This window comes from Mytilus edulis, chromosome 6 (genome assembly GCF_963676685.1).
Source record: "Mytilus edulis chromosome 6, xbMytEdul2.2, whole genome shotgun sequence".
NCBI classification, from domain to species: domain Eukaryota; kingdom Metazoa; phylum Mollusca; class Bivalvia; order Mytilida; family Mytilidae; genus Mytilus; species Mytilus edulis.
In genome coordinates, this window is record NC_092349.1 from 65,698,170 (window position 1) to 65,986,527 (window position 288,358).

At 31.3% G+C, this 288,358-nt stretch overlaps 4 protein-coding genes and 4 long non-coding RNA genes across 24 annotated transcripts; 3 read left to right on the top strand and 5 right to left on the bottom strand.

Moving 5' to 3' along the window:
* Positions 1–30,780: 30,780 nt before the first annotated feature.
* LOC139528171 (uncharacterized) lies at positions 30,781–38,816 on the bottom strand. Its single transcript, XR_011665536.1, has 2 exons — positions 31,977–38,816; positions 30,781–30,936 (listed from the first exon to the last, which is right to left on the bottom strand). It is a non-coding gene; the product is annotated as an uncharacterized lncRNA (long non-coding RNA).
* A 25,255-nt stretch (positions 38,817–64,071) lies between these two features.
* On the top strand, positions 64,072–119,578 carry LOC139528172 (putative leucine-rich repeat-containing protein DDB_G0290503). 15 transcript variants are annotated; one of them, XM_071324040.1, is made up of 11 exons: positions 64,072–64,571; positions 82,056–82,088; positions 86,175–86,245; positions 93,143–95,371; positions 102,203–102,617; positions 103,785–103,939; positions 104,428–106,728; positions 107,564–107,700; positions 113,858–113,932; positions 114,769–115,041; positions 116,133–119,578. In XM_071324040.1, exons 4-11 carry the CDS (start codon positions 93,217–93,219, stop codon positions 116,184–116,186), a joined length of 5,565 nt encoding a protein of 1,854 aa, XP_071180141.1. In that variant the 5' UTR covers positions 64,072–64,571; positions 82,056–82,088; positions 86,175–86,245; positions 93,143–93,216; the 3' UTR covers positions 116,187–119,578. The 15 variants fall into 15 exon arrangements, with proteins under 15 accessions (XP_071180141.1, XP_071180143.1, XP_071180134.1 ...); XM_071324045.1 differs by having other exon boundaries at positions 64,564–64,651; XM_071324042.1 differs by lacking the exon at positions 113,858–113,932.
* Positions 113,764–158,912, bottom strand: LOC139528175 (uncharacterized). The gene is made up of 2 exons (XR_011665538.1): positions 158,829–158,912; positions 113,764–115,807 (listed from the first exon to the last, which is right to left on the bottom strand). It is a non-coding gene; the product is annotated as an uncharacterized lncRNA (long non-coding RNA).
* Positions 158,913–174,696: 15,784 nt separating this feature from the next.
* Positions 174,697–185,933, top strand: LOC139528176 (uncharacterized). Of its 2 annotated transcripts, none has more exons than XM_071324050.1 (7): positions 174,697–174,929; positions 178,189–178,397; positions 179,291–179,728; positions 180,281–180,344; positions 182,228–182,386; positions 183,664–183,827; positions 185,722–185,933. In XM_071324050.1, exons 2-7 carry the CDS (start codon positions 178,197–178,199, stop codon positions 185,830–185,832), a joined length of 1,137 nt encoding a protein of 378 aa, XP_071180151.1. In that variant the 5' UTR covers positions 174,697–174,929; positions 178,189–178,196; the 3' UTR covers positions 185,833–185,933. The 2 variants fall into 2 exon arrangements, with proteins under 2 accessions (XP_071180151.1, XP_071180150.1); XM_071324049.1 differs by having other exon boundaries at positions 174,726–174,929; positions 184,434–185,933.
* Positions 185,934–198,438: 12,505 nt separating this feature from the next.
* Positions 198,439–200,387, bottom strand: LOC139526782 (uncharacterized). Its single transcript, XR_011665169.1, has 3 exons — positions 200,259–200,387; positions 199,887–199,932; positions 198,439–198,494 (listed from the first exon to the last, which is right to left on the bottom strand). It is a non-coding gene; the product is annotated as an uncharacterized lncRNA (long non-coding RNA).
* An 11,403-nt stretch (positions 200,388–211,790) lies between these two features.
* LOC139526784 (uncharacterized) lies at positions 211,791–279,662 on the bottom strand. Of its 2 annotated transcripts, XR_011665171.1 has the most exons (10): positions 279,560–279,662; positions 277,160–277,474; positions 271,504–271,833; positions 218,740–219,018; positions 218,165–218,302; positions 216,698–216,742; positions 214,965–215,038; positions 212,872–212,905; positions 212,530–212,612; positions 211,791–212,173 (listed from the first exon to the last, which is right to left on the bottom strand). XR_011665171.1 is itself a non-coding variant. In XM_071321947.1 (7 exons), exons 1-7 carry the CDS (start codon positions 228,880–228,882, stop codon positions 214,998–215,000), a joined length of 1,206 nt encoding a protein of 401 aa, XP_071178048.1. In that variant the 5' UTR covers positions 228,883–228,949; the 3' UTR covers positions 214,920–214,997. The 2 variants fall into 2 exon arrangements, 1 of the variants encoding a protein (XP_071178048.1); XM_071321947.1 differs by lacking the exons at positions 211,791–212,173; positions 212,530–212,612; positions 212,872–212,905; ... (1 more) ...; positions 277,160–277,474; positions 279,560–279,662 and adding exons at positions 219,926–220,255; positions 222,095–222,397; positions 228,813–228,949 and having other exon boundaries at positions 214,920–215,038.
* On the bottom strand, positions 232,600–247,756 carry LOC139528177 (hemicentin-1-like). Its single transcript, XM_071324051.1, has 11 exons — positions 247,239–247,756; positions 245,859–246,161; positions 244,566–244,895; positions 243,399–243,677; positions 240,534–240,812; positions 238,900–239,034; positions 237,921–237,966; positions 236,218–236,273; positions 235,684–235,717; positions 235,105–235,187; positions 232,600–233,845 (listed from the first exon to the last, which is right to left on the bottom strand). The coding sequence occupies exons 1-11, from the start codon at positions 247,297–247,299 to the stop codon at positions 233,775–233,777; spliced, it is 1,677 nt and encodes a 558-aa protein (XP_071180152.1). The 5' UTR covers positions 247,300–247,756; the 3' UTR covers positions 232,600–233,774.
* On the top strand, positions 255,666–261,659 carry LOC139526783 (uncharacterized). The gene is made up of 4 exons (XR_011665170.1): positions 255,666–255,844; positions 257,125–257,209; positions 257,542–257,637; positions 261,493–261,659. It is a non-coding gene; the product is annotated as an uncharacterized lncRNA (long non-coding RNA).
* Positions 279,663–288,358: the final 8,696 nt, after the last annotated feature.

Below are 288,358 nucleotides of genomic sequence, written 5' to 3' on the forward strand. Positions count from 1 at the left end.
TCATAACTACTGTTTCTTCTTTGCTTAAGGTTCTGCTTCTTGTATGAAAAAAAGTTTAATAATAAAAATACCGATCTCCGAGTAAAATTCTAAACAGAAAGTCCCGAATCGTTGGCAAATTCAAACGCGCAAACATATTAAACAAATGGCTTTGTACAGAAATTGTAAATGTAGGAAATGGTGGATTAAACCTGGTTTTATATCTTACTTAATCTCTCGTGTGTATGATAGTCACATTCCATCATATTGATAACGTTGAGTGTACAAAACATACTCACATACTAGGTAAAAAGTACTCATCCAGCAACAAAAGTTTGAATATGAACGCTCGATATCAAGTAAAAGCAAAACGCTCGCAGCATATTAGCACATTTTAGTTGACCAAATAGCATTATAAAATCATTTATTTTTAACATTTTGTCAGGTATGAAACAATGATATTCAAATTTTGATATTTTCAAAAATCAAAATATGGACGTGGCGTTGTTCGTTTTTCGATTACAAGTATGCGTTTTACCATGTGGTCCATCACATCGAAATGTATTGCTCATTAGCAGACAGTATTGTTGGTGTTACTCGTTTGCCGGCTTATGTCTGTCAAAAACACTATTTATTTACCTGAACACCGGCTTGGCCACATATTAACAGATTGGGTACGCTTATATATTTCAACTTAATCGATTTTTTCGATACCATCCTTTTGGAAAATACCTATTAGCTATAGAATGCATAAACACAGTGTTGAATGATTTATTAACTGGAAAGGAGTTAAAATTTTAAATGAAAACAGTCTTTCACCATTAAATTGAAGATCAAAACGCGCAGAATAGGTTTCAATTGAACATATATGAATAAATATATTTTAAAGTAGATTATAATGGATGGTAGAATAATATGAACAAAGGGAAATCACAAAAATACTGAACGCTGAGGAAAATTCAAAACGAAAAGACCTTGATAAAATGGCAAACTCAAACGCTCAAACATATCAAACGAATGGATAACAACAGTAATTTTCCTGACTTGGTACATGCATTTACTTATGGCGAAAATGGTGGATTAAATCTGCCTTTACAGAAAGCTAGAGCTTTCACTTGAATGACAGTCGCATCAAATTTCCGTTATATTGACAACGATGTGTGAACAAAACAAACAGACGTAATAGGTAAGAATTTAAAAAAAAAGAAGTCCAGCAGTCAACATTGTGTTATAATCATAATCACTATAAATAAACCAAATATGTATCAAAGAAGCACAAAACATGCTTCTCATTCTTATTTCAAGCATTGGTGATATGTTTTAGATTTGGACTCTTTACGATTCGTGTAACCAACATGAATGATTTAAAGGAATGCTGGCAAAAATTTTGAAAATCGAATTTTGATGACTGTAAACCGAAGAATGAATAGAAAATCGAACATTGACTATTGAAGTGTTGAGTATGAGCATCGATATTGAATTATTGAACGTAAGAAATCATATCTTAAATGTTGATATTGCATACTAAATACTTGTTGATTTTTCAAAAAAGAATACTCAAAGCTGAATGTTGAAAATAAACTGCCAACTCCCACAGTCAAAGAAATCATAGTAATTTCGTACCCTAACCATTTCGTACCCCCCCCATTTCGTACCTTAGCAAAAACATTTCGTACCCTGCATTCCGTACCCAGGCAAAAACGTATTCGTACCCTGACCATCATTTCGTACCTTGACCATTTCGTACCTCCTTGAATACGATTTTCCTAAGATTTTTTGCATTTGATAATAAATCAGAGTTTAAATGATTGAGTTTGATCGTTCTTTATGAAGGTAAAACGGGAATTGAGCTCCGGACGCACTAAATGTATAAAGAGTTATTTCCTGTCATTAAAAGGTTCAATGGATATTGAATATTACATGTATAAATGTTGAAAGTTGAACTTTGACAAGCAAATGTCCAATTTTGAAAGATGAAATCGAATCATTTTTAAAACGAATGCTGAATGATGACTTATAATGTTGCATACATGAATATTGAATTCTTGAATCGAATGTTGAATATATACATGTTAAATGTTGAACATTTGATTAGTGAAATATACGTAGAAGGTGACTGTTGCGAATCAAATGTTAAATATTGAATTTTAATTTCAAATGAAGAAATTGATCTTAAATTCATAATTGAATTTCATGTTGGAAATCGAATGTTTAATTTTGATATCGGATCTCGTATAAAGAATTTGAAATGTTTAGAACATCGATATGATTAAGAAAATTATCTTACACAAGGTTTTGAATGTTGAATATTGAAACAACTTGATTTCAATTAATCTAATTCTTAATATGGTTCTATGTGTTAATTTTTGTTTATATTTACGGAATGTCTGATCAATGCGAATAATGTTTGCACTAAAAAATAAATACAGTGCCAAATTTATAAAAAGGACTAGTCAAATGTACAACGCCCTCAAAACATCGATACATTGTTGACACAATACTGGATATATCGTGATAGAATTACATTAGATGTCATTAAAAAAGTGACAATCTTTGTGAAGAAGTGTATATGACAACGCATTTTTTTTTTCAAGCGGCACGTTTATGATTTATAAAACACAAATCGATATTAGGTATGAAATATTATGATGTAAAGTCTAGATTTAAATTCGGTCTATTTTATATTAAAACCTACAGCTTTTATCTGTTCTTCCTGTTAAAAAGGGTAATTGCATTTACTCCGCAAATCACCCAGCATATAGATGTCACAGCAGAATCTGGTCGGTTTGAACCTAAAACTATATGTCATTGTCAATTATAACACCGTCATGTGTTACCATGTGCATAAAATACTAAGTACGTTAGAAATCCCTCCCAGCTTCTCAATCAAATACCATGTAGTGTTTTTATACCACATGGTAATACTGCATGAATTATTTAACGTTTAATGTTAGGCAACCATTAAATAAGCAACAATACAAGTTGATTCATGTAATGTTTGCAATTTTAGAGTGCACTAGTAGTTTCTGTCAAAAGCACAACTCTTCGTTCATTGCTGAAGGTGTGACATCCTACTTCATACAGTCAGAAGTAAATGTTGTTTTTTAAATGAGTTGTAAATAAAATTATTTACACACAAAGTACAACTTAAACTCCAAGGAAGAAATTCCAAATTTGAATATTGACTCTTTTGTTTAAGCTTTGAAAGAAGCTGCCATTTGAGCATAAAGGCGGTTGGCATTTTAATTTCTTCATTTTTCTTAATTTTATCAACGGAATTCTAGAATATTTTCTATAGTAATGTCAGTACCAATTCACTGACAATGAAGCTAATGATACCCTCGGTAGATAAACTCTTGATAGATACCAGGATTGAAATTTTATATTTTATAACACGGTGTTATACTTAATTTGTAACAACAAAATTACCATGAGTGCAAATTTATTAATTGTTAATTATTGATAAAGTAAAATTTACTTTATCAATTTTGTTTTACATTTGGTGAACGATTAACAGTGTATTACTGCCTTAATTTGCCTTTTGTGAATGGCCTATGCGATGCTCAATTAAACGGTTTGCATTCATCGTCCTGTAACCCAAATTTTAAAGTAAATCTCAAACGCCCGTAACAACTGCAGGGTATCAGCGCATTGTAGTTGAATGACTATCATTATGAAATCTTTTCTAACTTTTGCTCGGATATGTAACAATGATGTCCAAAATGAAGGAAAAAAAAACATGCATGTGGTTATTTTTTTTGCGTTTTTGCTGCGTAATATATTGTTGATAGCATCAAAATGTATTATTCATTAGCAGAAGGTAGGTGGTTACCATTATTCATTTGTTGGCTAATATCTGTCAATGATCATTACTTATTTATCTAAACTACAGGGTTGACACATATTAATATGAATAATAGATTGGTTATGCATACATATTACAAATTAATAGATTTTGTCGATACAAAGTCTTTTAAAAAATATCAATTAGCAATTGAATGCATTAACACAGTAACTAATAATCTATGAATCTACGAAGGAGTTAAAATATTAATGATAACAGTCATGCATTATAAAAATTATTAAAATAAAAGAAGAACATCAATAGAATAGGTTTCACTGAACAAAAATAGATACATTTTACTTAAAAGTTGAATATAAATTGTAGGATTCTGAAGAATTACAACAACAAAAAAACAACAAAAAAAAACCGCAAAATGCTAGTAATTTTTATTTCAAGTACTGATGAAAGGTTTGGTTTGGATTTTGTATGATTAGATTCATACAATCGAAATAATTGATTTAAAGGAATGCTGGCATTTTGGAAATTAACCAAATACAGAACGCTTCTGACTTGCTCAAAAGTCCAATTATTAAATGTTTGAAGCCAAATCATAAAAAAAAATCATATTGAATGCTGAATATCTGAATGATGAATTTTGAAACGGAATGGAATTGAAAGGGCCGGAATTAAGGTTCCAACAAAATAAAGACACCAGTAGTATACCACTCTTCGAAAGTCAAATATCGATTGAGAGAAAACACATCCAGATTGCAAGCCAAAACTGAGGTAAACACATCAACTATAAGAGGGAAACAACAGAAACAATGAAGTTTACCTTGGATTAATGGTTTTATGTAATTTTTGGTCACAACACTCCTGACGGTGCTACTTATTTACACATTCCTGGCTGTAATTATTTTGGGTTTGAGCGTTCATTATGAAGGTAACATCAGACAAGTGCTGCGAATTCAATAAATGCATATATTGTAATGTTCAGTCATTGAAAGTTTTATTGGAAATTGAATGTTGAATGCTGAAATAAATGTTGATATATAAATGAACGAATACAATCATATTTTCAATGTTGAAAGAAGAATTCGAGTTTTGAATGCTGAAATCGTATGTTGAATATATACATATTAAATATTGAGCATTTAATACAGAAAGTTAATATCTAATATTGACTGTGGAAATCAAATGTAAAATATTGAATTTTAAACAAACAATAAAAGAATTAAAGGTTGACTATTGAATTCACCGACCGTGCAAGGGCTGTATAGCCAGTAAAAGGTCGTTAAAAACTTTCATTTGTTGTATTGAATTCATGTTGCGAATGTTGAATTTCAATGATGAAATCAATTGTTGAAAAGGAATGTTGAATTTTGAAAACGAATCTCCTATAATGTACATGTATATGTTTATTTTTCACTTATGGTAGATGGGTCTTTAAATAAAAAAAACAAGGCATATTTTTAAAAATTTGTCAAAATGCTGTTTACATCATGTTTTTTTCAAATATTATAAAAAGTTTGTATCACCGCGATTTTTGCTCACGAAACAGGTTGTGCATATATTTGTCTGATTTTGTATCAAACTGCATTGGAGCCCAATTTTGTGAGACCAATAGTAAACAACACCACAGAATTTAAGGATCAAATATTTCATGATAACTATACTAAAATGCTTTCTGATAAGAAAAATAATGAAGTCATCCGACTCGATTTCTCGTTACATAATACAATAGGTAAATTAACTACACATTGTATAATGAAAGTTACTTTATCTGAGTTATCTCCCCTTATCTGGCAAAGTTGAAAAAATCAATGTAGAACGATTTTATCTGCTATTTCAAAATCAAAACTGGATTCTGTTTTTTTCGGGAAGATTGTTCCATTCTTTTTTTTATATACAGGACGGTCATAACCTATTACGAAAGTGAAAGTCGCGGTAAATACGCACCGAGAAGTAGATGCACATTTTATACCATTTACAGTTATCTGATTAAATCAATGTGTTATGCAATGAATCCATGAGATCTATTTTTTAACTTTCTGACTTTCCTTTTTTTTGTAATTTAGAAACCATGTCGTAAGTGAAAAATACGGGTTAGGTTATTAATGTGTATAATTTTAAAGTTCAAATGTATAAATACTGGTACTCTGTATCTATACTATTAAATGAGAAGACCTCATTTTGTGTGTCGCGTCTCTTCCTTCCAAAATAAATTTATCATTATGGCTATGTATGCTATAGGTACCATGCATGGTCCCATTTGTCATCCATTCTTATGATTATTCAGTTTGGGTAATTTTGGAGAAAAACGAAATGGTGTTTGACCAGGTGCCAATTACTCCCTCCAATTTAGTACGTATGCAAAAGTAGGTCTACTCGGACAAAAGATAGTGCATTTGATGTCATTGTTTACTTAAACTAACCAACAAATTGGCAGGTATGAAACTTTTTTCTTGCTTATGGGATTTTAAAGGTATGTTAAAATTGGCATGTAAAAATCTGATACATGTATACTTCAGGAGATACTTGGATTCCATGAGGTTAAACTTAAGGTAAAATATTTAGAAAGCTGTCAAAATTGCAAAATTTGGTTGAACAGACAGGGATTTTTAATTGGTGGTCTAACACCTAAAGAAGTCCGGTTATTGTTTCCGTTATCGGACTGACTTTTAAATTACAGACTAAGCTGGTTCTGGTATACTATGATTACACTACTATAATATATAGAGACTCTCCTATAATATATATTCAGTGAGTGTTGCGGATAAAAAACTTTGCTAATATATAGTAAATTGCAAATACACTTTATTTATAGTATGCAATAATGTATGTTCATCATGAGTATATACAGAAAACGCGATAATAATTGAAATTATCAGAAAACAAAAAATAACAACTTCGGAAATAAGGGAGAGGGCTTAAAAATATGTTGCTGTCTCAAATAAAGGACGTTTATATGTTAGTTATACGTCCTTGCTTTCCCAAAATTCATCAGTTATAAAATATTTTAGAAAAATTCATCCTACAACAGCTGACATACTTTCAACTACGCTCTAAATGCCCGCGATTTCGCGGGTGTGTTCTAGTAATAATTTAATGTTAAACACCTGTCATGCTCAAGTCATTTTTACTATAGTGCGAACAGGTATATTAATATGATATACGCCGTCTGACACACTTTTATATACTTTGTCAAATCCTTTTTATTGGTCCCTTTAAATCATGTGACTTCTATTTCTCAGTTAAACCACTCCAATTTTTATTCTAATAAGGGTTATTTCCCTTTGATTTAGTATCTATATTTATACATGTTCAGACATGTATTTTAATTATTTTAGCATGTTAAAACCTTTTGTTTTTTTATTTGTTTTAGGATTTTTCTTCCATCCTTATTTTTATGTTTTGTTTTGTTTATGTTTTGCTTCTGACTGTTCATTAGGCTGAAATTTTCAGAACATCTACAGGGTTCAAACTATGTTCTGAAACATGTTTTGGAAATTTGAATCTAGGTGAATCCTGAAGCAACATAATACTTTCAAATCTGCATCCAATTTAATTGTATGTGTTAGATAATTATTATATATACGGAATGACTGATAGATGAGAATGATGCTTACACTAAAAACCTTCTTGTACTGGTGAATATACAAAGAATGGTCAACGCTATATCACATGTTTTATACAACATGTACAACACTAAACAGAAATTTCAAGTCAGCAAAATGATAGTTTTTTTCCATTTACTGATGTGCATATTACTTTATATAAGCTTTGGATTTCAATTATTTTGTCAACGAGCATCACTGAAGAGACATGTATTGTCGAAATGCGCATCTGGTGCAGGAAAATTGGTACCGTTAATGTTATTCCTACGATATGTGTTAATTTGATAAACATCGTGTTTTTTTTTCTGATGGAATTGAACACGTTACTGTATTACTAACTACAAATAGTGACTGTATTGAAATATGACACGCCAACTGACGTAATATTAAATGTAAATAGTTACCGCGTGATCACTGTTTGGAAGAGGGTCTTCGGAAATACTGTGCAACTGTTTACTCGCGTATTTGTATTAACACCATATGTGGATTCCTAAAAATTCTAAGGAACTTATGGATAATTATAAATCTCGGTCTTTTTCAAAAATGAGTTCAAACAAAACTTTAGATTTTTAAACCCTGTATACCACCATTCCCCTTGTAAAATTATATTTTTTTTAAAAACTTTGAGCGACAAAATATTATGTGTTTCTCGCTGTATGACGTTTGTATTTTCTGACGTCAGACGCGCGAAGCAATGCATGTGTTTGTTGGGTTTGATGGAATCTTTTTGTGCTTCTAGGTTAAATATTTATTTGCTTTGATATTGTAACACAGTGATGACTGTTGTACCCATATTGTGACAATTTGACCTAGTATGTCTGTTTTGTTCAGGCATCGTTGTAAATTTAATTGAATTGGATGCAACTGTCATACAAGTAAGGGGTTTAGCGCAATCAACATAAGACAATGCCTGTACCAAGTCATGAATATGACTGTTATGGTCCATTCGTTTAATGTGTTTTGTGATTTGATTTTGTCATTTGATTAATGGACTTTTTTCGTTTTGAATTTTTTTTAAAGTTCAGTATTTTTGTGATATAATTTTTTACGTTACTAATTACTACTCACAAAGAGTTCTAGTTACCTTATTCCATTTTTTTTATGTTTAATTCAACTCGTATATATCGAACAGGCCACTAACACACTATGTAACTAATTGATCTTGACGACTATCTTAATATGGCGATGTATGACGCAGTTACAATGTATAAACCTTCAGACCACAATTTCAACACAATATTAAAAAGAATATACATGTATTTCCAGTGAGAAAGTCAATTCTATTATACAAGTTTTGTTCAAAAGCATAACAACATTTTAAGTATATAAATAAGGAGATGTAGAGATATGCAAATGAGACAACTATCAACCAAAGTTCAAATGAAGTGGACATGGAGGTAGGCAATTGGAGGCAACCGTACGGTGATGTATACTGAAGGACACCTACGGGTGCGGGAGTTTCTCGCTACATTGAAGACCCATTGTGGCCTTCGGCTGTTGTCTGCGCTATGGTCAGGTTGTTGTCGCTTTGAAGCATTCCCCATTTCCTTTCTCAATTTTTCAATGTTTGTATATTAAAAACAACACCCTTTTTTAAGATCATAACTCTACAACTAACCGTGTACTCTACATAAGCCGCGCCCACTGCACTTATATAAAATATGGAGGATTCTAGCTTTTCATAAATTATAATGTATTATATGAGGTAAGAAAATATTACCACACAGACACTGTCAGACAGAGAACGAGAGTTGAAATTTGATTGGTATAATATTTGTCGACATTTTATGGCTGGTACTTGATGTGAAATGTCAAATCACATATTACGGAAGTTGTGATAGGATTAAACGCGCATTTTTAAAGGAATTTATCGGTGCATAAACTCGACCGATTCACTCACAAAGACATAATAAGCCCAATGAATGTTATGATATGTTTGTGAGTGACTTGGTCCAGTTTATACACCAATAAATTCCTTTAAAAAGATCCTTATAATTCTTTAAAAGGAGAAAAGGAATATATTTGTCCACACTCATACCATCTATCACACGTAAATTGTGTATTTGTGTCATTGAAAACTAGGTCTTGCGCAAGAATATATTTGTCGGTTAACGCAAAAAAAAAAAATGTACTCAATAAAATGTGCTATCTGATAAAGAATAAACTACAAAAACACTTATTCTCATTCAAACGAATGTTTATGTGTTTATTATTTAATTTAACGATTAACGTGCAGTGAAAATAAATTTTGTTAACGTCAGTGTTATTATCGCCGCCACTTTGTTTACATTGGTTACGAAAAGAAGTTCGGTTAACGTCGTCTATCGAAAATAAACTACGTCAAGATCAACTACCGGAAGTCCTCTAAACCCACCATGTCCACCTATTCCCTAATATGCAAATCATATAGCATACCGAACTCTGTGAGGTCATACATTTTTCTTATCCAAATTCGGAAAAGAATCGTCATAGCATACCAAACTCTGTGAGGTCATACATTTTTCTTATCCGAATTTGGAAAAGGATCGTCATAGCATACCAAACTCTGTGAGGTCATACATTTTTCTTATCCGAATTCGGATAAGGATTGTCATAGCATACCAAACTCTATGAGGTCATACATTTTTCTTATCCGAATTCGGATAAGGATCTTCATAGCATACCAAACTCTGTGAGGTCATACATTTTTCTTATCCGAAATCGGATAAGAACAGTTATAAGTCCTTGATAATGAGTATTATGGATTCTATACAAATTCGGATTACATTAGTTTCTGTCCGATTCCCGATCTAAACTGTGATAATTCGAATATTAATTCTTCTTGTCTTCTTGTCCTAACTCAGATAACACAATGACTACTGCAATTTTACTGTTGAGTCCAAAATATACAAGTGTCGCCTACCATTATTCTTATTTCAGAAATCTCGCTTATCCGAAACACCTATTGACTTGAGCATATGGAAATGCTCAAAAGCAATTGGAAGCTGTTAATTATATTTTAATATTGTAAAGATCTGATAATCCTTAAATCATATTAATAAATCAAATTTCATAATATCACTTATCATATAACATGTTTGGCAACATGTATTCCAAGTGTAAAACTAGAACGCAGTATATATACGTTGTGAAGGTTATATATATTTTGATCGAGTGATTTTTTTCAAAAACCAAGGTCAAAATAAATCATTCATATATATAATTTTGATTAAAAATAAAAAGTTTAACCGAGTTTTTTTTTATTCATAACAACAACAAATTATTTTCTATAATACTATATATAACTTTAATATATATTTAAATGGTAATAGATACTTGCTTGTGACAACAAGTTTACATTAATTAATATTCTTTAGAATTTGAATCAAGCTAAGCGTATCACTTCTGACTATAAATATTTAAATACTTTACAATGGTGGTTATACCTTATTTATAAATATCTAAAAGAAATGTTGTGCATGTTTAACGTTCTGTTTGATCTTTAAAAGAAGGTCATGGTAGTTAGTGTTAAAGGTGATCTTTGACATTTCTATGGGTATATCGTGAGATTGCAATAATTTACATAAATGTTAATCTTCATTGATGTGCATGTGAATCTTTCCCTCTTTTGTTTACTAAAACGCCTTGACGACATCACATTCTGTACACGTATATATACCCCAAAACTTTTCGTATATAGACAATGTATAATTGATAAAGTCGTCATTTCGCAATGGTTTTGTGACTCTCTTTTAATAAAATATTTTACTTTTACATATTTGTCACAAGAAATATACTGGTTGCCATGGTTAGTTACAAATTCTGTGAACGAAATAAATCATAAGTCATAAATCGATTGAGAGAAAACAACTTCGGTTACATTACAAACTAAAAACGAGAGCAACACATCAACTTTAAGAGAAAAACAACGCAACAACAGTAACACTAAAGTACAACAAAAACCAAACGAAAATGTAACACACACAGAAACTGACTATAAGATAACAACTGCCATTTTCCTGAAAAAATGGTGGGTTGAACCTGGTTTTGTAGCTAGCCAAACCTCGTGCTTTATGGTAATGTTAAATATAACACTAAAAGAACAACATTACATGAGAGGACTACTGTACAGTTAAATAAATGAAAGTGTATTTAAGACAGCGAAATACACAAATAAACAATAATATATTTTGACATGCTAATAGATATCAAAGGTACCTTCTCAGTACTAGTATGTTAGTTTTAGTAAAACTTAGATATAAGTCAGCATAACATAGCACTATGTTGCAGTAAGTAAAGTCTAGTAAAATTTCATATAGATTACAAACTCATCATAGGTACCAGGCTTAAATCGTTTGAAAAGCCAGCGTGTTTGTCTACAAAAGACTCATTGGTGACGCTCAAATCAACGAGTAAAAAGGGCCATTGATTTGTTTTGAGGTCTTTGCTCAGCATGTGTTCCATAGAATATGTGATGAGGAATGAATGTCATCCTGGGTCTGGAGAGTTTTGATTATGTGATTTTTTTAATATTTGATAAAGATTTGATTTCAAAACAAATATTTCTACAAGTTGATTAACTAGAATATTTCAATTATTGAATACTTTTTTCTTATATAAATTAATTCATTTCAGTCTTGGATTGTATAGAGTTCCTATAATGAATATCTTTATTATCTATATTTTCTTTATCAGACGTTAAGAATTTTAATATTTTGTTAACAAAGAAAAGTTGGCATATTGTCAATTTCCGATTTAGATTATCCAAGGTCAATTAATCTGTCCTTTAAACTATTATTATGAATATTTAAGAGAATATCATAACGAGCACGGAAGTGTTTTGTAGTTAAACTTTAAATGAACCCGTGACAGATTTTACCATGTAATAACTATCTGATAAAAAATGTATGTTTTGAAATGGGAAAAAAAGTCAAGGATATTACTGTCGGCAAATCCATTTTGTTCAAAATATGTAGATATAAGAAACCAAATTCTTTCTAAGAGGAAGAAAATTTTAATTTATTTAATTTATTTATGATTATTATCTTTGACAAAATATAATTTAAATTGTAATGGGGTCCAACAATTAATAGAGATGTGCGAATAATTTCGTCTCAATACTTACGTAAATGCAGACACTATTGAGGCCAAACAAAAATGTATGTGTGTTTTATAAATACTGTCACATGCTGAAAAAAACCAGGGTAGGTATGGATTTATCTTTTTTTTTTTTTTTTTTTTTTTTAACATTGAGTCTTTAGGGTAGGGGATAAAAATAAGGGTAGGTAGGGGTACAGTAAACACATATACTTTTTTTTTGGCCTAGGAACATTGACTTTGAAAAGGCAGTCAAACTAGATTTGATCAATGAATGTAACAATAACAGAGACGTCATATAAAACATGAAAATACAAAATGAAAACCGAAATGCATACGCCGATCTAATCATACTAGATTAAACCATGTCTTCAATAGAACAAGCAACGATCTTTTTTAAATGTTTAGTACTTGTTGCACGTTCGAAAAAAAAACACCATTGCCAAATGTTCTATAGTGTTAATAGAATGGATTTTTTTTCTCTGTTGTATTTCAAAATGTAAATAGCATTTTCTTTTTAATCTGGAAAACCTAAATATTAGCTGACGCTGAAATGTATTTACTTTACATTAGACACACGTTCATTATAACACACGAGGGGCCAAATGGGGTCACAAAAAAGAGAAAAGGGATGAATAATTTAAAGAATAAATAAAAAATTTGGGAAAATAAAGTATGGAGGGTAACGGAAAAATCTTTAAAAATAAAAGTAAATGGAGAGATTCAAAAGATACCAGAGGGGACATTCAAACTCATAAATAAAAAATAAATAAACTGGCAAAACAATGACTAAAAATCAACAAAAAGACAAACAGACAAACAATAGAATACAATACACAACATAGAAAACTAAAGACCAAGCAAAACGAACCTGACCAAAAACTGGGGTTAATCTCATGTGCTCCGGAAGGGTTAAGCAGATCCTAATGCACATCTGGCACCCGTCGTGTTACTCATGTTATTACAAACCCAGTAAATAGTCTAATTCGGTAGGTCACATTCGTAAAATACATTACTGATTTAAGACATAAACAATGTATAGAGCAAAGATAATTTTATTACAGAAAAAAATAGTAAAAAAAAATGTCATATTCATTTTTATGGAATAAGCCTTATTTTTAAGGATGAAGAAATATGCCATACACATTATAGAATATACAGAAACAGTATAACCCCATTCAGATCCTCATGTACACAGTATATTACACAGGAAACCTTCGAAACGAACCACTTTGTAATATAGGAAGTATTATTAGATAGTTTTAACCAAAGGCGACATGGGTTATATCCGATGGATTAATATATATTTAGTACCTATCTGTGTTAAACTATCTTGATTGAGTGATAAACATTTTTCATCTGACAAGAACATATTAATTTGTTACATATGATTTAAATAAATAGAATAACACATTTTATCTGAATGCATGTTTTTCCATTTCTGACATTATTCAGATATTCGGTTAAATGTTTGATAGGAAAAGCTTAGTTCCCATGTCTGCAATGAATTTGTATACGTCTTATTCATAATCTTATTTTCTTATGATAAAAATTTGCATTAATTTTTAAATTCACGTTATTTCAAATCCATTAACTTTTCAACCAAAAATCTTGATGAAGTTCAGATATTTTGGCCACGAGCATCACTGAAGAGACATGTATTGTCGAAATGCGCATCTGGTGCAGGAATATTGGTACCGTTAATGTTATTACTACCACTGGGTCGATGCCTCTGCTGGTGGACTGTTAGTCCCCGAGGGTATCACCAGCCCAGTAGCCAGTACTTCGGTACTGGCATGAAAATACGGATTTTTTTGTGTTATTAAAATTTGCTGTAACAAAATGTTAGAAATTGTTATAAATTAATGAATGTATCTCCCTCATGCAAAGCTCTGATTCCTTTCACGGATTTGTTTGGCTATATTTTTTTGACCTTTTTGATTATAGCTCTTCATCTTTTATATAAGATTTGGATTTCAAATATTTTGGCCACGGGCATCACTGAAGAGACATGTATTGTCGAAATGCGCATCTGGTGCAGGAAAATTGGTACCGTTAATGTTTTCAGATTAAGGACTGCAAATTCACATTAAGACAGGTACGGTGTATCAAGCTAAACTTTTCTAAAAAGCTTGCTGTCTATAGTAATTGATCATTTTGCTTTTATAGTTGTTCGTTATTTAGTAATTATTTGCAAATAAAATGTACATGGGTTACCCAAACTTGGACTAGAAAAGAGCTAATCGGTTATATAGGTTTTACATTTTCTCTTTTCGAGATAAAATAAAAAAAGGGGTTCAATTGTCAGTCACGTGGATTTTTACCTTTAAAAAAGGTTTTGAATGTAGAGCCTTGGGAGTTCTGGTTACCTGACGTTGTATTTTTTTAGCACTTATTTAAATTATTAAATTTCTGGGATTTGTTTGTATAATTGTGTGTTTGGAAGTATCGTTGTTTTATTACGTATCTGTCTCATTCATAGGGCCTATCCTATATCAGAAAATTGATTGGAATTGAATATTTCCGAATTAAATAACATATTTCAAATTCAACAAATAATACTTATTAATAAATAGAGTTAACTTACCATGAAAGTGTTTTTCTTTTTCTTTTTTTTTAGTTTTAGGTGTGTAGTTTCCCTCTATTTAATTTTTGAGAAACAAAAAATCGTCGCAAAGGGAAGGTTATATATGCTCTGAGTATATGCTAACTTAAAGGTACATTTTGTTTTAATTCCTGACTTTTTTCATTGTACTTATGGTCGACCTATATTTCATGTGCCTTTTGTTATACAACTGGAAATATGGGAAGGGATCTAAAAACAACTAGCTTAACCGATTTTTATAGCCCAATTCAACGTCTGCACTTCAAGGTAAAGACACTCATGAATTACCTAAAATTTGTTAATGTATATTGTTATCTTATTAAACAGCTGTAATTTAAGATTTACTAAATAGAAAGACTATAAATAAATGGTAATTATCTTGTCACATGTTTATCACTCCTATCAAGCAAACTTTAAGTGAAGATTTATTTATTAAATATGATAACCTATAATTACTGTAATCGTATAAGATTTGAGTGTTTACTGCACCTTGTACTTTAAATTTAATAGGTATTTATCATAAATTATATGGTTATTTTTGTTGTTTAAATATTCACTGAGGTCGTTTGATCATAGATAGATATGAGAAAGATAAAATTTTAATAGATTTGAAATTAAAATTTGAAAATGACTTCAAAATTAGTGGGTTAATTGTCTTAAATTGCACCTTTAGAGCTAAAAAAAAAACCGCGCACTGACTGCATTTTTATTTCGCAATTATTTACATTCTATTATTGATATTTTTCAGATTTTGTTGGGTATGACTTTTGGCTTAATTTACTGACAACATTTTCATTTGAACTCTGGTCAGGTTGATACATGTAGTTATCTCATTCATATTGCAACTTATTTTAATGTTTAAGGTGAACCATTTTTAAAAATTTCGAAATGAGTATGAATTAGTTGTAACTATATATTGACATTTCTTCACTAAATTCATATTATAAAAATAACTTCGGCATTATTTTGATTTTGAATTTTGATTTTTATTTTTTTAAATTTTATTTCAGTTTTTCTTCCAACATTCAACCAGACACCTGTATAAAATTTAAATAATACAAATTCACGTATAGGACATACCGAAGTCGGAGAGCCGTTGTAATGGTTAGCGCATCGGACTACTAACATAAAGGTTCCAGTTTCGATCCCTGTTTCGTGGAGAAAATTTCAGGGACTGCATTTTTGGCTCTCCCTCGACACCATTTGGGAGTAAGGTCTTGAGAAATTGACTGACCCGTCTTAAGAAAGGGCCATATCTCTTGCAAGTAAAAGACACCCTTGTAGATTTCGAAAAAGAGCAGGCTAATGTCGCTACAAGACAGCACGCACACCCGCAAAGTGGAATGGGATTAATATAAGTTACAATAACTTGTTTCCAATCTACTATAATACATAAATATTTTTAACTTAAAATTAAATTAACGAAGTCGTATATCACACAGATTTTACTAAACTGATCCGTACATTATATATACATATGTTAATTTTCTTTTCAGATAAAAGATGTTTATTGCACTCTTAGCCATTTGTTTAGATTAAGTATGTCTGCCAGTTAATACTCTCTTTGTCACAAACTCTGTTGCTAGGTTACTGCATATGTGTGATCCTTGGTCGAAATAATAGTGTAGCGTAACTGTTAAAATGGATCTCATTGCATTATATTGTTAACTATCATATTTTTGCTTTATTTGTACTTGTACTTGTAAAAATAAATTCTCCTGTTACCCGTTCTATGTTTAACAAGTGGTAATGTGGATATTTCTTTTTCCTTACCAATTGAATTTGGGGTCCTCTTCGCTGTCCGCGTTTAAACTATGTCGATTTCTTTCAACAACAAATAAATAGAGACCATGATTTTGATTTTAATAACTAAAATTGCTAGTGTATGTTCATTGTCGGGGAAATATAAAACTTACTTGTACTCGCTGCGAAACAGAAGAAAAGCTCGGAGAGCCTCGCTTTTCGTCCTGTTGCTAAAGCTCATACAAATTAATTTTATATCTTCCGACAATGTACATATATTGTATATTTAGGTGACAGGCTTAAAATACTTTATTTTATTTTATGGTCAAGTGTTAATAGTCTTTCCCTTATTAGAGTCAAGTATAAATATTCTGTCCCTAATGAAGGCAATAAAATTTGCCAAACCAACATCATCATTGACTTATTCGATCTACTCTCGTCCTGCATATGAATAAAACATCTGCCAATGGATGTAATGCTATAAACAATCAACTATATTAAATTCCTAACTTATAATGTAACTATTTGTATTTGTTTTAAATCAGCACGTGTAGCGCAATTATCATAAGAGACAAGTTAGACAACGATGTTTATTATGTTTTTTTTTTTTTTACCAACACGCGTTTTTTTTTAACGAAATTAAATGGTGTCTATAAAATCAATTTCATCACGGTATTGTTTTAATTGGTTTCAAAAAAGAGAATGGACAAAAACTAACAATCCTTTTGTATTGATGATAATTACAAACATGACTGCATTTTAAATTACAAAGTAATTGCTTCCATTTCAAAAATATATCGGAAAATATGATTAACTTGTTTTAAAAGCGTGACATTAGTGCTTTTTTTTACTTTGATGTGTCAAATACAAACCATTTCAGTGTTATAAAATGAAAGCCATAATTCATAAATAATTAAATACTTTGCAATTAATTTACTATCTATTTTATCGTTAAAAACGCTGATATTTCAAACCGATACACAACCCCGACAAAACTATTAGCCAATAGAAACGCTACACATCAAGTAAATTGTGCTTTCTTCCAGTTTTAATTTCATATATTAATATTTTATTGTATGACTCACCTTTAGATTGTAATTTACACTGAAAATAACACGTATTAATTTTTTTCTTATCTGTTAACTTAATATTTCCGAGAAATTGTTGTTATAGTCATATGTTCATGAGATACAAATAGAAATTAAAATTAACAAATTTAAAACACATTTCATAATTAAAATAATTGTTTAAAGTATGAAAGGGCTAGTTGTAGGTTGACCGTATTGCACATATCACAAGAAGCGATTCCAAATGAAAACGTTCGAATGGCAAAAATAAATTTACGATTTAATGGCAGTTAGCCGATTTATTTATTGTCCGTTATATAAATAAAACAAAACAGAAAGATTTGGTATGAAAGTCATGCAATGAGACAAGTCTCCACTAGACCAAAAAGGACGGAGAAATTAGCAACCATTGGTTACACTCGTCCTCCCAAAGACGAGCAATACCAACACCGCATAAAGATGTCAAACAATTTCAACCTGAAGACAATAACCGAAAATGGAAGAAAAAAATAACCGTTAACACCAAACACTACTATACAAACAAAAACAAACACATTTACGGCAAACACTGAACCACAGGCGTCTGTCCAGATATGCACGTACAGAATGTGAAGGGTTTAGATCTGTTTGCGTGCACCCAACCCTCTTTTTAAAGACAGTACGTGAGGTAACACATTATAGTTTAGACCAAACATAGCAATCAGCCAAAAAGGCTCAACTCATCAGATCTATACAGAGCTAAATCAAACAACCAACAAACAGAAGATGAATCATATGTATAATGCCTTATTTCTAATGATAATACAAATTAAATATTAAACAAAGTATCTAAAAGTACAGAATAAAAGCAATATAAAATATAGAAATTGATACAGAAAAAAGTACAAAAATACACAGTAGATAATAACGGATTGCTTGAATGAATAAAGGATAGAGAGAAATGGACAGCAATAATAAATAATTAAGAAAAACAGCCTTGAAAAATTAAAAACAATAAATAAATAAAAGGAATGGAGACCCCAACCAGACCCTCATACTTCGAAAACATGTTTAAACAGAAACATTTCCATTCGCAATAACTATTCACACTCTGCTCTCGCATTTCAGAACATAATTCTCATACATTAATGTTCACGTGTGGAAGTCAAATACTTAAATTTTTCTCACAGCAAACGAAACATCATGCAGCTCGAGACCATACAATAATAGGGACATGATATAAACAAACGAAGACATAAAGTATACGGCTGGTAATGAAAAGTGATTAAAGTCATAACACAGCTGCATCATACATAAAATGTAACGGTCGTTCAAGACTGTCTGCTACAGTTTATCATAGCAAATTAACCTAGAATGTATCAACAACGATGACTGTATCAAGATAGTATCGCCAAGTACGTACTGATTACGGATGAGAGAAAATGTAAGTAGTGACAGTTCCATGGTAATTTCTCTGCGTATGCATGTCAAGATATTTTTGATATTACTTATAATTTATCTCGATCGAACTGAACATGTATGTAATATTTGCCACTGGACGTTAAAACAAAAAGCAAACTTTGTCTCGATATGATATATCGTCAAATTTCTTAAACGTTGTTACGTTAATACAATTTATGAAAATAGTTGCGCGACACAACAAGAATAATCCGTAAAGTTGGTTTTTATTTTGATTTTAACTTCTAATTAACTGGTAATAATTAGCAGTGATGAACTAAGTAGTGTATAATTTGTGTAAAAAAGTTTGTAGCCAATAAACTAATAAATAACGATTTACAGCTTCCAGTCATTTGAAAGGAAAAATGAAATATAAATGATAAAAAACCAACAAGAATTAGATAGGCGATAGTTGAGAAAATTGCAGGATTTACTCATTATGTATACATATTTTCAGACAATGTGTACTTGTATTTTTAGCGTCATAAATCATACAACCCTATTTACGCTTATGCGAAACTGAACCGGTCTGTATATGAATCCATCTAGAACGATCAGTTCGCGTTTTTTTTAACAGGCGAGTTCGATCACGATATTTCTTATTTTAATCTAGGGCGTTTACACTGCAATATAATAAGAACCAGCATGACTCTTATAAGTTGCAAAATGTGGAAGATGTATTTGCATGACAAAATGAAATGTAGTGTGTAATATACCGTTAACATGAGACATGCGTAAACATATGCCGATGTCAGTTTTGCATAAGCGTAATTTTAGCTGAGTCACGATCATGACGATTGGAATACCATCTTATAACCTCCTTGGAATACATTTTGTATCTTAGTATTTATAATATTAATTCCATGCATCATATAACCTCCTTGGAATACATTTTGTACCTTAGTATATATAATATTAATTCCGTGTAAGAATGCATGTTTTTCTTTGTAAATGGAATTTCGTAATTAATTTCAATTATGTTTCAGACCATATGGCAGAAAATAATCAAGAGTAAGCTTGACTGTAGTGAAAAGTTTTTTTTTTCTTTCACAATGATTTCTTGCAGCTAATCAATCACTTCCCCCACGTTATTTTGAAGTCGCCATTTACAATATTGAGCTATCCTTTATCGCTACTCTCCCCAGCCTCTTAGCGAATTTTGACATTTGCTTTCTAGTAGAAAGAATACGGAATCCCGATACAAGTATTCTATGTTCCATCAATATCAAACGTTTGATTATTTACCATAGGGTCGGTACCTCAATTAATGGACTACGTGTAGAGGTCAGTTTCAGCATAGTCGCCAGTCAAAGATTCAAAAAGTTAAAGCAACAATGTAAGGTGGTAAACATGCGATTTTGTGTCCATACCATATATATATATATATATTGAACACAACGTACATTGCCATAAATCTAAACACGTTTTAAATGAATTTTTAGATTGCATAATGTCTGCCACAAACACGTATTTATTGTCGTCAATTATCGACTGTTTATAACAGATAGATCATAAATAAAACGCCTTTTTCAATTTAATATTTCGTTGGAAATGGTTTAATAACTTTTATTATGATTCGGGTGTAACCGTTCAGAATAATAATTAAAAACGTAACCATTAGAGCGTCAAATTACTTAATTTTGGTCAGGTATATAATTATGTTTACATTTAGAATCAAATTATATTTACATCAAAAGAAATAGAAATTACAATACACAATAAAATTCAAATACTTCACTTCAACATTAACCTCATACCTTTTACAATTTAAGACTCTCTAGTTTAATACAATTTAGATACATGATTACAGTATACTGTATTTTGAATGTTTTATGGTGTGTGATTTCTCTCTTTATACAATGTACCTATTCGTGGTCCATGAGCACAATTGCGTGCCTAAACATGTTTAATGACTCATTGTCACGCGTCAGTGTCGTTTGCATAACTTTGTATGATCATTTTAAAACCCTTTTGAAAATTATTTTGATTTATGGAACAAACATATTGATCCCATAACCTTTCTTTAAAACACCCATTTGATTTTAATGACTGAATTATGTTACGTAACCAGACTAAACCATGGAGATTAACCGATATCTGATGTATTAAAATAAATATAAAAATTCATCAGAACATAGACAACTAGGTTATGTCATCAAGTACCCGTTTGAAATTACCGTAACAAATATATTCATAGGTCATTTAGGTATCATTTTGATAAAATTAAGGACACAATAACTTACAACTATGATTATTTTAATCCACAGTTTCATTATTTTCCGATATATAGACCTGCATTTAAGCTTTTTTTTTTATCCTTTTCCTTGCTATTTACATCTATCATAATTATGCAAGTGCTCATATTCAATTCCTATTAAAGTCAAATTTATCGACGAAGTGAATAAGAAAATTGAAACAGTGAGTATTCATTTCTTTACTCGGTCCGATTTTCTTCATATTTGCAAACACTAATCTCAGCTTTGACAATTAACATTTGCTTTTCTATCATATTTGAATGTTTCTTTTTTTTTGTTTTGCATCAGCTGCTTCCATATGGATACATGTCTATTTCAACAGCCCGGTACCTGAAAAAGATAAATAGTATATTATATCACTTTGCTGAAACTCTTATTTTGGGTCGGCTAGATGGTTGTAACAAAGACATGGGAGCAAATGGGGTACATTTTTGTAGATACGAAAGTCATGTCGATAATGTTTCTTCCTTAATCTACAATTTATGGCTTTCTATGGATATAAGAAAGAAAGAACAAAAAAAAAACACATCTAGAAAGTCATATACATGTATTGAATATAAGTACGAAATAATAATGACATGACTATTTATGTGTGTTCTTTTTACCTTTCCTATCCCTTACTTTCAGCATTTGTTCATTCGTTTTCAGTTCAATTTCCTCCAATCAATGCAGGTTAATCTTATAGTCCACGATGAACAAATTCTTGAAATGCAAATGCATGAAATCATGAAAGAACATACAATACTTAATATCTGTATTGCAATCATTGTGGACTTCAAGCTGATAACTCTTGTATTTTGTATAGATTAAAGCTATATAAGTGTTTAGACATCGTCAATTTTGTTAATTTAAAAAAAACGAATCGAATTTTGATATTTATTATTTAATTGTTTCGTTTGGGTGGGTCGACACTTTCTATCCATATTTTTCATGTTTATGTGTCAATATCAGTGTTCTCTATTTCTATATAACTAGAACTAATAAAATAAAACGTCTAAAAGTGGTTAAAATATTGAATGTCTTATTTTGAAATGTGTGTTCTGAAAAACAATCATTGTCAAATTTCAAGATGTCGTGCACATTGTCACGTTTTAAAGTATTATCACTTTACTAACTAACAAACATTTGTGCATAATCAACAAATGAACCATAAATTAGGAGACGCACATTAATTGGACTTTAAAAGATTGATAATTATATAAGTGATGTGTAATCTTTTTATACGAGAGTTATAACATTACCGGTACCTATTTTATTGATGCGTGTTACGACAATTAAGCAAAAAATATTGGAAAGCACAAAACCTATTCAAAACACTGAAGAGGTATCAAAATAGAAAAAGAGAGAAAACATGAACTAAACTTAAATTCAACATAGACAAGAAATACATAAGAGAGATAACATTTTTAATCAGAGTTATTTTTAAATTTCAAATAAAACAATATTGAAATTTTCAAACAGTTCATTAGTGCTGTCATATGGGCCTATCATACTTTAAAGGATTTATATTTACTGTACGTGTGGCAGTGAAAATTCCACGTGGAATGATGTACAAATAAAAGGAATAGAATGGCGTTAGACAGGGTTGAATATTGTCTCCTACGATGTTTTCAATGTCCATAAACCTTTTGCCGACAAACCTGACACCATAGCAATGAACATTTTTAATCGTAGTATTTAATTATATTTTGACGACTTAGTGTTGGTATTACCTTAAGGAATAAGTTTGTAATAAAAGATGGATACTTATACCGAATTAGTTTGAAAATTGGCGAAAAAACTTGTAACAATAGTAATAATACCAGCGTAATAAGCTATAAAATCAGTGTACAGAAAAGTAATATCAGCCACCGGTTTTACCCACAGTGTTTTGGCAAACTTTATTCTACGATGGTGGAGCCTATGCTCTTCTATGGAAGTGGAATCAGGGGCTTAACTTATATTGTGAACTACAGTAAACAAAACCGCCTAAATATTTTCATTGATATAGGTAAACGTGCATACGTCAAAAGTATCGTCACTTATTGACATGGACTGGATTTTGACTAAAACGTTATTTAGCATATCTTGTATCCGCTTACTTTGTAAACTCTATAGACTTGATGCGAATCTTCCCTTTAACCGGATATAGAGACGACCATGCAGAAAACGGAAAAGCTGGACATTTCGGGTCAACAAGATGTGGATAAAAGTGAGAGTACTTTTCTGGTACAGAATTCTCGTAGATATCGATTGTTTAAGACTATGTTCACGTTAAAACATATGTACACATACACATTTAGAATACGACATACGCTGAATGGCATTGTTTGCAATAAAGACAAGGCAGTTTGTCAAGCTCCCTATTTGAGACTATGTCGTTATAACAAACTTTGAAATAAAACCATTTCAATGCTGTCTTTTTTAACTCTTATAAAAAATTTGACTAATTGATTGAATATTGAAAATATATTACAAGTATAACTAAGTAAAGTAAGATTACAAATTTGTAAAAATTTGAACTCTGTAGAAACGATAGAATCTAAATAAAGTCTATTTACTAGTACGTTAGAACCATTTCACATTTGACTCGTGCTATTTTAATTGTTATCTTAAAAAGTGATTTTGATTTCTTAATAAGCAATATACTGTACAAAATATAAAAACCATTCGTGTTTTGCTTGAAAAAGAGGCATAAGATACGAAATGGACATTCAAACTCAAAAGTCGAAAATAAACTGAAAACGAAAAGCCAAAAAAGGAAAAAAAAGCAAACTGACAGACAGACAGTTAAACAACAATACACAACTCACAACATCGAAAACTGAAGACTGACCAACACGAAGCCAGTTAAAAACTGCTCATGTAGTTACAAACCTGGTGATAAATCTACACTTGTAGGTCAGATTCGTTGAAAAGGGGGCGGGATTTATAGTTCCAATAATAACAACATGTTTGGCACCTTGAAACTAGTCTAATCCCACCACGTTCTGTATGTGTCCGTTCCAAGTCTTGAGACTGTGATTCAGTTGATTTATTTAGTTGCTGTTTATCGTATTTGTTTTTCTTTTATGGTGTACATAAATCAGGCCGTTTGATATTTTACAATTGTTATTTTGGGGGCTTTTGTAGCTGATTATGTGGTATGGACTTTGTGCATTGTTGTGAACGTAAAGTGGCATATAGGTGTTAATTTCTGTGTCATATGGAGAGTTGTAATGTTGGCAATTGTACCACGTGTTATTATTTTTTATGTATCCGTCGTCATCTGTGAATCATTCCTATCTCTCTAACAAATGTCTAATCAATTCATAGTGTACTAGCTACAGATGCACGAGTGTACTTAAATATGTACGTCATGTTGACTTGGAAAACAGAGTTTGCGATTGTTGAAAAATAACTTGTGTCGAATTTTGGACCATAAAAGATCTGGTCTCACATAAACGCAATGAACAAACCAGACAATTAAAACGCGATTGCAAACTGTTGATATCGATATGGTTTTCATTACAATGAATCTGTAAGTAGATCATGTAGTTGTCCGGAATGTTCCTGGTTGTAGTTAAATGTTCCACAGAAAATTTCCTTGAGTCTGAAATAAGCAAATTAACAACAATACCGAATTCCGAGGAAAATCTAAACAGAAAGTCCCTAAGTAAATGACAAAGTCAAAATAAATACCATTTTGATATCTTTCGTCTCCCTTTTACTAATCCGCGATTTTTACTCATATGATTTGTTACAACAAGAATATATTACCTTATATGTAATGGTAAAACAAACCGGAAAATTTGGTCTTTAATGCTCTTCAACTACATTTGTTATGCACTTTTATCTCTGTTTATTCAAGCGTCACTAATGAGACTTTTTAAAGACATAAACAGCGTCTGGCGTACAACATTTCGATCTTGGTTAGAATTATGAGTTTATCGTAGACAATACCAAATTTCAGTATGTAGCCGTAAACATTTTTGGAAATATGACCGCCAACATTTATACGTATTATACATTTATTGTTTTAAAGAAATTTTAACAATTTCTATAGATTCTAGTTTCTTGATATCAGAACTCAGATGAGTTTTGCTCTTTTTTTGACGGGGGATTTTTAGTCATTCATCTAAAGTTTCCCAGAATTTCTTCATCCTTGGTTTTTAGATTGTTCTCTAATAGCGTTCCTAATTAAGGTTATCTCCGAGGTTATCATCAGTTCAGTTGTCAATGCTTCGATACTGACATTATCTAATGAGATACTTTTCTAAAAATATTTGTTAATAAATGTATAAATTGTCAAGAAACTCAAATGCCCCATTGACAACCATTTTTCTTTTACTAATAATGAAGTTGATACAAATTTATTTTCATTCCAATGCATATTCAATATTAGAATGTAATATTATTTTCTATGCACTTCATTTTTGACTTTCAACAATCAAAACTACAATTTAAATTAGATTTTAATATTGACATCATAGTTATGTAATACAATTTATTTTGTTATATAAGGTAATTTATATTGAGTGTAAATTCTGTAATGCACGTCAATTAATATAAAGGAATAGTTCTCGATCAGTTTGGTAATCGGTATGATATGTGTGAATCAATCAAATGGAACGTGACAAATATTTTCTTAACAACAACTTAAAACTGCAAATACATTTTGTATAATGAAGCTCATGTTTAATCAGGAAAATCTAAAGTATCCACTTAAACTATACATGCATGAACATGATACAAAATAAACGATGTTAATGTTTTTCTGTTGGGTATTGGATTATGTGAAAACACCATGAACGAATTCCTGCTCAAATTTTTGATGACTATTTACTGGTCAAATATTTTGATATAAGGTATTCGTCTTAAATCATGTCGAATGTTTATACAGGAACTTCTTAGGAAGAAAGATAAGAAGTTAGCAATATGCTTTAACTCTACTTTCCGCTATACAGATGATGTTCTTTCACTAAATAATTCAAAATTTGGTGACTATGTTGAACGCAAATATCCCATCGAACTAGAGATTTATAATACTACAGATAATTAGGTCGGCCTCATATCTTGATTTACATCTAGAAATTGACAATTAGGGTCGGTTGAAAACAAAACTTTACGACAAAAGCTTTTCAATAGTGAACTTTCCATTTCTAAGTAGCAACATTCCAGCAGCACCTACATACGGGGTATATATATCTCCCAATTGATACGATATTCCCGTGCTTGCATTTCCTAACATGATTTTCTTGATAGAGGGATGCTGCTCACAAGGAAGCTATTAAACCAAGAGTTCCAAATGGAGAAGTTGAAATCATCCCTTCGTAATTTTTACGGACGTTATCACGAGTTGGTTGATCGTTATGGAATATTCATTTCACAAATGATATCGAATATGTTCCTTACGTCGTAACTACAATCCCCTTCCCTTTCATAAATGTGACCTACCGAATACGACTTTTTACCGGATTTGTTTTCACATAAGCAACACGACGGGTGCCACATGTGGAGCAGGTTCTGCTTACCCTTCCGGATGACCTGAGATCACCCCTAGTTTTTGGTTGGGTTCGTGTTGTTTATTCTTTAGTTTTCTATGTTGTGTCATGTGTACTATTGTTTTTCTGTTTGTTCTTTTCATTTTTAGCCATGGCGTTGTCAGTTTGTTTTAGATTTATGAGTTTGACTGTCCCTTTGGTATCTTTCGTCCCTCTTTTAAATATTTATTTACTTTGATATTGTAACACAGTGATGACTGTTGTACCCATATTTTGACAATTTGACATAGTATGTCTGTTTTGTTCACCCATAGTTGTAAATTTAATGGAATTTGATGTACCTCTCATACAAGTGAGAGGTTTAGCGCAATCAAACCAGGTTCAATCACCATTTTCTACATTAGACAATGCCTGTACCAAGTCAGGAATATGACAGTTCTTGTCCATTCGTTTGATGTGTTTTGTGATTTGATTTTGCCATTTGATTAATGGACTTTCCGTTTTTATTTTTTTATTTTGGTGATCTAATTTTTTACGTTATACTAATTACTTCTTATAAAGAGTTCTAGATACCTTATTCTATTTTTTTTATATGTAATTTTACCAGTATATATCGAACAGGCCACTAACACACTATGTAACTAATTGATCTTTACGACTATCTAAATATGGAGAATTATGACGTAGTTACAATGTATAAACCTTCAGACCACAATTTCAACACAATATTAAAAAGAATATACATGTATTTCCAGTGAGAAAGTCAGTTCTATTATACATGTTTTGTTCAAAAGCATAACAGCATTTTAAGTATATAAATAAGGAGATGTTGAGATATGCAAATGAGACAACTATCCGCTAAAGTTCAAATGAAGTGGACATGGAGGTAGGCAATTGGAGGCAACCGTACGGTGATGTATACTAAAAATGATTGTATATTAAAAACAACACCCTTTTTCAAGATCATAACTCTTCAACTAACCGTGTACTTTACATGAACCGCGCCCACTGCACTTATATAAAATATGGAGGATTCTTGCTTTTAATAAATTATAATGTATGATATGAGGTAAGAAAATATTACCAAACAGACAGAGAACGAGTCAGAGTTGAGATTTAATTTGTATAATATTTTATGGCTGGTACTTGATGTGAAATGTCAAATCACATATTACAGATGTTGTTATAAGATTTAGATTTAACGCATTTTTAAAGGAATTTATCGGTGCATAAACTCGACCGATTCACTCACAAAGAAATAATAAACCCAATGCATTTTATGATATGTTTGTTAGTGACTTGGTCCAGTTTATACACCAATAAATTCCTTTAAAAAGGTGTTAATCCTTATTATTCTTGAAAAGGAGGAAAGAAATATAATTGTCCACACTCATACCATCTATCACACGTAAACTGTGTGTTTGTGGCATTGCATACTAGGTCTGGCGCAAACGTATATTTGTGGGTTAACGCAAAAAAAAAATGTACTCAATAACATGTGCTATCTGATCAAGAATAAACTACAAAAACTCTTATTCTCATTCGAACGAATGTTTATGTGTTTATTATTTAATTTAACGATTAACGTGCATCGAAAACTACCGGAAGTCCTCTAGACCAACCATATCCACCTATTCCCTAATATGCACATCATATAAGAATTATATTTTAATATTGTAAAGATCTGATAATCTTTAAATCATATTAATGAATCAAATTTCATAATATCACTTATCATATAACATATTTGGCAACGTGTATTCCAAGTGTAAAACTAGAACGCAGTATATATACGTTGTGAGGTTATATATATTTCTGATCGAGCGATTTTTTTTCAAAAACCAAGGTCAAAATAAATCATTCATATATAGAATTTTGATTTAAAATAGAAAGTTTAAACGAGTTTTTTTTTATATTCATCAACAACAAATTATTTTCTATAATACTATATATAACTTTAATATATATTTAAATGGTAATGCATACTTGCTTGTGACAACAAGTTTACATTAATTAATATTCTTTAGAATTTGAATCAAGCTAAGCGTACCATTTCTGACTATAAATATTTAAATACTTTACAATGGAGGTTATACCTTATTTATAAATATGTAAAAGATAGTAGATGGCAGTGAAAAAACTATATGATTTTTTTTTATCCTACATTGAACTTTTGATGTCGTCCCTTAAATGATATTGAAATAATTTATTCATTGTATAGTGACTGCGTATTGTACGTTCGTCGTTAGATATGCATGTATGCAATAAAACAAGAAGATCTGATATGAGTGTTAATAAGAGAACTCTCCACCCAAGTCACAATTTGTAAAAGTAAACAATAATAAGTAGGCCTTAAACACGGAGCCTTGGCTCACATCGAACAGCAAACTCTAAAGGGCTCCACTAAAGACTAGTGTAAAACCATTTAAACAGGTAAACCAACAGTCTTTTCAGTATAATCAAACGGGAAAGGAGACGCACTTGAACCACATAAAAAAAACGACAACCATAGAACATCAGATAATTGACTTAGATATACATTTGAATATGAATAAAAACATGCCAACCATTAAATATAAGATTAACCCAGCGGACCTTCACATTTTGGTCATGGAACCTATTGTTAAATATTTTTGATACAATATTACACTGAATTTGATTTTGAAAATTGCATTATGAAGATATTTCAGATTACTGACCTACCACATGATACTATCGTCTAATTACAATTTGTCAAACTTTCTGAAAGATGCAATTTGGCCTGTTAAGTGTTTAAATAATTTGAAAATGGAAATAGGTAATTTGTCATAGACAAACGATAGAGACAACAATCCGACCAAAGTGCAGAACACAGCCCAAAGCCACCATTAAGTCCTCACCATAGCGAATGAATCTCGTACCGGAGTCGAGCTTCAGGTATGCCTTATACAAAGTTCACAAGTTCAGTGAAATAGACTTCGAGACGTAGAAATGGAATAAGAACTTATTTGGGATCTTTTGAAGATTATTATGTGGAATGGTATTTGCTGCTCATTTTTGAAGGCCGCACGGTGGCATATAGTTGTTAATTTCTGTGTCATTTTGTCTCGTGTGAAGAGTTTTCATATTCGCAATCACACCTTTATTTTCTTTTTTTATAAGACTAACAAACGCCGGTGGCTCCTTTTAACGACAGGCGCAAACATATGGCAGGCTTAAACATGAATTGTGAGATCTTAAAACCCTTCCCTATATCTGTACTCAGTGTAGCATAATCAAACACACTGAAATACGCACAGTTAAACTCAGATTAAAAACATCCGAGTTATATGTCAGAATTTGACATTGATGCATAAATCAACAAAGGACTACTAGCACATCCTGATATGCTTGCTCCAGACTTCAATCAAAGTAATTAAAAAATTGTGTCCTACGAAAATCAGGCACTGGGATATGTTAAACCAAAAGGCATCGGTTCTGTTGATTTACATACCGGGTTTTCTACACAAAGTAGACATAAACAAGCTTGGTATATAGAGATCATTTACAACACGTTCTAGTAAAAGACGGTGTGCTATTGTTTGTTTGTCTTTTTCATTTTTAGCCATGGCGTTGTCAGTTTGTTTTAGATTTATGAGTTTGACTGTTCCTTTGGTATCTTCCGTCCCTCTTTTAAAGGCTTGAAATCTAATTGATGTTTAACATTGAACTTGTCTGAACTGCATGCACATATTTGATGTGAAACGAGTCATGGGCATAGTTCATTTGAAAGTATATTGACATTTTGAAATGTTTTATTGTAATCCATTATATCAGTTTGTATAAAGTTTTTATTTCATCTTCAACATGTCTTTGATGTTCAAAATTAATTCCTGAAAGCGAAACAAACTTTAAACAAAAACAAAAATTCGTCGTGTCGTAACTTCGAGAACCTGTTAAAATAAATAACATATTTGATTAATTCATAACGATTCTAAAAGGAAACATAATTGACATATAATAGTGCTTAGAAGTATTCAAACCATACAAGCACGATATCTTGAATAGAAATTAACAAAAGTATTTATTGGAAACATATGTTGATCACTTGCGATTGCACAATCTGTTACTTTGGATTTATTATTATTCGTTGGATACCAATTTTCGTGGGTTTCATGGATACAGGTGAACCACGAATACAATCTTCTAAGAAAAACATATTTCAATAGGCTTTCTATACAGAGATTGGCAAAACCACGAAATCATATATCCACGAATATGCAAGTTTTTAGCAATTCACGGAAATTGATACCAACGAAAATAAATGAACCCACAGTAATTATGTAAAGGACAAATATTTACAAACGTCGTTTATTTAAAACTTCTACAAATTATTCAATAGACTTACTGAAAGTTAAAGCATCAATGTTAGGTAAAAATAGGTATTTTGTAAAAGGTACATTGAGTGTAAATTATGACATAAATTAAAATTTATCTCAAGGTGTTTTTGTGATTTGACTTTTTATCTGGAACAAGTAGCCATCTGGAAATAAATGCACGACTTTGTTTTACAATAAACACCTTTATCCAGGTTTATATTTAGCTATTAGGTATTTGGTTAAAAAAAAACCACTGAAACAAATTTGTACTCAAATGTTCTTGATCAAGTCTTTCTGGCATAATTGAAGTATATGAAAAAACACGAACATAACGTTAAATAATTTCACGCATGCGAGGCGCTTTTTTCTACTGAATGAGAAATATTTATGACGATAAGTTTCAAATCATGTTCACTATATGCTTTTCGATTAATATTTTTTTATAATTTTCACACATTCATTCGAAGAACAATGTTAATCCCTAATCTTGTGCTTTATAAATAGTCTTTCGTATAAAAACCAAACGTCAATTGCATTAAATGATATTGTTCAAATTTTATCCAAATAAAGGCAACAGTAGTATACCGCTAACCGCAACCTGCATAAGATCTTACCTATGAGCGCCTACCCGTACATTAACAATGGCATGATGTCTGTATCTGTCCAAAACATAACTTATATCATCACCGCAGGCAACATTAATTATGTTAGCCATCTTAAACATGTACTATATATTATTAGTAAAATATATATACTCATTTGAGCCAAAAAGGAGCTACATAATACCTATTTTGGAAATTTTGAATACATCGTTAAGTTGAAGCCTATTATGAAAAATGTCATTTGCGAATTGTTTTGAATTTCATTTTTCTCATCTACCACAAAGACGTAGTGTCCAATCTCAGTTATTCACCGGAATCAATTCCGGATATGCGAAAAAGGCCTATTTAGTGGTTAAAGCATGTGTGATACTGGTTTGGATCACATACCGTGAATTATAGATCGTGTGAAAATAGTTATCAAAGGTACCAGGATTATAATTAAGTACGCTAGACGCGCGTTTCGTCTACATTGAACTCATCAGTGACGGTCAGATAAAAATAGTTCAACACTTCCTACTAATAGATGGCTAATTGCGTGCAACCTATTTGATGTTTACCATTGCATTTGTTTAAACTACATGTATATATTTGACATGAAACGAGCCCAAGGCATAATTTAATAGAGAGAATATTGACATTTTGAAACTTAATTTTATATCATATTTTAATGAATGTTATATCAGTTTGATATTCAATTTTAATTTCTATTTTATCCATATGCAGTTTATCAAAATAATCCTGAAAATGCAAACATTCATTACAAATAAGAATCTGTCGTGTCGGAACCTGGACAACCTGTTGATAAAAGAGTTATCCAAGGTATCAGGATTATAATTTAGTACGCCAGACGCGCGTTTCGCCTTCATAAGACTCATCAGTGACGCTCATATCAAAATAGTTATAAAGCCAAACAAGTACAAAGTTGAAGAGCATTGAGGATCCGAAATTTCAAAAAGTTGTGCCAAATACGGGCTACGGTAATCTATTCCTGAGATAAGTAAATCCTTAGTTTTTTGAAAAATTCAAAGTTTTAAAAATAAGTAATTTATAAAAATGATACATAATTGATATTCATGTCAACATTATCAATCAATTCATATCTATGTGAACAGGAAATAATAATTACATATAACAGTGCTGAAAATTTTGAAAATCATCTTAACACGATATTATTTTGCAAAAAGTCTAAATGAAAATAGGGACAATATTAAAACGTATATATTAGAAAAATTGGTTGGCCAATTGCAACTGCTCCATCTGCTGTTTAGGGAAGATGACAAATATTTCGAAACGGAATGTGAAAATTTGATAAAATTGATTCTTACCGTTAATGAACATGAATGTGTCATAGTTATGTAATAAAAGTTTATAATGCGGTAGTCTATCAAGTGTAACATGACTAAAACATATATTGATTTATCAATTTCGTAATGCATCTATCAAATAAAACATATTAAGAGTTATTTCGTACACAAAATTTTATTTATAGTTGGCATCAGGAAATGGTTGAATAGTTTCGTATTTCTATCTGAAACATCTGCGATATCCATCCATTTGTAATATTAATGCATTTTAGAATATTCCAAAAAGGTGTATATAATCCATGTACCTATATAGCTATCAGGTATTTGGTTATATGTAAACCGCAGAAACCAATTTTGACGCATCATGGTCAAGTCTTCCTGGTCAAACTGAAGCGCTTTTCGTAACTAACTGAGACATATTTATTACAATTATAGTTTCAAATCAAATTTATGTTTTTGATCAAATAAAAATTTCACAGTTTTAATAATTCATACAATAATTCAATCATTCGATGTGCATTTTAGAATCCCTTATTGCCTGTTCGATACAAAGTCTTAGGTATAAAAATCTAACGTGATACACGTTGAATGATATTGTTATAATACATTTTCCAATGTATTGATGATTCACACTACATTAGTCGATTCTTGTGTAGGTATAGTTTTTTTTGTGTGCAACTTGTGTGTATCATTGATAATATACATTTATATATACACAAGTATGGTCACCAAAAAAAACAATAAAAACCAAGAGGACATTTGTAGATTCAAAGTGGACATAACATGAGCGCTTAGCTGTACCTTCACAATGACAAGAAGTTTATTCTTATGTCCAAAACATAACTGAATAATTGCATGCTACACTAATTGGTTTTCATACAGATAGTTGGTCGATTAGCCATTCTAAACAATCGCTATATATTAAGTGTAAAATTCTATTTGTAAAGTCGAAAGGCAGATATCATGAAACCTATTTTGAAAAGCTTTGGATACAACGTTGAATTCAACTTTATTCTAAAAAATGCCTGTTTGGATTACCTACCACAAAGTATTAACGTCCATTCACAATTATTCACCCGAACCACTTCATAATAGGTAAAAAGGACAGATGTAATAGTTATACACCGAGGGAAAGGTGTGTCTGGATAAAAAGAAACCGTCGGCTGGAGGTCGGAGGGGTTTCTTATCCAGACACGCCGTATCCCGAGGTGTATAACTAACATACACCCCATTCTAAACTAATGAAAGAAGAAAAAAAACGATAGCATATATTTTATTGACAATATCAAACCATGATTTATAAGATTGTTTTTATTACACGAAACCCCAATAGTAACTTTTTTTGGTTATCTTCGTTCCAACTTTGACAAGTGAGTATATTTTACGAATGTTAAGGTTGTTTTGCATATTCCAATTAAATCCTTGGGTTAATATGGACCAGCAGGTCAAGGTTGACCGTATCGTGTATTCATATATTACAAACAAAAAATACGTTATGCTTCTTGTATACAGTTGTCAATATGGAAGCGTATGACACGGATGGCCTTTTTTTTGCAAGCGTTGGATTTGGTAGAAGAGACTATAGATAAAGGCATTATTATAACCCAAAGTACTTACCTGTATCAGTTTAATAAAGGTAATCATAACTATATTTTTTATCTTACGGTTTTATAGAGAAAAAAAGCCCCACTCTTCTCGAGAATAAATAAACATTTATTTTTGACCTACAAAGGTATAAGTGTGTCTGCAATAGAGACCCGACTACCGGACACGCTCAGGATACAAAGATACAGATTTACTATGTCGTAACTCTCTCTTTTGTGGAGAGTGGCTGATCCAGCTGGGGGTTCCCAACTCAACAGAAAGAGGACGGGGTTCCAATCAGTCAAATGCATTGATGTTTAAAATCGGGTCCAACCCACAGAACCCCCTTTTCTTTAAATAAAAAAATATGACTGGGAGAAAAAAATATTACTTTCAGCAAAGGAGTAATTAAAGGATTTGTTTGTATTCAAAATAGATGCTTGAATTTTTTTCGCTATTGGAATTTCCTAAAATATATTTTGTTTAATATCCTGAAACAATTTGTAGTGATTTCTTATGTTGTTGCTATTTAAAGAATAATCAAGTTATATTGTTACGAATAACAATGGACTTTGTTTGCGGGATGTAGTAGCAGGGGTTTCTAGAAATCCCGCTTGTCACAGCCTGTGGTCAAAATCCATTGTTATTCGTAACAAAAGATCTATTCAATTTACACGTGTTTCCGAAATAGAAACTATAACAATAGAACTGGGGTGTTATATATATATAGTGGTTTTAACATTTGTGAGTCGGTTTTGGAGTACATATATAGTTTATTACATACGAAATAGACATCAGCACATACAGATCGTGTGCAACACTTCCCACTTACATGTATAGACTGTTGATGGTTAGTCATCTAATTGATGTTTAACATTGAACTAATCATCTGTATGTTCTTATTTGACGAGAAGCGAGTCGAGTGCATAATTTTAACTACTGAAAGAATATTAACATTTTGATATTTTATATAATAACATATATTTTGTATCTATTAATTCAGGTTGACATTCTATTTTGTTGTTATGACATCTATTAGCAGTTTATATAATCGTTTTTGAAAATAAATAGTCACACTTATAAAAACAAAGAATCCCTCATGTCGTAAATTGAACAACCTGTTGATAAAAAATAACAGAATAAAGAAAAAATAACAGAATAAAGAAAAAATAACAGAATAAAGAAAACATAACAGAAGAAACTAATTAGTGTAAATAACAATGCTAAATATTTTGTTTTCACGAATGATTATATCATTCTGAAAGTCTTAATGAAAATAGTGACGAAATTTAAATTTTGTATTCGGAACACAAATATTTGGGTAGTATTAATATTAATTCACTCGTAGTGTCCTTGTATTGGACATACACACAGGTATTCTTAAATCAGTTGTTGCCATAACACTGATTATGTTCATATATATTTATAGATAGTAAGATACTTAACCCATAACTGGAGGGATAGTGTTTGATTTTGATATGAGTTTCGGTTGTTACCCTTTCTGACATCGGACTTGGTTTTACTGTGTGTATTACTGTACATTTGCTAGAGGTACAGGTGAGTGGGAGTTGAGATCTTGCTCAAAATATTTAAACCCGCCGCATTTTTGCGCTTGTCATAATGTCTTGTATGATTTGTAATCTTAGCTCATTTATTTGTTTAAGAGTTTAGTATGACGTCCATGTTTACTAAACTAGTACACATTTTGTTAAGTACCAATCAAAGCTAGCCTTGAGGTGCGGGATTGTCTAGCTGTGTTGATGGCCAATTGCTGTCAATCGGCTGTTTTCTGCACTTTGGTCGGGCTGTTGTCTCTTCGACATATTTCCCATTTCCATTCTCAATTAAATCTTAATCAATTGCAACAGCACTGTCAGTTGTTAAGTAAATGACAACTATTTACATACTAAATTTCAAACTTTATTAAAATAACCAACATCCGTATATAACTGAAATGGTTACTGTCTATCTAAAACAAACCTGTGATAGGTTTCCTACAAACAAAACATTTGCCGGATGCCCAGGATAACAAGTGTGTATTGCAACTACTGAAGTTGACAAAGATTAAAAGCGTATGTTTAGTAGCTTGACTTTTTTTTTGAAAAAAGATAAGGCAATTCCATTTGATGTAAAACGAGCAAAGAAAATGATTTAAACTAGAATGTAAAATTCCCCTACTCTTTGATTGTCATTTATCACTGCGACATGAGTTTGATATTGGATTATCGTTTTTAGTTTATATATTTGTAGTTAGCTGTTATGGAAACAGCCATAAAAAAACCTTCATGGTTATGTAATATACTTATTATGTAATTTAACTTCAAGAACATTAAATGTAAATTTTAGCACGAATTCGTTTAAAGTGCAGTTGTTTGATAAGTTTCGTGATCGGTATTTTGTGTTCAGCTGTCAAATAATAATACGAATTATTTTTCTGAACGAAAATTCTAACAACATCAAAATCTGTATTTAAAGAAATTATGTTTCGTGGTATGGTTTACATGACAGCCGAAAACGGGTAAATATTGTCTGATATTGTTTCTTGAATATTTTTGATAGCCAATTAGAATATGAATGCATGGTTTTGTTTTATAATATAACGCTGTAAATAACCCATGTTGCTATAAAACGGTCATGTAATTAGTTTTATTAAAACCCACGCAACCATGTACTTTTCAAAACTTCCTTCATGGTCAAATCTTCCTGTCAAACTCAGGTATTCGGATGACTGAGACATATTCATTATTATAATTTTTCAAATTCTGTAATTTGGATTCATAAATTTTCGTTAACTAACATTTTCGTGGACTTCGTGAGAACAATTTAAACACGAAATTAAGTGTTCAACGAATGACATATTCTTAATAGTCTTGTACACAAATTTCGACAAAACATCCATATTAAAAAAAAAAACGCCTACACGAAGGTTTCCCTTAATCGACGAAAATTGGAACCCACGTAAACAAAATGGATACGTAGTAAATAGTTTAGTTTCAATTGAAATACATGTTTATAAAATTCGCCCAATTATCCCAAATCTATTTTCGAATGGTTGATTGTTTGCAATATAAGTACATTCTAATATCTAGACAGCCCCTATAAAACGGATTTATGATCTGAGCGTCACTGACGAGTCTGATGTAGACAAAATGTGCGTTTGATGTATAAAATTTTAAGCCAGCTGGTACTTTTGATAACACATTACACCACTTGGTCATTTTTATAAATTTACTGTTTGCAAAAGTTTGAATTATTTGCAATAATAAGGATTTTTTTATCCAAGGCATAAAATACCGTATTTGACACAGCTTTTTGGAATTTTGGGTTATCAATGCTCGTCAGCTTGTTTTGTTTTTTAAACTATTTTGACCAGAGCGTCACTGATGAGTCTTATGTAGATGAAACGCAGGTCTAGCGTATCAAATTACAAGGATGGTACCTTTGATAACTGTATTTGATATTGTAATTATGTTCTACAATGTATTGAAGACGCGTGTGGTGTATGTTTGTCAAGTGTTGTGTATGTTTTGTACTTGTGCGCACCTAATATGTATCATCGATACTATAAATTTATATCTACACCAGCATGGTCACCAAAAATGTAAGGATTAACCCAAGGAACTTGCGTTGTTTGAACTCGAAGGTTACATGTTTTAACTGTTATTCTGAATAAGAGCGTACCAATGATCACCTACGCATACCTTAACAATCAGTTGATGACTATTTCGGAATCCAAAATATAACTGATCTTCTTTAATATGGGTTTTGACTTGTATTTCATTGTCCTTGAACAATAAGCCATCTTAAACATTGGATACATATTATATATAAAATAATCTTTTCATACAAAAATAATTGGATGAATTGAACGTTTAGTAGAAAGTTTTGGACCCAATGTTAACATGGTTAAATTTTAAACGGATTCTGAAAAATGCATTTCGCAAATATTTTCTGATATTACTATGCTTACCTACAACAAAGTACTAGTGTCCAATCAAAATTATTAACCCGAAGCACTTCCGGTAAGATGAAAAAGCCTGAACATATTCAAATCATATTCGAACCAAAAATGCCTCTGTTCTGGTAAACATGGCGAGAAATCTATACGCAAAAGATGTCAACATATAGAGATCGTGTACAACACTTCCTTCTAAAAGATGGTTGATGGCTTCTACTGTAATGGATGTTCGACATTGAACTTGTCTGAACTTCATGTACATGTTTGACGTGAAACGAGTCAGTTACATAACTTGTTTACTGAAAGTTGAATGACATTTTAAACATTTTATAAAGGTCTTAATCTATTTCAGTTTTGTTATAGATTTTCATTGTTATGTTATCAATTATAAATTTATAAAAACTGTTCTTGCAACAGCACTACACGCACACACAAAAAAAAGTAATCCGTCGTGTCGTAACCCGGACGACCTGCTGATTAGATAACATGCTGAATTATTCTTAACGATAAGAGTAGACATACATTATGATTAATGTTTCATTACAGTTTTCAAGTCATCTATCCTTAACACAATACTATCATTTGCATACTTTGAATTGATAAAGTGACCAAAATAAAAGTGTTTAATTCATATATTACAAGAATTGTGTGATTAGCTTCAATTGCACAATCATCATTTATAAAATGAGAATGAAACATTGTTCTAATTATAATCCCAAACTTCATCAACATTAACACTACCATTATGGAACTGAAATATTTGCTGTTTATTTGCAGCAGTCCTTTAAACAGCCTTGCTGCAAACATAACATTTGCAGGAACCCAAACAAACAAGTTATTGTGGCAGTTACTTAAGTTGATCAAGTCAGTACTTTTACTTATATGTGTGCCTTTTTCGATTGCAAGAATTAATTTTTGTCGACGTAATTTTGTATCATCATTGTCGTATATTACCATCTCATATTAGTGTCGTTTGGCATATCTTTACACTCTTATATGTGTTTACTTTTTTGCACATTACCGACCCGATACAAATAAAACAAAACCATTTTTTGTATAATATATATGTATATATATATATACAGCTTTAATCACAAAAAGCAAATTGCAAAGGTATGAATATAAATATACATTTTTCAATATAGGTAAATTAATAATGTACTATTAGATTGTACTATTCCGATTTTATTTACTTGTAATTTATGACTGAGACATGACAGGTATTTAATAATTGATTTTTATAACATGTATTTGTACTTTTCGGTAGGGCAACAGTCAATAAATGCATCATAGTTATGTGAAAATGCAGATTTGTTGAAATAACTTCAGGAATAGTATACATGGAGTGTAAATGACAGGTGTTTGATAATAGATTTTCTTTATATTTATTTGTACATTTTTTGGTTGGGAAACAGTCCATAAATGCATCATAGTTATGTAAAAAAAATTATATGGTTGAATAACGTCAGGAATAGTATTCATAGAATGTAAATGACAGGTGTTTGATAATGTGTTTTTTTTTTACTTTTATTTGTACTTTTCGGTGGGGTAACAGTCCTTAAATGCATCATAGTTATGTACAAAAACAGATTTTTTTAATAACTTCAGGAATAGTATACATAGAGCGTAAATGTGGGGTTCAGTGTAAATTTATAATATGCAAATGATATTTTTTTCTCATTTACGTAATTGGTATGACGTTTCCATCAAATCAAATTGGATATGACAATTATTTCCGAAGCAACAACTCAAAATTGCATCAAAATATGTAATAAGAATATCTCTTGTTTCTTTTATTAGCAAAACTGATAGAAGGAAACGGGAAAATATTTTCTGATATTGTTTCTTGGAAATCCACAGTTGTCATTTACAATATAGATACGTGATTATTTTACATAAATTATTTTAGAAAATTTACAAATCGATTCATATAATCCATGACGATATTTTGTTTTTGGTATTTGATAATGTGAAACCAAGGTAACAAGTTCTGGTCGAATCTTCCCAGTGAAATATTTTGCTACCAAAACTTTGTTTATGTCAAAACCCTAGACAGGACCTTCCTCGTCAAATTGAAGAACATCGATGACTGCAACTTATCTACTATGATAGTCGTCCAAAATTTTGTCGGCGTTTCAGGTAAATTTGAATTGTATATTTGCAAGTTTCATGCCATAATTCGAAATGCATTTTTGAATTTAAAATTTTTGGCACTGTCAATACTGTTTAATATCTACAATTCTAGACTGGAATACATTTACTTTTTTTTGAAAAACTTAACATGAAACAATGTATCGGTAACTAGTGCAGTCTTCTTGTATGCATCAACGACAATGAGATTTTTTGTTATTTAGTATTGAATAATTAAATAATCAATACATTCCATAATTTGAAAATCTGAAAAAGGTATTTTTTGCGCTTTTTGCAATCAAATCATAACTATAGCTACCATATAATTGAATTATAATTATCTGTTTACACACATGCTCACTTTATAATATAACAATAAACATAGAGGACCTTCGTAGTTTGGACGAGAACCTAGACGTATATAAACCATATTTTGAGTATGTCCATCCATAAGCCCCTAGCTGTTTCTTAAGGATGTTCGCTGCTCAGTTTCAAAATAAATAACTTTAAATAAAACTAGTATGTATTGATAGGTAATAAATTCAGGAATCAAAAAAGCAAAAAAAACCAAAATATAGGGGTCAATGTGCTCGTTTTCGAGATATTAGCCATTGGAATTTTGGTGGGAAAAAGTTCTCTCTTTATTTCTTATAGCTTTATCATTGACCAGTTAAAAATCTCAAATACTATTAAAAAATAAATAAAATTTTATAAGACTTGTACAAACGACTAATAATTATACATGTAAAAGATTTATAAAAAGAAAAATGGGGGTTCATAAGGATTTTTTTAAGGCATTCACATGGATAAAATCAGAGGATGCCGAAAATCTGACAAAAATTCCAAAACATGACAAGCAGACATCCTTAACTGGAAACAGGAGAGAAAAAATGTATTGGTTCTGGAAAATCTTTCCTAAACACAATACTATTTGTGAAGTTGATATTATCCCTTTTACAAATTATAAGTACACAATCAAGAGTTTGTTGACTGAAATGGAGTAAATGTAACAGTTTCACGGATACGGTCTTATTAACGTGGCTACAATCCAGTCATCTTTTTCCGACACTACACCATTTGAATAAGAATTATTAACGGATTTGTACTTACATGTGGGCCAGGATCTGAACCCCTTCGGACCAAATCAGATGAACTCCGGTTTTTGGTTGAGTATTGTTGCTCAGTGTTTTTTTTTCCTTATGATTGTGAATATTTTGTCGTTTCGTTGTTGTTTTAAATGTCATGACATTAACATTTACGAGTTCTAATACGATTTTTTGTATCTTTTGCTTCTTTTCTTAAAACAGCTGACCCCAAAAAGTGACCATATTTAAAAATTATTCATAAGAAACTATGGTTGATCAACTATAATTGCACAATCAGTAGCTTATATAGGCCAGCATAACAAATATTTCAAAATCAAAATGTAATGTCAAACTTATTCTTACAGATCTGTAAGGGTTGCTGCTTTTCTGCAATACTATTGCAAGCTTGTTGTAAACAAAAGTTTTCAGAAAGGCTATGACAATTTTTGTTTTTGGCAACAATTTCTATTAATTTGTCAAGGAATATCAATTGCGAGTCAAATTAAAATTGCAAATTAATTGCCATTCTCTGCTATTTTACATTACAACGAGTCAAAAAAGTAATTTAAATTAGATTGTAATTGTCCAATTTATTTGATTGTAATCTATAACAGTTTATAGTACCTGAGTTTGAAATTTCATTTCGATTTTCATTCAACATGTTCAGTTATTTCTAAGTTTTGCAATATAACGTGGTAATTACGGCATAACATTTCATTTATTTCTAATTGATATTGTTTAATCAGTTATGTAATCAGTATGATGTGTCACACAATTCAGTGGACCATGAGGAAAATTTCAAATTAAATTAAATATAATTGACAGCAGGACACAGTATATCTTTCTGATTCGGTTTCTCGAAAATTTTAAGTAAAATCTTTCAGAAATGAATGAGCGATGATGTTTCAAAAACCCGTGTTTATATTTTGCTTTGAGGTATTTGATTACATAACCACCCAAGAATCTACGTTTGTCGGAAAACTTTCGGGCCAAGTTTACCTGGTCAAATTGGAGTACATGGACGACATGGACATTTTAGTAATGATAATCGCCAAAATCAGATGATGTTTTAGATCATATACAAATCCTTATTTAGAACTTCCACGACATAATCATGATAATTCGAAGTACATGTCTGACAACTTATTTGAAGGACAGTGGAGGACCATCATTCAGTATAGATGCAACCTTATATAAATGTCCGTATAAGTATACCCTTGATTTTGCAAAACCACACGCTGTTATAATATAGCAATGACATTTAAACAATGCACGTAAGTATGTTTATTTTCTGATCTGTAAGGAACATCTCTACATTTAAAGTTTTCATATGTATAAAAAGATGATGTTCGTTATTTGTATAATTTGGTTGTTATGGTGTTTCATTCATTGTTTCGTTTTATTTGTTCACATTTTGTATAGACTAAAGAAGATTTAAGAATTTACACTTTGAATTATTTAGATACCTATGCGTTATTGTAGACTATTTGTTTATAGCTTTAAGAGCTTTCCTTCAGATTTTGTCTCAATGATATACATCTCAAATTCTTTTGACAAACACATTATGTTTTAATGCACGTTGTTTAACCAAACATAAAGTATTTATGTGCTAAAATGCTCCATCTATTTTGAACATATGTGTAAATAACTGAGCACATCCAATTATTTACACTTCAACATTAGCCTTTACTTTCTAAAATCAATAAAACAAACACAAGTTGGGATACTGAATGGCGCAGTGACCACCTCGATCACTTCTTTAGGAAATTTGCTGTAAGCCATGTATGACAATAATTGAAGACTTGAGGAAAATGCGTTGAAGCATTATAAAATTAACATGGTTATTCGTATGATTGGTGACATATTATGAGTAGTAATTTAAACCAAAATCGCCGCGTCAAATTATGGACTAGTTACATGTTTATTTTATGGTAATAACCGCATATGTTACTAGAATTCAAACTGTTGGTGGACAAAATAAAGCCGAAGTTGTAGTAATCTTATCGAGACCAGATTTTCTTATAAAAAAAACCCGCTTTGGTGTTTTGAGTTATATAAAGGGTCACTAGCAACAATTTTGACACGCTATTAGAATATGAACTTTTCATTCATTTTTGATATATCTGGATAATATATTTCCTTATCGTAACCAAATCGAACACATCACAGGTGTATTATAGGTTTGCAATATATAATCATTAAACTTCATTCAAATCAGTGTGCATGCGATATTTGATATAAATTGGATATGAAACATGCATGTTGCAAGCATGTTCAGGGATTGAAATAAAAAGATCGCCAACCTCTAAAAGTGAAACAAACTTCGCACAGGAATAAAACTATATTTTACGTATGGTTTGATTTTTTTTCTTTTTTTAATTAGTTTTTTTGGTCACTGTTTTTTTAAATATATTTGTTTTTTCTCTCTCGCTATTTTGACTTAATAACTCGACGCTACATGTACTATTTTATGTTATGATATTGACCTAATTTTACTAAAAAAAGTCAATATCTAGTCAATATAGTTAATTTAATTGCCAAAAATAGTAGCATCGAGTCAATTTCAGTTTCAACCTTACGATCGTTACAGATACTAAAATAAAAAAAAAATACCAAACGATAAAAACTCAGAAACAGCAGAATGATTTAGGAAATTTGAGGCCCCAGGGGCAAAAAACATAGAAAATTGCCCCCCCCCCCCCTTTGGGTCATAAAACAAATAATTTAACTTGTAAATGCTATGAGTTTATCATTGTTTATGATTTAAAAGTTCTTGATATAGAAAACAATAACTGCTTGGAAGTTATGCAAAAATCAGAAGTTAGCAGTCATCTTTACAACATTTTAAGTGAATTTATATCTCAGACTGGTATCTGCATACATACAATTATTGCAAATATGGCTTTGTTTGAACACTTCTAGTATATATATTAACTAAATTGTGTCCGATATATGGTTACAGATGATACGTTTGTGACAAGAATTCTAAATTGACCATTTGAGGCAGAAAATGTGTTCTTTAATTGACAAATAGGCATACAGTAAGATGTGGACTGGAGACAGAGGCTGGATTGGATACTTTATATAATCTTATATGTTGTAATGATTGACTGCTAAACATTACATTCATAGTATGCTGATATGCTTTCAATATGTTATCAAAACAGTTTTAAACAGGTTCTAGGCATTTTTTTTATCAGAAAATATGCAAATAGTTGCACTTTGTAAATACAGCTGTTTCTCAAAACACGCCTCTTTTGGGGAGATCTTGAATATTCATAGAATTATTTTTTTTACATACTGGTTCCCAGTTATGCTCTCTGTGTTCCATCTCACAGAGACATAACTTGGGAATGTTACCAGTAAATAAACATGGTCATATTGTTTACATTGAAATCTGTGGTAACCTTTCATTCGAGGAAGGGGTAGTTAAGAAAATTAGTGTTAGTTTAAACTCTGAGAAGTTCAGGGCATATAAACGTTGAAAGTATACCACACAGCCCTATAGTTGGACCTTTGAAACATATTAAGGTGCATATGAACTTTCAATTCTAGGATAAGATTTTTTTCAAAACTTCATAGTAAAAGTGGTACAGTTTTAGCCGTAAAAGGAGTTCCTATGGGAAATTGCATTGTCAATATTTACAGAAATGCAACCTGTAGATAGAGTTAAATCATGCCTGTAACATGTGTAAAGAGTAAATCATGCATGTAAGGAGTAAAATCATGCCTGTAAAAAGACTTTTTGCTGTTTTCTACTTTATATGATCTGTTAAATGTACCAGACAGCCATCGGTAGAAAATGACGCTAATTGTAAGTTCACAGCCTTTTCTAATATCTATGAAACAATACTTAATAAACTGACAGGACGATAATTTCAGGCTTTAATCGATCCTCTTTCTTGAAACGAGGTTTTACTTCAGCAAGCTTAAAATCATCAGGCACGATTGCTTCTGATATAAACATTTTTAATAAAAAAGTAATAGGAATCTTAAATATAGGAGCTGCGTCTCTTAAACATTTATATTATATATGGACCTGTAAGTTTGTATTGAACCTCGGACCAATATAATCCGAACGGGTTTATAGACGAAGTAGTAATATCGTCCAAAGTCCATTATTTATAAATGTTACCTAACAATATGCACAAAATGCTGATACAATATAATTACCGTACATTAATATTGTTTGTTTTGTAATTTCAAAATTTGGATACACGCCTTTATATTTTATGAATGAAAAAAGAAAGAAATTCAATTAGTGAACATAAACACTTAATGCATTACTTAAATCATGACCACGGTAATAAATTTAAAGTCACCTTAGGAGTGCAGCCTACCAGGAGGATGATACGAATGATACCATCGGGATGATCAGTAGTTGTAGAAAGGTATAAACGATACTAAACGGATAATTTCATTACTTAAGAAAAGCACTCTATCTGCAATAAACTCTCTAGGATGCACTATTTAAATACCGATGTCTCATAAACCTAGCCTATTGTGGGGAGATATGTAATATTTATAGATATTTTGATCTATTTTTGTACTAGGACCTTTATTTGATTTCATATCATATAGACATAACTTGGGAATGTCACCAGTAAAAAAGCATACGATGGCGATGAAATTGAATTTTAAAGTTGGCCCGAAGTAAAGGTAGGGATAGTAGAAAATTTAAATTTAATTTTTAAGGAATATTTTTTCTGTCTATGAAGAAATAACATCAGAAATGTGGTGCAAACTCAATAACCCACGTAGCAAGTTATTTTAAGTGTGCAACACATTTTTAATGTAAATTCGAATAGGCAGGGGAAAGAAATATTACAGTCATTTCTTATAATTTAATCTTAAATCCATTTGAAACCGGAGTAAATCAGGGGAAAAACGTTGATGACGTCACAGCCCTATGTTTTGACTTTTGAATAAGATAATACTGCTCAACAACTTTCCATTCTAGGATATCATATTTTACGTACTCCTCAGTAAATTTGGCACAGTAAATGTTAAGCCATCTCAAATCTATATTCCTCTTCCATAATTTTTAATTTATTGTAGTTCACAAATGGTTGAAGTTTCCTTAAATACAAAAGAGCTAATCTCATCTTGTATCTAAATATGCAATATCTTTGGTCTTAAAAGACTTTGTTGTTAACTCACCATATCAATTCGGTACATAATTGCAAATGTTTTAATTACTTTATATTGTTTGTTGTTATCGTTTCGTATGACGTAATGCATATTTTATTAAATATGATAATTGAATGCCAGCGTCTACGTCTAGTCTAAAATATATAAAGAGAAATATAATATTTTGATTATCAATAGTAAGACAGACAGATATGATCAAACACTTGATATATTTAACATAGTCTTGCACATGGGAATGAAATAAAAAAAACAAAGAGATAACTTTGTTTACATTTTAAATATATTTCATTTGAAAAATTACCAGGTTGCAATAAATGATTAAATCTTTATTATTTTCTTTTTTAATATCTGTCGGACATAATACTTAATTATTAGATACTAACACGTAGGTATAAAGAATACTGTATGGTGTTGACGTGGACAATATATTCTGCAATAACAATCACATGGATTGTACAGTCGGTGCTGAGAAATATATGTGTTCACTTTCAGATATACATTGAAATACTTTTATCACTATCCTACCCATAATTTGTAAAAGTTATTCTCCTCATTAACAGAGATTCCTGAAAAATGACAAACACTTAATACCAGAGTGTCATCTTTTCGGATGTGCAGCATATCTGAAACGAATCACAGTGCCAAAGAATTTCCTTTTTTATTTTTGTTTCAGTATAATTTTTTATTTTAACTTTTGTTAATATAATTTTATATATGTTTGTCATACCACCCATTGTCAATTTAGTACAGTAGTAGTTTAAAGAATGTCTTACCAAAATAAACATTTTTCTCAACCGGATAACGCATACACATTGTTGATTTGTATACCATTTCGTTGAATGAAAGACGTATAGGCTCAACCATTTAACGAGTAAAATGCAATTTCTCGTTCTTTGTGTCTTTGTCATATATTTTTGATGTCACTTTTTCTTAACTAATGGATCTAAGTAGATTATCCCAATCATTGAAAAATGAAATATATTGATTTCCAGCGATAAAGATATTGTACTTTTGTTCATAGATACATGGACAACCAACGGCTCTGATCATATCCTAATTTTTTGTTCAAGCGTTTTCGTGGATTCAAATCCACGTTCTAACAGGGTGTTCATCTTTGAGCTCACATTTTGACTGTTAACATATTGTTCTTGAAACAGTAAATTAAGTTAGATTTTCCTATGTCGAACCATGCATTTCCTGATGGACAGGTCTACTTTTCAGTGATCAATTAGCTCAACATTTATATTTTAGAATAGACTCTGTTTATTGGCGGTAATCATATTAATCTATTCTGTTTGTTAAAATTTAAAAAATGTAAATAATACAGTATACGTGGGGTGTGTTCTTAGATGTTTTTTACTTTCCTCAGTAACATTTAAACCTAATATGCTAATTAAAGCAAGGAAGTATTAAAATACTTAAGTGACGAAAAGCTTTAAGAAATTTTGATTGCCACTGACAAATATCTTTCGAAATTTTAGTTTTGATTTCCTGATTGAACATGTTTTATGAAATAATGATTATTAATTTTAAGGATGTGCTAAGGGGAAGTTAAAGTTTAAACTATAACGCAGAATAGCATCAGTGAAGGAAATAACACAAGATACCTATATTAGATAATTGAGCTCCGTTTCGAGATAGTTTTTTTAGTAATGGCCAAAAAAAGGATTACTCGAACTATTACCTTATATGTGCATTGGTCATATTTGGGTCTCATATCGAAAGAAATTGAATCTATGTTCTGCTTAAATTTTGGTAAATAACCTATTATGAACTATTGAAGTATCATATGAAAAGAAATATGGGTGATAAGGGGCAATATATTTTAACCTGTATCGTAGTAGAAAAACAACAACAAAGGAGTACGAAAATTTGACGATCAATTCCTACACCTCACCTGAGTACATCCGTAACAAAAACAATAATAAATAAACTCATCATAGATACCAGGATCAAATTCTATAATTACGCCAGACGTGCGCCCCGCCCACAAAAGATTCACCAGCGACGTTCGAATCTAAAATAGTCAAAAAATCCAAATAAAGTAAGTAGAAGAAGAGCATCGAGACCAAAATTCCGAAAAGCCCTGCCAAACACAACCAAAGCAATCTATCCCTGAGGCAGAAAAGCCCATAGAAATAAAAAAGGAACACATTGAATTGGGAAAATGTATCAATATAAAATACGAGTTCCCAATAGGAAGAATTAAATTTCTACGAAAGAACATTTAAAACATTTTTAAATTATTTTCTTCCACTATCAATCCCCCCCTAGATGTCATATGTTAGAGCGTATTAACTCAATGTCCGCTTTTTGATCGCGATTAATAATGTTGACATAGACTTTACAGTTAATATATGTGGCTACAGGCGATCTAAAAAATTGAATTATTTCCTTGAATACTACCTGTTAGTTACCTACACGAATACACATTAAGGTAATGACAGAAGTTAAGAATTTTTTCATCACAAATGTGAACATTGTTTTGATAAAGGATAGATATTTTGTTATTGGATACACCTATAAGATGAGTGTGTTCACTGCTGCATTTATATGTAAATATCATGTATGTTACCGAGTGTTGAAAATAATCAACTATTATCTAAATATTATTCTTAACAATAATATTTCTTCCTAAATATTCGATCTTTGCACATGTGTTACTAACAGCTGGATTATCTTTTTACTTATTATTTTCTTATTTGTTGTAATACTAGCATAAGAATGATATATTGAATCGATATAAAACAATATGCTGTGATATATTGGTTTGGTTATTTGAAATATAATCTTAAATAAAAATAAATATATTTCTAATAGCTAAACAGAATCAGATAACTTGCTGAAGAATGTAATTGTTTATAGAGAATATCATATGGCTTTTGCAATATCGCATCCGTATCAACCATTGGTTGAGGGTGTGATATTGAAAAAGCCATATCATATGCACTTTATTATATACATATACCTCAAGTAGATGTTTTTTATGTGACATGACGTCATACAGATAAGAAGTTTTAAAATGACGTCATGCAGATTATAGGTTTGACATGGCGTCATACAGATTAGGAATTTGATAAAGCCTTTGCTACAGTGACTGCAATCGATGACGTGACGTCATACAGATTAAAGGTGTAATAAAGCTTTCGCAACCGTGCTGATATCGATATCATCACGGGTGGCTGATACAGCACGCTTGCCATTGATTGTATTACACATACAATTTATCTGTATTTACTACTTAGTATATAATCAACCATTTTATATGAAATATGAGATATTGATTCGATACAAACATTATGCTTTAATATATTGGTTTGGTTATTTGAAATACCATCTAAAATTAATAAATATATATTGCTAATAGCTAAACAGAATCAGATAACTAGCTTATGAATGTGATTGTATACAATTTTATATACAATATGGGTTTAACTAAAGAAATTGTATGTTTGAGTAGCATCCGTTTGTGAGTTTAAATGATCGTCCCGACTTATTTACTGCCTGTGAGTGCAATACCGTATTGAGTAAAACAAAATATAATCATATAAATTTAAGTTGGAGTGTGCTCGTTTACATAATTCCAAGTTGTAGAAGCGTCAGCTTGTAATTTTAAATGATCAATCCTACATCTTAATGATATATATATATTTATATATATACTAGTGCTGAAAGTATTTCGCAATATAAACATTATTTTTAAGATAATATAAGAATGAAACGTTCGTTGATAAACACATATAAGTTAATGAAGAAAGACGGAATAATAGTAATCAGGGGGAATTAAAACTTCAGGTTAATTAAACAAAAACGAAGAAGGAGAAAAAAGACACCACTACGGATATAAAGCATAGATTTCAATAATGGCAGAGTAACTAATCGAGTACGTTATTTTTGCGAGACTCCATCTAATTTGAACTACTACATGTGCAAATTAAGGCAAAGTATTAATTGAATATCAATTATCTACTCAACACATACATAATATCAATAAAGGTGACAAGATCACACAAGATCAACAGTTGTACTGTAATCGTAATGAATACATATTTGCTGATAAAATTATAGATAAAAACTTTGCTAAAGGTAATTAAAGGGTAGAAAGATCTGTTGACATAACGCAATATTATATATTGACTCATGCTTTGAAAGTAAATTCGAATTAAGAATAATGACCGTTTCTGTTGGATCTTAATAAAAGAAAAGTCACGGTAGAATTCTTACCAAAATGTGTTAAGAAAGGAACGATTTTTCTTTTTTTAATGTATCTTGTCGGTGTCATTACTGTTGTATTAAGGCGTAATCTGAATAATTGATAAAATGCGTGATGTTCATCTGTTACCGACTTTTACAAACAGCAATACATATGAATTGTTTTCTTTGGACAAGTCTCCATACTATACAGATTCAAGTTTTTTCTGAAAATGTTGCGTTTTGAAGCATTGCTGGTAATGTTTTTGATTAATAAATTCAGTATCGTAGTTTAAACTAAACAATAAATTGTGACTAATTGTAACAGACACACGAGAAAGACAAAGAAAAGCATGATTGATTTAGAAGAGAGACTAGAGGTACTAAACTAGCATAGCAATTTATAGTCGAAACTAAACTGACAACGACATGACAAACAAATACGTCAAACACAAGTACATAAAACACAGCATAGAAAACCTAAAGACTGAGCAACACCGATTCCACCACAAATACAGGGGAAGGGGAGTGGGTGTTTGGTGAAGTGCACTTGGAGGATGAGCAGATTCTGCTCCACATTTGGCATCCCTGGAGTTTTATCACCATTATTACTTTCTTTTTAAATTCAATGCCAGAAAAGACACCTGTTTTCGTTTGTAAAGACATGGATTTCATATCAGACATGTTAACCTGTATATTCAGATCTACTTATAATGGTTAAACATGTAACGAACTGAATTGCCTGTAAAAAAAAACACACAATCAACAGTTTTCATTTTATTAATTTTGAAGATCCTTAAACTCGATAATGTATAACAATACAATATGGAAGAAAGTAAAATAAATTTGGTACTCAATTTATTTGTGAAGAATGCACCACATATGAATATACTAAAATTTCTACAAGTGTAATTAACAATTTTGATTGACATACTAGATAAAAGTACCGTGATATACTAAATTATACATGCGCATTATGATGTATAATTTTGATTATATTCCCTTTTTCCCTCATCAGTTTAAATGTTTTGAAATTCATTATAATTTCATAGTTCATCCTTTTCCATCGATTATCCAATTACAACTCGAGTAATCAAACGTTTGTTCATTATTTATATGTTGGCTGAACACTTGTTTCACACGTGTTTTTGAAACGGAGTTCATTAACTAACTTTTATGTTATGTAAAATTACTCACTAGTATCATATCCTTCATGTTCGATCATTTGAAACGATGTTTTACCAGACCTTGATCTGATACATTCTGCAATAACGAATTTGGATTTTGGCGGTTTTAACAAATAGTGTTATTAAAGTTTCATGGACTCCAGAAAGCTAAGATGATAGTTGCACTTGTAAGTCTGCATATTTAGATAGATAGGTATTTTAATTCTTTATTTTAAAGGTGTCAACAACAAAACTGCTTACAAAAAAATAGACGTATAGTTAAGTTGCAGTGAACATTTTACATATTTTAAAGACATTTTTCAATTTCATATTCAAGCCAAAACTATGTTGATTCATCACACAACATATATATATATATAGTGAAACCTGTTTAAGAGACCACTAAAAGGAGAACCAAAGTGGTCTCATAAGACAGGTGGTCTTTAAATACAGGTTTAATCTGTATGATATGCACTACAGAGGAACCTTGAATTGATAATCTTTTGACACAGGTTTTTGCTAAATACAGGTGGTCTCTTTAGCAGGTTTGACTGAATGTGTAACCCAAATATGTTTTAACGTATAAGCATTATAAAAATCAAAATACAATTAGTAGATTAATTATGAGATTACGTTCATTTTATTTGGATTTTTTTTTTAACTTAAGCTATGTCAAAATATGGATGGAATTTTTTTTTCAGTTCATTATGAAAGGTATAAACGTCTTTAAAAACGGTTAAACAAATGATCGGTTTCATCATTTATAAAACATAATCATGTTTTTTTTAATGTCTTAATTAAAAACAAACTCGTTTTAAGAAGTTTATAGAATTTCCTTTCACAAGGATGTGTAGATCAAATTGAGTTTTGTACTAATAACTGCTTTAGCGGTGAAAAGTCAGAACTGTAAGATTGTTTATTCTTGTTAAGGTTTTTCAAAAATACTGTAAACCAACTTACTTTTGCAAGCGAGTAGAAAAATAACGCGAGTATAAATCGTTCCGAATATTGAACTTGGATCATCCTTATCAAATTACAATATTTTTTTTTTTTTTTTTTTTTAAAGTAGCGCAATTACATAGCCGCAAAGTGAACTCAATGGGTTAAAACGCGAATTAAAGTATCCGGAAAAATGAATAAGTTGCTTGACAGTAACAATCTGGTCTGGCCTTAAATTAAATGATAACATTTAATATTCGTCTTTCTTAAAACATTTTTGTTAAAACAAGTATTTTAATAGTAGGATATGTAAATTATATACACTTCTTAAACTTGGAACACAAAATGTTGTTTCCTACCTAGCAGTGACAAAATTTCTTCCTAGCATTACCAATACAATGACCATATGGTCATTCATAAAATTGAGAATGGAAATGGGGAATGTGTCAAAGAGACAACAACCCGACCAAATAAAAAACAACAGCAGAAGGTCACCAACAGGTCTTCAATGTAGCGAGAAATTCCGGCACCCGGAGGCATCCTTCAGCTGGCCCCTAAACAAATTTATACTAGTCCAGTGACTATGAACTCCATACTAATTTCCAAATTGTACACAAGAAACTAAAATTAAAATAATACAAGACTAACAAAGGCCAGAGGCTTCTGACTTGGGACAGGCGCAAAAATGCGGCGGGGTTAAACATGTTTGTGAGATTTCAACCCTCCCCCTATACCTCTAACCAATGTAGAAAAGTAAACGCATAACAATAAGCATATTAAAATTCAGTTCAAGAGAAGTCCGAGTCTGATGTCAGAAGATGTAAACAAAGAAAATAAACAAAATGACAATAATACATAAATAACAACAGACTACTAGCAGTTAACTGACATGCCAGCTCCAGACTTCAGTTAAACTGACTGAAAGATTATGATTTCATCATATGAACATCAGAACACAATCCTTCCCGTACATAGTTATTTGAACAAGAAAAGGGTATGTACTATGAAAGTTAGTAAATAAATCAAGCAATTCGATTGGTCAGTAATTTGTAACTGTATTCTAAGTATAAATGTATACCGAGAACAAGGAAGTGTCAGATGAATAGGGATGTTTTTCTATCTTTCTATTTCCCTGTATTCATTTCAAGTAACAACTCAATTAACTATGTACGTGTTGAAGTGACGTGTTGATATACACAAACCACACAAAGACGACTTAATATTGATTTGGATATACTTTTAATAAGATCTAAGGTAGAAATAATATTTCAATTCTACCATTACCCATGACCTAGGTACTTTTGTAATGCACTACTCAGATTTGAAACCCAAAATTTTATTCCAGAATAGCCAAAGGTATCTTTGTTCTTAGTATTACAATACTAAATCTTTTTTATTTTTTAACTTTCATGAAGTTTTTCTTCCCCGTATGCATGTTTGACATCTTTTTAAAACACATATGTATGGAGGCGTGTTGCATCTAAATACCTCGTTGTAAATGAAATGCAACTGTTTTTACCTATATCTATTTTTTTAATTTATTTTAAAATCATATGCCATAATTACAAATACCCCCCCCCCCCCCCCCCGCAAAAAAAACAAACAAAAAAAAACAACAATACATAAATCAACTTAGAGAAAAAAAGTTGGTTTGTCAACAAACCAATCGTTTTCTGTTTTGCATTCCTGTAAGAAATTTTGAATGATTAGGAACCATTTAATTGCACTTAATATTATCCGAATCACAAATTAGTCATTTGATTCCAAACATTCTACTATTTCTAAACAATTCTATTTATATAAATATCCATACATGATATACAGTCTTGCCAAAGCTTAATATAATTATATTCATTTTGGGTCAGATGGTGCAAAACAAGCAACGTTCCGCACGGTAAAACTATCAGTACTGTTATAAATATATGTATAGCAAAAGAGCCAAGACATTCTGTTTGTCTTAAGTTAGATACGGCCTTTGTTGTAAAGAGGTTTTCACATAGTCCTTACATTTAGAAATTTATGGAATATACCATGTCTTACTGTCGTATATTTAAAAGCCGTCATTTTGAGACCAATACATAAATGATGAAAAGCTCTTGGCGGAAGCGAACCAGTATTTTACATGTTTACTCATCAACAACAGAAAGAGTTCGTATACATGTAGCAAAGTGATCGTTAATCCAGATTCCGTCTTTCTGAAGTGAATTTTTAGTAAGACCATTACTTTAAGACAAGATTTGTAGATTGGAGTTATTGATAGCTTTGTTTTGCTTATTTTGCATGGTCCTTGCGTAGAATAAAAGTCAAATTGAATTGTGTTTACATGTCAAAAATCCATTTGCAATGTGCAACGCTCTTAAAAGTGACTATTCCCCCAAACGTGTCCAATTCCCCCAAACGTGTCCATATGACTTGAATGGACTGCAAAAACATGCCTATTTACCAAAGGGAACCAAAACGAGTTCTGTAAATGAATGCCCAATCGTCTCTAATCCCCTCACGTGTCCAGTCCTTATAAGCAAAAAGATCAGAAACCAATTCTACAGGAAGACGGTCGACATAGTAAAATAGTGTAGTTAGTTGCACAATTACTAAAACAATTCTATTTTATTATGCTTGTAGTAAATATAAAATACATCAAATAACATTATAACAAACTTAATCTCGATTTATATCATTTTTTTTTAAATTGACATGTGACGTTAATTTTTGTGGCTTCAATTCATTTGTGTTTGTTTATTATGCTGTTTTTTGTGTACTATCCTAAATTAATTTTAGATATGCGTTGTTTTTCGGTGGTTAAAATGTCGAAATGTACTATCATATTATTTATTTATGTATTTCTCTGTCCTAGGTGTTCTTACATTTATTTGGACTGCATTCCTATCATGTAATGTTGTCATTTCAGCGTTATATTTGATATCGAATCAAAGCACGAAGTTTGGCTAGTCATAAAACCAGATTCAACTCACCATTGCGTTCTTAAAATGTACTGTACCAAGTCAGGTCTATGGCAGTTGTTTTCTCATAGTTCTTTTTTAAGTATGTTGCTGTGTCGTTTGCCTTTCGTTGCACCTCAGTGTTTTTTTTTTCTCGTTTTTTTCCCCTCTAATAGTTGGTGTGCATACCTCGGTTTTGTTTTCTCTTAATCGATTTATGACTTTTGAACAGCGATATACTACTGTTGCTTTTACGTATTCGTGTAAAACCTTCATACATTTTAAAGATATGTAGGCATCATCGGAGTATATTAGAATATAAGAATTGACTTTGAAACAAGAATTCAAACTGTACATAACTATCGACAATTGCAATTACTATGGGGTTTTTTCTAAATGTGCATGAGATAATCGACATTAGACATTAAATATTCAAAAGTCAATTTGTTGATAATGTATTTTAATCAAGCTTGCGATTATGCTTAATATAAACAACCGACGTTGAACAAACTATTGCTAATTTAAATGATCACTTTATAAACATGCAAGCATTGAGTAAACTTGCAATCTTATTGTGAAGTACCTTATTGTTTTGTCAATAAATGGATGTTACTCTGTTCTGTTTTAAGACATTAGAGCAGTATTATTACATGTAAATCTTGACTTGTTCGAAGAAAGAGATTATTGTCATGCATGTATGTTTTTTCTTCTTCAATAGGAACTCAATTTTCAATTGCCTATGCTAGACCCTCATGAATTGACGCTTTTGTTCAAAAACTCATGGTAGTCGTTTAAATAAAAAATATCTCGAATTATTTTCTAACTCAAAAAATTACTATTGTAATTATGTCTGCAAAAGTAAAATTTACTATTACATATTAATGTGAATATAAATTGTAAAACATGACGTGTTTGAAGACACAGATGTTAACAACAAGCTATTTGTATTTGCATTAATTAATTTTAAGGTCAATAACTTGCATAGTTATATTATAGATATTAAACCAGTCGCAGATGCAGAGCTCGATAATTCACTGAGGATATGTTTTTTTTCATATCGCATTTCAGTTTTCTATTACCACCCTTCGGTATAATCGCCATCAAATTGAAAGAGAGCATGCTATTTTATGAAGCACTTGATAGCAAATGCTTTTGTATTTTTATGTTTATTTTCGAAATAATTGATGTCTACAAGAGTTCAATTTGGTTTTACCGTTTCGTGCCCTACACATATCCACTACTGACATAATCAACAACGCATTTCTAAATTTACACACGATGCATGCATATATGGTATTTACATCAGCATTTAAAGTTATGTAATTTCAAAATTAATTTGTGATAATAACAGTGCGCAGGATTTTATTGACTTTCAGCAACGATTTTCGACCGGAAATAAAGAACACCAATTTAAAAATACTTACAAATAAAGTGTTGTCCATCCATTTTTGGTGCTAATAATGCATTCTGAGACTAAACATGAACTCAACGGTGGTCAGTTTCAGGATATATCAAGAATGAGTTGTGGCTGATTAGTGCAAAAAAGAACAAAGTTAGAGTAAACATGTTTTGAAAATGTCATGAATTAATGCTGCAAAGATAAACTACAACAAAATTATTTCAAATCTTATTATTAACGCCATTAATATTATTGTTTGATTTGAATGAAACAGATTGCATATAATCATTAACGTTTAAGAATAACCAGTTACTCTTACCCACATAAATAGAGAGACCTTTCGTCTTTGGCAAAATGCTTGAGGACTGAACAATAAATAAACAGTCTAAGCAGTGGCGGATCCAGAAACTATCATATTTTTGGGCCCACTGATGCCTATGAGGAGGCCGCTCCAGTCATGCTTCAGTGATTCCCTATATAATTAACAAAACATTTCCCCCAAAAAGGGGGGCGGGACCCCTGGGCCCTCATAATCCACCTCTTCTAAGCAAATTGTCATCGAAACAAAATGTATTTCTAGCATATTGTTTTATTGACAAAGTAAACAAATAATGGTCCCGTTGTTTAAATTTATGACCTCGTTTTCGTTGTCAATGACAAAACATTACCTGTTGAATTCAATATTTTTCCTATACTTTTTTTTCTAGAACTTGCTTTAACTTTGTATTTTAAAAAGGGTAAGACTAGTTTTATAAGATAAACAAACAGAAAAAGTTTATTAAACATATTTAAACATTCCGAAGACTCAAAGCTCATGACCAGCTAAACATCAGATATCAAATATATCAGACGTGCTAAATGCGCTCATTTTTAGAAAAACTGACAGAACTAAGTTGAATATTTATCTGATACTTGATTCGATTTATCGGAAGAAAAACCCCTTTTAACAGGGAAACGGTATAAACTTGATGTGAATATCCCATCACGCTACTGTGTCTTCAATCATAATACTTAAAGGCCAGTAGACATACGAATAAGCTAGCAATAAATTCATCATAGATACCAGGACTAAATTTTGTATATACGCCAGACGCGCGTTTCGTCTACAAAAGACTCATCAGTGTCGCTCGAATCCAAAAAATTTAAAAGGCCAAATAATGTACGAAGTTGTAGAGCATTTGAACCAAATTATTAAAAGTTTTGCCAAATACAGCTTAGGTAATCTATGCCCGAGGTAGAAAAGCCTTGGTAATTGTATACTTCTTTATTGAGCAATCCTATACATATTTGCTGGAGGTCGTTTGGACTTTATGATGTATAAGAATAAGCACAGAAAACAATTTAAAACTGGAATAAAATTTTGCAGAAATGCATAAACAAACTATAAATATAAAAAAAGAAGATGTGGTTTGATTGCCAATGAAACAACTCTCCACAAGAGACCAACATGACACAGGAACAACTATAGGTCACCGTACGGCCTTCAACACTGAGCAGTACCTATACCTTATAGTCAACTATAAAAGGTCCCGAAATGACAATGTAAAAAATTTTCAAACTAGAAAACTAACGGCCTTATTTATATAAAAAAATGAACCCATAAACAAACGACCAGCGCTGAATTACAGGCTCCTTACTTGGGACTGGCATATACATACATAATATGGCGGAGTTAAACATGTTAGCGGGATCCCAACACTCCCCTAACCTTGGACAGTGGTATAACAGTACAACTTCAGAACGAACTATACAAATCAGTTGAAAAAGGCTTAACTCATCAGATGGACAAAAATACAAGTGGACGTGGCCGGGTACAGATCTGAGAGTATTTGCAGTTAAATGACAGCTAGTTCAAAGCCTCTAACAATTAATATAAAAATAATCATGCATCTCAGACTAATTTATCAATCCGTACACATCCAACATCCAATGGATTTAGTGAAAAGACGTCATAAACAGTCAGAAAAAAACATGACCTTGTGCAATGCCAAGATACAGGTATCGACATATTGTAGATCCATGAATGTGTATATGTATATAACATACTAGTAATGTTTAGTTTGCTTTTAATTTACTGATAACAAAATCAATATTATACCAATAAAAACTATATTCAATGATCATATAACAGTGCTAAATTGGTAACCCTTTAGAATAAGATTATTTAAAGGAGACATTAGTTAACCAGGATCATTTCTTAATTTCCGAGCACGGTTAACAACATTTCCGTAAAAATGAGGATGTGCCATTCCTTATAAAACTTGTTTAAGGTAGCACAATACAAAGATTTTTCATCCCCAATCAGACATCTTTAAACTGATGTAATTCCACTCATCTTTCTTCAAATTTTATAAATGAGGTAACAAATGAAAGAAGAAGGATTAATCTTTCAAATTGTGATAATTTCATTATGACATAAATATTACATAATTAATTGTTATGTAATTAGTTGCCATTCTGTGATGTCCATACTTGAATGAATTTAGCTTCTTTGTTCGTCATAGAATCCTAAATTTTTTTTTATAGATTCTTGCACAACACAGTTTGACCTCCAAAACTGTGTCTCAGATTTTTCCTATTGTATTTCATTCTCTCAAAAATCTTCAATGAAGTTTGCAACATCATTTCATTAGAGACCACTAAGTTCAATTGGGTATAAAATTTGTTCTATTGATGTTTTTGGAAATCTGAGACACAGTTTTGGAGGTCAAGCTGTGTTGTACAAGAATCTATTAAATATTTTGGGATGCTATGAAAAACAAAGATGCTAAATTCATTCAAGTGTGGACATCACAATATAGCGACTAATTACATAATAATTAATTATGTTATAGTTATGTCATAATGAAATTATCACAATTTGAAAGACTAATCTTTCTTCTTTCTTTTGGTACTTCATTTATAAAATATAAAGAAGGATGAAATGAATAACATCAGTTTAAAGTTGTCTGATTGGGAGTGAAAAAATCTTTGTATTGTGCTACCTTAAACAGAATTTATAGTATATTGATTTTGTTCTCAATTTGTTATTTAATCTTATTTTTTACTGTTACAATGTATGGGGCATCTTTCCTGATTTTGTCGAACATAAAACGGAATACGAAGAATACGATATACCATGAGTGAACATTTTAATGTTCTATGACATTCATTTCTCAGTCAAACCGATGGTTCACAAGTGATAGAAAAATCAATTTAAACTCCAATGATGTCCTATATAAGTGTATGTGTTGTTAAGACGTTATCAACAAAGTTGTATTTGACATTACAAAAATACAAAATGAAGATATATTTCCTTGCATTCCTCACGGAATTATTATTTGACTTTCGATGTTTTATTGATAAGATATGCAAGAAATAGGCCACTTCCATTCTGTGTTTTTGTTAAATGTATTTCTATTTGTATCAATCTGATGAGTCAAGCCTTTTTCAACTGATTTTTATGGTTCGTTCTTATGTTATAATAATACACCCCTGTCCTTAGTAAAGGTGATATCCCATTTACATGTTTAAACCCGCCATATTCTGCATGTATGTGCCTGTCCCGAGCCAGGAGCCAGTAATGCAGTGGTTGTCGTTTGTTGATGTGTTACATATTATTTTTTTCCGTTCATTTTTTACTTAAATTATGCCGTTAGTTTTCTCATTTGAATTGGGTTTTTTATTTTTCAATTCGGGGCCTTTTAAAGATTACTTTACGGTATGTGTTTTGCTCTTTGTTGAATGCCTTACGATGTGCTATAGTTGATAATTTCTGTGTCATTTTGTCTCTTGTGAAGAGATTGATTGAATTTCCAAACTGTGTCTAATCAGCTGTTTTTTCGGTAAGTCTTTTTGTAAATGTTGGTTTTAATGTATTTAGATACCTTTATAAATACATAGTATTATTGCTCTGAGTAAACACTCATTCTTTAAAAAATTGAATTCCTCTCATATGCACATAAGTATGATGAGTTTAGAGTCGGAAAAATACAGTAAGTAAACAATAAATTGTAAAAATTGCTTACAAAGGGATTAGTATCTTAAATTTAATAGCTGTTTTGCATTTATTTTCCGGCTTGGTATGATTTCAATAATTTTCAAATTACTATAAGCAATACATATAAAACAACTGTCTGTGCCATCAAGTTAAAACAGGATATTTGTTACATTGATCTTAATTGTGCTTACTGGTTGTAGAAACAATAACAGTTTTCGGAAATTACTTTACACTAATACGTAAAATATAAATTTGAAATTAATAATTTGAGAAACATATTTAACATTGTTTAAACTTTAATGAGTTTTAACAGGTAACACCAACATTATCAAGCCATTTTGAAATATAAAATTGGTACGCGAAATACTCCTAGCGAACATTGTATATTTAATGTTCCCATTATTGAACATTATACTATTCAATTTAACAAATGTTTGATAATGGCTGATTAAAAATGAATGTGTTTCTAAATTAAGGTAGTATAAAGATCATGGAAGTAATTCATTTCTAATCTGTATTATTGCCATATCACTACACAGTCAGGATTGCTTTTTTCGTAAAAATTTTCTTCCCATTACGCCAGTTCATTTTCACAATCGTAGAAATGGAAGCCATTGTAGGGAGGAAGCGCTGCCAATTTTGCTCTTGAAAACCGATAAATTTATCCACTTAGCACCATTACGTTCTTTATAAGTCAGTTGTATTTTGATAGACAAACATATCTACTAGCTAACGAGCATCAGTTAATGATCTGGTCTGCATTGATTCAACTTAAAGCTATTGTCTGATCGGTTGTCAGGTGAATTTTTCGAAAATTCATAAACATTTAAAAAAATTCTAATTAAATATTTCGTGGAAGGGCAGACTAGAATTTTTTTAGTGATTGAGGACTATAAACCCAAGTTTTTACACACACAAAAAAAGATATACATCTTCATCATCCAACTTGAAAGACTGTCTTCAAGTACTTTTAGTAACAATAGCTATTCGAACACACCTACTCTGTTTTCGTGATTCATTAGATAGGTATGTCACTTGACCCATATATTTCATCTTTTCGTACCGTGATTTTTTACGTTGATATTTAAAAATGATAGAATCTGAAGCGAGATGATGTATCAAATATTCTTGCTTTGTACGATTTCAAGACAACATATTCAACTAAAACACGCTCTAACATAAAAAGGTGCACTCGATTCTTTCATTTCCAATCTGTATTATTGCCATATCACTACATTACTGACTTTTGTCGGACTTTATACTTAATCGGCTATCAAAACATTTTCCCTTTGATCTCACTGCTTAATATTTTCTTTATCATTGACAGAACTTGATACTCGAAAATATTAGGTAATGACGTCATGTATCAGTGCAGTAACGTCACATGTTCTTGTCCATCCACTTCGATTTGGCAATGAAATGCACGCGACTTCATTTATACAACCGAACAATGAACCAAACATTTTGAACGCGTAAAAGAAGTTTAACTTATAATTTCATTTGACTGCATATTCTTTACAAAAAGTTAAGACAGACTGATGATAAAAAGAACAATGGAATTTTATTTTATTATATTGACTTCATCAGCTCAAATATCAGCTTCTCCTAGCGGGCTCGATTGGTATTCTTGCCGATAAAGTCAGTATCAAAAACAAAAATGCGAGTATTCTATATATATATCGGATGCACAACAGATGTTGTTTACGAAATCATCATTTTAAAAAATGTCCAGAAAGTACACAAATTGTAAACACCTTTGAAAGTAATATACTGTCCGCGATTATTGTATAGTTGCAGTTGTTTATTCTTTTGAATCTTCTTCATAGCTTGTTAAAGTATAAAGTCAGATCCCTGGTTGAATAACAATAAGGATTTAACAATTGGTTCTCTGCCATTCATATGTTGAAATAAAAGACATAATATCGATGTTTGTGTTTAATTCGAAAATATTTTTTTGTGTTATTGAACAATACGTCAGTAACACATATTATATAATCGAGTTCTGAGTTTTGTTCGATGAATCATTGCCAAAATTCTACTTAATATACGTTTTACTGTGCGTTATCTGGCGCCATCTGTTTCCTATACGACAAATATAACAATGAAACAAAGAAAATGACCTGCATTGTTTTCTAATTTTTATTTAACGTTCATATCCAGGTCGTGACTAGGAATTCAATAATCACAATCAGTATGGTACAGTTTGATTAACATAATACACATCATTTTAAAGTACAGTTTTCAGTTTTATAGAATCACCATGGTGTTTCCAATACATTTCTGTCCGTCTAGTAGATTTAAAGCAATATTGTATTATCTGGGAACATATGCTACATATCTATATATATATATTATAACACGATACAAGTCAATTAGCATAATGTTATTTTATACTTCAACGATAACATAGGTCGTGACTACGCAACGGGCGTATCCAATCACCGCTGAAGAAAAGGCGATATTTAAAATGCAAAATGCAACAAAGCGTTAACATATGTAAAAATTTAATAATGACTAATGTAAAATCATCAATATCCGTCCTTGATGGATCTCGAGCATTCAATGATTGTTTTCCTGCCTGGCCAATATATAATCATCGAGGATTTACAAAATACCAAATCACCATGTCGTCTGCTATATTGAAATTTGAAAATGAAAGGAGACTTTATTGAATCAGACTATACATTAATTCATGTATTAATGACATAGCAACCCGTACTTATCTTTTAATAAAAATAAACTACAGGACAAAGAGGTTTGGGTTTGGCTATCGTCCATCCAGGTAATGATATTTTATAGTAGTTATTTAAATTGAATTCAAGGTGAAACTATATCTGCATATAACGATCAATGCGAACACAGGTAAGGTATATATAACTTGTCGTCTATTTAACAATTTAAATGGAATCAGCGATTGATTTATATCACGTTAGAACAGGCATGTCAACATTGAGATGTCGTTAGAAGAGGTTGTGTATACACATAATTAATGCAATAACACGTATGTATATATATCCCTTGTGTGATAAAAACACCACGGAAGTAAATTTTAGTTTGTACATTAGAGAATGACGTGTCTGATAAATAATTGTGTGTAGATAAATATTGGATTAGATTACAGATAACAGTAAGTGAATATTTTGTTACGTACATGTAATGTCAGATATATAACTGTATTTGTAATTACGCATCTAAATATAACTACTAATAAACTGGTATCCAAGGATAAAGGGAATGTGTTAGTTTGTGTAATATATTAACAAAGATTTGTCATACATTTTACTTGTATGATTTCAAATTATTTAATATTGTAATATGTTCCAATTTGCATTGCATCAGATGCCATGCATACATTTGAGGTTCAACATTACTTCTTTTGTCAACCGGGTCGTGTTAACAACTCTAATTAATTTAAATGCAACTACTAGAACTTTAAAGTATGGCCTGACTAAAACATACTAACATTGGATTTATTTGGTATTTCATTACGGTATTTCATCACGAAAACATGTTCATGACGATAATATGTCGAAATACATTATGTTGTGTCGAATTTTCGAGATGTTCTTCTCAGATAATAAACTTAGTGTATTGTGTAAACGAATGCAGACAATGGAGTGTAAATAGATATCGGTATAACAATCAGCGATTTAAACTGTGTGACTAAGTAAACAGAAACGTATAAATGCAGGTGGTTTTTTAATGTTACGTGTCGTCTTTTACTGGGACTAAACAAACAAATATCGGTTCAGGTTTTCTGTTTAAATGGTTATTTATCTAAGTCATGCTGAATCTTAAATCAATTTCTCAAAATTTATTTTCATAGACTTAGAATGAAATTTGAAATATAAACACGGTCATTTTCGGAACAATAAATTTGATGAACCATAATCAATTAAATTGTGTTAGACAAAAATGGTGACACGACGTTAGAAGTTAATACCAGGAAAGCTACTTGAATATGGTAAGATCATACAGTTTATTTTACATGTAACATTTAAATAACTGGTCATCGGAAAAAAGTCTTACTGTGAGTATTGCGTACACTTTGATTTTCATTGACAAACTAAACTATCCACCAATCATTAGAATAATCCAAGCATAACACGTTGCTTTCGTTCCCAAAGCTTAACATACCGACGATTTGTTTACGGGCAATACGGGCGGTACTTAACCACAGTAAACCGTTGACAGATAATTTGCCCTATTATGCACTAAAATAATTCGTTTTATCGGCTGTTTCTATTTTTAGCATTGCCCTTTCCTATTTTGTCAAAATTGTAAATTTACAATCGTCGTTGCTTGTCGTTGATAATTAGAAATTTAGGATTTGCGGGATTTCATGGGTGTCGCTTATTTGGCTTAAGTGTCAATAGGAGCATTTTTATTAGTTTTGACTCTTCCAAAAACGTTCATACAAATTTGCAAAACTATTTAAAGGTGTGAGTACCTTTTTTTGACTTCACCAGGCTAATAAAAATCCTCAAAGATTTAACAAAAGTATAGTTTGTACGCCTTTTATTTTGGTCGCATAAAAAATGACGGGAACAAAACTTCATATACTTTGCTCAAAATAAGACTATATATTAAACCACATGGGTGTCAAATATGGCTTCTAGATTTAATAGTAATTAATGGATTCCTACCTAAGACGTATGGTTCTCTAACTGCACTGCGGCTTCCTCCACCAATAATAAATGGCCGCCGCGAAAACCCCAATAGTGATGAAAGTGGGGTTAAAACGTAAAACAATCAGTCTATCAATGGAATTACTTTTCTGTTATGAAAACATAAGTTGTTGTTAGAAAAAGATACCACACCAGTGTTCAAGACCGTCATTCGTCAAATTTGGTCCGAAAATTCATTTCACAATTGTTTGTAACATGAATATTTTATCTCAATGTATATAGAATTATAAAGAAAAATATTTTGAGGATATGTTTTCATCAGGGAAATAGTAAAGTAAAATCTATTATAACTTTTGAAAATAAATAGATTTGATCTGTTTGGTGATACTTTTGCATATCATGCTACTCGAGTGATGGGATTTACTCAGTCAAGTAGAAAGAGAATAAATGACGTTACGAGACTTTGTCATTGATGTTGCAGTTATATACAGATTATCAGTGGTATTTCAAACTTGATGATGTTAATCGGCTCCAATGTCATCTCAATGTTGTCGCCTCGAAGACGTTGGAGCTGAGAAACTCCCTGTCGATTGAAAACCAAGACAGTTTTTTAATTTGATTATAGGGACAACTGATCTCAATTTCATTTTTTTTCACTTAAAAAAAACACATTGCGGACATTTAAAAAAGAAACACATTGCGGACATTTTGGAATACTTTGATATATCTGTTTTGTGTTATGATAACAGAAGTTTTGTTTCTATTTGAAAATGTAACCTCACATGTTGAATTAATGTCTTTTACACTATCAGACATAACGTGTCGTCCGACTTATATTTTTGAAAAGAGTAAGAAATAATGAGTTTGTTAGTGTACACACACTGTCAAAATATTGTCTGTTGCAGGGGTTTGAAGTTCATAACCAAGTGTGGATATTAAATTACCATTTAGTCTTCACCACTTATCCAATTTAGTTCAGAGAACCATCAAGTTATGTTACAAAACTTAAATTTCACACGAATCCACTTTATCACTTTAATAGAACAAGTTCAAAAGGCCAAATAAAGTTCAATAGCATTGTCGCTAACATCTCAACCAAATTAAAGCTTCTCTCTTTAGGCAGTGACCACATAGCGATACCATGTATATGTCGTTGGTAAATTCAAAGAATCAGGATAATAATTTCGTACGTCAGAAGCGGGTGTCATTTACATTAGACTTATAAGATTTTAATTTAATCAGAGATACAGAAAAAAGGTACATAAACAAAACACGATTTTTATTAAAATCATTAACTTTTTTTATAGCCAAATTTATTAATCCTTTGGAAACAAACTTATTCTTACAGGTTATTGTTAAAGCAAGTGGCCATTTTGTTCAATATAATGTAACTATACACAAATGTCATAAACAAAGTTAGAGGTTCAGCTAGCAATGTAACCAAGCTTAATTAATATATTTCTCGGAAAATGAATGTTACAAGTTGGACATATGACAGTTATTTATCACTCCTTCGATTGATTGATACCTTTTGATTTCGTCTGTCTTCAAGGTCGTCCCTTCTTTAATTTCACCATGGATTTTTGATGTACTTGCATTAAAATGCTACGATCTTTGCATATTATCTTTATTGATACTAGCATGTTTTTTTCCTATTTTATATTGTTATGCATAACTCAACATGTTGTGCTATAAGGTTATTAGCATTTATGGCGTTACATCCTGTCTAGACTTGTATTATGTCATAGCACAATGTCACGTGTTTCTTAAATTAATTACTACGCCTAAACTAAATCCACTTAACCTGATTTGAATGATAAGTGGTTATTCAGTGAGGTTATATCGAAAAGATAGAAAAATAATACAATCATTCATGATTTTTAAAATCTAAAATAACTATCTAATGAGTAAATCATTGCAAAACGTTCATGACGTCACGGTCACATTGCAAAAAAGTATGTCCATTAGCTGATAAACAAAAACAAAAGTCGGCAAATCAGAAGACGCGTAACATCAAAGATTTAACTATTTGTTGAAATTAAATTTTCTGTTTAAGTTTTAGTGATGATGTCACGAGTCTAGTCCTCTTTAGCTGCTTAAATTATCTGTTTATACGATATGTTGTAAAACCACTGTCCAACGTACCAGAAATCGTTTAAATCGTTCATTGTTGTTGTAAATGTCCGGCCGTTTTTGTTTTCTTTTTTTATTCGTTTAACAGTTTGTTATCAATTTTGTTGGCTCTGTATAAGGTGCAGATGTTGTTTAAAACTTGCATTGGGTTTGACCATTTGCCTCGATGTGACCATTTATATCGATCTTTACTGTCAGTTTTATTTTAAAGTCATTACATTTACAAGTAAAACTTTTCATCCAATTTCGAAATTCCAGAGAAAACATTTGGAAATAATACCATATAAGCATTTCTGAGCATTTCCGATTATATCTAAGCCAAATCTTTACGGCTACCTTTCTGTGTAAAATTTATGATTCCGTTCTTAATGTTAAAACAGAGAGATTAATTTGAATCGGAGGTGAATGTGTGTACTGTGTTCTGGTAGTCTACCTTGAGAATGATACAATCGTCGTTTGGAACGATAATTGCTTTCTTAACATTCAAATAATTTCGAACTAATCTTTAATTCAAAACCTAAAAATATTCAAATCGTTTTTTAGTTCATGATAGATTTAAAAGGATAATAGGGAGATATGACATGATTGCCAATGTGGAAACTTTCCTTCAAAGATGGGAACAGGATTTAAAAAACTTCATAAAAAAAGCACTTGCAGTAAGGTAAACTATAAAATGTGAAAGCCTAGATTTATTAAAACAAAATCCACGACGGACAGTTACCAACTACCAAGTTTATGGTTTTAGGCTTATAATGTAGATAATGTGTTCGGGTTAAACATTTGTGTACGCTTAAGTCTCCAGTATCTGGGAAGGTGATGTAACAATTCAAAAACATGCCATATCAAATTCTGACCATTTCCTTTTTTAAAGTGTTTGCCATTTGAATCATTATCGTTCCTCTATTGTGTATGGTAATAAACAGAAATCTTACTTTGTTACTCTCCCATGACTGTAAATGAAGATATTTTAAAGAATAGTCTGGAACCACAACAACATAATTGGTAACGTGTTTTTCACGATACCTATGGAAATTTCATTTTACTTAAATGGAAATTTATGGACACCGCGGAAAGATAGCTTGTGGTACCGTGCTATATAACGATTTCTGTGTTGACATCTACACAATTTGTGGATTTATTGTTTGAACAATAGTCAACCAAAAGATTATATTCTATGTTCATTTTTTTTGCTGTACACGCACATTGCGGTTGAGTCAATATTTGAGAAGATCCATCATTTGTGAAACTTGAAGTATCATTGATAGTGTACCTCATTTCACTGTATTTAAATTGTGACAATACACAAGATCATTCTGCTACTTTTAATTCATTATTCATGTCTGTTTATTTAACGCATCAATGTAAAAATATCGGAAATTGATGAGACTGTCATTAAAGTGAGAGGGTTAGCGCTATAGAACCAGGTTTAATCCACCATTTTCCACATTTGAAAATGCCTGTACCAAGTCAGGAATATGACATGTCTTGTTCATTCGTTTTTGGTGCGTTTTGTTATTTGATTTTGCCATGTGATTATGGACTTTCCCAATTGATCTTCTCTAGGTTCAGTATTTTTGTGATTTTACTTTTTATTCCGAAAAAGATATGAATGTTTACTACCCAAACATGTAAAAATGTAAAAGTAGACAGAATGTAGGACTATGAATGTTCATAGGTGTTGAGAGCCATAATATAAATTGGAATACCTCAATTTGAAATATTTTACAGTAAGTTTATTAAATGATCAATGAGTAAAATGCATTTCAACAAGTATGTCATGATTCGGAATGGGGCGTTGGTAATAAAATAGAGAATCAGCCACATGAACTGCTATCTTATGATATAAGACTGTGAAAATATGTCACTAATGAAAAGAGACACCAAATCATCGTATTGGTCAACAAGTTCGTGATGGTGGCCGTACATGTTAACCTCATGTAGTGTCGATCTTAGTCGTTTTCACTGGGACATGTGAATGAAATACGATTCAGCAGAACTGCAGAAGGTAATTTACTATAATTGAAATATGAGAGATTACACTTGTTCAAATTTAAATAAATAAATAAAATATGATGCAGCCTATCTACTCGGTAGTATCTGGAATCGGAAAATTGACATGATTTAAAACAAATCTTTCAAAAAATAATCCATGACTTTTCATTATTCGACTTTGAGCTTTTTTGTGGTAAAGGATGAAGATGATGATTTGGAATGTAAATGTTTTTCTTTACTTTTTTTTTAAACTTAACATTTTTTAACGTATGCAGAATTGCAATTGATTTTGCCTTTTTGAAAATTATTTTTCGATTTACTTGTAGTTTCCTTGTATATTTTTGACATGGGAACACAGGATATGATTAAGGCGGAAATTCATCATAATGGATTTGAACGCGATATGTATATTACATTTCCTGTGATAATATAAGCTCGCAATTATATTTTCCTGCTTTTGATTCATAATGTGGAAAGTTGAGTAGTTATAAGTTTTATAATTCCTGGGATATTTTGTAAGTAGATTTAAATTCTTATCATTAAATATAAAAAATAAAATGTTAATTTCTTTTTTGAAACACTTATTCGATACCACTGCACAAAAACTGCTCAGCCCCAGGTCGACACGGCTTAAAAGTCAGATTTTTCCTGTACTGGACCGATTTGATAAAATCATAATCTTAAATTCACCTGTCAGTTATTATCAAAATATAATAGAAATTCGTTCCCACCTTCATCATTCCAAATTGAACTCTGATGGAATTGGATATATTAAATGTCCCTTTAGACACAATTTTATTAACATACTCAAGTACTTACGCGTCCGTACTGACACGTTTTGCTTGCTTGTTCTTGATTAAGGTTCTTTAAGAAGAGCGCGTCAGACCAACTTAATCAATAATGTGCAATTGTCATTTTATGAACATATACAATGCAGTGGTTTGGTTGATAAGTTTAACAATGTTTTGTTTAATTTAGTTTTAAGATTTATCAAATGCATACGATGACTCAGATTATATATATTGAAAGTACTTATTAGCACAACAAATTCAAAATTTGGGAGTTGCTCGCAACACTTTTTCAACTAATTAATTTGGTTTAATAATACAAATGTTTGGAGTATCGAAATTGTTTTCAACGAAAAGATAATATTATACAACATTCGTTGTTGACCTGACCTTGATTTTAGTGTTTATTTTGTGATACCGCGCAGTTATTGAAATTATCTAAAAAGTCGACGAAGTAACGATAATTCACGTCTTACCCAAAATGAAAACAATAAAAGGAACAATAGTCTAAAAAGCGTTACAGTTGAAAACTAAAAACTGAGCAATATGAAACAAATAATGGATTTAATTCGGGTATTAAAGATGATTGTTAAATTTTAAACACATGATTTTAAGCTGCGACTGCCCCCCCCCTCAACCCCACACAAGCATCTACAACAAATAATACCGCTGATGTTAAAGAGTGAACAATCATTTCAGTTTGAGCGCACACTGATATTCATTTGTTCAAAACACCGTTATTCATAGACCTGCAGTATATCTTTCTTGTAGTGTTTCCGAGTATTATATTTTAAGAGAGTAATATACTCAATGCAGCTCTCTACAAATGTATCATATTATCATATTCGTATTCTGAAACAAGAAGAACTAAATGTACTGCAATGATAAAGTAAATAACAAAACTGGTCAATATATTGTTTTTGTTATTGGGGTTTGGGGAAGACATATGGCTTAAAAGCTCAATACAAAACATACTACGAGTAAACTCAATTTGTTCATGTTTTCAATAAAAATGTAATTTATTCCCATCATAAATACCTTCTCCGCTCTTTTCAAATTATTTTTGAGACAAGCTCTTATCCCTTTATGATAAAAAATAGTTCGTATTCGCCAACCAATATAAAAAAGAAGATATGGTATGATTGCCAATGAGACAACTATCCACAAAAGATCAAAATGACACAGACATTAACAACTATAGGTCACCGTACGGCCTTCAACAATGAACAAAGCCCATACCGCATAGTCAGCTATAATAGGCCCAGATAAGACAATGTAAAACAATTCAAGTGAGAAAACTAACGGCCTCATTTATGTGAAAAAAAATAGTTTTTTTTCTCTTTTGTACGATAATTATAGAATATCCCTCGGTTGCCTTACGTGTATCCTATCTGTAACAATATCTATATTTAGATATGGGGAACTTTATTTTCTGATTGAAATTTTCAATAATTATATCTATATTTAAATCAGGGGATTTCCATACTTCAGTTGAAAATTTCCACTTACATTTCAACATTTAATATGATCTTTAACTTATGATACACATGTTTCACGAAATTCAATACTTTTCGTTAGAATACGGTACAAGAAAAACTAACAAAAACAATTACCAGTGTTTTGCACGAATGAATAAAGCTACTGATTTTACGTTTAAATAAATTATATTGTTAATCATTTTCTGGGTTTAAATAAAAATTATTTACTCAAACAAAATCTCCTGAATTTCTGTGAGTATACAATTCTTTACATACGTTCCATAAAGTATTACTTCAAATATTTGTATATGCAACTTACTTTACATTTTATAGAATTGCTGTTTTTATCAAAAAGACAGAAAGAAGGAGAAATAACACATAAGCTGAATTTTCATTAAATTTACTCCAATCAAAACTCTGATGATAATGACAAACCATCCGTTGGTTCAACTTTTTTAAAACTCAGAATAGGAACGCACAGTGTAACATGTAATATCTAAGTATTAGCAACACAACTCTCATCAAATATTTTGAATCATATTTGCCTCAAAGTTTTCAAAAATCGTCCGGTATTAGGGTATAGACTTCACATGTCCTAAATCGGGGTTATATCAAAGAACGTCTTTTCCTTTTTCTAAAGAAGATCATCGGAAAATATCAAAACCTTGTGGACATCTATTCAGTACCAACTTCACAAATGATACATGGTTGTCTTGAAGCATAGACTATAGGTGCTGAAGTTGATTCTCATATTACACACGTGTTATAGTGTTCTTTATTGTGCGCTGTCAATTATTTACATTAGTCCTTTTTGTAATATTTTTTGGTGTTGCTTGTACTTATGCAGCCCGCCGGTATTAAGTCAGGAATATGACAGTTGATTCGTTTGAAGTGTTCGAGATTTTCATTTGCTGTTGAAAAAGTCTTGTCCGATTTGAATTTTCCTTGGAGTTCGGTATTTTCTTTATTTGACTTTTTGCAAATTTATTAAAATTTTGTATCATTTAACAGAATCATTCACACATTTCATGATGCCTTATTACCGGAAATTAAGATAATTTACAGTTGGATGAAAGTATCTTCCAATGGATCAGGGTTACTACAAATTTATCTTCAGATTTTGTCTTCAGAAATTTGTTGAAGTCGCTTCGATATATTTCATTTTTCAAAGCAATTAAAATTTTCATTTATTACTGATTCATGCACCTTAGACATGTTAGATATTGTTGATAAAAACATGTAAAAAAAAATAGTAGAAAGGGTAAACACTAAATTGAAACATATTTATATATATATATCGTTGGAAAACATTTACTGGGTTCTCTGTGTTCACTTTTTTTTTTAAAAGTTATATGATTATTATAACTTACGTCTCACAAATGAAGACAGATTGCCAAATTCATTGACACATAACAACTATGAACAAAGCTGTTAGTTGACTACATGAGAATCGTATTTCTAAAAAGACCTTGAGTCGATTCGTCAAAGTTGTCACAAGGTTTGCAACAGGCGTAATGTAATCCAAACGATATGAGTTCAGTCTAGGAATAACTTAATCAGCAACAAATTCAATTTTATTTTATATAATAAGCATATATCATGCAGCCAAGAAAATCAACCGTTCCTTTGTTTCCGATTCTGGCTTATTGCTATATTCATAAATAGTAGTTAATATACACTATGTTCATGAATATTCGGGTTGAATTCATGAACTATATATTCACATTGAATGATTGATGTCGACGTGCAGACTCAACCATACAGGAGGAAGATTCTAAATCCATATTTGACTAGTGTAGTCGCATAAGTCAAACAGTTATTAAAGCATTTGACAACAATTATGTAAACACTGAAGTATGTTATTGAATCATATTTCAATATTGTTAACAAGACATCAAAACTAAACATTTGGTTGTCCGATACAATGTGTCAGTGTCTCATTTTACGTGCGATATATTTTAGCGCGATCTTTAATTTTTTGATACCAGTTTATCCAATTTTGAGAGCCAAATACTGGCCTTACCATATCTTTCACATTGATGCTACTTGACAACTACAATAACCAACTCGACGTTTGAAATGTGCGTACAATTACATATTTTAGAACACTTATTTGGATATCATACCGCGATGAGTCATGTATCGGATGCAGGTTTTCCTATAGTTGTCACTTGGTATCTTTGGTTGATGTGTTCGTTCTTATATTTCACGAGTATTGCATTAAAATGCAAATGCTAGTACGGTATGCAAGTATTCAATTTACTGTCTCCGTTACGCCTTTGCGATCGTCAAATACTCAATTGACGTTTGCAACACATACCATACTGTACTTTATTTTCTCTTTTAAATTAAATAGCATACCATCTGTTCTAATCTTTGACTTTATGTGTCTCAGTTGAAATATATTACTGGATTTCTTTTTCTAGATTTTTCTAGGGGGATGGACATTAGATTCAAAATCTAAAAATCTTTACAATCTAGCTGTGCTGTACGAGGCGTTATATTGTTATTATCTTACACAAATCGTAATGTTTACGACATGAACTGATTGAGCGGTACTGTGTATTTTTATCTAGCTTCTCAAGACGTAACATGTCGATCTTTCACATCTAGTCACGTTTTAAAAATTTGATAACTGCACGATCATTTCGGCAAACCAGAGTATTCTTCGTAAAACTTTCTTTATATTGACCCCGATATTTATTTTTAGATAAGAAGTAAAATCACAAAAATACTGAACTTCGGGGAATTCAAAACAGAAAGTCCCTAATCAAATGGCAAAATCAAATGATAAAGCACATCAAACGAATGGACAATAACTGTCATATTCCTGAATGGACACAGGCATTTTCAAATGTAGAAAATAGTGGATAGAACCTGGGTTTATAGAGCTCAACGTCTAACTTGCACGACAGTTGCATCCTCGGGGGGCCACTTCAAACTTTTTTGAGGTAGGGTGAGCAGCTGAGACACCAAGTGCCCCACCCTTTTCATATATTTTGTTTATCAAAAATATATACCTTGTCATATATCAATTAACAAAAAACAGACCCATAGATATATTTGAATATTTTTCATCTACTGGTACATTATAATTGATTAGTATAGATTTTTTTTCATCATCACGTTCTTGTTAAGAAGCAAAATAGACGCAATAATATCACCTTTTTTCCAATAGATTTGTCACATCTTTAACACTTTCTTCTTATTGACCATTTTATATCTTTCATGATGAAGATATTTCAATTCCAAAATACAATACATATAAAAGACGTTTGGTCAGATCATAGATGGCATTACATTTATGGTCAGATAAATGTAATATCACACCAGAAAGTAGAACCTTCACTGAATTTAACATGTTTTTAAATATTAATTAAAAACTGATAAAAAGTTGCATTGCCGTTCCTTCTTAAAGGACGCTGTCACAATGGAATTTCTTTAAATAATTGTTATCATGATTTATGTATACAAACCCTTGAATGCTAACTAGATGGAAATGTCAAAATGGTCGGATTTATTGCATCTATCACTGGCATCAGTGGAAATATCACATCAGAATAAATAGAGTTTAATTGATTTGACAATAAACTGATGCATTTACGACTGTGGTTTAACCGTATCAAAAAACAAAACAAAAAAATACAGACATCTGATTAGTTTCGGATACTTATCATATAATCAAGCAAGTGATAATATCAACCAATTGATATATTTTATTTAAATTTCTCACCCTTTTCATATATCATAGAGCATGAAAAAGTGACCTATTCCTGCGGCTCATCCCTACCACTAATTATATAGCTATCCCCCCCCCCCCCCCGAGGTCGCATCACATTCCATTATATTTACAACGATGCGTGAACAAAACAGACATAATAGGTTAAATAAAATTGTCAAAAAATGATAAGCTCGTTGACGATAAAACGTGTTTCCGGAGAAAATTATGTATAGTCGTAATACAGTGCATAAGCGAAAAGTAATATAACCTGAATGCATGTGTCACACTTTTTAAGCAAGTTACACGGTTTAGGAAAACAGATCTTTCAAACTATTTTCTCGACATATAATCATTTCGCTGTATTCTTTTTTATTTATTTTAAACGCGTGTGTAGTGTAATATATTATAAGCCTGGTGATATTTTCATTCTTTTATTTCAATATGGTACTTTGTCTTTTACCGTCTGACTTTATTATTCGTGCACTGAACTTATTTATGTTCAAGACAAATATTTAAATCAGATGAAACCGTCTGTCGAGCATAGTGCATACACACAAATTGCTGTATCGCTTTGAATACTCACAATGTACACGTGTACATTTGAGAAAATGTCATAATGCGTCTATGAGCAAACATAATACGTGATCAATCAATAGCGGGATTTAAATATGATAACGCATTTAAAGTTCAGAAAAGATGTAATTTATATTATCTTACAAACAATCTCATTATACAAAGACCATGAATTATTTTCTCAAATGAATACAATTGGGCAGATCGGTTACGCGTCGTAAGTACTAGCTCTGCTTATTATTTTAAAAATAGTTTATATGACAAACTGAAGTATTTCTTTTTTACAATTCAACGGTTTTAATTTCAATTTATAATAACTGAATGAATATTTCATCATCGCTTTGGTTTTATTTTTGATGAAACAATAAACTATTACCGGTTAAAATGCTAGTATAAAAATCAATAGACACATGTCGTTGAAATTAGAAATATATACATTCTTTTGATTAACGGTCAAAGAAAGATAATCTATTTTACAAATTTCAAAAAAGGTACTATCAGAGTTTAAATATTATGAAATATTAGATCGGAGTTCATTTACATGATAAGTTTGATTTTAAGCAATTTCATGTATAATAATATAAGACAATAAAACAAATCCTAGCTGACATTTTGAAGAGAGATATATAAAAACACATCTGACGAAATAATCTTTAAATATGACTGCCTTAGATTCTGTTGGATGCGTTCACCTTAATTATTTTAATTTAGTCGACAAAAGATTGTTAAAACAACTTTCTTGATTTGATGTGTTACCGAGGAATACGCCTTTTCTTCAGACGCGTGTCATAAATTCGTTGCGTTGTATTTATCATTTATCAAGTAAAGATGGCGTATCTTTTCCAAACTATCGTATCTTTATATACGCATCTGACGTACCAGTCGGTCATCGTATTATCTTTTAATGTTTGTATGTATAGTTGTGAACATTGAACTAACCACATTTCAGTTTGATCTAACACAGTTGTATGATTTGGATTGTGGATCATATCTATATGAAATTTTGATTTCGTAAACCTATCAAAGAGTACCTAGATTGTTTCAACAAGTCAATTAAAATAGTCCCTCTGACTTTTCAGTTAGTTAACTTTTTAAATTTTTAACATTACGCTTTATTGGTACCACCTTATCTTCAATTTATTCATACTGAATTATTGTAAACATAATAGTGTGATGGACTTTGTATGCATACATAATTTAATTTTGGATGTAAAGCGTCTTCTGATTGGCTGACGTTGTTTATTTTATTAGCCCATAGACATAATTTAGTCATGTGACCGAGACGTCATCATGTCTTTAATCTATTCATACTAAGTCATTGAAAATATAATATTGTGATGGGCTTTATATACATAAATAAATATTTGGCTTTCGTTCTTACTTGTGAGCGAGTTGATTTAAACCCCACTGATGTAGACCTAACGCGCGTCAGACGTACTTTATTTAAAGCCTGGTATTTGTTCCCAAATTGAATAGCATTGATACAACTTCATAAAATACATGTATTTATATTCAATATACATGTCGATAGACGCGAGCTAGTCATGTAATAACGAGATGAATGGCGATTTACACTTAAACTATGTCACTTTTAACAAGCCGGAACACGTAGCAAAGTTATTTGATTATACATGATATATTTTACCAACCAAAAATATGGCATTTAAATCTTAAACAATTCATTCAATCTCTTGTTTATTGAAATCAGTCGCCCGTTTTTAAGGTTGACCAAACATGTATTAAATATCTTATACTTTAAATAACACGCAGTAAGGATATGTTCTGTACAAGGTATGTTTTAATTTTGTTGGATTTTCTATATACTTTGCAAACAAATTTATAAAACAGAGTTAACTCAAAGGAAGCGAGATTATAATCCAATCGTATAACATGTTTCTCGAATTAGATTCAGGATGCATATTTGTCACGGAGTAGTTTAAAAAGCAAAACATTTAAACTGTCTAAAAAAAGGAACGCCGGAAGCGTCTGAATAGAACAATTAAAACCGTTTGAAATTGATCTTTCCCACACTGAGAGAGAGTTGTTATCTTGTATTATACATAAGTGCTGTCAATGTAAAAACTATAATAACAAAGTAACGAAATTTGAAATATTCATCTTATGCAACTTTTGTATGGCACTGTCTTGGCTGGCGGATGAGGCATTCAGTTTTATCCTTGTTCGTCTGTCTTTATGTCAACAATAGTTTCCGTTTTCTGTGCACGTTATTGTGCTACACACAAAAATGTAAACATAATGCTTATTTCTTTCAAACACCGATCACTCTTGAATGTTGCTGGCGTTGCTATTATCGTTCTTACGTTTTATACCTTTTTAAATCGAAAATTGTTGAATTATACATTAAGAAGCAGGGGCTTTTGTTACCCAAAGACAAATTGTTCTTTTATTTTTATTGCTTTAGATAAAAAAAATCCAGTAGGATTTTTTTTATTAGAACTTGTAATTAGGGTAAATTCAAATGTCGTCCCAAAAAATTATAAACTGACACATGGGAATATGTTTCACAATACTTTCTGTAATTCTTTGTTTCATATATATATATATAGTTTAGATTTGGTATTGCTTTCAGATGTCATTATTTTGGTCAAGAAAGTATAATTATTTCTTATGTTAAATGTAATTCCGAAGCCATCATGCAAAATTAAAACGGGTTCTCCAATTGTAACTAATTCTATCTTTCAAACTAGTTCATTTATCCTACTCCGCTCCCATATGAAAATATGTCGCCAACATCACTCAAATTCAAAACTTGCAGATTGTATAGTCTTAACACAGCCAATTTTGACGATTTATGTAGGGTTTTTCTGTTATTGAGAAAGCTTCTAAAGATTGAGAAATATAGATAAAAGCAAAACATTATAAGTAAGACAAGATCGACAAAAATTTAAATGACTGAAACCATGTACTATCTCCTTAATCATAATAGATGTTATTGTCCTAGTAAGACAATTTTTCACAAATGTTATGGCGTTTTCCTAATCTGGAAGGCTGCAAACAATTAACTGAAACAAAAAAACAACTACATTGTAAATGGTTTTATTTTCCATTTCTGAAACACTCCTGCAACTCTTCGTTAACTTTGCGGTGGTCTCATTTCTTTGTGAAGACTCATCTGATCAATTGTTTTGAATTTTTAAATGGCTAAAATAATTTTACGAAATAACCTCACCAAATTCCAACCAAAGTTGACATAAAAAACTGATAGTTCTTTGTTTCACCTAGTTTGAAAATAACATTTTTTCAACATAAAATTGAGAATGGAAATGGGGAATGTGTCAAAGAGACAACAACCCGACCATGTTGATATTTCCATAGAATATTTAGGTCGACAGATGGTTTAAATGACTGATCATCTGATTATTAATAATTAATAGATAGTAAAAATAAAGGAGTAGGTTCAGTAAGACCCCTTTTTGGCCCTAAACTATAGCAGTTTTAAAAAATTGTTAAAATGTAAACCTTTAGTTATTTATTGGACAGTAGAATGCTTCTGCTACATAAATATGGGCTGTTTTTGACAATACAATGCACATATATCCGGTACTAGCACCATTAAGTCATGCTAAATTACTGAAATCCTCATAATTCTAGCATTTTAGTTAAATTTTAGACGGTTTTCGTGTAAAACGAAAGTGGCCGCATTCGTGTTCATCCTTAATATTGAAATGTAAGTTGTATTTTATGATGATACATAACATATATAAAGGTTGAGGATGAACACGGATGCGGCCACTTTCATTTTTACCAAAAACCATCTGAAAAGTGACATTTTTCGGCATATAAGGTAGATTTTTCATATTTGAGCTTGAATCGGATCGTTTTTAATGACTAAATCTGTTAAAATCTTTCACATAAACTAATTAATTCAAATAAAATAGACACTTAAGTGTTTAAAAAGTGGTCAAAATCTTTCGCCAGATGAACCTGAAATTTGAGGCCAAAATCGGTCCTTACCAGACCTACTCCTTTATTGAACATGCGAATTGAATTCCCCATAATGATTACTTTTAATCATTTATATATAAAATTTCGATGTGACTGTTGAGAAAAGGATTTGTTTTTAGTATAAAACATGTTTCAGGGAATGGTATCGTTTTCTGGTTTGTTTTCTCGTCTTATTATTTGCTACTTGTCTTGTTGTTTAATCCATTGCGATAGATTTTCATTGAAACATTTATCAAAGTCTTTGATAATCTTGAAAACCTTGAATTATTTTTTCTATACTTTTGAACAAAAATGAAATGTTATATTGTGCGCATCTTGGTCATATCTGCATGTTTTCTGTAAATATATTTTAAATTTGACATATGTTCACGATTAACAAATTGCATCGACAGATGAAGAACTGTACATTCGTGTGTATTGTGATATTGTTTTTAACAGTTGTAGGTTAAGTACATTTTCGCGTGTGAACAATAATATTACATAGGTTAATACACTGATTACATAGATAAAGAAAACATTCTTTTAATCTGCAAATATATTACGTTAACGTTGATAATTGTCAAAATGTCTGCTCAAATTTACCTTTGTACCAATTATGACCGCGCCCACAACTCTATCGTATTTCTATATGTATCAAAAGGTTTTCAAAATTAGGTAAACATTTTTTTTTTAAATGACATAGACTAGTTTTAGTGAATAGGTCAACTGTTTCAAATGTTGATAAATGTTTTTAGATTCAGTCGAGCATAACACATATATTATCCTTCTTGATGTCATTTTTTTATACGATACAGCATGGTCATAAGTTCATAGCAATTGAGATTGCTTCCTGTCTTTTGATGTTTGTAGTTTTACAACCTTAATATTTGTGAGACTTGAATTCTATCAAAACAAAGAAAAAGTCACTATTATAATAAATAGTAAGCTTAGTCTGCAATCAGTTTGAATAAAAAATAATTGTTTATTGTATTTACTTTATATCTTCAGAATTAATATGGAATTAACAGACTGAACAGAAAGGTACGTATTGAAAACAACAACAAAAAAGCACATGCAAAGTCGATGGAACGTTAGACCATCAACAAGAAAGGTTGGCTTTAACATCATTGTAGTAAAAGATTTGTTTAAACCAAAGTTTAGAAAAATTGGTTCAGAAATATAAATCACATAAATGCGTTTCGTGCATTTATTAACACTGGGTCGATACCACTACTCATTGACTATGAGAAACCAAGCGTATCATAAACTCAGTGCTTCGGTATTGAATTGAATATTTCAAACTTTTCTTAAATTCTCAGACGATCAATTAATAAGTTGCTGACAAAAACGAGTTCCGACTATCTCTATTAGAGGTACTGTTTTTTTGTGTATCGTAGTGTTGTGATTTTTGTGGATAGCTATTAAACAAGGTTCAATCCACTTTTTTTCTTAAAATGTCCTGTACGAAGTCAGGAATATGGCAGGTATTGTCAATTTGTCCTTTTCTATGTATATAAATAGACTCATCATAGATACCAGGATCAAATTTTGTATTTACGCTCGTTTCGTCTACAAAAGACTCATCAGTGACGCTCGAATCTACTAAAAAAAGTTAAAAATGCCAAATAAAGTACGAAATTGACTTTTGTTTTTTGTTGCAGTTCAGTGTTTATGTTATTCTATTGTTAACCTCCAACAGTTAACATGTTTCCAACGATTATAGTATTTAACCCGGATATTTTTTCTTTTAAACGATTTTTGACTTTTGGACAGCGGTATACTACTATAGCCTTTGTTTATATCTTCACAATCTTTTGCTTTCGGAACATGCGCGAACATTTCACTATTGTTTTTTTTTCTTTTGCCCTTAAAACTTGGACTTTATAACGTAAAATGAGTAATGTCTGGATCACTCAAAACCGTTGTCGGTACGTTATTTGTATGTTTGTTTGTTCACTATTTATAAGTTAAATAATTTTCGACATTTTCTTATTCATTTAGGTCAGTTTACAGCCTTTAAGTCAGAATGTTATCTTTTCCTATATATTTCAATTTATCACCCCATTTTATCTTTTGATTGCACACCATGTTTAAACCTAACTGTGCATTTAGATAAAGTAATCTAGATCAGTAAATATCACGAGTGTTAACCAAAGGCCATTTATTATCTGACAAATACCGTTATACGAAAAGTTTTAAGATACCAAACTATCAAATCTACATCGCATTGCATGTAAGTAATTTATTACCATTTATCTTTGTTGCTAAAAGTGATTAATATGAGCGCTATTAAAAAACTCATCGACGAGTCTGACAAAAATGATAAGTAAAATAATTTGAAATTGTCTTTTATTTTTAACGAAATAAAAACAAATGAGATTCAAACATTGTGTGATCACAAATCAACGCTAGATATACAAGTTTAATCAAATGTTTGTTTCTAAATTAAAATCAAACAATGTGTCAAAATTGTTATAAAAAAAGAAAACATTGCGATCAGACTTCTAGTAACTGGAATGTTAATATGCCTATAGTGGATTTCTTTCCCTATTTTTACTTGCTTTGCACATAAAAATTGGTGAATAATCAACACTCGTCGGACAGGTTTGACCATAAATGTGGGTTTAGGCAAACACAAATCAATTCTCTCAAATATTATAGATATTTGAATATTATAAGTCGAAAATCTTTCGCAATCTTAATTTGAGCTTTATACTTCACTCGAACTCGAATTAGTACGTGTGTTTTTACTTTTAAAGTATTTGAAATGATAACAAGGTTAACAGAAACAAAATCCGAAAATATGTATAATGAAATTCATACTGATCTGTTAATAGACTGGTGTCCGAATCATACAACTGATTCATTTTACAATCAATGTACTCAACAATTCAACTCTACAAGGCATAATCTAGAAAAACGTGTTCAACAGTTGAAATGAGTGTAATATTAGCGAAACGTGCGTGCAAACAACAAAATGAAAATTATATGCCTGGTATCTTCCTTCAATTGATTGTCGACGTTGTTGACGCTACCGCCTACATGTGGAAGTTTTGTGTTCAAGGGCATCTACACTAGGCAGGTTTGGAACGCTGTTATGGAATAGATAGATTGCAATGCTCTGAAAAATTGTATTTCAATATGGTTTTCTTCTTTGTTTTTTAAACACCATTGATCGGTTTATTTTTTTTATACTGGGATATAAGCTTGTTTTTTTATGAGCTTGTGTTATAGAAAATGAGTTTGTATTATAGAACATGAGTTTGTATTATAGAACATGATTCCAAAAGTAAGTATAACTAAACAAAAAGATGACAGAAGTGCAATGTCTGTTAAAGTATCAACTTATTATCGCAATCAGCTGTATTCATTCTGACATCTGACAATAGATAGATGTTTTGGGGAAAATATAAATTTGAGTAATTTTGTTTGTACACACAATTCATTCATATATACTGTACAATAGATATAACTTATCATCGGGACGATGTTAAGTTATCAATAAAATAAGAACACACAAAACATGGCAAAAAGATGTCCTTGAACGTGCTCAAGAAGTTTGTGTAAAACTTTACACGTAGTAAATGTTTGACAAGATTGTTGCAATTCCAACATTTGGTTATGAAAAATCAGACCGAGAAAAGTGCAAAGATTTTTCGTAATAAGTTTGCCATATGTCGTAAGGATTAACCAAAAAAATGGTGTTATTCTTTTAAACTATTTTAACTTGACTTATAAGGGAAATATGATTTCTTATCCGATGATGAACAAATAAAAAGATGCATGTCTGTTTATCATTTTCCCTTTTGAGGGACGATTCCCAATAAAAAAAATGTTAAAAACATACGTATGATGGACAAGAATACCGCTTGTAACTAAACACATACATTATGCATTCAATATATTTCAACTTGGTTTCTTTGCACCTTTTTGACATAACTAACCTCTTCCAGTTTACCAAATGGTCTAAGTGTAAATCAGAGCATAGCTACTGTACACTTTTAACGAAATTGCGTGAAAGTTTGACCTTTTATAAATTAAAAAACAAATACTCTGAACTGTTAGAAAGTCACTTCATGTGGTTGTTCACACGAACATCTCCTTCCAATCATCATGAAGTTGACCTCTTGGTTTATCATTTATTTGTAATCTAAACCTTTCATGAGCTATAATTCATATAGAAACTCATCAACAATATAAGGTTTTCTATTTTCTATGACAGACTCTCAAGTTGTTTTCAAATCATAAGGTTAAAGGATCGTGTTGCACATATGCATATCAATACTGATGCAGCAGTTTTTGTTGATATAAGTTGACCTTGACCTCAATTTTCAAATTATTATACAAGGATCTCATATCAAAAGACTTCAGATCTTTCGTGCGTTTTACGATCAGGAAAAATACAGCACAGTTACAGGATTCAATGGAAAGGTTCATTTTATAAGATGTTACTAGATCATTTTGAATAAACATTATCCTATTGTAACTAAAACTTGTGTTCGTTACCAAGACGATACAATATCAACATGGATAGTGTTTGTGAGATGATATTGTCAAATGCTTCGCGTAGTATCTATATTTTTTATGTGGTTTGTTTGGTTCCCTTTTGCTCCAGCTGTCGGCTATATTTATGAATCATGTCGATTGTTTTACAACATTAACAAAATCATTTGACTTTTATCGGTGTTCTCTGCATGTACATCTCTTTTATATATTCTTGATACGTTTGAATAAAGATTTTTAACATGCTACTTTTACAAAGGCTATATTTTAATTGTAAAGAACAAACTCATGCACCATGACTAATCCAAAAATATTATATTTCTGTAACACCTGCATAGTGGGATCAATCGGCGATGAACCCTATTGTTAAAAGGATCGTGATTAAAATCATTTACAACAAATGTATGATAATCATATCTTTACTGTGAATTGTCAGTAATAAACAATCCGTAAAATTACAAACATTCTGAGATGATGGTAGTTGTATTTTACACATAAAAGTTTGAATATAGTTTGGAGGCACAAAAGATATTTTACACGCATTCTTTAACTATACATTACAAGCGTATCATATCTTTCGTTGATCAAATAAACTTTACACAGGTATATTTTTGTTTCTTCTAGAAAGAAAGAGCATACATCAAACATATTGTGCAGAAGGAAACTAGTGTAAATAATGCTGTAGTTCACAACAGGTATAGTATTTTCAATTTCGAGGTTAAGCAAACTATATAGTAAAATCGAGTATGACAACATCAACAAACGACGATCAATGAAAAACATTGGCCATCCATGTACAGAATGGGGTTTGGTTAAATATGTTTGCTGTTGCCTAACCGTCTCATAACCTGTGACAGTGATGCTACATGTACAGCACAAAATGAAAGCCAACTATAAATATCAGTTGAAAAGACTAAACTCGTCAGATCAACCAAAAAAAGCACATAAACAACTAAAAAAACGTTAAATACACACGTTACAGATCAAAGAGTTCTCAAAGTCCCTGAAAGCAGTTTACAACAACTATAAAATCCCTGCTCTTAATCTTAAAATCGGATAAGTTCAACCCAAAAGTCACTATGAATCTGAAATAATTTACAAATTGGATATACAATTTGTTCAATCAATCGTTTTACACTCCTTTTCACAATTTTTATAAAGGTTTTCCTCTAGTATATATTTATGATCATGCTTTAATTTATAAATAGGAATCTTTTTTTGTTTACGTAGACAAGTGATATGTAGCTACATGTCTGAGCATGATAAGAAACATAGCCAATGATTAAACATAAGTGAAAAAGAGGATAATCCGATTGTACATATGAACGTTACCAGATCTGCAGTAACTGAACAATGATAACAGTGTCAGATGACAATTTGTTCTATCATTCTTAGAATTCATTTCCTTTTTATCTAAAAATCATTAGTTCCGTTTAAGTCTTAATAGCTAAAATTAACTGTTTACTGTGTTACCTGAATTTAGGAGACTTCTCTGTTTCCTGTTTAAGTATATTTACTAGACATGACTGTTTCCTTCTCAAGTATATTTACTGGAAATGACTTGCTTCCTGTTTAGGTATACTTACTCGAAAATTGTTTCCTGATAAAAACAAATATACTGTTTTTAAATCCAAATGGTCAATTTTGTTATGCATTTTATCTCAAGACAAAACAAATTCAAAAACAACAAAAAGTGGATAAAACAGGAAAAATCAAATCTAACAATCAATAATACAAATGGGGAAAATAATGTTAAGCGCAAATAATAGAGCTAAGGTAAATAACCTGTTTAAGTCATCCAAAAAAGGGATGACATATGAAGATTAAAGCAAGAAGACTAAGACGTATATTCCAAAAATGTTTGCAACTGTCATACAGGTGAGATGTTTGGCTAGCAAAAACATTCTGGTTTAATCTTCCATTTCTACACAAGGTAATGTCTGCACGAAGTCGTTTCATGTGTTTGATCTTTTTTATTTAGTATTTGATTAGGAACTTTCTTTTTTATTATTATTCCTCTGAGTTCGGTATTGTTTTTATTTTACTTTTTTTATTCGAGAAAATAAAAATAATAAACATGTGTTGTGTTTTTTTTTATTAGCATATGCATTTTATTAATAATCTTGTTCACAGACAGAACCACATAAAACAAAATCCACAAAAGTCGAACTTATGGATGCATAACAATGGAAACAACAATGAACAACTAAAGGTCAATGTAGCTCGACTTGGTTAATGCTAATACTGACTTATAGTATCATGTTTTGATATTATCCGTTGGTGAATTACTATATAACTAAGAAACAAACTTCTACTCTCTCTGACAAAGCTTACTTCATATTATTTAATTAGATATTAGTCCCCTAACGACAAAGTAGAATTGGATTTTAGGTTGTCCGTCAGTCTGTCCGTCAGTCCATCCGTCAGCTGGCAAATCAGTTTTCCTGACTCTTTTTTTTTCATGCTTGAAGATATTTATTTGATATTTAGTGTATTGTTTTATTATGGCTAGTTACAGGCCAAGTTCGATTTTCATGGTTTTAGCTTTTCTTCTTCTTCGTTTATTACTTAATTTCTGTTCAAAGGGAAATAACTTATTTTTTAACCTTCTCTAGAATTAAATTTTTGATGAAATACTTATTAATTACTAGATTTCTGTTCAAAGGGATATAAATCTTTTTTTTTAAAGATTTGTGAAAGACATTGTATTAAGATAAATGACATTTAGGATTTTTTTCCTTTTCTTTAGTAAATTGTTTGAAGAAATTACTGATAGGTTTGTTTGTTCATGTTGTTATTGTATGTAGTTTGAACAATGACAAGTTATAGATCAAGTTAGAATTTCGTACCATTACAATGAATTTTTAACCGGTAGGGGACTATTTATTGTCATGCAATACTCACAGAATGCTTGTTTATTTCGGTGTTTTTTGTTTGCCCCATATACAGCTGCCAATGATTGCACGTGTTTAACTATCATTTGAATGATAATGTTTAATTTTTCACTGACTATGAAAGATTCCAAAAAGCGTTTAATTGTGTCATTTTCAAAGTAAGTATATATATGTATATGACATCAATGCAAAAAGTGTGTTACGGTATTCCCCACTCAAGACAGTTGACATTTTAATTTTTTAAGCGCGAGCCTTGCCGACCTATTTGAATAATCAATATGTAACTGTTGAGGGTGGAAAAATATCGTAACACACGAGTTATAGTAATGAAATATGTATCTCTAATGTTAGTGATAGGTTCAACAGTGTCATATATTTACGATATTAGAAAAATAGAATTTGGCGACAGTAAAACCAACGATTGACATAGGTTTACATAAATGTATTGTAGATAGTCTTGTTATGTTTATATCCCCAAAGCACTCTTTTAACCAAATAATCATTAAAGATTCGAAGCTACGGTATATGTAGATGATGAATGTATTTTAGTTTACGAAACTAATGATATAGTTCGAACACTGAATTGCATTTGTCGAATGTGAATTATTTATATTTCTCTATATACATCCTCAAAGATTGTTCCACATCTTACGTCTTTAGATAATGAAATAAAATGAAAATATTGTTATTGATATGTAATTAAACGTTATTAATAATAATATTTAAAACTGTGAAAGAAATTAAGGGCAGGAGAGTATAATTTTGCAGATTTGTCATTTTCTCATCAGTTGTTTAACATTTATCAGCGACTTAGTCGCCCGAAAACTTATTTTCTGTATTGGACAAGCACATCTGCTACCTGCATTTTGTGCTGCCTTACATTTGTGTTCATCCTGTCACTTTTGCAAAGTAATTTGTATTCTGTCCTTTTCATACTAAGTTTTTCATTATGGTTTAACCCAGGCTCATTTTGCTGAAAGTTACCACATTTGCTGGAGTTCTAAATTCAAATACGATTCCAAACTCTTATAATGAGCATCACTATTTAAAATAATGTAGACGACTTACGCGTGCAAGCATATGATGAGAAGTATTATATCTAGTATATTTTTAAACTATTTGTATTGTTATTAGCTAAATTAAAGGAAATTTGCATTTTCCTAAATTCTGAGCGTCCATTTTAACTTAACGACCCTCAATTCTAAACATTTGAAAGCTGTAAATTATATTCATAAGAAAAAACGGAAGACGTTTTTAAACCACAAAAGCTATCAGAAAGACACAATAAACAAAAGTCAACATTTCCTGTTGAGGTTGTAACCTTGGTTTCTAAGAATCTCAATATTTATCAACGTTGATTTAAGAAAAGTTCTGAAAAATCTTTATTGCGCATTTTGGGTTTAAATAACTGTAGCCAATGCAAGTAATTGTCCAATGCAATATGTGTTGCTCTTTCTTATACTAGTATCTGTCCATCAGCCATCATGTTTTGTCCAATTTGGCATTTCACATTGTTGTCAATATGAATGTTTCCTTTCGTGTATGAATTAAAACGTTTATACAACGTTTTTGTATAATCCTGTTGTAATGGCATTCCTTATACGTTTATTAAGTTCTTATTTATTGCATGAAAAACAGAGTAATTATTGGAAAAGAGTCATATTTTAACGTATGAATCGATTGGCTTGTTTGTTTAGGTAACTAAATCCAATGATGCATTTCTACTAACAATATAGTGTTTCGTCCAAGCCTCGTTATCGGAAATGGTTGCTAAGTTACAAGAGTAAACGTCTTCTTATGAACATTAAAAAATATCTTAATAAAAAAAGGAACAATGATATGTGATAACACTATAACACTATAAGTTTCAATCTCGTTTAAGGATGTTCGCTACTCTGTTAAAAAATAACAAGCTTTTTAAAAGACTATTATGAATTGATAGTATATCAATAAAGAAACTCAAAACGTAGAAAAAAATAAAGGGTCCGTGTGCTCATTTTCGAGATATAAGCCATTGAAAATTTGGCGGGAAATAATTCTCTCTAGATTTTTCATATATTTAACATTAGCACCATATTTGTTACAAAAATATGAAAAAATAACAAGATTTTTATAAAATTTTGAAATATGGCTTTTTAAACTTTATGTAATAAAATTATGAAAAGAAAAGTAGGGGTTAGTGGGCAAAATTTTATAATGACAATACATGGATAAAACCAGAGGATTCTGAAAATCTGGCAAAAAATCAAAAAATGGAGGAGCAAACATCCTTAAACCTAAAACATTGTATTATTAAAACCTTCTCTCTCTGATTGTTGTTGAATTTACTTAAGGAATGACTGTAATAGTGTAGCGGGTTATTATAAAGCATGCACCAAATGTTATTTCGAATAGACAGAAAAAACAAATATTACAGTCTTTCCTTTATCATTTCATTCTAAATTCCGTTTTAAACGTGAAAAACGTTGATAACGTCACGATCACATGACAAAATTATGTCGATGAGCTAATAAATAAAAATTTTCAGCCAATCAGAAGATGCAATACATTCAAAATTAAATTATTGCTGTTTGTTATTGTGTTCCCACATTCTTAAATAACTATAAGTGCTAGTCGATTGATAATTACTTAAAAGATTTTTCAAAAGCAATTATTCTTAAAACTAAAAGGAGCTTTAATTTAATGATAGTTATAAACACTTTTGGTCTTTACTTTAAGCAACAACCTTATATTTCCTAAGTATTGAAAGTAAATTGAACATTTTCAGCTGCTGTATTTTTTTTCACTTTGTTCTCCGTTAAAGTAAAATTACTAAACGTTTTTCAGTGTTCATATCATGCTGATTCAAACATTTGAAATTAAAGTATTGAAAGTTAATTGAACAATTTGAAATTCAAATAAATGTTATGTTGTGGAAAAGACAGTATTGTCTACAGGTCACGTGATACGTTTTATTTGGAATGCATGTTGTCATACGTATACTGGCAGAATAGACTGTTACACTTTTTTTTATTGTATAATACTTTAGATTCAGAAATTATGGCATGCATTTATTAATGCAATTTTGTCATTTAAAACTAAAATGCGAATTAAATTTTGCGATATCTGGAAAATCTTGTTTAGTTCCTAAAATGCGAGTTTCAATTATTGCGATTATGACCCTGTCGAATTTTTTGCAAAAAAAAACATCGCAATAAATTCCTAAATCAACAGTAATGTTTGTATCAGCATGATATGAACATTGAAAAACGTTTATTTTTTTTACTTTAACATAGAACAAAGTAAAAAAAAAAAACTACAGCAGCTGTAAATAATGTTAAATTTTACCATTAGCGTCAAATTACATCAATAATATTAAAGCGATTGATATGCAAGCAAGTTAAGAAAACCTTTGTAAGATTCTACTTCCGACATTAATCTTCGACTTTAATTTGTGGCATGCTGTATTCAATGTGAGCATGCCATGCATGTATTTATTTGCAAATGCTGTTGTTTACAAGATTAGAACATTTGTGTGATAAGCTATACCGTAAGAAAACGTATTGTCAAATTTAAATTAACAAATATTGATTTCAAATAAGTTAAGATCTAATAGATAAAGCATAATCCCGCCATATGTGCATGTGATGTTTTTGAAAATTGGTATTGAGGTAAATCTGTGTTTGTTCCTCGATCCGTGTCACGTCGAGTTTCAATTGAAAATAAGGAACTAAATGTGGCATTAATGTTTTTAGAGTAGAAGCACTCGACTATATATCTTAACAATGGTGTGATGAATACTTTGACGACATTTTAGATAGAAAATTTGAAATTGCTTTAAGGAAAATGTTTTTTGCATGTTTCTGTCCTAAATTGGTTCTAGAATATTAGTGATTCAATGTAAAGGTTTCGTGTAACCCAAGTCAAGTTTGGGTCTTGATGGGGTTTACATAATGGAGAATAATGAACAAGACAAATAATGAATACAAAAAAGCCATAAAAAAAGACTAGAGAATAAGGTGGTTAATAAGTAAAAAGAATAAATTTTGACAAAAAATATATGTAATACAATACTTTATAATAGACATAAACAATTCACAGAAATATTTATATAATAACATCAATATTAATTGTAAAATCCGTTTCTAAGTAAACGCTGAATGTTAAAAACAAATTAAAAAATACACAAATTTTAAAAATTAAAGAAAGAAAGTACCCCATCAAGACTCTCAAACCTGTAACTACAAATATTTTTTTTTTCGATTTAGACAGGTAATTGACTCTAATGTTTGACGTCTATGCAGTATAAATTATTGACAGATGCCAACATCTGTTACTCTTGTATTTTATTTCAATAATTTACGAAACAGACCGTAGATGTAGTCGATCGATTGTTATAATGAAAATTACTGACTGAAATTGATATGTTTTATACAAGTAATCAATACTTATTTTCTATTCAAATAAAGGAACAAATATACAGTAATGTGCAATTATCATCATTTACCTGTGGACTATTCATCAGGTTTATAATAACAAAGCAACAATACAAATGTATTGTCGATTTTTTAATTAAAAACCTAAATTAAAGCGTCAAGGCATGATGCGTTTAATTATGAATAGGATATAGCATCTTTTTTTTTAAACCGTTACTTACGAACAATTACCATGGTAACAGTATTATTCTCAGAAGTAATCTAATTTCTTTTTGTTTTTCAGATGATGATATATAAAGATTTGATCAACACACTTATTCAACCTTAAACACATTGTTATTATTTGAAAACTTGAGAATGAATAAAGTGAAGCCAGAAAAGAAAGGGCCAGGCAAAATAAAAAATCTCCCCGGCCGACCTAGGAGTAAGTTAAAGAAAACAAAAGAACTAAATCGTTTTAATTTGGATATATCTGAATTCAAGACACTCAACTTTGTTTCATCAGATTCAGTGCTGCGCAAACGCTGTCCAAACTATTTTGCCAAATGTCCCCGCGTAACATTGAGCCGAATAAACACAAATCATGCGAACAATCAGAGTAGAAACGCTTTTGATATTTTTGATGCGACAATGCAAGGACTTGATAATAACAAATATTCAACTCCTGAAAATATCAAAGGAAACGTCAATGGAGACGTTTCAACGGAAACCGTAAAATCCAACGATACGACACTCAAAACACAGGAAGGAAATGCATCTGAAAATGCACAAATCAGAGAAAATCAGATTGCTCTTTCAAATAATATTGTCACAGAACTAGATGTCACAAACTTAAAATTGACATTTAAGAATTTAATCAATCATAAATCATCGTCTGTATCAGTGGGTGATGAAATATCATCATGTGAGCAGTCAGGTGAATTCATGCAACCTGTATTGAGCTTGGATGAAGTATCTGTCACTGATAAAACTAAAGATATAGACATGATTTACGATGATAATCAAAATAAAAATGCAGGTAAAGAAAATGATTCATGTTTAAATGAAAAACAAAACAACAACAATGCGACACGTGTATCATCAAACGACACGTCCTTAAGTGAAACATATGGGAATTATTCGAAAGACAATATCATTAATCAGTCGGATAAGTTAGCAAATTTACAGGAGGACAAACAAAGTGAAATAAATGAAAACTGCGAACAACCTATACTTTCCGAGATAATAACAAACACGGCGTCTCAAACTGTACATTCCAGTTCCCCACCAGTGTTATTAGCAGTAGAATCGGTTGAAACTCAATCAAACATTGAAGACGTTCCTTATATGTGTACGAACTCTCAAGATGATGAGGAACTTCCAAAAACTATTGAATCAAAACTTCAAAATATTGAGCAAATATCTGAAATCGAATTAAACCAGAAAGAGATCGATAAAGATCTGCAATGCACAACACTCAATATTTACGTAGTTGAAGAAAATATATCCCGAGGTCAAGATACTATCACCGAGGCAATAGCGCCGTTAGAAAAAGATTCTGAAGTAAGAAGCGTTAGAACTAATGATGTGTCTAGTGAAAGAACTGAATGCAGGGTACAGGTTGGTGTAGGAAATCAGCCTGGTAGTACTTCAAATCAAAATCAAGAGATATCAACACCATCAGATTTTCAGTTGGATGAACTACCGCAAAGGTCCTCACCTAAACTATCAAAGAACGAAAAGAAACAACCAATAATAAAGAAAGAACATGAGGATATAATTATAATGAGGAAGCCGCTGTATCAGCACGATGGTTACGATAGCGACGCAACAATGATTTACGATGAGGAAGAAGATAAATGTGCTAGGATTGTATGTAGAAAAGGTTCGGAGTGTAATCCCCTAAAAATCAAACAGACCCAACAACTTTTAAGACTGAAAAGTAAAATAGAACAGTCAGCGGAAAACCGTAATGAAATAGTAAAAACACCAGAGACAATGGAATGTATTGAGAGCCTATACCCACCATTTCGTGGAGAAAACCTCGATAATTCAGATGATTTATCTAATAAGACATCATCAGACATAGATGAAAATCATCTCTTTATTGCTGAACCGTGTGAGACTGTTGATGACGTTAGTCGAGTTTCTAAAATACACAACTCAGAGAAGAAAAAGGACAAACATTTTAAGCCAATAAATAAAATTCGTATTGCCTTGAAGCAAAAAGAGGAAAAACATGAACATTCAAAATACCACATTCAAAATAAAGATAAAAACAATGGTGGTGTTAAACCTGCAGCAAACAAATGGGAAGAAGTAATGACCAGCTGTGATGCTGTAATTTTAACAGATTTGACCATATCCCGTGGCATAGCAAAAAAACATTCTGAGAAGACAAATAAGAAAAATAAATCAACGTCACCAAAAACGAAAAAGACTGAGAGAAAGAGAAAACACGATACTCAGGATGACATGGTTTTGAAAAACATAAATAAAATCTTCCCAAAACCGAGACGGAAAAGGACAAAAGGTATGTAGAATTAATTAATAAAACATATATCAAATTAAAATGATTTTGTGATTCAAGAATTGTTTCAATAATAAGTGGAACAAACGTCAGTTTTATCTTTATAACTTTGAATTCCAATTTAAAAACTTTAAACTGATATTGGTCTTAAAACCAGGTTCAACCCAACATTTTTGTCTTCAACATCAGCAGTGATCTTACCAGTATCGAGAAAATCTGAAACTCAAACAGCTTCTTTTGAAATATTTATTTAGGTGAAATGTGATACTAGTAGTTCAGACAGTTTGAAGCTAACCAAAACAAACCGCTCTTTTAATGTTATCTTTCCATCTACAACTAACAATCTCATCTTAACTCATCTCATCTCAAGTCTCTCGTTATGAATTTGAAATTTCGACCGTCTTAAGAGAATAAATACTGTTTCACTCTCGACGTAGCGGTATGATCTTTAATTTTCTTTCCCATTTATCATTTCGGGACCTATTATAGCTTCCTATGCGGTATGGGTTTTGCTCATTGTTTAAGACCGTACGGCGACATATAGTTATTCATTTCTATGTCGTTTGGTTTTTAGTGAACAGTTGTCTCATTGGCAATCATACCAAAATCTTCTTATCTTTATAAACATTTTGTTATGGAATGTGTTTTCATGGTGGTTTGTACTTTTCACTAAACAGCCGGATGTTAGCAACCATTTGTTCTTTCCAACCACTGAAAATAACGTACTATTTGAACCCACTACCAACTTTGTGTTTTAGAAAACTATTCTGTATATTTTTGATCGGTTTTTTTATTTCAACATGTACATTGATCGTAAATCTTGCTTTTTCTTTATTATTAAAAAGTGCACAATATTCATAGTTTATTGATCGTAAAGTATTTACAAGATGCATATTGGGACAACATACAGAAAATTAATGATAAAATCAATGCCTAACAGGAAGTAATTAATTCAACAATTATAACTCAAATAAGAATTTTATGTTTCAAAAAATTGTTGATCACAAGGCGGCTGTTTCATGGTCTTTTTCGAGAAATTTCCTGTTGACAAAACTTTAAATTTCTCGCAAAACCAAGGATTTTCTTATCCCAGGAATATATTACCTAAGCCGTATTTGGCACAATTTTTTTTGGAATTTTGGGTCCTTAATGGTCTTCAACTTTGAACTTGTTTGGCTTTATAACTATTTTAATCTGAGTGTCGCTGATGAGTGTTATGTAGACGAAACGCGCGTCTGGTGTATTAAATTATAATCTTGTTACCTGTGATAACTTTCATCTTTTCATTTTTCGTGTTGTTGTATTCGATGTATTTTTAGAAATGCAAACGATTTCACCGACATTCCAGTGACTGTATATGCCTTGTGTCAATTTTTTCCACATAACAGAATCATACCTATTGACATACTTTCACTCTCCTATTTTAAGAAATACACGTTTTAACATTTGTTAGCACTGAAACAACATATGTTGTACAATTATTATACTCCATTTAATAAAAAAATCTATCATTTAGAACTAAGATGACGTGTGAAGTTTGAAATTTGAACTTTTTAACCATAAAAGTTTCAGACTGACATACAAAATGTTAATTGTGTATCACATTTTACATTTTTATTTGAATATTATTAAAAGTGAGAATAGAATTTACATTCAAACAACAAAGACAAATAATGAAATTCGTGTAGGGATTCATGTATTTTAAAGTTCGCCAATTGGAAGGACTATTTACGCATACCTATTTAAATTTGTCATGATGACGTATTTTACATGTTCTAATGTCCAACTTTAACATAAATAATTTGTTATGCGTTAGATTTTTATCTCCGGGTAAGTTGATTTGCACATTAACATCGTCTAGGCTTGTACAAAAAAATCAATTTTTCACTTGTTAATATTAATACTAGTGGCGTTAAAGAGTTGCCTCATAGTGTTCCAATACTTTCCTCTACATTGTAACCGTTTCCGTTACTAGCAAAGTAGCAGAACTATAACTAGTTTTATTTTATATTGTTATATGGGGAATATGTCAAAGAGACAACCCGACCAAAAATCTAACAACATCCGAAGCCATCAATAAGTCTTCAACGCAGGGAGAAAATCTCGCACTCGGTAATGGGACTCCGGTGGCCTCTAAATAAAACAACTAAAAAGTATTAGTTTAAACATATTTATTTACAGTGGATTGGGAAACAAGTTTTGCAACTTATATCAATCCCTTTCCACTTTGCGGATGCTAGTGCTACTTTGTAGCGGCATCAGCCTACTCTTTTTCGAAATCTACAAAGGTGTCTTTAACGTGCAAGAGATATGGCTCTCTCTTAACACGGGTCAGCCATTTATCGTCCCCTTCCGACGGACTATCATCGTTTCCTCAAGACCATACTCGCAAATGGTGTCAAGGGAGAGCCGAAAATTGAGTTCCTGAAATTTTCATTCCAAACGGAAATCGAACCAGGAACCTTTGTGTTAGTAGTCCGATGCACTAACCACTACACCACGGCTCTCTTAAAAAGTATTGTCTTAGCTAGATAGGCTCTATCTGTTGGACTCCTCTACTGTAGATGCTTTCCAACTTCGTACTTTAATTAACATTCCATAGAGTTTGCCTCGAGAGCCACAGATGATTCTCTTGGAGACAATTCTTTCTATTCCTCTTATAATTATGCGTTTTAATTTTTTTAAGTTTGAAACACGATTTTTTTTCTCTCTCAATCGATTTACGACTTTTGAACAGCGGTATACTACTGTTGCATTTACTTTCACTTAATTTTTAGTTTTTTTCAAAGTTGTTGTGAATAAAAACCTTATCTTAAACATTTCATGCCTCTCTCGCAATTTACCAGATTTACTGTTTACACATCTCAGAGAGCCAAAGAGATATTAACACATATACTGTAGATGTATTATTAAGTTACCCGTGAACCACTAATTATTATGTAAAACGAATTACTAGTTTACTATAGGCCTGCATGCTGACTTTTGTAAAACCATTAAAATGCAAGGTATCCATAGTACAAAGAAACCTATGTGCTATATTAAAAAAAACGTATAACGTTAAAAGCATTAACCAAATCATTCTATGGTCAACGTTTCAAATTAAGTTGGGACGTTCAGAATCGGTAAAATAATTCAACCTTACAACAAGATAAGGATTGAACCTTTAAATACAATGGAAAACCCTGATAAGACTTGTCTAGTTTTAGTACAGTTCACTTTAAAAATGTATGTTCCTATTTAATATGCTGTGTTGCAAAAACTTGTATCAATTCATTTGTTGAACTAGTCAACCTATAAGTCAAGGTAAAAAAAAAAATGTTTCCTTTTATATTGTAAAAATATGTTTCTAAAGTTTATAAAAGTTTAATTCCGCTGTATGTAGTATTTTTGATATTTTATATCGTTATAAATTCATGAAGTATGTATGATTATAATTTTTGTCAATAGTAACAAACAGCCCGTGATAATTGTGTTCTTGCAGATGAAAGTGAAACAAAAATAAATAAATAAAAAAGGAAGCATAGATCCCATAAAAGCATTAATTTGCAAATCCATTTCCAAGCACATTTTTTTTGAACCCTTGATTTTGGTTTGAATTTTTTTCAATAAGAGAACGTATGTTAACATTCAAGTCCACTGATGTGACCTTAAAACAGACAAACCGGAAAGAAACTTAGGGTATACTACAAGGTCAGAAGTTGTTAAAAATTGGCAACGTCATGGCAAATAACGTAAGATGTTCAGTGTCTCAATCAAGCACGATCGTGTTAACACAATGGGAATAAATGCACAAGTGAGAGGTTTAGCTAGCTATAAAACAAGGTTTAATCCACAATTTTATATAAATAAATACCTTTACTAAGTCAGGAGTATGCCAATTGTTATTGATTCGTTTGGTGTGTTTGAGTTTTTTAACGATAATTAAGAGCTGTGTGTCCAGCTATTCGGCTTTACAATGGCTACTATTTACTTCATTCAAACACATTTATACGTTAAATTGGAAGACAATACGAAATAGAAATCAGTCTGTTTAATATATATCCCAACACGTTTAAGCAAAGTTCCTATAATAGATGTTTTATCTGTTTTTGTTCAAATCCTATTATTTAAGTTATTCGTTCCCTCAACTGTACACTTATACGTGTGTCATTGTTAAAAGATATTTTTATTCTGTTTCAAAATCAATGACAAGGAAATATTTGTGTATTAAGTTTTAAATATGTCACCAATAGAATAAAACAATACTTTATTTTCTACATCGTTTTATTGTTAGTTGATAAACGTTCAGTAGCAGCTTTTACAAACTTGTTAAAATCATGACACATTCATAAAATATTGATCTACAAGCTAAATACACATATGTGTATGTTGGAAAACAGTACTTGTAAATAGCCTTCCGGATAATTAATTGACAAATTAACATGATGAAATTTACATGACGAGATTTACATGTAAAGCGAATATGAAGTGTGATCATTTTCGAGTTAAATTACTGATAAAATGAGACTTGAACATATGTGTGTAGGACAAGGTCTATCTTTGCGAGATAACACACGATAACAGACACATGTTTATCTTTCTGCAGGTAAATATAATAATAATAATACACTCCCGATCTACTAGGCAGTGTGACATAAGCATATGTTATAACAACAAAGCATGCGCATTTTCATAAGTTGACATGGCCGAGGGATTTATGTATACGATATAAATCACGTGATATCAGGAGGTAGGCGATTTAATCAACGTTATTATCATTTAAATTCATTTATTGTGACGTTTATTATTTAAACCAATCACAACTCTATACGTAATGCGTTTGTTATTATTAGAATAAGATAAGTTCAAATAGTGTCATTTAAATCTATCGTAGGTCATTTGTGTATTACCATGTATATGACATGTTTTACGCTCAGTAAACAATATATGTATATACAAAGGCAATCCTCTTTTCATTGATGTTGAAGTTTATTTCATAGTAATCGTAGGAACACTTTGCATAATCATCATGTGGAAATAAAATTGTAAAATTTTAATGGCAAATTTGGTTTATCATCAGCTTCCTGATCATAAAACCCAAATACTCACAGTATTCCAAATAATTGTTTATACATATTTTCATTTCAAATGACATGAATGTATTGTGATCGCAATATGATCAGCTTCATAGTGCCAGTGGCAACGTTTGAGCCGTAGAAGGAGTTACAATGTGAAATTGCATTGTCTATATTTACAAAAAAAATTTGATAATAATAATTCATAACTCATACAGGTACTACTTTCAGAAAGGGGAAATAGCATTAGAAGTATTTTCAATCTTAATGAAAACACTCATTGCAACAACATTTTGTTTGTGTTGCAATCAAAGTTATTTCTGTCCTTCTGTTTAACCTCTAAATAACGATTCAGTTGTCTCGTGGTAGCGTGTTATTCTCAAGCGCTGATAATTTGGGTTTGAACACCAACCCTTTCACACCATAATCTTAAAAAAAAAGTGTTTGCTGCTTCTCTGCTAAGCACGTAACATCAAAAATTAACAGCAAGAACTAGTCGGGCCGCCGTCAGTGAAGTGTGTTTGGGAATGTTGACAAGTTTTGGTTGATTGTTACGATGAGATCCAACACATTAAAATGTTGGACAAGGATGTTGTTCTCTACAAAACAGGATAAATATTTGTGTTGCACAAATATCTTCTCGTCCTGCCTGTTGAGTAATTTGTCGAAATTCGTTAAACAACTATCTGTATTTTTGCGTGAGATGCATGTGTAGGATCTTCAAGTAGTTATATATGTATAATTGTGAATCTTCTTATGATTGTGAACATTTATTGTGAACTTCGAAATGCTAAATTGATTAACCTAAAAATAAATATTCACCATTGAGTAAAGATATTCTTTAAGACAATACTAGTAAAGCTTAGTTGATTTTTGTTTTAAAGAAGCTATTTATCATTATATGAGTTCAATATCATTATCACTATCTGACGTCTTAATTTGCATATATCTATGAGTTTTTCAAAACCACGTTTATAAAACTTCGAGGGTAAATTATTTATCAAACTTTTGACCTACATTAACGATTTTCAATCCTGGCCCAAATTTGATAATATTTAAAAATTTAAAATTTATTGACAGCGATTACTATTCAAATTTTGACCTTAACAGACTGACGATGAAATCATTAGGTCATCATAGGTCTTCGGTCAATTTTAAGTTTTAAGCACTGTGGCAATACTGTAAACACACTAAATTTATTTTCGCGATTTTCGCGAGTAGAAAAATAACGCGAAATTAAATCGTCGCGAAAATGTATAACTTCGATCTTTCCCTATCAAACTACATCAAGTAAATAAGAATATCGCGAAATTAAATCGCCGTGAAATTGACTAGCTGGGGATACACGCGAAGTAAAGTATCCGCGAAAATAAATTGGTTTACAGTATTTGCTTGCAGTCAATTCCTATCCGTTCAGTCTATGTTCTAACTGTCCTGTATTTACCAGCATATACATGTATCAACAGTGCCTGATTTGTCTGAAAAGCTATTGAGTAGAATTGACTGAATGGAAACTGTCTGATCAGTACTTAATTAACGGATATTGCAGTTTAAAAATTGACTGAATCACTGAATGAAACTGAATAACTGATTGTTGAAATTTTTATGTAAAGACCAAAATTACCATTTAAGACTATAATTCATTTATAAGTGGATAGTTTAGTAATGTGTTATTAATCCTTAATTTGTTAATGTACCAAAGGTGTTTTGATTGCCAATTTTCTATAATAATATGTTGTTCAAAAGGGTAAAACATTTCCGAATTCCCCATTTATTTCAGACGAAGATGACCTACCAAAAATTTTGCCTCCAAAGCGACGACGGCAAGAAAAGGGAAACCTAATGGTGGATTCTAAAAGTGATATGGACAGAATAAAACAAGAGTTCCCTCAATTTAATTGGTTGGAAAAGAAATACAAGGACCAAAATACTACTAATGACGACAAAAAAGATAGCAATGTAATAGACATTAGTAATATTGACAAGACATTCGAAGTATGTAACACTAATGATGTAAATCCCTCTGATAATACTCATCAGGATGTTTATAGAAATCCTCAAGAAACTATCCGGCAGACTGAAAATCCCATTCCTCCTGAAACTACCCAGCAGTATCTTCTTAATACAGCAGTTGAAGGAAACGAAGTGCATGTGCTTTCAAATATAGAAGACAATGACCACATTGATAGTTCTAGGTAGGATGACTCTTAATCTTTTTATTCATATTATTGTGTTCATTTCGAAACTTTGCTACATTTGTTATTTATATATTTGATTGACCTTTTAATATTGCAAAATGCTAGAAACAATCATTACAATTCGGCATCTGCAACGTGGATAGCGTTTTCTATAAGTGTAAATGATATATTTAAGAAGGCAGGAGCGCTTAATAATTGATATCTTGTAAACACGTGCATTATGTCTCTCTTCAATATGTCTTGTCCTTGACCTATTTTTTAAAGTTTCATAACCGCAGTCACGTTGTAATGTGTTTACCATCAAGGGATATGTTTTTTAGTAATAATTAGTCTAGAGTCAACTATATTAAGCTTTAAGAATCATGTGATAGCAATAATTTAGTCAAATTATATTCACTTGGTTGTGATATCAGCATTAATTTTGGTTTAAATTTTTGTCATATGTGTTTGATAACATCTTGGGCAATTTATCACAAAATATCCGGTAATTTTTTCTGTTTTTTTCTCAAGCAAACGGCATTAATATTTTCATAATGTAGTAAGATTTATGTAACGGTACGACATTCAAATAAATTTTAATTTCTTTTTGTAAATGTTTTTGTGTAGAATTGTAAGTTAATAAAATCCATGTAGATTTATCAAACAATAAAACCCATACACAAACTTGATGCAAATTGATATATTAATAAAGTACGTACTCACAATTGGTGTAGATAGGTTGATAAATTGAACAATCCGTTCTAATGGTCATGAAGATGTAAAAGTTAATAAATTAGAACTTAATATTTATATTTATAAATCGGTACTTGAAAAGGTAAATCGCGATTGAAAGCTCAACAAAGAACAGACAATACCATTGCATTATATGAAGGCGATAGACTAATGACCATACATGATTCAATGAACTACAAACTAAAACCATTTAAAAATTGGCAACCATGTTTAAAATTTAAGCATGTATGACGGAATCAAATTGACACTTCAAAATCGAAATTAAGGATGTGTTGAAATTATGTTTATGTCCCATTAACGGGAGATGTAAATGTTGGATTTAGTATATTTTAGACGGTGAAATGAGTGCACTTGGAATTTTGTCATTTGTTGTTATTTGATCAATAGAAGGTATCTATTCTTAATTTAAAATAAGCTGTATTTTTATTTAAGGATATCACTTGTAAACAACACTGAGAAATCAGATACCAACTCAACGACAGAGAGTATTCCGAATATTGAGTCGAATGCCGATGTTCAGATGTCGGTTATTGAGAATACAGTCGACGATTCTGAAGTTACACCAGTGGTTATGAATGAAGATTTTGGTATATATAGAATAACCTCTCATTTATAAAGATTTAAATTAAAAGTACAGAAAAAAATATTAGAGAAAGTAATACATAAATCCGTCCAAAAATCTATAACAAAAATTGAAACCAAAAGACATATAATTTACTCTAGAACTTAAGGATGATATATTTATATTCATGTATTATCCAAATCAAATAACTTGCAAATCTTTGTCAATGAATCAAAATCAATGTTATTCCATTGATAAATTTTAATTTCGTTTAGTTCGAATACTTGATAGTAAGTATGTTTTTCTTCAGTGTATGCGTTGTATTTCTAGACGTTAAACATTCATTGCTTGTTGTTTTAACCTTTCAACATTCAACATAAACCTTACGCATTTTTCTAAAGCATACAACCATTTTTACAACATACACAATACACTATTTTACTTTACATGTTTTACAAGGTATTTTATACCATTCAAACAATACTATCTTAAAAATGCTATGATTTTTTACAGAAAATTTTGGAGCAGATATAGAATTAGTTGAAGTAGAGAGCATCACAACATCATCAGTCCCAAATTGCTACATTGAATCTGAAATATGCTTAGACGATGTCATGGATCAGAACACCCATATCATTACTACAGAACCGAGTAATGATGCTGACAAAAATTATGAAAAACCAATCAACATGAATGACGATGCTGTATCTGGTTCTATCAATTTAATTAATATGCAATCAGAAGAAACTCCATCCAACCTCCTAAATCAACAGAACGAAATTGTTTTGAATACAAACGATAATCGTGATAGTTTAAAAGAAGTAGACCAATCGAGTTTTTCGACTAATGAAATCGTTGGAACAGATATTTCAAAAGAGTCCATTAATGCAAATAATTCAAATATTAGAGAATCTATGCAACAACTAGAAGCAACCATTCCAACTACTACTGCCTTAATATCAACAGATGTATTAGGCGTTACTAAAAACACAAATAACACAACTTCAATAGCTACTAGCTGCAATGAAGGATTGACAGAAAATACCAAGAATTTATCAAATGAATCTTCGAGTCATTTACTATTATCTGCTCAAATATCGACAGACCCAAATACAGAATCTGCTTGTATATCAACATGTCAGTCAATGGATACTGTCGCGTCAAAGTATCCACCTTCCATGGAGAGCAATCAAATACAAGAACGCATTCCAGACAATATTGCTTCACAAGAACCTGTTACCAAAAAGCAGCGAACAAATGAAATAACATCTCCAAAAACAAAAGATTATCATAAGAATATTCCTCCACTTGTCCCAGTGTCCTCTGTTTCTAAAACGAATAGACCTTTGTTTAGTAAATCACGCTTATTAGGACCGGAAGTAGAAGCAACATATAATGATATCAAACAGTTGAAACATGAACTTGAAATGAGAAATCGCGAAGCAGGACAAATGATGTTGTTACTGAAGGAAAAAGAAGAAATGTTGCGTAATTTGCTCTTATCATCTCCTCTAGGGCCAAATAAACGCCCAGCACCTGCTACTGGAATGAATCTAACGAACCGTGGTAATGTGTCTAGTAATGATGGACAATTACAAGTAATACAAAACAATTGCAAAGCTGCTGCGTCAAAAGTATTTACATCATCTGGTCAAAAGAATAAAGTTCCCCCTCCTGCGCATTCATGTAAAAGAGAAGACACGAAAGAAATACTAAGGACGCTTGAGATTAATTCGATATCAGTTCCTAATAACATTAGAGCAACCGGCCCTTTTTCTTCCCGACAACGTCCATTGTCACCTCCCACTCGATTTAAGGGAGCTTCTATGCCTGGTCCATTAACAGCTGCTCATGCTCAAAAACCCTTTGAGGTACCTGGCAAATTGATAACTGTAAAGAATGAGAGGTCAAAAAGTCAAGGTAGTGAAGTCATTAGCATATCTGATATCAGTACTTCAAGAGCTTTATCAGCTCCTGCTAGAGATAGTCATCTGGGTTCGCCGATAAATTTGCAACAGCAATTTTGCAAACCTTGTAATTTAACTACGAATACCCCCATACAGACAAGTTTTCAATCAGCTATATCTCCTACACAAGTGCAGCAGCACATAGTTGGCACGCCTAAAACTAGACCACAACATATAAATAGCAGCATACCAGCTACTAAGCAGACCAAACCGATGGCCAAATGTAGTAAAAATACTGAAAATGCCATACAACAAGAATTGGGTGAAGCTATAAGACGTCGTCAAAAACAGGAACGATTAGAACAGGATTATCAGCAGTTTAAAATAGCAAAACCAACAATGCCGAATAATACGCTAAAACCAAATAGCATACCGAAACCTTCTTTTGCAGATACTACTAACTTTGAAATGCACACACACAAACTCATGTTAGAAAATGGCCCAGGAATAGTTCCTGCAGCTCGGCCAAGCATGCACACTCTTTCAAAATCAGGAAATCCTCCGCAATATCCAAGCGGACAATTGTTAACGGTACTACAGAGATCTCCACATCCTGGGGAAGTCAATGCTCCACCTAATAATCCTGTATCATCCACAAGACCTTCTATAAATCCTGCTCACCTACCACATAGTGTTCGGCTGATCGGTGCAGCTACAGTGCCATCAAATCAAGTAATCAGAGGCAATGATCCAAGAAGAACTATTCCAAATGTATATCAAACACCACAGATGCATTATCAGCATTCTCCGGTTGCAGTATCAAATAATGCACCAAGAGCTCAGAATGTCCATATGCAGCATGGAATGATTCCTCCTAATGTGGTTTCCCCACGAGTGTATCACGAAGGTTTGTTAATACACTGAATCATAATACAAATTTTAATTCGGTTTTTACCTAGAATAATCTTCATCATGCAATTGCTCATTTAAAAAGAAACCTGCATAGTACAGAGAACAGTCAAAACTACCAACGATATGTTTTGTTTACGGTAGTAACAACCATTTTTTGAAGACACATCCAATAAAGAAATATGACAAATGATGACAAATAATTGTGTTTGTCTTGATAACATATTTGTAGACTGTAAAACGATCACACATAGCACTATTAAGGGTTTCAGTGGTGATCTAAGCAATAAATTATTCTTTCATGTTCAGACTTTCATGCAATTTTCTGACTTATCCACTGTGGTACAATCCAGAACTGTTTAAACAATTCGTTTACAGTCAATTCAGTACTGTTCAGAAGCGTTTTAGGCGATTCAATATAATGCAAACATGTTCAGGTAAATATAAACCACTGAAAAGTCTGAATATAGACTAAACGAATTATAATTGACTGCAAGCGATATGTCTGAACATTATTGAATATTCATTGGATATGTCTGAAAGTTGACTGGTAGATTACAAATTACTTGTTAACTCTTATTCAGTCTTGTAAGAATCTGAGGTAAGAAGTGTTAAGATAAAAAAAAAAAATCCGATTCAAATTTGTAATAATTTTACTAGTGGAGTTATTTGATAAATAAAATAGCATGCACACATATATACTAGTAGTTAACGTAATGGCTATTTCGCCATTCAATTTAACCATAAATAAAAAAAAAAATGTATAAAATGTGGCTGACTGTTAAAATCAAATAAATAATAACGATATGACATTTATATTATTATTTGTTTAGGTCCAAAATCATTTCATTCGCCGCCAGCACAGTTCCAGGCAGCACAAACTATACAAAACCATCAACTACTAGTTCCTGTTTCTGCACATCAACAAATGATACATCAACCGCCAGGGTCTGCTGCAAGATTTCAACAGGTAGTTGGCACAGATAATTCAGAAGAATCTAATAACAACTTAAACGCACTCGTACATGCAAGCATAGTTCAACATATAACTAAGCATGTCAACTTTAGAGTATAGATAATAATTAAAGTCTCCGATGAAATTTGTTTTGCCATAAATATTTCTTTTAAAACATTTTATATCCCTGCAAATTAATTTTATTTCAATTTTAATGCTTTTTTGTGATTTTCCATCCATTCCTTTACAAAATGCCTTTGTACATATACCATGTTCCTTTTGTCTTTAGTTTGTATTAGCTTCGATATTTTAGTTTAAATTTCAAAATTGTTTTAAACATAGCCTTTTTGGTGTGGATCATTTCATCAAACGTGTATGTATTTTCATTTTTGCATGAGACTGTATTCTTCATTTTTTAATGTATGTGGTGTTTTTGTTGTTGTATCTTTTCCAACTTTTCTTCTTCAGTTTGTTTCCAATCCCTATTATTTAAAAACAACCAGTATCATCATATGAAATTTTGCAGTGTAAACATACTAGTTAAACAGTTTAATTAATTCTATAATACTATTTTTATTTTGTTCTGTTAGAAGTGAAACAAAATAATCAATAAGCAGTTATCTTATAATAATAGTTGATATTTTGGTATAATGATTTTTTTTATATTTTCCCATGTATACATTGTGACATTTGACAAGTATGTGTTTTGATTATAAAAGTTATGGACAACTCGTAAAGGAAGTAAAAATGTTTATTAACATAAGGTACAAAACAGTATTTTTATGTACAAAAAACAGGAAACATTGAACTCTTAATTTGAGTTATCAAGGTTGCAAGTGTTCATCTTAACAGATTCAGAGTAAAACTTCGAAAATCTGGACACGATATTTTCCAAAGAATACAAAACTAAGATAAAAGCGTTTATCGTGATAAAGATTCTAGGGTGTTAATATACATTAGTCTTTTTTTTCTAAATGCATAATTGATAAAGGTATGCCGTCATTGCCTTTGTCAATACAAAGCTAGCTATCTTCATATGAATCTGATCGCTTAAATAATGTCTTATATTGAAATTCAGTCATATTTTGTTTATTTGTGCTGAAATACAACTAACCATATACCAAGTCGCTAAGTTTAATCGGAAATGTTTGACTTACATACGATAGTAGGAAAATACTATGTCATAATAGTGCTGCAATAACATGACTACCCTGTTAAAACTAAAATACATACAGAACCAGTTCATTCTGTGTCAGCGACTATACGTGTCTTCTGCTTTCTCCTCGTAATGAATTCTATTTGCTATTGACATTTCCTTTTAAAAATAATCTTTGGTTTGTAGGTGTTATATGGACTGTTACGTATATTTTTTCGATTTGTTTTTGTTATGGTTTCTATATTTGGATTTTTGATTTTATTTATTTTTGGTGTTTTCGTTGGTGTGGCCTGTATTTCAAACAGTGCTATTTCATATAAAACCATATAGTTATTTCACGTGAGAAAGGCCAATGTTCGCTTTTATAAAGCATGATTAATCGAGGACGATGGGGTTCTCTCCTTAATTTTAAAGTTTAAACTGCATTTTCATTAAAAACAAAATACCAGACATATGGTTCTGAAATTGTTCACATGAACTAAAATCTAACCGTCATGAACAAAATTATTGGTTCGTTTATAAGACATCGAATGCAAGACGTTTTTATGTGAACTATAAACATGTTTTTGAAAAAATTTCTGTGTCAAAGTTCTAATCGATCCCAATCATAAGAAAATGTTCAATTAATTTTCAATAATTTTTTAAAACGAAATAAGATATATGAAAAGGCAATGACATAAATATATAAACAGAAAACAGCCACATAAAGATATAAGCAAAGGACAGTGACCTATAAACATGACGTAGTATTTGAGGTTTTCAGTTTGATTTCGATTGATCGACTGCAAGATATTACAAATGTTTTAATTACGGGTCGTTTATTACGGTAAAGGAACTCTCGCTTGTGGCTAATCAAGGACTGTTAAGTTATCGTTTTAAGCTATCAAGTATTCATTGTGTTGTGCTAATATTAAAATCACTTAAACGTTTTTAAAAAAGAAACACTTGATATCATACGTAGTATTAAAAAATAATTGAAGTTCACGTAGTGAATATTAGTAAGTCAAAACTTATTTATTGGTGAATACAATTTGAAGGCGTTGAGGTGCGAAATGGTAAATGGTAGATACACATGACATGTTAATCAATAAACGCATACCTTGAAAAGAAACTTGGGTTTATTCAAGGTTGGGAATTTATAGACAGACGTTTTGGCCCTTACATTACTTGTTCATTATACCATAAAAACATGGAACAATAAAGATGTCTTTTTATATGTAAAGACCCTGAGAGAATAAAGTCATACGAAAACTGCAGATCACTGGCTAAAATTTTCTGGAAGACTTATTTCATTTAAAGTGTGTTTAACCGCGAAATTGCTAATCATCTTTCATTTATCAAACACAAGTTGGCATAAGTTTTGTTTTTTCTTGTTTTCCCAGTGGCTTTTATGTACCTGTTAGTCTCTGGATTGCGATAAATTTGAAAATTTACAGTAATGTTGTTTGATTGCACTGTTCTTTTATATCCGGCGCTTGTATACATTAGAACCACATTGACATGTCCGCTTGACATTTTTTATATCTTCTGGATATTTTAACTATGCTGCGTTTGTTTTCACTTATAACAATCATTTAGTTTTTTATTCTATATTTTTACTTGCACACATGGCTTACATTGCTTTGAAATATTCTATCACATATATTGTTTATTTAATTATATTGTTGCGATTGAATATTTAGCGAATAGATCGATTTTATTTATTTTCCAAAAAAAAAGTAATATGTAAATCATATAAATCTATTTTGATTTACAAAATGCTTCTGTAGATATACTTGTGGTTACTTTTAACATTTTATTTTGTATTAATACAATTATAGTGTAGTACAGTTTTGGTTCATCGTTTGAAGTTTTATATCACATAGAAGTACTTTGTTGTATTTATTAAGGGATTTTCAATGATGATCAGTGACTTATTAAAATTTACAGTTATTTATGTACTTATAATATTTAAATACCATGGGGCAAATCAAGGTCACTGATATAACAACACAAAACTCAACACGAAATAAACGAAATTAACTGTGACAGAGCGAGGTCTGAACACATTTTTACTCACTATATCACACGGTGCATCATGCTAATAGATTTAATTATTTCGTAAATGAACAAAGGATTAAAATATCTAAGGCAATGTTGACGTGAAACGATTTTGAATATTGTCTTATTGCAATTTTTGATAATAATAATGTTGAAAAAAATAATATCTATGAATGTCTATTTATAAATACACATTCTTGGCTAAACAATTTGAGTTTTGAGATTTTATGAGGAACGTCAATCAAGATAGGCGCTACGGGCTAACCAAATGATAAGTTGTTATACTAATTTGCATTACTGGAACACATATGGGTATCAGCAGTATTAAACAATATCATGATCATTTAAGAGAAAAGGGGAATGAGTAATCGATGGTCAACTGTTAGATATATATTTTATCTCGAGTCAAATAAGGCATTGCAGAGTCTACGACAATATCATTCGTTCAGTATCACCTATATATTTTGATAATTCAAATGGAAAAATTAGGTCTCCAACCTCTGAAACAACAACTGTTAGATATATATTTTATCTTGAGTCAAATAAGGCATCGCAGAGTCTACGACAATATCATTCGTTCAGTATCACCTTAATATTTTGAAAATTCAAATGGAAAAATTAGGTCTCCAACATCTGAATCAACAAGTGTGAGATATGTATGCTCTATGTGCTGGTCCGGTACCATTTTGTTACAGAAAATTGGCGCATTGTTTAATGATGAGTTCATAACAATGTTGATTACTTGATGTAGGCCAAGATAAACAATGGGAAACTCAAACTGCAATGTACAGGATAAGATGATTATAATATGAAAAGTGCGCATACAATTAAATCTTACGTTCTTGTTTTGAATAGTTATTATTTGTCATATCTTGCCATAGTTTCATACTACTCCTGAACTTAAATTAAAACAATAATAAAAACGTCTTACTATTTGGTATAATGTATAAACTAATTATTTTCAAATTTATCTAATGTATTATGTTCGTTGTCCATAATTTGAAAAGCAAAATATCGGAAATAAATATGTATTTCTCTTTTTCCGTCGAAGATCTAGTAATTTTTTAACATATTTAATAAGCGAGCAACTTCCTTTAAAATAAACTAACAACTTCCTTTAAAATAAACAAGCAACTTCTTTTAAAATATACATAAGAATTACACAATTCCTATTGTTCAATAATGTAAAGCATTTGATAAAATATTGGTCTACGATTGCATTTTCTCTCTTTAATCTGAAATGGCATGGGCTAGTAATCAAAACCTTATTAACTTAAGTTTGTAAGAAGAAATTTAATTCGAGTCGTTTGATTGGTTAAGGCGAAGGTATAGAAGACGCACTGCTTTTTACTTAAATTTCTTAATCCTCAATACTTGCAAAATGATATTACGTGCATTCGTCTATAAACATAAAGTAATAGTCTATGCAGTACAGGTATTTCCTATATGATGTCAGAGCGACGTCATTAAGGAAGTTTGCCATTCTTATTTTCGGCTTTTTGTTAGATATTCGGAATCTTCTGGTTGTACCAATGTATTGCCATTAAATGTTTTTTCTACTTACCTTATACGTTTCTGATAATAAGTAATATCAAGTATATAAATGATAATAATCTCCTTCCGAAAATTCAATTTTTATATTTAAAAAATAACTATCAACTATCAACTTATACCAGTTCTTTAAAAAGCTTGTCACTTTGAAAAAGAACATCGTAATGGAACTCTACATGCACGTTTTTTATTTACATTTCTTTAATGGTGTATCTTAAAAATGAGTTTTACATTTTCTAGAACTTTTTCTAATTTATTTTACTATGCGGGAAAGCAAATAACTTAAAAGTATGATCACCGTTGAATAAGTGGAAAGCACGTTTGTCATACCAATAGATTATTGTTAGATAATTCAAGTGAAAGCCAATTGAAAGATCTGGCGATATTTTTGTGATAGATGTATCGGTTTTTTGTAATTAAAATTGGAGGAACAATGTTGTCGTTTAAGGTGGTACCTAACACTACAGGGAGATAACTCTGTAAAATCAGCTTAACGTTTAAATTACGTTGTGATCTTAAGGGAATATTAAGCTTCTCAATGATCAAAATTAGTGTTTGTCAAACTGCTATATAACCTGTGTAGTTTTTCTGATAAAATAGTTGTTTCAAATTTTGAGAAATTTTTATATTTTTGTCATAGGGTTTAAGTAGATACTTTGTAAAAATTTTATGAAAATTAAACGAGCCAAATTAATTTGAGTAAATGTGGTGGGTACCACCTTATACCATATCCTTTGTAAACAATTTGTATTTCAGCAATGAGTTGGCCTTGCTATCTAAAAGCTTGTTTTCCAATACTTAATTTTCTAATTTGAATTTAGATACCAAGATATGCTCTAAATGGTGACTAGACTGTTTTCAAATATGTATTCGTTTAAACTGAATGCCGAAAATGACCACTGTGTTGTTATCAAAATTATCAAAATATCTGGGGTTTTTAGATTATTTATCGGAAAATTGTCTCGTGAAAATTAAAAAAAACTCGTAAATTCGTCAGATAATTAGTAGGGCCAGGATATCTAAAAAAATCAAATGTATATCAAATTCATCTTTCCTAATTATGTTCCATGTTTGTTCGAATAATCTGACTTGTATTAATTCTATTACATTTCATTTATGATGAACTTAATTTCGTATCACAATAACTGTACCCGTGATATTTCACCATATCTACCATGTATTTCTCAATATGACATTTAGTTTTAAACAAAAAAAGAATTGATAACGTATTTCGGTGGAATAAAAATAGTAGTAATTGATAGTGTTTATGTCTTGCGAAAACAAAACACATGGATGTAAAAGATACTGAGTGAAATAAGCTTGATGATACATTGTAATTGCCAATGTGAAATCAAAATGGATTCCTCTTTTATTTCATTTAAACAAATACAAATACATAAGAACAAAATTATTTTAAAATTTCAGGGCGCAATGCAAGAAAATGGATACCCAAAAAGACGACTTGCGCATATCCTACCGAAACCGAATCCATCTACAAAGGTACCAAAGCACCTTTACGATTTTTTGATAGCTTCCGCTTAAATATTTCAAAATCAAAACAGTTGTCACTCTTTTATTTTTTAAATGCGCTATATTTTTCTTCTTTTGGTTTTTAAACGGGTGTTATGATTTTTACGCATGTGATGCATTGATTTTATATCTTTTTATTCGGTACCATGGTTTACATACTGTCGGATATAATCATCGTCTTTGGTAAGGAAGCGGTCATTTTTGTATATAATAAAATGTTTAAAGGGTTAATGTGTATTGAGGTGTATAGTAGGATAACCATAAATGCAGTACGTTTCTTTTATACATTCTTTTATGACTAGCCTCATAATGCGCATGTGTTTGTACGTCATCATGTGTTATCCTATTGTATGTAGTCTGAATAATTTATCTACAGAAATGGTCGAAACAAATTTGCTCATTGTTTGTTTTCACTAAAATTTCATTTGTTTATAAATACTGTCGATATTTTACCTGTTTTCCAGTTACAAACCAGATAGATGAAAGAACTTTACGTTCAACAATTACCTGTCATGTTATTTTTGTCCTCTCTTAAAAAATGTTTTAGAAATATTTCAGCATCTGAATATACCATAACATTAAAATATACAACATGCCTTTCAATCAAATAAATACATTTAGTCTTATAATCTTCTGACAAAACAGTAGTAAAAGTCTAACCATGTGAATATTCCATACAACTATATCTTCTTGTTAACTTCTATCCCTTTCATCAATGCTACATGCAGTTATAACAATATAGAACTCCCATACTGTGTTACACACATTACTGTGTTACATCATTTATTTGATTTATCTTTCAACAGGCAAAAGTACAACAAATAATTCAGCAGCAGCAACAGCAGATACAACAGCAACAACAGCAACAGCAGGAAAATTGCGGTCCAGACATGTTGAATACCAAGGCCCAAGGGATGGTATCCAATTCACAACAAGTAGTCCACGGCAGCGGTATGCCACAACAAGAAGCAGGTTCCAAGGCCCAACATATTTTTGGTAACTGCATAATGTGTGGAAAGTTTAGTTTGTACCTCTGTTCAACATGTCAGAGCATTTGGTATTGCTCCCAACAATGCCAGGTTTGTACAAATTCAATATGTCATGAAAGATTCTATTCATGGATACTCTTTTTAAATAAACTGCTCCATCTCGAAACCTTGTATATAGAACATATTGACTAATATGACTAGATTAACCTTAGATATGCCGGCAACACCATTACGATATCTGACAATACCGTTATATATAAGTTCTATCCGGTCATGTTAGTCCTTGTTTATAATACAAGGTTTGGTAAATTGATGTATGCATGGCTAAATGAGAATGTCACTGAATTTTACACATCAATGAAGCAGCAATTTAACAAAACATAGGACAATAATCATAACATGAAAGTATCACATATTTACGATTTTTTTTTAAATAAATAAGTTTTAATGTCATATAAATATGAATATCTTATTAATCCATCAATTATTCTTACTGGATAATCTTTTTCGTTATGATAAGGTCTATATCATAAGGGTTTACTGCTAGGACCATATGGACGTTAAGCAACTAACAATCAATCAATATTTGACATCTGCTATTATAAAAAAAAGGAAATGTAAACATTGGTTTAGTTGACAGTGCAAATGTATTACACATCAACCAAAATAAAGGCATTCCTTTTTGGAATAAGATGTAAAAGTATAGTTAATAAGAATAGAGAGATTTTGTCTGCATAATTCTGGCATTTTTTTCTGTTCCGAATTGGATGACAGTAATACCAAACTGCAGATTCGTTCATCCGTTTTTACATGCAACTGTCCTGTTACAAATATACCTTATTGGTGTGTCATCAATCTGCAATGAAAAAAGGAATGTTACTTGATATTATGTAAATATCTAGCCATGAATATATAAAGAAAATATAACATTGCGCTTTGGAAAAAACAGTAATTACATAGATTTGCTTTTATTTTTACCCTTGATGATAATACTAGTAACTGTATTTTTAAGTAGTTCAACGTTGTATTAGTTTCCGTTTTTCATGAAATAATTTGAAATTCACTCTGTAATTACTGATATCAATTGTTCCAATCCGAACTTCTCGTGCACTGCAACGAGCTACACATGTTTTTTTTTCTTTCTTTGTGTATACGTAATAAATGAATTCAATTTCTTGCAGCTAAAACACTGGACTACACACCAACATGAATGTAAATACACAACAACGAAATAACATTTAACGTTATAAGTATTCATGTAAATATCCTTCATCGAAATGTGTGCCATTTTTTATAATGTGTGTTCAATTCATATATCTTTTTTACATGTTTTAATTGTACATATATTTTTTCTACAAAATGCGTTTAATACATGCAATTATTATTATGCATATGTTTTTCCAAGAACGTATGATTACATTCCTATACAATGCTAATGTTAGGGATGTTCTTAGGTGAGAAGTTGGAATTTGTGTCAGATTATCAAACTCCTTGGTGTTTTCCTTACGATACAAGGTAAAATATCTTGCCCCAAAACACCTATTTATCTATTTTATAAGCCTAATAGCTCATTAAAGGTAAGACAAAACCTAAGTAGACTCCTGATTTTTTACTTTTGATTTTAAACCAAAATTATACCAATGTAAATATAAGGTAAAAGTCCGAGGTTTAATGCATTATTTTAAAAATCGAATATCTCGAAAAGGAGCTCCATGACTTATCAATATTTTTACCTTATTTTGATCCTTAAAAATACCCTTCCAACTAAAAATATCAATTTTAAATTCTTGATTTACTTAATTTTACTTAAGATCACCTAACTACATCCTTAATGCAGAAATGGTTGTTAAAAATAATTTGTATATAATCTCATTCCTTCATTTTGTGATCATGTTTATCATTTAACATTAATCCTCTGGATATTAACAATTGTAAGATACTATACTTAATCTTCACGAATCACTGCCATGTATATATTAGTATACTTGATTTGCTTTATAGAAGCAACTTACGCTGTGCTAATTGGAATATAAAATATACCAGATAAAAAACGAATATAATTCAAACAAGTAACAGAAAGGAATGTTATGCGTTGAATTCACACATGATTTTTTTTTAAATAAAAATCTTTTATTACTTACATTTACTTAATGATAAAACCAAACCGTTCAGAAGAGTTAATACTAAACAATTTCATAGAAGAGAGAGGTGCATTTGACATTACTTAATATATCAACTAACTTAAAATCGTAACTCCCTTTATGAAACATTAGTATTGAGGGATTTCAAGTTCTGTAAAGATCGTTTTAGTTCTATGTCAAAAAATGTTTTATTCATTAAGCTTCTTCTCGCTTTGATCTTCACATTAGTTTCAAAATGTTTTATTCTCAACGCCTTTATGTGTTTGAGCTCAAGTTTATTTTGAAAGCTGGTAAAGTATGTATTATATTGTATTATAGTTCAAACGAAGAGTTTGTTCGAATTGTGTTTGTGCGTGTAATATTAGAGTGTAATTTTGAAAGGAAAATTGTCTTTTATTCATGTCTTACATTATTGACAATTTGGAAATCAGTATCGCTATGTTTTTTTAACTTAGATTTCAAAACTCTGATTTAGGGGAATAATTATAACCGACTAAATGATTTGCAGATGGCAGGTGTTTTTTTTCTAATTAATAAAAAACAAAGCTGAATTAATATTTAGGAATTTTTCAAATAAAAGATATTCATTGTTAAAAATTAGAGACGGTGTTGATTAGTTTTTCTTAAGGCATAAAACTCCAGTTGGTATTTTGGTTTTGATTTTTAAACTTTTGAACCTTGGACATTTAAAAAAAATACTAAATGTCGAAAAGCACATCTAGTGTTAAAAGATTGTTACCATTTATAAAAATATTATTCGAAAGATAACATGTCTATATCAATCGCAGTCCATTAATAAGTAGTTCTTACTGAACGGTCTACAAATATATAGATTGAAGTACTAAAAGAAGATACAATCTAATCAGCAGACAGTATATTAAACAATGTCTGCAATATTTACTGGAAACCTAAGAAACCTGAAAGTCATTATTTATCAATAATCCATATATAGTTTTTCAACATTAATACTGTCACCAATTGAAATAAGCAGGGTTCCATGTTTTATCGAGTGTATGTCTCTGGCATATGTCCAATGTCTTGTCAATTTCGTATTGCTCTATAGTTGGAAGATAAATTTCAAATTACGTAAATCCAGAACGCCATTAATCATAAAACTATTCGTTTTGAAAGATAAATTGTCCATGCAAGTAAAGTGGGCAAGAAGATCATGTTTAAATGATCTTTGTTTATTGTGTGAAACGTCTATGATTATTGTTTATGTCAGCCTCTTGTTTTGTCCCCATCTTAGGAATTTGTCTATAGTGTGAAAATGTACATATATATTTTGATATTTCATACGATCTAACAACATCAGTGCTTACTACAGTTCATGTCGCACGGTTCCAAAACATGAAATTGACACTTCATTATGGCTTAGAGGATACATCAATATGACCAACTAAACGCAAGATTTACTCTTTCCGTGATCGCTTCAAGGATATTTGTTTCTTTTTAAGCTACCTAGATCCTGTAGCATGCCATTCGAGTTTAAGAAAGTTAAAATTTATGTGAGATGGTTTAACTGTAACCGACATTTACCATGACAAAACGTATGACACAGAAGACATGTTGGTGCATTCATGTATATCACTAAACGTTGAAAAGTGTGGGGTGTTTGTTTTGCTTTTTTTTCTCACTAAATTCACATTTTTTGTAGACTTTTGTTTACATTGCAGTTCAAGATTGATAGTCTGGTAAAATTACTGATACTAGCATTTTTGTAATCAAATTAAATCTGATAAAGGGTTACGTTTTAATTATGATGATTTTCAATATCTACATTGTGTAATTATTTTTTTATTTAGTGTGTTTTTTCAAATGGGTCATACGATGACTGTTCGTACGATTTTAAAATGTAAATTAATCTGTTAACTTGTTATTTCTATACAATATATATGAGAGAGTTTTATAAACCCGGGTAAAGGAACATGGGGTTAAATGGTCAATTAACGTATGCAAAAATAACATATATGCATAAAGTATCTTTATTTTAACTGTGTTTTTTTAATGAAACAAGTGCTGTGAAAACATTTTAATCCAATCGTTTCCATTATTTATTTGTTGAAACACGTGGTTTCATTACATAATTTTGAATTCCATTTATTTTGAAATCAAACAGTTTGTATCCCTCAAACTTTATAAATATCTCTGTAATCTTTAAAAAGTTGTTTGTGTTTTTTATTAATATTTTATTTATTTTAAGCATAGTAAATACCAGAAAATGGTACCAATGTGTTTTCAAGTCCCATTTACATAATAAATAATCATTGACATCTTGTTTCATTCCATGAAAACATTCCTGTTCATTATTGTGCCAAATATCAAAATTCAGTTTATCATGACATGTAGTAAACTTGTGTTTTCTCAGAAAAGGGCATTATTTTTATTTGAATTTTCGAGGTTAACATATTTATTTCGTTTAACGAAATGCTTAATATTTTATGTAGATTTTGTAAATGATACGCAAATAAACCAATTGTATATGATGTGTTCTGTTATTTACGAATAGAAAAAAAAACAACAGCTCATCCTTTCCTTCAACAAAAAACAACAACAAAAACATAAGCCACCGGTATTGAGCATTTCAGGTTTTCCAATATAAATTTGAAAATCAACAGCGTGAAATTAGCAAAAATCTATGATTTTTTAATATATATTATTGCTTCAATTAAGTATGAAACAATCCCAAATGCTGTCATATTATAAAACAAGAAACCGACCAAAATTTGTCGGGTAGAAATAACTCGATAGAAAAAACCATCAATAGAAAATATTAGAATTTCAAACATCAAGTTACAAAATCAGCATACGTCGAAGTAAAATATAAAAGGTGCCGCTCGGTAGCAAAACCTTTAGAGCAAGGTGGATAGGCAGGATTAGCATCTCCTACTTTTAATATAACAAACTTCACTCGTTTTTATGATAAATATATTAAGTTACCTAAAATGCAACATGGTGCTATATTATATGAAAGCGTTGAAGGTCAGACGATTCCAAATAATTTTCAAACTGATAACACGATAACTATCTGTAAACGCCAGGGTAAAAAAAAGCACCTCCGGAATTGTAAGATCATGTTCAACATGTGACACCAATTGTGTCACTAATGTAAGTTTATCCTCCGTTATGACACATTTAAGTAAAAGAGTATTGGATTGAGGAAACGACAATTGAAAAATATTCGTCGTCATTTGGAAACAGATATTTGATAGCGGGCAAACAAATCGGGATAGCTTCTGATCAATTTTCGAAGCATTAATTTAATTTTACGCTTGAAATCGATGGTTTAATGGCTTCCCTGTAAGCTGTAACATTTTATCAAGACAGTCATGATAGGAATCACAAGGTCTTGAATATCGTATTAAGGTGGTACCCAACACCTTAACTAAAACTAATTTGGCTTGTTTAATTTTCTAAAAATTTTGACAAAGTATTTACTTCGACCCTTTGACAAAAATATAAAAATTTCAAAAAATTTAAACCAATCGTTTAATCAGAAAAATTACACTGGTTATATAGCAGTTTGACAAACACTTTTTTTGATCATTGAAAAGCTTAATATTCCCTTAACAACACAACGTAATTAAAACGTTTTGCTGATTTTACAGATTTATCTCCCTGTAGTGTTAGGTACCACCTTAACATAGGGAACTATATTGCTCCTACAGTAGCCGGAATGATGTTACATGGTGATGGAAGTTGAAAAGCTATGGTATCATTTCTTTTGTCGTAAGGGTTTGATTTCAATTGACCCTCAAATTTCTATATATAAGTAAAATTGTGAAAATTACTTACATAAACTGTATCAGTGATATTAACATTTGCAATTTCGATTGAATAGAAGCGTTTTAAATAGTCACAAAAATGAAAGCTGGTCTGAAACTACAATCGGTTCAGAATAATTGCTGTACGAAAAAAAAAGCACTAGCATTAATGTATCTTAAGCGAGATATGTGAGCATATGAGACCGAGGTAGAGAAATTATCACTAATAAACAATATGGTGTTAAAAATATATCATAGTGTTCATATATCAGAATAAGCCAAATGTCTAGATATCGAAAAGACTTCCGTGTCTGAGGTACAATGTGAAGGTTTATTAAAGCATACTGGGATATGTAACAACTTAACATATCAATATCATTTGAAAATGCAATCTACATATAAATACAATGAAATCGGAAATACAGCATTAAAGCAAGATTTAGTTTAGAACGGTTGTTTATGACTTTCGACCTGCATAAATATACAGTATATATATATGATGTATCGAATTACAATATGTAAAATAGCAAAATCAGCAAATATATACTTTTGTATCTCAATTTCGTGTAGTTATTGATAAAATAAAAATGTTCAATTGTTTTCAAATTGTATTACACGATACACACATTAACGAAGATCAAAGAAACAGTCTTAAATTAAAATTAAAATATCAATATCAATCAAAATAATGTCTTTGAAGAAATATGACGTTGACGAAGATTAAACAAACAGTGTAGTATTAAAATATTCACATCAATTAAAATGTTATCTTTCAAGAAATATAACGTCTGCCCTGTTATCAAACACACTTACATTTTCGATATTTGAGTTTTAAATTATCCCAGGCATATATTACCTCAGCCGTATTTTGCACAACATATTAATTGTCTGGCTTTCTAACTGTTTTGATCTGAGCGTCACTGATGATTCTTATGTAGACAACACGCGCGTCAGGCATATCAAATTATAAGCCCGGTACATTTGATAACTATCATCCTGTCGCAAAACCACCCTTGGATTAAAAGATAACTAATTTCTATTTCAATTGGGGTGAGAGAAAAAAAAGTCAGTGTTTCTTTTTCTAATAATTCTGCATTGTGTTTTAATAAAAAAAATAATTTGGGAAATGAAAATGTTGTTTTGGTCGTGATATTGTATTATTCTAATATCTAAATTACAATTACAACAGATAATCTTAGTTATAGTCGACGAAAACAGAGACATTAACATAATCATTGTGGACAATGCAGCTGTAAAAGATGCATGTAACGTACAATTTGTATGAAGAAAGGTACAGTATTCCAAAGGTATAGTCTGGTGTTTATCGTTTGTGTTCAATTGAAATTAATAAGTATACGTAGAAAAACCTACATAGGGATAGCACGAAAAAACATACAACACATATATTATTCTAAAAATATTGTTCATTGCATGTTCACTTAACAACCATATCTTAAAGGCGTTGTATGTGGATATACATATTTTCATATATCTCTCAAAGATTTCATTGGTTAAAGAAGGAAGTAAGCATTCTAAGTAAAGCTATCAATAAAAGAGAACTTTAACTGATTGTGAGTTTTAAAGAACAAATCATGTGATGTCATCATTCATAATACAAAAGGTACCAATATATCAAGCTTTTATGTCAGAAGATCAAACGTTCGTCTTAGATTTTACGTTTTTACTAAATATAGGCTAAAATGGGTGAGGCACAAGTAAATTATACTTATGAGACATTCTCCATAATTCAATATAAATATTATGACCATGCATTTAAAACGAGAAAAAAAAAACAGAAGCAAAATTTTAGTAATTATTACACTTTTTATGAACATAGTAATAATATATCCCAGTATCAATAACTCTTAATGTAGGTACAAGAAAAATATGTCTAACCTTTATTAAAATCATGAACATTTTTGAAAATTAAGATATTGGGTTCATTCGAATGATCAAAGTCTCTGCAAGTTAAAAAAAAAAAAAAAAAAGTATCTAGTAAAAAGTAAAAAAAAAAAAAAAATATTAAAAATACTGAACTCCGAGGAAAATTCAAAACGGAAAGTGCCTAATCTAATGGCAAAACCAATTGATAACACATGAAACGAATGGACAACAACTGTTATATTCCTGACTTGATACAGGCATTTTCAAATGTAGATATGATAGCAACAGGTCCTTCTCTTGACAAGACTTACTGTTAGCACACAAATCAGAAGAACAAAACAGTTCAAATACTTCACAAAGATGGAGCATTAAAAGCCAAATACTTTACCTCTGAATATAAGAACGTTATTTTTTCAAACGATTCCGTTTTGTTCCTTCAAGCAGACTGCTTTATCGGTTTTTGAAGAGATCTTTTTGAAATTTCGTTTATCAATGTTCTTGAACTCCATTTTACTTTTATTTAGTTTTGCAACTGTTCAGAATCGAGCGACATTAAAGAGTCTTAAAAACTCGTGTGCAACGAGAAGTACGTTAAGAGTGCTGGATTATAACCTTCGTGTTTCTTTAATACCATTTATCTTTGTTTTTCTTGTGTTAAATTTTAGTCCTACAGAGAAAACATGTATTCAGTTTTGTCAGCTTAATGATAGTTAGCATATGTCGACATCAAAATCAAAATCTTCCAAGATTCTGTTCATAGACCATTTAAATTTTATGTTTCCATATATTTCCCTGGTTTACCAGTCAATGAATGAGAACAAAAAGAAGAGGAAAAGTAACATATCGTTGTCTTACTCCAGATTGTACTTTGAATCATTTCGATTGGGTCCCATTATGGAGGACACAACATTTATAGTTATAAAATAATCCGATGTTGAAATTTCAGGAATGTCGTTTAATATTATTATTTTCCAAATGCATGCTGTCCTTTTTCAAGCTCTCAAGAGCTTTTTCGATGTCTAGAAAATTTAAGACATTGCTATGTTCCTACTCAATACACGGTTACCTGATGTGTATGAGTGTAAAGATGTGATCAATATACCCTTTATTTGCTCAAAACCCTGATTGTTCCTTCCTCAATATGTCATCTAAAGTATATTTTATTCTCCTTGCTTTAACACATGTTAAGATATAAGAGATATGACTTTCCAATTGTTGCAGTTCTTTAGATCGCCCTTTTCCTAACCACGTAGTTCTTCTTGTGAGTCTCACTGAATAACATATTCCTCCCCAACTCTGTGGAATACTGAGTGTAGTATTTATGTTGTTAATTTAACAACAGACTTCAGGAGTTCTTCTGCAATGGTGTTCTCTATATAGATATAAGAAGATGTTGTATGAGTCATCGTTTGGAAAAGTAAAAATTATAGGTCAAAGTCTACTCTATTTGATTTCTAGTGCTTAATTCTTTATTTATGTAATATCTATTTTGCCTTATTTTATGTCTATTCATTACTCTCTACAGTGTCGTCAAATTGTGTTGTTTTGTCTGGTTGTTCTCAGTTGAATGATACTTACCAAAAGTGTTTATTTATCCATTCGTACTTAAAAGTTGTGTGTCACTGTTAATACTCTTCCCGGATACATGTAGTTGTTTGACGACCTTATAAACAGTATAAAGTTTTGTAGTTGGCATACATATTCTGTTTCCATTACAAGTTCTTAATATACTGCAGTTTGTTCCTTCTCGCATTTTTTCATATCTTTATTTAGCTTTGTATATTCTTTCTGTAAATTTTCATTCAATTTAACTGGTTTGGGGCTTTTCTCACTTGTATATTGTGGAAATCCTCTTTGATAATACAGGCCTGGTTGTATCTGATATCCGTTTCCTTCTCATTTTGTCTCTTATTCCCAGTACTTCAAATGCTGTTTCGTTATTGTTATCACTTTATTCCAATGTTCATTAAAAACTGGTGTCGTTGCTTGTATGACTAGTTTGAAATGTTTGGTATCTATCGTGAGTGGATATCAATTGTTTGTCTAATCTAAGATGATGGATGTTATATGTCTTCCTGTCGTGTTGATGTTGAAAAACTTTCTCAGTTGAAGATTAATTTTTCATTTTAAAAAAGAAGATGAAGGTCATTTCAACAGTTGGTCCCCCTTTTTTTCCATTTTGTCTTCCTTATCTGACTTGTCCGCGCCAATCAATGCATTACGATCATCAATAACAAGCATACATTATTTGCTGGTGTTTTACTGACAAACGATTTGAATGTTTCTTTTTTTTGTTGTTGCTGTTAACTCCAACGAGGTGCTACTTGCCTGTTCGTCCTGAGTTCAATTAGTCGCATCTATGTCAGAAGTAATCGATCGTTATTTGTTTACCTTCGTTCACTGACACTTAGTATACCGATGTAATACCTTTTCTTCTAATTCTATACGTGTGCTGTTTTACTCGTCTCATACAAGTTCCGCAGATTTTTTGCCCCTATGATGAAAACGCTTAGTTGGCCTTAACAGTCACATTTCATACATCTTGCTGCATTTATTCATTCACTAGATACATTCATACCCCTTTGGTGAGAACTTTAAGTTGGTATTACAATTCATCTTTCATACATCTAGCTGCATTTCTTTTTTCACTAGACACATTCATAGTCATTTGTGCTATGTGTGTCCTCGTTCGCGCAATATTGAGATTATTTTTGTTTGATATACGTACAAGTATATTTGTTTACAGATATCCGTACACGTATATTTGTTTACATATTACGGTTTTTTGGCCTCGGGTACTTCACTCCTCCTGTCCAGGCAAACGGTGGATTTGCATAGCTACATTATATGTCCTTATTATCTACGCAGTTTTGTGAAATTATGTTGTGTGGTTTCAGGTGAGGTGTGATGACAAGAACAGAACTGACGCACTGTCTGACAGACGGACAACTGACTTACAGACAGACGGGCTAAATATATAATACCCTATGATGCATTTAAAAGTTGTATGGCTGGTATAAATAAAAGGAATGTAAACAATGAATTGTTCAACTATTCGAAACTTGTATACATTTACTTAAAGTTGCAACGTATATCTTATTAAAATTTCATTTGCAATATTTCAAACGCAACACGTAGTTTCACAGTCTAATTCACATGACACAGGTTTTCACCATTTTCAATTGATCTATTTTTATCCTATAAAGGATATAAAAAGCAGTACATTTCAATTATTATCAATATGACAAGAAATTTTAAATCGAATACGTCTTTTAAAATCCATTAGTTCTAATTTCAATGAATTTACATAAGCAATAAATAAAAAAATGATCTTTAAGTATCATTTTAACCAAAAAAGCATATATACAGTTTGAACCAAACTATAAACCTAGCTTTTTATAATTATTTGTTTTTTGTTATTTTAAACCAATAAACTTAACGGCAATAAATTTTCTGATCAATGTATTTTTAGTGCAAATTACCTAACCTTGAAAACGAATGAAAAGAAGTCGTGGGCAAAGCTAAAAATAAATAGGTCAATAACAATAAACAAACCGAATTTTGAGGTCAGCAAATGATCTTCAACAATTTTCAAGTTTCTTTACAGTACGACATGCTATTAGTTACTGCCAGCTGATCTTTACCCAGTGTTCATACACTAATGCGTACCTAAATTCCCAAGGTCAGAAAGATGGTTTTACCACGTTTTTATATTATATTATATTTATTTGATTCAAAACACCTGTACCATTTAACCCTGTAACAAATACATGTAAATAATAAAAGTGTCCTTAATATAATATGGCAAAAGTAGAGCGGGAAAATAGTAAATAACTGAAACGTTTTTACGTTTTCGTGCAGCCATAATCGAATTTCGACTTATTTTCTGTTCATTTTCGACTAATTAAGTTTTTTAAATTTTTATAAAAAGTCATACATGTAATTCGGGGACTCTAATATGATAGTAGAATATGCTTCAAATGCACAAATATTTTGCAATGCACTTGATAAAACAAATGTATATCGAAAGTCAAAAGGGTCAAAGATTAAAAAAAATTATTTAGATTTTAAATGAAATTTCAGAACGGACACAGTGAGTCTCCTAAAATGATTCGTTCGTCTTCAGTTGACTGGTCAATACACAATTATTGTCCAGTACTGGAGTCGGTTATACTGCTTGACCACTATCAGTGTCGTAGAGTCTATGAGAATTAATCAAAGAGGATCTACAACTATTTAGTTGAAATGTCACATTTTTGTATCTGATAGTCAATTTGGATAACTATTGAAGGAACAACCATTGGCAAACAAAATGCTTCAACGAATGTTACACTGGTGATTTCCTCTAACAAATTGTTTGTATGTACCCTCCAAAATATCAATACAGTACAATATAATATGATAAAAACTAACAATTTTTCCTCAACGATCTCATAAATTGCTTTTATTAGATGATAACATTAACCATTAAAGTGATGTAACTACTTCTTTTTCCGAATATCTTAATTAAGAAATAAGGTGAGAAATCGTTTTTTATCATTCCTTCCACTACAAGCCAAGAGAAACATATTCGTCCATTTTACAATATACTTATAGATTATCGGTGATCATCTCAACGAGACTGATTTTCGCGCTTGAGCCGGGAAAGGCAATCGAGTTGAGATGAACAATGATAATCTTTTTATCGCTATTTTACCTATGACGAGGTTTTCAATTTCATGTCAATTTCGTTATCAACGCCACGTGCATGCTTAGTTTCTAGCAATAATTTTCCATCTCGAGTGGCATGATATGAAAATTATCACAAAAAATTATCAAAGGAAAAATGCTCAAAATAGCGATAAAAAAGAATATGTGACGGATAAGTAAACTCAATATCTGGATAGGTAGTAAACAATGTCTGTTTCGTTTGACTGTGTATTTACAACTCAATGATTAGAGGTAACATATTACATAACAATAGAACAACGAATGAAAACGGCGTAAAAGGTAGCATTAACGTTTGGCGTAAGTTAAACTGCCCTAAATCACCGACAATATATGTTCACTATAGCAAAAACTATATATATCTATGGCCAAATTGGTGAGCATAATTGAAAGACTATCTTAAGAATAAGATAAGAGAACATTCGCCCAATAAAACTCGTAAAGTTAAAGATGTTGAGATCGACATTCAAATATATCAACGAAGTAGGAAACCCGATCATTTAAATCAGAACAAAAGCTACGTTCATACAAGTATGAATTTAAACAACGCGCAACAAGCCAAATAACAGACATACTTTAATCAGAGAAACACAAACTGTAAATCGACCTTTAACAACATCTTTACAGGTAAAGCATATAATTGATTCTTTAGCAAAAAACATTTAAGGGAGTGCCAATTCTATTCTAGTATAAAAGGAAACATTGTTTAATTACATTTCAAAGTTTTCTAATAAAACTACATCTTAAAACGGGGTGGTAACGAACAGTTTGCTTTTTTTATTATTCGGAAATATCTGCCAATATTTACCAAAGGTTAAAGAAAAATGATTTTAGAAACTTATTGTTGACGACTAAACGTTTTATCTATATCTAATTAAAGACGGTTGATATCGCAAACATGTCATTATCGGGTTTGTTTTTCAATAATTCATTAATTATTCATGACGTCGTAATTTTCATTGACCGACAAGGATCGATGTATAAATATGGTAATATATCGGTAGATCTATATAATATAATAGTATATCGGCTGTCAGATGAAAATATAAGCAAACTACATTGAACCATTTGTGTGCCTCTTCTTGTTAACGAAATTTTGGTGTACTTTTTATTAATTTTCATAGCTCTATATAATATGTTTTATATCTTTGCCGTAATCCAAATCATACATACAACACTTTTTTAACTTCAAGCGTTTCTATTTCTTGTTTTAACATGCACACTATCCCTTAATGACTGTTTAAATTCAAACGAAATCACATAGGACAACTTTGTCGAACACCTTTTCAAGTATAAGTACTAAGCGAACGGTTTCATTTGATCTAAATGATTTTATTGTTTGCTGAGATTTATCTTAGAGAGTAAAAAAATTGATGTTAAAATGCTTTGTACAGATTATGAATTCTATATACATGCTTCCAAACATTGTTTACATGATCAAACAATTAGTTAATGAATGACTATTATTTATTTTGAATTTATTGAACCATCAAATTAATTTTATGGTTAATAAATTCAAAATAAATTATTGCCATTTGTTATAAATCAATTTCTATCAAAATTAAGGCTCAAAGAACTTTTTATATTATTTATAATATCAATAACATCGCACACACATGTTGGTGTATGAATACACAACGTCAGAGTGGGCGTATCGCCATTAAAATTAACAACATTGAAAATAACAGTAATACTTTTAACCGATTAGAAGACAGTAAATACACCAAATTTATTTATTAGTTAATAGTTTCTATATCAGTAATTTCCTAGACATTTTATAAAAAGGGAACTGTTACTGTATCGTACAGATATCCGTATCATTTACATAGAAGAATGACCAACATATGAAGCTACTACATAATTTGTGCACATTAACAAATGTATTTTTTGGGGGATTAATCAATTTTAGAAAGTGTTCGCCAAGTGTAAAGAAAGAAAAACATTAGTCATCAATATAAGGCCGTGTTCACATCAAACGCCATGTACAGTAAACTTGTTTACAATTAGTTTAATGTACTGGACATTGGTTTCACATTAAATTTGTTCACATCTATACACCTTGTTTAAATACCTGTACATAAGATTAGTTCACACTTGTAAACTCTTTGTCATTTAAATATGCATTACGTAGAACCGAATGCAAAGTTTTCTAGCAGAAATCGGCGGGGGAGGGGATCGATGGAAATATTCCGAACCCCAATTTGATAAAAAAAAACAAAAGGTCATACAGATGATACAAAAATATTCTAAATAAAGAGTTTCCCCATACAATATAATATTGTTAAATGTTGAATAAAAAATTGATTACCAGCATCGAAAAAAAACTACGGAATAAAACGTTTGCGTGGAAAAATTTCTGGCTCAGATAAATTAACAAAATATCCCCCCCCCCCCCCATTTGTTTTAAGTTAAGTGGTTGCTTCTTTATGAAAGCCATTTTGATGATTTGCAGTAGTTTAAAAATAATAAAGATGTCTCGATTAAGCATTAGAAAACGTAGGCTGCAGCAGCGTGCTTACAGGCGAAGAATATATATTTTTATTCTCATCAAGTCAATGCATTACATCGGTACAGAGATTGAAGGAGAATAAGGAATGATATATCAGGGATAACTATATTCCTATCTTTTCTGTTTGTTTCAAATGGTATTTCTTCTCCAAAGAGTATTTGGCAAAGGGAGGTGGTAATGTTTTTTTATTTTAGTTTTAAGGGTAATGTAACGAATCCGAGATACATGTACTAGACAAACAATACATTTACCTCGCACTTTTTAAGTAATGCATTTATGAGTGAATCGTTGTTTGAGTAAAGACCAGTGGCAAACATGTCTGTGCATGTCAAGTTGATTCGGAAAGACCTTAATTTACAAATGAAGTATGTGTTCGGCAATGATGCTGCTTTGAGTCTTGATAAGGGCTTAACAAAGTTACGTTAAGTTTAAAAAAAAACAAATAAATATATCAAGCTTAGACAAATATTTCTGTAAAGAACTTTATTAATAATTGTTATAAATATCAATTTTATTCAAGAATTGTTTCTTCCTTAAATATACACGGTAAAATTAATGTTTTAAATGCTTAGTTTTGTGTACACTTAATCTATACAAGGCCTACATCGATTGAGTTTTATCAATGGGAACGTAATTTTGTTTAGTTTACGTGTGAGTTACACTTACACAACACCGAGTTTAGGTCAATGTGAACACGGCCTTATATTGATAATAAATTGTTGTTGTTGAACTTGACAACAATGGTGCTATTTCCCTTGAAATGTATTTACTTTAAATAAAGTATGAAGTTTCGGATACAACTAGACGTACTAGTATATCATAACATGTAACAGCAAACTAACCAAAATAATGAACTTTAAGAAAAAATTCAGAACGAAAAGTCCCTAATAAAATGGCAAGGTAAAATGTTATATTCCTGACTTGGCACATGCATGTTCTAATGGAGAATATGGTGGATTAAACCTTGTTTTATAGCTAGCTTTAACTCTCACTTGTAAACTAACATTCTACCCGTTAAGAATTGCTGGAGATAACAATGAACTGAAGGAAGGGAAAGTACGATGATCAAGGTGTAAACATAAACACTGTTTCAGTTCATTAAGTAAAGATCTCCAAAAAAGGTGTCAACTAAGCATATAATTCAAAAATAATCTATAGCGATTCATTGTTGAAATTGTTTTGAAATCGACTACTGTATGTTTGTGTTCCCCTGTCAGTACTAATCAATTGAAACAAAATTAGCTCAACTATACTCTTTACTTCAGTTTTTTATGCATTCATTAAAATTGTGTCTTTCTCTTACCTAGTTGGAAACATTCAAGAACAATGCAAGGACTTCAGACTCTCTATAATCAAATATCACATTACCTATGGACTGTTTAGACACGGGTAACACGGTCACCTTAATTCATCAGTTTATTATTTTTAGTTTTAATATTATCATAAGCGGATTTTTATTATGAGCTGACCACTCCAGATATTATAAAAAAAAATTGTTTAACATTTTATACAAAATCAAATCAAATTATAAGTATTTATTATTTTATTAATATGGAATGCCTCTCCGCTTCAAGATTATAGCATAACACAAGCAGTGTTGTCAAAGTTTAATGAATGTAAAACCAGAAAGGGATTAAAACGCTAAATTTCATAAGTGTTTATTTTGTTTACAAACTGTTGCTGGAAAAAAGGTGCAACTCATCCTTAAAACGTTTGTTTCTCCTTTTGGTGGTGTTTTGTTACGGCGTAACGATAGTTGCAATTATGATCGATCTTTAAATTTTAACTAATCCAATTGCTAATTTTTGTACATATATTAATTATGTTTTACATTTTTGACAATCTTCAATATTCAGGTTCTATTGACTCTAACGGACTGTGTATTATAACACCTTCTTGAAATTAAAAACATGAAAAATGAGGCTTCAATATTCAGATCCAAGTGATGAGCATGAAGTACAGTGGTAGACGTTTATCACTGTGTATCAGATTTAAAAAAAATATATATCTAATTTTGTACACAGAACAGACCGTCGGTTTTCTCATTTGAATAGTTTTACATTTAGTTATGTCGTAAAAGTGGGACGAAAGATACCTGAGGGACAGTAAAACTCATAAATCGAAAATAAACTGACAGCGCCATGTCTAAAAATGAAAACGACAAACAGACAAACAATAGTACACATGACACAACATGAAAGAAAACTAAAGAATAAACAATAGGTGTTGCAAAACTTGTTTCCAATCCACTATCAATAAATATATTTAAATTAAAAACTAGGGGTGATCGTTCCGTTTCATGAGCTCTTATTTGCGGTATGGGTTTTGTTTATTTTTGAAGCCGGTATAGCAACCATCAGTTGCTAACATATATGCATACGATGTATCAGTTGTAATCGTACTATATCTCCTTGTATTTAAAAAGAAAACTGTAACCCATAGGTTTGTATCTCTTATTTTTTTTAAAGATTAATCTATTCAATATCTAAAACGGTTAGTACATATACGGCCTTCAACAATGAGCAAAACTCATATCATACAAAAAGCTATCAAAGTCCCCAAAATGACAAATGTAAAACAATTTAAGCAAGAAAACCTTTTTATGTACAAAACAAACAAAAAATTTGATTTACAGCAAAAAAGGAAAAGCACTGCATAATTGTCTGCTGACTTAAGAATTGAACTTCCGAAATGATGAGGGGCAACACGGCCACCAATTCTCTCTAATCTGGTTAACAGTTCAAAAAAGGAAAAAACAAATGCAACAAATAAACAACAAAGGTGTACACATTATAACCGTTATAGAAACCTCTTTTAAACCAAAACTGATAACTACCAAATTTCAATCAGACATCGGGGTCTGAAAGGTCTTGGATCACAATTAATGTTTGAGTAAATGATTTTGAGAAGCTTTTAAACTCGTATAGTAAAACGGATTTTTATTTTTAATTTGGTTGGATACTAACTTAAAATCAATATGTTTAAGTTTGGGACTATATGGAGCTTAGTCATGATTCATAACAGTAAAGGTACAAATATACGATCAGAAGGACTGAATAATAATATTGTGTACTCTGGATTCATTTATTTTCGTGGGTACCAAATTTTGTGAATTGAGGAAAACTGGCCTTTTCGTGAATTTGATTACGTGGTTTTTCACAAATCTGAATAACATCATACAGTAGATTATAAATTCGTTGAACATTTACTTTAGTGGTTTCGTTTCATCTACGAAAACCACGAAAATTTGTATCTAACGAATGATACTGAATCCACAGTAAATACTTTTGTAACGACTTGTATATAAAATATATCTGTCGTATAACCTCAGTATGAAGGTCAAAATGATACGGTGAAATATTAAAAAAAACACGCTATTGTACTTAAACATTTAGCAAGAATGTATTTCATCGGAGTAATTTGAAATTAAGAAACAGATCTCACATATGAACTGTTAATGAAGACGTATTTCAAAGTTTGTCAAAGTCAAACGCAGACCAGATCTATATGAGACCTATGTAAGGATTGGTGTAGATAGCTGGCCTTACCAGTCCCACTTCAGTAAAGAACATTTTTTATAAATATAGATATATCTATTATATCTGTAATGAAGATCACGATAACAGTAGTGACTACAGTAGTGTACTGCTATCTGATATTCATATATCGAGTACGCAAAACCAAATCCTGGTTACAAAATAAAACCGACGGAAACTAATCAACTATAAGAGAAAACTAACGAACTGCAACACAAACAAACACCAACAAACATAGAAAACAACTTCTTATATTTTATAATATACAAGTTAAATTAATAAACTTGATCGAGTGCTCCTTATATTTCAAGTTAATTTCACAGCAGTCAAAATGTGAATAAACCAATAGTTTCAGATAATGATCCAGTAAGAAGATGGAAGTTAATTCCACCCTTTTCTACATAAGAACATGCTTGTACCGCAGTCAGGAATATGAAGTTGTTATCCTTTCGTTTGATGCGTTGGGCTTTTGATTTAGCAATTTGATTGGAACTTTCCGTATTTACTTTTCTTCGGCGTTCAGTATATTTTTGCGATTTTACTTTTTTCCGAACTGTATAAAATTTACCACATGGAAAATAAAATACTTGATGCGCTTCACCTGATTTGTTATATTATGTAGTGAGATGAAAACTTTGTACATATAATAATTACAGTTTATGTCTACAAATTGCAATAAAGGATTCAATTAACAACATGGTCGGGATTACATTGGTTTGACTCAAAAGTTACTTTTAACTTTTATTTCTAGTTTTACTTAAATATGGAGCCTTTGTGATTTTCTGCCACTAAAAGTTGGACGGCGCAAAAATATAAAATGTTATATAAAATATAAAAAATAATATAATTATATGCATAATGTTCTACTGACATTGGTTAAATTTGTGAAATAACTAGATAACAAAAACCCGTTTACAATATTCAAGGTACTGCATTTTTAAAACGAGTTATATATGCTCTAAAGCATGCTCATTTTACTATATTACTATATACGTGTTGCACTGACAACCAAATACAACAATATTGTCTGTCTTTTACCTAATTCTCTGTGTACATGTACACGAGGGGACAAATACTGGTCCAAATTCGTAATCTTTATTTTCTAGAAAAATATAAAGAAATCTACAAACTGACAAACACTTCAACTTGATAGAAGTTCCGTTAGAATAGATAATGTTACTACCACAGGTTCGTTACCTCCACTAATTGACTGTTAGACCCCGAGTGGTATCTAGAGCCCAGTAGTCAATATTGTGGTATTGTAAAATAAGGAAATTGCGTTATAAAAGTTTGATGTTAATAACTTATGGAAATTGTTCATTAGAAATATATTTCTGTCATGCAATGCTCATAATCCTTTCTCAGCTTTGTTACAATTTGGGTTCTTTTTTGTTGATAAGCTCTTGTTTTAAATAAGCTTTTGGTTTTCAAATAAGGTGGCATCGACTATCACTGAAGTAACATTTACTATCGAAATTTTCAATGTTGTGCACAGAAATTGCATCGTTAAATTCATTTCCTAATTACTCTCCTAGTGATCTGTAAGTCCCCGAGGGTATCACCAGCCCAGTAGCTACAAATGGAATACTTCGGTACTAGCACGAAATATGGATATAGTGTAATTGAAATTTGCAAATATTATTTACAACTCCGAATATGTCTCCATCGTGTAATGCTATGATTCCATGTCCGGCATTGTCTGTAATTTTTTTAGTATTTTTTGTTTGTAGGCTATTCATTTGTTAATATAAAATTAACATTTTTATTTATGTTGGTGTCGAGCATCACTGAAGTCATATTTATATTCGAAATGCACATATGGTGCGGAAAAAATGTTTTCGTTCTAAGGTTGCACAAATCATTTTTCTTAATTTCTATGAAGGGTATATGCGTGGCTCGTCCACTCCTCTGCTTAGATTACTCATATACAATGTTACGGAGCACTTGAGCTCATCGCCGGTTTTAAATAGGGTTCGTTTTCTCCGATTTTTTGTTTTGTTAGAAGCTTTTTATAAATCCGTTGTTTTTATCCTTTTGACCTCGTTTTTTTTCTACTAGTGAGTTTCGTGTCTTTTTTCAAGACTCAAAGCTCAAATAGACTTTATTATTACCGGTCATACAAGTCATTTCTACAGTTCTAGTCCAAAAGAAATGTAATAACAAATTAAAGTTACTTGATAACGACTCATTTCTATTTATTCATTTCTTAAAATGAGAAGAAATAAAATAAAACCTGTTTCTCACATTTCTACATATTTTTTAGCGTCATATGTAAATTATATTTAAGGGAGAATATTTCAACGATTCGTTACCTTTCAATTTCAATTTATATTTATACTCCACACGCACTTGTATGCGAATATTGTTTGTTAAGTTTAACAACCTGAATTATGATACCTAAACGGATACTCATATAACGTTCGTTTTATAATTTAAGATCAAGGGTGGCTTTTTTTAAACTAGATTTAAATTTCACAAAGAATGTTTGTCTATTTATCTGTAATTTTATGTTGATAGCGACGCGAAACGACATTTGAAAGAGGTTGGCAACCGCCCAGATCAAATTTCCGTTCTATTATCGTATTTTACAAGTACAATGTTATGATTCATTGTCAAGTGACTTAACTAGTTAAAGTCTGTTTCATATTTATATACAATTTTCTCCTTCGGATATGAAACTGCGATTCATATAAACACATAACCGGAAGAAATATATGAGGATCAATTTACATATAACAATGTATCAGAAACAAAGGATAGTGTTAAATTGTGTATGTTTACCGAGGGAAGAAAATACATAACCTTCTTATGTAAAAAAAAAAAAAAAAAAACTTTACAAAAAGCTCGACTGACGGCAGCATTGTGCACCAATAGTGAGACAACTGTATATTCAGCTACAATTATGAACTTGCAACAGAAATGTATTAAACTTTTGAATAGACAAGACTGGGTCATTTTATTCTACATACCATCATAAGGTTAATAAACCGGAAAAATTGTGCATCAATATCAATGAAATAGAAAAACTTATTACAATTAATATGTATATTTCTTTACGTTCTATTTATAGTGACTATGAACGAAATAAGAATAATAATAAGAAGAAGAAGAATAACTATTGAACCTCTATAGGTAGAAAATTATTTATTCACGTTTCTCTTAATTTTATATATTAGTAATCTAAGTATTTAAAAACATGTGTCAAAATTGGTTCAGCATGAGGTTTTTTTAAATCATAAAACGTTTATATTTTTATTTTTTAACGTTTTAATAACAATGTATAGAAAATTCTGTAGAATGAACCGTGACACAGTCTTTAACAAAAGTTTAACCTGTTATGGCATTAAGTTATTGTTGGGATTTATTCATGATGTTCATATATATTCATATATAATATTGTATTAAGTAATTATTTAAAATATTTTACTTATAAAATTACAACAAAAATGTATTCTTCATAAAGATGTTAGCAAACATTTAAATGTTTGATTAGCAATTAAAATGTTTTTTAAATAAAATTATCTACATTCCAATTAATTAAAAGGAATTATAAATATAACGAGATGTGTAACGAATGCAAAAGAGTCAATTATCAATAAAAAGCTCAATACAAAAGCCAAAGCAATTGTGTTAACACTAACCGGGCTTCAACAAAAACAAAACAATGCCGTAATATAATAGCAAGCAAAAACCAAGTTAATCAGACATTCTATGAGGCCATTTATTAGCTTACTATGTGGAATAGGTTTTGCTAATTGTTAAAGACATATTTATGTGCTCTTAACCCTTTCCAATTCAGAAACAATGGTGTTATAACACAGTACCAATTCAACATGTACAAAATGATAAAACAATGAAATGACTCATTAAATGAGAACTTAAAACAAGGAAATTACAATAACACAAATAGAACAAACATGTTTGTTTAATTTTCATTTTTTGTACATAAACTAGGCCGTTAGTTTTCTCGTTTGAATTGTTTTACATTTTTATTTAGGAGCCTTTTATAGCTTACTATGCGGTATGGACTTTGCTCGTTGTTGAAGGTCGTATGGTGACATATAATTGTTAATTTCTGTGTTATGTGGTCTCTTGTGGACAGTTGTCTCACTGGAAATCATACCACATATTCTTTTTATAATTATCGATCTATAGCTAGTTTGAAGTCGATTGTTTTACTACAATATAAATCTTATTTAATTATAAAATAATAAGATGAGGCATAATTGCAAATGAGACAACTAGCAAACAGAAACGAATAATTTGGAAGTGAGCAACTATGAGCAACTGTACGACTTTCAGCAATGAGCAAAACCCATACCATACAGAAAATTATCGAAGTTTCCGAAATAACAAACGTAGAACAATTCAAACATAAAAAGAAGAATCTGGTTTATGTACAAAACAACGGAAATCATTTAAAAGGTGTACAAATTGTAAACTTTATAGAAACCTTTTTTAAACCCTAAGAACGGAAAAGTATCAAAATGAACTCTTATATTAACATGATTAAGGTCTTAAAGGAATGTGATACTAACTGTTTGAGTCACGACTAATCACAACTTTCAAACTCTTATAACCAAACTGATTTGGATTTTAATTTGGTGAGAAACTAAAATTCGATGTTTTAGTTCGGGACTTTAGGGAGCTTAGTCATGATTCATAACAGTAAAGGAACAAAAATAATACGATCAGAAGGACTGAAATATGTTATGTGTAAATGATCTTGTTAGAACTTCATATACACAATATCGTCCTTATCCTGTTTCTGTCGTAAAACCTCAGTGTGAAGGTCGAATTAATACGGCGAAATAACAACAAAAAAGACCCTGCAAATAATTACTTCATCGGAGTCTTTTGGACATCTGAAACAGATCTCAAATATTTAATCTGAACATCTCCTGAAATACTATTAGTAATTTGTCATTCTTATCCATTGAGGTAAATTTACTACTGCTCAATGAGTTGGCTTTCAGTCAATTCTGAACTGTTCAGTAGGTTTTCAAACAATTTAGTATGATGTTTATATATTCTGGTTAACAACAACTACATTGAACTACGTATTTTACACAGTCTATTCATAGACTGTACAAAATTCAGTCTTTAAAGCTGTTTAGATCAAAATTACCGTTTCGGATCAAAATTGGTTGACTAGTGACATTTATCACTTAATAGTATTCAATTGCAGAGCGATACTAGTATGAGGAAATATTTTATCAGTAACGAGAGGCAATATGTGGTTGAAGATGATATATCTCATGTAGCAAGACTCAATCTTAATTTCAAACAGTCGAATAATGATTTGGGAATTCAGTTGTCATAAAAAATCATGAAGATATATTCGTTAAACAGACAATGGAAGCTGCAAGGTTATTGTTGTGATAGCCATTCAAAATAAGTATAAAAGTCTAAAAGAAAAATTATCTGGTTTGATCAATTTTTGATCTTACATCAGAAACACAGTTTTTGACACCTCAGATTATGTCAATGTGTTCCTCAATGATTTTTTCATTATAAGTTACAGCGAACATCCGTATCTTGATTTCTAAAACAATTGAGATGATTTAAGCATCCCAATTGTGAACTTCCATTTCTTAGTAGCAACATTTCAGCAGCGTAGAGTTTATGTCTCCCAATTGATATGATATTTCAGGGCTTGTATTTCCTACCATGAATTACTTGATAGAGGTTTGCTGCTCAAAAGAAAGCTATTGAACCAAGAGTTCAGTTCCAATTGGTGAAGTTGAAATCCTCCCGTCGTACATCTTACAGACGCCATCACGTTTCACAGTTGATATCGGATATGTTTCTTATGTCGTAACTACAATATGTTTCCTTTTCACGCGCAACACGACAGGTACCACATGTGGAGCAGGATCTGCTTACCCTTCGAGTACCTTAGATCATACCTAATTTGTGGTGGGATTCGTGATGCTAAGTCTTTAATTCTCCATATTGTGTCTTGTGGACTATTATTTGTCTGTTGGTCTTTTTCTGTGTTAGCCATAGCGTTGTCAGTTTATTTTCTATTTATGAGTTTGAATGCTCCTTTGGTATCTCCCCCTCTCTTTTCTATTAATTTCTAAATGATGTGAACTTAAATATAGTTATAACAGTTTTGCGGTGTTGACACTTAGAAGTTCATGTATTTGATTCACATGTTTCTACCAATTTCATATATGTTGAAAAAAAAATTATAATGATATACAATGCAGCATGTGCAGAAAATGATGAGTTTTGTCCCCGTGGGTATCAACAGCCCAGTAGTCAGCACTTCGGTATTGGCATGAATATCAATTATATGGTAATTTTTATAAATTTCCTGTTAATAAAACTTTGAATTTTTCCCAAAGCTAATGATTTTCTTTTCCCAGGAATAGATCACATTAGCCGTATTTTGCATAACTTTTTGGAATTTTGGATCCTCATTTCTCTTCAACTTTGTACTTGTGTGGCTTTATAACTATTTTGATCTGAGCGTCACTGATGAATCTTATGTAGACGAAACGCGCGTCTGGTGTATTAAATTATAATGCTGGTACCTTTGATAACTATTTAGACCGTTGGTTCGATGCCACTGCTGGTGGACGTTTCGTCCTCGAGGGTATTAACAGCAAGTAGTCAGCACTTCCGTGCTGGCATGAATATCAATTATATGGTCATTTTTATAAATTTTCTATTAACAAAACTATGCATTTTCCAAGAACTAAGGATATTTTTATCCCAGGAACAGATTACTTTAGACGTATTTTGGCATACTGTTTAGGAATTTTGGATCCTCAATGCTCTTCAATAAAATCAACGGTACCAATTTTGTTGCACCAGATGCGCATTTCGACAATACATGTCTCTTCAGTGATGCTCGTGGCCAAAATATTTGAAATCCAAAGCATATATAAAAGATGAAGAGCTATAATCCAAAAGGTCCAAAAAGTATAGCCAAATTCGTGAAAGGAATCAGAGCTTTGCATGAGGGAGATACATTCCTTAATTTATAATAATTTCTAATATTTTGTAACAGCAAATTTGAATAACACAAAAAATCCGTATTTTCATGCCAGCACCGAAGTACTGGCTACTGGGCTGGTGATACCCTCGGGGACTAATAGTCCACCAGCAGAGGCATCGACCCAGTGGTAGTAATAAAATCAACGGTACCAATTTTGTTGCACCAGATGCGCATTTCGACAATACATGTCTCTTCAGTGATGCTCGTGGCCAAAATATTTGAAATCCAAAGCATATATAAAAGATGAAGAGCTATAATCCAAAAGGTCCAAAAAGTATAGCCAAATTCGTGAAAGGAATCAGAGCTTTGCATGAGGGAGATACATTCCTTAATTTATAATAATTTCTAATATTTTGTAACAGCAAATTTGAATAACACAAAAAATCCGTATTTTCATGCCAGCACCGAAGTACTGGCTACTGGGCTGGTGATACCCTCGGGGACTAATAGTCCACCAGCAGAGGCATCGACCCAGTGGTAGTAATAAAATCAACGGTACCAATTTTGTTGCACCAGATGCGCATTTCGACAATACATGTCTCTTCAGTGATGCTCGTGGCCAAAATATTTGAAATCCAAAGCATATATAAAAGATGAAGAGCTATAATCCAAAAGGTCCAAAAAGTATAGCCAAATTCGTGAAAGGAATCAGAGCTTTGCATGAGGGAGATACATTCCTTAATTTATAATAATTTCTAATATTTTGTAACAGCAAATTTGAATAACACAAAAAATCCGTATTTTCATGCCAGCACCGAAGTACTGGCTACTGGGCTGGTGATACCCTCGGGGACTAATAGTCCACCAGCAGAGGCATCGACCCAGTGGTAGTAATAAAATCAACGGTACCAATTTTGTTGCACCAGATGCGCATTTCGACAATACATGTCTCTTCAGTGATGCTCGTGGCCAAAATATTTGAAATCCAAAGCATATATAAAAGATGAAGAGCTATAATCCAAAAGGTCCAAAAAGTATAGCCAAATTCGTGAAAGGAATCAGAGCTTTGCATGAGGGAGATACATTCCTTAATTTATAATAATTTCTAATATTTTGTAACAGCAAATTTGAATAACACAAAAAATCCGTATTTTCATGCCAGCACCGAAGTACTGGCTACTGGGCTGGTGATACCCTCGGGGACTAATAGTCCACCAGCAGAGGCATCGACCCAGTGGTAGTAATAAAATCAACGGTACCAATTTTGTTGCACCAGATGCGCATTTCGACAATACATGTCTCTTCAGTGATGCTCGTGGCCAAAATATTTGAAATCCAAAGCATATATAAAAGATGAAGAGCTATAATCCAAAAGGTCCAAAAAGTATAGCCAAATTCGTGAAAGGAATCAGAGCTTTGCATGAGGGAGATACATTCCTTAATTTATAATAATTTCTAATATTTTGTAACAGCAAATTTGAATAACACAAAAAATCCGTATTTTCATGCCAGCACCGAAGTACTGGCTACTGGGCTGGTGATACCCTCGGGGACTAATAGTCCACCAGCAGAGGCATCGACCCAACTTTTTACTTGTTTGGCTTTATAACTATTTTGATCTGAGCGTCACTGATGAGTCTTATGTAGACGAAACGCGCGTCTAGCGTATTAAATCATAATCTTGGTACATTTGATAACTACTTGATAATGATTATTGTTTGAGATATCGGATTTGTATGTACTTTTATAAATTGTCTCTGATACAGTTTTCTTATTTCATATGATTAAAACATTTTCCATGAGCATTAACATTATGATTATCTCAAGATAATGTCAATTAAGTATATAGCCTTGTTTTTACAACTCAAAGTAAGATGGAATGTCGTTGCTTAAGTCTTTTATATCAACTAGTGCTGATATGTATATAGTGATGTATTTGTTAATGAGTCAGAATTCCTATAGGTACTTATTGATCACCATTTATTGTGAATTTGATTTGCTCTACATAAGATTTCACATATAGCATATAACCTTTTATAATAAATGAAAATATGTTACATCAGGCTACCAGGCAAGTACAATGATATATATAATGTTCCTTATATAAACATATAAAACGGTTTACTAGTAGTTATGTACAATTGTTAATGTCAAATGTGGTAGAGACTTTGAACATGACAAGATCAGATAGGTTAATATAAATGGGGAGACGGAATAATGTTGCCTATGGAACAAATATTCATCAGTAACAAAATGACCAAGATAAAAAAAAAAACCAGGGTACATATTGGCGTTTAACAATAAGCAAAGTCCACACCATAAAGAAGTATGATAGGGAACCGATACAATCAGCCTTAATCTGAAACGATCAATTTAATCTGAAAAGCTCTAAAAACTATAAATCATCAGATTAGTGTAAGTATGTCAGTCAATATGTAGTCCTAGCCATTTGGGTAACTTCAGTATTGTTAAGACAATTGTCTTGCACTCAATTAAGAGCTGTTAATTCTGTGTTGAGACGATCCAGTTGTTGTTATGTACCTGTACATATTAACATCATACTAAATTATCTAAAACCTGCTTAACGGGCCTGCATTGACCACAAGCGAATTGTTTGAACTATACTGAATTTGCTGCAGTAGAGAAGCCTGCAAAAAGTACTACATAGAATGTAGAAAAATTAGATGGTGACAATACAAATCCCCATTAAAGACTAAATTCATTTAACTAGTGAAATATGAAAGGATTCGAGGAAGAAAACCAACGATGTGAGTTATGTTCTAAAAAAAAACCATCCAAGCTGATTGATCGGGACGACCACATAAAGAATATTTATCTTCAAATATGTTTGTAAATTATAAATCCTTTCCACACCTGGAACCGTGGTGTGTCGGCACAACACACTTAACAAATCAGTTGGAAAAAAGCTCTTTTCATCCAAATTGACACAAAGGATAGTAAAAATCAGAAACAATATCACAGAAACACAAAAACATCAGCTATAGGTTTGCAAGTGCATGTAGTGTTCAACATGAATTCAAACACAGCTCGAAATGAAACCAGATGTGCCGGATATACTAGTAGTCGAAAATAATTTATCATCATAACGAGTTGGTTATTATCTTGTTTACATTCATTTGCTCAGGTATGATTGTGAACATATTTCCAAATACTAATTTGCCCGTTTTGAACCCTTCTCTCCCATGACAATTCGGTAAAGCTCACTCTATCGAAACATCTTATTCGATTTCCGGTTTTTTAGAAGGTACTTAAATGCGGTGTATATTATACAAATATAACTTTCATTTTACTTTTGTTGACGTCGATACGAAGATATGTCAACCGTTAAGAAGTACATGATATCGACTGAGAACGACGTTAGAGGTCGATAGATCTTGATGTATGTCTATATATACTTTTATTGACCTAAAACAGAGGCTGCCATTTTTATTTCGTTGTTGCCAATGTGCTAGAATTAAAGCATATATTTATCTGATCTGATGGTCTGTTACAACTTTGTCACAAAGTATTGCGCTTTTCTATATTAGATTTTATTGGAGAGGGAGATGCTCAACAGTTAAACATGCTACACTTAAGTGCCATTCTTTGTTTTCGTTATCATTACTTTTCTATACATATTTCACATTTGTATTATACATTGCTTCTTAATTATCTCTCTTTTTAAGAACTTCGATTCCTCCACTAATAATAATTAAAAGTTTGCTAAAGAATGAAACTCTAGCATCAACCTGATAATTATTTTCGTGTTGTAAATAACCAATAAATGTAAATTATTATCCGCTCAATATTTGATTTAAATGTTTATCACATATTTATCAAACTATGTCGGGGTTTTAATCTAAACTAAATATAAATGTAAATTTCATTATCAGTGCATGCGTAGAAAGGAGTGTTTTATCCTAGTGAAAATTAAACGGTCAGTTCAAATTATAGATCGACAGATAAAGATGTTTGAACATGTTGAAGGTACATTTATTTACCTTTTCAAAATTAAACATCACGATTCGAATAAAATTGAATAACATTTTAATAGAAAATACACGAAACGTTACTGTGCGTTTACTAAAAGAAAAAGAATCGACCGGAACCATATTCACAATTATAACATCCAAATAAAACATCTGTTAAATTTGAGGTGATCTTTTTCTTATTTTCACCTTTAATCTTATTGACCGTGTAAATCCGTCAACTTCTTTTCTTACAATTTATGCTTGACAAGAAGTATGTGGAGAAAATAGCGAGTGACGAACGTATCTAATAACTTCCTGTTACTTTGAATCCTTACTAATGCAAAAACAAAATTTAAAGGGGCAATAGCTGTCAAAGTTATCCTCACTGATTTGATTCAAATACTTCAACTATCTTGATTATAAGAAGTCCAAAATAAATAATATACAATGCATAAGCGTGGTAGTATGTATCCGTATTTCGTGCATATTTTAACCATACGCCATCTAATTATCTACCATCGTGGTGACTGCCTAAGACTGCCAACGTTCATATAACCTGATATTAACATAAATAAAGATAGAAAATAGGGACGAAAGATACCAAAGGGACAGTCAAACTCATAAATCGAAAATAAACTGACAATGCCATGGCTAGAAATGAAAAAGACAAACAGAAAAAACAACAGTACACATGACACAACATAGAAAACTAAAGAATAAACAACACAAACCCACCAAAAACTAGGGGTGATCTCAGGTGCTCCGGAAGGGTAAGCAGATCCTGCTCCACATGTGGTACCCGTCGTGTTGCTCATTTGATAACAAATCAGGTAAATAGTCTAATTCGGTAGGTCACATTCATGAAAGGTAAGGGGATTGTAGTTACGACGTAAGGAACATATCCGATATCATTTGTGAAACGGTTATTCCATAACGGTCAACCAACTCGTGATGGCGTCCGTAAAATTTACGAAGGAATGATTTCAATTTCACCATTTGGAACTCTTGGTTTAATAGCTTCCTTGTGAGCAGCAACCCTCTATCAAGAAAATCATGATAGGAAATGCAAGCACGGGAATATCGTATCAATTGGGAGATATATACCCCGTATGTATGTGCTGCTGGAATGTTGCTACTTAGAAATGGAAAGTTCACAATTGGAAAGCTGAAATCATCTCTTTTGTCGTAAAGTTTTGTTTTCAACCGACCATAGAACTTGTGCATTTTGATTTTTCTAGGTCTGCTTGATTTGACATTCCAGACTACAAATATATGTCAATCATTTGTATTACTTGAAAAAAAATTCATTCAATTAAATTGTGTACCCTTGTGTTACTGTCAATGTTGACATTTTTTTCCTTTTGATAACTGAACACGGCTTATTCATGTTTATCCGATATCTAGCTAAGATGTTAAATTGAAGGTCACATGAGTAAAAACTCAGTGAGGTTGGATTATTTACTATCCAAAACTGTTCAAATGAAGAATCGCTGAACATTGTGTCAAACTTTTTGATGTTTCTTACATTTATCTGATTTGAAAGAGGATTTTTTATTACTAGTATTATCATGTATATAATGTTTCTTTTTCCATTACATAACCAAACAGGGTAGAACTGTCAGAATCATTTCCAGTGAAAAGTTGCTAAAACTTTTTCTAATGTAAACTGGTCAAAACCATTTCACGCGTAGAGATGACCGAAATTGTTCTAATGCAGAAGTGTGAGAATCTTTTATTGTATAGAATTGTCCCAAACTGTCCTATGGTAGAACTGTCAATGTAATTTTGTGTAGAAGTGTCATGGTCAGTTGTATGTAGAATTGTCTCAAACTGTTTTAAGATGAAACTACCAGGATCTCTTCTGATGTAGTAGTGTTTGAGATGCTCTATGGTAGAACTATCTGGGCTAATGCTCAAGTAGAACAATTTGTATTTTTTGTAATGTCCAAAATTATTATACGGTAAAACTATATCAAACTTTTCTATTGTGGAACTGTCAGGATAATTTCTAGCGTAGAACTGTTAACATTATTCTGAAGAACTGTCAAACACTGGTATATGCAAGAACTTTCATTATCATTCCTAGTAAAGAACCGTCAAAAACTGAATTGCAGTAGAACTGTTCAAAACTGTAATAAGGAGGAACTGGTAATATCATTTCTAGTGTAGATCTATTCAAAACTGTTATAATGTACATATCTAGAACTGTCAGAATCCTTTTCAGTTGAAATTGTCAAAAACATGTCCAAGGTCAAGATAGTAGTGTTTTGAAATGTTCTAATGTTAAACTGTCCTTATCGTAACTATTGTATAAATAATCAAAAATGTTCTAAATCAGAACTGTTCGGATCATTTTCAGCGAAACACTGTCCACAACTGTTCTAATGTAGAACAGGTAAGATCATTTCTAATATCAAACTGCCCAAACCTTTTCTAATGTAGATTCTAATATGACGTCCTTATTACGCTTTGTAAACAAAGCCGTGTTCTAATGAGCACAAAATATGTTTGACACATGCGCACGGACTTACTGTTTATATTAACGTTATTTCAATCGTTATCCATTAAAATATATACATTTTAAGCAGCTAACATAAACTTTTATTGTATATTTTCATAAAACAACATATAATTTCCCTGTACGTAGTTTTTAAACTTATCAAATTTGAAATGTAATGTACAGACTTCTCGGGGAGGAAACGGGAATAGCCAAAGAATTTTACGGTATTTTCGTACGCTTCAACCTATAAAAATACAGTATTTGTCCTATTAGAATCGAAATAATTCCTTCATGTCATGCTCTATGCTCATTTTAACATGGGTAGGCATTATATTTGACCACATTTTACACCTCGCTAACGCTCAGTGTAAAATATCGACAAATATAATGCCTACCCATGTTAAAATGAGCATAGAGCATGACATGAAGGAATTATTTCTTAAATTGTAGTTTATAAAGCTGTTCTAGTACGTCGAACCATCAGGCTAATTTTTATTATACTATTGTCAAAACTGTTCTACGGCAGAAATATTTTTACTGCAGAAATGTTAACAGATAAAACTAACAGAATCATTTCAAGTGCATATACTGTCTCAAACTGTTCTAATGTAAAACTGTCAATGTTTTATCAAGCGTAGTATTGTTGAAAATCGCTTATAAGTTTAAACTGGTCTTAATTGGGATTATCATGATCATTTCTTGTGCACAACTGTCAAATATAAAATAGACGATGTGGTATGATTGTCAATGAGACAACTCTCCACAAGCATGACAAGAGACCACATAACACAGAAACTAACAGCTTTAGGTCACTGTACGGCCTCCAACAATGACAAATCCCATACAGCTATAAAACGCCCCGAAATAACAAATGTAAAACAATTCAAACGAGAAAACTAACAGTCTAATTAATGTACTAAAACATGAAAGAAAAACAAATATATAAGAAAACTTGTTCAAAGGTAGAACAGAAAATGTCAGTTCGTTCTAGCTATAGTGCAGTACTATCAAAAAATGTTATTGGGCACCTTTAGAAGTGTCATAATATGTTCTATGATACAATTGTTTAAAATTCAGCTGGAATTTCATATGCAACAATTGCTAAATACTAACAAAATTGTACTTTTGAGTATTTTTGTGATGCAATAGAATATGTTTTTTAAACATAAAAAAAAAAACAAGAATGAACAAGGAAACTGTTCAAACATGACAAAATAAGTATCTTGATGTCTATTATAAATTCTCCGAATATAGGAAACCGGAATTTATTTATTTTAAATGAAACTCTTTTTTCAACAAAATTCTCATGATTGTATACGGAAACTGACAAATTAAACGACAAGAACAGATTTTTTTTATCATAAAATCTCCGTAACAGGAAACAGGACGATTTAACAATTCTAATGACAATTAGGATATTTTTTTGTCAATAGTTTCCAAAACACATTGAGATATCTCTCATGAAAAACAATGATTCTGATATATAAAATATAGGCAAAAGCTTTTTTCTTTTATCATCCAAAACTAAAAGTAAATCAAATGTATATTAATCTGTCAAAACCTCTGTTGCCAACATATATACGAAGAAATGGTACGAGTGCCAATAAAACAACTCTCCATGCATGTCAAAATGTGTTAAAAGTAAACAATTATAGGTCAAAGTAAGGCCTTCAACACGGACCATTGTCTCACATCAAACAGTAAGCTATAAGAGGTCAAAAAATGATTAAAGTCAAACAAATCAAACAGGTAAACAAACGGTCTAATATATCATATTAAAAAAAAAACAAGAAACGAGAAACACTTATGAACCACACTAACAAACGACAACCAATGACATACAGGTTTCTGATTTAAAACATCGGCATACAAATGCGGAATTTCCCGCTTTTTGCCGATCTCATTGAGCTCAAGTGTGTAGGCAAAGGTAATATCTTTGGTTAGCTTGCTTGTTAGCTGAACCGTGAAGTCATTATTATATCAGGTATACTACCCTCCTTTCGAAGTAGCCTAGTCCAATAGACAGATAGGTTGATTATCTGTCGGGGTAGTCTACTCTTAAAGGAGGGTAGTTTACCTAGCCTAATAATGACTTCGCGGTGCAGCTACTAAGAAAGCTAACCATTTGAACTTAGATATTACCTTTGACTACACACTCAATGTAATCGACTGTAACAAGCCCGAACCTTCAGACAACTTTAAACACTCTTTACAACATAAAATTAGACACTATAAAACATTAACTGAAACGGCTTAATCCAACCAAACAGCGATATTATAAACAAAAACAATAAAATTGTGAAAGGAAATGGGAATGTGTCAAAGCGACAACAACCCGACCATAGAGCAGACAACAGCCGAAGGCCACCAATGGGTCTTCAATGTAGCGAGAAACTCCCGCACCCGTAGGCGTCCTTCAGCTGGCCCCTTAAAAAATATGTAAACATTGATTGATAGAAATGCATTACAAATTGTTTCAACATGTCAAATTAACACTAAAATGCGATTTGATAGAACCCTAAGTTACTGAAAAGTATTAAAAGCCAAAACAATAAATATTAAAAAAAATATCATGCATCAGAGGCTAAAATCTATTACAACTAATCCCAGAGATTCTGTTTTTTAACGTAATGGAGGACTTTTTAAAGGTATGGATAGTCTTCTTAGAACTTACATATGTTCCGTTGATTGATGGCGTTTGATTTTGTCCCAGGTTTTGTGGACTTTCGGTATTATTTTTATAATTTACAATTGTATAGACATGTTTAAATTGTTCGTCAACCTGATGAGTTTTTGATAATTATTTGATCCAGTTATTAGAACTGCAGATTCAGATACAAAGGGTGGTGTAATATATGTAAGATAATCCGGACACTGTCTAATTATTAATATATGTAGAAATTGAAGAAGTATACTTAACAACACAATTATTTTCATTTACCTGCGTATAATTTGACCTTTTTTTTTCATAGTTGATGTTTTTCTAAAAAAAAATTAACATTTCACGGCGGTTTTATACTTTTACTTTAGTTTATACCTATTTATTTACGTTTTACCTTAATTATTCATCCCTTATTTTTATTAACTATGTATTAGCATTGCATCACAGATCTAATTTATTCGTTCAGTGTGTGTTAATTTGTGCTACTACATTTTTGATTGAGTTTAGCCTTCCAATTGATATTTTATAGTTTGTCTTTTTATGTTGTGATGTTATACTATTGTTTCATAAAAAGAGGAAGGTTTGGTACCATTAAAACGTTTAATCCCACTGCAATTGTTTGTACCTGTCCTAAGGCAGGAATCTGATGTTCAGTGGTTGTAGTCTGTTTATGTGGTTCATAGGTGTTGCTTGGTTTCCGTGTTGGTTTTTTTTAGAGGTTAGACCGTTGGTTTTCCCGATTGAATGGTTTTACACTAGTATTTTTGGGGCCCTTTATAGCTTGCTGTTCGTTGTGAGCCAAGGCTCCGTGTTGAAGGCCGTACCTTGAATTATAATATATAGTTTCTTTTATAAATTGTTACTTGGATGGGGAGTTGTCTCATTAGCACTCATACCACATCTTCCTATATCCATGTTTATGAACAGAAAGAGATGTGGTATATTCGCCAATCAGACAACCATCCAACATGGTCGAAATATTTTCATTACCAAATCTTTGTCCACACCGGCATTGTTTCCTAATTGTTTAACATAAGTACAAGTCACGGAGGCATTTCAAACTTATATAGTAATCGCTGTATATCATATTTGGTTTTCTTGTTTGTTTTGAACTGTTTATATTCGTCTTTTCAGAACTTTTAATAGCTTATTTGTGGTTTGGGTTTTGCTATATGTTAAATGCCGTACCATGGCCATCAACAAAGAGCAAAACCCAAACCCCAAAAACAATAACGATGTGGACAAAGATTTGGTGATGAAAATCCTAAACATATATTATTATTTATTAATGGAGGTTTGATATCTTTACCATTGTCGTTTTCAGAATGCATAGACTTTCTGTATTTGTTTAGAAAAACTTGTTGTTAAGTATTTATAATAACGAAGGTACATGTAATTTGTCGTTTTAAATTGTACCGTTTAGAAACTCTAAAGTTGAAAACAAAAGTATTTTTCTTTTTGATGTCTAGCTTTTCGGTTTTCATTGTTCGTACAGAAAAACCGATGTTATTTTAATGCATGATTTATAAGGAAGATTTGTTGATTCACTTGAAATCAATCTCAAGTATGGGAAGAAATACTTATGTTCATAAGTGGCGTTATTTGTAACGTGGAAATCGTACTTAAGTTTGGAGGTCAATATTTTGTAAAATTTAAAGTTCAATCGGATTTTAAAAACTATAATTATATTATATTCACAATGGGAATTCAGTAAACAAAGCATTGCACAGTCAGTCGAAAATATGTCAATTCTAAAGAAACCCTAATCAATATCAAAGTCTTTTGTGCATTAAATGTTTTGTATTTTTGAAATTCTTTTCAAATGCATAGATACTTTTAAACAGCGTATAGAATATCTTATTTGTCAAACTGAATAGATAGTGTCATTTTAAGCCACATTTAATACAAAATCGTTTTACTTTAACAGATAAAAATGTAGGGCATCTTGATAATAGGGGTCAGTTTAAAGATTTGAAAGATTGACGTCAGCAGATTATTGATAACCTTGTATTTAATTATAGATAGCGTTGTAATTATTTAGGCCTATTCATATATAAACTTTACAGATTTTAACTATTCAATATTGTCGTGTATTCTTTCTTGTTGGAACATACTGGCAACATGTTTTTAAAGTGTTTAATTATTATGGGGTTAAATTGCAATACGTTGTAATTTTGAAAGGTTTCTCTTTAAACCCTCCCCCTTTTTTGTTGACGGAATAAACAAATAATGAATACAAGAAAATAAGGGTTAAAACAAAGTTTTGTAAAAAAAATTAGCAAATTGTAACATATATTTCAAGACCGAAACACATCGCTTATTAAAAAACTTTTGTTCGTACTCCAGCTATATTTTGACATTATTATAAATATGAGCTTTATCGCGATAAGACATTAATTCAAAATCTATAAAAAAAAATCATGCTGGTCGAAGCTCTCGTTACAAAGTTCAATAAATAAAACAAATCTAACATGTATAATGTAAACAAAAGTTATATAATGTGAAAAGTATATCTACATTAATTTTAACCTTTCTTTTTTACCTAGTTTAAATACAAAGGTTTCCCCGATGAAAAGAAGTACACAAAAAACAATGTACGTGTGTGTTTCCTACACAATAAAAAAGAGTCGAGTTCACATCCATCCATTTATTGTTAGGGAATAATAAAACAAACATCATGACATAGTCGATCTCACCTAAACGCGATATTTGATAAAAGAGGGATAACCCAATCGCTTTATTACTATGCATGAAAGAAGATTGTTGATTAAATGTCCGCGAGACAGAACCAAAACGGTACAATCATGTGACTATCATGTGACAACCAACCGACCATTGTTAAGGAAATGTATTGATTTCAACACTACACAATTGTTGATAAAATATGTCCAGCTTTAAATCGTCAGAAGATTTAAAAACATGTGAATAAATAGTTATTAAAGACAAACTATGATCAAAGATATGCCTTCAACACACAACTCTTAACAGGGGTGGATTTAGCCATTCTTTAAGGCATTGTTTCAACTCAGGATAAAGGGGGGTTCCAACCAAATGTTATCAATAAAAAAAAAGCCTGGTTGTAAATAGGGATTTTAAACCCCGGAATCCCTCCTTTTGTTTTCGATACTGCTTTAAAATTAGTCCTTTTATGTCAATACTCTCTAGCTAGTGTACAATGTATACTTCGTAAATTCAATTCTCCAGTTATATAACATAACATTCATTACTAAAAATGTCAATAGTGTTACTAAATAGTGGCATTGGTGTTACCAGCATGCATCAGTTTGTGAAAACTGTGTATATGTAATACATGATATTGTTAAAACATTGTTACAATTGTAAATAAGTATTGTTTTTCATAAATAATATGATGTTTAGCTTGTTAAACATGAAAGAAACACAAAACAATGCTGATTGTCATGATATAATCAGTGGTGTTACTAAACTGGTCAATGGTGTTATTTTATCAAAATGGTCTCACAATTGACAGTAACACCAATGATTTAAGGTGTATTTTAAGATTCAGTTACGAAATAAGTGCTCTGTTCCCCTATTCTATATGTTTTTACTGGTGCATGTTTCTATAATCAATAATTATGTTTTATTATTCAAAGTTAAGGAAAAGTGATAAATCATAATAACAAATAATTTGAATAATAGTCCTATTTCAAGTCTGAAAGGATTTATAGTAAAAAATAACAGTTAATTCTGGCTATCTTCAAGGATTTAAGAAAACATTAAGGATGTTTTTATAACATTTCATACTGTAAACAGTATATTGGGTATCACAAAACATTCATATCTAACATATGCAAGTGTTATTTTGATATATGTTCATGTCTGTGACTTAAAAAGACCCAATAACATAGTTTTGCATGTTTTTTTGATAATGACCCATAAAAGGCACAGAAGCACAAATAAAAAACAATTCAATCGAGAAATTAAACGAAAACGACTGAATTACAGAGGCTCTCAATTCTGTACTTTGTGACTTTTAAGTTGTAGAGATGTATATCTACCCTGTCACGTCCGACCGTTTTTTGTTTAATTTTGTTACGTATTTTTCTGCTGTGTATCGAATTGATGAAATAAGCCCTTTTTAATTTCATAGTTTGTTCATATTTTGTACTGTTATACCACTGTCACATGTTAGGGGAGTGTTGAGCGCCCACTAACATGCTTAACCCCGTCACATTATGTATGTGCCTGTCAGGAGCCTGTAATTCTGTGCTTTCTTTTGTTGCTGTATATGTCATATTTGTATTTCGTTTTTGATTTTTTTTCCCCATAAATCATGACGTTAGTTTTTTCTTGTTTGCATTATTTTGTCAACATTTTAAAGCTGACAATGCGGTATTAGTTTTGCTCACCGTTGAAGGCCGTATGGTTACCTATAGTTGGTAACGTTTATGTCATTTGGTATCTGGTTGAGAGTTTTATCATTGGCAATTAAACCGCATCTTCCTATTTCTACATGATAATTTCTCATCAAATATACAATGCAAGCTCTGTAATATAATACATATAATAATCATTATCGTTGCATCTACATAGGGATGAACCAATTTAGTATTTAAGTATACTGATGGTTCATTTATTTTCATGGGTGTCAAATTTTGAGGAGTGAGGAATACTTAAATGTTCGTGGATAATTAATTTCGTTGTTTTCACCGAGGTCCTCATGAAAACCTGTAGAAAATCTGTTACTTGTTGAAAATTTAATTTCGTGGTTTACCTGTTCCCACAAAATACACGACAAATGGTATCCGAAAAATAATAATGAATCAACATTATTCGTGTTTTGAATATCTTATTTTGGGGGTAAAATTCATTATAAAATTGTTCGAAAACAGAGATATATAACTTTTACAAAGACATGCAAACAGTAAGGAAGGACCATGTAAACTATTTCCACTATCTATTCGGTATAACCAATTATTTTCTTCTACAATACTCTAGATCTTTTAAATATGTGATGAAGTCAAATTATGATCTAACTAATGACGTAAAATATATATATACAATGCTTGTGTCCCTTTCTTTGTATAGGGAGCAACCAAATATTTACCAACAAGGAGATGCTTCTATAACTTAAAAAACGATAATTTCAATATATTTTTACGTAATGCAATTCAGACATATATTAAGATGCAAGTTTTAATTTCGAATCAAAATGTCTTACTTGGGAGATACAAAATCTTTTTCAATTTGTCAAAAGTCTGTTTTGTCTTTGAATGCTCAGTTTTAAGCTCAGCATGTTTATAAGGAGCCATGTCAGATTATGTCATCCCATAGCTGCCTTCCGTCTCGGTTGTCCGTCGTTCGTCGTTGATGTTCGTCGTCCGGTGTCCGTCATTTTTCGTTTCATTTTACAAACAATTTCTTCATGAGAACCATATAGCCCAATTATTAGACACTTTAATGTATGATAATCATGTTGTCGACAAACGATCTTTATTTTGTTCGGAATAGATTCAATACATAGCAACCATGATAGGTAACAAGAGGCACATGTGTGCCTGTAGTGCCCACCTGTTGTAAAAGTCGCCAGTTTGCAATTTTTATATGCGCATTAAAAATTACATGTAGCTCCTATTGTTTTCGGACAAAGACTGCAAACAAAATAAAACCGTAAAAATCAACATTTCAGGGCAATAATCCAAAAAGGGTTCAACTCTTCAGAATTTTTTTTTTCTATGCTATCAGTTTAGCATATCTAGCCCCTATAGTGTCTAGGTTTGCAGTTAAAAATTGGACAGAAAAGTATATTTTAGAGCAAAATCTCTTTTTAATATTTAGGATGGATATACGTTCTCTCATGAAGATCATTTTTGAGCAATTTACACTTTCAGTGTTGCTCGTATATTTTCTGAATTCGAAGAAATAGCAAGGAATTGTTCACACAGACATTTAATTCGAAATGAATTCACTACTCGCGTTCACACACTCTTCTTTTTTAATTCGAATTGATTCGAATTAGAAATACTTTTTTGTTAATACGAATTAAAAGTTAACGTCATTTGGACAGTAAAGCGAATTTGACGCGCATTGCAATTCGAATTTGAATTGACGTTAGGACGTAAAACTTTTCGAATGCGAAGTAAACTAATTCGAATTAGTTACTGCGAATCAAATTCGAATTACGTGTGAACTTCAAGATTTCAGGAGCAATACATACAAATCAGGCGAACATTTTTTTTTTAATATATTGAGGGTTAATAGAACTTTACTAGAACTTTATGCTGGACAGTTTTTCTCTTATTGAGATATTTTTATTTAGATTTAATCAAATTCTAGCTTGCCCGCTTTGTTTATTTTAGACACGACATCCATGTTGATTAACCAACCTTATGGAAAACCACAAACTTTTAGTTAATCTAAATGAAGTAGACAAATCAGCAGTTTCAGAGTAGAAGAATCTTAAAGAATAAATAACGGACGAAGGACGGTAGACGGACTGACCATGGACGCAAAGTATTGGCAAAACCATACATAATACTTTAGGTCAAGCGAGCCAAAATGGAATAGAACACTCTAGGTAAATCTGTAGTTTGTAGCTGATAGGACAAAACCTCCTACTGAAAAGTGTATAAATTATCAGAGGGTTAGATCTATCTACCCTATTTTAAGAATTGTATTACCCCTTTCAAAGTTATGGATCCTGACATGTCAATGTTTTAACAAATTTCTCTGGTTTTTAGCAGTAACTTAGGGACAGGGTAGTTCTTAAGCCCTCCCCCTTTTTTTCTAACATCAATGAGATTTGTTATTTTTTATTTAATTTCAATAATTTCCATTGTTTCTGTGATATATAAATATATATACGCACATATAACATATTTGTGTTTTGATTTGTACATTTACTGAATAGAAGCATAGCACAGGTATGGTTTCTTTTTACGGATGCATGTGTGGCTCCAATATGGAGTTTGTAGGAGTTGGAACCCCTTTCTGCTCTTTTTAAAATTTAATATATATCCTAAACAGCGACGAAAATTAAATTGAAAACATCCACCTTTCCCCCTTTCTCGCCAGAAACCCACTAGACACGTACAGTGAAAATATGATAAAACGGTTTACCAGAGGCCCCTTCACCTTTTGCAAGAAAACAACTTGGTTGATTATTTAGGTAATCACCGAGGCATGACTGGAGCGGGTCCGTCTTAGGCGGTCATCGGTGCCCCCACCCCCCCTTTTTTATGAAAATTTCTGGATCCGTCACTGAATACATCCGGTTTCAGTTTCAAATAAGAAGCAAATAAACAAATACACGATCTAACGGAGTAAAATTTAAACAGAACCAATTGAAGAACAGTTTGGATAGGATATCTCCATTTCTAAATTCCTGAATTTTTATGCCTTTTTAATCAGATCTATTTTTTATATTCTTTGTCAATTATTCTCCATTAGTAATACTTTTTCAAAACATTATATTCTGTTTTGTATCTTTTTTTATTTGTTTTCTCTATTCAATACACATGTCTGTGCTTAATCTCTATTCTGTAAACCACCATCCAGACCCTCATGTTGAGGAAAGATTACTTTGGTATCGCGTTGTCCGGAATTTTATTATATGAACCTTTTGACATGGGCATTTGAAGGAAGTTTTGTTCTAACATTAATAATCATGGTTTGCTAATCACGATAATACAGAAATGAAGCACACATTGTATTTCGTCCTATGTCATGGTTTTACAAACACCTAATGCAAATGAAACACTTATTTTCTTTGCGTATTACGTTCGATTCGCTTGTGTGGTTGTTATTATATGTACTTTTTGGATTTATTGAAAATCTTATTTGTATTAAGCTTTATCATGTCATATGAATACATGTACATTGTACATTTAAACTAAATCTATTTCATTGAAGTTTTTGAAAAGGAATGTATTTACACGTAAACATGTAGACACTTTATCCATTAGTAACGGTTAATCGTGCTGTGTTTTCATAGGTCGTACTTAGGCTGTGATGGTGAATTTGTCGACGAGAAAACAATCCAAAAAAACTTCAAAGCCCCCATTGCTTCTTTAACACAGCGAGAAAATCAGACGCCCTGATGCGGGCTTTAACTGGCATATACATAATAAGGTTGTACTACTTCAGCGAAGTGAATGTCATACTTAACTCCGAAGCATACAAATGAACCATATTAAAACAAAACACACACACACACAGAAGAGGGGGGAGGCAATAGGGGGTCCGTTAACAGAATAACAACACCTCGATTTTGGCAAAAACAGTTAACAAAAAATACAAAAATGCTGTTACAGTTAACAAACAGGGTTGAAGACAGTTAACAGCTTAAATTGATCTCAGATAACAGTTTTAAAACAACACCTTGAAAAGGGCCATAACAGGTTAACACAAAAAGGTATTGCCCCCCCCCCCCCCCCCTTTTTCCCCCAACAGAAGACTAACTTTAGCTAGAGGTTCGATTTCGGACAGGCGCGAAATTGAGGTGTACATATACATTTTGTAAGAGGCTAACATTTCTACAAACTTAATAAGGAATACATAATACATGTAATTTGGAGACCACAAAAAACAATGTATTTGAGGGTTCACCTAGAAGAGACCATTTACAGTCCGTTCGAGGCTACATGTATTCTTATATTATATAATTGCAGCATACATTTGTACGTTAAAGAAAGTTCGAACTTAATAATTGATTATGGAAATAAATTGTAAAGTTCTACATATATCAGGTTTATGCAGGATAAAATTTCTTAATTGTCAGTATGTTGTGTGCAAAGGGAGATAACAACTACGAAAACATAATTTATGAATGACATGAAGATAAAAACCTTTAATATGAAGCTGGTAACCGCTGAACTCGCACCAAACAAACGAAAAAATCATCAAAAAAGATAGAATGTACTTGACTGACTAAGTAAACTAAACTATGACATTTTATATGTATCAACTTTCGTTTTCCATTACATTTAACCTCTCATTCAACAAAACACTTAATATTTTTAACCTATCTCTGTAAAATAACTTTTATATTTAATAATTATTTCGTATATGCCCTCTTGTTCAACATTTATAAACGAAACCATTTCAACACGTTTAATAAGCAAAACGAAAGTAAACTTCCTCTTTTATAGTACAGCGATGAACAAACAAGCTGTGAAATTACCACGAAATCAGAAAAATCTTGCATTTTGTTTTTCTAAAATATGGAAACAATTGTCATATCAGGCATAAACTCATTAACTATTTCGGAAATAGTGAATTAATTGTCTACTTACAAGAGGCGTCTCAGGTCATACTATTTCCGTGTGAACTTGTTTCGTTTTCGCGGAATTTAGATAAGTTATAAATAGCAACTTCCTTGTTGAAATTATCAAAAAGGGGGGTGTACATGAAAAACGATATGAATTGTACTTAGGATAAAATCAATTGGTGATTTATCCTATGATATCAAATGTGATGTCGAAATATTTATTTAAAACCATTAATCTGAAATAGAAATTTAAATTTAAAGACTATCTCGTTATGAAAATACCATTAAGTTCATCAGGAACGATAACTAGATCCTTATTAAATGATTTAAGTTTACAAAATGGGCGCGAATATTTAAATGATTTAACGAAGAAATTATAAAACATGAATGATGAACAACACAAACGGATGAAAATCACTATGTGATAAAAAGGAATATAGTATATGGATATTTGTTCTATATTAACAAAGGTGGCCGAATGGTCTAGGTAGTTACAACAAATGTGCCTCGCTGGCCGAGAGGTCTATATACAGTTGGGTGCAGACCAAGCATTACACGTAGACGGGCCAAAAAAGTTAACGCGGCGTTTACTCGCGTGCACTTCATGTAAACGCCGCGTTAACTGTGCGTTAACTCCGAAATTGCAGTAGACATTAAAAGTAAACGGGCGTTTACTTTCGCGTTTACCTCCGCGTTAACGCAAAAACGGCGAGTCTTCTAATTTTGTAAAGAGTAAACGGGCGTTTACTTTTCCGTTTACCTCCGCGTTAACGTGGAAAAAGGCGCGTCTTCTATTTTTGTAATAAGTAAACGCGCGTTTACTGTTTGTAGTAAACGCCCGTTAACGCAGATTGTCATCGTAACTTGGATACACTGACCTAAAATATGAAATGATAAGGAACATCAAAATGAATTGACCAAGTGGTCATTTCTGCTTGACATATTGACGATTACAGTTATTTAAAAATGTCACACATTTGTATTTAATTGAACAATAATTATAGTAAATTTCTTGTTCTTCGCAAATAATAGTTTAAGTATGTTTATTCAAATACATGTAATTTAATCCTCACCAAAATCAAACAGTTTTCTCATCTTAGACAGACTGACTCGTAAAACAAAACTTTTTGATATCATTCACCACAACTGACAATATTTACCTCTTAACAAGTTATATTATTCTATATAGAAGTAATTCAGTTATATTTTTATGCCATAATTGACCATATAAAACAATTGACAGCAATTTTTGTACCAGCCTGACGGCGATGGCCTCTTTTTATTTAAAATATTGAATAGTAAACAAAATTCAGTAGTTTTCATACATCAGACTAACTCGTAATATATAATTATTATTAGGTAGCAATATTTGAATCTTATGACTAAAAAATTTTGTTCGCATCAATTTAGATTGCCAGCATGTACTTTTTTATTCAAAATATTGAATCGTAAAAAAAATCAGAAGTTTTCATACCTCAGACTTACTCATGTAATAAAATAATTTGTCCGCAACAACAAAAACTGACCAAATAAGCATTTTAATATGTAAATCTATATAGCTGCATAGTAAATTAGTTACATTTTCATGTAAGGATTGATTGAATAAGAAAATATGTAGCAATATTTGAATATTATGACTAAAAATGTTTGTTCGCATCAATTTAGAGTGCCAGCATGTCCTTTTTTATTCAAAATATTGAATCGTAAACCAAATTCAGTAGTTTTCATACCTCAGACTGACTCATATAATAAAATTGTTTGTCTGCAACAACCAAAACTTACCATATAATCATTCTAGTATGTAAATCTATATAGCCGCATAGTAAATGAGTTATATTTTTATGTAAGGATTGATTGTATAATAAAATAGGTAGCAATATTTGAAAATTATGAGTAAAAATTTTTGTTAGCATCAATTTAGAGAGCCAGCATGTATTTTTTTATTCAAAATATTGAATCGTAAACAAAATTCAGTAGTTTTCATACCTCAGACTGACTCATATAATAAAAATATTTGTCCGCAACAACCAAAACTGACCATATAAGCATTTGCTTATGTAAATCTATATAGCCGCATAGTAAATTAGCTATATTTTCATGTAAGGATTGATTGTATAAGAAAATAGGTAGCAATATTTGAATATTATGATTACAAAATTTTGTTCGCATCAATTTAGAGTGCCAGCATGTCCTTTTTTATTCAAAATATTGAAGCGTCAACAAAATTCAGTAGTTTTCATAACTCAGACTGACTCATATAATAAAAATATTTGTCCGCAAAAACCAAAACTGACCATATAAGCATTCTAGTATGTAAATCTATATAGCCGCATAGTAAATGAGTTATATTTTCAAGTAAGGATTGATTGTATAATAAAAAGGTAGTCATATTTGAATATTATGATTAAAAAAAATTTGTTCGCATCAATTTAGAGTGCCAGCATGTCCTTTTTTCATTTAAAATATTGAATCGTAAACAAAATTCAGTAGTTTTCATACCTCAGACTGACTCATATAATAAAATTATTTGTCCGAAACAACCAAAACTGACCATATAAGCATTTTATTATGTAAATCTATATAGCCGCATAGTAAATGAGTTATATTTTCATGTAAGGATTTATTGTATAAGAAAATATGTAGCAATATTTGAATATTATGATTAAAAAAAATTTGTTCGCATCAATTTAGAGTGCCAGCATGTCCTTTTTTCATTTAAAATATTGAATCGTAAACAAAATTCAGTAGTTTTCATACCTCAGACTGACTCATATAATAAAATTATTTGTCCGAAACAACCAAAACTGACCATATAAGCATTTTATTATGTAAATCTATATAGCCGCATAGTAAATGAGTTATATTTTCATGTAAGGATTTATTGTATAAGAAAATAGGTAGCAATATTTGAATATTATGACTAAAAAATTTTGTTCGCATCAATTTAGAGTGCCAGCATGTCCTTTTTTTTATTTAAAATATTGAATCGTAAACAAAATTCAGTAGTTTTCATACCTCAGACTGACTCATATAATAAAATTATTTGTCCGCAACAACCAAAACTTACCATATAAGCATTTTATTATGTAAATCTATATAGCCGCATAGTAAATGAGTTATATTTTCATGTAAGGATTTATTGTATAAGAAAATATGTAGCAATATTTGAATATTATGACTACAAAAGTTTGTTCGCATCAATTTAGAGTGCCAGCATGTACTTTTTTTATTCAAAATATTGAATCGTAAACAAAATTCAGTAGTTTTCATACCTCAGACTGACTCATATAATAAAATTATTTGTCCCCAACAACCAAAACTTACCATATAAGCATTTTATTATGTAAATCTGTATAGCCGCATAGTAAATGAGTTACATTTTCATGTAAGGATTTATTGTATAAGAAAATAGGTAGCAATATTTGAATATTATGACTAAAAAATTTTGTTCGCATCAATTTAGAGTGCCAGCATGTCCTTTTTTATTCAAAATATTGAAGCGTAAACAAAATTCAGTAGTTTTCATACCTCAGACTGACTCATATAATAAAATTATTTGTCCGCAACAACCAAAACTGACCATATAAGCATTCTAGTATGTAAATCTATATAGCCACAGAGTAAATGAGCTATATTTTCATGTAAGGATTGATTGTATAAAAAAATAGGAAGCAATATTTGAACATTATGATTACAAAATTTTATTCGCATCAATTTAGAGTGCCAGCATGTCCTTTTTTATTCAAAATATTGAATCGTAAACAAAATTCAGTAGTTTTCATACCTCAGTCTGACTCATATAATAAAAATATTTGTCCGCAACAACCAAAACTGACCATATAAGCATTCTAGTATGTAAATCTATATAGCTGCATAGTAAATGAGTTATATTTTCAAGTAAGGATTGATTGTATAATAAAAAAGGAAGTTATATTTGAATATTATGATTAAAAAAATTTTGTTCCATCAATTTAGAGTGCCAGCATGTCCTTTTTTATTTAAAATATTGAATCGTAAACAAAATTCAGTAGTTTTCATACCTCAGACTGACTCATATAATAAAAATATTTGTCCGCAACAACCAAAACTGACCATATAAGCATTTGCTTATGTAAATCTATATAGCCGCATAGTAAATTAGCTATATTTTCATGTAAGGATTGATTGTATAAGAAAATAGGTAGCAATATTTGAATATTATGATTACAAAATTTTGTTCGCATCAATTTAGAGTGCCAGCATGTCCTTTTTTATTCAAAATATTGAAGCGTCAACAAAATTCAGTAGTTTTCATAACTCAGACTGACTCATATAATAAAAATATTTGTCCGCAAAAAACAAAACTGACCATATAAGCATTCTAGTATGTAAATCTATATAGCCGCATAGTAAATGAGTTATATTTTCAAGTAAGGATTGATTGTATAATAAAAAGGTAGTAATATTTGAATATTATGATTAAAAAAAATTTGTTCGCATCAATTTAGAGTGCCAGCATGTCCTTTTTTCATTTAAAATATTGAATCGTAAACAAAATTCAGTAGTTTTCATACCTCAGACTGACTCATATAATAAAATTATTTGTCCGAAACAACCAAAACTGACCATATAAGCATTTTATTATGTAAATCTATATAGCCGCATAGTAAATGAGTTATATTTTCATGTAAGGATTTATTGTATAAGAAAATATGTAGCAATATTTGAATATTATGATTAAAAAAAATTTGTTCGCATCAATTTAGAGTGCCAGCATGTCCTTTTTTCATTTAAAATATTGAATCGTAAACAAAATTCAGTAGTTTTCATACCTCAGACTGACTCATATAATAAAATTATTTTTCCGAAACAACCAAAACTGACCATATAAGCATTTTATTATGTAAATCTATATAGCCGCATAGTAAATGAGTTATATTTTCATGTAAGGATTTATTGTATAAGAAAATAGGTAGCAATATTTGAATATTATGACTAAAAAATTTTGTTCGCATCAATTTAGAGTGCCAGCATGTCCTTTTTTTTATTTAAAATATTGAATCGTAAACAAAATTCAGTAGTTTTCATACCTCAGACTGACTCATATAATAAAATTATTTGTCCGCAACAACCAAAACTTACCATATAAGCATTTTATTATGTAAATCTATATAGCCGCATAGTAAATGAGTTATATTTTCATGTAAGGATTTATTGTATAAGAAAATTATGTAGCAATATTTGAATATTATGACTACAAAAGTTTGTTCGCATCAATTTAGAGTGCCAGCATGTACTTTTTTTATTCAAAATATTGAATCGTAAACAAAATTCAGTAGTTTTCATACCTCAGACTGACTCATATAATAAAATTATTTGTCCCCAACAACCAAAACTTACCATATAAGCATTTTATTATGTAAATCTGTATAGCCGCATAGTAAATGAGTTACATTTTCATGTAAGGATTTATTGTATAAGAAAATAGGTAGCAATATTTGAATATTATGACTAAAAAATTTTGTTCGCATCAATTTAGAGTGCCAGCATGTCCTTTTTTATTCAAAATATTGAAGCGTAAACAAAATTCAGTAGTTTTCATACCTCAGACTGACTCATATAATAAAATTATTTGTCCGCAACAACCAAAACTGACCATATAAGCATTCTAGTATGTAAATCTATATAGCCACAGAGTAAATGAGCTATATTTTCATGTAAGGATTGATTGTATAAAAAAATAGGAAGCAATATTTGAACATTATGATTACAAAATTTTATTCGCATCAATTTAGAGTGCCAGCATGTCCTTTTTTATTCAAAATATTGAATCGTAAACAAAATTCAGTAGTTTTCATACCTCAGTCTGACTCATATAATAAAAATATTTGTCCGCAACAACCAAAACTGACCATATAAGCATTCTAGTATGTAAATCTATATAGCTGCATAGTAAATGAGTTATATTTTCAAGTAAGGATTGATTGTATAATAAAAAAGGAAGTTATATTTGAATATTATGATTAAAAAAATTTTGTTCCATCAATTTAGAGTGCCAGCATGTCCTTTTTTATTTAAAATATTGAATCGTAAACAAAATTCAGTAGTTTTCATACCTCAGACTGACTCATATAATAAAATTATTTGTCCGAAACAACCAAAACTGACCATATAAGCATTTTATTATGTAAATCTATATAGCCGCATAGTAAATGAGTTATATTTTCATGTAAGGATTTATTGTATAAGAAAATAGGTAGCAATATTTGAATATTATGACTAAAAAATTTTGTTCGCATCAATTTAGAGTGCCAGCATGTCCTTTTTTTTATTTAAAATATTGAATCGTAAACAAAATTCAGTAGTTTTCATACCTCAGACTGACTCATATAATAAAATTATTTGTCCGCAACAACCAAAACTTACCATATAAGCATTTTATTATGTAAATCTATATAGCCGCATAGTAAATTAGCTATATTTTCATGTAAGGATTGATTGTATAAGAAAATAGGTAGCAATATTTGAATATTATGATTACAAAATTTTGTTCGCATCAATTTAGAGTGCCAGCATGTCCTTTTTTATTCAAAATATTGAAGCGTCAACAAAATTCAGTAGTTTTCATAACTCAGACTGACTCATATAATAAAATTATTTGTCCGCAACAACCAAAACTGACCATATAAGCATTTGCTTATGTAAATCTATATAGCCACAGAGTAAATGAGCTATATTTTCATGTAAGGATTGATTTGTCCACAACAACCAAAACTGACCATATAACAATTCTATTATGTAAATTTATATAGCCGCATAGTAAATGAGTTATATATCAATGTAAAGATAGCAATATTTGAACATTTTAATTGACGAGATGGTACAAATGAACATACTTATATTACACTTTATTGATATCCCTTTCAATATACTGTTCAATTTACTTTTTTTTTTTATCATTTGTCAAAACAGAATCTTATCATGTTAATTCAAGGCAAACAAGGTGAATTTCGATTAAAAATTAATGTATTAAATACACCGAGTTATAGTTAGGAATTCGAAGAGACAATTATAACGGGGAACGAAACAACGTAAACCATGATGTTTATATCCCATCATATAAAAATATTCTCCCGATGTCTCGGATAACCTTTCTTTCCGTATCGATATTTGCACATGTAACTTTTGAAAGGAAAATATAGAAAATCTGCCAGTCAGTAAAGTTAATGGACTTTATGAAAGTGATTTTGTGTAATTTAATATTTCGAATTAAAAGAGTTTTTGAATTGTTCTGGTTTGAAACACATATACGTGAAATATAAAGACTAAAGGTCGCTTTTATAAAATAAATGTGCAAATGAACTTGAAGTTTATTTCTAAATTTACCCAATCAGTTAACGCGAAAAGTAAACGTGCGTTTACTTTCAAGTGCACGTAAAAATACACTTGTAAAATCTGTACAAAACGCCCGTTTACTTTTAAGTGCACGTACAAATAAATTTGAAGAATTCTGAAGTAAACGCCCGTTTACTACTGACTAAACGGACACATAGTAAACGCCCGTTTACTAGGGTAGACATTAGAAATTTCCATTTCGACCACGTTAACGTAATTATAGTAAACGTGCGTTTACTAGTAAACGGGAGATTTGAAGTTAACTAACGAAATATGTGCACGCGGCGTTAACTTGCGTTTACTTTATGTAATGCTTGGTCTGCACCCAACTGTAGTTACTACTGTAATCACTAGCCAGTCAACACTCAGGGGCGGATCCAGCCATTTCAAAAAGGGCGGTTCCTAACCCAGGACAAAAGGGGGGGGTTCCAACTACATGACCCCATTCAAATGCATTGATCGTCCAAAAAAAGGGGGGTTCACCCCCAGACACCCCTGGATCCGCGCCTGGCACTGAGGTTGTGAGTTCGAACCCCGCTAGTGTGGGTGGACTCGACTCCAATCTTATTTGACTAGGATTGTCAATCAATCTCTCCTGGTAGTGTACAGCTGGTTTCACTCGTATGGTAGAAGAAGCTAAAATTTGTCAAAACCTACTTTATATACCCTTTATGTTTAATGGTGAACAGATTATACTCAGTAGTCTCTAAAAACAAATTATTAGCATAATTACAAACAACCATACATATTTCATTAAAACAAATATCTTTTTTGATATTGTTTAGCACTGCATAATGCTATTGACAGGTCATGGCTTAGTTTTGAGGAAAAATATGCATCTAAGCATGTATAACTAACCTCATCTGGTAGTGTGAAGGTTTAACTCCAACACTATTAAATTACTGTCCATTTATTACATTAGATGTATGGTTCATTATAATATTTTATTCTGATTGGCTAACTGTACATCTCGTGTTATTCCGTAAGCAGTTGCATTGCTCAATACAACTTTTCATTCATGATAACACGTGCTCCAACAATAAAGTGCACAGGTGAATTAAATAATAAAATATATAAAATTCGTGTTTTCATAATCATATCTAAAAAATGTAATTATAAGTATTGAATGCTTCTTTTTGTAACTTTATAGGGTTGTAAAAGCGTTGACCGTGCGTACATTTTTAGAATGAAGCGCTTTCGCGCTTCATACAAAATGTACTTCGGTCAACGCTTTTACACCCAAATAAATTTACAAAAAGAAGCATTCAATTCTTAAATTGGTATATAAAAACTCTATTGAACGTTAATGTTTTTATATAAGCACTGCATAGTGTTATATTCCTCCCAATGTACAGGACATATAGTCCAATAGTTCACTATTAGTCATTAAATATAACTGCAATGGTCAATACTGCTTCTCCATTAAAAGTCACATTTATGAGTTTAACCTTCTAGTTAATTATACACACGATATTGTTATCCGAATTCAATAAAAACATACAATTATTACAATGTTCCAATTGTTCTATTTTTTCCAATGGTTATTACAACTGTCGTCCTGCATACAATTTCTGTACCCAGTGTATTCGATAAGTTTTGAAGTTGAAAAGCTTAAGTTGTTAAAACGTTAGTCTTAAATCCTGTTCAGCCATAGTGAGAAAGTAACTTATAAAGAGCAGAAAAACACTTATCTGTTTTGTCAAGAGGGTTATCCAGGAAACGGAACCCATCTCATATGTGTGAGACTCTCGATAAGTCTAGTAAGACAGCACACCAACAAATAAACCAAGGCACAGGTACAAGGCAAACAATGGCTGAATTTGTACAAACGGTTTTAGTTTAATTTCTGAACAATCTGAACTGTCTGTCCGATCCAGATACAAAAATGTAGTTCCTCTTATAGTTCTACAAACGTGACTAAAATTTGGAAGGCATGTTGTTTGTTTCTACCTTTCAAAGATATTTACTTTTAGAAAGATCAAAAGCGGTATATAAAAATGTCATAAACAGTGGTCATTAATTTTGCCTCCATAGCTAAGCATGACGTTCATTTAATACAAAACTATAAATGTCAATTAATTGACACTTCACGATGACCACCTGCCAAAAATATAGGTTTTCCCGAAGGTCATAACATGCACTTACAAAAAATTAAGATACGTTGTAGAACAATAATATATTCTGCAAGTCAAACACCAACACTTATTATGAAACTACTGTCCATTTGTATGTAAAACTATGTTGAACGTTAATGTTATTAATATGAGCACTGCGTGGTGTTACAAATACTGCATGCACGATGAAACAACACAAACCAATGGAAATCATTATGTGATAAATAGAAATATAGTACATGTGTATTGTTTCTATTGACATATGCTAGAAGAATCTAGCTAAAAGTTGTCAAAGCTTACTTTATATACCCTTTAGGTTTAATGGTGAACAGATTATACGAGTCTTTAAAAACAAATTATTAGCATAATTATAAACAGCCATACATAGTTCAATTAAATTTAAAAAAACCGTTTTTTAGCACTGCATAATGCTGTTGACATGTCATGGCATAGTCGTGAGGAAAATATTCATCTAAGAACCTCTATAACCAATGTTTATATTCTTTTGCAGAGTGAAAAGCGAAATCATATAAAGAGAACTGGTGTCAGCTATAGAGTAAAACTGTCACATGTTTCTAGCGCTTGGTCGTACCATTTAAGAAAATCAACCAGACCGAGAAACATCTTTATAAATTATCTAGATTTCAATTTATTTCAAATGTTACAACAGTAAGGATAGTCCCATACAAAATTTTGACAGATCTTATCTTATGTCGACATCGCGATATCTAATAAGTATCACGTCTAACCATGTAACCCGGATCTGACGTAGACAAACAATCGGTTCCGGGTTTGTCACCGTACCTTGGTATTGTAATGGAATTTATGATAGTCTGGAAGAGGGGTCTTAAATTTCTTGATTCTTTATTCTGTTATACTATTTTTCTCTATTTATCTTTTTTGACCATCATTTCTTTTTTCAATACTGTTAAAACATCATTGATCTCTATTTGTTTTTCGCATTGATCTATTTATCCAGCTCTTTACTCTGCCTCTTTTGCCCATTATTCTCTATTCTGCATACTCCTTCAATACCCTCATTATTTTGAATCCTATCAAGTCGTTTAGCTTTTGTTGTGGTAACATAGGGCACCTCGCTAGAGTAACAAAATTCGGCTGAAAAGTTTTATAGAATTTCTTATTCTAATAAATCAAGTTGTTGTTTCTTCTTTTGTTCGACTTTTGAATGGTTTCAAGTATGTCTTAAAGTATTTCCGATGTCCGGAATCGGTTTTATAGTTCATTTGAAATCATCAAATGAAAGTGGATTGACACTAATAATGTCTAACCTGATTCTGTATTTGTATATGTAAATTTTGTATATAAAGTCAATCGATCAAATGTACTATAAAGAGCTAAAAGTATGTTATATAAATATAAAATTTGGTAATAATGTCAAGTCATTGTAATATCGGCGACTGCGCGTATAGATTTTATTTGTCTGTTATTTTCCCCCTTTAATTCATTAAATAATTCAATGTTTGTTTTCTTTCTGTCTTTCAAATTAAATTTAATGGCAGTGTTGTATATATTACTTAAAATTGAGAATGGAAATGGAGAATGTGTCAAAGAGACAACAACCCGACCAAATAAAAAACAACAGCAGAGGGTCACCAACAGGTCTTCAATGTAGCGAGAAATTCTTGACCCGGAGGCGTCCTTCAGCTGGCCCCTAAACAAATATATACTAGTCCAGTGATAATGAACGCCATACTAATTTCCAAATTGTACACAAGAAACTAAAATTAAAAAAATACAAGACTAACAAAGGCCGGAGGCTCCTGACTTGGGACAGGCGCAAAAATGCGGCGGGGTTAAACATGTTTGTGAGATCTCAACCCTCCCCCTATACCTCTAACCAATGTAGAAAAGTAAACGCATAACAATACGCACATTAAAATTCAGTTCAAGAGAAGTCCGAGTCTGATTTATTGAGTCTTGTATTGATACACGACAAAGTCAGAAGAAATGAACGTTGTTAGGAATTATGATTTTAAAACGCTCACATTGACAGTTGAATAATTTAGAAAAACATGCATGCTGTTTGGTGACATAGAAAAAGATTACAAAAACAAGAGGAAAGACACATACATGTTATGAAAAAGATGTTCCTTCACAATATAAGTTCCACGAGGAAATTTGATTTAATATTATTCACATGGGAAAAAAGTAATAGAATCATAAAAAAACGAACTCCGAGGAAAATTCAAAACCGAAAGTCCCTAATCAAATGGCAAAATCAAAATCTCAAACGCATCAAAAGAATGTATAACAACTATCATATTTTTTTTACTTGGTTCAGGCATTTTTTCTGTAGAAAATGGTAGATTGAACCTGGTTTTACATGTATAGCTATATACCATAGCGGATTAAACTATATGGAATATTTGTTCCATCAGGAATATACAGTATGACATATTTCATTGTACAGTTTCCAGGAGAACTTTTGTTTGGTGAAACAAATATCAGTTGACACACAAAAAAGATTTAAGAAAATATTTTGTTTTACATATGAACTATCAATCAAGCAAGACACAGCTTAATTCAAATCTCACATTGAACGTTGACTTTTTAATGTTATCACATACACATGATTAAATGTAATATGTTTTTCACGACAAGATCGGTTTTCGTGTTAAATAGTATTACGCTCTTTGAACAAAGTTAGTATTTACCGTTTTATATATTCGATTTTAGGTATTTTTATAATTATAAACAGCGATGATTGACCATTTATTTCTGGTGTTAAATTAGAGTAACATTTTATTCATTTATTTCGTTTAATAAGCCATTGACTAATTTTCTCACTTTGTTGTTTTCATTTTAGTCATTTAAATCTAATAAAAGTTGTAACTACATGTACATTGTATGTGTTAATTTTACGTTTACGTCACCAATAATAGTACATTGTTTACTTTCAGAGTTAGTAATGAATGAGGAATTCGAAAACGATCTCATTAAAAGTTATAGTAAACAGCTTCCATTACATTTGAAAATTTTACAGGGAAAAGTGCTGAGAGGGTATTATGTTGCCCCAATATCATGTTAATTATTTCAAGACGAAAAGCGGATAACAGTGAAATTCGACGTTTCTTGACGATCTTTGGTAATGAAATGTCGGTATTCATTCATCCAAATTAGTGAAGTTGACAAAATTACCCAATTTTCAATCGGTTAAGCCCAAGGAAAAATAGAACGAAGTATTTAGATTATATTTATTATTTGATATATCACACATAATATTACAAGCCTATTTTAAGAAGGAAATGTTTAATTTGTCGTAACTATAGTTCTATCCTCTTTTCTCCGAATGTAACCCACGGATTAAGACTTATTACCAGGTTTGAACTAATATCACGACTAATGATTCATGTGGTCTGGAGCAGAATCTGCTTACCCTTCCAGAGAACCTGAGAACATCCATAGTATTGGTGGGTGTTTTGTTAAGTCTTAAGAATTCTATGTTTTGTTTTATAAGCCTGTTTACGGCACGGGACATTTTATGGTATAACGATATGGTCCGAGACCACAATTATTTCGTAGTGCATTTCTTTTAGACAATAAATGCAAATTAAAAAAAACCCACCTGCGCTTTCTCAATAAAATTTTTACAGTGTGTTGTACTTTTGGGACAAATTATAACAAAATTATAGAAAACTTCATCGGCTCTAACTCAAAATATGGATAATTTTATGTTAAGGGGGTCTTGAAAAGTTGAAATCTTTTGACAGCTTCCGAAGTGCTGATTTTTAACCATTTTCAACTGGACCAAATCGCTACTTTACTTTAAAATTCATTAACCAAATTTTTTGACAGCTTCATTTCACCCCTTGACTTATTATTTGAGGCATAAAACATGGAGATATACATTTGAAAAGGGTATACAAAAAAATGGCAAGTAACACACTGTCCACACTAGGGACTAAAGTTAAGGGACGACAATTGTGGTCTCGGACCATATCCGGCCGGCCCTATGTCCGTTCGTCGTCAACAAGTCGGACAATATAATTAGTTATACGCATGACACTTTGATGAATTGTTTATATGTCACAAGTTTGATATATGCTCCTTTTCGATTCTAATAAATTTTAGATTTTGCGTATACGAGATTTTTGGTGTCATTAATTAAAAAGTAGGGAATAGCCCATTCTTCAGTTTTTGGGAAATATTAAAAAAATGCTTTGAGTAGTTTTCTCGAAACCTTGGTGAATTGTGTACATATATCTATCGATGTGAGATTTTCGATTTTATAAGGTTCTATCATTAAAAGGAGGATTTTCCAGGTTACGGAAAAGTGCTTTTAGCAGTTATCATGAAACATCTGTGACTGGTTTAATGTATACCGGTATCTATCAAAATAACCTCCCTTGTTCATAAATTTCTGATAGGACATTGAGGAATTATGGAACGTGTTCTTTGAAAAAGTGACGGGCGTATCATGCTTTATTTGTACTGCTGTATGTCTGTTCGTCCTTTTCCTTTTTAACCATGGCGTTGGACAGTTTACTTATGAGTATGCATTTTTCATCGGTATCTTTCGCCTATCTTTTGATATGTAAATTTTGAACATAATATTTTTTATATAAATAAGGCCGTTAGTTTTCTCGTTTGAATTGTTTTACATTGTCATATCGGGGCCTATTGTAGCTGACTATGCGGTATGAGCTTTGCTCATTGTTGAAAGGCCGTACGGTGACCTATAGTTGTTAATGTCTGTGTCATTTGGTCTCTGGTGGACAGTTGTCTCATTGGCAATCATACCACATCTTCTTTTTTATACTTATGCATCGTTTACCTTAAGAGCATCATTCTCTAACTTCATACAACCCTTCTATCAACTTCTTCATGGATTAATATGTGGCTTATATCAAGGACAAATGTCCTAACTTCATAGGGACAATCAAGATTTCTTATACTTATACCGGTGGACCCACTGTGTAGAGTGATAAGTAAATAATCACATTAGATGTATGTATCATTATAATACATTTTGTACGTTATTCTGATTGGCTACCCTGCAATCTCGCGCTATTCATTAAGCAACTTCATTACACAATAAAATTAATCATTCATGATGACACGAAGTCCTACATTAAAGTGCACAGGTAAATTAAATAAAAACTTGATAAAAATCGTGTTTAAAATTAATGATCCTAGCTAAAAAAATGTAATTATAAGTATTGAATGCGTCTTTTTGTAACTTCATAGGGTGTAAAAGCGTTGACCGTGCGCACATTTTCAGAACGAAAATGTACTTCGGTCGACGCTTAAATACACCCAATGAAGTTACAAAAAGAAGCATTCAATTCTTAATTATTCCTACATGTAGTTTGTGATCCTTTTGAATATGCACGAAATATTTGCCACGAGACATGAAACCAAAAAATAATTTGTGAGATGCTGAACTAATGGAATAGACATCTGTGTCTAAACTTCACAGGGTTCTTTTGCATGTTTTATTTGTATTCAATGATAAAACAAAACGCATGCATTAGTGCTCCCAGGAACGCGAGGTTTTAAAACGCAACTATTAGTAAGGAAAACAAAAGCTTTATACAAGGATTTGTATGGTGAGATGTACTATATGGGTTGTTGTCTCTTTGATACATTCCCATTCTCAATTTTATATATATACAAATCCTTGCTTTATATAAGTGTAGAAGAAGACTAAGAACAAAAATCTTCACAATCATTTATGGTAAAGGGCATTCTTTATATTCTATCGCAAACACGGATTTGCCAAGCAACCAAAAAGGATGACTGCGCCAGATTTTGTTTGCATCTCAAAAGTACATGGTTCTCTCTAGACTGACGCAACGCCATTTGATTCATGGGGATTATGCCCTGCCAATTCAGTATTGTATAAATACATTATATGGAAATCTCATAAATCCATTTAGAAGAGAAAAATAAATAAACAAATAAACAGAGGAAATGGCTGTAATTTCCAAAGGAGCCAGACTAGGTGCATAGACAATGTATGTGTCTTCTGCTCTGTCGGTATCACATATCAAACTTAACAATATGCAGAGTACAAATGTAGATGCAACAGTAACCAATTACAAAAACATGAAATAAACAAGAAACCAACTGAGCATGCAGTCTCCGAATGTGTGATGTGGGTTTTTCCTACTGCGTGGATATCCTTTGACGGCCTTTGTATGTTTTCTACTTTTTAGTGGGGATGATTAATCTTTTTAAAATTAAATTAAATTCTTATGGTTTTTGCTGAAGAGATTGAAAAAGGAAAACATATTAACAAGATTAACAAGATGAACATTTCAAAGCTACGTAAGCAGCATAATTTATACAGTGGTTTTTATTTTTAAAACCTGTTTTACATGAAGTCAGTTAATAAAGTGGTTTATACCAGTAAAGAACAACATTATTAAATTTTTGTATCTTAACTACGGTGTATAACGCCATCTGTGGTCGTGAACTCTTTTATTCATTAAGCAGGATAAGTTCGTTTCATGAGGTTGTACGTTCGCTAATGTATTTAATAGTGTTATTATAAAATCTATAGGTTTCAACGAATCAAAGTAAATGAAACATACGTTTTATGTAAATAACATCTGCAAAGCCGACTTCTACAGTAGTACACTTGTTATTGTGTGGATAAGTCATCGTTAAACCTCGTAAGTTATATTTTGTTATAGTATCAGATTTTTCATGTTTTATTTCTAGGGTTCAGAGGGGGGAAATGGGGTGTAAGGGAAGGCCGTAGTTTAATTTGGTGGGTAAATTTAATAATGGATTTAAGATTATATACCTGGTTTTAAGTTTTCACGACTTGCACAGAAATGGTATACATCTATACTATTAAACGAGAAGACCTCATTTTGTGTGTCGCTTCTCTTCTTTCCACCATTAATTAATCATCATGCCTCTGTGTCCTATAGGTATAGTGCATAGTCGCATTTGTCATCCATTCATATGAATATTCAGATTGAGTTATTTTGGGAGAAAAACCAGAAAAAAGGCGTCCGGATATGTTTCCGTCATTGGACGAAATTTTAAGTCAGATTAGAATTCCGGTTTGCGTTTTTTTCTCTATACTTTGAACATACACTAGAACACACCCGCGAAATCGATCGCGGGCATTCAGAGCGTAGTTTAAAGTATGTAAAGTGTTGTTGGAAGAATTTTGTAAAATACAGAATGACTGGAGAATTTCAGCAAAAGTATCATAAGTCATAGGTTATTGGGGACAGGAAAATGTTTTTTACCCTCCACCTTTATTTCCAAAGTTCCCAATTTTTGGTTTTCTATCAATTTCAATACATTTAGTACATGTATGTTATGAACATTTATTTAAGTAAGGAGACTGAAATTCAGTGGTTGTCGTTTGTTTATGTGTTACATATTTGTTTTTCGTTCATTTTTTGTACATAAATAAGGCCGCTAGTTTTCTCGTTTGCATTGTTTTACATTGTCATTTCGGGCCTTTTGAAGCTGAGTATGCGGTATGGGCTTTGCTCTTTGTTGAAGGCCGTACAGTGACCTATAGTTGTTAATATCTGTGTCATTTTGGTCTCTTGTGGAGAGTTGTCTTAACATGGCAATCATACCACATCTTCTTTTTTTTATGTAATCAATGAATTTTGTAAAAGATTTAAAGACTGGAGAATTTCAGAAAAAGTATCAAAAGTTCACATGAATAATTTTAGCGCTTATCTGTATATTATGAACATTCATTACTATATGAATAAAGCGTATTTACTTTCAATTCTAAGTTTACTAATCGATCCATGGTGATCATTGATATACTATACAGACCCTCTCTATTTAATAAACTCTGTGACCGCCGTGGATAGTAAACTTGAAAATGATAGCAGATAAAATTCTGAAAATACACTTTATTCGTAGTATATGTATGTTCAAAGTATACAGAAAAACGCAAACCGGAAGTCTAATCTGACTTAAAATTTCGTACAATGACGGGACAATATCCGGATGCCTTTTTTCTCGTTTTTCTCCTAAAATAACTCAATCTGAATAATCATATGAATGGATGACAAATGCGACTATGCACTGTACCTATAGGACACAGAGGCGTGTTGATTAATTTATTCTGGAAAGAAGAGAAGCGACACCAAAAATGAGGTCTTCTCGTTTAATAGTATAGATATACTACGAATACAGGACCTTTTTCTGAACGTCGGGATCGGGTGTTTTTAAGCTCGGAATTTCGGGATTGACCCTTTCGGGTTCCGGGATTTCTTTTTTCGAATTTCGGGATGTCGGGATATTTAATTTTTATTAAATTCGGGACCTCGGGATTTCATGTTTTTAAGCCCGGAATATCGGGATCAGGACCCCTCCGACACCCCCACCCATCCCCAGCCCCTTTATGAATGTTTATAATATACAGATAAGCGCTAAAATTATTCATGTGTTAGTAAAATTAATAGAGAACAAACAAAAAAATAGGAATTTTTGGGGAAAAAGGATGAGCCGGGCTAGAAAAACAATTATCCTGTCCCAAAGTACCTATGACTTTTTATACCTTTTCTGAAATTCTCCAGTCATTAAATCTTTTACAAAAATTCATTGATTACAAAAAAAAGGAGATGTGGTATGATTGCCAATGAGACAGCTCTCCATAAGAGACCAAAATGACACCGAAATTAACAACTATATGTCACCTTACGGTCTTCAACAATGAACAATGTCAAAGCCCATACCGCATAGTCAGATATAAAAGACCCCGAAATGACAATGTAAAACAATTCAACGAGAAAACTAACGGCCTAATTTATGTATAAAAAATGAACGAAAAAAAAATATGTAACACATAAACAAACGACAACCACTGAATTACAGGCTCCTGACTTGAATGTTCATAATATACTAAATGTATGTTGATAATGAAATTAATAGAAAACAGAAAAATGGGAATTTTGGAAATAAAGGAGGAGGGATAAAAAAAAACATTTTCCTGTTCCCAAGTACCTATGACTTTTGATACTTTCCCTGAAATTCTCAAGTCATTAAAACAAAATTCTTCCTACAATACTTTACATACTTTCAACCACGCTCTGAAAGCCCGCGATTTCGCGGGTGTGTTCTAGTGTATGTAAAAGAAGCAAATTTAGATTTACTTTGTCAATTTTACACGACTGTTGTTACAGCTAATTGTTTATTTGTGTCATTGTTAACAATCATATTGACTGTTTGAATTTTACATTAGATATATTATCTAATCTATTCTTTAGCGAAAAAATATTTTGAAATACTATGTAGGTCTGAAATTATCATTTGTATAATTTAAGATGCAAAATTACATCTTTTGACATCGGACTTCTCTTGAACTGAATTTTAATGTGCGTATTGTTATGCGTTTACTTTTCTACATTGGCTGGAGGTATAGGGGGAGGGTTGAGATCTCATAAAAATGTTTAACCCCGCCGCAATTTTGCCCCTGTCCCAAGTCAGGAGCCTCTGGCCTTTGTTCGTCTTGTATGATTTTTAATTTTAGTTTCTTGTGTATAATTCGGAGTTTAGTATGACGTCCATTATCGCTGTACTAGTATACATATTTAAGGGGCCAGCTGAAGGACACGTACGGGTGCGGGAATTCTCGCTCTATTGAAGACCCATTGGTGACCTTCGGCTGTTGTCTGCTCTATGGTCGGGTTGGTGTCGCTTTGACACATTCCCCATTTCCTTTCTCAATTTAAATTCATTAATTTCGCTCATTTCATAAAATAATGTGTCCTCTTTTCTGCTATCAAACACTGTTAAATAAAGTAATGTATGATCAAATAAATATAAATGAAAATTAGTTAAATTTGAAACTTTTTATTTATTTGTCAGTTTTCATGTAAATCTTTATACTTTTTAGAGGAAAATGACTGGTTTTTTTTTTAATCTAGTACTCTTTGTTATTATCAGCTCAAACCATGCTTGTTCATCATCATCATTTGGTCTTAAGCTGTCTACTCTCACTTGTGTACGGTTCTCAGGATAAGTGTCTTACAAAGAAACTTGTGACCTTTAACACCGGACTACAACCGAGTACTGTTAAGTATTATGATGAGAGACGAGAACTACTGGTTCCCGCCCTTAAAGACTTACGTAGTGATGTCATTTGCTTACAAGAGGTAAGATAGTAGTTTTGTTTTACAAAATACTAAATGTGCTTTTTCTGTTTGAATCATTTAACATGTTAAAAGTGAGTGCTAAAATTGAATTTTCCTAGAAGTGGAGCATAAAAAATATAGTGAGGATTTTATGTGACAATAGTAAAAATGCATGCTTATCAATAGTGTTCGTATTGAAAGAGTAGAAATATAAAAAAAAAAATATTGCAGAACTAGAGCCTTGCGAGCCACAAAGCAGTTGTTACCACGATATAATATTACGACGCATGCGCATGTGTTACATTTATGTATTATAGCGGGCAGTAACTTAAAGCAAACAAGACTGAGGCATAAGATACAATGGGGACACTAAAACAACTCGTTGGTAAAATAGAAACTGACAACTCAATGGTCAAATACGAAAGACGAAGAAAAGACATTGAAGACCTGTTGGTGACCTTCTGCTGTTGTTTTTTCTATGGTCGGGTTGTTGTCTCTTTGACACATTCCCCATTTCCATTCTCAATTTTATACAAGTCAACATAGTGCATAATAGGCAACACGTACCCAATCAAAGTTTGATGTGTGTGTTTTGTGTTGGGTTGGGTTGGGGGGGGGGGGGGGGTAAAATATGACATGAATAAATGAATTATAACATTTTATAAATGTCATGCGTCCACGGCGAATTTTCGTATTTAACTTCACTAGAAAAACTCAAGATCTATTCATTTGGCTTCAATCTTCATCCTTTTTACATTACATATAATGCCTTCTATTTATCCGATTATTCGATTGAAATATATTTAATTTACATATTATTCTTAGTTTTATTATTGTTAGTTATTTAAGAGAGAAATGTAACAATAGTTGACTTGTATTTTTTTTATTCATTGATATTAGTTTTATGATTGTAGGTTTTTTATGGGAGGGATGTTAAAGAAACAGTGCATAGATTAATGTTTACCTATCCATATTCATACAGTTCTCTCCATGACAGTCATGGTAGACTAAACTATAGTATGATGCAGAAAGCTCCTTGCCAAGGTACTAAGAGCATGACGTTTTTAACATGTTTTAGTCAGAAATGCCATCCAACTGGTCAAACATTGCTTGGACTTCTAGATTGTGCTCTCAAACAATGCAAAATGCTTGAGCTGTCTGATTTTTGTATATCTTGCATCTTAGTTAGTGGTCCAGATCATATTTCTAAACATTGCTTAGGACCACAAGCACTCCAGATGAACATTCCAGGATTATTAGTGTTAAGTAAACGGAAGTTATGGACTCCAAAACGTACACCATTCATCCATGGAGTTAGGCCATTCTTCAGAAGGGAATTTATTTCAGCGAGGGTATGTGTTCCATTAATATTTTCTTTTATTCCTAATTATGTTCAATAGTTCAATCAAACATTAAAAAGAGAACATGTACAAATATAGTTAGTTTATAATGCAAAGAAGTACATGTACGTTATTTTTCAATGTATATTGTTTTTTATTTATTTGAAATTATTCTAACTACAGGATACTCGTTCTATTTGCAGTGGCTTTTGTTTGTTTTTGTCTCGTCCTCAAGATTTCCTTATTTTTTAATGTTGTTTTTCTCTCTTAAAGAAGTATTTTTCTTCATTGATATATCAAATACTAGTAGTGCTTTATCGTACAGCTGGTAAAATACCCCTCGTCAAAATGAGGACTACCACGTGCTTGTTACGTCTGGTGTACATCAAACCCAATGGTACAAGTCTTTGATAGCTAGGTCATGTCGATCCTTGTTGATTAATTGTATCAATTGAAAAAAAATCATTTCATTTTTATAATATGGTTTTGTATAATTCAATTTGAAATATTTGCTACTTGAGTGACACAAATAACAATAATTGCAAAATTCCGTTTGTTTTGCAGGTACAAGAGTTAGGAGAAATAATGTGTACTCATCTGACACCTGCAAATGATACAATTGCACAAGGTAAAATGTCATTCAATTTATATTCAGGAAACCTATAGCATAATATAAGTCGAACAAAGAAGCAGACACCTGTAGGGATATATTAATATAAAGTGGATTATATGATTTAGTACTTAACACAAAACATTACGACAATGGATGTTTGGCTGCACTATTTAAAACTATTTCAAACGGGATAGGACATCCTAATTTGTACGTAGATGTTGTTTACAAATCCAGGTAAACTTATCGATCCTTTAAGTATACATGTACATGTACCTATCTATTCTAGTGACGTTTTTGTTATTGGATGTATAAATACCCGTTCACGTCCAGTCTGTGTTCTCAAGTTTCTAATTTTTTTTTGTTAATTGCGTTGACATTTTTTTTAAGACTGTGCAAATTCCAAATTTTAATATAAATTTTACGATAGACCTAATGCAAAGTGTATGCTCTGTATGATTCTTATTGCAATGTTAAGTAAAAGATTATACTTCATATGTTGGTTAACTTTGTATCCAATCCTATTTGTATATTTTAGCAAATAAAGTCGTTATAAACCATTGATCCGATGAGTTAACCATTTTGAACTTACTTTTATAGTTTGTTTTTTTCTTATGCTGTATTGTAACACCACTGTCCCAGGTGTGACTAAAAAAAACTGGTTTAACATCGCCACATAATGTGTCTGACCGTAGTCAGGAGCCTGTAATTCAGTATGTGTCGTTTATTGCTGTATATCATATTTGATTTTTGTTCATTGTATTGTACATAAATCAGGCCGCTATTTTTTTCCTCTGAATTTTTTTACATTTTTCATTTCATGGCCCTTTAATGGCTTGCTATGCGGTATATATGGGGTTTGCTCATTTTTGAATTCCGTATGGTGACCTAAAATTGTAAACTTAGATAAGTCATCCAGTATCTAATTGAGAATTGTCTCATTGGCAATCGTCATACCTTCTTTTGATTTTTATATATAATTAATCTATCTTTCCCGTTGGAGAGCAGCGTACTATTTGCGACAACGGTAGCATTTCTTACACATGGAAATGACCATGTTCGTTTAGTAGGGCCCATGCAGTACTACAGTAACATACGTCTATTTTTTATTAAATTTTCTAGGGTCGATTTCATTTGTTCAATATTTATTTTTCATGGCATTTTTACTGTATTCTTTGCTATTTTCTCTTGTTCATTTTCCCTACGTTTCATATATTGAACCCTATTAATCTCTATTCTTTATTTGCTTGCCTATTTTTCTCTATAACTATACTTCGATTTGGTGTATCACTATCTATTATGTAAAGTCATTCCAAATACTTTTCATTAAATGCTCTAAACGTTAATGAAACGGTAAGCTAGCATCACAAAAACAAGATTATCTTGAGGTTTCAACATAGTATGCATAAACTCGAAACTACGCGGTCTAGAGTTTAGAAACGTAACAATAATATTTTACAAAAACCACCAATCTCTTGATATTTACTTAATTGTGAAATATGTTACTTCGATAATGGAATAAGAATACTGCTATTGTTTTGGTTGAACTTTTTTGTTATAAAATTTAAAAAAAAAACACTCTAAATCAAAAAACATATCTCCCCCATTCACAATTATGTGTCATTGACCGTAATTTGCCATATTTTAGATCCTATCGGTTTTATTAATTTTCAGTGTTTGTATCAGGTTTTTGTATTTTCCAGTATTTGAACCTAGGGTATCACAGAACCAGCATTAACTGTACAAAAAAACATGGTACTGTTAATGTACATGTATTAAACTCCACAATAAAACATCATAAATTTATTTTTTCTTATTTCTTAGTTTTAATTAACTTCAACTATATATTTGCTCTATATATACTTACTCAATATCCGTTTTATTTTGCGACTTTTTAACAGCTTTCCAATCTTCTTTCTTTGCTGACGGAGAGACAGAGAACCTGTTTGAAACGATATCCTTATTACGTCACATAAGGAATGAAAAAGACATCTTATTGATGGGTGACATGAATTCTGGACCATCTATCTCATCTAGACATATACACTATGTGACATCAGGTATGTAGATATATTCATCGTTTTTAATAAGCAAGTTTGAATCATCAGCACGAACACGATATTACTTTCGTGTGTTTGTTTTTGAAAGCTCTATGGGTTTCCCATCCTTTTTATTTATATCATTTCTAAAGTTTCATGTATTGATATGTTAACTCAGTTCAGTTTCCTGAATAAATTCCTTGTTTAATTTTAGGGCCTTTTTATATAGCTTGCGGTTCGGTGTGAGCCAAAGCTCCGTGTTGAAGGTCGTACTTTGACCTATAATTATTTACTTTAAATTTTACACTTTGTGACTCGGATGGAGAGTTGTCTCGTTAGCACGGACTCATACATTTTACCACATCTTCTTATTTCTATGTATCCACTGTATAAATAATCTTTAATACTAACAATTTCTATAAAAAAAGGTAACTATTTTATCATGGCCAAATATGATGTCATACGAATGAAAGATCTCAAGCTGGCAATTATTCCGTTATTTTCACACATTAAAATCCATTATATTGACAACAATGTGTAAACAAAACAGACAGAAACAATACGTGAACTTGTCAAACATAGGTATACAGTAGTCAATATTTATGTTATTTAAGTCAGCGCCACAGCTTATACAAAAAAATATTTATTGTCAAATCCACACATGACATGTCGTAGCTAATGTGTCAGCCGTCGTACCGATTTGCTGAAATCCACAAATGTTTGAATTATGGAATTATAGAATCTAAAATTAAAAAGATATATGAATAAGTGAGTTATTAGCTGATTTTAATGTGTAAAAATAACGGAATAATTGCCAGCTTGAGATATTTCATTCGTATGACATCATATTTGTCCATGATGGTAATTTGCCAAGATCATTTTATGAAACTACGCGTAATTTTCTTTTATTTATTTTTTTGAATATTTCTAATCTATAATGTATTTTTTTTTTTTCGTTTTTCGTTATGCGTAACTAATATCTCCGAGTTTTTTTGTTTTTTTTTTCAATTTCAAATAGGACCTCATGTATGTCTTATTCGCATGAATCTCAGTTAAATCAACAAATTTCTTTTTTGGTTTCGCTCGAATGTTTAAATTCTTAAGTTTAAGGGGAAAACATGAGAAATTTTACGAATAGGTAGAAACACACAATAAATTTGAGATTTCACTCAGACATTTTCAGAGATTTCACTCCAGGTTGAATTACTCATATTTTAGTAGTTTGTAAAAAATATAAAAAAACCAACATTTACTTGTACTTCAACACCGCTTTCATTAACACATTATTATAATTTCAGCATCTTTTGAACAGTTTATGAAAGGCAATCTACGTTCTCCCTACGCAGAGCTGGTTGGACAGCCTACGTATTCACCGCACGAAAACACACTGACAGATGGACATGATGATACCAGCATTATAGATCACATTCTCACCCGTGGTTATAAAATATTAGGAGCTAAGGTATTTTAAATTATAATAAAGGATAAATAAATAAAAAAGAATGCCATAATATATTACAACCAAATAATATATAATAATATTTTATTAAGGACGTCTGAGTGATATAGTAGTTAGTGTCTAAAAATAGATGCTGCGCATTGCTTTTTATTTAGTGCGATGTATTTATATCTGTTTTTGGAGCTCTTTATAGCTTGCTGTTCGGTGTGAGCCTAGGCTCCGTGTTATAGACCGTACTTTGATCTATAATGGTTAACTTTAACAAATTGTGACTTAGATGAGAGTTGTTTCATTGGCACTCATACCACATCTTCTTATATCTATGTAATTATCTCATAGAACCAAATGTGAAAATAACTTTAATAAGTTTGCCATATAAATCCACTGCTTTTTATCTTTTGTTTACTTTTATGAAGCAAAATTTCATCATTTTTATTTTAAGTGTGGATTAATTTTCCTTGATTTTGGTAATTATTTTTTCAAACTTTTACTACTCTTTATGTTCTACAATTATATATTGTGAAGTTGACATATACATACTATTATCATAATTATAGTGTCAAAAGAAAGAGCACCCATTTTCTTACTTCTTACCACTTACTATTACAGAGAGTACTTGACCAACTTCCACCTGAACAGAAGTTCCCATTGTCTGACCACTACGCAGCAGAAATATCTGTGCGCACCAATTGTCGCAGCGATTTGAAGGACTTGGAAGATTTGATTGATTAAAGCACACGCATAACATTTTGCTAAGCGATCTAATAATTTAGGTCTATTTATGCTATATCAAGCGATTAGATTAAATTTTATTTATATATATTGATAGTAGCTGTATGTATTTCTTGTAGATAAAGTGACTATACACATACGCTAAGGATGTAGTCATTTCCGGTTTTAAATTAGGCATTTTTATCAGATTTTTTGACTCCTTGGTTTTTTCCTACGATACAGGTAAACTATTTTTCCCCATATCACCCCCTTTTCTTTTCATAGAAGACTTCAATAGCTCATTAAAATTCATTACCAAAATTTAAGCAGATTCTGGATTTTTTTTTACGATTTGAAACCCAAATAAAGCCTTTGCTAAATGTCAGGTAAAAATCCGAGACAGCCTTTTCCCACCATTTTAAAAATCAATGTACTTCGCTTATGTTGTTCCTCAACTATTGCTCTTCTGATTGATAGTATCAATTTTGAATTCCTGATTTTATTATTTCACCTGACTACATCCTTAAGTTTATTTCTGAGCGTTTTTGTCTTCCATTGACGCTCTCAAGAAAATACAAGTAGACGACTCTGCACAAGCTGCGAATAGCTTATCTTTTTTTCTGGTGATAGGAAAAACTGAAGTGATGCTGCACATAACTGTTTGAGTGCATTTTGTTTCATATTGATTTTTAAAAATTAATATAGTATTAAATTTGTAATATATTCATGCATTTTACTACTGTACCTGGAAATTTGAATATAAGTGTTTTCGAAAGACCTCACGAATTGTTTTGTATATATTCAAATGTATATACTGATACTTTTTTAAATGAATCACTATTATTCATTTTCTTTACAAAATGATTTTGCCAAGTATACTACATCAATGGAAATTACTTTAGCACGACAAGAGTTTTACTATCAGAATAGGGGTTGAGGATTGTAAGTTCTGAAAAAAATTTCACAAAAATATTTCTAATAAACATCACAAAAAATGTATAGATACATTGTACAGGAAACCTTGTCATATATCAAAATAATTTATAGATGACCCAAAGATATAGTTACAGTTACAATTGCAATAACTATTTCAACCTAGTTTGTTTTTAAAGCTTTTAGTAATTCAAATAAACGATCATAGTTAATGCACCGGATGATGTAACATATTTTTTTATTTCTACTACAGAGAGTTATGGACAAAGCCATATATGGAAAATCGTATCCTTTATCAGATCATTATGGAATTGAAGTCACTGTAGAAACTAACTGTAAAACTGGTTGTCATCACCATTATTGAAATGTACATTTATGTATTGAATTATGTAATTAATGAAAGAATGTTTATACTAATTGACCAATAATAATAAAAAAATCGAATAAGACACATTTTTATCTAAATTTGGGTTGTTCATTTTTTTAAAAGGTATTAAGATTTGATGTACTACACGGATGCGCAGTCTCGAAACAATATTAACCGAATCATGCCCTCTTTGTTTTACAACGGAACACTGAAGGATTAATTTAACCCCAATACGGCAAGTTTCACTGCACCAACATGTTTGGACTAACATTCCTTATGACAATCAAAATCATAGAACAATATTCCCCTTTGTTCCTGTACCTCTTCTTGTATGACACCAGCAAGTTGTTGCTTGGATACATAAATGATTTTTATCAACAGGAGTTTAACAAATTGTTTTGAATTTTTTGGCAAAACCTTTCGGAATTTTGGGTCCTCAATGTTCCTCAACTTCGTACTTTTTGCCTTTTTTGTCTCTTTTGATTCGAGCATCACCGATGAGCCGTCTACTAGAACGCGCGAATGTCGTATAAAATTTTAATCCTGGTATATATGATGAGTTTATTTGGTTTTATTTTTGTTTTTGTAGCAGTAAAGTGTTTCTGTTATTCCGTTGTTTTTCCCTATAGTTGATGTGTTACCCTAGGTTTTGGTTTGTGACTCGGATTTGTTTGAACTTAATCGAGTTATGACTATTGAACAGAGGTATACTACTGTTGCCTTTATTTATTTGTTACATAAATAATGATACATTTTCAGTTGGTTAACGTCAAAGTTTTACTGAAACAAAACTAATAACCAAAAGCAAAATTTAAATTTCATTTTACATATTTTAAATAATTATTTGTGTAATGTGGATGTATTTGATTGCGTTCTTTATAAAAGGTTGTATACCTGACAATGTCCTCAGTTTTTAGACCTTAGAATATGAGATGTTGATCTTTTGAAGTTGTTCTTCTGATATCTTTGCTCGACATTTTATGATAATATCTAATTTCGCAGCTCATCAATGCATGTTTTAAACTAAAAGTTTCAAAAATATTTGTCTTTCAAATTGGTAAAATGAAATTTGGTTTTTCTGAATGCACATCTGAAGTATCAAGATCGACACCATTTCATGATATTCAGTATATTTCGCCCTGCATATGTCTTAGTCCATATTTTCTCCATGATGTAATAAAACCTACATCTTTTTTTTCGATACCAATTCCCTACCTTTCATCATAAGCAATGGTGCAGAATCCGAAAGTGTTTACTTCAAACGCCAAGACAGTACAATGTTTATATTGCTAAAACGAACTTATGTTAACTTATTTCTGTAATATAGGGATATTTTCCAAAAGGTTTGCTGTGTTCTGTGATGAGATTTATTAATAATAATAATAATATCTTTATTTAAAGAGAGTAACTCATTTGGATTAAACCAATTTTCAATAAGGCTCTCTACATACAATGTTAACAATATGAATAAAACATAATTTATCTACTATTACACACATGTAAACAATAGACGTATACACTGTGTCTAAACCACACCGGCAAAATTTGCTCGGACTCGATGGTATCTAACACCCGGCACAATGACGGAACACCAATAGACAAAAGAAAGGTAGGTTTCTCCTTATTTTTTATTTTTTTTTATGATATCGAAGAATATTTATACATATACAACTATTTTCTATTGAGAGATGTAATATTTTCTACAACCGTTCTATATTAACGGAGAAATAAGTCAAAATGCATGTCAAAATGACGAATTGAGTGAACCTTGCCTCGAAATTGTTTAATTTCTCGTTAAATTGTTCACATTGTACGGAAAGAAAGGTACGGGAAGATAGATATTGACACGGAGATTGCATATTTAGTTATTATGAGCATCTCAATAATTGTATTTCTGTGTATCGAACGAAAGAAAAGGGTCATGTCAAATTAAAATAAACCGGTTTCGTCGATGTTGTTACTACACAATCACCCGGTTTCGTCTATATATATCACCCGGTTTTTTTTTGTTTTTTTTTAACAAACAGTTTATGAAAAGAAACTTTGGCACGGATCTGAACATTGTCTTTCGAGAATTTAAATATATATTTATTGTAAAGTAAACTTGGCGTGTTAAAATCTATTTTAAACGGGCACTTTTGGACATAGTTAATTATGCTAATACACATTTTCCTAATTCCCTTATTTCCCTTAACTTCAAACTAATTTTAAATGGAATATAAATACTGAATAGCAAACACTGGTATCTAATTATTTTGTAACATTATTATATTTTCTTTGTTTATAATAGTAGTATGTAAAGATGAAAAATAAAAGGATGTGTTTTGATTGTGCCATAATTTTAATTTACTATACTATATTATACACTTATAGTTTAAAATATTTACTATCAATTATTAATACATTTATGCATTCAATCATTGACGAACAGTCCCAAACCGACTATAGTCTATACTGTTCTGCACAAATTAATCATGCATGCAGTCCTGACAGATTTTCTGGTACTATATATACTGTGTTACTTGCGCACTAAAGCGAGTTTTCACACTTAAGCATCCATAACATAGCAGTGAGATTTGTAACTTTCTCTCCGTTTATGGTAGGCACATTTTTTTTATAGGCATGTTTTTCACATCATTTTTACAGTTCAAATTCATTTTTTGTACAGTTCAAATTCAATTGAAACTTCAAGATAACTTTCGAAAACAATATCTGACAGTTTTGTATTTTCAATGTAAATAAAAGTTGGTTTGCAAAACATGACCGTCATTTATATCTAGGTCTTATTTTAAAAAAGAAGAAGTGATGGTAACCACTTATCCCATAAACATTGACAATTAGACAACTTTCTTTTAGACACAAAAATTATGTTGAATTAATCAAGTTTAGGTCAGCGTATGCCTTAAACAATGAGAAAAACACACAAACTGCATGAAAGCAAGCTAAAACAGGGCCCTAAATTATAAATGTAAAACAATTCAAACAAGAAAACTACCTGCCTTTTTTATGTTCTAAACGCATATGGTATGAAGCAACTAAAGACAACCATGGAATTACAAGCGTGTGATTCGGGAATGGACTGAGTCAAAGTGTTGTCGCTGACACAAAAAACTCAATAACTCCAAAATAAAAGTTTGAATAATCCCCAAAAAGTATAGACATCTTAAGATTAATATTAATAAGAAATGAGCAAAATTTAAACAATAATCATAAATAGGTTTTGAGATACATCGCTATAAGTGACCCTGCCTTTTTTGTTTTACCAAAAAAATTCAATCACTCTAAACCAAAATTTTAAAAATCACCAAAAAGTAAACAGAAGTTTAAAATATTTATATAACTAAGAAGTGTATAAAGTTTAATGCCGTTATAATACTTCGTTTTTGAGATATGGCGCGACATGTTAAAAAAAACCCACATTCCTGTTTCACTTACATTTTCTGTAACTCAAAACGATTTACTTTGATTTTCACTAAAAGGTTTGCAGAACGTTTGACCATTATAAGAAATAACTATGTTAAATTTTAAGAAAATAAGATAAGCTGTCCTGAAGTTACGGTGCGACATGTTTATGCTGGATAGACGAATAGATAGACGGACGGACGGACGGACCGAATGACTGATAGATGGAGGAACGGACGGATGAAAGGACGGACGGACAGACGGGTGTATACAATAATACGTCCTGTCAAAATTGGGACGGGCGTGTAAAAACGCAAAGAAATGAAAAAAAACCTCGTAATTAAAGGTCAATAAGTTTTATTAGGATATCGGCCAAGCCGATTTATTTGTATATTTGTCTGCCTTATCATTTTTGCTATATATCTTTTATATATATTTGAAAAAAATGTATAGAAATCGATAAAAAGAACTTGATATTCGGCATTTATTATAATAAACATAATCCAACTCACATAATCCGATTTCCCGGGTGTCCCTGTTTTCTCATTTCTTACAATATTTTAATTCGGTATACACTTTATAAGATAAGTGGCGAATCTAGATGACGTATAGGTTGCACGCCCCGACCCAACCTTTGGTTGCCAAAACTATATTGATTCCTGTATTTAACGATTTTGTAAAGCAAAAATATTATCAAAATATTGTTCGACTCGCTACGCTCGGCTGTATGTAAAAGTTGTTCGAATTACGTCCACTTTGAAATAAACTGAATCCGTCTGTCCGTATATATTGTCAAAATATATTGACCAACGTCAGTGTACGATCATCATAACACAACGGCGACAGTACAGACTCGTTTTTTAGTAATGTTAACAAAATAATTATTATTGAATTTTGTCGATGACCTGAGACTATTATACTAATTTGTACATAGCAGTATAGTTACAATAAGGGATACAAAAAAATATTTTAATGCATGGTAGTTGTAATCCTACATTCATTTTCTATGTTGATTATGCATGCATTGTGGCACCGTTAAAGTCCACAATTCCTCTAAAGTTCACAACACCGCTAAAGTCCACAACAAATTTCCGCTAAAGTCCACAACGCCGCTAAAGTCCACAAACTTTCCGCTAAAGTCCACAAAATTACCTCCGCTAAAGTCCACAAAAAAGCACCGTTAAAGTCCACACCAATTTTTTTATTGTTAAAAACATATTATAATTCGTTATTTTTATCCCGTTAATAGTACAATACAAAGCATTGGCCTTTCTTCTCGGAAGTATTTTTTTTATCAGTTTGATACATGAAAAAAGTACAGTATCGGTATATGATTTTGTTCTATCAATTTTGATCTTGATGGCCAATTTGGACATCATTTCTAAAAAGTTTGTAAATTCGTTATTTATTATTACTGCATTCAACAAGTAATTTTTTTCTCTTATTCTTTGCATATAATCACTTTTTGACATAATTAATGTACAAAGCAATGTGCCTCCTAATCTATAATATTTGAATGGCATGCAACAATCTTGATTATATCATTAAACAAAAAAATACTAAGTTTATGGATTCCCAAAGGTCTCCTGTCGCAAAACTTTTAACCAACGTTTAACGTTATTAATTTCTGTTATGATTTTCAGAACGGAAAAATGAAGCCAGTATGATAAATTCCAAATAAAAAAGAAAATATTCTATGCTTTAAGTAATATTTTTATCGATTAGTATCAGATATCGATGCGTTGAATGGGTTTCTACCAAAATGTCACAACAAAACCTGATTTGATCGATATAGTAAGATGTGGTATGAGTCACAGTGCCAATAAGACAACTTTCTATCCAAGTTAAAATTTATAAAAGACCATTATAGGTCAAGGTACGGCCTTCAACACGGAACCTTGGCTCACACGGAACAGCCAGCTATAAAATTCCCCAACAATTACAAGTGTAAAACCATTCAAAAGGAAAAACCAATGCCCATAAATGGGGCTTAAGAAAATATACATACACTAGTTGTTTATCTTGGTAAAGTGTTTTAATCACATGTAAAATTACTCACAAGATTAATTTCTATAAACTCACAAAACGCTAAATCTGTTCTACAGTATTAAACCAATAAAATTGTATTGAAAAGAACAGAAACATTCTTTGATATTATATAATTCGTAAAAGTTTCAGCTTAAAACTTCATACTAGTCTTCCATTTAGCCTTTTCAAAATACTAAAACAGTATCTTTAAAAGAGAATAAAGAAACGAAATTAACTCTGAAAGCGATACCGTGAAATTTGATGTCACGTACATTTTATCAATCAATATGACTATAGGATAGTTCAACAATTGTTGGTGTTCGGGCTCAATGCAAGATGAACGTTCCTATCGCCTTTATTCTATATCCACATCCTGTCTTTATGCTATATCCACACCCTTCAATGCTCATAGACACTTATTTTTATTAGTTCTGGATTTCTCAACACACAAATACGTCGGCAAGTTTTTTTTTTTATTTGGTCATACTTTTCTTCGGTTAGTTTTGTTTTTCATTTTTGGTGTAAATCAAATTTTTGGATAAGATATAAACTTTGTGTTATATCATCAGAAATTGAGAATTAACGCTTCAAAATAGATAAATTACCAAATAAACAAATAAACCTATGAGAGGTCTGCTTCTATTGGTACTAATTTTGATTAAAATCTTACATGAAATAGTTCCTAAATATTTGTTATGAAAAATATCCGTAGATTTCATGATATAAATAACAACTAATTATAGGTGACAAATACTTCTGACCATTTTACTTTACTGGCTTATCGGTTTTTGAAGTACAACGTTCCTAAATGTTCTAAAAACTTATCTTCCAAAATATACATGTATGTACTTCCATAACTTCAATTGTAATTTGAGCATTTGAACTTAATTTCATACTAAAAAATGTAGCGTCACTTTTTAGCTCACCTGGCCTGAAGGGCAAAGTGAGCTTTTCTCATCACTTTGCGTTCGGCGTCGTCCAGCGTCGTCGTCGTCGTCGTTAACTTTTACAAAAATCTTCTCCTCTCAAATTACTTAAACAAAGTGTAACTAAACTTATCCACAATCATCATAGGAGTATATAGTTTAAAAAATGAGTCCGATGACCCTGCCCGCGAACGAAGATGGCAGACATGGCTAAAAATAGTACATAGGGTAAAATTGGTTTTTGGTTTATATCTCTGAAACTGAAGCATTTAGAGCAAATCTGACGGTGGCAAAAATGTTCATCAGATTTAGATATATCTGCCCTGAAATTTTCAGACAACCAGTTGTTGGGTTGCTGTCCCTGAGTTCTTTGCTATTATCTTAAATATTATTATAGTATCTAAATATAAATGATATCTTATACTATAAATTATGATTTTAACCTTATTTTACATGATTTCCAAAGGATCAGTAAATACAGGTGAGCGACACAGGCTCTTTAGAGATTTCAGTTTATTTGGTTAGAGTTTTTATTTCATTTTCTGACTCTTGATAAATTTGACAAATGCACATGTATGGTCGACCTCATACTAAACCATACGAGTATACTCATACGGTACGTACGTTCAGGTATACTTATATGGTCCACATTGTACGCGTAAGGGTTCAAATCAGATACACTCATATTGTCTGGAACATATATATATATACATGTAGCATTGTTGAAAAAAAACTTATACTTGTACTCATCATGGATAATACACAATACAGAACTACATCCGCGTATAATTTATTCAATTCATCTTTCATTCTGAAACAAATTCATTTTCCTTTTTGAAAACAAAACAAACAGTTGTTTATTATGTCTGTTTCATTTTGGTCTCTTGTGGATAGTTGTCTCATTGGCAATCATACCATATCTTCTTTTTTATATGCAAACCAAAGAGTGATGGAAATCTGCTGAGCACCACAAAATGCATGAATGTGTGGTATTCTTTATCATTATTTTGATTTAAAAAAAGAACATGATGGATCCAAGTCTATTTTTGGGATTTACGGACCGTTTTGGCTGCTGTGGAACCCAACAGACACTGAATGGAAATCTTACTTATGTTTTATAGGTATTGCAAAGGAAATTTAAAAATCAAATATAGGCTCCAAATTATGTCTCCAGCATATACATAAAGAGAACGCTATGTTGGAGTTTCTTGTGGATGAACAAATATTTACTAAAGAATAAAAAGAGTATAATAGTTAGATAACTTTTCAGAAATGTTGTCTGTTTGATTGATAGAAAATCGCATAAAAATCGATAAAGCAAATACTATATTTTTTTCATTCATCAAAATAGAATTTATGCTGACAAGAAATACTTTCTAAGAACTAAAGTCCGTGCTTTTAATTAGATCTTTAATATCGGGTGTAAAAAAAAGAAAATTGTCTTTTGATAATGAAAAAAAAAATGTTTGGACTTTAACGGTGCTTTTTTGTGGACTTTAGCGGAACTTGTTGTTGTGGACTTTAACGGTGTTTTCTTGTGGACTTTAGCGGAGGTCATTTTGTGGTCTTTAGCGGAAATTTTGTGGACTTTAGCGGCGTTGTGGACTTTAGCGGAAAATTGTTGTGGACTTTAGCGGTGTTGTGGACTTTAGAGGAATTGTGGACTTTAACGGTGCCACAATGCATATACAGTTGTCTTATTATCAACGTTTATCCTTAAGAAGATTTATTTTTAACGATTGTAGAAAAGATTACATACATAGAATGATTAGATTACTTATAAAGGTGTCCATCCTTTTGTGCGAGAAAATCACATATCAATTGTGTGTTTCGATTTTTAAGACCGTAAACTTTAATTTAAAATGTTCAACATATTTTCCCATAACACATATAGAAAACGCATATTTAGAGAGCTTTAATCTCAATATGCTGTTAAAATATTTCGGAATGCAAAGTAAATTAAAATAATTGTGTTCTTTGTTAGTAGGAATTCAAGTTTTTGCTTATTATTTATTTGAATCTGAGACTCATATAAATAATAATAAGCCGTTGTCCGGTGAACGAACTTGTTTTCCGGCCGTTATCAATATATATATTTACAAGTTCATCATATTCATAGAAAACTTTAAATATTTACAACAAAATGTAAAGTAATGGAATTAATTTGTTCATCATTCAAAGTTCGATATTTTTTTTTCTTATTCGAAGTACTTATAATATCCCTCTGTTAATACAGTTTTTGTCAATGAAGCACTGTTTTCCACTGAACTGTTTAAATTTGTACTGAGCTCTATCAGTTGTACATTTTTTTAAAATAAAAAACTCCATAAAATTAGGTTTTCGTTGACGGTTTTAATTCTGTGTTGACATATACATCCGTGTCCATATCTTTCCTATGCAATTCTGAAATAAACGTTCGTAATAATATCTACTTATCAAAACTGCCTTTTTCTAAAATTCAATAAATTAAAGTTGTACAGATGTCCTCCATAAGATATAACTTTGCTTTAAAAGCACATTTATTTGAAAAAAATAAAAGTCGGTTATTGTGAATAATGTTGATCATTGAAAAATGTTTCAATTTAACTTATTTCTAAAAGATTGATATATCACTATTAGCACTTAATTGCTTTTTTCTTATTTGTATGCTAGATTAGTGAGCATTATTGCCTATCTTAATGCATTAGGTATTTGTGTCGGTTTTATTCAAAGAATTTGTGCCAAAACTAGTGTAAATTTTATGAAAATATGATCATTCTTTAAAATTATATTTCAAAACGACACCCGTAGTCTTAAATCCTAGGCTTTCAAATATTTGGCTTTGAGCGTTCCTGATGACGTTAAATCCAGAAAAGCGGTTCTGACGTATGAAATTTATATAACGTGTTATTTTCATTTTTTACATCACTGGGTCGGTACCTCTTCTGTCAGTTTCCGAGGGTATCATCAGCTCAGTAGTCAGTACTTCGGTACTGACATGATTTATCCTTTCTAAAAAAAAATCGTTTATAAATTTTGAAATTATAAAGAAACTGAGGTTTCCACTCCCACAGGCAAAGATGGCATTAGAAGGATTTGGCTATTTCATTAGGTTATTTTTTTGTCATAAAGATATTTAATTGTTTCGGTTCTTATAAACCCTAGCCTTTTCAATTATAAAGCTTTGAGCGTTTCTGACGAAAATCCAAGTAAAATGCTTGGGAAGCATGTAATTTATATAACTTGTTGTTTTCATTTCTTACCGGCTGCATTATTCATAGTTTTGTTAGCATATACAGTGTTGTTGCTCTTTACTTCACCAAATTCTTCATACGTGCTTGAGCTGTAGAAAAAAAACATAATGGCAAAAAACTGTAAAACAATATTCTATTTCTTAATAAACAGAGACACCTGTCGTTAACTGATGTTCCATTATCACATACAAAGTAACTTAAAGGTAAAATCAGTAAAACCTGAGAAAATCGATTGAACTAAAAAAGGAACGAAACCGAGTGCGTCGACCGGATAGGCCTCTTCTACTTAGTATGTGTTACACTTCTAATCACATACTTAAGTTTATAATAAGCTATATGATTAAATTAATTTACAGATCAAACGACTTTGTTTTTGTACAAAATGTACAAAAAAACCACATGTAGCTAGTTAGTTGAGACACAGAAATATTGTATCGGTTAACTACCGGTGATGGCTCATTAGCTGAACCATTGTCGATCAGCAGTGAATCTTAATCATTAACCATTCGACGTCTCCCATGTTTTTCGTTTCAAGAAAAATATCAACAAACGAAGCAAACCTACTAGTCTTACTATAACATGTAAGTGTTATGTTATTTTGCGGGTGAAAATCGGAAAAAGAAAGACCAAGTCTTCAAAATTTTGCAAAATTCTTTAATATTTATCTGCCAAGTCTACTTTGAAGATTCCACCAAAAAACATAAAAAGACTGTAAAATATCTACCAACTGACTTAGTCGAGGATAATACCACACAACAGACAACTTAAAAGACAAAACGGGGAAAGTAAATCATACAATATCTTTTCGAATGGTCGAAGGCTACAAAGTCGTTGAAACAAATTATAATGAAAACTTTCATGAGTCATTCAACACTCCTGTTGATCACACCTATTAAAGAAAACTGTGAATAACAAATACAACAGAGACAGTAAATAATTTTGAAAATTAGCGATACAATTCATCTAATTGTTTTTGCCTTGTGAACTCAGTTTCTGCATAGCAATTTTCCAGCTACGTCTACTTTTTAAAGAGTTTATCCCCAAATTTATGCGATAAACAAGGACTAGCGTGTCTAATATGAATACTGATTTCCTGATAGATGAGTGTTGTTGAGAAAGGGGACCGGGTTGAGGGGGTGATTCACAAAAGACTGAAAATGAAAAATCATTCTTTTAATAGTTTTACAATATTTGGTTGATACTGATGGAGTGTGTAGTCAACGAACAGGTTGTCCAAACGGCAACCCTTTTTTTTTTATCGCATAAATCATTTTACTTATCAAATTTATGAAAACAAAATGAGGATACAATCATAACATGACGGTTGACACGTCTAGAAGATAATGCATGTTTAACCTTCAGGGCAATTTGGCTCACTCTCAGTTTTTAGGTAGCGTTCGTGATGCTCCGTGTTGTCGTCTGCATTGTTTTAGTTAAATATTGCTCTTTGTATTTTCTACAGTTGTTTTAAAAGGAACCGAACCAACCAGTGGTTCTAAATGGTACATTTGAATTTATCCTTTCGTCATAATGGTTAGATGACTGCTTATTTTTGTGTGACACTGAATATCATGCACGTATGATCCCTTGTCGTAGTGATGTAACTGTCGACTTTTATACCGAATGTGGTATCATCGAATAAAAATACTCGCAGATTTGAACTTGCGATGAGCATAACGATAGGTATCACTTAAAGTTCACTCCCGGTTTTTGTTACTATATTTATATTCAGTATTCAGTTTGCTATTTAGTACTATTGCTTTACGTTTCATTGGTTTTTGTTTACTTTTTTGTCGCGATGTTATCTATTTCTTGGGAATAACAGTATTTGATCGACCACTTGTTTCTTTTACGCTCTTTCTTACTTACTAATATACCTTTTGCTCGCTCTATTTTGCTGATAATCACCATCTGAAAAAAAAGTCAGTTCGAAGCAGATGAATGTTTAAAATGCACAATTTGTGTTGACAACAATACATGTTAATTTAGATCAAGATACATGAGGTTTGATGAAAATTAATGTTTACGACAAACGAGATAAATTACCCTTTGAAATTGTAAACTTTCCGCGTCTATGAAGTTATATACCAGTATCTGCTCCATAAGAAGTATATATCTCAATACGATATTCCAGACCTTGTGTTTTATATCATGATTTTCTTGATAGATGTTTGCTGCTTATAAAAAGTAATATAAAAAGTAATACTACAACATATAAACCTGTTCATACATATAAAAAGGGGTGAGTCTAAATTCCTAATATGTTTTATTGATGCTTGAACTACTTAAGTTTTTGAAAACTTTCTAAAAAGAAAAGAAACTCAGGGTAATGTTATTGTTGTTGAAGGCAGCATGGTGACCTATCGCTGTGTAAATCTATATTTTTTTAATATTTTTGTTGAATAGCTTTTTCTATAAAATTCTTCAGATCCAATGATATTGTTGATTATAATTCTTCTGTGAAAAGTTGAGAGAATGTTCTAAAAGTACACATGCTATACTGTAAACCAACTTACAATGTATTTCGAGGATACTCTATTTCGCGTTTTACCCTTTCTAGACCACTTCGCGGGTATTTAATTTCGCGATTTTCTGATTTACTTGATAAAGTTTAATAAGGAATAATGGAAGATTTACATTTTCGCGATGATTTAAATTCGCTTTTTTTTTCTACTCGCGAAAGTCGCGAAAATAAATCGGTCGCGAAAATAAGTTGGTTTACAGTATTTGACTAAACATATAAATGAGTCACCAGCTATTGGTGATGCTGTTCATGTTGGTAACAACAATATTTTTATTGACAGTTCAATGATATCCACAATGTGTAAAATAAGCTACGTTCTAAAATATTATCTTGTTTTATCCATAATCTTAAACGTTCGCAGTTCCAATTATTTTCTCACTTTTGTTCGTGCAGTTTATCAATGTAATTGGTCAGAATTTTATCATTCCGGTGCAAAAGAGACATACACAAGCTATACAGTCTATACCAGTTATACCAATTATACACTCGCCTGTTTTATAATCTTGTAACGCATTATACAAATGCTGGTCCGATTGCGCCGTTTGTCTGTAAATTTTAAAACAAAGGCATACTTTGGTAATTAAAACATGCACTCAAAAGTGTGATGTCAAAGTTATCGCAGTCGTTCTTTCAAATTGTATGTTACTTATAAAGACACAACGATTAAAACAAAGAACTTCCCATAATTTATATGTTGATCCTTTGAATACATTAATTTCATAGCAATTCATGTTTCAACCATTCTGACCGCCAAAATATTTGAAGTCTTATAACTAAAGTGGCAATTTAAATGCAACATATCATGTTCCATGTTCTCCTTTCAGTGAAAATACAAGTACAATTTGTAATGAGCAAAACGATGGTACATTTGGAGGAGGATCCTCTTACCCTTTCGGCACATAAGATCACCACCGGTTGTTGGTGGGGCCCGGATGCTCAATCTTTTTGGTTTTCTATGTTGTGTTTTGTATACTGCTTGTCTTTGATCTTTTTTTCATTTTTGCCATGACATTCTCAGTTTATTTTCGAGCAAATCCATTGTATCTCTTTGACGGCAGTTTAGTATACGTTGCCATAAGATACTTACACCGTATCGCAACTAAGTTTTGTTATTCTGATACTAACACCGTATCGTAACTAGGTTTTGTTTTTTCTGTAACTCGTTTCAATTTTATACGAATCAAACGAGTAACTCCGCTCATTTCCTTCAAATAACGAACGAAATAATCAATGAAATTAGATTAAATGAAAGGACACCTGTTCAATTACTCTTCATATTTTTATAACCTGTGCTACTTGGCTATCCAAAGTACAAAAATTATAATGTAGAGTAGTAGACTCCGAAAGACAGTAACACACGTCCAGGGGGGGGGGAGGGGGCGATGGGGCATCAAATTTACACGGTTATTTGGTTAACACCGCCAAATTCGTTTTATGTCTATACCAAACCGAGAATATGTAACGTTTATATAATTATACAGAGTGTTGGTCTTTCGAACTGTGTCATCTTTTCATATCAGTGTCTTGTGTAGCTTAATTCGTGTTGCTCAGTCTTTACATGTAGTTTCCATGTTGTGTTTTGTGTACTATTCTTTGTCTGTTTGCCTTTTCTTTTTTAGCCATGTAATTATCAGTTTATTTTCGACTTATTAGTGTTAATGCCCTTTTGGCATATTTCGCCTATCTTTAGATTCATAGCACTTTTTTTAAAACTGCTTTAGACTACAGGGTGAACTGTAATTATTTTGTGAAATGGATAGTTGATTCGTTGGCAGTCAAACTGTATCTCCTTATTTTAATGTTGGATCTTATTTTGATAAAATAGAGAAATACAGGAAGGTGATTTTGTTTTATTTATTCTTAGTATTAATTGATATTTGTGATTTTTTTCCAAAAACATTCATGTATTCGGAGAGAGAAAAACCAACATTTATTTACCTTAGCTCACCAAATGTTGATTCATATACAATGTTGTTGCTGTCTTCTGAAGAAAAAGAAAAAAAAAATTATTTACAATAATGTAAAACACATTTTTAGTGTTCTTAACAATATATTGATGGGCTCAATGATTTTGCAAAAACATTTGTTGATTTAAAAAAAATAATTTTGCATTGTGTTTTGTCCAAGTATATTCACCTGTAGTTTACCGTTGTTCAAATCTCATACTAATAATTCGATTGAATAGGAGGCGAAAAACATAAGCCAAGGGAACTGAGCAAACCAAAAAGACGTGTTTATAAACAAAGTAAGCTATAGTTATTAGATTATATACGTTGTATAAATGGCTGTTAAATAATCTTAAATCTGTACCTCTTTTCTTGAACATTCGACGCTTACGGTGCATAAACACAAATAAACTGGTGACGCCTAATGTAAATACGATTACAGCAAATCCTGTTCCTACACCAATTGCAACCCCATTAATTGATTCATCAGTCGGTGACACTACATTAAGAAAAAATCAATTATACTTCGTCCAATAAGATTGTGTAATTCCTTTTAAGATAACACACACTGAGATTATCTCCCCTTATTATAATCAAATTTAAGTCAACATATATGTAAAAATTTCAAAATAAACCAAAGTTTGAACTAGAATTAATCAAGCAACGGCCACGTTATGCATGTTATCTTAATAAATAACTTTGTTTCATAGATTTTTTATTATAATTATAACAACTGAAAGCTATTTGTTTATAAACTTCCTTATATAAGTTCAAAATTTGTCTGCTTTAAGATGACCGAAGTTTGTTTTTATTTTGTTTAAAATGTTTTCTTTATTTATCATCGGACAATTTAACTGAATTATTAGCACTAGTTTATATTACATGCGTTTAATTTAAGCTTTGAAAAATTACTTTAACAGCATGACAGGATTTGATAAAAAGTCTTTATTATTAAATCAACACCTACCTTGTGACAATCATCATATCAATTACAATGTTTTAGATTATTTTAACAAAACCTTAGCCAATGAAAGTACATTACTTGTAGGACAAAATTGTACTTAACAATATAACTATCGGAAATCATGTTCGGATAACAAAACAAATCCTCTTTTTTATGTTAATAAACATTCTTACTATGAACTCAAATACATATCGAACAAGTATGTAAATCTATTTTTTTTGTACATTTTCACTTACATTGTACATTGACATAAAATGTTTCCTTTGATGTCCTGTTCTGTGGGAGATGTCCTGATGCTGTTAGAGTGTTCATAGCATGACAGGTGTAGTTACCACTGGAATATCTAAGTATATTTTTGATAAATAAGGTTGTACCATAATATCTAAAGGCAGTATCATTTTGACGTGTCCACCATACGTATACAGAGGTTGGATTAGCATAAAAGGTAGCGGTTATTTTCAGACTACTTCCTTCTGTTATATTGATATCTGGTATGTTTAAGATCACTGGTTCAACTTTAAATATGAATTTCCAAATCGGTAATTATAAAACATGTTTAATGGTACAACATTTCTAAGATGGTGCATATAATAAATGTTTGAAAGTTTCAAACAGAATTGATACGTTTTACTTAGGTTTAAATGTTGAACATACAATAGCAGAATAATGAAGATGAATATAGAAGAATGAGTCTGTTTATAAGGCAGGATATAACATATAATACGTCATCTTCAGTTCGTGTTAACAATTTTTATCGCCATTAAAACCTTCTTTTTTTTTTTTTTTTATCTCAAACAGGATTCACTGATAAAATTATATTTATTTCAAAATGTCTCGAATATAAAAGTTTGCATGTTCATTTAATATACTTTTGTTAACGTTCATCATACTGTTTATGCTTTAAAAGACTGTAGCTACGTTACTAATAAACCAATCATTCTCTTGTTAATTACAATCTCCCATTGTTTACAATTGAAAATTGTTTTGCAGTTCGTAAACTTCAATATTTTTCTGGATATAGTGTTAATACCGGTTTTGTTTTTTGTTGTTAATGTTTTTTTTGTTTGTTTTTTTTTTGGGGGGGGGGGATATCTTTTTTGTCTCGGTCATGATATTTTCTTTCCTTCAATTGTAACTTTTTTATTTGTCTTGCATCTTTGTATGTGGAACGCATCTATCCCATCGAATTGGAGATAAAGGATACTACAGATACAGTTAAGTCGGCTTCATATCTTGACTTACATCTAGAAATTGACAATGAGGGTCGGTTGAAAACAAAACTTTACGACAAAAGAGATGATTTCAGCTTTCCAATAGTGAACTTTCCATTTCTATGTAGCAACATTCCAGCAGCACCTGCATACGGGGTATATATCTCCCAATTGATACGATATTCCCGTGCTTGCATTTCCTATCATGATTTTCTTGATAGAGGGTTACTGCTCACAAGGAAGCTATTAAACCAAGAGTTCCAAATGGTGAAGTTGAAATCATCCCTTCGTAAATTTTACGGACGCCAGCACGAGTTGGTTGACCGTTATGGAATAACCGTTTCACAAATGATATCGGATATGTTCCTTACGTCGTAACTACAATCCCCTTCCCTTTCATGAATGTGACCTACCGAATAAGACTATTTACCGGATTTGTAATCACATAAGCAACACGACGGGTGCCACATGTGAAGCAGGATCTGCTTACCCTTCCGGAGCACCTGAGATCACCCCTAGTTTTTGATGGGGTTCGTGTTGTTTATTCTTTAGTTTTCTATGTTGTGTCATGTGTACTATTGTTTTTCTGTTTTTCTGTTTTTCTGTTTGTCTTTTTCATTTTTAGCTATGGCGTTGTCAGATTTATGAGTTTGACTGTCCCTTTGGTATCTTTCGCCCCCCTTTTTTTGTATCCTGATTGCTTTTGTTTACGACTGACGTGGTACCAGAAGAAAGGATCACTTATAAACGTTTGACCGTGTACTTCAACATTTCAAAGATGTTAATGGTTAATGTACTAAAGCATTCGTGTCTGTAGCTAATCTGGCAAAAAAGACCAGGTATTGTTCGTTGGATTTTGTGAATTTAGTGTTTTAGTTCTTCGGTGTCCGACCGTTGTTGGTTGTAGTATGTTGCCTGTTTCTATTTATAATGTGTCTGTCATTAAGTGTCCAAATCACACTAGATATTATTTTTAGAGATGTTTCAATAATAAAATATTTTTGTTAATCCTTTTATCCTTCTTTATGTAGTATTTAAAGGGTCAGTTAGTCATAAAAATAACCCCGAGTAATTTTTGATTTTTTTTTATATTCGATAAACATAATGGCATACGTTGCAGCATACTAGATAGTGTCCGTGTTCCATATTTGTTCAGGTTGGATTTTTCTAAACCTATCGGAGAGGTCAATTAAATTACAGGTGCCTACATCCTTCACATTACGAAAAGCAGAAACTTAACCATAATTAGCAGTTATATATATATATCACGTTCGGTCTGTGTTTTTATTTATTGTTTTTCATCTTTTTATTGTTCTAATGAGTTAAGACCTTATCAACTGATTTTTTATAGTTTGTTCATATGATGTACTGTTACACCACTGTCCCAGGTTAGGGAGAGAGTTGGGCGCTCGCTAACATGTTCAACCCCGCCACATTCTGTGTATGCCTGTCCGGGTCAGGAGCCTGTAATTAGTGGTTGTTGTTTGTCGCTCTTTGTCAGGTTTGTATTCGATCATTGTTTGTATTCGTTCTTTGCAAGTCTGGAATATGACAGTTGTTATCTTTTTGTTTGATGTGTTTGAGCTTTTCATTTTGCTATTTGATAACGGACTTTCCGTTTTGCATTTTCCTCGGAGTACGGTATTTGTGTGATTTTACTTTTTACACAAATCAGGCCAAAGTTCTAGAAATAAAATAAAGGAAAAGGGGAAATTCAAACAAATAAGTCGAAGAAAACAAACTGTCAATGCCATATAAAAAGAAAATTCAAGATAATGTATACATACACAGAATCTCAATTACTCTGTATTGTGACTGTACTCCCTCTCCCTTTATGTTGACGGCAGAGCAATAAATTGACTTCTTATTATCGGTGGTATTACCAGTATATAGTAAAACACTTGACGATATCACTTTTCCATTACATCCAAAATTACACGTGTCAGTTTGAACAGATGCATTATCACTTATTTTGGAGCCAGAGAGATACCACTGTATCCTGGACGACGGCCGACCAGCATCAGTTGTACATTTAAACGATTGACTTGAACCGGAAATAATTTTCGTCGGGTTGATATCGTACGGAATTGGTGTTAAATTTGCTTGTGTTATTGGAACTGAAAAATATACAAGCACAAATTTTTATCAACATATCCATAGGTCAAAGGTGACGCAATAACATTGACAGTACCCCTTTTATTCCAGCTGATGCGCAAATCGACAAGTTATTTCTCTTCAATGAACATCGTTACTAAAATGATTTAAAGTCCAAATTTAATACAAATGTTGACGAAATTACAAAACAAAAATTCAACCCATAACCAGACTAATTTTGGTTTTATACCTGGTACATGTATAAGTGCATCCTTGTATGATTTTTTTTTAACCTAAACAACTAGATAGAAGCGCAACAAATAACGTAATTATTAAAAAATGAAAACAAAAGCTATGTCAGGTTCTCTTTGAGCACCAACAGGAACACCTGCAAATCATTCTATTGGTGAAATACTATTGTCTGAGAGAAACTGATACTGAAAATCACTTGAACTGGTTTTGATTTTCACACAAATAAAATTAGATTAGGGCTAGGGGATTTCAGTTTAACGAAAACATGCAATTCATAATGATTCCGTAGACTAAGCATGAACATAACGTATGTACTAACTCTTCATCGACCCTTTTTTAGCAGTTTTATACATTTAGATACCCCAATTGTCGTTTGAATTGAAATTTTACTTATTGTGCCCTTTTACGTATTGTAAGAAAATGACTGCGTTGACGCAATCGGTCTCGCAATATTTAGACTTCATGCAATTTCAATAAAACAAAACATGTATTTGGTTTGTATCTTCTAAATTGATTTATATTATATGAACGTCAGTACATTTCTGTTGTCTTATGTTATACACAAAAAAACTTATTTTGATTTAAGAGCTATTAAAAAATATAGCTAAAATCTAGAATAAAAATCTGGAATGTGTTATAGATACAGCAAACCAACCAAAGAGCAGAGAGCAGCTGAGGGTCACCAATGGGTCTTCAACAAAGCGAGAAAATACCACACCCGGAGGCGGGCTGCAGCTAGCCCCCAAACAAAATGTGTACTAGTTCAGTGCCAATGGACGTCACATAAAACTCCAATGTTGTATATATTTTATCCGAAATACAATAGACTGCCGAGATTATCTCTAAATGTACAGTTAATTACTTCGTTGTCAAACTCTAACCTGGTGTTACAAATTATTCCACATTTTATCAAAAGAAGATTTTCAGCAAAGGAACACATCAAAAATAGTTCATGCTACACAGTTTTGCTGAGTACTAAGAGAAACATACGGTTGGATCGACCTTACGGTTGTAAAAAGATCAAAGCATTAACATGAGACAGATGAATACATAATATTCAAACATCAATTGAGTTAAAATATGAAGTAAATGTATATATTCGTTAAATATAAAATTGTCAGTACATGTAAGGATAATAATGTTATCGAACATACAGTCTTTAATTATATACGAAACAAGTCATATCTGCAAAATAAAGACAGATGGATCCAGATATAAAAACGATAAAGAGTAAAAAATCCACATATCTAAATATATCTATTCTTCTATACTTACCATTGACATATAACAGCACCTCATTAGAGTAAATTTCTCTTAATATATCGTGACATTTCCAGCGCGATCCATGCAAACTGTCTATATCAAATTTTACTGGTATAGTCAAGTAAATGGTACTTCCGTTGCAAGAGTACACATAGTTTGGATTACAATTTTGCAATCTGCAAGACCGGTCAACATCTATTATACATTCATCTGTATGATCTCTTACTATCGATATAATTCCATTCGCATCTTTTGCCAAATTGCATGTAAAATTAAATTCATTTCCGGTAGTTGCTCTGTCAGAAGATGTTGTCAGTAAAAAGGCTAAAATAAAACATTGCACAGAACCTTTGTACAAAAATCCAACGGTAAATCACTTATTGTATATTTTTAAATGAAATTGAAATAGGAATGGCCACCTTTTTGCTCACCCGATAAATGCATCCTTGAATTAAAGAAAAAGGTTTGACAAAATAAAATCCATATTATCATAATGGGATATCGCTTTACGTCAACTCAAGTTATTGAATTTCAAAGTAATAATAAACGAGACTTCGAAGAGTTTATTGTTACTATTTAAATTAGATAACGAGAGTTGGTATCAAGTGATGTTTAATTCTCACTAGTTAAACCTATTTATTTTATGGTTTACACTCTCATTGTGTTAAATTATAAATTCTTGATCTAGCTAGTCTTCTGCACATTCCAGTATGACGTCATATATCCTTCGTGTAGTGTGATACGAGACATATCTATTCATGCAAGAAATAGATAACAAGCCACAACCATAATATAAGAACATTGTTATTTGGGTAGATACATGTTTATTAAAAAAATAAGATCTGGTAAAAATTTTAAAGGTCTCATATCTGTCACTATCAGTATCCATATTGAGTTTTCTTTGTACATGTATCACGCATATGTTACTACCAGTCTAATTAGAGCTTGAATTAAGGGATAAAGTGTTTTGAAAATTGCTGTATGCGTTTTTCTATGCTAGAAATAGATCATACATTCAGGAGAAAATTAAGTAAAAGAGAGAAATTTTTCAACTTTAGTGCTGTTATAGGTATAGAACCACTAATTCGGGCACGGTCAAAAAGAACATACAAGACAATAGTACATATGTTAAACAAAATAGTTCCTACACATAGCTGTTTCTTTGTCAATAGGTTACATTTTTGCGTAGTTTTGGTATCAAATGAAAGCTTTGAGACTTGGAATCTCTGTAGAACCCTTGCTGGAAGTTTCTTTTGATTACTAAAAAAGTATAAAACTATAATAGGAGGGAACATTTGTCATGTTGTTCAGATCAGAAGTACCTGTTTTCTACTATCAAACTTCTGGGAAACAGTACGCTTTAATCTGCAATTAAAGGTGTGTTGAAAGTTTTAACACAAGTCAGGATAAGGTATAGTTTTGACATGAAATGACTGCCACTATTACTTTATTTGAACTTAAGACAAAGTAACCATTTCTGCATGAAATTTCAGAATTTAACATAGAAAGCAATGGGGCTATGAATTAGTGTTGTTATACCTTAAACCTTTAAACCTTTTTCTGGTGTTTAGGGCAGAGTGTTTTGAAAAACTAGCGAATCATATCTATTAAACCTAGACGGCAATGGGGCTCATCCAATCAGAACTATACCAGATAATACATATGTGTAGTTTAAGTATATATTAAAATGAATCGAAGAAACAGGTAAGGGATTTCACATGCGAACCATATATAGGTATGTCACACTTATTGCTGTAGAACAGATCTTTTAAAAAACATATGAAAGCAGTACACAGCAGATATATTCCTTACAGCCTTAATTTCAGTCAATTTTACATAATGCTCAAAGAATGATAATTTAACATCTCTTTTTCTGAAAATATTGATTGATTTTCAAATACAAAAATAAGAATGAAAATATAACATGTATAATACCTGACGTAAATCCCTCGGCTGTGAGGAAATATACTGCAATCCTCCATAAATAAGCAATCATCTTGCACAGAGACAATCAGATTTTAACTTCCTTTTGGATATGTAAGTGATGTGATCGACAGATTCGTTATACGTTGATTAGTGTTTGATGTTCAATGTCCATTATATTATCAACAGGGACTATGAAAATAAAATACAAATGATATAGTAAATGCATTTAAACATAAATTTCCGTTATCCTAAAACAATGACCCTGAAAAAATATTCTACTTCCCTTTAAAGTTGGTCAATCTTTATCAATTAAGTATTAAATCAATAACACTTTTTTTTTTAAAGATCTTATAAAAGATAACAACGTAAGACACATATGAAAGTATCTTATTATGGAAACCACAGTGGACATTTTCAATTCACATTGATTTTCAGCAAACACTACCAGAGGTCGCTCAAATGAGAGTTAGACCCGACTGATCTTTTATAGACGAAAAACTAAGCTTGGCATAGATAAAAGTCTTGTCAAAATGATATTCAAGACACTGTACATCTTCGGTATATACAGAGTATCGTTTACGCATGATACATTGACAACAGTGATTGGACGGGATTTAAAGTTGTGTATCTTTCAACCTTTGTAAAGTATTGCTAATTGTTATATTATGGTGACAATAGTTTAACGATGGTCAAATATCGTAAATCAAAAGCAAGCAAAAAAATCAAAGTTATAGGAACAAAGTAAGAAAATCGCATGGACATAAAAAAAAAAGAGAGACCAGTTCCAGTTTTATATAAATTCTTTTCAAAATTCTAAAATTGTCCGAAAAAAATCGATGACTTTGATTCCGATGCCAGACTGTTCAGACAATAAGTCAAAGTATCAAAAAACTTTCTTTTAACAAAAATGAATATTAAATTTGTACATTTTGATAATTTCAATGTGTATGGTACTCTTTGTAATGGTTTTAATTTGTGATTATATTTACGATCTATCAAAGGAAATCTAATAAAAAGATGTATTGGTTACTTAACTGTGGCAATTCATGATTAATTGACACACCTGTACTGTTTTCTCTTCTTTATTTTGTATTTAAATTTTTTTAGTGATCAGATTGACATAATAATTCCTGAAAATGTTTTTCAATTTAATCAGATTACTCAGATCTCGGTTTCTTTTTCTTGTATTACTCTATACAAATTTTGATCAAAAGATTAAGTTGTAAAATCAACGAAATATTCTCATGATTTAGGCATAAACAAATATTTGCGCATAATACATATTGATTTATTTGATTTGTTATTTTCAATGAAACACTAATTTTAAGAAACAAAAAACTGTTTGACCATGTTCTATATTTAAAGATCCGTCATTAACTTTCACTTGGTAGAAAATAATACTTAAGATGTTCAGCCAATAATAAATGTAGAAATGTAACCATGGAAAGAATTTTTTAAATCTCACTTTATACTATCAAACATATGTTGCATTAATATGAAAATACTCTGTTGATTGTCGGGTCTGATGTAACATTTTTACTATTGCCTTAACACACATATATACTGTCGACTAAAAAGTGAAAGAAAACAAATGAAAATACTCTTTCGTGTCTCAGGATATTGTGCAGATCTCACATGATGCTATTATGTTACGTATTCTTGAGATAGTCATCCATTGGTATTCAAACAAACTTTATTCCTTTTTTTTAAATAACAGAAGTGTAAAATATGAAACATATTTAAGGAACTGTATAATGTGAAGATTAGTTATAGAATAGCAAATCAAAGAATTAAAATAAGACAAATATTGAACAAGTGACGACCAACACATTAATTCACGATTTCGCGAAGCATAAATAATTGACAATGAACTATAAAATTTAGAATGCAAATTGCAAATAGGTAAAAAAGATAACAATCTGACCAAAGAGCAGACAACAGCCGAAGGCCACCAATGAGTCTTCAACGCAGCGAGAAAATCCCGCACCCAGAGGTGGTCCTCAGCTGGCCCCTACAATAATTGAGTACTAGATCAGTGAAAAAGGACGTGACACTAATCTCCAAAGCATAAAATGAACTAAAATTTAAAAAAACATGCAAGACTAACAAAGGCCTGATGCTCCTGACTTGGGAGAGGCACAAAAAAGTAGCGGGATTGAACATGCTTTGTAAGATCTCAACCCTTACCATATACCTCTAGTCAATGTAGAATGAAAACACACATAGCAATACGCACGATAAAACTCAGTTAAAAAAGAAGTCTGACTCCGATTTCATTATTGGTATAAAAAAAAAAAAAAAAAATGACAATGATGCATAAATTAACAAAGGACGACTAGCAGTTACTGTCATGCCACCTCCAGATCTCAATAAAACTAACTGAAAGATTATGTCTTTATCATATGAAAATCAAATGCAATCCCTCCCGTTAGGGGTTTACTGTCATACCATCATAAAATATATGAGATTCATGCCAACAACTGTATGATTTTCCATTCAACATCATCACCAATGTCTAGACAAATCCCATTGTTGTATTGTGTCATGTGAGTAAAATTTTCGAATTCATTTTATGTGTCGTTATCGTTTTTTTTTGTACCTGGAATTGTTAATGCATCTAGAAATAAGATAAATTAAAGAATATACAACTTAATTTTCCTTATTTTTCCTACTTGATGATCTGAGTCAAATAAATGATGTTTCAAGCCTCTATCTTCTAGTAGTGCAAATCGCACAACTTAAAATTTATTTTTGACATAACTGTGTGTACCAGCCGTTAGATTATATATCAAATTGCTTTAAAGAACGTTGAACAAAAAAAAAATCCAAAACCTATTAAACACTCTCTCATCTTATACCTGCCAGAATTATCTTTATCTTTCATAAAAAAGCCAACCTTATGAACGTATACGCCAAACACGAGTTTTCTGTACATATCAGTGGCGTCCAAATTCAAACAATAAGAAGGCCAGATTAAATGCAAAGTTGCAGTAATGTTTCAACCAAAACGTCTAAATATGTGTGCAAAATACGGCAAAAGCAATCTATACCTTGCCTTACCTTTGGTAAAATACCTTTTTATGTAGTAAAATCTACAGTATGTACAAATGTTATAAACCCTGTTGTCTTTTAAAAACAGAACGAAGTGCTGACTACTTCGTTGACGATACCCTGGGGACGAAAAGTATTCATGTATATCATTAGGATTATCTGTGTAGTGCTGGTATGAATCCTTTTCAACTTTCAAGAGTTTATTTCAAAACAAAAACATTATTTTTTTCATTCGAGTTGATAAATATGTTTCATTTCGAAACATTTCAAAACTCACTTAACGATATTGGTTTCTCTTATTGTAGAAAGCCATACAGTGATAAATACAAGTGAAGTTGCTGAAATTTGCGTCCTTTGGTCTCTGGTTAATCGTTATCATATTTACGATCATACATTGTACCTCATTCTTCTTGATATGAGACCAATTAAAAACCAGAACATACATTTTTTTTTTAATATATGGAGTAAAGAATACGATCAAATTATCCTCGAAAATGTAAAACAAAACAACAGAGGAGTCAATACAAGCATAATTCAAAGAAAGACAGACACAAACTTTGTAAAAACCAGAAGAAAATTAGAGACCTCCGGAGTAACAGGTGCATGTAACTTCTGCCATTTTCGGAATGCTTATTACCAAGTACGCAGACGATATTTATATGATTCAATTATGAAAGGCTAACCATATTATGAAACGTGAAATTTAAAAACATTGTATGGATGATTTTTTAAGGACATAAGTAAAGTAATATTTACTCCATTCAGATGACTAAAGCAGAAGTCAATATCCTTGACGAGCATGTATCAATACATGGATTAAAAATGAATTTAGAAGATTCAACATCATAGTTAATTCAAATCTATTTTATCGTACATGTATTCAAACATCTTCAGTTATTTGTACTGATTAATAAACCTCGTACATTTGTATTGGTACCAGCTACCTACCAGGATATGCAGATGCATAAAAAAGCAAAAGAAAGGTTGGCGTTCAAACGTCAAGTAAATATTATATGATTTAATCAAATAAGGTTATCCAAAAATTAGCCATGACTTTATAAAATGTTTGGTATAAGTAATTCTGAAATATAAGCGTTTTTCATAATCCTGTTTTAGAAAATACATTCACAAAACGTTCGTTGTAAAATTTATTTTGTAGCAGACTATGTGTAACATCAAACAATAAATATTTCATAAGGACATTTGAAAACCCGTATCCTAATTCAATTACGGTGTTGGAATTCAGTCCGATTAACTTTATAAAGAAAACCGAATATTGCTAGAAATGCTATACTTGAGTTATGTTTTGGTTTTATCATCCTCCATGGGTTTTTTTTTACATTGAAGCCAGCTATTTAGTCATCATTTTCAAGCAGTATTGTCCATATCTGCATTGTATCTAAGAAAATTACCATATGAAGAAAGATAACTAGACATATCTGTAAACAAAGTATATGTAGAAGGTTTATAAGTCCAAGTTCACATATAATGCTGGATCCCTGTGATGTATTTGTTTTTCTGAAATAAATGTACAAGGTGAAAATAATTTTCAAATTAGATACAAACAAAGACAGATAAAGAGTATACATCAACGTGAAATTATTGCAACAAGACGATAGTTAACGAAAATAAATCGTATTGCTTTTTATGAAATCTAAATACGTAGGAATAAAAGAATTTGATAACATACACAAATGATAATGCACATCGTAATATGAATATTTATGTTTGACATTTTTTTCCAGGTGTCTTTTTTAGTTCCAAAGGTACAACAAGGTTGTATTATCCAACACAATATAAAATTTAAAGAATGCTTAAAAGTTTGAAACCGGTAATTTTTCTTTTTTATTTTCATGTGTAATCCTTCAACGTACCGTTGTCTGATATGTTCAAATTGTCGTAAACATAACCAGCTGTATTGCTGTATTCTTCACCAACATCTTCATAACAGTTCGCACTGTAGAAACAAAATTATAGTAAATATAATGCTAAATGTACATAATAACGCTTCGCACATTTGTTTATCAAACAGTATATATAAACAATGCTTAATGTACATAACGCTTCACAAATTTGTTTATGAAGATTAGCTTTTATCTTTAAATAGTTTAATGAAGACAAATAACTTCATTTTGAGAAAGAGATAACAAAAAAAAAACCACAAATAAACAAAAAAAAAATCATAATAGATCTGAATAAAATTTGATTGTAAATACCTTGTTTCTGGGCTCTTCTGTGGTTGATCATCATCTAGAAAATAATACATCAAACCAGTTTGTTTCAATAACATTTCAAAATATATCATAATTTGATAAAAAAAAAAATCTCTCATTTACGTTCTTATTCCGATCTATCTTTTTACAACAATGGATGTAAACCGGCACTCTCCTTGAACGCAAAAAGAATCAGTTCAGTTTCATTTTTCATTGTTTTGAATAGGATCCTGTAAAGCAGTGGTTGAAGTTTTTTGCTTTTTTTTAAATATTTGTTTTTCGTTATTTTTTATATTGATTAGACATTTAATTTACTCGTTTGAATTGTTTTGCCTTTCATATAAGTATGTGGTATGGGATTTGATCTTGTTGAAGGCCATACGTTGACATATAGTCGTTAATTTCATTTTGTCTCTTTTGTGGGAGCGGTCTTATTGGCAATTTTTTTTTATATTTAAGAAAAGGATTTTAGTTGAAACAAAGGAGCAAAAACGTTATAAAGGTCAATGTGCTTGTCTTCGAGATATTAGCCATTAGAATTTTGGCGGGAAAAAATGTCTCTTTTGATTTCTTAATGTTTTATTATTGACAAGTTTTATGTCTCAAAAACTATTAAGAAATTATAAGACTTTAACAGATGGCATCTAAATATGCAAAAGATTTATAAAAAGACAAGGGGTGTCAATGGGCAGTTTTTAAGGCACTTCAATGGATAAAACAAGAGGATTCCTAAAATATGACAAAATTTCCATAACATGACAAGCAAACTTCCTTAATTGCTGGTTCATGCATATCATTGTGTTTTCTCTGACTGTACTCACTTGCACTAAAAAGTAAAAAGGTGATACCTTCATTTTTATATATTCATTCGTGTAATGTTTTTGAGCTATTGATTTCGCTATTTCATTATGGACTTTACAATTTGAATTTTCTGGCAGTTCGGTTATTTTTGTTATTTTTTTTCTATATTTTTCATTTACGCCAGTTGTCAATAAAAAAAAGCCTGTATCTTAAATTGTCCTTCTGATTTCATTATTGATTATCAGAAAAGTTTACATCTTTATAGAATAGTGGTAATAGTGTTATAGATTAAAGTTCTATTTCGTAGAATTTATTCAACAAATGAATGTTGGCTTCTATTGAGTTTGTGGAAATTAGTGTAAAATCGGTGGTCTGTTAAATCAAAAATTAGCTAGTGAGAATACGGGTAGCATGTATTTTGCACAATGTTTTATAATAAGGAGCAAAAAGATCATTCAAATAGAAGTCACCTAAAAAGAAAAAAAATGTCACTGCCTAAATTTCCATATGACCCTGTTAATAAGTGGTAGCTTCTTCATACACAGAAACAGTAAGAGTCAAATCTGTCATTTAAATTATAGAAACGTTTTGACTAAAATGATTTCAAAACTGCTTTTTTAATATTAAAACAATCCCTTTTAAATGTAGGACGCTTTAAAGAAGTTTGAAAAAAATACAAACAGTAGACTTTCGAAATAATTTAAGATTTCTGCTGATAAGTTGGTTTCATATTTGAAAAGTATCTCCTAATTTTGGACTAAGATTAAAAGTATGTACATAAGATTCATTTCATAAATTAGAAAGCAATAGAACTTTTCATGAACTACATTTTAAAGTAACTACTGAAGAAGTAATTAAATCAATGCATAAACATTGAAGAATCCTTTATGTGCTCAATACATGTTATATTTTAATTGTTGTTCTAAATTAGATTGTCCTACATTGGCCATGGTGTAGTCTTAATTTGTTGGAAAATGTTTTATTTCCAATTGCCTTTAAGGTATATCCTCCAAATTAAAATATTCTTTTTGTGGTTTTTGTAATAATTGATGTAAAGATAGACGTCAAAATCTAATTATACTTGAAACAATAGATGTATAAAAACGAATTCAAATTAATGAATGTATTATACCTTTAGTTGACCGTGAATTCGTTATGATACATTTATATTCAAATCTTAAACGAATATATTACCATCTTGTCATACTGTGTCTCAGTATTTAGTGTAACTACAAGATTAAGACATCATGTTAACAAGTTTGATTCAGCAATGACTATATTAGTTCACTACTTACCCGTCTTACCCGTTTTACCCGTTCTAAGATCTCCTAATTCATTATAGAAATGTTTGTCCGTCTGTGGCGTTTCTCTATAAATAAATACAAATACTTGAAATTATAGCTTGAATTTCAATTGTAAATAAAAAAAAAAAATAAGCAATACTGTTATTGTACGATTTATTTAAGGACTATTTAACACGCCATTAATCATATGAAATTAGAAAAAATATTTTGTTTCAATGTTGAAATCCCACACTTACCACGGCATATTCGATAGTCTCGTTTTTCGATATTCACAAGGTCAATTTCTTTGTATAATGCAAAAATTTTAAACTATTATTAAGACCATAATCTTAATGAGATATTATGAATTGTCCATGACGTTTATACGAGATATCGTTCACTTCAGTTGTTCATCACGTTCGATTATATTCGATAAGTCAAGTCTAAGGCAAATGTGTGACCATGCAAGAGGACAATATAAAACAATTCAGACTAGAAACGAAACAACTAATATCCCAATCTAGAAAATTAGATGCCTCTTAAACTTTATCAGTGTTTATTATACATATGATGGGTATATTTACTTTTATTTTTTTTGGTTGAGTAAGTCTGTAGTTTTTCTATGTTGTGTCTTGTATACTATTTTTTGTCGGGTTGTCTTTTTATTTTTTAGCCATGGCATTGTCAGTTTAGTTTCAATCTATTATTTTGACTGTCCCTCTGGTATCTTTCGCCCCGCTTTTAAGCCATTTTGATTAATATTTTAGCATGTTTATAGTGTGTCTTTCTGTGTTGTAATGTTAAACTGCCATTTCAGATGAGAATAAAGGTTCACACCTGTTAAAATGTTAAAGCCACCTGTCTTATGTCAGGAACCTATTGTTTAGTTGTTGTTGATCATTCATAAACGCTTCTAGTTTCTCCTTTTTATATATAGTTTAGACTGTTGATTTCCTGTTTGCGTTGTTTTTACACAAGTCATTTTAAGACTATTTCTATCTTGTTGTTCGATGTGAGCCATCAATTCATATAGAAGGCTGTACTTTGTCTTAGTTTTTACATATTGTGACTTTCATGTGGAGTTGTCTTATTGGCACACATTTCTTATCTTATTATTTCTATGTTATTTTAAGATGAGTATCGAAGCACTGACTGCTGAGCTCAATAGAAGATACTATACTTAATCTAAAAGAGTTGATACACAATCGAATGTCTGCTCTAGTTCAAATAATCAGACAATGTGTACTACAGGACAGGAGCTTGACCTCCATGTAATGTACGAACTTTACATTACAAGGAATTCATTAACTGAGTTATAAAGGGGACCACTGCAATATACACCTCAATAGATTTCCGGTCAGCATCACCAATTGGTTGGTTTTTTTCAATTCACTGGTGACATGTATTAGCTGTTTGTGATATAAAGATATCGATATAGTCGTCATGTCTATTATTACCAATTGTATGTTATTCCCAATTTTGACATCCCTACAGAGTCTTGATTCAAATGACGGATGCTGCATGCATAGCAAGAGACGTTTATCCTGTCGACACACCCAGTCTCTCTCCTTTTATATGTCATTCATTTCCCTCAGTTTATGTCGATTATCTTGATTTCTCTATAGCTAAATGATGTACGAAATTTGAATACCAATAACAACTGTCGCCTTAATTTAGACATTTTACATAGTCGTATAAAGTAGTTGTTATCAAACTTATCAGTATAAGATAAACCAGTTTTTTACCTTGGCACATGAAGTTCTGTTTCATAAACTCGCTGTTGCTCTGTTCTATAGAAAGAAAAACAATATTGTGAGAGAAAAAAAACATGCATTGATGTTCCTTGATCTTGATATTTATATCTTTAACAGGAAGCTTAATGATTATTGATTATCAATTGTTCGATTGTGAAAATACATAATAAGATGTAGTTCGTTCCCATGTCATTGTATTATAGTTGCTTCAGAACTCACATTTTTAAGCATTTCATGTATGAATGGTAATTTTCTACCCTTTCATCCACATTATTAAAACAAGATGTTTTTTGTTTAATGTTTGGTGGTGTCAAACATGTACAGCTTACTAGATATGTCTGCATCATTCTCACAGCCAAATGTATACAACATAAATGCTTGATCACTGTTTAATTTACTGCTATGTTTAAACTAATGATTTCAATACATGTGTAAGAGTTGTCTCCCATATACCAGGTCTACCCTCTTAAGTATATAATAAACTTCATTTTAAAAAGATCTCACGAAATGTCATATTAAAAAAACATTTGATTTATACCCGCGAGCCCCCTTTATTGAATGTTTCGCTTGCATATCAGAAACTGCTAGTAGTCCTTTGTTAAAATACGTATTTAGTTTCTTGTGCTACCTACTCTGACATCAAACTTCTTGTGAACTGAGTGACACTGTTCGTGTTGCTGTGTGTTTCTTAATTCTACATTAGCTAGAAGTAAAAAGGAGGGTTGAGATCTCTCAAAAATATATTAACCCCGCCGCATATGTGCGCCTGTCAAATTCAGGAACCTCTAACATTTGTTAGTTATGTACGTATCTTTTTAATTGTTGGTTTATCAACATGTTTTGAAGTTAGGAGTGACGTCACATTTCTGAACAAGTGCACATTTTTGTTTAGGGGCCAGCTCTAGTCTCTTGGTATGGGATTTTCTAAATGTGTTGAAGAACTATTGTTGAATGGTTTTTTTTCTGTTTTTCTGTCGGGTTGTAGTCTCGTTGACACATCCCCGTTTCCATTGTAAAGTTTTAAACCTTATAAATCTTCATTACCTATGTGTTCTGTATTTATTCAATTGTTTCTTTTGTTGTTGTGTTCGTGTTTACGTGTACCCGACCGTGAGATGTTTGGATATGTTATGACAAATAATTTTGATATCTTTGAATGGTCAGCTATTTGATCAGATGAACATTTATTATACAATGCATCTTAACATTGACAATAAGAGTTTTGTTGCAATCGTTCGTAAAAATATTACATATACATTAAAATGTAACGTGTAAGCTTTTGTGAATGTTTATAACATAACGTTTCATAATCCATTGTGATATAAGGCCATTTTTCAAATTATGTGCACTCTACAAATTGTAATACTCATTAGACAATTAGAATATATGCTCAGTTTAACAATTAAAAGAAGTCCCGATGTAGAGGTTTTATCAATGTATTCTGCACATTAAGTATACCTTTTTTCTTGGACAGTCGACGTTTTCTGAACAAAAAAATATTCAAAATGGTAACCCCGATTATAAAGATGGTAACAGCAATCCCTGTTCCTGCTCCAACTGCAGCATTATTAACTGCATCTCCATGCCATTGTACAACTGCAATTAGAAAACACTAAGTAAAAGTGACAAAAAGGGATAATAAACAAGACCCGTACATATTATTGCTTTATAAAAAGTACGCCATACTATTCGTCGCTAATGGACACAGGCATGTTCCATTTTTTTTTATATAAGTTGAAACAATGTAAATTCTATAAAAAGTTCGAAAAATTCATAGATTTTGTAAATAATAATTTCACCAACAAACTATCACGAAAAGATCAGCATTTATGCAAGACAACAAACAAAATAAGGTATTAAAAAAGCACCAATGCAAAATCAAGTTTAAGGATAAACCATGATGGAGATGAAAAAAAATATTGCACACAATTTTCTTATGAATGAAAATCTTCTGACTTCCATCACAAAGACAAATATCGAATAAATCGTAGATTTGTTTTGAATTTTTATTGTTACGGTAGATTTTTACTTACATTGTACATTGACATTAAATATTTCCTCGGATGATCTATTCTTCGTTGGATGTCCTTGCGCTGTTATAGTGTTCATAGCATGACACGTGTAGTTATCACTAGACACTCTTTGGATGCCTCTTATTGTAAGGTTCCTACCATGATATATGAATTCGGGTTTATTTTGACGTGTCCACCATACAGATATAGGATCTGGATTGGCATTTATTGTAGGGTCAATGTTCAAATTACTCCCTTCTGTAATGTTGTAATCTGGTATTTCTAAAATGACTGGTTTGACTATAGCGATAAATTTGGAAATTGTTTGAATTGTGAACACCTTTCTCATGAAATGGTAATGAAATCACGGTAACAATGATAACATCGTTGTACAGTAAGAATACGTTTCAAAAAATTGTACAAACAATTTGCTGCATTGGTACAGACTGTCGATATTAAACGAAGATATATGGATATTTACGTTTTGAGATTAACTATGTTTATAATTTATAAACACAAGGAAGCTATTAAACCAAGAGTTCCAAATGGTGGAGTTGAAATCATCCCTTCGTAAATTTTACAGGCACAACCACGAGTTGATTGACTGTTACAGAATAACCGATTCACAAATGATATCGGATATGTTCCTTACGTCGTACCTACAAACCTTTCATGAATTTGACCTACCGAATTAGACTATTTACCGGATTTGTTATAACATGAGTAACACGACGAGTGCCACATGTGGAGCAGGATCTGCATACGCTTTCCGGAGTACCTGAGATCAAAGTTTTTGGTGGGATTCGTGTTGCTTATTCTTTAGTTTTCTATGTTGTGTCATGAGTAAGATTTGTTTGTCTGTTTTTCTTTTTCATTTGTAGCCATGGCGTTGACAGTTTATTTTCGATTTATGAGTTTGACTGTCCTTCTGGTATTTTTCGTCCCTCTTTTATAGCTTTTATGATTTTTTAGTTTGTCTTATGCAGTTTGAATAACAAAATACCAATTGGTAATATGGAAATATATAAAGATGTTGTTAAATTTCGAGAGGCATAAGATCCAAATCAAAGAATTACCAACTATATTTGTATAAAATACATCTATTTCTATTATAAAATACAGCCACTGTTTTTTTGTGAAAAACATATTTATCTGACTCTTTAGAGCATCTTTTACATTTCGATATCATGCTATTGTGTATACATACATAAGATATTCAACATTTTGTCTTGTGATCGGACACTTGTTTCATCTAAATTAGAAGCTGTGCAGTAAATTGTCTTCCCAATGTCAGTAATATGACCAATGTATATCAAAACACTTGATGATATCACTTTGCCATTACATCCTTGATTGCACGTATTAGGCTTAACAACAGCATCATCAGTTATGTTCACACCAGACATAAACCAATGGATCCTTGATGACGGTCGACCTTCACCAGTTGTACAAGTAAACTGCTGGTTTGAACCAGACAAAATGTCTATTGGATTCATATCATTTGGAATTGCTTTTAACTTGACTTGTTTAATCGGAACTGAAATACACAAAAAAGGAAGGAGATGTGTACAAACGGGAAATAATATAACGATACGACATATTCAGTTGTTAGTTAGATAGCTTTATGTTTGTAAGTTAGTTCAAAAACGTGCATTTGAACTTAGCTGCGTCGAATACGATATGGAAACCATCGGCCTTATGCAAATGAATATCAATACATCTGGCAGCTTATTTCGGGTTTGAAAAAAATATATACATAAAGTCTGTAACTTTTTCTAAATTGAATTTCTAAAACGACCCAAAAAAACTGAAAAAAAATCCATCATGTTATTTTGTTTTTGAATGTTCCCAAATCGATTAAAGTTTTCTACATGTAAATGTACTTTAGAACATGCATCAGTCCAACATCGTCAATTTCGATAAGACGTGTCACGGTACTTGTCTATCCCAAATTCATGTATTTGGTTTTGATGTTATATATATATGTTATATTTGTTATTCTCGTGGGATTTTGTCTATATGTGTTACATTTTAGTGTTATGTCGTTGTTCTCCTCTTATATTTAATGCGTTTCCCTCGGTTTTGGTTTGTTATCCCGATTTTGTTTTTTGTCCATGGATTTATGAGTTTTGAACAGCGGTATACTACTGTTGCCTTTATCTATTGCCGCAGCTCAAATATATTAAGCTCACTGGAATGAATAGTTTAATATTAGCATAACATATGATTTGCAAACAAATTTCTTTGATTGATACCAGCGATGAAGATCTAGTATAACGTTGTATATTAGTTATCTTTTTAACACCAGACACAACATTTTAACAAACATATCGGGATAGAATCTGGCTCGTTGTTATTTAAACGTCATTTGGTAATTGTTGTACTCTCGTTTTCAACTTATGTAAATAAACTGCAAACTCTTAATTGGTCTTATACTGTTTATTCAACCGATTTGTTGTGAATTGCTTAATAATAACCATTAATGCATTTTCATAATAATTCATATGTCAAAATGCCAGATTATGATTAGTTAATACACAGGCAATCAATTAAAATTTCCCATAGAAATTTAAAAAATACTGTATACCTTTCTCGGAGACGTTAATCATTTTGTTTTTTTCAAATACATGTACAACTGAGTATTTTGTACAAGACGTTATGGTCTACTAATTTGAGTTTGAAACTTAATAGACAGTAATAAAAACACATTTAGTATGATAAATTGTATAACGTATAACTGAAAAGGTTATAGAACAAAATGTAAACCCTAGAAAAGACATTGTCAACCTTGACCTCGTCTCGTTTATGATTTTTGAACACTGGTATACCTCTGTTGCCTTTATTTAGCAATGTTTTCTCGGGGTAACAATTCGCCCTATCATCCTCCAAACTCTGTGTTATTCTTATAATATCTGGAAAATCCATGTCGTATTGTGTTTATTATTACAAGGACACTGTTATACTTTATTTTCAACTTATGTAAATAAACTGCAAATTCTTTATTGGTCATGTACTATTCATTCTGGAGCTGAAAATGTTGTTAATTTTCTTTGAGTACATGTAGTTTTATAAAAATGATTTCAATGTAACAATTGAAGTATTACGTACTGCTGTAAACTAGGATGAACAACCATTTAAATGAATGCTAATGTACATAAGGTTAAAAAGTATACTTTCTGCTTATCTAATTCAAAGAAACAAACTTACTATAAAAGATATTATTCTTACTTTGAATTGAATAAAACAAGATAATTATCCTTCACAATTATATTATATTTAAGACCATAGAAGTGTAAGGTATTGTATCATAATTTTTTTTTTATCATTACAGGTATGCTGTTTGCATATCAACGTATCGCTATCGTACTGTACTTACCATTGACATTTAACAGCACCTCATTTGAGGGTTCACCGTAATAATAATCTTTACACATCCATTGAGATCCGTGTAAGGTTTCTATATCAAATGTTCCAGGTACAGTCAAGGTGACGGTTGTATCGCTACAAGTACACGTGAAGTTTTCATTGTAACCATACAATCTGCAATGTCTTCGAAATCTACATTCAAATGCGTTATCTCTTGATATAGTTAGGTCATATTCGATTGAAGTGAAATAGCAAGTGAAATTAAAGTCCATTCCAGTAGTAGCCTTGTCAGAGGATGTTGTCAATATATATGCTACAACAAATTAACAATTCTTTAACTATTATTAATGCAGTAATGCACAGTGTCAGTTATACTAACAGTTGATCAGTTCTTTTAAGTTCTGAATACAATTGATGGGTTGGGCTGTGTTGTTTTAATAAACTGTGATAAAAAGATAATTACGGCCCCAAATATATCATAACTCCCTCTCTCCTTTCTTCTTGTTGTACATTAATTTATCGAACATACTGTATTTAGTGTCAACGCATACTTAGAATTATCTAGCGAATTGATTACACTTTTTTTCGGGTTTCAAACTAGAGGATGTCTCGATGATCTAGATCTATGTGCATCATCAACAATTGATTAACGATTTCGCATAACTGTATTTTTTTATGTAGATGTTGTCTTGCTGATAAGTTTTGCTTTTTAAAGTGTCTGTCTATATTGTTAGAAAATAGTCATAAAAGTCGTCCACAAAATCCAACAAGGAGTCGACTAGCAAGAGAACACATTTGTTCAGTTAGTAGTACATTTCTTTTAGACAATCAATTAAAATTTTAAAAAGCGAACCTGCTCTATCGCAAAAAAAACCCACATTTTTATTACAATGTAGTGCACTAATTCTGGAAAAAAAAATATCAAAATTATAAAAAAAAAAATACAAGCTCTAACTTAAAATAAGGACAATTCTATTTTTAGGTCTTTAATCAATTTGACAGCTTCAGACACATCAATTTTTTATTACTTTATTCAACTTGACCATATCACTAATTTATATAAAAATTCATCAGCCATTTTTTTTACATGTAAAATTGAGAATGGAAATGGGGAATGTGTCAAAGAGACAACAACCCGCCCAAATAAAAAACAACAGCAGAGGGTCACCAACAGGTCTTCAATGTAGCGAGAAATTCCCGCACCCGGAGGCGTCCTTCAGCTGGCCCCTAAACAAATATATACTAGTCCAGTGATAATGAACGCCATACTAATTTCCAAATTGTACACAAGAAACTAAAATTAAAATAATACAAGACTAACAAAGGCCAGAGGCTCCTGACTTGGGACAGGCGCAAAAATGCGGCGGGGTTAAACAAGTTTGTGAGATTTCAACCCTCCCCCTATACCTCTAACCAATGTAGGAAAGTAAACGCATAACAATACGCACATTAAAATTCAGTTCAAGAGAAATCCGAGTCTGATGTCAGAAGATGTAACCAAAGAAAATAAACAAAATGACAATAATACATAAATAACAACAGACTACTAGCAGTTAACTGACATGCCAGCTCCAGACTTCAACTAAACTGACTGAAAGATTATGATTTCATCATATGAACATCAGGCACAATCCTTCCCGTTAGGGGTTTAGTATCATATCATCATAACATATATGAGAAGAACATAACCCGTATCATGCCAACAACTGTTTTTAGAATAAATGTGTTTAGTTCCGATGCAAAGACCTTATCAGTGACTCAATATTAACGCCAAAATATGCAATCTTTAATGACTTGACAACAGTATCGTAATTATATCCCTTCTCAATAAGTCTATTCAAAGGTTTTGTAAGTTTCTGAGGTGAATACTGACACCTTTGTGCTTTATAAAGAATATTACCATAAAAAATTGGATGTGAAATACCTAAATGTATTAGAAGTCTGCATGTTGAGCTATATTTACGAATGATGTCTTTATACCGATGATAAAATTTAGTAAATGTTTTGACTAGTTTGTGATATCGAAAACCTTGGTGTAATAATTTTTCAGTAATACATAAATTTCTCTCGTTAAAATCTAAAACATTGTTACATACACGAGCGAATCGTACAAGTTGAGATACATAAACACCGTAAGATGGTGACAAGGGAACGTCACCATCTAAAAACGGATAATTAACGATAGGAAATGAAAAATCATCCCTTTTATCATAAATTTTAGTATTCAGCTTTCCATTAGTGATATAGATATCAAGATCGAGAAAAGGGCAGTGGTCATTGTTAGTATTAGCTTTATTTAAAGTAAGTTCAACAGGATAAACATTAATATACATACTGAAGTCGTCATTATTGTAACTCATAACAATACAAAAACAGGTCCGAAATAAGTGGTGCACAGTTAGTCCCCATTGGAATTCCGATAATCTGACGATATACGGAATCCCCAAAGCGAACAAAAATGTTATCTAGTAAAAATTCAAGGGCATATATAGTATCAAAGCATGTCCAATTAACATAGTTTTTTTGTTTATTGCTACTAAAAAATGACCTAAAAGAGTTTGAACATATATATTCACATTCTGATTTTTTGAATGCCCATTTAATTAGGTGTGTGATTTGTTTCTTAATGAGAATGTGAGGCAATGTGGTATACAGGGTAGAAAAATCAAAACTCTGAACAGATTCAAAATCACCAATATAAGCATGCAATTTATCAAGTACTTCCAACGAGTTCTTGACACTCCAAAAGTAATTTATTTCACTATTTTCGAAGGCCTTATTTGAACAATTTATTATCAGGTTTTTAATTGTACCAAGTGTGCTGGTAAGAAGAATAGACAATTTAGTAGTTGAACAATGGCTTGAAGACGAAATAAATCTATATTTGTAAGGGGTTTTGTGTAGCTTCGGAAGCCAATACATAGTTGGGACTTTCATTGTATTTGGCTCTGCTTGTAAAGCGGTGCCTAAAAGTTTATGTTTGTTACAGATTTCGTTTTCTGAAAATGGAGTAAGTCGGAATGTTGGTGAATTGGTGATTTCCTTTTTCAGAACCTCAATGTAAAATTTACGTCAAACAATAATAATATTATTAGCAGCTTTATCTGCCGGGACAAAAACAAATTCCTTGGCTAGTTCTTTTAGAATATGTTTGATACGAGAAATAGGTTTATTGTTGTTATTGTTTATAGTAAAATGTTCTTTAAAATGTTGAATACGTATATCAACTATCTTCATTACTGAATTAAAAAAAGAGTCCAAAGATTTTTTGTCAGCTTTTTCCCGTTTTATCCATTTCATACAGTAAGTATGCAGTGAGTCGTGGATGATATTACGACACTCATTCCAATTAATAATTGACGGGGGACGATATTTAGGTCCTTTACTGAGGAATGATTTTAACTCTCGGTCTTGAACGATGTTAAGATCTCTTGTTATAACATGGGAAATGGGTCCATAAATATATTCGGAATTACTGCAATTACATGAAGTAGGTGTATTTTCACTGATATTAACATCTTTACACAATTGACTATAGTTAAACACAAATTTCCGGGTAGATTTCTTGTAAATATAACAAATAAGAGGTAGCTCAGTATTGTCAAAATATCCAAGAATTTGTTCTTTAACAGAATCATGAGAATGGTCGTTAAATATACCGGCAATATTTACAAAATCAAAGCCTTTATTGACATACTTAATTTTAATAAAATGTTTTTTATGATCTTCAGGGCGATTAATTTTGGGAAATAATTTAGAATAACAATATGCCATAATAATTTGAACAATTTCATACTTAGGACTGCTATATGAAATTGTGTTGCAATCCTCCAAAATTTTATTTAACTTATTAACCGGTAACGAACAGAGTTTTGTTAACAGATAATGTCTGCCGTTGTTTTTTGAAATAGAAATTAGGTCCGAAATATTGGTATGATTGGCCCGAAATTTTCTTTGATTGCGATTTGTTCTACGACCGTGAGAACGTTTTTTACGAACAGTTTTAGAAACTATATCCAAAATGTTAACGGAATTGGTTCTAGATATATTACCAATTCCCATGATATTATCATTTAGACCGAGAGGGTAAACTGTCTGTAATTTTTTAATCCAATTTAATTCAATTATTTTCCGTGATCGTACAAACTTTGAATGCGATTCACCAGGCTGCTTATTTACTACTTCTAAAGGTTGAACTGCTAAATATTTAAAAGGATGGTTGTGCTTCTTAAGGTGTTGGTAAATGATACTTTTGAATTTATTGGGTCTTTTAAAACGATACAGATGTTCTTGAATGCGCTTAGATAAATATCGTCCAGTTTCTCCTACGTACTGAATACCACACCCCGGTTTGTTTCATGTGAGTAAATAAATAATACTGTTTGTTCTTCAAGTTATATCAGTTTCAAAATTTAAAGAAAATGTGCGACCATTAAACGTGGACCTTACCGTATTGTTGGTGGAAAGACGGGGACATGTAAGTCATTTTTTGGCATGACACTTATCGATAGAAGGGTAACCACGATTTTTATTGTTAAAAATGTTAGCGATGGTAGTATTTTTAGATAACCGATTTTGAAGATTGAGACGTGTGAATACCCTTTGAACAAGTTTAGTATTTAGTAATTTTCCATTTCTAAGCTTCATAATTGTTTTGTTAGTGAATTATATAATAAAGGAGCAAAGATTGGCGTCCAGAATATGAACCAGCATACAATAATTGAAGTATATAAAATGGATAAATTTGTTCGGCTAAAAATGTCAAACGCTATCAGTATTAAATAGTAGAATGGGGCTGAATATTGAAATACTACTTTTTGATAAATATTCCTAAAGTAATGAATTATAGCAGTTCTCGCTCGGACACACACTCCATAATCTAGTATATTATAAGAGCATAAACCTGAAGCACGGGAATTGTATTCTTCAAGTTAATAATTCATGCATAAAATATAAAAAAAAAATTGAAAGTGTATGAACAAATTTGCAAGATGCAAAATGTACATTAGGTAGATAAAGGAAGATGTGGTATGAGTGACAGTGATACAACTCTCTATCTAAGTAACAATTTATTAAAGAAAACCATATACACTATGGAATATTTGTGTAGACAAAGTAAATTAAAGGACGATAACTGTGTTCTCGGATCTAACAGGATAGACATTCTCATAAAACTTTACATGGCCAAAGCTAGTAAATGAAAAGAGAGTTGGCCACGTTTCGCGGTCATAAGATATATATTAGAGAAACAATGGTAATTTTGATATTGAACATTTGTTGACTATTTTTGACGTTTAAATCGAACCATTTTAACTATCATGACTTTTGGGTGAAAAAAATAGATTCTGCAAAAATCTGATTTAGAAATGCCCTTCTTTATAATTTATTATGTATCTAAAGCATCTGTTCACTCATTTAGTTAACTAGATTTATCACAATGATTCAAATGTTAAATTTATATGCGCCTGTGCAAGATAATGGCAATTTCGAAATTTAGGGAGGTCTTACATTAAAATACATTTTTGTCAACCAATTTTAATTTTTTAAAGTTTTTTTTACCATAAAGTATCCATTCATACATATAACAATGAATGTTTAATTGAAACAAGTGTTACAATAAACATACACACATATTAACATATAAAAAAGTAAACATAAGTTTTAAAATAAGATTTTAACTTTTAACTCATTTCTGTGTTAAAATGTCATGATACAAGACGTTTTAATTTAAAAGGATTCTAACATTCAGCTTTCTTTGCATACAGTATGGTCTGATGCACATTATTTTTTATTTCTCAGTAGAAAATTGCATGTACTTTTACTCTCAACAAACATATATTTGAGCCACTTCCTATCCTGATAAAGAAAATAAAGATAATATATGAAATGAATGAGGTGCACTTATTATTGTTAAGTGTTTTCAATACAGATGAAGTGAAATATTAATTGATGGACTTCCACTTTTATGTAACAAGCTCTTTAAATGTCACGTGCATTAAACTGACAAGAACCACACATACAACACATTTTGCACATTTATCTTGGATAATCTACTTTTCTCTCGATTCAGATTTCAAAAATGATTGATAAAACTGAAATTTAGCATAGAAACACAAATTATAAAAGATAGAAAGTCGTCATGTCTTTTAGGTATACAAATGGAAACTATTCTAAAATACTTATTTTAGCCCTGTTATGAAAAGTGCTCAAATAGAGATATACATCCTTTTCCTTTATTCAGGTTAACAAAATGAATAAAAAAAATCTTTCATTCGGGAGGCATATCTGTCATTGTAAATTATTTTCCTTTTATACATCTGTTTGTAAAATAAATGACAATCTTGCATTTTACCCCTTTGTTCCATTGTTAGTTATGTCGGCATTTGTTTTTGATAGGCGTGTGCATTGGACACATATACCCGAGTGATAAATAGCCCACATTTGACCTGAAAATGTCAGTGACGAAGATTTTTGTAAAAGATACTTGACAGCGGAGACAACAGATCACAGACGACGACAGACGTCAGGTCTGGGAAAAAGCACATTTGGTCATTTCAGCCACATGAGCAAAAAAGTGTTGTCGTATAAAATCATTCCCGGACGCTGCACAAATAAAATGACTTTCAATAAATGATAATCAGTTTTCATATATTTGTTTGGTTATACATCTTAGAAATTATTATATTTCAATAATTATTGGAGTTCAATATGCATAAGCAACTACATACCTGATGAATATGCTTCAAGTACAAGTAAATATAAACCGAAAATCCACGAATAGATACAGGCATTCATCATGCACAAATATTTGTATATTTTAACATCCTTATTGGTCACCTCTTATTTTATTTTTAAAACTCCTTGACCTAAACAATCAAATATGTTATAATTATGCCATGTGTTAATTCACAATAGCGACTTTTAAAATCACAAACACGTGTATGCTTCTTTTGTTTAAAAGTTTACCTGTACTAACATATTAGTGAGTAAGAAAAAGGGGGGAAGGTATGACTTCCTTGTGTAAGTATGCTTGTATATTTTAAATTTATACATTTATAAACCTTTTTAACTTTACAATGAGTTTAGTCCAATAATCGAATTTTTTTTTTTAATCTTAGTTTGACACTCCCCGTATGTATATGGCTGATTCAATTAAGGCAATCATATTAATCGATATTCAAATCTCGTAAATCAATTTAAAGAAACAAATCTATATAACAAATAAAAACTGTGATCCCCTCAATAACATAAATGACACCAAAATTTTTCACCAAAAGAGAATATCGACAATCAATGTCTTTTTAGTGATGCCCGAGACCAAAACAAAAATAAAAATCCAAAGCTTATTAAACAGATGAAGAGCTATTAACAAAATACGACAAAAAGTGAAGCCAAAATCGGACAAGGAATCAAAATATCGCATCAGGGAGATATATTTATGTAGTTAAAAGAATTTTTTTTAGATTCAGAATTTAACTAGAAGTAGAATGTTCTATTCTTGAAGTTAGATTTTAGGAACTGAAAAAAATCAGATATTAATTGTCCCGTGATGGGAATTGATTCATTACGTTGCAATCCCCGCATGATGGAAATTGTCATTCACAAATTGTTTTAGTATTTAAAATTTTTAAAAGTATTTCCTGTAAATAGATAAACATTATTTTTTCTGTGATGGAACTTTATGTATATCTCCCGAGATTGGATTTGCCAACTCCGTGAAGGAGATTTTTTCGATAATTTCTTTTTTAAGTTACATAATTTGTCCAATATGTGTTTTCTATTTACAATTTTGTCTTGCAGGTTCGTGTTGCTTATTCTTTAGTTTTCTGTGTTGTGTCATGTGTTCTATTGTTTGTCTGTTTTTTTTTTTTTCGTTTTTAGCCAGGCGTTGTCAGTTTATTTTCGATTTATGAGTTTGACTGTCCCTCTGGTATCTGCGTCCCTCTTTTCGAGTCCCGACCGTGATGTAAGGCGTTTATCGTAGCTGCATAATTCCATATTGTAGGCATATTGCAAAATTTGTTTGTAATTAAGTTGGATATTTGTCGTCCTTGATATCTTAACTAGATTCATCTGACAATGTGAATCTTTTCGTAGTTGACTCTCTCCTATAACAGACTACAAACTTTCATATCGACTGATGTTGTCAACGGTGCTTGTATTTATCTTTGATTTCAAAATTCTGCTACAACCAGTTCCTAACTAGTTTAGTAGTGTCAGAGTATGTTATCTTAGAGACAGAATGTTTCTCATCGGTAAATAACATTACGTTGTTTGCATATAGAAAGACAATTCTAAGTTCCAAATATGATGCATACTTCATGTCTACAAAACATAATGAATAGGGCAAGTAGGAAAAGAGCCAGCTCTATCCTATTTGTCTTTTTGTGAATCTGATTGCAGTTTTTATCATTTAAACAATTGTTGCATTTCGACTATAAAAAAAATCCTCTTTAGCAACTGCCTAGGAGGTTCATACAAATATCTCAAACTCACATAAAGCCTCGGAAAAATCAAATCTTAAAATGAAATGTTTCTAACAAAGATAATTTGTTTCAATTTTCAAAACAGTGATGAAAGATTAAACCCGTAAGTCTCTACAAATTAAACAGTTGACACTCACAGAGAGCAGCTGATTGGCGAAAGATACAAAAAGTACATTCAAAACGCAAATGGAAAATTATCTGACAACGCCATGGCAAAAAGAGAAATAGAACATCAGACAAAAATGAGTATACAAAATAGTTATCTAAAGACTGAGCAACACAAACCTCACCAAATTCCGGCTGTATTTTCGGGTGCGTCAGAGGAATAACTGCATCCTGATTTACATGTGACATGTTGCTCGTGTAAGTACACACCCGTTGTTAAGTTTCAATTAGTACATGTAGGTCACATTCGGCGTGATGAAGAGGTGATTGTTGTTACGATGATTGGAATATATTCGTCGTGATCTGTGAAACAAAAATTTCATAACGGTCAACCGAACTTTGTAGTTTAGTTGTCCAGTTTGTAACTTCAGTAAGCTTGAATGAATTTGATGTTCTTCTTTTGTTTGTCATTTTTGGTCCTCTCGTTTTATAACTCTCCAGGTTTGTATTTTATTACCTTTAAGTTTCATTTAGACGTAATGTATGTCGTTTGGACGTGGTTAAAGGTCAATTGTTTGTGAATGGACCTACAAGAATAAAAATGATTTTGAGTATCTAAAGCTTGATTCTGAGGTGTACAGTGTTGGCAATATATGGTCCTCAATGCTCTTAAACTTCGTACTTTATTTTGGCCTTTTAAACTTTATTGGATTCGAGCGTCACTGATGAGTCTTTTTTAGACGAAACGCGCGTCTGGCGTATATACAAAATTTAGTCCTGGTAACTATGATGAGTTTATTTACAACCACTGGGTCGATGCCACTGCTGGTGGCGATTTATTTCCCCGAGGGTATCACCAGCCCAGTAGTCAGCACTTTTTGTACTGACATGAATTATCATTAATATGGTTATATTTATAAATAAACTGTTTACAAAATTTTAAATTTTTAAAATACTAAGGCTTTTTTACCTCAGGCATAGATTACCTTAGCTGGATCTGGCAAAACTTTTAGGAATTTTGGTCCTCAATGTTCTTAAACTTTGAACTTTATTTTGGCCTTTTTAACTTTTTTGGATTCGAGCGTCACTGATGAGTCTTTTGTAGACGAAACGCGCGTCTCGCGTATATACAAAATTTAGTCCTGGTATGATGAGTTTATTTGGAATGAGAATAGAGCAGAGCATTAAAAATTAATTTCTTAAATTTGTTAGTTTCATTGTCAATTTGTCTGTTTGAAATTGTAGAATAGTATTTCTTAGGACACTAGACAAGAAACATCTGTGTTAACATTTCTTTATTTCAGAATTCACACCTTTGTTGTTTTTTATTCTTATATGTCTAAAATTCAACTTATTGTATTGTTATAATGACATCCACACACCTTATAATACTGCTGCATATAAAACAAAGAAGATGTGGTATGATTGTCAATGAGACAACTCTCCACAATAGACTAAAATGACACAGAAATTAACAACTATAGGTTACCGTACGGCCTTACATGTATATTTTTATTAAAAAACTAACTTATTCGAATCCTTTCAGATCTAATAATGCTACTGATAGTCAAATGTTTTCACCGATGTGTCAAGGGACAAACACACCTTACTTTACTGCATTCTAGTGAACTTGGTTGACAAAACTGTTTAATGCAAATTTACTTATCAATCTCTTATAAAAAATATCTTCACTTTCTGATATAAGACCAGTTACTTTTTTTTTTATATCAAAAGTACAAACATATATTACGAACTTTTACATTAGTACTGACAAATTCTGTAATATTCTTATGCATTATATATTTATATGTAGTTATATGTTTACACTCAAACTGCATAAAATATTGTCAATATACAGGTACTTAATGTAAACATATAAGGATGTGGCAATTACAAGCAGAAATCGAGAAAGTAAACAAAAACACAAATTCGTAGTTTTAATTCAAATTCGCTTTCCAAAATAGACAGTAATTCCTGCATGACCAGTACGAAATTAATAATTTTCATCAAACATTTTCTGACTAGGCGATTGATATTCCATGATTCAATTAATTCAAAAGAGAAAACGACTAAATCAATAGTCATGTCATATTGTATAAGGGCAAGACACGGTGGCCGTATAACGTTTGAAAAAATACTTTATCTTTATTATCCTGAAGACGTACACTTTTTGGGATATAGTTTAATTGCATCCAGGAGACCTTTTTGTAAAGCATTTATTCCTAATAATTACAAAGACCCATTTCAGATCATGCAAAACACTCTTGTGGAGCAGGATCTTTAGAACCTTTCGAAGTAACTGACATTATCTCCCGTATTTTGTGTATTCTGTGTTTCCATTTTGTAGTTTTCTATGGTGTGCTTTGTAGAAGTTGTTTATCTGTTCGTCGTTTAGCCTTGTATACCATGCCATTGTCACCTTGTCTTCGACTGGTGAGTTTGAATATCGCGATGGTATTATTATCTCAATAAACATAATAAAAGGTTGAAATATGAATATTTTTTTTAAAGCGAAAAGAAGAAGAAAAACAAGACATACTATATCATTTTTGGTAAATCACAAAAAAAGTATTATAAATCAGCTATGCAAAATTCAAATTTATGATGGATGTTAGATTCATTATTGTAGAATTAAAAATGCCGAACTCCATGGGAATATTTAAAAAGGGGAAAAACTGATAAATCAAACATTATCATTTAACGGGATAAGTGTAAAACAAAACTTCCATTGTCCTCACTTGGTGCAGGCATTTCCGGAGCAAATGATGGTTTAAACGAGCTTTTATTGAAAGCTTAACTTTCCACTTCCATGACATTGTTTATCTTTTTTCTTCATAAAAACATAATACTTGATATCAATTTATAGTGATCTTGTTTTGAATTGCTAACAAAACCATGGTAAACAAGCACACATAATCTTGAAATTCACTTTGTATACATACAATAGTTCAGTACAATAACTGTTCAATTTAAACCACATGAACTGAATATTCTACTATGTAGACATCCTTCCCCAAAGCAATACGGTCCATAGTTGAAGTGATTCATGATGTAAAAACTGTGAAATTTTGTGAGTAAGGAACCAAAAGTCAATTAAAACTAGGTTCTTGTTGAAGGTTTTAGTTCCAGGTTTACATATAAATTCGTATCTTTTTGACGTATTTGTATCTCTGAAATAAACATAAAAAGAGAATTGATACTGATATAAATAAATCACAAAATGAGATATATATCAATGAGACTACCAATGAATTAATAAATATTAACATAAACCTTTTGAAAAAAATAAGTTTGCAAAATTAGTAGTATTTCAATAACAGACGAATGTATTATGAAATAGATATGTATGCATAAAATATACGGCTTTTCATGTGTTTAGGTAATTGATATAGTATCAAAGGGGCACTCGCTACGAGATAAATCATATATTTCACCATCTTTCAATAATTTTTTTTAAAGACGTTGAAAAATTCTATCTCATATTTCGAAGTAACGATTATGATGTCCGTATATGTTGCATAAAAGGTATTACTGAGATGAACAAGTTTAGACCTTCACTAACCTAAGTTATTTTATGTTATATATTGTATAAATTGTATTACAAATATCTATATCTGTATCTTCTCGGTCAAATAGATAGAAGGGGGTAATTGAAAAAATTACAATATTTTATATAGATATCATTAACTATTTCTTTTTTCTGTTCTGTATTGATATGTAACTGCTTGTAATGATATTGTGTTTGTTCTTTGTTTGTGCTTTGATGACAATTGCTATCCAGATTTTGGATTTTATATCAATAATATCTTTGACTTCGACTTTTATGAGAATTTGAGTCAAATAAGGGAACATGAATTCGACAGCTAGTGGCCCTTTAACATCTGAATTAGTTACCTTCCCCAAAGTTACAAATGACCAACACATTACTCAATGTGTTTCGTGTTTTACGCTTTATACACAATTTATGTTTTGTTTTTATTTCACTCCTTGCTTCTTTTTAGTTATCATAATTTGTGTTGTCGGATCAGGCAATTATTAGTTCAAATGTATCAAAGATATCTTCAATTGATTTATATTTACTGAAATCTACTGTATACAAATCATGGCATCACTATACGTAGTTGTTAAAAGGAATGTGATGACATAATAAGAAAAGGCATCAGTTTGCATATTCATATCAAGTTTATACAAATTCAGGACGGTCTTGGTAGATCCTAACAAAGATACAGAAAAAACATCACTGGACGGACAGATGAAGAGACGAAAGGAAGAAGGAACGCTGGAAATACGGACAGATTGGTACACCTCTTTCTAACGAGAGGTATGATTAATGTTATATAATTCTTTTCACATAAGCTGTTATGGAAAAGAATGTTTTAAAATGCTAAAAACCCTAATATGTAATTACATTTTAGAACATGCTACATACCGTTTGTTGATATTTTCATGTTTTCGTAAATATTATCATTCGCACTGCTCTTGACTTCTCCAAATTCTTCGTAAGTGTTCGAGCTGCAGAGAAACAATTATGACACGCTTTAAGTTGATTTTGCATGTTCCTCTTGTATATTTAATGAAGAACATTTTTAGAAGATGTGGTATGAGTGCCAATGAGACATTTCTCCTTCCAAGTCACAACTATATAAACGTAAACCATTATAGGTCAAAGTACGGTCTTTATCACGGAGCCTTTGCTCACATGCATAGTTGTCAATGTATTGCAATTTGATGCGACTGTCATACAAATACAGCTTTAAAACCATGTTCAATCCACCCTTTTCTACATTAGAAATTGCCTGTACCAAGTCAAGAATCCGACAGTTGTTATCCATTCGTTTGATGTGTTTGAGCTTTTGATTTTGCCATTTGATTAGGGACTACACTTTTTGAAGTTTCTTCTGAGTTCAGTATTTTTGTGATTTTACTTTTTTCTATAAAGAAATTGTCAAAGAGGAATCAAATGTGAACAGAATATATTTGTTTGAGAAAAGATGAAAACACTACTTACCATCTTTCGGAACTTTTGTTCTGCTGTTTACCATCTGTAAATTGATAAATCAAATCGGCTTGTATTTATGAATATTTTTCATGTGTATAGTTAATATAAATAAAAAGGTACATCCATTTCAGTTCTTTTTTTCTAGATCAGATCTGATATCAGTGAAAGAAAAACTACATCTTTCCAAGATTGCAGTACGAGGCGAATTGAATATTTTTTTGTTATGATGTTTTCTACTTACTAGACATTTCTATCGCCAAAGTGATTGTTTAGCGGTCGATATAAAAGTTTGCAGACTTATCGTTTATGATAACATTCTTTTACCTTCTTACGTTGTTTGTGATGTCATCATAAAAGCATATTCAAAGGTACCAGCTGGCTGAAAAAAACATTTCGTCTAAGAAACACTCTAAGGTATGTTTGAAGAAAAATATTAACGGCCCAATAAAGTACAAAGACTAAATGAACATCAATTTGGTTTTATTTACGAAAAAGTTATTAAAGCTACAATACATTTAAATATTATATAATGTTTGTACTGACCTGATTTTAGATCTTGCAGTTCATTATACAAATGATTGTCTACTCCGGACGTTTGTCTGTAAACCATAAAACAGAAAAGCATTTGACATTTCAATCCATTTCACTTTAATATTGCTATAATGTTTATTTTTTCTTTGATCTTTTTATGTGTTATTTTTCTTCTCTCTCGACTCGCTTAAAAATGAAAATTATCGCTTTTTTCGATGGTCCTTTGCAACAGCGTAATACTCCATATTCCCGCACTAGTGTGTCAAAAATCAGAAAAGTTTCGCCGGAACTATAAAATACACGTAATAGAATTACTGCGCTAAAATGTCAACGAAAAACGTATTTTTCTCGTTTTAATTTTACCGTGTATTTCATAAATCTGCTACAAATATGTCTATTTGTTTGTATGTATTGTATTTTGTTTGCAATCTTAGAACACACTGGATGCTCAGTTTAAACTCAGTTTTTTTAAATAGATGCACGTCTTTGTGTTACATAATATTGATCAAATAAGACTGCACGAAAAAATTTATTAAAAAATAAAATGCTTATCGTACTTAGATATATTTTGCTATAATTTGTATCAATTGATATTCGTAAAAACACATTATAGCAATAAATAGATTATTTATGCTTTTTTAAACTCGATGTATTCTCTTATTCTCATCTCATCTCAGAACTATCGCCGTTCAATCAGATGAGAATGAGAAAATGCATCTTGTTTAGAAGAACATAAGTAATCTATAATTATAACACGACTTCTATCTTGTATCTTAAATGGTATAGGTAAGATCAATACAAACGTAAAAGACTATCTACAACAAAACCCGAAATCCAAAATCCTTAAATACTAAAAGAGGTTTTATATTCTTTGGCTCTAATAACATAAATCATATACACAAGTCCACAGCTTATTTATTCCATAATGTCAAATAAATATGAAACGTCTCATATCAACTATTACATGAGAACGATAAGTCAAAAACAAACCGACAATGCCATTGCAGAATAGATAAACAACAGCATACACAACAAAACACAGAAAAATAACGACTGGAAGACTCATGCTCTAAGAAAAACTTTGTGGTGTTCGAAGGTACTCAAAGAGGGTCAGCAGATACTGAAGTCATGATCTTCTTTTAAATTTGAACGTAACAAGTTATCACAATGCATTGAGATACCGTAAAAGTTATCAGCATAAGGTTTCGCCATATTCTAAGTTGCCACATGCCGCATCTCAAATAAATAGTAGGTTTATGCGTTAAGATTTTTTGTCAGATTTGATATTGAAAGAAATGCGTTGAGACAAAACATTTGAGAATAATAAAAAGAAATTCCAGAGTATTTAGACCATTGCGGAAAAGAACTATTTTACATGTATGTGTGCAAACAAAAGTTATGCTATACAAACATCATTAGATCCAAAACATTCCTGCTATAGTTACCAAAGGTACCAGGCTTATAATTTAATACGCCAGACGCGCGTTTCGTCTACATGAGACTCATCAGTGACGTTCAGATCAAATAAGTTGTAAAGCCAAACAAGAACAAAGTTGTAGAGCAATGAGGACTCAAAATATTAAAACGTTCTGCCAAATACAAATAAGGTTTTCTATGTCTGGGATAAAAATATCCTTGGTATTTTGAAACATATTCTTAGCCAGCATGATATCGCTACTGATTTGGTCTATTCCGGGATTAAAATGTTTATTTACCTCGGTTTGTCTAATTCTGATTCATATACTTTGCTGTTGCTGTTTTCTGTAAAAAAATTGTTATTAAATATGGCCATTTAGAGATATTCATAGAAACGTCCGTTCAAATTACATATCAGTTTTCTTGACGTGGTATGTAGATGTCTTAATCTTTTCTTTTTTTCGTATCTATGTGTATTTTTAAATGATATATTCGGATAGTATGTTATGAATTTCCTCTGTCTGTTACAAACTTTTAGTTGTTGTCATTTTCAAAACTTACATTTTCCGGAACATTCCATTCATGTCAGGGTTTTTTTTTTTTTTTTTTGGTCGACTCAAACTTAAAATTAGATGCGAGCATTTAAGAAGTTCATTCATCAATATGCCACCAAAGGTTAGGGTAAGAAAACGAATGTATAGCGGACAAATGACGGAAACAAAACGGAAACGAAACGGATGAGTACCGTAAAAACGGACTCGTACCGGACGTTCAATGGACACTTCATCCGTTGGAAGTGTTTAAAGTTATGTGCATGCTAAAAGAATTTCACCGAACAGAACGGACGTCGGCGGATAAAGCGGACGCTGAGCGGACATAAAACAGATATGAACGGACGTCTAAAGGATAAAAAAAAGACAAGACTAGACAATTTTATTCTTTCAAACCACTGTATATACCTTGGTACAAAGAACAGACGTCTAACGGAGATGAATTGATTGACAAAAGTTATATGTTCGGCGTCTATTCGAGCTATCTAGTAGACTGTGACCAGGGCTATACATTTTGTCAGCCTTTAACAGCTGTTTTTGGATTACTTCAATTTTGCTATATTCTATACTTTTGTCATATTATAATTCTTACGAATGTATACCACCATGTATTTTCTTAACTTAGGTTTCATTAGATGTGGAAACTACATTAAGATTATGATTTCACCACAACAAAACAACAGAAAATTTCAAAACTTATTCATTGATACAGTACAATTGTGTTTACCTTTCCTTTTTACCATTCGACGTTTTTTGTACAGAAAAACGAATAGACTAGTAGTTCCTAATATTAATATGATGACAGCGAATCCCGTTCCAACCCCGATCGCAGCACTGTTTACTGATTTTCCATTTGGTATCTCTGAAATAATTTAACTTGATTTTAAGATAGAAAATAATGAAATATGCAGCAGACACAATGTTTTCGTATCTTTTTACAGAAAAGAGGGGTGCAAGATACTAGAGGGACAGTCAAAGTAAGCTTACATTCTAAAATTATCGTATGGGGCACAGAAAGTACAAATTAAATAATTGATCTGCATCATACCAAAAAACCTTTCGAAAAGAAACTTCATCAAAGATACTAAGATCATAACTTAATATAGATTAGACCGTTGGTTTTTCCGTTTGAATGGTTTTACACTAGTAATTTTGGGGTCCTTTATAGCTTGTTGTTCGGTGTGAACCAAGCCTCCGTGTTGAAGGCCGTACATTGAGTTATTTGGATGGAGAGTTGTCTCATTGGCACTCACACCACATCTTCCTATATATTTTTTTAAATTGCACTCATCATAAAATAGTTTAAAATCCAAATAAAATTCGAAGATAAATTTTGTACACCTACAAATTCCAAAAATAGGCCACGAGGGCTGCTGGTGATTAAAATATCCAAATAACAGATATCAATCGATACAACTGATACAAGTTACAGAATTGACAAATACCATAGAATCTGATACCGGGAAAGTGTGTCGCTAATTAGTGGAGACACAGCTGTCAAATCTTACAGGTCAACAACTTTTTGTTGGTGACAGTAGGACTGAAATTGTTTCAATCATTCTTCCTCATAGCTCTATTGAGAAAGGCCTATGCATGTGTCAATATCGATGAAAAAATCAAAATACGATAAAGACTGTTTAGTTTCGCCAGTATTCTAAATTATCAAAGTTTAAAGTTTGTTGATTTATATGAGATGCACAAACTCACCAAAATTTGGAAAGCCAAGTAACTGAAAATCTCGACCACTCTTTTGTTAACTGTAAATGTACTTATATTTGTATCCATTTGGTGGGTTAAGCCTTTCAACTGATTTTTATAGTTGGGCTTATGTTGTACTGTTACACTACTGTCCCAGAATAACTTCAACCCCGCTACATTATTTATGTGCCTGTCCCAAGTCAGGAGCCTGTAATTAAATGATAGTTGTTTATTTCCTGTGTATTATATTTATTTGTCGTTCATTATTTAAATTCGGCGTTTAGTTTTAGCTTCCATTGTTTTTCATTTTTTGAGACTTTAATACAAGACTTTGCGGTATAAGCTTGCTTAAAGACCCAATGGTGACCTATATCTGTTAAGTTCTGTTAAAAAACATTGGAAGAGGGGAATCATAATACGTTTTCTGTTTCTATCAAACATTCCACGACGATATTATTTTTACTTGGAAAATCAACAGATACATACATGTAATTGTTTTACTCCGTGAAATTGTATCTATTATATGTCTATACAATTTGAAGTATTGTGATTCACAAGATATAATGATAATATAATAAAAGGTGATGTGGTTGAAGTTTCAACAAGACCATTTTTGAAAAAAGTGAACGTGTACCTTCTCGTCTATCATAACTATTTTCTTACTCTGAGCATTAATGTTAAAAGCTTTTTTTGAAGTTCTGTTCTGTGCAGACAACCCAGAAGGTGTTAAAGTGTTCATCACATGACATGTATACTTATCACTGTCCCTTTCTTGAATGTTAATGATTGTAAGATTCCATCCATAGTAAATGAATTTGATATTATTTTGACGAGTCCACCATATAGATGAAGGGAGAGGATACGCATCTACTGTGGGAGAAACATTAAGTGTTCTGCCTGCTTCAATATTATAATCTTGAATGCCAGAAATTACAGGTTCATCTAAAATGATAAACTTGGGTATTTAATATTGATTACATTTCTAAATCCTCCTTTATTTCTAACATGCATGTAGATACAACTACTCCTTTTTTCTAACATGCATGCAGATACAACTTCACTTGTTTATTAGATTCAAAAAATGAAAATAAATAAGAAACAGTCGCATATCGCTGTTCAATAGTCATCAATCGATTGAGCGAAAGTGGGTTACAAACTAAAACCAAAGGAACATTTCAACTATAAGAGGAAAACAAAGGAACACCAGAAACACTGAACTGCAACAAAATCAAATTCCAACATACATAGACAAAGACTATTTGACAACAACTGCCATATTCCTGACCTGGAACATAGTATATTTTGAGAATAAATGGTGGTATGAACTCGGTTTGATATCTAGGAAAACCTCCCGCTTAAATTTTGTATATCGCGCATACAACTTCTAACAAATGAACGTTTTTTTACAGTACAATTTTGATACATAAAACATTTTGGAGTGGGAACCGAAAATGAAAATAAGATTTTTTATAAACTTACAGTGTACATCCATTTGTTTCGTCATTCTTTTTTATGTACCAACTGAATTTGTAGCGGTACACGATTATAATCAGTTATGTCTTTTTTAGACAGTTGGTATGGTAAGATATCCATTCCGTATGGTATCAGAAGGATAATTCCACTGGTACATTAATTCATCTGCAGGATAAGCTTCAACTATCTCACATGGTAATATAATGTTCTGTTGTACAGGTTATTGCATCAATAGTAGTGATTGTTTTAAAGGACGATTATTTGTCTATATGACTTTATTACTTACTTGATGCAGATTATTTGCATTATTCGTAAGACCTTGATAATATTTTCCTATTTGTCACGTTTGTGTACAGGTTATTGCATCAATAGTAGGGATTTTTGTATAGGACAATTATCTGTCTATATGACTTTATTACTTACTCGATGCACATTATTTGCACAATTGGTAATACTTTTATAATATTTTCTTATTTGTCACGTTTGTGTAATATCACCTATTTTAGAATCTCTGTTACCTAATTCATTTTCTGACTGGTCGTTTGTATAGACTTATATACACATGGAAAAAAGTATTGCAACACCTTGATTTTTTAAATCTTGAAAAATCAGCCTCTGATTTTGGATGGAATGGAATTAAATATTTGTAAAATAATATTGAAACGTAGTTTATGATAACATTGGCATTAAAACGAACAAAAAATGTTTTAAAAAAAATGTTTTATCTAACCAAAATTTTTATAACAAAATGAAGTCTTTTTGTACAAAAAAAATGCATTTTACAACTTTTACTGTAGTCGAACTTTACAATGTCAGACATTTCAAAATTAATCTTTAGATGTTTGTTAACATCGTGATTGGTCGTTATACGCCAAAGAATTAGTACTTTGTGCGCAGCCTCCATTCAAACGGATAAACGCATATTAACGTCTTCTGATTCCTGCACTAAGTCGACTAATTTGTTGCTAGGGTAGCAGCAACTATCCTGACGAAGGGTATTGTTTATTTCATGACGTGGTCGAACTGGGGTGTTTCTCGTGCACTTAACGCCCAATAGTGTCCCATGTATGCTCGATATAGCGCAAATTCTGGCTACGATCGGGCCAAGAAAGATAAACCGAGTTCCATTGGAACGATTGATCTTCCTCCACGATGCTAATTTCCAACTTTGGCGAGCTCTGCACTATATTGGATACGGGCAACTGTTTGTCTGTTCGTAGGCTGAGGTCCCCGAAATGGTCTTATCGCACGATAACCAGTAGCGATAAGCCGATCTCGAACAGTTCTTGTTTAAAGGCTCCTGTAGGGTCATCACTCTCTTTTTTGGAATGTATTGTTTTCAATGGGTTTTCCTCTGAGCAACCTTCATTTTGCTTGATTTTCCCTAGCAGATGTTATAGAGGGTCTTCTTGATCTCGGAAGGTCTTTAACATCGTTTGTTGTCTGATTTCTATTCTCAAAACAACTTATAGTGGACTGATGAAGACCAACAATACGTCCAATTGTCACAGCGACATACCTGCTTCTCTCATACTGATTATCTGCCATCTTGCTGCAGTTATGAGTTGTAGAGGACCGATTACAAGGTGTCAATTATACTTTATAAACTTGGTTATTTAAAGTGTTGAAAACAATGAGGATAAAAACATCTGGTTTATTGTTAACGAGTACAGTAGCTGCATGTGTAGATAAGAACTTATCGTATCGATATTTATTAATTAAACTCAGGTGATATTTAAATAATGTTTAACTAGTTCTATTTCAACAAATTATATCACAAAAAAATAAAGAGTGTTTTTTTAACTTGAATTTTAATTTGATGTTGCAATACTTTTTTCCATGTGTATATATTCAAATTAGTTGTCTTTTGTCCTCCCCAGACTTAGAGGCATTTTAGATTTAAAATGTGTAATCCTGGTTACAATTACGAAATTTTTTACAATAATTTCCTTTGAAAAAATCCATATCTGTCAAATCAAAAACTGCATTTAAATAAAACATATTCCAAAAATCAAAATACATCTTTTTGTGTGTTATCAGGATATTTTTACTCACATTGCACATTGACTTTGAACAACACTTCCGTTGTTTTGTTTTGGGTTGATTGGCTTGGAATGGTTATGGTGTTCATTGCATTACATTTGTAGTAATCACCGTAATCCCTCTGTATGTTGCTGATTGTAAGATTCATGCCATTATATATGTAACTGGTGTCATTTTGACGGGTCCACCAAACAGACATAGCGTGAGGATTAGCATCAATAGAAGGGGTTATATACAAAGTGTTTCCTTCTATGATGTTGTAATCTGGGATATCGACAATAACTGGTGGATCTACAAAAATATTACTTGAAATTTTATAATTGATGAAACTGTTCTACTATAATACTATTAAGACTATGGTAACGAGAATAACATGTAAGTGAACCTTTTTATTTAACGTGCTATATGTTTAACCAAATGCTCAAGCCCACATGATAACCTATAGTTGTTGAAATAGTCTGTATTTGATCTTCGATTGAGAGTTCGTAACTTGAATGTTTGAGAATACAAAATTTAGTTGCATTGTTATAATCTCTTAAATAGAAGATACACAATTATGGGCAAATATAAAATTCATTCTCATCTTCTTAAAACGTGTTCAGTAATACATAAAACATATAAAGTATAGCTCAAATGTATAAAAGGCTTTCGGATATGTAAAACTAACACTCTTTACAGTGTTCACGTTAAAGTAAATTTTGAAGTACCGTAAATCCTTACTTTTAGGGAAATCATATCAGCAAAAACACACACCGGTTTGAACTTGTATCTAGAATTTTCTTCTGCTTTTCATTCTATTACCAACTTTCAACAATACGAATTGATCATATGGAACACCGAAGGTCATAATCAAATTATGCGGGATTTTAGTTTCTTAAAGCTTGGTTCTGTAACTATTACAGTCTGCTCAATAAGTAGGGGTACGATTCGATAGATGTGGCTTCTTATATTTTCTTAATTCTGTGGACAAAAATAGTTGTTTTACCGGTTTACAAAAACATAAAGATTTCAAGAAATGTGGACCTCACAATTAACAGGGATAATGTCATCGAATATGCTACTCATTTTGTTCATTGAGAAGCTTGATTCCTTCTTACTAATAGTATATGATTAAAAGGCGGAGCTTAAATCGTTTACTCGCTTATGTGTTTTCTATCCTCTCAAAGTATGTCTACATACACAAAATATCTATTCTTCTGTCTAGTGATCTGACACTCTGTTTCTTCACATTTTCAGCTATGCAATAAATTATCTTCCCGATGTCAATCATGTTACCAGTATATATTAGAACACTTGACGTTATCAATGTTTCATTACATTCAGAATTACATTGATCAGTCTGAAGAAAAGCTTTTGCGGTTATGTTTGCACCAGATATATACCACTCTATCCTCGACGAAGGCCGACCGGCATTAGTTGTGCATTGAAACTGTTGAGTTGAACCGGATAAAATTGCTATCGGGTTTTTATCATATGGAATAACTGTTAAATTCACCTTTGTGATTGGAACTGAAAATAACAAGACATATCAATATAACCATTACATTTCCGATTTACCTAAAATAGATTTATACAACGAATTTTAACAGCCATGGCTATTCTTATGAAAAGCATGTGTAATTACACTCAACAATTAATGCCAGTTAAATGAAATATAAAGATGATACTGTCTTCGTGTGTTTACAAATAAAACTGTACGAATACAGGAAAATTGAAAAGCGATTAAGCATCTTGTTTTTAAATAATTGTTGTACATGAAGGAGTGTTTTGATCAGATTCCATTTCAAACTAATTTACGGTGAACGATTATATAGACAATTATGTATTTCTTACTTTAGATAATTATGAAAAAAAATAACAATTAATTCGTGAAATGCATACCAAGCATGAAATAAATGTTACGATTTTTGGCAGACATACTCATAAACTATTATTAATTATTAAAGGAAAACACACACATATGTTCAATAAGCGAATTATTTTGTTTTTGTTATAGTATGACTCATATTCCCATATGAAGTTGACAAAAGAATACTTCATAAACAGTTTATATCTAAAACATTAGATGCAGGTTGATAAAATTGGTTTTCAATTATCTTGGTGAATAGTAATCAATTAATAATTCCTAATAAAAAAATTCTAAAATAGGAGTATAGTAACACATAATTCAGTGCTATTAATACGTTTGAAAAGTAATAAATAACATTAATGAGTAATCTATCTTGCCAAATTCATGTAACATGATAAATTTGAAAAACAAACAAAAAGGGAACAATGGTAATTACAAGATAAGATAAAGATGTACATGTTTAATAAAAACGCTGTTTTCTCTGAATTTTTTTTTGGGGGGGTAAATTTAACATTATAATTTACAACATATATGGTATTATCCTATGCCAATGAATTAACAATGCCATCTAAACGCTGCACAGTAATGTTTTTTTTACCTTATAGTATCATAACTATACTCACTGTTAACATACAAAATCACCGTATTTGATAAAAAGACATCAAAACTGCGACAATTCCAACTAGATCCATGTAAATTGTCTAAATCAATTGTGCCAGGTATGGTTAAAACGAGAGTATTTTCGTTACAAGTGTAGCTATAGCTTTCATTGCAAACAAAAAGTCTACAGTCACCAAAACCTCTTACCGCACATTCAATAGTATCGTCTCTGTATAAGATAACATAGTACGTGTATGTATAAATGCAGGTGAAATTAAAATCAATCCCAGTAGTAGCTCGATCAGATGACGTTGTCAATACAAATTCTGCGGGTATAAAAACAATCCTTCAATTATGTAAGAAAATAACAACTGTATATATTGAATTTCGAATGCAATAGATATCAAAATAAAATTCTTTTTTGTGGAATCGGATGACTTCTAATTTATTTACATTAGCTGAAATCGCCTAACAGTGCATTAATTTATCATGAATATTTTAGTCTGAGTTTCAGTACAAGTTATGCATATCTGATGATCCATGATGAAGTCATCGATAATTGTGGAAAACGTGTAGACGAAGCGCACAATATCTTTTTATCAGAATCATGAACCGTAACAACTTAAACTATTTAATATTTGCAATTCTTTGGGAAATATCGTCATTACAAAATGTATAGCAAAAATCAAATTCAAATTCAAATTATTTATATTTTATATTACAGTTATACAGACCATTGCAAGGGTACAAGAATATTAACAAATACTTCATGAATATTAACAAATACAATGAATTTTATATATATTTATGACAAAAACGTGTTATAAATGGAAATGAATTACAATAATATAGCAGTTTTTTAATAAGTTGATGTCATAATGTCCACCAATTGTAACACCAAACAAATTATTTTACAAAAGTATATTGGTCTTAAACACATAGGTGTTACTAGATACGAAACAAAAACGTTCGGTCTTAGCGGTTCTCTTGCTGTTCTGAAGCTCGAAAGAATACATATAGATTTGAACAATTTTCCTAAAATTTGTGTTTGCACTTTTTATAATTACATACATGTATATACAAAAGTCATATAGATAACAGAAAATACAAAATGAATATTTTAGGAAAATTTTAATTCCTAAAATATATTGATTACAGTTAATATATGCCCCTTTAAGGGGCATTGTTTTATTCGAACGGTGCGTCCATTCGTTCGTCTGTTTATTTGTTCGTCCGTATGTCCAGCTTCGGTTAAAAATATATGCGAGTGGGGCATCCGTTTACTTTGGACACATTCTTGTTGTATCTGTCATTATGTATAATAGTTTATGATTAATAGATTATATTTTCCTTTTCAAAGATATCGGATGATTGAAATAAAAACTATGCACAAATAAAATTACCTGATTTATATCCTTCGATGGAGAATAAATATATAGCACAACTCCATAAATAAACATCCATTTTTTTCAGAGATCACGAAATTCAAGTTAAACTTCCTTTTTAACTGAAGTTAAATCTTCAATCTATACATAACAAAAGATACTAAAGTAGTACACCAGCGTACTTAACTCAACGACTTCGCATGAATTAATGAACATATTTATCATTCAAGTTTTTAAACAAACTTTGTTTGATAAAGAATAAAAGGTAGATGTACATTGGATAAAAATCTATTTGAAAGAACTTTGAAGGAGCGAATAAATATGTTGACTTCCTTGTTCAACAAAACATAAGGAAATCTCTATATGATTCATAATGAATAACTTATCTTGTTAAAAACTATCATATCTAACACACTTCACGTCGAAATGAGTTTTCGAAAAAAAAATGAATATTCTTGGTCAAAATATTATTTCTCAATTACTCTCAACAAAACAGAATACAATATACCTGAACCCTTTTGCGGAATATCCGTTATGTAATATCCGTTATGGAATATCCGTTATGGATTATCTGTTATGGAATCTCCGTTATGGAATATCCGTTCACATATGGTAGCTGATATGTTCCTTTGTCGTAACTACAATTCCGTTCCCTTTTAACGAATGTGATCCACTGAATTATACGTATTACCTGTTTTGTAGTAACATGAGCAACACGACCGGTACCATATATGGGGCAGTATCTGCCTATCCCTCCGGAGCAGTTTTTGGTGGGTTCGTGATGCTTAGTTTTTATTTTTTCTATGTTGTGAACTCTTGTTCGTCTTCCTTGATTTTTGCTATGTATTTTGTGATGACAAAATTTGACACAATTTTTTTGAAATTTTGTGTCATCAATACTCTTCAACATTGAACTTGTTTGGCTTTCTAACTATTTTGATCTGAGAGTCACTGATGAGTCTAATAAAGACAAAACGCGCGTCTTGCGTATTAAATTATAAGCCTGGTGCCTTTAATAAATATTCACACCACTGGGTCGTTACCACTGCTTGTGGACGTTTCGTTCCCGAGGGTACAACCAGCTAGTAGCCAGCACTTCAGAGTTGACATAAACATCAATTATATGGTCATTTTTATACATTTACTGTTTTCAAAAGTATGAATTATTCGAAATACTAAGTATTTTCTTATCCCAGTCATAGATTACCTTATCCGTATTTGGCACATTTTTTTTTGGAATTCGGGTCATCAATGCTCTTCAACTTTTTACTTGTTTGGCTTTCCAACTATTTTTATCCAAGCGTCACTGATGAGTTTTATGTAGACGAAACGCGCGTCTGGCGTATTAAATTATAAGCCTGGTACCGTTGATAACTATTGTATGTCTTTTTCGTTGTAAGCAATGACATTGTCAGTTTATTTCCGATTTATGAGTTTGACTGTCCCTTTTTTGTCCCTCTTTTTGAAATTCTTACAACCAAAAATACGATTATCGTTTGTTTTAATATTAAAAGAGTAAACAAAGGAATAATTTTATGAAGAAGAAAAAACTCAAGTGATTGCAGCGACCAACAGATTCACTTTATATTGCGCTGAGCAGCTGACGATTATAATTGATTCATAATAGTGTACGTGAGAGTACTTCATGATAAAAACTATAACCAACAATGTCGTTTTTTTTTAATAAAAATAAATTACCAGCCACATCCACGAGGTCGTCTAAGTTGGTCTAAGCTAGCACAATTGTGTTAAAACTCGTGACACGGTTCATAACAAAGACCGCGTCAAGTTCTCAAAGCTGGTGAAGCATTTATTGTTGTGCTCTCAAAGTCATGATATGCAGATTGATGAAGGAAAACCGTTTAATTAATTGTTCTGTGGAATGGTCTTTGTTTTTTTTTTATATATATAGAATCAGATCTAGCCTAGCATTGTTAGGTTGATTTTTGATGCACCGTAAGAAAATTATGGGTATATAAATATAAGATATAAATATGGGAAATAAAATGTCGTTATTTCAATCCAAATTTGACGTTTGCAATTGTTGTATTTTCCCAGTTTTGACGCTGTAGACTTTTTCCTGTTTGCACTTGAAATAAACAGATACGGTTAAGGATGCCTCATATCTAGGCTACCATCTAGAAATTGAGAATTCGAGCAAATTAAAACAAAACATTACGGGAAAAGAGATTAGGATCCTCCTTTAATAAAGGGTTCTAGAATATCGTATTAACTTTGAGATATGTTTTTTTTCACACTCTATATGCAGGAGTTACTAGAATGTTGCTGCATATGAATGAAAAGTGCACAATGAGAATGCTGAAATTATCTAATTTTATCGATTTGTACTCGTCATACCCTTTTTGTCAATTACTAGATGTAACTCAAGATGTTTGAGCAAACTTTACTGTAAATTAGGTATCCTTTGTTTCAAGCTCGATGGTATAGATGAGCATAAAATTGTCACCAACATTGAATTATTTTACGGAAAGACATCATCTGCATAGCCGAAGTTAACGAGCAAAATTCTTTTTAATTTTCATCATTATTCCTTGAAGGAAGTCTGGTATGTAGAAAGGTACAAGTCAGTAAAAATAGAAAAGTACAAGTGGTTCCCATCGGAATGATGATTTTTTGTTAAAAACACATCCTCTTAACATATTTATTGTATTGACAATCAGTAATTGATGCATCTTGACAATGTCAGTTTCTGAAAAATGTTTACGATTTTCCCTACATTACATAAGATACCTTTCCCTTCTTTTTTATGAAAAAAGGACAGAACCAATTATATGAATTTGTCTTTTACTTTATGTTTAGGGCAGAACAAGTGAAATGTTTTATACTATTAAAATGTTTCAGGTCAAAGGGTCATCATTCCATTTATTATTGAAAATTTATCTTCAACGACTCTTAAAATGATTGAACAAAAATCTTTCTCTTAATCTACAATCTCTGAACTGTGAACATTATTTTAATAAATGAGTAGTAACACAATCTCAATTCTCCATACGTCAAAGTTCATTTGACTAAATGAGCAATTAGCAGTGATACAATGGATTTAGTAAATAGATGTCATAACCAGTCATAGAAAAAACATGGACTTGTGCAATGCTAAGATACAAGTTTTATTGGGGTTTTTTCTCCTCATAATTTACTTCTAATCTTTTACCTTCATACATGGAAAATCATATCCTTTATCAGATCATTATGGAATTGAAGTTACTGTAGAAACTAACTGTAAACCTGCTTGTCATCACCATTATTGAAATGTACTTTTATGTAATGAATTATATAATTAACATGTGTATATACTAATTGACCAATAATATTAATTAAATCGCAGTGCGATACACTTTTATGAAAATAGGGTTGTTCATCAGAGTATTTCATTTTTAAGGTATAAGATTTGACGTATTACATGTACGCACAGTCTCGAAAATAATATAAACCGAACCACGTCCTCTTTTTTGTATATACACATTGTTTTGAATTTTTATAATATCCGCCAAAGAATTGATTCAACGCAATACGGCAAGTTTTTACAACACTAACATACTTTCCTTATGCATTGTTATGACAGCCAAAATTACAGTACACCCTTCCCTTGTGTACATCTCCTTGTATGAAACAAGAATGTTTTGTTCGAAATACATATTAATCAACATGAAGGCAAACAATTGATATCAAAAGCTTTGAAATTATTTGGAAAAAACTCTCTGCAGTACTCTTTAACTTCGTGTAAAAAAAAGATGCGATAAGACTGCCAGTTAAACAATTTTCCAGTGTTCCTTTTATCAGTACAACATAAGAACAAACTATAAAAAAATCAGCTGAAAAAGGATTAACGCATTTGATGGAAACAAATAGAAATACATCTAACAAAATCAAAGAATGGACGTGGACACCCCACGACAAAATGAGACTAAATAAAGATCTGAGAGTACTCGCAGTTCCTCGCAGTTTCTTTCAGCTAGTTCAAAGACAACAACATCATTTAACACAGTGTAAAGGACAGACCATATGTGGGGTATGATTCAAGCTATTATTTGTCACTTAAAAGTCAAAAACGTAATATAATGTGATCATTTTAGTGCAGAAAGGTGACCTGTGATATCAATATACCGATACATGAATTCCGTGTAAAATGTTGAATAAAATCATCCAAGGCCTGATTCAAAAATAAATTTAATTCAAATGAATATATTTTTTAAAAATCATGTGGCATAAAAAAAAAAGTTGCAAGGCTTTGGCGTGTATATATATATATATATAAACATTAAGTTATATTTTAAAAAATTACTGAGGCAATGAAGACAAGACGTTTAAAGTTCTAATGCTACTTTGCAAAAAAACAATCAAACATGTTAACACTGATGTCCGGCACATTATGAACATATAAAAGATATTATGTTGTTGATTATAATAAAATTTTAATTTTGAATTCAAGGAGCATTCTCATAGCTTTTCCTTTCAGTCTAAATTTGTTGCATGATTATAATAAAACTTTTGTTTTTGTTTCGATACCGATTTCCATCTTATCATTTTAAGCATTAATAAAGAAACCGAAAGTTTTAACTTCATACGTCAATACAGTTCAATGTTTATATTGCTAACACGAACCTCTTTTCACTAATTTCTGTAATGTGGGGATAACTACGAAAAGGTTTGTTGTACTTCTTCGCTGAGATGAATCAAATTGGAACAATTCAGAAAAAACGTTTCTGACAGAAAATGTTTGTTGTCAATTTCTATATATGTGTACATCATATTTGTCAAAAATTTAAAACATTTAAAAAAAAACATGTAAGCTGATGAGTTTAATGTTATTGAAATATTTTGTTTATCCTTCAAGATACGATAGCTTTTTGCCATCGCTTGATCGTAAATCAATAGCTTTTCATACTCCCATATTCATACTTTTTTTGCTAATGAAGTACGGTTCCTACTGAACTGTTTCTTTTTGGAATAAGCTTTATACTTTCTAAAATAAGTAACCAGAAAACTCAATGAAATTATCTTTTTGTTGACGGTTTTTGTCCTGTGTTGGCATATTCACCCTTTATAACATTCATAATTGATAAAAAAAAGTCACAAATTATATTCACTTTTTCTGAACTGACATTTTGTGAATTTCGAAAAAAAAATGTCATGCGCATGCCACACCTAAGATCAAACTTTGCTTATTAAGGGCATATTCAACAGTTTATTTCTGACAGTTAGATTTTTTCCCTTTGAGATATATAGGCTATTTTTATCTGCTTAGATCAAATATGTAATAAAAATATACCTTCGAGGTCGAAATTTCAGATATTTGCTCGAAATTTGGATTTGTGGGCGTATTTTTCCTCCCGACAGAAATGCATATTTTTTTTTTGTTTTAAAAGATAAACACAAGCTGTTTTTCTTTTTTATATAAGTAGTCAATAAATTTATAAAATATTTGGTTCAGAAATATTTTTAATTTATCAAATGTTCATGAATGTAGAAAAAACGTCACTTGCTGTATAGTTATCTTTGAACATAGTGCATCATTGACTTTTTCATGAAATTTGATACAAATAATCATCAGACGTAATCAAACCGAATGTCATTTTAAAACAGAGGGGTCCATGAACTCGTTTAAAACTTAATCAGTTTGAATGATAGAAATCAGTCGAAAAATGCATCTTTCCCCGATATGTCACACTTTGACGTCTCGAAAATAACATTTTACGTTAGCAACGTCATTACCTCCCCTATAACTGTAACATATACCTATAAGCAAGTGCTTGCCATTATAGGAAAATAAAGGTCGGATACTTTAATCTTTCGTATATGCTTTAATAAAGAATAATTTGTAATATATATTCCCTAAAAATACCAACTTCTGCAAATTGCTATATACGAATGTATGTTTTTTTTATTCTTTATATATTATTGAGTATCGCATACTTATTTAATACTTTGACTATTTGCGTCGGATTTATTCAAAGAAAATGTTAAATATAAGACACAAAAGTCTGTGGAAAATGCTATGTAGTTATAATTATGCTTTAATAACTTCATATGTCACCAAGACACTCATACCATTTGAAATATGTATAGTTTTGATAGTATATCCAGCCTTCATGCTTTTTACTTCGCCAGAGTGTTTGAACTGAAGAAAAAAATAATGATGAACAACAGGCCTTTGTATACCTTTATGTTTTGTTATCAATCTGATGATAGCTAATTGATTGCTTGATTTGTTAATGGTGTTTAATGTCATGTTTGTGCAATTTGCGTAATAATGACTAACATAATTAATTAGCAAATGAAGCCTGAGTACACGTAGTTTGTCAACAAACTTTAACAGGATACTGTACATTTTAGTTAATCAAGTAAGGTGACGAACGAGGCCCGGCGAAACGGGATGATTCAGAGAAAGTTAGACTCAAACTTTTTAAAAGAACCAGAGAATAAAAGGTAGTTCTCGCCATTTTCGAAAGACACAAAACCTAGAATTTGTCCGGTGACATAAACATAAGTTGGTTAGATGATTCAATTAAAAATTGAAGACAAAATCAAAACAATCATGATAATGATACGGCGTAAATGTACGTTACATATTTTATTCAAACCTTAAAATCTTCAAAAAAGTGTCATAACTCTGTTGCAAGAATAATTCGTGTGTCGTGGATAGTTTGAGTGTTAACAATGTGTTAGTTGTTTAATTAGTTTTTTAAATTAACGTAAAACTAGATAACCGTCAAAAATATTTACGTATTTCCTTCAATTAAAATAAAAAGAGCAGTCGCTTCACTATCTACCATTTTAATAGTCTTCTTTGATTATCTATATCTGTTCTGACTCATTTATAAGATATTATTTATACATATAAGTTCCTATAACGATTATATTTTGGAGATAATACATGTATTGGGGAATTTTTTGTTGTTGTACTTCAGTGTCTTTATCGGTTTTCGTTTGTAACATGGATTTGTTTTTCTCAATTGATTTATAACTTTAAAACAGTGGTAAACTACTGTTGCCGTTATTTAATCGAATAAGGCTTACTTTATCAATAAGAAACCAATAACTAAGACATTACAAAACATATATTTGTGAAGGATTAGCTAATGTTCAGGGTAAATTGTACAGCCTTTACAACACTCATTCTCCAATACAACTCATATATTTGTACGATTCCGAGCATTGAAGTGTTGATGTGTAAAATAAAGAAACAAAAGATTTGACTTTCAAATGTCAATAAGGAAAAACATGATTTAAACAATTTAATTTAACAAAAAAATATATTCATTCAATTTAGCCATGTATTTGAAAAATATTTTTTCTTTACATGTTCCTTAAATATTATCCATTATCCCGTTTTAGAATATTCATACACAAAACGTTCGTTGTACAATGTGATTTTGGTAGACTAACTATCAATCAGATCATGCAAAAATATTTCACAAAAAAACTCCAACAACCCGCGAACTAATTCAATTGTGATGAAGAGGTTCTGTCTGATTTGCTAAAACATTTAAACAGCGAATGCCTTACTTCTAAAAAATATAAAATGTCACATGTTGTTTATATCGTCCTCAATGTTCTTTATATTCTACTATTTATTTATCCTTTTCAGAACATTGTTGTCCATAGCTGTAATGTTTTTTCTTAATAACGGACTGTATAAGTTGAAGAATACATCAATATAAGTATCAAGACACATCTGTACAATAAGTATGTAGGACTCTAAAGTGCGATGGTACTCGAAAGTACGATGGTGTTTCACGCTTAAGTGCGATGGACCAATAGGGCCGCTATTAGGGTAAGGTTCGGGGGCTTTAAAAAACGTTCAAGAATATTCAATGTAAAAATTGTCCTTTTGCAAAATCTAGTATTTTAAGGTATACCGTATATATATATGATAGTCATTATAATTTAGCAGCAGTCTTAAGTGAATGATCCTAAAAGACCACCACGTAAAAATTGATATAAAGGTAATTTAGGTGAAACAAAATACTGTATTTTTGTAAATGAACTTTTAAAAATTCGGATGTATTAATTATTGTAATAACAGGTGTAGCTTGCCGTTCACACGTTTTAGTCTATAACTGTTTAGACCCCTCCCCCGTTTTTTACAATTGTCCTTGTAAATTACAAATACAAAGGACGATGTATGATAAGTGCAGTATTTGGCCCCTTTGTATGCAAAAAAATGAATAACAATATCTGGGGCAAAAATGACCACAAACAGTTACTTATGTTTTATATTTTGTTGAAATAAAACTTATTTTTCAAGTTTATGCAGAAAATCGATTATAAATGATGCTATGAAAAAATCATAACCGGGTGTCTATACGGAAAATCGTACTTTTCCGACTCTACTTTGAATGATTAAAATATGAGCGCAAGTGAGAACATGTAAAATATTTTACATATGGTATTTATGATATAGTATTGGCATTATATACAAATTTCATAGATGTTCTCAACTGCGCTCATACCAAAATCTTCAAAAAATATCTGGAACAGTCGTTGATTTTTGCGGGCGGTTTATTTATGTCTGACAACATCCGGTTCCAGTTGCCAGGGAAGCTGGATAGCATCAAAGTCAACAAACTACCACTGCTGTGATAATATATGATTATAGAATGGTAAATGTGATACTTATTCATGCAAAAACAGAGATATATCATAAATCTCATGTGGGGAAATGCACGGGTTCCATAAAAAGTCCCAAGAAGAAACAAAAGAAATCATAAAATAAATTCCCGAAAAAGAGCAGACGTCATCGACGTCACATGTCACTGTCAGCTCACTATATTACAAAGCAGTAATTATAATGAGAGTGGTAAATGTGATGTCAAAAGCTGATATATACTACAAAACATAACTTGAGATAATGCATAGGTTCCATAAATACTTCCAAACCAAAGAAGTATAAATTCACAAAAACACATGGTCACCGCCGTTCATGCTCAGAGGCTGAATTCAGCCTGACGCCAGTGAAGGAACAGACACCATACTTGTTTGAAAGCAAAAAACATATTGCCCTAGCAGATCAATTGTTTTTCTGAATGTAACCGTTGTTAATACGACTTGAAATCCAGATGGTCAACCATCGGGTTTCAAAAAAAAACAATTTGTATGTTTGTACTGAATTCTAAAACTGATTATCTCCCCTCGCAGTCAGAATAAAAGTACTTTTTATAAAATTTTCCTTTCAAATACTTGTTAGAAATAAAATAACACAACCATAATTCATTTCATATGGTATTATATAATATATACTAGAAGATTATATGAAGAAAATTCACATTCAATGAAATGCTGCAACAACAAATAACAAAATATGTAAATATTGTAAACCTATTGACTTGAAAGAAGGTAGCTGTACGACTATATATATCTATTAAAAGTTATTTTTAGCCTGATTTGAAGTATTGTTTTATAAAAAATGTCCAGAAAGTAACAAAAATTTGTTATAACTACTTCAATTCTTGTCAATGTAAATTGTGCTAATATTTCTAATTTGGCATGGATTAAATGCACATGATGCAACATACATTTACATAAAAAAAATATAATAATTTAAACAGAATTTGATGAATTAAAATTAAATAAAAGATCATCCAGGTTGACAAATTCTTCCCAGTTGTATGTTGCAAATTACTAGGACTTATCATTGTTCCTCAAATCAAAACGGATGGAGTCGGCCTCCAAATTACAATTTAGAAGAGACTAAAAACCAAACAATTTATAGGTCAGGACCGGTGAAAAGAAAGTTGAACATTTGTGGTTCTTAAATATGAAAAAAGCAAGTTTCTTTTATTTAGGTTCACTGGTTTCTTCAACACAGTTTGAAATATTCAAGATTGTTTTAATAAATAAATCCCTTGTTGTTTTTGATTTTCATAATTAATTTATTTTGTAGATTGTCTCCAAAAAGTTTTAAATGAGACTGTATATGCCATGTATACCAAATAAGCCATGGAATGAACTAAAGATGAATTTTAACTGTAAGTATTTGTTCCTCCGAACTTTTGTTAAGTTTGATACTATATTAAAACTTGTAAATATAAATTAGTTCAACATGTGTGGTTCTTAGAAATGAAAAATCAAGTTCCTTTTAATAAGCCTATCTTTCCGTCATTGCTTTCCAGCTCACCATGTTAATAATATTCAATGTTAAAATATTCAATATAAAAAAGAAGATGTGGTATGATTGCCAATGAGAACTAACAGCCTTATTTATGTAAACAAATGAAGATTATTTTGATAATTAAATCCCTTGCTGCACTTAATTTTCATCTATACTTTATTTATTTTACAAATGTATTTTAAATTGTAGATTGTCTCCAAAACGTTTTGATAGTGATTTGATCTGTCGTATACAACAAAAAGCCATGGCATGCATTAAGATATGAATTAAAGATGAATTGTAACCGTAAGTATTTACTAATTTTTGTTAAGTTTGAGACTATATTAAAACTTGCAAAAGTCCAGAGGGAGGATTCCGGGGGTTTGATACCCCCCTTTTTTTTGACGATCAATGCATTCAAGGCCGTAGCTAGGCATCTTATTTTAGTGAGGCAAAATAATTGAGCCGAGCGAAGCGAGGCGAAAATTTTTTTTGGAGGGTATGAAATGAATGGTGCAAAATCCTGCATTCTAGGCATTTTTAGAGAGTTTGATAATGTTTTGAATTTGGACACTTTTTATATAATTTTTTTATATTTTAAGACTTTTACTAACACCAAATTTTTAACAACTTTATTTAAATCTATATGCAAGATAATCATCCAAATATCACTGATTTGAGTCTGATGCCAGAACATAGAACAAACATCGATTCAGTAGAGTTTGCCAAATTTTTCTATGGCCGGTTCAGTCAAATCGTTTCAGAATCATAATTTGGTCTGCTGATATCCTTATCGCGATGAACATGGCAAGCCCGCACAATCTCTCGCCACTCATGCATGCTCTTTTCCAAGGGACCTAAAACAATATTTTTCTAATCCTTTGAATAAATTGATATAGGAAGATGTGGTATGAGTGCTAAAGAGGCAACCCTCAATCCAAGTCACAATTATAAAGGTAAACCATTCTAGGTCATTGTACGGTCTTCAACACAGAGCCTAGCTATGCTCACACTGAAAAGCAAGCTATAAAGAGCCCAATAATTAAAAGTGAATATTGCTTCTTTTTGGACCAATTTCAATTGGGTTTTATTTTTGAAATCTTTTGGTTCTTTAATATGCTAAATCTAATCATGCATTAAGTTTTTTGAATTTGGACCCCGTTATTAGATTGGTCCATATTGAGGTCCAAAGGCTCCAAAATTGAACTCTGTTTGATTTCATCAATAATTGAATCAATAAGGGTTGTTTGATAGCCAAATATATCCATGTATTTAGATTTTTAATTTATGGTCCCTCTTTCAAATTGGTCTACATTAAGGTCCACAAGGTCCAAAATTAAACTTTTTTGATTTTAACAAAAAAATAATTGTTGGGGTTATTTGATATGCAGAATTTTAACATGTATTTAAATTTTTGTCGAGCCTTCGACTTTAGTCGAAAAAGCGAGACTAAGCGATCCTACATTCCGTCGTCGGCGGCGGCGTCAACAAATATTCACTCTGTGGTTAAAGTTTTTGAAATTTTAATAACTTTCTTAAACCATACTGGATTTCTACCAAACTTGGACAGAAGCTTCTTTATGATCATAAGATAGTATCCAAAAGTAAATTTTGTGAAAATGAAATTCCATTTTTTCCATATTTTACTTATAAATGGACTTAGTTTTTCTGCGGGGAAACATTTCATTCACTCTGTGGTTAAAGTTTTTAAAATTTTAATAACTTTCTTAAACTATCCTGGGTTTGTACCAAACTTGGACAGAAGCTTGTTTATGATCATAAGATAGTATCCAGAAGTAAATTTTGTAAAAAGATAAATCCATTTTTTTCCATATTTTACTTTTAAATGGACTTAGTTTTTCTGCGGGGAAACATTACATTCACTCTGTGGTTAAAGTTTTTAAAATTTTAATAACTTACTTAAACTATCCTGGGTTTTTACCAAACTTGGACAGAAGATTGTTTATGATCATAAGATAGTATCCAGAAGTAAATTTTGTAAAAAAATAAATCCATTTTTTCCATATTTTACTTTTAAATGGACATAGTTTTTCTGCGGGGAAACAACACATTCACTCTGTGGTTAAAGTTTTTAGAATTTTAATAACTTTCTTAAACTATCCTGGGTTTGTACCAAACTTGGACAGAAGATTGTTTATGATCATAAGATAGTATCCAGAAGTAAATTTTGTAAAAAAATAAATCCATTTTTTCCATATTTTACTTTTAAATGGACATAGTTTTTCTGCGGGGAAACATTTCATTCACTCTGTGGTTAAAGTTTTTAAAATTTTAATAACTTTCTTAAACTATCCTGGGTTTGTACCAAACTTGGACAGAAGCTTAATAATGATCATAGAATAGTATCCAGCAGTAAATTTTGTTAAATAATAAATAGATTTTCTTCCAGTTAATAAAATTGAGAATGGAAATGGGGAATGTATCAAAGAGACAACAACCCGACCATAGAAAAAACAACAGTGGAAGGTCATCAACAGGTCTTCAATGTATTGAGAAATTCCCGCACCCAGAGGTGTCCTTTAGCTGGCCCCTAAACAAATATATAGTCCAGTGATAATGAACGCCATACTAATTTCCAAATAGTACACAAGAAACTAAAATTTAAATAATACAAGACTAACAAAGACCAGAGGCTCCTGACTTGGGACAGGCGCAAAAATGTGGCAGTGTGAACCATACATACATGTACAGTCTGCAGTTGTTATTAAAACATTTATTAGATTCATAAACTATCCTGAATTTTAACCAAACTTGGACAGAAGCTTCTTACAATCAGAAGATTGTATCAAAAGGAATATTTTTATTGAGTTTTTTCCTCATTTTTGTTGAGTCTGCGATTTACAGCAAAAGTAGGCGAGACACTGGGTTCCGCGGAACCCTTACAAATTTTTGATTAAGAGCCCAGTTTGTAAGTTGGTCCAAGTTTGAGTACTTTGATTTTCTTAATCTAAACATGTATTATTTTGTTTTTATGTACCTATTTAAGTTGGTCCTCATTGAGGTCCAAAGAGTCAAGAATTAAACTTTGTTTAATTCCATCCAAAATTGAATTAATTACGGTTCTTTGATATGCCAAATCTAACCATGTATTAGGATTTAAAATTTTGGGTCTCTTTTTAAATTGGTCTACATTAATATCAAAAAGGTCCAAAATCAAACTTTGTTGATTTTAAAACAAACAATAATTATAAAGGTTCTTTGATATGCAGAATTTAAACCAGTATTTTTATTTTTGAATATGGGCCCATATTAGGATTTAAAATTTTGGGTCTCTTTTTAAATTGGTCTACATTAATATCAAAAAGGTCCAAAATCAAACTTTGTTGATTTTAAAACAAACAATAATTATAGAGGTTCTTTGATATGCAGAATTTAAACCAGTATTTTTATTTTTGAATATGGGCCCAGTTTTTTAATTGGTCCAAATGAGGGTCCAACACCATATTTGTTTGATTTTGACAAACATTGAATATATGGAGTTATTTGGTATGCTGAATCTTACCATGGATTTAGATTTTATTTTTTGGGTCCTGTTATCAAATTGGTCCACATTGAAGTAAAAAAGGGTCAGAAATTAAACTTTGTATGATATCATCTAAAATTGAATCCTTAGGGTTTTATATACAGTTAGGATACAAATCTTCAACCCTCCATTTTTTTCTACATGCACGATTCATAAATATTCATTACCTGATGTATAGGCCTATCAAAATGATGACAAGCCATAGAGGAATGTTCATTAAGGATGTTAGCTTTTCTTGTTTCTGACTTTTAATCGTATATTCGAATCTGCATGTTTTATCCATGTATATGATACATGGTATAGTCAATATTTTCTTTTACTGACAACAGTATGATTGATATCTGTTACCGAAATATTTATAAAGAACTGCATTTATTTTTTCCTTGTTTTATGCTGTTTGTGTTGTTTTGTATTCTTTTAGGCGTGTGTATATATATATTTAACATGTAAGAAAAATGATATGAGATAGTAATGGTTTCAATTTATACCTTTTACTAGCACTTTCACAAGTGCTTTCAAAGAACTTCAGATAATGAAATATAACCATAATAATGTTTTTGTCTGTAATGTGTCAGTATATAATGCTCACAGTATTTCATTTTTTTTCATTTTTCCAGTATTTTACAAGATGACTGTGAATTGCTGCCTTTGTAAGAACTTACTAGTGGTGAGATGTATAGACAGGAAGACATACAGACAAAGACATTTCCCTGTTACTTATAATGTATTATTTAATTACATTTCAATAATAGTATGGATAATTAAAATGATATTTATTTTTAAAGATCTGGTTGTTTTCTTTAGTGCCAAATAATAACTGGTAAACAGAGTTCATAGGATGACATAAAACATCTGCTTTTAAAAAAATGTGTTATGAAACAGAAAATGATCCCTTGATGAATGAACAGAAAAAAAACTTATTGACATTTACCACAAAAAATTGACTAAAGGTTTGCAGTTTTATATTGCGAGTTTGATAAATAAAAAATAAACACCTGTGAAAATAGAAACAAATGCAGTAAGTGTAATTTAAAAAAATACAGCCACGTTTACCCAACTCATCTGTAAAAAAAACTGACACACAAAGAAAGGCAATGCTAAAACTATGACTAATGACCTTCTGCTGTTGTTTTTTTATTTGGTCGAGTTGTTGTCTCTTTGACATATTCCCCATTTCCATTCTCAATTTTATACGATACATCTTCCTTTGCAACTTATGCACTTAATGTTAAATCTGTTGTTATTGTTAAAAAAATAGTATATGCTGAAGAAATCATAGGATACACACATTGTTATGCATTTAGAAAAATACTGCAGCTTATATATATATATGAAAACAATCATTGACATATGGAAATCAATCATATATTTTCTATACACAAATGTAATTTTTTTCTCAAAAAATGGTTACCATGCAAAATTGACAGTGCACGGTAGTTTAAGGTCATAGAACTAATCTGAAACTGATGCATAGGAAACCAAAGCTTGCACGAAGAAAAAGTTTGTTGTTGTCATGCCATGAAAATTATATGTGCAAAAACATATTTAATTGCTTGAAATAGTATGCTTGCTATGTGAAATACATGTTGCTAGGTAGTTTTTCAGCAAAATACCAGTCTGAAACTTATGAATGGAACAAACTAGCTTATTTGTATGAATGATAAGTTGTTAAACACCAAATGTAAGTTATGGATGCAATTACATACTTTAAATGCCTGAAATAGTATGGTTGCTATGGAAAATACCCGTTGCTAGGTATATTTAATGGAAAATACCAATCTTAAAACTATAAATAGAAAATCTAGCCAGTAGGATTTAACTATTGATTTTTGGTTTTGTGATTTTGGTGGTATGTGCAACTACATACTTTATATGCCTGAAATAGTCCGGTTGCTATGCAAAATTCACGTTGTTAGGTAGTTTCTAAGCAAAATTCAAGCCTGAAAGTGATGCATGGAACAAACTAGCTTGTTTGTATTAATACTCTGTTGTTGTCATACACTTAATGTAACTTTTTTGTGCAAATATATACATTAAATGCCTGTAATAGTGTGGTTGCTAAGCAAAATTAACTATATTCTTTAGTTGCTATGCATAATACATTTATTTTCTTTGTTGAAGGAATCAAAAAACCTTAAACAGATTATCATTATAATATAGTTTAACATAATAAACCATTAAAAGTCTTTAAAAAAGAGATTTTTTTACGAAAAACAGACAATGCAAGTTTGATTTTAAAAATTGGTTGCTAGGCAACCAATAGTCACGGGAACAAATAAAAGTTGGTATTTTTTTAAGTACCTACCCAAGGGCTATTGATGGTATAAATATTAACAGGTTCTGAGAGGGGGCCAAAAATGACTCTTATCATACATCGTCCTTTCAATTTTTGTCGGAATATGACTGTAGCATTTATTTGTTCACGCTTTGACTTAAATGAGAGAGAAAGACGATGTTCGCCGAGTTTAATTTTCTCCATTTTTGTAGTCACTACACATTCGTGTTTTATTTTCCTGCAATGTACAATTTATAATTTGTGCATTAAAACATATACCTTTACTTTGCCGACGTTACTTTTCAATCAAAGCGACAACATTTTAACGTGGACCGCAAAATAAACTGCAACATAAACAATGCATCCGTTCGCTTCCAATAAAAGCAGGATACAGGACATCTATGCGAATACTACTTGTATCCATTAGGCTTATAGTAAAACGGTCGACTACATCAAGATACAAGTTAATTTTCCAGCTACCGCAATAAAACACATTTTCTCTAGCCGACAAAGCACAGGTTTAAATAAGTAATTGACATTTGGTTCAAAAGTTCTAAATCAAATATTTGTATTTTGATTTCCGGCATGATCATTTTGAGTTGAACAAATGACTGTTAACGTCATAATCCAACTACGTTTCTTACATTTTGTACGTCTATACTTTCGCGGACCATCGGACTTTAGCGTATGGAGGCATCGCACTTTAGCGTATACCATCACACTTTAGCGTGACCATCGTACATTAGCGTCCCCATCGTACTTTAGAGTCCTACAAGTATATTGTCGAAGGCTATATGTCCATGTTCACATATAATACTGGGTCCCTGTGGTGTATTTGTTTTTCTGAAATAAACGTAAAGGGATATTAAATTATTTTCAATTTGATACGAACAAAAGCAGACATATAGTATACATCAACGAAACCAAATACAACGATAGTTAACATACAGAAATCTATATGCAGAAATAAAAGCAATCGAAAATATTCATACATGCTATATATATGCAAATCGCAAAATAAGAATTTATGTAAAATATATTTGGAGACTTTCTATAGGACTAAATAACAACACAACAGAAAACGTAGAAGATTTAAAAATTTCAAATTTATAACTTTTGTAATTTTCATGTTTAAACCCTCTACGTACCATTGTCTGATATGTTCATGTTTTCGTAAACATTACCAGCAGTATTGCTCTTTTCCTCACCAACATCTTCATAACAAATCGAGCTGTAGAAGGAAAGTTACGACACACAGTATATATAATGGTAAATATACATAACGCATAATTTGTTTTAAGGAGATAATGTTATATTTTCAAGTGAGTATGTTAATGAAAAGCAAAGACTTAATTTTAGAAACAGATAAAAAAAAAAAAGATCCAAAATAGTTTAGAGAAAACTTGATTGACTAAATACCTTCTTTCTGGGCTCTTTTGTGGTTGTTTAGCATCTGAAAAATAATACATCAAGCCAGTATGTAGCAATATTTTAATCATATTTCAAATCATATCAGGATTCAATAAACTATTCTTTTTTTCATTTTCGTTGTTTCCGATCTACAACGTTGTGGATGTAAACCGGCTCAATGTTTTATCCAAACAAGAATCACCTTTTTTTTTAATAAGATTTATTCATATTGTTTTTAAGGGACATTTTCACTGACCGATGTAAGAGTTCTCAATTGATGAGTAATGAATACAATTTTGTTTCCTTTAACTGTTATCACCTGTATTAAGAAGTAAATGGATTACGCCTTCGTGTATTTTTTCTATTTACTATTTAAGTAGGATTATTCATATGTTTTTCATTGACGTTAGTTGACACTATGATATCCGCTATATCTTCAAATGTTTTGGTGATATCATTATAAAAGTAGAGCTATATTTCAATTTTAAACGTCTATAGTGAGAATGGGCAAGTGTCAAAAAGTTTAATCAATTATTACTACATGTAGATCGGACTTCTACTAACCCGTTTTAAGACCTCCTAATTCATTATATAAATGTGTGTCTGTCTGTTGCGTTTGTCTGTAAATCATAAGGCATAAAACATTTGAAATTATAACTTGAATTTAATATATACCATATAAATTCAAACTAGCTGAACTGTTTTAATTACACCATTTAGTCATAATATTTTTAAATGCAATATCCCTTATAAAATTAGAAACATTGATTTTCTCAATGTTGCAATCCCATTCAACTGAACACAGTATCAATTTTGTTTTCCCCTCATTTTGTGTCCACATTGTCCACCATGTTTCGATATTTTCATGTACGTATATATAATTGTTTCAATTTTCTATATCATGCAATTTCTTAACATTTTTATTGACAAGCTTACTGACATTAGATTAATTGTTTATGATCAGATGATTTGTATGCTGGTAACAGGTGTCTTTTTTAACCAAATAGTTTGCATATGAATGTTTCCCTTTTTCCGAGACAATAAAAAGATATCATCATCCAATAATTCATACAGATATTATGAAATGATGTATATTTTCCGATGAGACAACTTTCCACTAGAGACAGAATGACTTGAGAGTAATCAACTATCGGTAACTGATTGTCCTTCAATGATTAGCGAGACCCATATCTCAAAGCAAATTTAAAAGGCGCCGAAATAACGTATTTAATAAAAAAAAAAAAAACGAACTGTTTTAAGTACAAAACAAAAATCGAATAAAAATGTTGCAGCATGTATATGTAGCAAAAAAGGGATGACAGATTATATGCTACTGACTTGCAAACACAGGATATGACATAGTTGTACATGTTAGCGGGACCTCAATCTTTCCAAATCATTAACCATGTTTGGTTATGTGATATTTCAGCATGCCTTGTTGCACGTTTGTCATCTTTTGCTGTGCATGCACTTCTTTAGAAACATACGGTAATATTTAACCATCAAGATTGTTTAGAAATTTCCTTCAAACAAATATGGATAAAAATCTTTGACAAAGAATGTTCAGATGTCAGCCCCATCTAAATCTGACAAACTTTTAAAAGGATCAGAATCAACAAAGTTTGGAAAGAAGGGATAACTTATGGTGACAGTACTTTAGTATTGCTTCCATAGTATGTTCTCTCCATTTTATCTAATATGGTAATATTTTATAGTTTACGAACGATAGTGTATAGTCACTGATTGGAACGGAACATAACACAAGTCTAATGTTTGACTATTTCGCAAAGGGATTACATTTCTATGAAGAGGTAATAAGTTGGTTAAAGCAATCTACCGTGATCGATTTCAAACAAAATTTGTCACACAGTTTTCATCTCAGTATGATCCTCGATTTTGCTCCCGTTTTTACTTGTGCATCTTTGGTCCACGTTGCAATTAATAACTTTTTATATTAGATAACGTTTACTCCATTTGTACATCACGTTCGCCCCAATTCGATAAGTGAAATTAAAGTAAAATGTATAACCATGCAACAGGACAATATCAAACAGTTCAGACCAGAAATGGAACAACTGATATAACAGTCTAGTTAATTGTACGACAGTTAATCCTTTCAAATTAAGCAAGGATTATTCTACGGAGGATTTGTTATTTTCGTATATGTATCGAAGCGCTGACTAGTGAGATAATTAGAAATAATTTTCAATTGTAGATATATATATATATATATTAACCAAACAGTAGATTCAATCTGACAAGAATTGATACTCAATCGAATTCCTGCTTTTGTTCATCTAATCAGAAAATGTGCGACTCGACTATCTTGTTGTGTATGAACTTCGTTAATAGAGGGTGTGCTCCTCACACAAATGAGGAGAACGTCTGCAATCGATACAACATAAGTTTTACGGTCAGAATCACAAATTGATTGTGTTTCAACTCACTATTCATATGTTTTAACAGTTTTAAATCTTGAGATACTAATATAGTCGTCTGGTGAGTAGTGTTACCTATTGTATTCTATTCTCGCTTGTTACGTTTTTATTGATTTGACAATTCGTGTGGCGGACGATGCATGCATAGCAGGATACTTTTACCTTGTCAACACACCTAGTCTCTCTTCTTTTATTTGTCATGTATTTTCCTTGTTTTATGTCGGTTACCTTGATTTCTTTCTTGCTAAATGAGGTACAGGTACAATATATAAGACTGGAACACTAATAACTACTGTCGCCTTAATTTAGACATTAACATAGTCTAATCAAGTAGTTGTTATCAAACTTATCAGGATAAGAAGATAAAACCATTTTTTACCTTGGCACATGAAGTTCTGTTTCATAAACTACGCTGATGCTCTGTTTTATAGAAAGGAAAATGATATTAGCCAACATATCGGAATTCAAATGGGGACTAACTGAGAAATTTTTTTGTGGACCTGTTTCTGTATTGATACGAAATACAATTTATGACTAAAATCATCATTGACCCGTCGAAACAACATATATAAATGATATATTTTCTCACAAAAATGAGGAGTTTTGTATGTACACTAACGAGATTTATCCTGCTGTGCTGACTTTAGAGAAATGTATACAAACAATGCACTTTGTCCTTTTCCGGCTCTTGATATCAATATTTTTAATGGGAAACTTAAGGAATGATTGTGCATTTCCTATTGTTAAATATCAATTCTTAGACGGTGACAATAAAAAGAAGATATTACACCAGGGTTTTTGATATCAAAACATTGAATACAATCATCGGTACAAGAACATCGTTCGTAAATATAAATCAACATGCAGACCTCTCAAACGTTCTGGTACTTCACATAAAATCTTTTATGTTGATATTCTATAGAAAGAATAGAAATGTCATCCTTCACCCCAAAAACTTACCAAATTTTTAAACAAACTTATTCTATAAAGAGAAGGAATATAGTTTCGATACTGTTTTAAAGTTAAAAAAGATAATATTCTTTAGTTTTTTTGTTCGTGTTAACGTGTAACCTTCGATGAGGTGTTACGACACATAGTGACTGATATATTTAATATCTATGAAGGGGTTACGACTTTGATCATATCCATGATATAATGCATTTCAAGCATAATTGACAATGTGTAGAATTACATTCATACTGAGTCGTTCATAAAAAGATTGAATATGCGATAAAGTGTAAACTGTTTGCTTTTGTGAATGTTAATAACATCACGTATCCTAATCCATTACTAGCAATAATACGGGACGATTTCAACTTCACAATTATCAATTTCCCATTTCTCAGTAGTAACATACCCTCTGCTCCTTCGTAGGGTGTTTATATATCTCAATTAATACATTATGCTCTTGCATATTCACACTATACGGACTTCATATATGGGAGTGTGCTCCTATCGCAGAAACTGCTCCAACAAATTTATGAGGAGGACAGATTAAAAATGACACTCCTTAAATTTTACGGACACCGTCACGAATTGATTGATCCATACGATGTAGATTGTCCAAACTAACTATGAACATTTTTACCACGTGTTAGATTGTGGTTTGTCATTACGTCGTCTGATATTTTTATTACCGAACGTGACTTATTCCCGAATGTGACTGTTTTGCTGAGTATTGCTTTAAAACTTGGCACGGTACTTTTCCATCCCAAATTAATTTGTTTGGTTTTGATGTTGTGTTTGTTTTTGTCATCGGATTTTGTCTAATGTCTTAACGTTTGTAGTTGTAATCGTATTTTTTTCTGCAGTATTCGTGCGTTGTGGTGGGGAAAACTACTCATCCAGTTCATTTGGTATCAACAAACTTTACACGATATATTTGGTTTGCAGTTTGGGTAGAAAAAACACCCCAAAGCTAGATAATACTATTAATTATCTAATTACTACTACAATTAAATATTAATTAGTTTCATAATAATTTTCACTGTTATTAATATAAGTTAGATAAGTCATACAAATATAATCTTGAAATTTATCCAAATTATTTTTTAATTTTCGGAACACGTTTTATAAATGTATATGTGACGTCACTTTGGGCGTTGCATTGACTATGGTTAACAGGGCTGTGATTTTGTAATGCATTCGATTTTTTCTATAGTTAGTCATCACTTCAGTTTAATCATGTATATCTATTGTATAGTTATTTTATAAAATTTACTGTTTGCAAAACTATGTATTATTCTTGATAATAATGATGTTTTTGTCCAAGGCGGATAACCCTGGCCTCACATCTTTTTGGAACTTTTGATCTTTAACTTTGTAGTTGTTATGGCTTTCAAACTTTGACATTTGAACATAGTTTGGTGTGGACGTAGCGCGCGTCTGGAGTAAAAACATATATTTAACCTGTTACCTTTAGATTGCTATTATTCGTTTGTTTCACTGTCCTATAGTTTTCTCCCATTTATCAGTTTATTTATTGTAACCCTGTCGTGTAATGTTGTCATTTTAATGTTATAATTAACACTGCAATTAAAACGGGAGGTTTGGCTTGCCACAAAACCAGGTTCAACCCATAATTTTTTCATAAAATGCCCTGTACCAAGTCAGGAAAATGGCCATTATTACATTATAGTTCGTTTCTCTGTGTGTTAAATTTCGGTGTTGTGTTTCTGTTGTGTCGTACTTCACGATATTTGAATTTGAACAGCGGTATACTACTTTTGCTTTTATTTATTTGGCAAAATATGTGTACCTTTTGTCTTGGACATTCGACGTTTTCTGTACAAAAGAAGATTGAAAATGGTTACTCCGATCATCACGAATATAACAGCAATGCCTGTTCCTACACCAACTGCAGTGCTATTAATTGAATCTTGTCGATGTAAAACTACAATTAGAAAACAATAGGTATGTATTATAGTGAAAAAAATAAAAAAAAACGGGTCAAAACATCGTAGTTTATACTACAGATATCAAATATAGTAAGTTTATTCTTTATAAAAAAGTCCGCCATTCTAGTATATAAAAAGGTTTAGAGTAACTGAAAGACAATATAAAACTGACCAAACAAAGGAATATTTATTCTAAGTGTCAATAGATATAGGAAGATGTGGTATTAGTGCCAATGAGACAACTCTCCATCCAAGCCACAATTTATAAATGTAAACCATTATAGGTCAAATTACGGTCTTCAACACGGAGCCTAGACTCACACAGAACAGCAAGTTATAAAGGGACCTACAAATGACAAGTGATATATAAAGTATTTTCGTTTTTATTTTGGTATCGTGTTATCCTGGATATACAATTTTAAAAGTTCTATTTATATTTAGTGTATGGACTTGATCTTTCTATTTGTAACAAAACACTTATTTGAGGTTAAGTACATATATACAGGAGCATTTTACATTCTTATTATATTTATCTTATAGCTTTTGACATAAACCATACTTTAAATTACTTATGCATATCAAACATATCAGAGATACTTATAATGCATATAGTGATGAGACAGATTATTAACTGAAGATGAGCAGATCAAAATTTGCTCAAGACTTTAACAAACTATTGTTTTACATGATATACCAATGTTGTATCCAGTTTATAATTATGAAGGAGATAACAAAAAAAGCACATTGTTTTCTTTTAAATGAAAATCTTACTTCCATCATAAAGAAATATTCTACTAGGATTAGAATTGAGTTTGTATTGTAGAATTATAATTACATTGTACATTGACATTAAACATTTCCTCGGATGTTCTATTCTTCGTTGGATGTCCTGGCGCTGTTATAGTGTTCATGGCATGGCACGTGTAGTTATCACTAGAAGTTCTTTTAATGCTTCGTAATGTAAGGATTTCACCATAATATATGAATTCTGGTTGATTTTGACGTGTCTGGATTAGCATTAATTGTTGGGACAATGTTCAGATTACTCCCTTCTGTAATGTTAACATCTTGTATGTCTAAGATAACTGGCTTGACTATAATAAATTTTATGAAATTATTCATTCATTTAATGAAGACCTTTCTTCTTCTTTTTTTTATTTGAAAAATGATATTGACAAATATAATATAATTTTTCATTTAACATACATTGCTAAAAGTTAATAGTAGTTTCGGATTTTAAACAGCTTTTTTTTTTTTTGGCAAATTTGGCAAATTTACTTTCGTACGGTTTTGACAGAAGGGATCGATCATTAACGTACACACTACTTAGTATATTAATCGGTTACTGATTTTATATATATGTTGTCCTTTGCAGATTGAATGAAAACATGTTAATGTTGTAAAAATAGGAATATATATAGACTTGTTTGTTAAAAAGATGCCAGGGGGGATAATTAAAGGGCCTCATGTGACCCGGTCAACAAAATAGTGAAATATGTTGGGGTTTTTTCGTAAGTACATTTATTTTGAATTGGAACTGCGTCCTCCGTTTTGGAAAAAAAAGTTATTTCTATGGATACCATTTTACCTGGAACTTTTGATACATACATAAAATATTAATTGTTCTGTCTTCTGATCGAACACCTTCTGCATCTGTATTAGAAGCTGTGCAGTAAATTATCTTTCCATTGTCAGTGATAAGACCAATGTATACTAAAACACTTGATGAATTCACTTTGTCATTACATCCAGGATTACATGTATCAGGCTTGACAACAACATCATCAGTTATGTTGACACCAGACATATACCACTGTATTCCTGACGACGGTCGACCTGCATCCGTTGTACAAGTAAACTGCTGGCTTGAACCGGATAAAATGTCTGTTGGGTTTATATCATTTGGAATTGCTTTTAAATTGACCTGTTTAATCGGAACTGCAAACAAATAGGAAAGAAATGTGCACGTACGGAAAACAATACAATGAAACGTATACAGTTCACTATTATGGAAAGCTGAATACTAAAATGTATGATAAAAGGGATGATTTTTCATTTCCTATCGTTAATTATCCGTTTTTAGATGGTGACGTTCCCTTGTCACCATCTTACGGTGTTTATATATCTCAACTTGTACGATTCGCTCGTGTATGTAACAATGTTTTAGATTTTAACGAGAGAAATTTATGTATTACTGAAAAATTATTACACCAGGGTTTTCGATATCACAAACTAGTCAAAACATTTACTAAATTGTATCATCGGTATAAAGACATCATTCGTAAATATAGCTCAACATGCAGACTTCTAATACGTTCAGGTATTTCACATCCAATTTTTTATGGAAATATTCTTTATAAAGCACAAAGGTGTCAGTATTCACCTCAAAAACTTACAAAACCTTTAAATAGACTTATTAAGAAGGGATATAGTTACGATACTGTTGTCAGGTCATTAAAGATTGCATATGTTGGCGTTAATATTGAGTCAATGATAAGGTCTTTGCATCGGAACTAAACACATTTATTCTAAAATTAGTTGTTGACATGACACGGGTTATGTTCTTCTCATATATGTTATGATGGTATGATACTAAACCCCTAACGGGAAGGATTGTGCCTGATGTTCATATGATGAAATCATAATCTTTCAGTCAGTTTAATTGAAGTTTGGAGCTGGCATGTCAGTTAACTGCTAGAAGTCTGTTGTTATTTATGTATTATTGTCATTTTGTTTATTTTCTTTGGTTACATCTTCTGACATCAGACTCGGACTTCTCTTGAACTGAATTTTAATGTGCGTATTGTTATGCGTTTACTTTTCTACATTGGTTAGAGGTAAAGGGGGAGGGTTGAGATCTCACAAACATGTTTAACCCCGCCGCATTTTTGCGCCTGTCCCAAGTCAGGAGCCTCTGGCCTTTGTTAGTCTTGTATTATTTTAATTTTAGTTTCTTGTGTACAATTTGGAAATTAGTATGGCGTTCATTATCACTGGACTAGTATATATTTGTTTAGGGGCCAGCTGAAGGACGCCTCCGGGTGCGGGAATTTCTCGCTACATTGAAGACCTGTTGGTGACCCTCTGCTGTTGTTTTTTATTTGGTCGGGTTGTTGTCCCTTTGACACATTCCCCATTTCCATTCTCAATTTTATAGTTCACTATTAGATAGACTTGTGTCTTGTGTGAGCTAGTTCAAAAGCTGCATTGTAATGATCAGTTTAATGTTAGCATAGTATATTTTAGTGTATTTTATTTTTCTCTTTAACAACAGGAACAGTATTTTAACATGTCGCGGGAAAATCGGGCTAGTTGTTATTTACTTGTTTTAATCAACGTACTTTGGTTTTCAACTTATGTAAATCAACTGCAAACTTTTCCTAAAGAGTGCATTTGTACTGTGCATCGAACATTTTTGCTGTAAGTAGTTAATGAATGAGCAACAATGCCTTTTATCAAGCGTCATGTCCAATAAACTCATCATAGATACCAGGACTAAGTTTTGTATATACGCCAGACGCGCGTTTCGTCTACAAAAGACTCATCAGTGACGCTCGAATCCAAAAAAGGTAAAAATACCAAATAAAGTACGAAGTTGAAGAGCATGGAGGACCAAAATTCCTAACAGTTTTGCCAAATACAGCTTAGGTAATCTATGCCTAAGGTAGAAAAGCTTTAATATTTTAAAACTTCTAAATTTTGTAAACAGTTTATTTATAATTCTAATATGACGTGCTTCTTTCGCTTTGTAAACAACACCGTGATAAAATTCTCCATATATCTATACTTAGCGCAGACTCCAAGATGTACACAAATGGCTGTTTAAATATGCCTCCCACTTAAATCAACATGTATCGTAACCTATGTGTAAACGGTGGTGGATTTCGCTGTGTTAACAATTACAATTGAATAAAACCCTACAGAATATTTATTCTGATTCTAACGCATAACAAAAATAATTTACACATTAGAGAACAGAAAAATGGACAAAAACAAAATAAATTAAAATTCCGCGAAATTCCAGTAATGATTTTGGCGCATTAACGTCATTTCAAAACATGATGTCATACGAATGAAAACGTCAAAGTTGACGGTTTTTCTATTGCGTTTACCTTCTCGGATACAATTGCATTAAGATAAAGTTTTGATGTAGGTGTTGCTTGTTTTCTGTTCTATTGCATTATTTGCACATTTACTGATTTCAGCAAGTCAACATGGCGGCTCCTTGGTTACAACATGTCAACAGTGAATTTGACGGTAGCTTACGATAAAAAATGTAAATTTAAAATTGCAAATGTTGGGTTTACTGAGAAACAAAAAAAGTAATCACATTTTTTTCTAGCGGTTAGTTAAGAAATCATTCATGCAGGTTTATTAGATTTGTTTTACATTTATCGAACAGTGGGTAAAATAGAACAGCCACACACACGGTATACCCATCATCGCTTCAGTTTTTCAATGATCGTATTTGTCCTATTAGAATCGAAATAATTCATGGAAGCCATAGATTTGTTGTAAATTTACACATGGCCTGGGCCGTGATATTCGTTAATTTTATCCCTCGCTAACGCTCAGGATAAAATTCGAATATCACGGCCCAGGCCATGTGTAAATTTCCAACAAATCTATGGCGTCCATGAATTATTTCTTAAATATAACCATATCAATGATAATTCATGTCAGCACAAAAGTGCTGACTACTGGGCTGGTGATAACCTCGGGGAAATAAATCTCCACCAGCAGTGGCATCGACCCAGTGCATTGTCAGATTATGGTGGGTTAATACATAGGCAAGAATTTACTCTATCCCATTGCAAATATTTTATTACCTATTACAGGCACGCTTGGTCCATATTGACCTCTATCAAATATTATTGACTGTTAGGTACGGACGCCATAGTTTACTACTTTGAAGTTTAAACTTGATAAACAAATATTTGGTATACAAACTGATATAACGTATACCTGAGAAGGTGACATAGTGAAGGTGGCAAACCTCGAAAACACCTGGTCAACATTGGCTTCGCAATGCTTTCTCAAGATAAAACCTGCTCTTTCATCCTCTCATGTGTATTTTATTTACATAATACCCGGAACAAAGTGTGTTCATAATTTTAAGGATAGTTTTATGCTTAATTTTCAAACTTTCTTCTAGTACTTAAACTGTTGTAAGTTTTCTTTTAATAAATGTAGTTATATAGAGTTCTGAAAACACATCAGGAGACTATGAAAATCGCTGCAAAGATTCAGTACCAGCGACAGAGTTATCTAGGATGCAAAACAATCAAAATGAATAATAACGTACAAAAGAATAAAATTATTCTTTCAGCATATTCAATTCATGGAAACCAAATAATAATAATAAAATAAATTCTTTCTTGGAATACGTCGTGACTTTCGGCGGTTGTCTGCTCTTTGGTCGGGTTGTTGTCTCTTTGACATATTCCCTATTTCCATTCTAAATTTTATAGATCACTTTAGCCGTATTTGGCACCACTTTTTGGAATTTTGGGTCCTTAATGCTCCTCAACTCTGAACTTGTTTTGGCTTTCTAACTGTTTTGATATGAGCGTCACGCACTTGAAGAGACTTTCAACAAAGTGAGAGGTTTAGTGCTATACAACCAGGGTTAATCCACCATTTTCCACATTTGAAAATGCCTGTACCAAGTCAGGAATATGACAGTTCTTGTCCATTCGTTTTTGATGTATTTTGTCATTTGATTTTGCTAGGTGATCTTGGAATTTCCGATTGGATTTTCGTCTGAGTTCTGTATTTTTGTGATTTTACTTTTTTCATATGTCTGACGTATCAAAATATAAGCCTCGTACCTTTGATAGCTATTCACCCCACTGGGTCGATCCCACTGCTGGTGGATGTTTCGTCCCAAAGGGTATCACCAACCCATTAGTCAGCATTTCAGTGTCGATATGAATATCAATTATATTATAGGCAATTTTTTTAATTTACTGTTTGCAAAATTATGAATTATTCGAAATACTAAGGTTTTTCTTATCCAATGCATATGCAGCCGTCTCATGCCAGGGGCCTCTTGCCTTTGTTAGTCTATATGTGTTTTGATTTGAGTTCATTAATTTATTTCGGTGTTTAGTCTGACGTCCATTTTGACTGAACTAGTTCGCGATCACATTTTTATTTAGGGGTCAGCTGGGGATTTCCTCGCTGCATTGAAGACTTATTGGTGGCCCTTCGGTTATTGTCTACTCTTTGGTTTGGTTGTTGTCTCTTTGACATATTCCCCATTTCCATTCGCAATTTTATGGATTACTTTAGGCGTATTTGGCAATACTTTTTGGAATTTTGGGCCCTTAATGCTCTTCAACTTTAAACTTGTTTTTGCTTTCTAACTATTTTGCTATGAGCGTCACTGAAATGTCTTATGTAGACAAAACTTGCGTCTGACGTATCAAAATATAAGCCTTGTACCTTTGATAACTATTTACCCTACTTGGTCGATCCCACTGCTGGAAGACGTTTCGTCCCAGAGGGCATTACCAGCCCAGTAGTCAGCACTTCGGTGTTGACATGAATATTTATTGTATAGTAATTTTTATAAAGTTACTGTTTGCCAATTTAAGAATTATTTGAAAAACTAAGGATTTTCTTATCCCAGGCATAGATTAGCTTAGCCGTATTTGGCATATGTGGAGCAGGATCTGCTTACCCTTTCGGATCACCAGAAATCAACTCCAGTGTTTGGTGGGGTACGTGTTGCTTAGTATTATATAGCTTTCTATGTTGTGTCTTCGGTACTATATTGATTTTCTGTTTGTCTTTTCTTATTTTTAGCCATGGCGTTGTCAGTTTATTTTCAATCCATGAGTTTGACTGTCTCTCTGGTATCGTGCCTCTTGTAGAATCTTAAGTCCTAAATGCTCTTCAACTTTGTACTTGTTTTTGCTTTCTACCCCGGGCATAGATTACCTTAGCATTATTTGGCACTATTTTTTGGAATTTGGGGTCCTCAATGCTCTTCAACTTTGTACTTGTTTTGGCTTCGTAGCTATTTTGATCGGAGCGTCACTGATGAGTCTGATGTAGGCAAAACGCGCATCTGGTGTACCATATTATAAGCCTGGTACTTTTGATAACCCTTTTAATGCAATAAAATAAGATAATGATCCTCTTAATTTTTTTATGTTTACGACAATGGCTGTGAACGGTAATTTAATCTGTAGAAAAGCTGACAACTTCTTGTTACAGAGTATGATTCTTACCCATACAAAAATCATACTTTACTAACCATTGATTTTTAACAGCACTGTATTTGAGACTTCCCAAAGATTAAAATTGTAACATGTCCATTGAGATCCATGCAATCTCTCTATATCAAATGTTCCAGGTATCGTCAAAATGATAGCGGTATCGTTACAAGTACAAGTATAGTTAATATTATAACGAATCGATTCGCAAGGTATAAGAAACCTGCATTCAAGAAGACTGTTATCTCTTAATATATCCACATGGTAAATAAATGGATAATACATGTAATTGCAAGTGAAGTTGAAGTCGATTCCATAAGTAGCCCTGTCGGCGGAGGTTGTCAATGAAGGATATGCTACAACAAATAACAATTCTATAAATAGTGTATATGCTTTAATGCACAGTTATAAAATACAGATTTTTTTGTATTATTAAAACTTGCTGTTACAAAATATTGGAAATTATTATAAATTAAACTGGCTCGGGACTATTCGACTGCGCATAATTTCACGCATGAATTACAAAAGTATTTGTCGTAAATTCGATATAATTTTTTTAAATATTTTGATCAATTAGAAATGTTCAATCATTGTAGTTATGTGACAAATAGAATATTTTCGTTATTATCCGTATTTGTTAAAGAGTCAAAATTACATTTCACCCATTTTCACCATTTTCCAGCCAAAATGTGGGTTTTAAGGCAAAATATTTTGTTTTCCCTATCGGTGACCTATGTTTTTTTATTTGCTCATTCTTTGAAGCTATATTTCAGCTTTTTATATTACAATTTTGGACCAAGTGTCATAGAACGTTTTTTTGATATTCCGATAAAAATATGTCACCACCTCTATTTTCCCTATCATTTCATTGAAAAATGGTCCTTTTACATACCTGTTTAAAAGTAAAATTTGAGCTTAAATGGTCCGTGACCCCCTTTTTTTCGACCAATTTGATTCACTTTCTGTGAAGAATAAAATAACAAAAAATACGGCACTTCTGGTAGAAACTTCAAAAAGGCCCGAGCCACCTTAAGGAATGTATCTCCCTCATGCAAAGCTCTGATTCCTTATACAGATTTGGCTATTCTTTTTTGACCTTTTAGATTATGGCTCTTCAAATTTTATATAAGCTTTGGATTTCAAATATTTTGACCACGAGCATCACTGAAGAGACATGTATTTTCGAAATGCGCATCTGGTGCAGAAAAATTGGTACCGTTAATGTTATTATACCAATAATTGATTAGTTTCTAAAGTTTTGAATACAATTTTTAGTTCGGCTGTATTGTTTCAACAGTGATGGAAGGGTGATTACAGTTCCAAATATGTCATTACCACATTATGTTTTGGGGCGTTAACCTAGAGTCTGTGTGAGCATTTTAAACAATGGATAGTCTCAAACATTAAAGACCACAACAGAATCCATGACAAATACTCTCTTTTTTTGTTGATTTGATATTGCTGATTCTTTTTTATGTTTAAAGTTACTCTCTATCTTCAATAGTTTTTGCCTAAAGCATAAAAAACGGGTAAAACAATAGTCAGTAAAGGACAATTACTTCTATATGAAGTATCTACTAACGATTTAGGCAAACTTTAATTTATTTGTAGGTTTTGTCTTACTAATATGTTTCGCTTTTTTCAATGTGTGTATCTTTCTTGTATAGTTTTCAATACACAATGATGGTCAAATATCGTCTTAGATCCATGTTTTTTTATTATAATTGATATTAGCTTTCATATAGCTAAGTAAGGTTGACTGTCGGTTTTCTTTGTGTGTTATTTCTTTGTTTTTCGTTCATTATGTTATACATAAATAAGGCAGTTACTTGTTTTACATTTGTCATTTCGGGGCTGTTTAAAGCTGTCTAAGGGGTATAACTATGCTCATTGTTGAAGCTCCTTCCCTGAAAATGTAAGGGCAACTGTTACCAATATTGGCCAATGCATCACTAAAGTATATGTTTTTCAAAATGTATCCGATGCACGCATACAAAAACAACATTGCCGACATTTCTAAAAATCGGTCATAAGGCAAAAACGAAAGTATATTATTGAAACTGACAAAGTAGGAGAAAATTCAACAATGACAGGTATGGCCTTTGTCCATTACATAAAAACTGCCAGGGGTATCGCTTTAATATTACGAATTTGAAGGGGGGAAATGTGCTTGATGTCTTGAGAATTAATGTAGATGATAAACAATAATTACATACAAAATTATCAGTTACACCATATCTTCTATATATCAACTTTAATTACAAGATTGGCGACGGACGTCAAGTGATGAAAAAAAAACATTGCAAAACAGTGCAAATATATAATTACTTTCAATAAATGATACTCAGTTTTTCGTAAATTTGTTTGGTTATACAACGTAAAAAAAATAATTTCAATTTTATCAGATTTCAATAAAAAAAAAAAACATATGCAATAAATACCTGAGGAATATCCTTCAAATACAAGTAAATATAAAGCAAAACTCCACGAATAGCTATAGGCATTCATCATGACCAATTATTTGTTTCTTTAAACTTCCTTATTGGTCAATAATTATTTCAATTAAAAACGCCTTGACCCAAAACTGTAAAATATGTTTGTTCACAATGACGATTTAAAACAAAAACACGTTTAATGCTTCTTTTGTTTGAAAAAAAAGTGCATTAAGTACAAAGTTTACCTGTACTAGCATATAAGTGGGTATGAAAAAGGAGGGAATGTATAACTTACTTGTGCACGCGTGCTTGTATATTTTAAATTTATACCTTTTAAAACATTTCAAACTTTACAATGAGTTTAGTGCAATAATTGAAATTGAAAGGGAGAGGGTGTAATTTTTTTTAATTTAAGTATAACACTACCCGTATGTATATGGGTGATTCATTTCAGGGAATTATATTAATAGATATTCAAATCTCGTAAATCAATTTAAAGAAACAAATCAATAAAACAAACAAAAACTGTCAGCACCGCAATAACATAATTGAAATAAATAGCTTTCATCACTCGCTCATTTTGACAATCAATGTCTCTTCAGTGATGCTCGAAACCAAAACAAACAAAAAATCCAAAAGTTATTAAAAATAAACAGCTATAAACAAAAAAGAAAGAAAAAGTGAAGCCAAAATCGGACAAGGAATCAAAATATCGCATGAGGGAGATATATTTCTGTATTTAAAATAATTCTGAAAAAAAAACATATTGCATTCGACAGTTTGATTTCTTTTAGATTCAGTATCTAACTAGAAGTAGAATGATCTGGTTTGTAACCCGTAAACCTAGAAAGTTTGATTTTAGGAACTGAATAAAATCAGATATTAATTGTCCCGTGATGGGAATTGATTCATCATGTTGCAATCCCTGCATGATGGAAATTGTCATTCTTAAATTTTTTAAGTATTTAAAATTAGAATTTAAAAAAAGTATTTCCTGTGAAAAGATAAACGTTATCTTATCTGTGATGGGACTTTATGTAGATCTTCCAAGATTTTGCAAACTCCGTGAAGGGAATTGTTTCGATAATTCTTTTTTTTTTTAGTTTCATAATTTTGTCCAATATATGTTTTGTATTTACAAGTTTGTGTTTGTAGTCTTGGAGGTTCGAGACCGAACCATGATTTAAGGTTTTTATCATAGCTGTAGAATTTTAAGGTTGGCATAACAAAATTGGTTTGGTATTTAAATAGTTTTCGTCCTTGATATATTAATCAAAACCGTCTAACGATTTGAATCTTTTCGTAGTTGACTCTCACCTATGAAAGACTACAAATGTTAATGATGTTGTCAACGGTGCATGTATTTATCTTTAATTTTAAAATTTTACTAAACTAAACACTGATCGGATCTAACATTCTCAAACCGAAATTTAGCTAAAAATATCTGAATAGTTTGTGGGAAGCTTAAGTAAAATAACACAAATACCGAACTCTAGGGAAAATTCAAAAAGAAATCCGTAATCAAATGGCTAAATCAAAATCGCAAACATATCAAACACCAACTTTACAGTCCTGACTTGGTACATGCATTTTCGTCTGAATAAAATGGTGAATTAAACCTGAATTTATAGCTAATTAAGCGTCTCACTTGTAAGACAGTGACAGTAAATTCTATTATATTGACAACGATGTGTGATAAGAACAGACAGACATAAAAGGTAAAAACGTCAACAATTAAGCAGCAGTCAATATTGTGTTATAATCTTTATCATTTTAACAGAATCAAATGTGACAAAAAACACCAAAAAAGGAACATAGGCAAAGCACATCAACAAAATGAAAAACAAGAATGTGGGTAGGTGTATTGCAGATGAACGAGAGCACGTTCAAAGAGAGTAAGCGAAAACATGGATAAGGACCTGCTTACTATTCCGGACCACCTGAGATCATTTTCAGTTTTTTTGGTGGGTATCGTGTTGCTTAATCTTTCTTTTTCTTTATTGTGTTTTGTGTACTATTGTATGTATATTATATTTAGCCATAGTTTTGCCTGTTAATTTTCGATTTATGAGTTTGAATTATTATTATTATTTGTTATTTGTCGTTTGAAGAACACCAATCAATTGATCATGGATTCAATCGCGTGTACAAACGTAGAATTCATTCGCACAACTAGAACATTTGGAACAGTTTATTGCGGGTAATAAATTGATATTAAATATTAAATTTAATGGCAATTACATATGAATAATTTTCAAATTTACGAAAATTTAACAATATTTAATTTAGTATATAAAAAGTTTATTTTAATTATTGCATTTGTAAACTTTAAATTTAATTCACAGTAAATGGTTTAAATCAGAAAAATAAAGACATTTGTTCTGCTTTAAATTTCTAATTTTATTAAATTTACTTAAATTTTCCCTAATTTAAATTTCTCATTTAAATAGGTTTACTGTAATTTAAAAGAAAATAAATTTTAGATTTATACAACTTTAAAAGTATATGTAAATTGGGTTTATTCTTAAAAGTTTATTGGTTATATTAAACTTAAAGTAAATACGGTGTAAATAAGATATTTTCAAATGGATTATACTAATGATAAATTTTGAAATTTTAAATATATATTAGCTTTTATATGGATATAATTTTCTAATAAATGCATCATTTCATGCAGTGAGTATTTCTTAGGAGCCTCTTTCACTGCGAAAAGAATACTTGGCAATTCCATGGGTAATTCTTTCGTCGAACATGCTAATGTGCTAGCAATGTACGGTTCTTTGTATGAAATTTTGAGAATCTTAGGTATCAAATGCAAGCAAGGTAAATTACGGATCAATGTAATTCTCATTAAAGCCATGACGGATGTATGATTTGTCAAATCTCAGCCTTGCTAAATGATGTTTTTGTATGTGAGTACTCATTTATTCCCATTTATTTGAATAGGCACTTGTAAAGTAGTTCGATTTCCAAGTCATATAAATAAAAATTGTTGTATGTTCGCTTTTCCGATTACACCCTCAAAATAAGATTTAAAGGTTTTTCTTCTTTTCAGTCAGTTGGTAAATTGGGCAAAGTTTAATTACAAGCGTTCAAAGGTACTATCAATCTCATATCTTAATTTGAATCTAAATCATGACAACCCTGATCAAAATTTCTAGACATATATCATTTGTGAAACGGTTATTCCATAACGGTCAACCAACTCGTGATGGCGTCCGTAAAATTTACGAAGTGATGATTTCAACTTCACCATTTAGAACTCTTGATTTAATAGCTTTCTTGTGAGCAACAACCCTCTTTCAAGAAAATCATGATAGGAAATGCAAGCACGGGAATATCGTATCAATTGGGAAATATATACATCATATGCAGGTGCTGCTGGAATGTTGCTACTAAGAAATGGATAGTTAACAATTGGAAAGCTGAAATTATCTCTTTTGTCGTAAAGTTTTGTTTTCAATCGACCCTCATTGTCAATTTCTAGATGGAAGTCAAGATATGAGGCCGACTTAACTGTATCTGTAGTATCCTTTATCTCTAGTTCAATGGGATAAATGCGTTCAACATAGTCACCAAATTTTGAATTATTTAGTGAAAGAACATCATCTATATAGCGGAAAGTAAAGTTAAAAGATATTGCTAACTTCTTATCTTTCTTTCTAAGAAGTTCCTGCATGAAGTCAGCCTCATAATAATAAAGTTGCAAGTCGGCAAGAAAAGGGGCACAATTCGTTCCCATTAGAATACCGATAGTTTGTTGAAAAACACGTCCTCCAAACGTAACAAATATGTTGTTAATCAAGAAATCAAGCATCTTGATAATGTCAGTTTCGGAGAATTTATTGTTTGAATCAGAATGATCCTATACAAAGTATGATTTATCCCTCCCTAAGACAAGATACTTGTATCTACGTTGGCAATTCTTTTTTATGAAGCAAAGTAATACCAACTCTTTCAATTTGTCTTTTAGTTTGGAATGTGGAGTACTTGTGTAAAGAGTAGAAAAGTCAAATGTTGTAATACTGTTACAAGATGAAAGAGAGTTAGATTGTATGTACTCTAAAAGATCTTTGGAATTTTTAACTATCCACATCTGATTCACGCCACCTCTAGAATAGGCAGTTTCACAATAACTTTGAAGCCCGTCTTTGATTGCTGATAAAATAGATGTTAATAATTTAGAAAGAGGTTTCGTAGAGCACTTGGAAGACCCAGCAATATATCGTTGTTTGTAAGGACACTTATGTAGTTTAAGTATCCAATACAGTGATGGAAGATCCAGTTCTTCATCTTTGGTTGAAATACCAAAGGAACAAAGAACAAACCTATGATTATCCAGGATTTCCTCTTTGGTAAGTGTCGTGAGGGTATATGTTGAGTTTCCAAGTGAATTGTCTATACCTTATTCGTTTACAAAGTATGATTATAACCTATAAAATTATTATACTTTACTAACCATTGACTTTTAACAGCACTGTATTTGAGACTTCCCAACGATACAAATTGTAACATGTCCATTGAGACCCATGCAAGCTCTCTATATATCAAATGTTCCAGGTATCGTCAAAATGATAGTGGTATCGTTACAAGTACAAGTATAGTTAAGATTATAACCAATCGATTCGCAAGGTATAAGAAACCTGCATTCACGAATGTTATCCCTTAATATATTCACATCATGGTAAATTAATGGATAATACATGTAATTGCAAGTGAAGTTGAAGTCGATTCCATAAGTAGCCTTGTCGGCGGAGGTTGTCAATGAAGGATATGCTACAACAAAAGACAGTTCTATGAATAATGTTTTAATGCACAGTTATAAAATACAGATTGTTTTGTGTTATTAAAACTTGCTGTTACAAAATATTAGAAATTATTATAAATTAAGGTGGCTCGGGACTATTCGACTGCGCATAATTTCACGCATGAATTACAAAAGTATTTGTCGTAAATTCGATATATTTTTTTTTAAATATTTTGATCGATTAGAAATGTTTAATCATTGTAGTTATGGGACAAATAGAATATTTTCGTTATTATCCGTATTTGTTAAAGAGTTAAAATGGCATTTCAACCATTTTCACCATTTTTCTGCCAACATTTAGGTTTTAAGGAAAAATATTTCTTTTTTCCTATCGGTAACCTATGTTTTGTATTTGCTCATTCTTTGAAGCTATATTTCAGCTTTTAGATTACAATTTTGGCCCAAGTGTCATAGTGATATTCCGATAAAAATATGTCACCAACTCTATTTTCCCTATCATTTTTTACATACCTGTTTAAAAGTAAAATTTTGAGCTTTAATGGTACGCGACCCCCTATTTGTTTCGACCAATTTGATTCACTTTCTGTAAAAAATAAAATAACAAAAAATACGGCACTTCTGGTAGAAACTTCGAAAAGGCCCGAGCCACCTTAAGGAATACATCTCCCTCATGCAAAGCTCTGATTCCTTTCACGGATTTTGGCTATATTTTTTGGACCTTTTTCATTATAGCTCTTCATCTTTTACATAAGCTTTGGATTTCAAATAATTTGCCCACGAGCAACACTGAAAAGACATCTATTGTCGAAATGCACATCTGGTGCAGGACAAATGGTACCGTTAATCAGTTTCTAAAGTTTTGAATACAATTTTTGAGTTCGGCTGTGTTGTTTCAACAGTGATGAAAGGGTGATTACAGTTCCAAATATGTCATTACCCCATTATGTTTTGGGGTGATAACCTAGAGTCTGTGTGAGCATTTTAAACATTGGATAGTCTCAAACATTAAAGACCACAACAGAATCCATGACAAATACTCTCTTTTTTGTTGATTTGATATTGCTGCTACTTTTTTATGTTAAAAGTTACTCTCCATCTTCAATAGTTTTTGCCTTAAGCATAAAAAACGGGTAAAACAATAGTCAGTAAAGGACAATTACTCCTATATGAAGTGTCTACTAACGATTTAGGCAAACTTTAATTTATTTGTAGGTTTTGTTTTGTTAATATATTATGCTTTTTTTAATGTTTGTATCTTTCTTGTATAGTTTTTATAAGCAATAATGGTCAAATGTCGTCTTAGATCCATGTTTTTTTTATAATTGTTTTTGGCTTTCATATAGCTAAGTCAGATTGGTTGTCGGTTTTCTATTTGTGTTATTTCTTGGTATTTCGTTAATTATGTTATACATGAATAAGGCAGTAGCTTGTTTTACATTGGTAATTTCGGGGCTGTTTAAATCTGTCTATGCTCATTGTTGAAGCTCCTTCCTTGAAAATGTAAGGACAACTGTTACCAATATTGGTCAATGCATCACTATAGTATATGTTTTTCAAAATGTGTCCGATGAAGGCATAAAAAAACAACATTGCACATAAACGAAAGTATATTATTAAAACTGACAAAGTAGGGAAAAATTCAACAATGACAGGTGTGGCCTCTGTCCATTACATAAAAACTACCAGGGGGGTCACCTTTATTTTACGAATTTGTAAGAAGGAAAATGTGCTTGATGTCTTGAGAATAAATGTAGATGATAAACAATAATTACATCCAAATTATCAGTTACACAATATCTCCTATAAATCAACTTTAATTACAAGATTGTCGACGGACGTCAAGTGATGAAAAAAAACATTGCAAAACAATGCAAATATATAATTACTTTCAATAAATGATACTCAGTTGTTCGTAAATTTGTTTGGTTATACATCGTAAAAATAAAATATTTCAACATGTTCAATTTTATTAGATTTCAATAAAAAAAAATACACATATGCAATAAATACCTGAGGAATATCCTTCAAATACAAGTAAATATAAAGCAAAACTCCACGAATAGCTATAGACATTCATCATGCACAAATATTTGTTTCTTTAAACTTCCTTATTGGTCAATAATTATTTCAATTAAAAACTCCTTGACCCAAAACTGTGAAATATGTTTGTTCACAATGACGAGTTAAAAAAAACACGTTTAATGCTTCTTTTGTTTAAAAAAAGGTGCAGTAGGTACAAAGTTTACCTGTACTAGCATATTAGTGGGTATGAAAAAGGAGGGAATGTATAACTTACTTGTGCACGTATGCTTGTATATTTTAACTGTATACCTTTTAAAACATTTCAAACTGTACTATGAGTTTAGTACAATAATTGAAATTGAAAGGGAGAGGGTGTAACATTTTTAAATTTAAGTATATCACTACCCGTATGTATATGGGTGATTCATTTTAGGCAATTATATTAATAGATATTCAAATCTCGTAAATCAATTTAAAGAAACAAATCAATAAAACAAACAAAAACTACGAGCACCGCAATAACATAAATGAAATAAATAGTTTTCATCACACGCGCATTTTGACAATCAATGTCTTTTCAGTGATGCTCGAGACCAAACAAACAAAAAATCCAAAGCTTATTAAAGACAAAGAGCTATGAACAAAAAAGAAAAAGTGAAGCCAAAATCGGACAAGGAATCAAAATATTGCATGAGAGAGATATATTTCTGTATTTAAACCAATTCTGAAAAAAAAACATATTGCATTCGACAGTTTGATTTTTTTTTAGATTCAGTATCTAACTAGAAGTAGAATGTTCTGGTTTGTAACCCGTAAACCTAGAAAGTTTGATTTTAGGAACTGAATAAAATCAGATATTAATTGTCCCGTGATGGGAATTGATTCATCATGTTGCAATCCCCGCATGATTGAAATTGTCATTCTTAAATTGTTTAAGTATTTAAAATTAGAATTTAAAAAAGGTATTTCCTGTGAAAAGATTAACGTTATATTTTCTGTGATGGGACTTTATGTAGATCTTCCAAGATTTTGCAAACTCAGTGAAGGGGATTGTTTCGATAATTTCTTTTTTTTATTTTCATAATTTTGTCCAATACATGTTTTGTATTTACAAGTTTGTGTTTGAATCTTGGCGGTTAGAGACCGAACCATGATGTAAGGTTTTTATCGTAGCTGTAGAATTTTAAGGTTGGCATTACAAATTTGGTTTGGTATTTAAATATTTTTCGTCCTTGATATATTAAACAAAACCTTCTAACGATGTGAATCTTTTCGTAATTGACTCTCACCTACAAAAGACTACAAATTTTCATGATGTTGTCAACGGTGCATGTATTTATCTTAAATTTTAAAATTTTAGTAAACTAAACACTGATCGGATCTAACATTCTCATTTCGGAATTTAGCAAAAAATACCTGAATAGTTTGTGGGAAGTAAAATAACAAAAAAACCGAACTCAAAGGAAAATTCAAAAAGAAATCCGTAATCAAATGGTTAAATTAAAATCTCAAACATATCAAACACCAACTTTACATTCCTGACTTGGTACATGGATTTTGGTCTGAATAAAATGTTGAATTAAAGCTGAATTTATAGCTAGTTAAGTGTCTCACTTGTAAGACAGTGGCAGTAAATTCTATTATATTGACAACGATGTGTGATAAAACAGACAGATATAAAAGGTAAAAACGTCAAAATTAAGCAGCAGTCAATATTGTGTTATAATCTTTATCATTTTAACACAATCAAATGTGATAAAAACACCAAAAAAGGAACATAGACAAAGCACATCAACAAAATGAAAAACAAGAATGTGGGTAGGTGTATTGCAGATGAACGAGAGCACGTTCAAAGAGAGTCAGCGAAAAGATGGATAAATACCTGCTTACTATTCCGGACCACCTGAGATCATTTCCAGTTTTTTTGGTGGGGATCGTGTTGCTTAATCTTTCTTTTTCTTTATTGTGTTTTGTGTATATTATATTTAGCCATAGTTTTGTCTGTTAATTTTCGA

Bases quoted from the DNA above. Each gene is read 5' to 3' on its own strand.
- LOC139528172 (XM_071324033.1), top strand. From the start codon at position 93,217: ATGAATAAAGTGAAGCCAGAAAAGAAAGGGCCAGGCAAAATAAAAAAT. The intron at 103,940-104,427 runs GTATATATAGAA...GATTTTTTACAG, and splicing joins GGTTATGAATGAAGATTTTG to AAAATTTTGGAGCAGATATA. The intron at 107,701-113,857 runs GTAGTTGGCACA...TTAAAATTTCAG, and splicing joins CTGCTGCAAGATTTCAACAG to GGCGCAATGCAAGAAAATGG.
- LOC139528176 (XM_071324049.1), top strand. From the start codon at position 178,197: ATGCTTGTTCATCATCATCATTTGGTCTTAAGCTGTCTACTCTCACTT. The intron at 178,398-179,290 runs GTAAGATAGTAG...TTATGATTGTAG, and splicing joins ATGTCATTTGCTTACAAGAG to GTTTTTTATGGGAGGGATGT. The intron at 179,729-180,280 runs GTATGTGTTCCA...TTTGTTTTGCAG, and splicing joins GGGAATTTATTTCAGCGAGG to GTACAAGAGTTAGGAGAAAT.
- LOC139526784 (XM_071321947.1), bottom strand. From the start codon at position 228,882: ATGATGAATGCCTGTATCTATTCGTGGATTTTCGGTTTATATTTACTT. The intron at 219,019-219,925 runs GTATGTATACAC...TTATCGCTATAG, and splicing joins CAAAATGTTGAATATCTTAT to TCAAACCAGTCATTTTAGAA. The intron at 218,303-218,739 runs GTAAGTAAAAAT...TTCTAATTGCAG, and splicing joins ATTTAATGTCAATGTACAAT to TTGTACAATGGCATGGAGAT.
- LOC139528177 (XM_071324051.1), bottom strand. From the start codon at position 247,299: ATGGATGTTTATTTATGGAGTTGTGCTATATATTTATTCTCCATCGAA. The intron at 246,162-247,238 runs GTAATTTTATTT...TTATACCCGCAG, and splicing joins CATCGAAGGATATAAATCAG to AATTTGTATTGACAACGTCA. The intron at 243,678-244,565 runs GTATGTAGACAT...ATATTTTTGTAG, and splicing joins CAGAAGAATAGATATTTTGT to ATCCACCAGTTATTGTCGAT.